General features: G+C 45.0%; 6 protein-coding genes, 2 long non-coding RNA genes and 1 pseudogene across 16 annotated transcripts; 5 read left to right on the forward strand and 4 right to left on the reverse strand.

Moving 5' to 3' along the window:
- Nucleotides 1-8,035: 8,035 nt before the first annotated feature.
- On the forward strand, nucleotides 8,036-21,455 carry MORN3 (MORN repeat containing 3). Of its 3 annotated transcripts, XM_053370212.1 has the most exons (7): nucleotides 8,036-8,147; nucleotides 9,553-9,623; nucleotides 12,602-12,757; nucleotides 14,026-14,183; nucleotides 15,869-16,028; nucleotides 18,865-19,049; nucleotides 21,127-21,455. In XM_053370212.1, the coding sequence occupies exons 2-7, from the start codon at nucleotides 9,620-9,622 to the stop codon at nucleotides 21,220-21,222; spliced, it is 759 nt and encodes a 252-aa protein (XP_053226187.1). In that variant the 5' UTR covers nucleotides 8,036-8,147; nucleotides 9,553-9,619; the 3' UTR covers nucleotides 21,223-21,455. The 3 variants fall into 3 exon arrangements, with proteins under 3 accessions (XP_053226187.1, XP_053226188.1, XP_053226189.1); XM_053370213.1 differs by lacking the exons at nucleotides 8,036-8,147; nucleotides 9,553-9,623 and adding an exon at nucleotides 11,173-11,320; XM_053370214.1 differs by lacking the exons at nucleotides 8,036-8,147; nucleotides 9,553-9,623 and adding an exon at nucleotides 11,516-11,539.
- A 10,297-nt stretch (nucleotides 21,456-31,752) lies between these two features.
- On the reverse strand, nucleotides 31,753-55,152 carry ORAI1 (ORAI calcium release-activated calcium modulator 1). Of its 3 annotated transcripts, none has more exons than XM_053370216.1 (2): nucleotides 54,922-55,152; nucleotides 31,753-34,052 (listed from the first exon to the last, which is right to left on the reverse strand). In XM_053370216.1, exon 2 carries the CDS (start codon nucleotides 34,044-34,046, stop codon nucleotides 33,477-33,479), a length of 570 nt encoding a protein of 189 aa, XP_053226191.1. In that variant the 5' UTR covers nucleotides 34,047-34,052; nucleotides 54,922-55,152; the 3' UTR covers nucleotides 31,753-33,476. The 3 variants fall into 3 exon arrangements, with proteins under 3 accessions (XP_053226191.1, XP_053226190.1, XP_053226192.1); XM_053370215.1 differs by lacking the exon at nucleotides 54,922-55,152 and adding an exon at nucleotides 46,701-46,900; XM_053370217.1 differs by lacking the exon at nucleotides 54,922-55,152 and adding an exon at nucleotides 35,118-35,682.
- Nucleotides 55,153-56,076: 924 nt separating this feature from the next.
- On the forward strand, nucleotides 56,077-143,533 carry KDM2B (lysine demethylase 2B). 5 transcript variants are annotated; one of them, XM_053370203.1, is made up of 22 exons: nucleotides 56,077-56,338; nucleotides 57,810-57,954; nucleotides 60,863-60,941; nucleotides 62,603-62,649; nucleotides 71,310-71,488; nucleotides 75,219-75,325; nucleotides 92,100-92,193; nucleotides 94,215-94,368; nucleotides 95,418-95,533; nucleotides 108,278-108,404; nucleotides 110,139-110,590; nucleotides 115,172-115,258; nucleotides 124,043-124,267; nucleotides 131,212-131,355; nucleotides 132,632-132,718; nucleotides 134,733-135,005; nucleotides 136,963-137,001; nucleotides 137,673-138,346; nucleotides 139,261-139,424; nucleotides 140,174-140,335; nucleotides 140,772-140,990; nucleotides 142,324-143,533. In XM_053370203.1, the coding sequence occupies exons 1-22, from the start codon at nucleotides 56,306-56,308 to the stop codon at nucleotides 142,503-142,505; spliced, it is 3,789 nt and encodes a 1,262-aa protein (XP_053226178.1). In that variant the 5' UTR covers nucleotides 56,077-56,305; the 3' UTR covers nucleotides 142,506-143,533. The 5 variants fall into 5 exon arrangements, with proteins under 5 accessions (XP_053226178.1, XP_053226179.1, XP_053226180.1 ...); XM_053370204.1 differs by lacking the exons at nucleotides 56,077-56,338; nucleotides 57,810-57,954 and adding an exon at nucleotides 58,739-58,802; XM_053370205.1 differs by lacking the exons at nucleotides 56,077-56,338; nucleotides 57,810-57,954 and having other exon boundaries at nucleotides 60,863-60,919.
- A 480-nt stretch (nucleotides 143,534-144,013) lies between these two features.
- On the reverse strand, nucleotides 144,014-160,722 carry RNF34 (ring finger protein 34). Its single transcript, XM_053370209.1, has 6 exons — nucleotides 160,571-160,722; nucleotides 149,489-149,707; nucleotides 148,813-149,205; nucleotides 146,429-146,485; nucleotides 145,984-146,185; nucleotides 144,014-145,683 (listed from the first exon to the last, which is right to left on the reverse strand). The coding sequence occupies exons 1-6, from the start codon at nucleotides 160,574-160,576 to the stop codon at nucleotides 145,496-145,498; spliced, it is 1,065 nt and encodes a 354-aa protein (XP_053226184.1). The 5' UTR covers nucleotides 160,577-160,722; the 3' UTR covers nucleotides 144,014-145,495.
- A 1,158-nt stretch (nucleotides 160,723-161,880) lies between these two features.
- LOC128403519 (uncharacterized) lies at nucleotides 161,881-177,376 on the reverse strand. The gene is made up of 2 exons (XR_008327964.1): nucleotides 176,584-177,376; nucleotides 161,881-162,552 (listed from the first exon to the last, which is right to left on the reverse strand). It is a non-coding gene; the product is annotated as an uncharacterized LOC128403519 (long non-coding RNA).
- On the forward strand, nucleotides 165,254-166,999 carry LOC128403518 (uncharacterized). Its single transcript, XR_008327963.1, has 3 exons — nucleotides 165,254-165,436; nucleotides 165,585-165,702; nucleotides 166,529-166,999. It is a non-coding gene; the product is annotated as an uncharacterized LOC128403518 (long non-coding RNA).
- Nucleotides 177,377-177,403: 27 nt separating the features above from the next.
- Nucleotides 177,404-201,993, forward strand: LOC128404307 (anaphase-promoting complex subunit 5-like; annotated as a pseudogene).
- A 9,672-nt stretch (nucleotides 201,994-211,665) lies between these two features.
- Nucleotides 211,666-218,080, reverse strand: LOC128404308 (vomeronasal type-2 receptor 26-like). Its single transcript, XM_053369793.1, has 4 exons — nucleotides 218,061-218,080; nucleotides 216,907-217,198; nucleotides 214,194-214,320; nucleotides 211,666-212,567 (listed from the first exon to the last, which is right to left on the reverse strand). Exons 1-4 carry the CDS (start codon nucleotides 218,078-218,080, stop codon nucleotides 211,666-211,668), a joined length of 1,341 nt encoding a protein of 446 aa, XP_053225768.1.
- Nucleotides 218,081-245,587: 27,507 nt separating this feature from the next.
- LOC128404309 (vomeronasal type-2 receptor 26-like) lies at nucleotides 245,588-248,740 on the forward strand. The gene is made up of 3 exons (XM_053369795.1): nucleotides 245,588-245,665; nucleotides 247,535-247,661; nucleotides 247,839-248,740. Exons 1-3 carry the CDS (start codon nucleotides 245,588-245,590, stop codon nucleotides 248,738-248,740), a joined length of 1,107 nt encoding a protein of 368 aa, XP_053225770.1.
- Nucleotides 248,741-261,751: the final 13,011 nt, after the last annotated feature.

Here is a 261,751-nt window from a genome sequence, read left to right on the forward strand (position 1 = left end):
CAGTCAAGGACACCCAGGAGCCACTGGGAGGCGGGGAGCACGTGACGTGGTTGTGCGGGGATGGCAGTTGTCAGCACCATGCCAAGGGCTGATCCTGCCCTGAGGGGTGGCACTTACCTGACATCAGGGTTGCAAAGAGCAAGTCGCATGGTGCACAGGCCGGTCCCTCCGATTCCAATAAAGACGAACAGAGGAATCAACTGTGATAAACAGAACGTTTTGAGATTAAAAGCCGAAGTTGAAAACCGGAATAAGTCGCCTATGACAGAGGTCAACTGTGAATGACACCAGATTCAGGTGGAAGGCCATGTTGATCTGTCATAGTCATAATAAATAACAAGATGAAAATATCTTTTTTAATAATTCCAGTGGCACCTTAAAGATGAACTCAATATAAGTTTTCAAGGTATGAGGTTTTGTGTGTAATACACACTTCGCCAGATACTTCAGCCTTATAACTGTTGAGGACTGTTATGGCCAGTTGGTTCCACAGGGAATGGCAAGGGATTCTTAAAGGGATAGATAACCAAAAATAGCTTCTAATTGCATTCTATACAAGATCTTAAAGTAGCTGTCTTATTGCAGAAGAATTTTAGAAATACACTTGAAAGAGAAGTTGCTGAATTACAACTCATTACCAAACTAAAAACTATGGAGAGACCTGGTCTGAATGGAGATATTGGATTCATGTCCCATTATACATACTAAAGCTAAATTACTGGAATTATTAAAAAAGATCTTTTCATCTTTCATCTTGTTATATATTGCAAATGACACCTGCACACAAACAAGCAACTTCCTTGGGCAGACAACATCTGCTCCCAGGTTGCTGACTAAGGCTTTTTAAGTCTCCCACTGCAATTTTTATTTATGAGAGAATTTCTAACCTGCCTTTCTTCCAAGGATTCCAGGGGAGCTTACATTATAATAAAACGCAAGAATTACAATTGCCAGCAAGGGCTTCCCAGCCTCTCTTACAGTTTAAACAGCAGATTTTGCAACATCAGTTGGGATATCCCTACCCCCCAACAACAGTGTGGGGATAGTGTAGCCTTATGAGGCTTTGCCCTTGGGTGGGAAAAATATTGCGCCCGGGAAAGGGAGTGGGAGTCAACAGACACTCAAGGAATAGTTTTGGAGAAAAAGCTTTATTTCTACCATCTATGAACTGGTAGAAGGAGCAAGTGTGATAGTTCACAAACAAGCACGAGTATTTGCACAGAGTATATATTCCCCTTCCAGTCCCCTCCCCTTTCTCCTCCCTCAGGAGTCCTGCCTCATGAGTTCCCCTGAGCATGAACAGAAAACTCCTGTCTTGGGACTATTGTGGACTCTTGGCACCCTTCCCAGGAAAGGGGAATGAGAGCGGTTCAGCATGTCCAAGATGTTGCAACTAGAGTGAGATAAAAGTCATTTCTCAGGCTTGCTTTGAACAGAGCCTGTTGATTAGCTTTTTGAAGCCTTCTTGTACTGATAAATGAATAACATTTTTCCTATGCATCTTGTGAGAAAAGCAGAGAAGAGCAGAGAAAAGCTGTTTTGGATTTTTAGAAGAGAGAAAGGGGATTTTGGACAGTTTTGAGGCCTGGTTGGGGGGGGGTGACTTCGGGCCTAGGTGGGGTCACCTGTCCTCACCTCCTTCAATAGGAAGTTCTTTAAAACATAATTTTGGTTCTATGTGGATTTATTTTTTTATTTCACAAGATTTAGATACTGCTTGATTGTAATAAAACCTCAAAGTGGTTTACAAAAAGCATAAGACTAAGTAGAAAGCTATGAAATCAACTGTTTAAAACATTCAAAACATAATTAAACTCAATCCCAAACTAAAATCCAGATTAAAGCACATGTCAACACTCTACACGTCCAGACAGGCTTGCCTAACCCAAACAAAACTGTTTTCAGCAGGCACCAAAAAGAGTACAGTGAAGGCATCTCTGGTGTCAATAGGCAGGGAGTTCTGAAGTGTGGATGCTGTCACACACAAAAACTGATTTCTTACAGATGCAGAGCGAGTATTCCAAGACAGAAGGATGCCAACCACAACCGTGCAAGTTCTGCAGACTGAAGCAGTCAAGTGGGCATAGATCTTGCAAGTAAACTGGTCCCAAGCTGTTGAAGGCTTTATGTACTAATACTAACACACTGAACTTGGCCTGGTAGCAAATTGGCAAGCAGTGGAGGTCTGTGAGCAGTAATATGCTGATGGGGGTCTCACTCCTGCCAGCAATTGTTCCACAGCATTATGCACTAACTGCAACATCCAGATCAAGAAATGCCCTATAAGGAGTGCATTGCAGCAAGTCTGGAAGTAACCAGTGCACGGACTCCTGTGGCCAAGATTTTCCAGTCCAGGAATGGTCGTAGCTGATAGAAAGGCACTTCTAGCCACTGAGGCTGCCTGGACCTCCAGGGACAAAGCACCCGCAGACTGTGTACCTGCACCTTCAGGGGAGTGCAACCCCACACAAGAGAGGCAACTGAGCAGTTTCTTGGACACAGGAGCCACTCATCTACTGGGCCTCCATCTTGTCAGGATTCAAGCTCAGCTTGTCTTTCCTCTCCTGAGTCAGATGGGAAAATAGAGCTGAGTGTCACCAGCATACTCATCAGACCTTACCCCAAAACTCCTAATGGCTACTCCCAGCAGCTTCATATAGATATTCAATAGCATTGGGAATAAGGGAGTGCCCTGTGGCACCCCATAACGTCACCTCCAGGGGACTGAAAAGCATTCTCCCAATGCTGCTCTCTGGACTCGGTCTCAGAGGTAGGACCAGAACCATGGTAACACAGCACCTCCAAGTCCCACCTCAGGAGGATACCATGTCAATGCTATCAAAAGCTTAAGAGATTTTAAGAAGGACTGGGAACCATTTATGTACATCAGATGACAAGGAAATAAGCAGCTATCCTATTTTTAAAAGACATCTGAAGCAGCCCTGTTTAGGGAAGTTTTTAATATTTAATGCTGTATTGTTTTTAACACTTGATTGGGAGCCGCCCAGAGTGGCTGGGGAAACTCAGCCAGATGGGCAGGGTATAAATAAATTATTATTATTATTATTATTATTATTATTATTATTATTATTATTATTATTTCTACAGAAAAAATGTAAAGAAGTGGACACACTTGCAGGGTTTGATTAAACACTTGCACCCAACAAAACAAACTAATAAAATAAATGTAGAAATAGAAATATGAGGTTAGAATGATAAGAAAAGAGTAATAATTATCATAAAGAATAAGAAATAACTAATAAGCAGGGTGAGATAAAGCACCAGAAAAGGTACAGTGGTGCCCCGCAAGACGAATGCCTCGTAAGACGAAAATCTCGCTAGACGAAAGGGTTTTCCGTTTTTTGAGTCGTTCCGCAAGACGAATTTCCCTATGGGCTTGCTTCGCAAGACGAAACGTCTTGCGAGTTCTTGCGAGTTTGTTTCCTTTTTCTTAAAGCCGCTAAGCCGTTAATAGCCGCTAAGCCGCTAAGCCGTTAATAGCCGCTAAGCCGCTAATAGCCGCTAATCCGCTAATAGCCGTGCTTCGCAAGAAGAAAAAACCGCAAGACGAAGAGACTCGTGGAACGGATTAATTTCGTCTTGCGAGGCACCACTGTAGTTGAGGGAAGTCATGGGGGGATTTGGGGATTTATACTGTATTCTATTTTTCCCCCTTTTGTGTGAAATATGATAAAATTGAAAAACTTAATAAAATCATTAAACAACAAACAAACTTAAGAGCACTTCGAAAAGGAAGCTGTGATTATTAAGACTAAGTCATGTCAGACAAACCTCATTTATTTTTTGATGGGGTAACCAGCTTGGTGGATCAGGGGAATGCTGGGGATATAGTGTATCTTGATCTCAGTAAGGCTTTTGATAAAGTCCCCCATTATATTCTTGCAGAGAAACTGATAAAATGTGGGTTGAACGAGGTAACTGTTAGGTGGATTTGTAGCATAATGGAGTCAACAATTTAGAAGGCAGGGCCAGTAAGGAAAGAAAACCCCTGCTGGTATAAATGGGAAATACCAGAGTTGCGCCTAGTATACAAATTCAAATATGTGTGAGTGTGGACTACTCTGGTCTAATCTGAGTGGGATTAACAGCTAAATAATGTTAAAATGTAGACAAGCCGGGGGGGGGGACACCTTACGTCTGCCCCCACCGCCTCTCCAACCCATTCTCCAAAATGTACCATCTGACTTGCTCTGATAATATACGGCTTGCTCTTCTGCTGTTAGTTTCAGCTTGATAAAACACAAGCAGCGCCCAATGTGGCAGGAGTCTGAGAATTCACACAACCCAAGATAATATTTGTTGTAATCCTAACACTACAACTAAAATCAGAAGAGGTATTATTATTTATGGCCTCCAGATGGCAGCACTGCACACAGTCTTTACAGGTTTGCTGAGCCTCCACCCAGTTGTCTGTCTACAGATTTTCACTCTGTAACCAAAAAAATCAAGGAGGAAAGCTTAGACCAATGCTGAGAGCACTTGTTTTACACGTAGAAGGTCCCAAATTGAGTCTCTGGAATCTCCAGCTGAAAGACGCAATTGCAGGGAAAGAATTTCTGTCTCTGCCTGAAACCCTGGAAAACCCCAGCCAGTCAGGCATTGCTTAAAGGTAAAGGTAAAGGGACCCCTGACCATTAGGTCCAGTCGTGACCGACTCTGGGGCTGCGGTGCTCATCTCGCTTTACTGGCCAAGGGAGCCGGCGTACAGCTTCTGGGTCATGTGGCCAGCATGACTAAGCCACTTCTGGCGAACCAGATCAGCGCACGGAAACGCCGTTTACCTTCCCGCCGGAGCAGTACCTATTTATCTACTTGCACTTTGACGTGCTTTCGAACTGCTAGGTTGGCAGGAGCTGGGACCGAGCAACGGGAGATCACCCCGTTGCGGGGATTCGAACCGCCGACCTTCTGATCAGCAAGTCCTAGGCTCTGTGGTTTAACCTACAGCGCCACCCGTGTCCCAAACCAGGCATTGCTTGGTTTGATACAATTTGTACCAAGTATAAAACAGCTTCCTGGGATCCTAACTGAGAGTGTGGCAGGCTTATTTATTTAAATATATCTATGCCAAATACAACATTTAAAGCATAAATTAAATACCAGAGATTAAAACATTGGAGATGCAAAGGTTTCTTGAGTAATTTGGTAAAAGAATAAAATGAGAATTCCTTGGATGCATATATCCAGGTTTGGAGCAAGTGTTCTTTGGAGAGAGAGCCCCAGCAGAGATTTAAAATCACAAAACTTGCAGCAAAGTAGAGTGTGGAAATATAGGCTGTTAGTTTATCATATTCCCTTCTAAGTTTCTTCCAAAATTTCCCACTTCCCCTCAACATAGAAGGAGACCACACGTTTGCTAAGTAAAAAATGGTTTACTTACAAAGTCCTCAAATATCATATTCATGTCCTTTTCCATACAGCAGCAATAAAAGACAACTTAATTTCAAAATTGGTTTCTAAATGTTTCTAAATTATTTGCATAGAAACAAGACGGCTTGCTAAAGCCATGTGGTCTGGGCTTGGAGCAACCAGCCCAGACATTCTTACTGGTTGGTTCACCTGGTGGAAAGAGAAAAAGAACAAAGTGTTTGGTAACCCTTCCTCCCAAGGTGAGGGTATGTCACCTAGCTAAGCCTGTCAGGACAGCTTGCTCTATGGTCTTAACCCCTTCAGCATTCATTAGATTTAAGCATGTTGGTTATATGAGGCTAGATACTGTGTATCCCAGAAAAGCTTCCTGGAATAAAACAGTTTTATTCAGTCACCTGGAAGTTTGCAGGTATGGGTCACTTTCAGCCCTTTCTAGTAGCATCTGATCAGGCAGGGTTCTCACCTTGCATGGAGTCACCTTTTTGCTCCAAGTATTTTTTTTGCCATCTCTGTTTGCAACTGCTCCATTAAACTGTTGGCTCTGCTGCTGCATTTCCCCATCAAACCACTGTTCCATTTTGTCAAATCACTGGCTCTGTTTTTCCATCATCAACTCCACCTGTTCCATAAGTATTGCTATTCCTCCCTCCATTTCACCTCAGACACACAACACTCAGAGGTCCTCCTGCAGGAAATGTGAATCCCACTTCTAACACCAGTGTTGCACACTAACCCAATCTCCTAGTGGTGAGATATTCCAGGGGTTCCAGGTGCTTACCAAGAGCCTGGTTTCCTGGGACTGAGAGTCAGCAGAGATTGTGGTGTCTTTAGGATAATATTGTGTGTGTGTGTGTGTGTGTGTGTAAAGGGACACAGGTGGCGCTGTGGTCTAAACCACTGAGCCTCTTGGGCTTACCAATCTCTTGGGCTTACCAATCAGAAGGTTGGTGGTTTGAATCCCCATGATGGGGTGAACTCCCGTTGCTCGGTCCCAACTCCTGCCAACCTAGCAGTTCGAAAGCATATCAAACTCTGGTTTCAGTGTTCCCGTTGCGCCAGAAGCAGCTTAGTCATGCTGGCCACATGACCTGAAAAACTGTCTGCGGACAAATGTTGGCTCCCTCAGCCAGTAAAGTGAGATGAGCACCGCAAACCCAAAGTTGTTCACGACTGGATTTAACTGTCAGGGGTCCTTTACCTTTGTATGTATGTATGTATGTATGTATGTATGTATGTATGTACACACAGACACACACACACACACAACCTGAGCCAAGAAGGAGGGGCTCACAGCATTAACACTCCAAAAGGTCTCACTTCTCTCTTAGTCACAGCCTTAAATACCAGCAGAAATCAAGCATGGGTCTGTGCCCAGCTTTGCAGACTGCTTTGTTGCTGCTGACATCACACACCACAACTCTAGCTCTTGTATTCCTAACTACCAGCCAGGGATGGGGAAGGGCCCACCCATTTGCCCCATGGCATCAAGCAACTTCTTTGGTTATGCCAACTCTAGCTCTTGTATTCCTAACTACCAGCCAACTCTAGCTCTTGTATTCCTAACTACCAGCCAGGGATGGGGAAGGGCCCACCCATTTGCCCCATGGCATCAAGCAACTTCTTTGGTTATGCCAATCATGGTCCTTATGCGGCTGGCTAATTGTTTTACAATTCCCTAGATAACGGCACTGGTTTGGTGAGCTTGGTCTCGTACCTTGGACTCAGAGGCATTATGCAGACTGATACCCCTCTCCCCCCAAAGCTGCAACAATATAAAATAAGCAGTTTATTATTTTGAGTGTGCATGTGTGTGTAAATGGATAATGTTACATTTATAAATTTTGTTAAATAAAATAAAATAATAAATGCTGACATGTTCTAACCTCTTTTTAGCTTGTTGCTGATATTGTTTCTAAAATGATTTAGATTGCTTGTTTTTAACTGTTTTTAATGATAGTTTTAATATTTATTGCAACGGGAGCTCACCCCGTCGTGGGGATTCGAACCACTGACCTTCTGATCGGCAAGTCCTAGGCTCTGTGGTTTAACTCACAGCGCCACCCACGCCCCTATACATAAATACATCATTTTATTTTTATGCTGCCTTCCAAAGTTAAAACCATGCTCAACTTGTCTTACAACATGGGGGGAAATACACAATTCAAAACACATAAACAATAAATAAAGCATCAAAAAGTACACAACCAACTTGAACAATTTCCACATCATCATAATAAAAATGCAAACAAAAAACCACAAACAAAACAGCAACACCCCCCAACACCACCACCTAAGCACCCTAAGAATTAAGCAGTATATAAATTTTATTCAGTTGTTTCTTGATGCTAAACATATATGTATTTCTGCAGAAAACAAACAAACCCCCAAACCCAGAAAAAAAGCCAAATTCCAGTGTGAGGAGGGGCAGTGGGCTACTGTGTCGACTCCTCCCCACACTTTAGCTGCATATGCGTCGCCCCCCAAAAGAGAGGCAGTTTCCTGTGAACAGATTCCGATGGATTTGACCAACTTCTATTCATCAGACAGTCCTCAGGAGGGCAGGGCACCCTCGGAGTCCGTCTCTGGGCTTGCTCTCTTGCAGAGGCTTGCCCGTGTTGCCATGGCTACCTCTGCCACATTGCAAGCTGATGTGACCAGCCTGCTCTCCAATGCCAACCCCACAACCACCCTCAGTTGCTTTTGGGCAGCGCTTCTGGTTTCCCAGGACGGTCCAGACCTAGAGCGGCGGATCTGAGGTCAGTCTTTAATTGCGTTAAATTATGGAAGGGGAAGAGAGAGGAAACTTAGTCTCCTATTTGAAGGGTCCCAGAAGACAACTCTGTGGGAGTGTTTCCTGCAGGACTTGGGGGGGGGGCAGTGTGAGCAGGGATAGGCAAATCTGTCCGTTTTGGTTTCTCTCGCTCGGTTTCTCATTGTACCAAACTTAAATTCATTTCCCTACACTTCCAAATCTGTTTCTGGATGCTTGTTCTTTTTTAAAAAAAATCCTCTAGAAAATTCATCAGCATCTTAGCGTGAATTTCCCATAATATGCACCATTCTTTCCCTTAATACAGTGCATTTTGTATGTTATTTCTATGGCTACATGCATTGTTATGCGCAAGTTGCCTCTGTGCATTTTTCTATGCATGATTTTTGCATTGCAGAATTCAGAGAATCGTGAATTTTCGACAATATCTGTGTTTCAGTTTGCATGTTGTGTGAAACTAAACAGAATCGAACTCCCCCAACCCCATGAGCAAGGAGCCCCCTTAGCTAGACAGATCTGGAGTTTGGCTGCTTTAAAGTGTATATGAGACAGCATTTGATTATGAGGCCTTGTTTGCTTAAAATTTAGGATCAGAATGAATTTTAGTATACGTAGGTTTTGATCTTGGCATTGCCCCAGATCATTGGCATTGCCTTTGGGAAGGGATTCAGTTACAAACTACATGTAAATCCAGCAGTGTGCATTTGTGGGAGGTGGAATAAATCTATATCTTGTTTTTATTATTGCTTGTAAGCCGCTCTGAGCCCGGCCTTGGCTGGGGAGGGCGGGGTATAAATAAAAAATTATTATTATTATTATATTGATGGAAGATAAGTCTATCAGTGCCTACTAACAACACTGGCTCTAAAATGGGATCAGGCACGTTCCCAGAGGACGATGGCTTGATGAGTGCCTATTTGCTATGACAATTATATATCTAGGGTTTGAGGCAGACTACCTCTGGTGGCCAGTTGCCACTAAATTGGCCTTCCACCTTCCTGTTTGTGGGCTGCCTGGTCTCTGAGGACGTAAGATGCTAGAAGGAACAGCGCCTCCTTGGACTCTGGAGCCAACCATAACCCAAGTGAATGGAAGCAGAACCAAAACACATTCAAAATGCTTTGGGCACACTACCTCAGCATCACGTGGCACAGTTAATTAAGTACATTACCAATCAGCTTTCGTTGACCTGATGCCTTCCCATCAGTCTCAGCCAGGACAGCTGTTGTAACCCAGAACATCTGGAGGGCGTCAGGTTGGCAAAGGCTGATATAGATATGAATCAGTATTTCGCATCACAACTTGGGTTTTTTAAAAAAACAAAAATTGATTGGCATTTATATTTTGTTTTTGTTTTGCAACCAGAAAAACAAAGCATTTCTCTATTACAGGCCAAATTCTGCAGATGTTCATCTATATAATTCTATAGAGGGTTTCCAGCACTGAATTCATTCAACCATGGGTGAGTATTTGAGTATAGGAAGCATATCAAGGTGGGGAGGAGGAGGAGGAGGACATTAGATACAAGTGTACAGGTGAGGGGACGGAGAGGATCACAATCCGTAATCCATCTCCCTGCTCATCTTCTTAACGCCAGAAGAACAATGGTTCAGGCGGATTAAATGCAGTGTCAAACGAAGAGCTTCATTCTCACCTTTAAACCAGGGATGAGGACTTCCATCATCCCCAGCTGTTGGCCATGCTGATGGGAGTTGAAGACAAGCAACATCTGGAGGGCCACAATTTCCCTATTGCAGCTTGAACTATCACCAGCCCAGGTGGGCCCATTGTAATCCAGTGGCAGTCCCATGCGCACGTTCTAGAGAGTAAGGCCACGTCCACACCAAACATGGACCTTTCTGTGGTGGCCCCCCATTTGTGGAATGCTCTCCCCAGGGAGGCTCGTTGGGCACCTTCCTTTTATATATCTTTAGGCGCCAGGTGAAAACATTTATCTGTAACCAGGCTTATCAATCAATCTGTGGCCTTTTAAATGTGTGCGGCAGGGCTATCAGTTTGTTCTCGTTTGTCTTTGTTATATACCATATTTTTATGGGTATAAGACTAGGTTTCCCCCCTAAAAATTAATGTCCTAAATTTGGGGGTGTCTTATACACAGGGGCCATCTCTCCCCATTTTCTTAAATCAGAGTCCCCAAAAACAGAGGGCACCTTATACATGGGGGCGTCCTATAGACGAGAAAATACGGTATTTTGCATTCTCATTTTGGTTTTTTATGTTGTAAGCCACCCTGTGTTATTTGGATGAAAGGTGGTATACAAACTTATTAAATAATAACAATGCATTTAAAGCACCAGGATACCACTTTACCCGCCGTGGCTTCCACCAAAGATCCTAAGAACTAGCGCTTACTAAGGGTGTTGAGAGTTGTTAGAGGACACTTATTCTCCTCACAGAGCTACAATTATCAGAATACCCTGGGAAGAGGGACTGATTATCAAATGAAAGGGGATTAGACAAATTAATGGCCTAAACCACAGAGCCTAGGGCTTGCCGATCGGAAGGTCGGTGGCTCGAATCCCCGTGACGGAGTGAGCTCCCATTGCTCGGTCCCTGCTCCTGCCCACCTAGCAGTTTGAAAGCACGTCAAAGTGCAAGTAGATAAATAGGTACCGCTCTGGCGAGAAGGTAAACAGCGTTTCCGTGCACTGCTCTGGTTCGCCAGACGCAGCTTAGTCATGCTGGCCACACGACCCGGAAGCTGTATGCCAGCTCCCTCGGCCAATAAACCCCAGAGTTGGTCACAACTGGACCTAATGGTCAGGGGTCCCTTTACCTTTACGTTTAACTGTTAAATCTACACACAGCTTCATGGTTTGCCAGCCCCTGAGTCTTGCACCCTGTTCCACTGCTGGCTAACAAAATACACAGAGCAGAGACCAAGAGGGAAAAGGCTGAATTGGCAAGATCTCCTGGGCAATTGGTGCCTCACAATATGGACACCCTTGCCCTTGATGTCACCTATGATGTCAACATGACCTTATAAAGTCTGGGCAAAATAGCTTAGCTAAAGGATGCTTCAAAGAACAGAGGCAGATCCCCAGGTGGAAGAGGCAGTGGACCAACAGGGCTGTCTGAGAGAATAACATCAATGTAAACTTCCACCTGCTATCTGGCCATAGGAATAAGACTATTAAGGTAACTCATTTACTGTTTGAAAAATGCATATACCCCAATTGAAATATGTTTCCAAGGTGGCTCATGTGAAGTAGGGCCGAGGTCATTGTTAAGCTCTTATTTAATATATGGCAGGGTTAGCTGCTTTGTAGGCCCAGAACAAGAGGCTGTTTACTGAAGAACAAGTTAACAAACAAATCCATAGGAAAAGGAAAGTAACTACCAGAGCAAGCTGAAAGGGTAGAGACTTGGCTCCAACTCATAGTAAAGGGAGACAATGTTTAGGTCTATCATGTCCCATTACTACAATAATCTATTGCACAGAATAGGTTCTTTAAAAGCTGCCTTATACTCATCTAGCCAGAGCCAGCCCTACCATTCGGCTGCCTCAGGCAGCTGGTTTTACGGTTCACAAAAGGGCAGCACATTGTTAGCGGAAGAAGCACTTGTAGGATTTTCTGCCTTGGGTGCAAACTTCACTTGAATGGCTTTGGACACTGGGCACCTTGAATTGGCATGTTTGTGTGTGTCCGATTTGTTGCTTCCCTTATCCTGCATCTACCTCAGGATTGTCTACATTGACCAGTAGCAACTCCCCAGAGTTTCAGGAAGGGGGATTTCATGCAAATCAGGTGCATTTCATGCAAATCAGATTTCATGCAAATCAGGGGCATTGCCACCTTGGTGCAGTGACACAGGAAACAGGTGTGACGTCGTCGTATCCTTAAAATAGTCACACCTAGTATTTTCCACAATAAGACAGAGGTTTACTCTGACAGTAGAATTTGCAAGGACAGAGAGATTTAAAGTTGTCTGGAATGTATACTTTCTGCCTTGGAAACCTTGCCCTCCAGTCCTAAATGTGTGTGCCTGCTGATGGATGTTGGGTGATGGAAGAGAACTCTGCACATGCTCAGAGGTGTTTTTCTTCTGACAAGTTTTAAAGCATTTCTCGGGCGCAGGGAAATAATATGTTTCCTGTGAACTCATCTCACCTGCAGTCAATCAGCTTGCTCTCTTCATTGCTCTAACTGTCCGACTTCTTAATTCAATTTTTTATAACTTGGTTGCTGTGCAGTTATTGTTGCTTTAATTTTCTCTTTTATTACCTTTGCTTGTTTAGCTTGGTATTTAATTTATGAGAAGCTCCACTCAGATCAGCAACCAGATGACGCAGGTGATAAAAACACTGCTTGTAAAAAAGGAAAGTCAGTCAGTCATCCTGCAGAACCCATGGCTACGAAAACTGTCTCTCTAATTATATTTCAGATATCCCTAAGTTTTTTATTTGTCCCCTTCCAGGCAAGGAAAGTATGCCCATTGTTAAGTATCCCAGGACAGTTGACCCTCTTTGGTATGAATGGGATAGGAAGGCCCAGAAATGTGGACTAAGGCACACCGTTTACGCGGTCAATGGCGATCGGTACACTGGCGAATGGCTGGACAACCTAAAACACGGTAAGGACAACCCAGAACAAGAATAATAGAAGATGTTGCAGGATATTCCAGGCAAAAAAACAGCAGCCTGGAGAAGCCCAGTGATTCCCTCAAATAAAGAAGTCTACAGTTTGTCTGAGGCTGCATGCAAGAGGACTTAATTAGTATCCACACAAACTATTTCAGGAAGCTGCTAGGGCAGCTGGGAGAAAAACACAAGGCTGTTCCTCCATATTTTGACAATGTCAAAACTAGCCTCAGGTTGGATCCCTCTCCAATGCATGTTGAGGCAAGCAGGTCCCTTGTGAGCAGGGGCGGAGGATGTGGGTGCGGTGTGGGTGGGTCGCCCCGGATGTCACCACTGAGGAGGTGACAAAATGCTTAGCGGCACTTACTGCGGGGCCTTGCAGCGCGCCCGAGCCATGCGACTCTCCTAGGAGTGACGCAATGGCTTGGGCGCCCGCAGGCTCCACGCTGCCCCAAACGGTTCGTCTAATGCCTCCCCCCTCAGCTGTAGGGCGGTTGAGTGGGAGGAGGCAGGCAGACTCCTCGGAGGCCCCACGGAGCATCCTGCCCCATCTGGCCCCGCCCCTGGCACAGGGCACAGGCACCTCCCCAGGCGCCCGATCAGCTTGTTCCGCCGCTGCTTGGGAGAAGAGATTTAAAGAGATCAACCTTTAAATTAGTAATCACTAATGATGATCTCACTTGATGATCTCGCTCTCGTTTTGAAAAGAGATCTGTCCATATTCTGCAAATAAAGAAAATAGTAAGTTGATACTGTGCTACACTGAAATTCTTAAATGTTCATTTGCTTGTCCTGGAATCTTCCAGCCACACTTGCCATCCTCTCCTGCTGCCACACCAGTGCCGTGCATTGCACCCTTTGAGAACCACGTTGTCAGGGGAAGAAGACCTCAAGGGCGCCATCACACGCCTGGGACACTGCACTGGTGACCCCTTTCCTATGTCCTTTGTAAATCATTTTTCTTTTTCTTTTTACAATCAAGCGGTGTATAAATTTTATGAAATGAATGAATGAATGAATAAATAAATAAATATCATGCAGCGATGTTGAGGACAACCTCCTCTGTAGGTGGGCGATTTGGGCTCACAGCAGTCTTCCATGGATTTGCTTCATGCACTTCTCTCAGAACTAGATAACTATTCATTTATCTAGTTTGGAAACGATTGGCTCAAGTAAATTAAAACCATAATGCACGGGCAGTTTTATTGGTCACGAGAGAAAGTCTGTGCTACCAGTTCCTGCCTTTTCTCCCCATGGCCAGGCAAGGGCACGCAGACATGGAAGAGGACAGGGGCCATCTACAGCGGAGACTGGAAATTTGGAAAACGGGATGGATATGGGACATACAGCCTCCCTGATCCCATCACAAAAGACTACAAGAAAGTCTACTCGGGTTGGTGGAAGAATGACAAAATGTGGGTAAGTCGTGCTCTTTTGCAATGGCGTATGCGAATGTACGCCTTTAAAAGTGAGCCAAGGGCCAGAATCTGATCAGCATTAATATCAGAAATAGGGGGTGGGGGGTGGGGTGGAATTGCCAAAGCTCTGAGCTGCTGCATTCTTCTGCCTGTTACAATAGACTCCTGCTGAAATTCACTAAGTGTCTTGTTCCTTTTTCTGAGGTGAAAATTTAAAGCTCTGTTGCCTCCCCCCTTTAAATGGTGTGCGCGCACTGCATCATATGATGGATTATGTGGGGCTTAACAACCTCCCCCAATATTTTATTTAAGTTGGCACACCCGCTTTTAATTCCAGGAGCCTCATGGCTTCCTTAATTCTGTTCCTGTCTCTGAGTGACAGGAAGAGAGCAAGCCATGAGGGGAGGTAAACGGAGCCAGGTACCTCTGCATACTTTGTCTTCACACTTTGGGAGGTGGTGTGGATTCAGCCCAGAAAGTAGGGATGGAGGAGAAATTAATAGAATCATAGAACTGTAAAGATGGAAGGCACCCCAAGGGTCATCTAGTCCAACCCCCTGCAATGCTGGAATCTCAACTAAAGCATCCTTGACAGACGACCATCCAAGCTCTGCTGAAAAACCTCCCAGGAAAGAGAGGGAGCCCATTCCACTGCTGAATGGCTCTTACCATTACCATCAGAATCTGCTTTCTTGTAACTTGAAGCCTTTGGTTTTGGTCGTAGCCTCTGGAACAGGGAAACTCTTTAGATATGTGAGGAAGGCCATTCCATCTCCTCTCAGCCTCCTCTTTCCCAGGCTAAACAGACCCAGCTCCTTCAACCGCTCCTCATGAGACTTGATTTCCAGACCCCTGATCACCCTCCTCTGCAAACATTCCATCTTGTCAATGTCCTCCTTCAACTGTGGTGCTCAGAAATTCAAACCATTTCGGATTTAAAGGTGAACCCAGCTAATTGGCACTTTCCAAAACAATTTGTTGAACCACAACCCAGGCATCCTTCAAAATCTGCACTTCCCCTAATGTTGCAGTCCAGTTCTCCAGCCCAGTAATGTCCACAAACACACATATACTGTATTTTTTGCTCTATAAGATGCACCAGACCACAAGACGCACCTAGTTTTTGGAGGAGGAAAACAAGAAAAAAAATATTCTGAATCTCAGAAGCCAGAACAGCAAGAGGGATCGCTGCGCAGTGAAAGCAGCGATCCCTCTTGCTGTTCTGGCTTCTGGGATAACTGCGCAGCCTGCATTCGCTCCATAAGACGCACACACATTTCCCCTTACTTTTTAGGAGGGAAAAAGTGAGTCTTATAGAGCAAAAAATACGGTACTTGTGTGCGTAAAGATGTGTCTATTGGTGAAGACAGCATTATAGCAAGGAAAAAAATATCTGTTAGGCAAACTTGCATACAAAAAGGAGAAAGTCACACTAAAACTCTGGTGAGTTTTATGAGGACATTAAAAAAACAACAACCACAAAGTTGGCACGGAGAAATGAGAAGCTGAGAGAAAACAAAAATTGACCGATTTGTCCTGCTTCTAGAAGGGGGGCGGGGAGCAAATCACATGGGCATCAGCAACAAGTATTGACTTTTTAAAGAAAGAAAATTAACATAAAAGTTAAACATTTTAAAGAGAAAGCTTGCTGTTGTGATCATCCACATGAATATCTTTTGATTTTAGGGATACGGAATAAAATTTTACTCAGATACGGAGTATTACGAAGGGGAATGGGCTGTTGGGAAGAGAAGCGGCTGGGGCCGAATGTACTACAAGGACGGCTCCATCTATGAAGGCCAGTGGTCTGAGGACAAGCCAAGCGGGCAAGGCATGTTCCGCCTGAGTAAGTACCGCCCTGCTGCGTCCATGATGCTCAAGAGGTCTGGTCCTCTATGCCTTTGGGCAGCGCTCAGAACGGGCCCCAGCCCCTCCCATCCCCAGAACAGAACTTGGGGCACATTAAGGCTGGCCAGATGGTGCCACCGCCGACATTCTCAGCTCTCTTTGCTCAGATAGACTGCTGCTGCCACTGCTGCTCAAAAGATGGCCTGCGCAATGACAACAACACAACGGCTTGTGGCTGTCCATGCCACATATCTCCATTTACCCTGCCTCAGCTCACAACAGTAGTCTTTTGAAGACTTAATGGGTTTTAGTGGTTTCAAGAACAGGGCCCCTGTGCACAGAAGCAAAAATCACATAAGTTGGGAGCGCCCTGGAGGATGCTCAGAAAAGTGGGAGCGATGGCTGTGCTACCCCACACATCTGTGTAAAAAACAACAACCACTACCCTGCTGAGCCCCCACTCTCTTTGGGGCTTCCTCCACCCTCACTGACACCCTCTTCAGGCTCTGAGGAAATTTATGTTTAAGTTTCCTGTCCCCTTGTGTATATGCAGTCACACGTGTGTTGATCAAATGTCAGTGGCAGGGAGACACCCGTAAAACCCAAACTCTCCTTGCCATGCCATTCTGGCTAAGGCTCTGATGGGAGAACTTTTCCAGTCTGGGGGCCACACTACCCCCCTTCTGGGTGGCATCCTGAGGGTCACAGGGCAAAGTGGGCAGAGCGACAAATGTAGGTTTTTGCCTTTGCACAGTAGGCCAGTTTCTCCAACTGCTCTTCCGTCCAGGGAGGCAGGAGTTCATGGATGTATTCCAGCCACGCAAAAAGGTTTGGGGCCAGTGAGGGGGCAAGGCCTGGGGAGAATCCCAAGGGCAAGAGATCAAGGCCTGGAGAGGCGCATTGGTTTCCTGGGCCAGAGATTCCAAGTCCTGCGCTACCGCCTTGAAAGCATGCCGTGCTTGGCTGAGCCAATGTGGTGCTGGGGTTAGCAGGCTGGACTAATTAGAGCCATCAAGACCTGGGGTCGAATCCCACTAAGTCATAACAAAGGTAGCTTGGGAACTCTGGGTTGATTGCTCCTTCTCATCCTAACCCCGTCTCTCAGGGTTGTTATGCAGGTAAAATGTGGGACAGACCCATATATGCTTTACTGACCTCCTGAGAGGAAAGGGAGGATTAAAATGTTCTTTAAAATTATTATTGTGCCATGCTGAGCAATCACATAATTTACCACTGTTTTAATAGCTGGCGGTATGTTTACATGAACTTTTAAAGCAACAGTTTGGTAGTCCTGCCCAGGTTATGCCGAGGGCAGGTACACTTAATTACGGTACACGGCTGTCCAGGATCTGTTTGTATCTAACTTCCAGCATCAGGAAATTGGTGAGATTTAGAGTCTTGGTGGTTATCTAGAAATGTCTTTAGTTTCTAAAAGGACAGGTAATGACTGTGCCTTGACAGATTTCAAGAGGATTCAGACTTGATATCACTTTACCTGAAACCCTTGAAGGTGACACTTCCTCAGCAGAGGTGCAAATTCACTTTGCATGTGCTCTGAGGTGCTCTTGTTGTAACATCACCTATTCCAAAACTGAGGCGAGGCATTGAAAAGAAGATTATGGGGTTAAAATTAATACCTGCTGGGATGTTCTGGGTGTTAAGGATATGATGGATTTTAAATCACCACTGCCACCATCACAAATTGAATAACTGGTCCTCCAGAGACATTGCCCAATTGATCATGAACTGGCTGGATTTTTCCTAAGGTTAAAATTAGCTAATTAATAGATTATTATTTTCCTGCGCCTGCAGGTTTAATATAGTCAGCTCTGTAACTGGAAATTTTGCAAGGCAGGGGGTAAATGCGCCTTCTGTTAGGTTTGCGATGGACAACCATCCAAGATCAAATAGCTGGTACTGGCTGGTTGCCCAGAAAGGGTAAACTGAAACGTAGGATTCATGCAGTTTTGCTGGCTCCTCCCTTTCTTGCAAAAGGATTTAAGGGAGTTAACCACAGCATCCAAACTGTGAAGGGCACAGCTTGGTGGGGCCCTTGCGACGGACATGTGCTGCCCCATTGATGGAATTCCTTCCCCACATAAATTTGCCTGGCACCCACATGAATATATTTCTGGTACCAGGCAAATGCTTTTCTTTCTCCACTCTTAATGTTTTCATAAACTGTCTCGGAAGCATCACCAAAGAGCAGTATAGGAATCTTTCCGAATAAGCAAAGAGGGAGGGAGCTCCCGCTCTCCAGTCTCTTCTCAGAACTGCCCCATCCAGAATTCCACCATACCTAGGAGCGTGTGAGCAAAAGGACTTCTCTGCAGTCCTCCTGACCATTGAGTCAGAAGCAGGTTCCGTTCTGTCCATTTCAGCGGGGTATTTACTTCCAAGAAAAAAGCACACCAAGAACTCAGGCCGACAGGGCCCTGTTTCGATGTATTCACCTTCATCAGCTAATTTTTAAAGGGATGTGTATGTTTGAAGACTTTTGGATAAATATATCCTGTTATTTTCTACGTTTCTCAGGGATAACAACTACGTGTGGGTAGATCAACGTGTATCTTGAGCTTTTCTGTGCGTTTTCAATTTGGAAGCCAGGCACGGAGTGCTTCAGGTTCAAAGTCTACAGCCACAATGACCTGCCCCAGTGGGGGGGGGGGCAAACTAGACCATGATAGAACCACTTGTTAGGAGATGCTGCAGGGCCTTGTGAAAACACAAGACAGATTCTCTCTCTCTCTCTCTCTCTCTCTCTCTCTGTGTGTGTGTGTGTGTGTGTTTTTAAAAAAGCATCAATCCCACAAAAATCTCTGTGTCAATTGCAGAAAATGAAAACCGGTATGAAGGCTCCTGGAAGGACGGAAAGAGGCACGGTCCAGGGAAGTTCATCTACTTGGACACGGGGCAACTTTATGAAGGCTACTGGGTGGCAGACATTCCCCGTTGCGGAACCATGATTGATTTTGGCCGTGACGAAGCCCCTGCACCAACTCAGTATCCCATCCCAAAGGTAAGCTCTAGGTTACAGGCTCCCCGCAGGCCCAAAGGCCAAAACGTGCGTAAGGGTGGGTTCCACTGTCTCTTCCTGCAAGCCAACACCTGAGCAGAGGGAAGAGCAATTTCCGTCTCTGCTCCAGCTGCCCCCAGGACTTGCCCACCTCAGCTCCTTTGGCCTCTTAAGCATGGAGGGTGCAAATAGCTAGATGTGGGGAACCTTTTCTGGTGAAGGGCAGTTGACCCACAGGAAAAGTCAGCTGATGGTGGGAGCCAAAAGTAGGCCGGGTCAGAAGCAAAGTAGATGGGAGTCTGCAGCCAGGGAGGGCAGGATGACCCAAAGGGAACATTATTGTAATAATTATTGTAATAATTTTATGTAAATCACTTTGTAAGGCAGTATATAAGTGCTGTCAATGAATGAAGGAACAAAGCGGGGAAAGACCCATCCATTAGTTTCTATGGCAACAGAACTCACTTTTTAAAGATGTGAATGGTGGGTACTTAGCTGTGAGCACCTAAGGCCACTGCCTTAACAAAAGAACTGGGCTGTCCAGCGCAGCAAGCGTCCTCCTATAGATTCTAGCCTCCCACAGGCATGGAAGGGACCCATGGGAGTCATCCTGACTGACCCCTGACCCCCCAAAAAACCTGTAACAATCTATATGTGTGTGTGAAAGACGGGGAGAGTGTGCTGTAACCCTGTGTGCTGCATGCGTTTGTGTTAGTAACAATGGGGTGAGGTGGGGGAATAGAGAGGTGTGCATTTGTTTCTCCTTTTGCCGGGTGTGTGGGTCTTTTATTGCTATTTTGCCACACCTGCTTTTGCTCTGCAAACCATTGCCGTGCAGCTCCCAGAAGGTGGCCAGTTTTCAGGCTGAAACTGATTCCCCATCCCTGGAATGGGGCTTAAAAGGCTATGTGGGGAGCTGGAATGTTGCCAGTTTAAGTACTGGCTAGGAGGACTTGCAATGCTTCCATAGGCTAGCCCCTCTTTCTCCCCCTGGCGTTTCCTACCCTCATTCAGTTTGAAGAGCAGTAAGAGGACTGTCCTGTATTTGGAGTTATCCTCCGTTTGAAGGGTTGCTCAGTCTGAGTCCAAGTACTATGGAGCCCCAGGGCCCCATCATCAGAGAGCAGACTGGCCCGCCTCTCCCAGCCACAGCCTTCCCCACTATGCAGAAAGGCATTGCTATTTCTATTTAGAGTGCAGTAATTATTTTATGGGACGCGGGTGGCGCTGTGGGTAAAACCTCAGTGCCTAGGGCTTGCCGATCGAAAGGTCGGCGGTTCGAATCCCCGCGGCGGGGTGCGCTCCCATCGTTCGGTCCCAGCGCCTGCCAACCTAGCAGTTTGAAAGCACCCCCAGGTGCAAGTAGATAAATAGGGACCGCTTACCAGCGGGAAGGTAAACGGCGTTCCGTATGCTGCGCTGGCTTGCCAGATGCAGCTTGTCACGCTGGCCACGTGACCCGGAAGTGTCTGCGGACAGCGCTGGCTCCCGGCCTCTAGAGTGAGATGAGCGCACAACCCCAGAGTCTGGCAAGACTGGCCTGTACGGGCAGGGGTACCTTTACCTTTACTTTAATTATTTTATTACTGTGGCCTAATTATTTTATTTGTTTTGTTTTGTTTTGTTTCAGTAGTAATTATTTTTTTTACTGTGGTCTAAACCACAGAGCCTAGGGCTTGCTGATCAGAAGGTCGGCGGTTCAAATCCCCACGACGGGCTGAGCTCCTGTTGCTCAGTCCCAGCTCCTGCCAACCTAGCAGTTCGAAAGCACGTCGGGAAGGTAAACGGTGTTTCCGTGTGCTGTTCTGGTTCGCCAGAAGCGGCTTAGTCCTGCTGGCCACATGACCCGGAAGCTGTACGCCGGCTCCCTCAGCCAATGAAGTGAGATGAGCGCCACAACCCCAGAGTCGTCTGCGACTGGACTTAACAGTCAGGGGTCCCTTTACCTAATTATTTCTAAGTTGGCATCTGTATATTTAAATTAGCATATGAAAATTTTATGCAGATTTGTCTCCTTTTGTTTGTTTTTTGGCAATGTATTAAATTGCAAAAAACCCCACAAAACTCATGTTTCTTTCAGGTTGAACTAGCGGACCCAGAGGGTGTGTTGGAAAATGCTATTGTGTTGCTAGAAAATGCTGAAGAAGCAAATTCTCAGCCTCAGAAGGAACGATGACGGCTGACAATCCTGCCCTCCAAAGCTGGGGTTCCTTCCCGTTGAAGGCTGAGCAGCAATGCACAAAGAGTTCTTTCCCAAGAGATTCCCAAGTGTTCCCATTGTGATCCCTTCTCTGTTCCTGGTTATGCAAGAGCCCCTTTGCTCTCTAGTTTAGCAGCTGCATCAACACAGAGGGAAGAGGGACATGGTAGAGACCTTGTGAGTTCAAAAATACAAGATACCACACATTTCTTTGCAAGTTGCTTACTCTGGGTTCTTGAAGCAGCTAGTTGCCCTTTGCAGTTCCCAGAGCCGGCCCTGATGTTAGTGGCACACACCTCAGATGGCAGGTGCTGAGGGGGGAAGAGGGGCCTGAATACCTCCAAGGAAGGAGGGTCTATAATTCCTTCCTGAGTGAAGTTCTGGCACAAGCTGGGGATACAAAGCAAAGGGAAGATTTGGGGCGATGACTGCAATTCTCTCCTCTTCCTGAATTCAGAAAAGCTTCTGTCTATTTTGAACCACCTTTTCGTACCATCAAGGAGAGAGACTTTGAAACGGGGGGTAAATATGATTGACACTGTAGCCTGTAACCCACCACAGCAGGGGGCTGGGGGTGGCAAAGAGAGTGACAGCCACAAAAGGCACAAATTGTGTTGTCAAGGAGTCTAAAAGAGTCCCTGATAGATTCTCTCCATCATGATTGCTTCTTATTTCAAGACTCTCTAAAATACACATTTTGAACCAAAGCTATTAATAGTATCACGTTCTCCCTTCTCCAAGCAAGGAAACCTTCACAGAAAAGGAAGAAGGAAAAAGAGAGAGAGATCTTCGGAAGCCAATGATGTATCTTCATTAGAAGCAAATGAACTTGCTTAATTTGCTAGTGTGCAGGTTGACACCAAGCAACAGATACAGCTGTAGGCTCCATCAGAACGGTTCTGGCACCAGCAAGACAGCTTCCCCAAGCCACTGCTGTTAGCATAATGTTAGCAGGAGAATTCCCCCCCCCCATATGCTTTGGACTACAGCTCCCCTCAGCCCAACATCAGGAGGGGCACAGACTCTTCCCCCTTGGTCAATAACCTGCCCACTGCTAACTTAAAATGTCAAATGGAGTCATAATACACACACCTGTCTTTTCGTGTGAGGCTGTTGCTATTTTTAAAAAGTTTTATTTATCGTTTTCAATTTTACAAAATTTGAACATTAACATTTACCAAATCACAAACCATACATCTAACATCAACTTCCCTCCCACCCCCCTTCCATGGTTCGTTTTAATTATATTTTACTGCTGCATATTGTGGTTATTCCATATCCCCGCCCCCCCCCCCCGTTTTATCTCAATCTGCTTTATACTGCTGAATTTACTCTAATCTTGCTAACATCCTGATTTGTTTACAATAGTTTTTTCAAATATTTACATTTCCCCCCCAATCTTCCTTAAAAGCTTTTTCTTCCTGGTCTTTTATTCTACTAGCCATTGCTGCAAATTATTCTGAAGGGGTCACATAACTCTATACCCTCAAGCATCTCTCTGATGAAAATAGGTACGTCCTAAGGAAAAGCGGAGGGACTTGGGTGGCGCTGTGGGTTAAACCACAGAGCCTAGGGCTTGCTGATCAGAAGGTCAGCGGTTCGAATCCCCACAACGGGGTGAGCTCCCATTGCTCAGTCCCTGCTCCTGCCAACCTAGCAGTTCGAAAGCACGTCAAAGTGCAAGTAGATAAATAGGTACCGCTCCGGCGGGAAGGTAAACGGTGTTTCCGTGTGCTGCTCTGGTTCGTCAGAAGAGGCTTAGTCCTGCTGGCCACATGACCCGGAAATTGTACGCCGGCTCCCTCGGCCAGTAAAGCGAGATGAGCGCCACAACCCCAGAGTCGGCCATGACTAGACCTAATGGTCAGGGGTCCAATTACCTTTTAAGGAAAAGCGGGACATTCCAGGATCAAATCAGAAACTGGCGTGCCTTCTAAAAATCCAGGACTGACCCTGGAAAATAGGGACACTTGGAGGGTCTGCAAATATAACCCCTTATTTAGACTGTAATCTCCTCAGGGCAGAGACCTGCCACACTTTCCTCCCCTTTTGGCTGATGTAAACTAACACTAGCTTGGTTCATACAGAAACAACAAGCCATAATCTAGTGTTACAAGAATGAGCTTTCAAGGGAATGGTGGGCTTCTTTCTCCCCTTCCATCCTGGACCCCAACCCTGCCGCCACACCTGGTTTGAGGCAAGTCATATGCTTGTCAAAACTGGGAAACTGGTTTGTGATCCTGAGAAACGAAATCTAGAATGAATCCCTGGCCTGCCATGATGTCTGAATCAGACTCTTCAGCCTTGGGCTTTGATCCCAGTTTAAAGCACCCCGCACAGGGTTATTTTTAAAAAATTATATGTTTAATTTATTTTTATTAAATATTTTCTTGGTTTACAAAAGTACCTGCCTTGTCTCTTTTTTTCAGGTTGTACAGTCTTTCTTACAAATAAGTTACATTTGTTGTGAGACATTAGTGTAAAGTATAAGGTTGGGGAAGAAGAAGGGGAGAGGAGGGGGAGGCTTATTCTTTTATATCAGGGGTCAGCAAACTTTTTCAGCAGGGGGCCTGTCCACTGTCCCTCAGACCTTGTGGGGGGGCCGGACTATATTTTGAAGGGGAAAAAATGTATGAACGAATTCCTATGCCCCACAAATAACCCAGAGATGCATTTAAAATAAAAGAGCACATTCTACTCATGTAAAAACACGCTGATTCCCGGACCGTCCACTGGCCGGATTGAGAAGGCGATGGGGCCGGATTCAGCCCCTGGGCCTTAGTTTGCCTACCCATGCTTTATATAGTGTGCGTGTGGGGTTTTGTGTTAGTGTCAACTCGGTAGGTTCTCTTTCTATTTGTTTACAGTGGTACCTCGGGTTAAGTACTTAATTCGTTCCGGAGGCCTGTTCTTAACCTGAAACTGTTCTTATAACCTGAAGCACCACTTTAGCTTTTGGGGCCTCCTGCTGCTGCTGTGCCGCTGGAGCACGATTTCTGTTCTCATCCTGAAGCAAAGTTCTTAACCCGAGGTACTATTTCTGCGTTAGTGGAGTCTGTAACCTGAAGCGTATGTAACCTGAGGTACCAATGTATTACAGTTCGTTGGTAGAGGGAGGGATTTGGGCCCCAGGGTGTCGTTGGTTGCAGTGGGGTTTATTTGCATTTGTGGGGGGTGGCGGCTTGTTGGGTCAGGTAAGCCAGATTGATTCGTATACTGTCAGTGGGTTCCTATTGTTGTCTTGTTGGGCAAGATTGGAGCCATACTGGGGTGAAGGCATCCTCTTCTATTTGTTTCTGTGTCATTTTCAGTTTGTTGCTTAGTTTTTCTAATAAGGCTGTTTCCCATACAATTTGGTACCATTGGTCCATGCTTACTCCTGACAGGTCTCTCCTGTGTCTGGCTATGAGGCTTCTGGCTGCTGAGAGCAGGTGGGTTATGAGCTCTGTGTAATTTGAGTGGCCATTACAATGTTGGAAGGTGTTCAGTAGGGCCAGTCCTGGGGTGACTTCTAATACCCGTTTAGTTAATTTGCAAGCACCCTGCCCAGTTGATGGTGATGTACAAAGCGGCAGAAATTCTTCCTCCTTTGTTGAGCTGCAAAGCACTGGACATTATGAGCCCCAAAAAGAAAATAATAATAATACAGATATTCCTCCCCAGAAGAAAGAGACTGCATACAAAATGCACAGAGAGTAAACTGGAAAAATAATTTTAATTTTCTAGTTTCATTTTTAGTCATCTTAGCAATTATTTTCAAACTAGAATAGGTAAAAATCCTTCAACAGAAAAGTGATTGAAAAACAAGCAACCAGGTAGTACGCATCGCAGAGCCAAGTCTACTTATCACGACAGTTGTCAACTCTGTCCTTCCCAAGAGACATCAAATAATATTTGTGCACATGGCGATGAATTGCTGACAAAATCCCACAGAACTTTCAAAGGAACGCAACCCCCCCCCAATCTTTGGCAAAACCATCAACTCATAAAAATTTGCACATTTGAAAAATCTCTTTCCTCCCATTGCTAACACATCTATACACTCATGTAAAAAGAGTTACATTTATGAATAAGTTACCATCATAATGACTCATTAATTAATTGATTAATTAGGGCTAGAACTGTGTGTTTGTCTAGACCAGGAGTGGAGAAACCTTTCCAATTCAAGGAGTGCATTTCCTCATGGACACCCCCTTCCCCCCTCCCATCCATCCATCCACGCAAAAACAAACAAACAAACAAACAAACAAACAAACAAACAAACAAACAAGAGGTGCTTCCTCACCATTCAAGGACATATTCCAGCCAGACAAAAGCACAGCAGGATGGGTGAGGAGTGGGGCCTGTGGAGAGCCCACACAGCCTGTTCTGGAAGCCTACCTTTGGCCCCTGGACCTGATTCTGCCCCTTCCTGGCCCAGATTGCCCAGGCACATTTTGCACAGCTTCTGGGGAAATGAGAGAGGTCCACATTCCAGTCCTATACCTCAAGAGGAGGACTTATTAAAAAGCACCACCAGAGCCACCGCTTTGACCATGTGAACCAGGGACGGAGAGCCTGTGGGCCTCCAGCTGTTGCTGGACTACAACTCCCATCACCCCTGACCACTGGCCTTGCTGACTGGGGCTGAGAAGACTTGGAGTCCAATATTTGGAACACCCCAGACGCCCCCACCCCAGATTTTGCATTACATTTCAGGACAGGTTACAGCACGACCCCAAGTCATCTTGAATTCAGGGGGCACCTGTTTAGGATTGCAGCCTCAGTCCTTCCAACACAGGATTTCAAAGTACTCTGCATTTTGGATTTAGTGATGTCAGAGTTTGCTGACCAGATCTACTCAGAAGTTGAGTCCCAGTGAAATCTTTCGAGCGTGCTCCCATGTAAGTGGGGTCAGGATTGCAGCTGCACCAGATGGGCTTTAAACCACCCCTCCTGTGCCACTAATGCTGTAATGTCTCAGCTGCCGGGCCTGGTGTAGAGACCCCCTGCCTTGGGAGTAAGGGTGACCCAGGGGGTGCCTGGTGTGCATGAGAAACTCAGCGCAAAATAAATTTCAGGTGAACTAGGTCAGGATTCAGGGAGGCCCTTCTTCACGTGCCTCGTCCACGAGAGGTCCAGAGGGCAGCAGTTCTGCTTGTGGGACGCTCTCCCCAGGGAGGCTTGCCTGGCATCTTCATTACATATTTTAGGCGCCAGACAAAAACATTTCTCTTCAACAAGGCATTTGGCTGATTAAAATTCTATGGCTTTTTCAATCTGTTTTGTTGTTTTATTATGTATTTTGCATTCTCATTTTGTATTTTTCTGTTGCGAACTACCCTGGGATCTTTGGATGAAGGGCAGCATACAACTTTAATTATAATAATAATAGCAGAGGACCTCCATCACTGACTGGCAGCTGGCTCTTGATGTGAGCTTTCACTGGGCCAAAAGGGATGCAGGGAGGGGGCATGGCTCTCAGGAGAGGAAGGTCCAGCCTTTTGTAGAAGAAATATTGAATATAGTTGTTGTCAAGCACAGGCTTTGAATAGGCCAAGTCACAGGTCCAATCACCAGCGCCTCCAATTAAAAGATTACCAGTAGATGGGAAAGGCCAGGTGGTTGGCAAAGAGAGCCACTGCCAGCCCGAGCAGGCAATACTGGGCTAGATGGACCAAAGGTCTGACTCAAAACAAGGCATATCCATGCCCCTAGGTTCCCAGGTGCTGTGTGTATTGCTGGCCTTGTATAAAGCAGCAACTTTTGCATCACCCCTTTGGCGCAGCATCTTTGGGTGCCAAGCACCTGAGGCAAATTCCAGGTTCAGCTGATTTTCAATATATTCAGCAACAACCTCAAGGTGAACACACGGGAGAATCAAGAGTCCCCAGTTATCTTGAGGCTCTTTGCAACTCGCTTTGCTGTTGGATTTCAGCTCCAAAGAGGCTTACAATCACCTGAAGAATGCCCAGTTGTGCTACATTAAAACATTGCTACATGGCATGAAGAACAGCAACAGAACTCCTATGATTTTGTGTTGAAGTCTGCATTCCAAACACCCTGCATTTCTTTTTTAAAAAAGGTTACAGCCTTAGTCTCAAAGGCAGAGCTCATTAAGATGATCTCAACACCTTCAAAATACACCCCATATTGGCTCACTGGTCTCTTGCAGTGTAAAAGGGAGCTCATACAGCATCTTGAAATCGGAGTCTTTTTTGTCCCCCACCCTCCAATATTCATCATGAAAGAGGGGAAGGGGCTTCCTGAATTCAACAGAAGTCCCTGGCAGCACCTTCAAAGTTAACAGGTGTATGGAAAGGCTACTGACACAGGTAGGTAGGTAGGTACACATACGTTGCATGCAGAAGGAAAGCAGGAGTTACCGTATCTTTCACTCTATAAGACGCACCAGACCATAAGATGCACTTAGTTTTTGGAGGAGGAAAACAAGAAAAAAAATATTCTGAATCCCAGAAGCCAGAACAGCAAGAGGGATCGCTGCGCAGCGAAAGCTTCTGGGATAGCTGCGCAGCCTGCATTCGCTCCATAAGACGCACACACATTTCCCCTTATTGTTTAGGAGAGAAAAAGTGAGTCTTATAAAGCAAAAAATACGGTAATCACTATTTTAAAGTGAAGCCAAAAGGCCGACACCGTGCTGGCTACAGCCCCCTGCTGTATCCTTTTTCAGAGGATAGATGTGTACCAGACAACCCCGTCCATCCCTTGTTTTGGCTTGACTCTCTCTGAAGAAAGATTATATATTTCTTCCCTCTGCATCTGTCTCTTCAAACATTAGGTTTGTGGCTTCTGCCAAAATGAAACTGTCAAACATTTTACGATACAAGGCTGTGACCCGATTCGCATGGTGCAGTGCGTCGTACAGAGCACAGCCTTCCCAACTTGCTACCCTCCAGATTTTTCGGACCACAACTCGCACCAGTGAAAACAACGCTTGGCCATGCTGGCTCGGCAGTTGGTGGGAGTTGTGGTCTGAAACATCTCCAAACTACCTGGCTGCTGTTGGCTGGCTTAGGAAGACAGTGCAGGTCTCTCTGTCCTGGACAGAAGCCAGTGGCCACTTTCCTCCTCCCCGGTCCATTTCGCTGCAGACCTACTGCTCTTGGGTAGAGGTCATGGTTAGCAAGAGGGCTGAACCCCAAGGCCCTGTGTGGGCGACATGCTCAGCCAAACCCTGGCTTGGCTCAGCGTGGCAGCACAAAGGACAGGGAAGGGCAAAGAGGGTGCAACTCCTCTCCTGGAAGTTTGGGCTGTGTGTCCTGTGAACTTGCTCGTTCGGTTGTGTTTGCTGCAGGCTAACATGGCTCCCCCTAAGCTCTTTAGGAAGCTAAAGAATGCATATATAACACTGTCCAAACTCCTTCAACCCCCAGCTACACAGATGATATAGAGCTAGGATTAAAAAAAACCCCCGCACAGATTGGAGGAAGGAAGAGGGGTCCGTTTCCTGGTCATTGTTGCAATTTCTCATTGCCGCTAAAAGGGATGGGCCAGGCGACCAGCAAGTTTAGCAAAAAAAAAAAGGCACCTGCTTCTCCTTTTGGGTAATGGGTGTCTGGGGAGCAGGAAGAGACCTGCAGCGTCCCTCAGATGCTCTGCTGGGGAGGGTTTCTCCTCCTGGGCTCATCTCCTCCCTTTTTGCTCTCTCTGCAAAACCCAGCCTAGGAGAGGAATGTGCGAGATCCACAGCCACATTCTACAACAGCCTCCATTGGTAAATTGTCATGAATGCAAAAAAATAAAAAATCTCGGAAAAGCACTGGGAGAGAGAGGGAGAGAAATGGAATGAGTTCAGGTGGCTTCTAAAAGAACATAGAGTCACTTCAACTAGCTCTGTATTGTCTACACCAGTGGTTCTCCCCCCACCCCCCGCTCCCTTGAAAATTGCGGAACATCTTGACATGATTTTTCTGCCTGTTGTAGCAATCATAATGCACTGTGCTAAATGCTGTAAGAGTTTTACTTGCAGTTTTATTGCCTCTTTCCCTGCCCTTATATATTGTATTTAATGGTATTGCGATTTGATTCCAAAGAATGCAAATTGTAATACAAGAAAATGCAGTATATAAGAAATAAAAGCAGCCATAAAAATACATATTCAATGTGACGCCTCCTGTCTTTAGTCACAAAGCCACAGTCATGCTGCAGAACCACCTGAACAGAGTTTGCGAACCCCTGATCTACGCTGCCCAGGAGAGGATCTCTGGGGTTTTAAGCAGCAACGCCTGGAGGTGTCAGGGATTGAAGCTGCAGCCTTCTGCATGCAAGACAGGTGTTTTTCCACAGAGCTAAGGCCCCTCCCCTACTTCAGTACATAAAAAACTGATGCTGGCACCTACTGATTTCAAGTATTTTCCCAGCCCTGTATAGGGAAGTTTACTAGCTCAGTGAAGATGCACATAATGTAATACAGGGAGTCTCCTTTTTAGTACAGGTGGGGACCTTTTATCTAAATCCGACTCTTGCATTTTCCAATATCTCTCTCATCGCGATGAGGGCAATTTTGTTTGTGAAAAAAATATGGTTAACAGTGAGGGCTAGAGACTTTAAAAATAAAAAGAATATGTAAGCGAGTCAGCACAGCCAAGGGTCAGGAATGATGGGAGCTGTAGCTTAGCAACACCTGGAGGGCTTCTGGTTCCTCGCCCCTTTTCTAGACCCAACGCCGTCACACAAAGAACACAGTACTTTGATAACACACACACACATCCTGAAATAACACATCCTGCATTCCAGGCTCCCATCACAAGCGCGGAAGAGGTTTGCCCAGAGAAGAACTCTGAGCCCAGCAGTGTTTTGACACTCCAAAAACGAAGCAATGAGGATTGCCCCTTAGGAATAAAATAAAAATAGAACACAAAAATACATTTCAAAGCCTTCTTGATAAACACTTCTATACAGAGAGACTTCAATGTGCCAGAAGTAAACGTACATCAGTTCCAAAAGATTAATGTTCCTAAAGAACCTGAAAATATTTTCCAAGACACCACAGAAGAGGTTGCATAAGGAAGAAAGAAAAAAACAGCTAGTAGATTTCAGATTCCACCCACGGCCCTTACTGCAGGGAAGGGGAGCATGTGGCCCTCCAGATGCGGATGCACTCCAACTCCTGCCAGCCCCAGCCAGAATGCCCAATGGGCAGGGCAGTTGTAACCAAGCAGCATCTAGAGGGCCAGATTCCCTTCGCCAAATTACAGATTAGAATCTGATTCGTTCGTTATTATTTTTATTTTAAAGAGTGGCATATAAATGATATATAAATTAGGTACTCTCATTTCGGAACCATTTGTTGATCCAAACATTTCCCCAAGATATTTAAAAAATTAATATATATTCACTTCTGGAGCCAAGTGAATGGTCTAGAAACATCTGTAGTTACAGCAGACTTCCTCCCTCAACCTGACGCCTTCTAGATACTACAGTTCCCATTATCCCCGACTGTAGTCCAACCGTCTCTGGAGGGCAGCTTCACTCCAGCGTTCACTTCAGTAGTAAAAGTGCTTCACTTCTGCAAGTTAACCTGCTGCGGGGATAAACTGCCAAAGCAAGAGCCATCCTGTATCCTCAGGTGCCGAGGGGAAATGCAAGGCACTTCGGAAGAGAAGAAAAAACAGACCCAAAAAGAAAAGTGGAACTCCCCGATTTCTTCAGACTGGATGACAGCAACGCTGAGGAGCTGCTCCAGACCCACTTAGAACTGTCTTTCAAGCATCCCAGGCAGAAATAAACAGCAGTTAATTAGTCCCAGATAGTCCAGCAGTAATTTTAACACCAAACTTCCACTTCAAAGTGCAAACCCTGTTAAGTCCAGCAGTAAATTGGGGGGGGGGGGAGAGAGAGAGAGAGAGAAGACAAAGCACATCCACTGTCTTCCTTCCCTCTTGCCCTCAAAGGGCACAGCACACACCAAAGCAAACACCAGGTTTGCATCTGAGGAAGCCGACTGCAGTTCCTGGAAGCTTCTGTCATAATAAATGTGTTGGTTGCTTTAGGCAGCTACAACACCGTTTGTTGCTTTGCTGCCAATACATGAACATGGGTCCCTCTGGAAAAAAGGTTTTAAGGAGTTGCTTTAGGCAGAATCTGACAAGGGACCCATCCTGTACAGGCAGCCTCCACCCTCACCCAGATGTCAGTCCAACAGCATCTGGAAGGCACCAGATGTTAGCGAAGGTTGCTGTGGGTCATCAGGGGGTTAAGCCAAACCTTTGGGAACAACCCACAATACCTACCGTAACCAAGTATGTGCAACAGAAACAATCACATATTCATATTTTCTTCCTGTTTACCATGGCCTCCTTGCTGTTTCCCCATGCCTGTTTTGGGCTGAATAGCCCTGTGGCAAAGGGGCCTGCCCACCCAGGGCTCTCTAAAGCACCATGTATATAGGTCTAAAGGAAGGACCTTAGCTCAGTGGCAGAGCATCAATCCCCACCATCTCGGACTGGCACAGACTTCTGTTTGAAACCCTGGGACTCTGGGCTAAACTGAAAACTACTCTGGCCAGTGCCAAGGCAGTTTCCTGCATTTACTTCTTTGCTTTAAATTAAACGCTGCATTTCAAATCCCCAACATGACTCACAACAACAGTGTTCAATTCTGGGTTATAGTGTTCTCGGGGAAGCCACGCTGGGAACAGAGCCTGGCCCTCAGGAACAGGCAGAACAACACTTTGGCTCGTAAGCCAAACACACTTTCTCCCAAAGCAAAACAAGGGCCTTGGTTCTACGGGTGGGAAGCACAGGACCAAGGGTCTGCACACACTGCAGAAACAGAACCAGTTTGCCAAGGCTATTTTAACCAAGGCAGTGGAAATGGTTGATATTTGCAGCGCAGCTGCCGTGGTGGTCAAGTGATGCCATGACTAGCTGCCACTGCAAGAGTCCTGTATAAAAGTTCTAGCATAACAAAACCTCCAAGCAACGAGACTCAAAAGGAATTTGGAGCACTTCCAAAATGCAAATGCCTTAATGAAGGGAACAATTAACTTCTGCCCCAGGGACAGCGCTCTTGCTGCCATGGTATTCTCCATTCTAACCTGGGGTTGGGGGTGGGGGGAGGATCACTCTTACTTTCCCCCAGGGGTGGGGTGGGAGCCTGGGGGCCTCCTGATGATATCACTGGACTCCCACTCCCATCATCCTTCCTGACCATTGGGCCTGCTGGCTGAGGCTGATGGGAGCTGGAACCCAGTAAAGAGCCAGAGGGGCAGGTCTCTCCACCCCTGTTCTACAATCTTCTATGCTTATGTGCAAGTAAGCTCATTATGTTCAAAGAGGCTCACTCAAAGGTAAGTACGGTTAGGATGTGCTGGCCTGGAATATAAATGAGCTGGATATATTTAAAACAAACAAAAGCCAAAATGTGTTCAAAGATGACCCATGTTTTTCAGGAAAGAACGCCAATTACTGTATAAATCCTGCTAACTTAAAGCCAATGTGCTTAGTTTCTCCTATTCAATTCTGCTTCAACTCAAGTGAACTGAAGAGTTAAATAGGGTGCTCATCCTGCAGCCTAGAAATCCCTCTCTCTCTCTCTCTCTCTCTCTCTCTCTCTCTCTCTCTCTCTCTCAAAAGTCATGGTACTTGGAAACTGAATTTTCTGGCTAAGAGCTTTTCTGTCCTCCAGGGAGATGTTGCCTACACAGCTCTGTGTCCACTTCTTACTTGTCTCCCGGGGTTTTAAGAAACCCAGGATCACGCCAAAAACAAAAGATTGCTCCTCGATTCTCTCAAGCAGGTTTGAATTCAGGTTGTTGCAACATGAATCTGACAAGCAAACAACCCCCCCCCCGCCCCAATGCTAGTTACTAAACATGTCAAAGTAAAATGCTGCACTTCCTTACAAACCTCTTAACTTCCTCCCTTCTCCCCACAGGCCCACCCCCCAACCTGACAGCACAGAATGTCCATTTCCCCTCATGATGAATCAGCGTCAAAAGAAAAGGATCTGGACCACAGGACAGGGGGTGGCAGGAGGAGAGATTCCGAATTCCTCTCTCCAGCACCTGAACCTCTGGGTGCCAGTCCTTCAAAACACTGCAAGAACAGCCCATTGAATCATTACTGTTATTTTTCAAAAAGCACTAGAGAGCTAGGATGCGGTACTACTAATCTGTCTTTCCAGGCCAGCCAAATTCACGAAGAAGGGAGTCCAGGGAGCACAGTAGAAACATTTGGGCTGGCTTTAAAAAACAAAACAACAAAAAACTTTCATAGTTTGAGTATCTATGCAAAATGGCTGCCCGGAGGCGGGAGGGTGTCGCCTCTGTGGTCCAGCTGATCCTGGAGCCGCGCGAACTCGGCCAGTTCGTTCAGTTCCTGGAACTGGCGGTCTGTCTTGTGAGTTACCAACGACCGGTAGAAGTGGACCGCAAACACTATGAAAATCAGCCCGAAGGGAACCATGATGGAGGTCGAGGTGATGGCAGCAGCCTCGCCGGCAGAGAAGCTCTCAGTGACGTTGCTGGGCTTCCCGCCTTCGACGGGGCTCTTCTTCTTCAACGGGTGGAACTTCACCCAGCAGAGGAGGACCACCTCGGCCAGGAAAAGCAGAGTCCCAATGACGGTGGAGAAAGCCCAGGCTAGCTCGATGTGGCGGTGCATGCGCTCGTGGGGTGACTCCTTGACCGAGTTGAGGTTGTGGACGTTGCTGACGGCCTCGATGTTTGGGAGGATGCAGGTGCTGACCATCAGGGCGAAGAGGTGGACGGCCACCAGCACCGTTGTGCAGGCACTGAAGGCGATCAGGAGCCCCGGTGGGTAGTCGTGGTCAGCATCCAGCTGGACTTCCACCATGGCCACCTGGGAGGCAGGGGAGAGAAAAGGCAGCAAGAGGTCACAGTTCAGCCCTTGGACCTAAGCCAGGGCTTCTCAAACTTTTTTCTCTGGGGCGCGATTTCAGGATAACAATTTGCTTGCACCACACTGAATTGTTTTATTGCTAAGGAAGGCATTGGGAAACAGAAAGATGCAACTCCTGGCTGTGCTTGGTTTATAACAAGGAACACAACAACTTTATAATATCTCATGAGACATCCAGAAAGGATAGAGGAACATGAATCATTTCCAAAATCCCTGTTCACAACAATATTTCATGGAGATAGCTGATGATTAAGGATAAATACGTTTTTTTTTTAAAAAAAACAAAGGTTGTAATATAATGGAATGTGTACTAGAAACAACTAGGAGAATAAAGCAGCAACAAGAGGAAACCTTGGGTGCACCAAGAACAGAGTGTGGGAGACCAATTTTTGGAAAAATTGTATTAAATTCGTAAAATTTGGAAAAATAAATAAAAAGAATTTGGAAACTGGTTGGCTGCCTACTCTGCAACCCCCACCCCGCTGCCCCAGCCATGCTGCGAATAAGAGGCGCTGCTGGTCTCCTCCCACCCATGTTCCTGGGGTACATCTTTATTCCTCCCTTGTTCCTGATGTACATCTTCCCTCACCTCTTCTTCCTGGGGAGGAAGGCATTTGGTGGTTTGCCTCAGGCGCCAGCATGTCTTGGGCCGACCCTACCTTTGTCCTGCAGGCCAGCTTCCACGCATGCCTCTGTCTATTCGGGCAAGCGAGAGGAATTGCCAGAGCTTGAAGACACACTCCAGCCTGGGAAAAGCACTCAAGGAAGGTCCAGTGCAGAGCTAGCAGAGGGCGTGGCCTGCAGGGAGTCTGGAGGGCCAAGAAAAGGAGCCTCAAGGGCCAAATCCAGGCCAGAGCATGAAACCTGGACTGTGCCAGAGCCTGGCATGGAGGCATGCCATGTTCCAACCTCGCTAAACCCAAAGAGGCTGCAGTTTGGCCAGTGGCCGGAGTGCTGGGACTCCCCCCCCCTTTGAGTTGAGATGACAGAAAAAAGGATATTTACATAGCTGAAAGAGGCTCTCACAGGTGTCTTGCATTGCGCCTCAGAAGATACCACACCCAACCATCTTCCACGTCATGTGCTTTCTCTCGTGCCCAACTGCATTTGCCAGCCTGGACTACAACTCCCACCAGCCAGCACAGCTGCAGTCCCAAAACATCTGGAGGCACCAGGTTGGCAAAGGCTGCTTTCTGCAAAGGAAGCCACACATCAAGCAAACTTAAGGAATACTTCCCCATTACCCATTAACACAACCTCTGTCTGCTTTGAAAGCTCCACAGTGAAGGGCTAAGAATTGTCTCTTTCGCCAGAGCTGGCACAGAAGCTGGGTTTATCAAAGGAAGTGCCCCTCCCAGTGAAGAGGGAATATTTGGCATTCCACAGAGCCCCTCCTGCCCATCCAGCAAGGCAGGGAGGTCCTGGTGAAGAAGGGTGGAACAGGAGGGGGCAAGGTTTGCTTTGTAAGTTTCTAGCACGGCATCTCCTGGACTTCCAAACAGCCTGGAAACATCAAGTAAATGCCCGGAGATCGCTCATTTATGGAATACCACTGCGGGAAGTGTAAGAAGGTGGCAAAACAAATGGGGAGCCTTCTTGGAACTATGGAACTCCCTGCCCAGGGAAGTTTGCCCAACTGGCTTTCAAGCAGCAAGTGGAAACCTTTTTCATCCAAGGCGTTTCCCAACATAATTACTTTCTTGAGTTAAGCAGTAATCAGTTGCCTTTTTAAAAAATTTGCCTTTAAAACTTACACTTCCTATTTGTTTGTTTGATTTATATACCACCCTTCATCAAAAGATTTCAGGGTGATTCAAAATGGCACCCAGTTTTACCCAAACATCTTCCAAAATCTGCTCTTTGATTTCAGGAATTATCATGCGAAAACTTTTATACATACATATAAATGATGTTTATTAAGTTTTCATTTGCAAAATACCACAAGAGCACCAGCCAGGCTCAACGTATTTCAAAACTAAGAGCCCCCCCCTGAATCAAAGTCAATTCTCTTTTCCATGCAAACCAGAAAGTGACTTCTCCAGACAACAGAACAGCTCTTTCCCCCCGCTTATCTCTGTGGCTACAATCTCCTGGGGGACATGGACACCATTAGACAGTTGAATGCGCATGCGTACTCTGTCTGTTTCCCTCCCTCCCACCTCCACCTCCGCGCGGCCCCGGGTGCTGGCAACTCACGCTACGCCACTGCCCTATTGACAGAAATGGGCCATGTTCCCTTTGCTTGCACAATACCTTCATTTTGTATGCGAGCGTCTCCAATGTGCTTTGTATGCCAAACTACCCATTCAGACCCCTTGCCCTCAGTCCCCTCACTATGTAATCAGCATCTCAAATGTGAAATGGAGGAAAGCCTTTACAGCTCTGTGGTTCCACACTATCACCAGATGCCCTATGAAGAGAGAGTTTGCCCACGTGGGGTAATGTGGCTGAAGATTTACCCCACTATTTACTGGTTTGTCCAATCTATGAGCACTTAAGAGCAGTCTTGTTTAAAGATTTACATCACTCAGTTGAGAGACAGATTGGATATTAGATTTAACTTTTTATTAGGGGACAGGTCGCCCTATACCTCTGAAAAAGTGGTCTGTTTTGCTTCTAGAGTGGCAGTTTGGAAGGAGAAAACTTGTGGGGATGACAAGTTAAATTCTTCAGGGGAGCAAACTCTTATCTGGCAGAATGTCTGGTTTGAATAATTATTTTAACTGTGCCATATATTCTATTCCGGTTTTTATTCTGTTTTATGTATTTTGTAATAGCTAAGGCTAGACAAACAAACAATTTCTGTAGATCTGCTGATACCAATACTTCAGATTCTGGTTTTAAACTTTCTCCAAAAATGTGCAATGGTGGCCCTTGCAGCCAAAAGGAAATGCAAAATCTGCTCATGGTGTTTAGGTTCTCTATTCCAGTGTTTCCCAACCTTGGGCCTCCAGCTGTTTTTGGACTACAACTCCCATCATCCCTAGCTAGCTAGCAAGACCAGTGGTCAGGGATGATGGGAATTGTAGTTCAAAAACAGCTGGAGGCCCAAGGTTGGGAAACACTGCTCTATTCCAGTCTTTGAACAGACGCAGAAGGGCCAATTCTGCAGACAGGATAACCACTTGTGAAGTTGTTGTAGATAACTCCTCAAAAACTTTCCTCCAATATTTTTGGATTTCTGCCTGGGAAAAGCTTTGGAAAACAGGAATGAAATTTCCAGCATGTTATGCCTTAAAAGAAAACTATTGCAAGGTGATATCTAGATGGTATTTAACTCCAAAGAAGCTAGCTCAAATATACAAAAATGGATCAAACAGGTGCTGGAAATGTAAGGACTGTGAGGGGTCATTCTATGATATGAGGTGGACCTCCAGGAAAGCAAAGGCCTTTTGGGACATGATATATAATGAAATAAGATTTTTTTAAAAGTGAGGTCAGAATCCTCCTTTCTGGGGATGCTAGACAGTGAAATCCCAAAGAAAGCCTCAACGAAATTTATGTATGTGCCTACAGTGGCAAGGATTCACTATGCACAGAACTGGAAGGAGAGAACACCTTCAAAGGAAGAATGGCTGGTGAAAATCTTGGAACATGCAGAGAGCAAAATTGACGGCACTGATAAAAGATACAACTTTAGAATCTTTTAAACAAGACTGGAAATGGGATTTGGCGTGTAAGAAAATAACAGAATATATTAAGAAACGTGTTAAAAAGGATGAAATTAGATAAGATGGAACCTTAAAAGGTAACTGTATATACCAGTAATTTGGGTAATAAATATTGACGTTGGGTGAGCAGGAAGTCACTAGCTTTGTTGAATGGGAATATATAATTTTTGAGTAACAAATATAACTTGTTATATGAAGAAAAAAAGAATACAGTGGTACCTCGGGTTACATATGCTTCAGGTTACATACGCCGCTAACCCAGAAATAGTGCTTCAGGTTAAGAACTTTGCTTCAGGATGAGAACAGAAATCGTGCTCCGGCGGCGCGGCAGCAACAGGAGGCCCCATTAGCTAAAGTGGTGCTTCAGATTAAGAACAGTTTCAGGTTAAGTACGGGCCTCCGGAACGAATTAAGTACTTAACCCAAGGTACCACTGTATTTTTTAAACAACCTCTGATCTGGAGCTTGAAACTGAAGTTGCACCTCCCATCTTGGTTTATCATGGAAAACCTCAGGAGTTGTCCAAATGCACAGTGAGCAGAGAAACAAATCACTTTCCAAAATATATAGGGGACTAAAATGTATTAGTTGCCATGTGCCGAAACTACCAGGTGACATAGACAAAACATAAAACAGAAAATACAGCTTTTAATAAAACACAGTGGAGTCCAAGTACCACAGAGCTAGAGAATATAAGAAGCCCGACCTTTAGAGCCACAAAACCCAAATGCAACCAGATAAACTGAGAACAAGGTAGTTAATATTGAAACCATTAACGTAATAAAAGATGTTAAAATGCTTAAATGCCCAGAAGGAGGGTGCCTGCCTTTCTGGCAACCAATGATTTAGGGGGTTGGGTTATATGACCTCTGCGTCACCTTCCTGCTCTAGAATTCTATGCTTCAATGAATCACAGTTGGTTCCTTTAAAATGTTCTATATTTTATTGAAGGAAGGAAGAATATAGGATATGGGGGAGGACCTGCATCATAGCGCACATCCTTTTTAGCCTCCAGTTGGCTAAATAGCAACCATTTCTCCCTCTTACAGGAACAGGACTCCTTGCCAGCGACTCGCGCTCACTTCCATGTGGAACAACAAGTATTATACAATGAAACCCTCCAGTTGGCATAACGGGGCCTCCCAACCGGCAGCGCCAGCTGAGAAAGTAGAAAACACTTCTTAAGGACGCTTTTGGGCAGAAGCGTTTGCTGGTGCCTTGGACAAAAGCCAGCGTCACTTTGCTTGGAGAGGGGTTTGGGATGTGACGCACTTATCGCAAGGGCGCCCTCCGGGAAGCAGGCAGAGACCATTTCCAACCACAGACAATAATTGGCTGCGCAGAGTAAAAAGCACAGGAAACTGAAACCTCCCAAAACTGACGCAGGCAGATGCTTCCGTTGTTTCTGCTGAGAAAAACCAACAAGCTCTTTGGTGATTTGGAAGAACCCAAGTAGGCTGGATAACTCTGTACTCCACAGAATGAGGTTACCAGGCTGGTTTAAGCCAATGGTCTTTGACTGGTGGGAAAGGATCTTCTACTGCAGGGTGTGGGGTAGGACATCCAGTCTGCAGGCCAGATTAAGCCCCCCTCAGTCGTCCCCTTTTGGCTCACAGGGCCATTTTGGCCAAGCTAGGTAAAGGTAAAGGGACCCCTGACCATTAGGTCCAGTCGTGACCGACTCTGGGGTTGCGGCGCTCATCTCACTTTACTGGCCGAGGGAGCCAGCGTACAGCTTCCGGGTCATGTGGCCAGCATGACTAAGCCGCTTCTGGCGAACCAGAGCAGTGCACGGAAATGCCGTTTACCTTCCCGCCGGAGCGGTTCCTATTTATCTACTTGCACTTTGACGTGCTCTTGAACTGCTAGGTTGGCAGGAGCTGGGACCAAGCAATGGAAGCTCGCCTCATCACAGGGATTCGAACCACCGACCTTCTGATCGGCAAGTCCTAGGCTCAGTGGTTTAACCCACAGCGCCACCTGCATCCCAATGTCCTATATGCGGTGGACCAAAGGGACCTGAACGGGGCACCATACAACACTCAAAGATTAGCTTTGTTGGGGCTTACATAGCTCCATACGCAGTGCTGTGCAAGTCTCAAAACAGATCACCTGGCAACATGTGAAGTCAGGTGACTGAAAGGAGGGTAGCCTTGCTCACCTGTAAAAGTTGGCCCGTGGCACATGGAGAGAGCCAACTCCTGCTGTCTGCTCTACTGGGCTGTGACCTGACCTAAGGCAAATCACAACAGCAGTAATACAGCTATACAAACATATGATTAATAAAAACAGAAATAAGGTCCCCAGTGCATGTCTGGGTGCATCTAGGACGCAAAAAGCTGAAGGATACTAGTTCAGGGCAAAGAAAACAGACATAGACTGCTACTTTATCAAGTCTGCCCACATCTCGCTTGAATGGAGAGCAGAGCTGGAAGCTGCTAATGATTTCAATCAGAAGACAAATAAAGCTTTTAGCTGGTTTAATCGATGGGTCCCCCAACTCCCCCAGGGATCTTTCAATGCTGCTGCTTCAGGGAATGAAAAAATCAATGGAAGACAGCTTCTCTTTCCAAGAACGAGCAGCTGCTTTGGTTTCTGAAACACAAAAATCCCTCGCACTTCCTTCCACATCTCAGAAGCAAAATGAACAAAAACAAAACTCCAGGGGGAACAAGACTGAGATTTTGCTGTGGACATTTAAATCTAAACAGACTAACTAAGCAACTCATCAGTCAGAAGGCAGGCAATTCACCAACTGAAACTTCTCGAAACCAACTTCAAGGGAGGCATTTATTTGGAAAAGAAGAACCCAGCCAACTGACAACAAAGTTAATCAGAAACCAAAGTTACATTCTGGGTCCCACTTGCCCCTTGGCTCCCGGCTGCAGGACTCGGGAGCAAGTCAATGGCCATCAAAGTCAATTAACCACCAAAGCCTTCCAGTGCTTGGTGGACCTGGGTGTCCAAAGCTCTACTTTCTCCCGCATGAACCAGGCCTTGGGCAATACACACCTTGACTGTTCTCTGTCCCAAGCAGCAAAATCCCTTGGACCAGGAATATCTTATCAGGAACAGGGTGCTTTGGGTAGCAGCACCATTTATCCTTTTTCATGGTTTCTCCATGAAGGCTTGCCTGTGACTGAATTTCATGTTCTCCCAAGTTCCTTTTTGTGCAAATCTTCTAGATCTTTAACATTGCTGCAGGGTTTGTTTTTTTAAAAAACTGCAGCTCTACTGTTTTAACGTTGTATTATGGTTCGGTTTTCTGACGCAGAAATAATTTCACATTAATGTTCCCATCCTAAGCACATTTTCTCTGAAGTAAGTTCTGCCTGATTTCAATGCAGTTAGCTTTCCTGCAAGAACACTTAGGGTGGATCTACAAACAGGGAAAACGCTATAAATATGTCATAAATTAAACTGTTATGACAAAAGAAAAAAACCCTATGTAAAATCGCATAGAAAAGTTTTGTGCTCAACAGTGCCATCTGGTGTTACATGTTTATAACACATTTAAAACGTTTTTTGACTAATGTAGCTGAGTCCTTAGTGTTGCGGTCATGAACTTCCTGTTCGTGACTGCAATTGTATGGGAAGAGTGCCTTCAAGTGAGCAGAAGGGTTAACCAATGGGGGAACATGGTGTGCACACATATGTGTGAGAACTTATGGTGGTGGGGGGGAACAGGACATGTTCCCTTCATTCCGACCCTTTGGAATTGCCCATACCTTCCAATTAGGCCAAAAGCATTCATCTATTGCAGTATGAGACTCTCTTCACAGATATAACTTGAATGCATTAAATAGCCTCTAGTCCATTTCATAACATGGCACATACTCATCCAGTGCAGTACAGTCTACGCTGAATGGCAGCTATTCTCTAGAGGTTCAGAGCACAGCATGTGCACGCACATGCTTCCCAACTGGAGATGTTGGGAATTGCATCTGGGATGTTCTGCATGCTGCTCTACCGCTGAACTCCAGCCTGCAACTAAACAGTTCAGTGGGGAAGCACATCATTTGAAGAAAGAAGGTCCCATGGTCAATGTCTGCCTTTGCAGTTTAAAATCAGGCATTGGGGAGGGGGGAGTCCCCCAGGTTGAGTTGCTTCCTCTTAGGCCACTTTCTCAGGCACAGAACATCTCCTGGGGCACAGTAATCGCTGCAACAACCACCTACAGTGTGTTCCAAACGAATTATATCAGGGGTCAGCCTTAATGGGGTTCTAGTAAAACAAAAAACCATCAGCTGCAACTTCTGCCAGTCAGAGTTAGAAAAATTATTATTATTATTATTATTATTATTATTATTATTATTATTATTATTATACCATGCTTCGTCCAAAGAACAGGGGGCTCTGTGAACATTCTGAGCCTAGATGTTTGTCTGTGGTACTGGAACTGAATTGAGATCACAATCCTGCCTTTTACACAAAAGTCCACCTCCCAGTTCCTTTTCTCGATTTTGGTGGAAAAAGTCATTTAAACCACTGGGAGTCAAGATGCCTTTGATGATCTACTTACTGCAAATCACCGAGAGATCTACAGGTAGATCCTCATCTACCTTCTGCCCATCCCTGTGCTAGAACATCAGGTAAGGGGGGGAAGCACAGCCCAGATCCATTTCCCTTTCTCCTCGCCTGTCCTTATAAAACATGCATCTGGGAAAGAGCTCTCGTGCAACACTTGGAGCGAAGGGGTTTTTAAATGGTTGCACAGCTGTGAAATTAAAATGCTTTGCTCCAGAGGCATCACATGTTCAGCTTGCGGCTCCCAAGGCAACACAAGTCACCCGTCAATCAAGCAGACGCCAGCCTTCTGCAAAGACCCTTCAAGAGCCACAACCTGTTTTTAGCTGCTGAGGAACAACTGACATTTATCTGGCCAGTAGCAGGCTGCCATGCAGAGGAGGCTGTGCTGTGAAACAGCATCCTCATGTGTTTTCTTCCCGTTTTGAGAGTTGCAGTATTTTCTTTTTTTTAAAGTCAGTAAGTTGCAATTCAAACCCCCCTTTTTTAAAAAAGCCAGCACAGTATTTTAAAAACAGAAGAAGTCTGAAGAGCTGACAAGCTTCCCCCCCCCTTCATTTTTTAGGCAGTTTGCTAAACAAGGCACAGCGGCCCACAATACCATCCACTGGGTTTCTGCTACAGCAAACCTAAAAACTAGTCAATAGGTGCAATTAGACAACTAAACCTAACATAGCAGATTGAATTTGAATTCATTATCTCACACCACCTGCACAGCAGCCTTCTAAGGTTGGGTAGTGATGTGAGCTTTTTTGGGGGGGGATCCTGTGCAAATTTGAGTTATATGCACAAAGAAATTGCACTGGAAATTGTTCAGTTTGCACAGGAAACCTTCTGGTGCCCAAGAGCAGGAGTTGAGAACCTCAGGTGGGGGGGGTGTGGAGCAGGGGGCGGGCAAACGCAGCTCTTGGTTTCCGCTCTCTGTTGAGCCTTTGGGATTCTCCCCCCCTCTCTCTGGCTCTGATCTGGGCCTTCTACCTGGCTGGTATGTTCTGAATGGGGATAATGTTTCTTTGTTTGCCTTGAGGGAGGGGGCCTCTGAAAAGGGTCTCAATCTGCCCATTTTTGCCTCTGGCCCCACAGACCACTGGCTCCCCATGTACCCCTGGAAAGGTGCCCAGAAGGGAATGCCACCCTGCAGCTTAAAAAATGCTCCCCTAGAGAGCGATCTAGTTTCCCATTTTTATTTTACCTGAATTTAGTAAACAAAGCTAAAACTCTGGAGCTGCCAGCCTCGCCTGGTGTTGCATTTGCTGTTGGCAGGCACTCATTGCTGCTGATGAAATAAAGGAACATTTTCTGCAGAAAAATTAAGCCCTGGAAAATTTTCCATCCACATTACTGAAGGCAGGTCAGTATTTTTATCCTCATACAGCAAATGGGGAGGTTGAAGCTAACAGAAAGCGTGCAGGAGAGTCCTGCCTAAAATAGTGCACTGACTTTGCAGCAAGGATGAGATTTGATTAGTTCATCCTCTTAGCTACGATGCCTTGCCAATTTGACTTCTGTGGGGCTAATTCCCAGGGGCTGCAGCCCAAATCTTATGCCTCTGCGTTTCAGGGATGACAAACGAAAATCAAAACATCTTTTTGCTCTAACTGCTTTTGTGTCTGAGATTTGTCCAGAATAGTTGCTGGCAGAACGAATTTGCCCTGGTTTGGTCCATTATCCCCTTCCTAATCACACAAAAGGATGCCAAGGGTTTATACACCATCCTCCTTAGCCAATGGGGCAAAACAGTAGATGTACTTTGTGCCCCCCCCAGCCCCACTTTTTGGAATTCTTTGCGGGGAGATTTAGTCAGCAGAAGCTCCCATGAGACATAATATATGCTAAGACCCCAGTTCAAATTACGCCAAAGTCAGCCTTCATCAACTGGTGCTCTTTAAATATTTTGGACTGCAACTGCCATGAACTGATTTGGTGGGCAGAGGTCAGCCTCTCTTCTTCATCTTCTGCAATTGGGCGGGGGCAGCATACTGGGGTAATGAACAGCAAGTACTTTGAATGCTACAGGGACATTGGCAAGTCACAATAAGTCAAAGCTGCCTGCTTTTCATTGTTAACTGGGAACAAGCAATGGGCTGTTAGCTACAAACCCTTCCCCATTATGTTACCTGGAAGAGATTCTGACTCGCCACAGCCAAGTGGGTAGTACAAAGAAAGTTATGGAAAGAGAAGGTTTAACTACAGACCTAAGTAATAACTGACCATTTGCAGTCTCATTAATATGCCCCGTTTGTGGAATTCCCTCCCAGAGACAAAATGTTTGTTATGATCTGTTTTATTTTTTAGACAGCAAATGTAAACTGCTGTACAACTCAATTGCAGCAGTATGGGCTGAATTTCAGCAGCATGCTTTGGTTTTACTGAAGGTTGCTCCAGGGCCACTGGGGTGGAAATGCACAGGCTTTAATTAAAGCAGTATAAATGCAGCTACTGCAGATGCAAGACCTCAAGGTTAGGGGAAGTTGGGCAACCATTTAACATGATGGCTGTCCATGTCCCTCTGCCCATTTTCCAGAGTTCACAAATCACAACAGTTTAGAAAAGAAGGGTGTGCGTGGCACAGTTAGCTTGTCATCCTGGAGGCTTATTCACACTGCAGATAACGGCGCAGCATGCAAACACTTTTGTGCATTTACTTGCTCACTGATCCCACAGGGCGCAATTCCCCAAGGTTGGAAGATTACACAAACAGTCTTGGCTACTTTGGGTCCCAGATGCTGTTGGACAAGCCCCCCCCCCTCCAGCAGCTTAACCAACAGTCAGGGATGATGGGAGCTGTAGCCCAGCAACATCTGGGCACTTAGGCAGAATCTGTAACAATACAACCACAAATCGTTCCACACCAGGACAACACCAGTAACATTGACAAAGAATTTATCTCTATCACTCAAAGCAGCTTCACTTACAAAATGGTGCACTCTACACATTAGGAAACGTGCAGCATAAGTTATGAATAATTATTACTATTATTAGCACAGGAAACCTAGAAAGTTGCCTTATATCAAGTCAGACACTTGGTCCATCTAGTTCAGTCATGCTGGTACTGACTGGCAACAGCTCCCAGGGTTTCAGGCAGGAGGCACTTGCAACCCTAGGAACAGAACCAGATGCCAAGGAACTGAACCCAAGGCCTTCTACATGCAAAGCAGGTCTCTGCCACTGAGCCCTTCCCCCAAAACACACATCCTCATTGGGGAAGGTGGGGGTGGAGAAGGGGTCCACTTCTGTCCCTGTGGGTAATGGTGTCTCTGCAGCTACACTCAAAACAAGGCTGGCAACAGTTCACTCCTACTATGGGAGGAAAGTTCAAGGAGGTGCAAATCTTCCTCTCTTGTGGCATCATGAAGAACCAACCGCATTCCTACATGCACACTTTCCTCCTTTTGCTCACACTGAAGTGCAAATTGCACAACACCCCCCTGCACGATTACTGAGAAGCCAAAGTAAGTTCGGTGGAATTTACTGCTGTGTAAATGTGGATAGTTTTGCAAGGCGGGTATCTGGAACTGGCATAGATCCACAGACTAGGAGAGTGGCTGGGTGTTCATATTCACATACAGGTACCCAGTCCTGCCCTGTTGACTCCTATGGGAGGGCTGCTGCTTGGTGCCAGAGCATCTGCCCCCCCCCCCCGTTCTCTCCCAGACATCTCCAGGCAGGGCAAGAAGGCCTAAGAGTGGCTGCTGTTCAGAGCAGGCAGTATGGAGCTCTGTGGAAGAATGGCCCGATTCTATATTGGGGTGCCAACCTGAATAAAACATTGGGGGGGCGGGCAGGTAAGCCCTACTCTGCATAATCGATCACACACACCCAATTTGAATGGTAATGTGCATCAACTGGGCGGGGGGCTTCCTCAAATATATTTTTTTTGGAGGGGGGCGATTTCGACCCCTTGGAGTTAGCTCCTACGGAGGTATAAGCCTCACCGCAGCGCTATCAGTTAACTCGGGATCGGTCTAACAAGCATTTGCACAAATTCAAAAGTTGCGGGAGGGAAGCTGGGGCAACTGGGGAACAAAACTCTTGGCCGGCCTTGCACGGTTTAATTCTCGATTGACGGGCTGGGATAAAGCGCCAACCTAACTGCCCTCCTCGCCCCAAGGTAGGCCGGGCGTGGTCCTCTCCAGGAGGGAAGAGGATGCCAGGGCAGAGAGACTGAGCAGTTTGTCGAAAGCACCTACTGCGCTCTCAACTTAACTGCTTCCTCCGCCGGCACCACTCGCGCGCGGGCCAGAGCCGAACTCGGAGCAGAGCATTCACACGTTCGCGGAGCGGAAGGGGGCAGGCAGCGGTTCTCCGCCGGAGGGCGCCCCCAAAGGAGCTCCCCTCTCGGCAGGGGCAGGGAAAGAGGGCGGCCCAGGGCGGGTGGGGGAGCGCTCACCATGGCGAAGCCGGAGAGCAGCGCCGAGGTGCGGCTGGAGGCTTTGAGCTTGGCCCGGCTGAGGTAGAGCTTCCGCCAGGACAGCGCCTGCATGGAGTGCTCGTTGAGGCTCATGGGGAGCTCCGGCGGGGCGCGGCGCGCAACGCGGACCTCCGGCGGCTGCTCGGCCTCCTCCGGCTGCTGCTTCGCCCCGCTCGCCCTCGCCGGGCCCCCGCCGCGCGCGCCTCAGCAGCCCCCCATGGCGCCCGGCTCGGTGCGCCTCCGTCCGTCACTCCGCCTCGCTGCGCCCCGGCCGCCTCTCCGCAGCGCCTCCCTCCGGGGCTGGGCCAAGACCGGATGCGGCCCGCTGCTGCCAAGTTCCCCTCGCAGGCCCCTCCTGCACGCAGGGAGGGAGCGAGCGAGCGAGCGAAGGGCCGCCTGGCTGCCAACCGGCCTGCGGGCGCCAGGGAGCCTTTTACGCACCGAGATGCGCCCGGGCGCACGCGGGCCTCGCAGCGGGCCAGGGTCAGGCAGCGCAGGAAAGCACCGGCCCTCGGCCCTTTCTGGGGCATTAGCGGCTGGCCCTCTGCATCGAGCTGCGACTGTACAGGGAGGCTCCATTTAGCCGGCCTGCCCTGTTGGGTCGGATCCAAGGAGTCCAGGGTTGAGGAACAGCGCGGCTCTCTCGAGGTCGCGGTGCTCTGACCTCCCATCAACCCCAGTCGGGGCACAGGAGTGATGGGAGTTGTAGTGAAGCGGCCTCCCTCGGGGAGCAGGTAGTGGTAGTCAACCTGGCGCCCTCCAGATGTGCTGGACTGGCTCCCCATCGGCACCAGCCAGCAAACTAGTCAGGCTGGCAAAGGCTGATAGGGAGCGTAACGGGCTCTCCCCGTGGCCGACCGAATGCGCGCAAAGAAGGGCGCCCGATTCTCTTCCCCGTCGGGTACACTGCCTCTGAACATGGATGTTCCATTTAGGCAACATGGCTCACTGGCATTCAGCCCAGCTCTCCTCCATGAATTTGCCGCACCTATGCCCGATTAAGATTTCTAGGTGCAATTATGGTATTTCAGGAAGCGGCAGAGGGTTGGGGCGAGTGCATATCCTGGCCGCGGTGCCATCCGAGAAAAAGCCCCAATGACTGACATGTGTCATTTATTTTAGACTTTTTAAAAAGGGGAGGGGGGAGCCCCTATAGGAATCCGCGGGGAAAGCTATTTTTCGTTGTTCAACGCTTCTTGTTGCCTTTTACAGACTCTTACAAAATGAAAGAGGAGCCGGCATACAAATGGAGCTCTTTCACATTTCCCTCTCCATTTGGCACAGTGCTGGGATTGTGAAGAAACGCTGGCTCCGAAAACCATGGCTACGGCACGCACTGGAGGTTTTAATGAGCTGCTACTTTCTCGCCCCCCGCTCAGCTGGTGGCCGGGGAGGGCAAGCCGACCCTTCATTCTCGCCCTGTGGCAGAATGGGGAACGAGTTCAGCGGGAGCAAAAGCTGCTGGAACAGGTTTAATTGCCTGTCTGGAGCTCCCAGCGACCATCCTTGGGGGCGGCTGCTCTGCGGAAGGCGAGGGCTCCCCACGTGGCCGGTGATGCCGCCTGAGCAAGATGCTGGGCCAGTTTATTCGGGACCCCAATCAGCAGAATGGCACTGCAGGGCTTGTGCATCATCATTTGAAGTGAGGTGACACACACTGCAGCCTCAGGAGAGGTAACCCTGAAGTAATTAAGTCCAGAGTTCTTACTGCACCACTGTCTTTAGGGCTGCAGCATTTACAACAGAATCCTCTGCACATTTACTGAGAAGCAAATTCCACAGTGGCCCTAGTAACAATGCAATCCCAATAATATATTCAGAAGGAAATCATATTGAATTCAGATAGGCTTACTCCTCAGTAAGTAGGTTTAGGACCATGGACACCACTGAACTCTTTAAAATGTGTCCCTACTTAAGCAGGGAGGTGTTTTAATTTAAAATTAAAAAAAACTTTAAAACACTACCAGTAGCAAGCATTTTCTCAAGAGGCCTTGGGTGGTGGGGGAAGTTTTGCCACATCAAAGAACCCTCTTCTAAGAAAGATGCTAATCACAACATATGTGCTTTTTTTTCTTTAAAAAAATGTTTAGGGGTACTCTCATTTTGACTCAAGAAAATCACCATTTTATAGTTCAAATAGGGAAAAATAAATACAGTAAATGGACAAAAGTACAAAGATTCACCGAATGTTTAGGGGTATGCATACCCCCAGAAAAAAGCACTGTGTGCATTTATCTAAAAACTAAAGAATGCATGCATCTTGTTTTAGAAACAATTGTTTTTACAAGCATTGCAAAAACAAAGTACCGATTAATTCGTTTGACTGAAACCCACATGCTTAATCAACTAAGATTTCTTTAATGGGCTACAGTCTTAATATTCATGTTGTAACATTCTGGATGTTTTCATCAATTATGACAGGGGCAGCCTGTCTTGTTTTGCCGCCTGAGGCAAACAGGAAGGTGCCGCCCTGTGCAGGGACTACACACTGCCCCTGCCAAAGGCTTGCTTGGCCAAAGCCTTGCTCGCTGGGATGGCGATGTTTCTGCTGCTGGGAGAAGGCCCGAGAGATTGTGCAAGGCCTCTGGAAGATCTTGCTGGAAGCAGCCACTGCGACGTCTGGGGGGCAGTGGGGGGGGGGTTGCCCATGGAGGTACCCCTTAGGTTATCATTATTTATTAAATTTGTATACTGCCCTTCATCTGCATATCTTGGGGTAGTTCACAGCATAAAAATACAAGATAAAAACACAAAATACGTAAGAACAAAAACAAAGCAAAACAAATAATCCCGTTCCCCACCAAACACATTTGAAATGGTACAGGATGTTAATCAGCCCAAAGCCTGGTTGAAGAGGAATGTTTTTGCCTGGTGCCTAAAGGTGTATAATGGAAGGCGCTAGCTGAACTTTCCTAAGGAGTGTTCCACAAACTGGAAGCCACTGCAGAAAAGGCCTGTTTTCTGTTGCCACCCTCCGTACTTCTTGTGGGAGAGGCACACAAAGGGCCTCAGGTTATGATGGCAAAGTCCGGGTAGGTTCATATGGGCTGAGGCGGTCCTTGAGGTGTTGCAGTCCTGAGCCATTTAAGGCTTTATAGGTCCAAACCAGCACTTTGAACTGGGCCCAGAAACTAATTGGCAGCCAGTGCAGTTGGGCCAGGATTGGTGTGATACGTTTCTGAACCATCTTCAGAGGCCGTCCCACACACGATGTGTTGCAGTAATCTGCCAATGGCCTTCTGGCAGTTCCCTCACTGCAAGACTGACTGACCGAACCCAAAGGGTGCTCATCAATGGTTCCTCTTCATCCTGGAGAAGAGTGACTAGTGGGGTGCCACAGGGTTCTGTCTTGGGCCCGGTCTTATTCAACATCTTTATCAACGACTTGGATGATGGACTCAAGGGCATCCTGATCAAATTTGCAGATGACACCAAACTGGGAGGGGTGGCTAACACCCCAGAGGACAGGATCACACTTCAAAACGACCTTGACAGATTAGAGAACTGGGCCAAAACAAACAAGATGAATTTTAGCAGGGAGAAATGTAAAGTATTGCACTTGGGCAAAAAAAATGAGAGGCACAAATACAAGATGGGTGACACCTGGCTTGAGAGCAGTACATGTGAAAAGGATCTAGGAGTCTTGGTTGACCACAAACTTGACATGAGCCAACAGTGTGACGCGGCAGCTAAAAAAGCCAATGCAATTCTGGGCTGCATCAATAGGAATATAGCATCTAGATCAAGGGAAGTAATAGTGCCACTGTATTCTGCTCTGGTCAGACCTCACCTGGAGTACTGTGTCCAGTTCTGGGCACCACAGTTCAAGACTGACAAACTGGAACGTGTCCAGAGGAGGGCAACCAAAATGGTCAAAGGCCTGGAAACGATGCCTTATGAGGAACGGCTAGGGGAGCTGGGCATGTTTAGCCTGGAGAAGAGGAGGTTAAGGGGTGATATGATAGCCATGTTCAAATATATAAAAGGATGTCACATAGAGGAGGGAGAAAGGTTGTTTTCTGCTGCTCCAGAGAAGCGGACACGGAGCAATGGATCCAAACTACAAGAAAGAAGATTCCACCTAAACATTAGGAAGAACTTCTTGACCGTAAGAGCTGTTTGACAGTGGAATTTGCTGCCAAGGAGTGTGGTGGAGTCTCCTTCTTTGGAGGTCTTTAAGCAGAGGCTTGACAACCATATGTCAGGAGGGCTCTGATGGTGTTTCCTGCTTGGCAGGGGGTTGGACTCGATGGCCCTTGTGGTCTCTTCCAACTCTATGATTCTATGATTCTAAGAAGCAAAGCTACAGGGAACCAGGCAGAGAGCCTTCTTGGTAGTGGCACCCACCCTGTGGAACGCCCTCCCATCAGATGTCAAAGAGATAAACAACTACCTGACATTCAGAAGACATCTGAAGGCAGCCCTGTTCAGGGAAGTTTTTAATGAGTGACATTTTAATGTATTTTTAATCTTTGTTGGAAGCTGCCCAGAGTGGCTGAGGAAACCCAGCCAGATGGGCGGGGTACAAATAAATAAATAAATAAATAAATAAATAATAATAATAATTACTATTATCACCCTTGAGATTACCAGAGCATAGAAATAAATTAGGCTATCCCTGTCCAGATAAGGGTGCAGCTGGGCCACCAGTCCAAGATGATGGAAGGCACTCTGCGACACTGAGGCCACCTGAGCCTCAAGTCACAGCAAAGGACCCATAAGTACCACCAAGCTACATATGTGCTCCTTCAGAGGGACTGTAACCCCATCAAGAGCAGGCAACCCCCCATCCATACAGGCCAGGCCAGGGAACTGCCCACTAACAGTGCCTCAGTTTTACCTGGCTGCGTCAGTCTGCCTCAAGGACAGCCTGGCCCTGAATTATGGTATCCTTAATTCCCACATCTTGATTTATCCTCCAGTACATCTCTGCGATTACACTCTTGTGAGATATGCTCTTGTATTATGCAGTGTAGAAATGGCTCTCCATTCACGGCCCAGAATCTGAGTTTCGCCCTTCTGGAAGGTGGAGGCAAACCTCAGCCTTTGCCTGACAGTATGTGTGAGAGATCTGAGGGGAAAAGAGGGAGCAACGCTTGCTAGGAAACACGTGCATTTATAAGGAAACAACATAGGCCTCTTGTTTCAGAAATGCTGTCTTTATGCAGAGGCAAATCCATGCACATGGATCTGATCAACAGACTCAAAACCCAGATGAGAATTTATTTGTAGCCAACAGGTGCTAATAAATCAACGGGTGGCAGGTGTTTCCTTAGAAGATTAAAATATTAAACAGTTTAAAAATAAATATACCTCCAAGCGGTATATCATACACAGGCACACAATCACTCAATTTAATTAAAACAAAAACACAACCCAAGAAAAATAAAACAAAATCATAACATGTACTGTAAAAACATTTAAAACAAAACTTCAAGCACACAAAACGGGATTTAAGCACACAAAACTCAGATTTTATGGCAGAGGTGAGGACATTCTATGGTATAGGAGCAGCAGCAAAAAATGCCTGTTTTGGGGGCCCTGCCCTATGAAATTCTGTAGGGTTCGGTGCTGCAGCTAGAATTTCCCCAAATGACCTAAGTGACAAGCCTGTGCAGGGGCAGGTGGTCATCCAGGTAACCCGGTTCCAAGTTGTTCAGAGCTTTTTATACATTTATTGGACATGGCTGCTCATCATTTGCATTATCTAGCCCTGTTATTACAAAGGTAAGACTGTTCCATAACTTACTGTAAGCCACATCATGGGTTCCCCTGCTGTCATATATGCCATCTGCCAGCAGTGCCCTTACATCAGTTCAGACCATTAGCTCAATACTGTCAGCCCTGACTGGCAGCACCTCTCCAGGGTTTCAGATAGAGAGTCTTTTTAAGTTCTACTTGGGAGATGCTGGAGAGAGAACTTGAAACTTTCTCCATGCAAAGCAGATGCTCTAGCACTGGGCCACAACCCTTTTCCGTTTGTCCCTTCCGCAGCCTGCAGAAAATAATAAAGGATTGAATGTGACATTAGAAATGGCAGTGCCCAAAAACAAGCACAACATTTCAAGCACCAAGACATTTTGTTTCTGATCTTTAAGATGGTCATCCATGAACTTCAGAGTGAAATTTCAGCAAGAAATTGCCAGGATGGTAAATTACCAAAAAGTTCGGTACTATTCATTAGGGTCCGAATGGAGGCAATAGGTTCTTGCCCTGCTATAGGGCAATGCAAAGATGGTTGTGTTGCCACCAACACTTGTCATAAAAGGTTCATGTGCTTATTTTGCACACATTGCAAAGCAAACGATCTGAGATTGTGCTTTTTGAATTTTATTGCCATTTAACTCCAGCATTTACATTTTGAACCCTTTAAATTCATGTACAGTATATGTATGCCGGCCAACTGAGATTCACACTGCATGTAGCTGATGCAGTGGACCCTAGTATTACAAATGTTTATGCCATAATAAATTTAAGGTACTGTACTACAAGCCTGTACTACAAACGAAGATCATGGCCACTGGTCCCATCACCTCCTGGCAAATAGAAGGGGAAGAAATGGAGGCAGTGAGAGATTTTACTTTCTTGGGCTCCATGATCACTGCAGATGGTGACAGCAGCCACGAAATTAAAAGACGCCTGCTTCTTGGGAGAAGGGCAATGACAGGCCTAGACAGCATCTTGAGAAGTAGAGACGTCACCTTGCCAATAAAGGTCCGTATAGTTAAAGCCATGGTTTTCCCAGTAGTGATGTATGGAAGTGAGAGCTGGACCATAAAGAAGGCTGATCGCCGAAGAATTGATGCTTTTGAATTTTGGTGCTGGAGGAGACTCTTGAGAGTCCCATGGACTGCAAGAAGATCAAACGCATCCATTCTTAAGGAAATCAGCCCTGAGTGCTCACTGGAAGGACAGATTGTGAAGCTGAGGCTCCAGTACTTTGGCCACCTCATGAGAAGAGAAGACTCCCTGGAAAAGACCCTGATGTTGGGAAAGATGGAGGGCATAAGGAAAAGGGGGCGACAGAGGACGAGATGGTTGGATAGTGTTTTCGAGGTTACCAGCATGAGTCTGACCAAACTGCGGGAGGTAGTGGAGGACAGAGGTGCCTGGCGTGCTCTGGTCCATGGGGTCACGAAGAGTCGGACACAACTAAACGACTAAACAACAACAACTACAAGCCTCTTTTTAATCTTTTGTTAAACAACACATTTCTCCTCCTCCTCCTCCTCCTACAAGGTATGTGAGGAGTGCTGTGATGCACGTGTATCAATTATCCAAAAATTTAAAATGGAAGCATGCCTTTTTCTTCAGAACTACTCGTTTATTCACAAGCAAATTCATGCAGATTAACTAGCTACCATCCAAGACACATTTACCTGGGAGTTCCAACTAAGTGACATCTATCCGTGTTATAGTGACTAACACAACAGCTAATTAAGTCTTATCATGTATTGTTTCTTATTTTTTATTTATTAATAACCAAATATCAAGAACTTAAACAATGCTGAAAGCAGCATGAGGTTGGGCATTATCTGTGAACTTGTTCCAAAACATTGCAAAAAATACCTATTTTCCCATAAACCTGAGGCTGGTTTATATGTACCCTTTTGTAATAAATTAGCTGAATCATGGTCAGTATAGACCAAATCTCAATCAATTCAGATATAGTAGGATATATGCCCCCCCCCATTTTTAGCTAGTAGAATAACAACCACCACCACAACCTTGCTTCCATCAAGGTTGAACACATTCAATTGATCATTTTCCAGAATAATATATTTTAGATATCCAAGCAAAAATTCTTAAGGTTCCAAGGGGATATGATATCTTAACATGTAAAAAGATATAAGCCTGAACAGATTTCCAGAATAGTTCTATTTGAGAATTCCAAACGATAGGTATGTGATTTGCTTTATTTAATCCAAATCCCCAACATTTATCCAATCCTAATTATACATTAAATTCAATTTATAAGGCATTAAATACCATTGATAAAGGGTTTAAAAATAGTTCTTTAGGTCTGCTGAAATTTTATGAGAATGGAAGTTGTCCCAAATCCTGCTCCCTTTAGTGTGTTGCAACACACTTCATGCCATCATCTCAGTAGTCAAGCCTTACAACAACCTTGGGCTACCATCACCACCTTCCTTCCTTTGCCATGTTGCAAACAGGAGGGCCACAGCTGAGAGCAGATTACCTGAGATCACCTGACAGAGGTGAGGTGTCAAGAATTTCCTGGTTTCCAGCTCAGCCTCTGCCTGCACACAGATGCTCTTCCTCTCCAGGGGGGCATTGAGGGGGTGTTTTATGGGGGAAGGAATCACTCCTCTCCTCCAAACTGACACGAGATGATCCGTAGAAGACAGAACTTGCCCTATGGACCTCTAAGAGCACATTGTGCCTCTGACAATATGGACCTGAGGCATCCCTGGAAAACAACAGATTCAGTTTGGGAGGTGGGATTCTCTCTACACCCCAATACCCCCCCACGCCAGGCTTTCTGGAGCCCCTGGATTATGGGATGCAGCGCCTGTTAAAGAGTGCGCGAAAAACCTCTTTGCAGATTGCCAGCTCTCTCGTTCACTCGGCCCAGGAAGAGATAAGAAATACAGGAGACCCCCCCCCCCCAATGCAGCTTCCACTTCCTGGCGGCTTCTGGGTCTCTCTGCCAGCCCGGCTGCCAGCCCCTCATCTCGCCCCAGTCCGCCCTCCTTGGCCTCTCTCTCCGCCCTCCCCAAGGCAGATGCTGCCAGGGACCCCTCCACCTCTCCAGGACCCTTGCAGAGCGCAGGCTGCCCTTTCCTCCAGCCCCCCCCCGCCGCTCCTCTCATCGCCCCCCACCCCAGCCCTACACTCACGTGTACGTCCCCATGCACACGCGCAGCCTGCAGCGCCTGCGTGCTCGGGCGCCCTCGTGACCCGCCAGCATCCTTCGCCAACATGCGCGCCGGGAAGGACCGGCCGCGGTCCTGCGCGGAGGGCGCCCCAAGCGCGGCTCTCCCGCGCCGCCGCCGCCTCCCCCCCCCCCGCCCCAGTGTTTACGTTCCGGGGGCTGCCATGACGCCTGCGCGCGCCCTCCCCCTTCCTGCCCGCCCCTCCCTCCCAGTATTCTCAATGCTGGGAAATGATTGTTGAAGGACTTTTTGCATAAGAAATACACACAACAAAAAACACAACAACAACCCCAAAGCCCCCCCCCCGACCGTCGACCGCCTCGCCTGCTGGGGCTGCCGCTTGCGCAGCTCCAGTGCTTCCTCTGCCCCCCCCCCCGCTGCTAAAACACACCCACCCACCCCAGAAGTGCAGATTGCAAAATTTGCAAAAGGGGGAGGGAGAGGTGAAAAACTTTGCAGAGACCCGGATGGCCTTCTGGAGGGGTGGGGGGCTGGCTGCGGGTTTGTTTCTAGAGGCACTCGGAGGTGGGGGGTTCCCCCCTCCCAGGGCTTCCCCTTCTCTTTCGTTTTGCAAACCTTGTGTGCGTTTTGGGCCAACCCCCCCGGCAGGAAGAGCCCCGGCCGAACCTTTGCAGCAGGACCCAAAGGAGGAACTGTTGACAATTAAGAGATGAAACTCTTCAAAAGATGGAGGCAGAGAAAGACTCTGGAAGAAGATTGGTGTGTAGTGATATGTTGTTGTTGTTATTATTGTGTTGGTGGTGGTTTGGGGAGTAGCTTGGGTTGGGGGGCGGAGAGGGGGGGTTGTTTTCAAGCGATTTTGCGGAGATGGTTTGTACGTGGAGAGCGAGAGGCTGTTTGCAGGGCGGAGGGGAGCTGCTGGCGTCTCTGTGTTTGGGGCTTTAAACCCCGGGCATTGTTGCTGGGTGTGTTTTAAAGTGCTTTGCAGGAAAACGGCGGCGCCTCTCAAGTGTGATGGGGGGGGCACAGCTGGTGCATTGCATCTCCCCCCCCCCAGTCTCCTTCTGCGAGCCCTCGATCACGCGAGCAAAGGAGAAGAGCCCAGGAAGCTCCGCTTGCAAGTTGGGCTCAAACACGCTTTGGGGGTTGTTGCTGCCCCGGTAGCCCAGCCAGGGTGTTTGTTGCTGTGTGTGCCTCTCTTTCAAAAAAAATGGGGGGGGGATTTAACTCCTTCCTGGCCCCCTTTCCTCCATACCTTGACTGAAAACACTCCTGCCCCTCAGCCCACTCTCAGCCTTGGTTTGTTTTGTTTTAATGCACTGAATGCCACGCTAGGTTTTGAAGAAACGGGGGTGTATTGTGGGGGGTTTGCAAAAGTCGGGGGGGGGCTCTAGCCCATAAATCCCATGTTACATAATGCAATGTGTTTTTTAAGAGGCTGGCTTCCGGTGTGACTAGGGAAACAGTTGGATTATGTAAATGTGCGCCCGGGCTTGCCTGTTTTGCGTTTCTTCCTGCGAAAGAGTTGCTGCTTTTTCGTTTCCAACGTACGGGCAAGAAAACCCCGCCATCGTGGGCGGAGCGGGCTGCCTAATAAACTCACCCCCACATGGCTGGCTTTCCTTGTTGCTCGTTTGAATGGGCAGTTTGCTTCTGCGCCCCCCGCTTGCCTTGCCGGGTGAGATGTGCCCACCTGGCCCTTTCTCACCTGACGTCTCAGCCCAGCCCTGGCCACGGGGGGAGTCTTCAGGCCTTCAGGCTGGACTACCGACTTGCAACATTCACGACTGAGTACCGTTCACACGCACACGCGTCCCCTGTTAATTTAGGGTTAGGAATCCTCAAACGGGGTTGAGGGCTAGACCGCGCTCCAGTTGCAGAATACATTTTGCTTGCATTTTGAAAACTGGGCTGTTCCCGTCCCCATGAGCAATGCGCTGCAAAAGCCATCTTCTCACTTGCACGCTGCAAGCCCTCTGGGCCCATCCTTTCCCCTCCACGCTGATTTGCGCGTAGGACCTTATTTTTGTATATTTATTTTTGTGTCTACGTGTGGCTCCTGCGACGACCGAACTTCTGGTCTGTTTGCCCAGACCGCACACAGAGAGTATGTTTCGCTCCCGGCCGCCCTTCAAACGAAGCGCTACCTCTACACGTTTTGCACGCGTATGCACCGACGCACACGTGTATGTGTTGTGTTCTCACCACCACCACCTTCCCCGTCCTGCAGCGATCGATCGGCAGGAGGCTGTACGACGAGGACGACGACCTCTCCGACGTGGAGGAGATCGTCAGCATCCGCGGCTTCAACCTGGAGGAGAAACTGAGGAGCAAAATGTACCGCGGAGACTTCGTGCGACCCATGGAGGGGAAAGGTAAGCCGGGGCGCCTCTCCAAGGCCTGGGCCCGAGCGCCGGCTTGGGAGACCCGGGCGCGCCGCCTGTGCGCGTCGGGGGGCGGGGAAGGGGTTTCCCTACCTGCCCGGCGGAAACCCCCGACGGCTTCTTGGCCCACGTGCAAATTGCCTGCTGAAGTTCGTATTTCCCGCCAGCATCCCCTATTCTAGGGGATCCGGTGACGAGGAGCAAGAGGGGAGGAGGAGAGCGGGCTGGGAGAAGAAGAGGCAACGGCTGGGTGACTCGCGCCAGGGGAGCCCGGCCGGGAAGCGAACCTGCTGCAGACGTGCGCTTCGCGGGGCGCGCGTCCCTTGACATGCCGATGGCAGCTTGAAAAGGCAGTGCATGGAAATAAAGAGAGAGAGGTTTTTGAAAGGAAGTGAAATGATTTTGCACCACCGATTTCTACCCCAGCCGCAGCCTCCCCGCCCGGATATGTCCACAGCGGATGGCGGAGTTGACCTGGCCTGCCCCTCTTGCAGTGGAAGCAGCAAGGCTCTTGCACCCAGCCTGCTCCCTCCTGCCTGTCGGGGGACCTTGGGCCTCCCAGGTGCACGTTCCTCTTCAATTCGGAGGTCTTGTGCATGCATCCTGAACTGGGTTTGGAGGATGCTAGTAGCAACTAGTTTCTTTCCCCCAGGAGGCTGCAGGGTTGGCCTTGGTGTTCAGGCTTGGGGTACCTGTTTGGGTTAAGTGTTATACAAGCAATTTACGGTCCAGTTCTTAGTTCTTTATATAATTTTTTGCCACTCTCCCAAGCAATCCACTCTCCCAAGCAATCCTTTTGTGAATCTTTTTTCCTCTTTTCATGAAATGGCTCCTACAATGTAAGGCCCATTTAACTCAGTTATTATAATATGTAAATCTATATGTAAAAAAAAATCATAGTGTTTTTCAGTGGAATTTTTTTTGTTTCATAAGTTCATCAGTAAGATGGAATAGGTGCCAATTCCAAATTCCCCATTTTTCCATTTTAGAATATTCAACAATAAATATAAATCACACACAAATCCAGTATAGTTTTCTGTGACTTTCCTCCCTGCTCTTCCGCAGTTTCTTATTTTTCTATCAAATTCTTACTGCATATCTTAATTTATCCTTTTTACCCATTTATCCTTTTTAATTCCCTTAGTGTCTTTACTCCTCTTGTTTATACTGTATCATTCCTGCTAATGTTTTCAGTTGTTTACAGTTTGTTTTCATATATTCAATAAATTCCCCCCATTTTGCTACAAAGAGTTTATCATCCTGTTCTCTTAATCTTCTGGTAAGTTTAATCATCTTTGCATATTCCATCAATTTTAGTTGCCAGTCATCTCTTTTTGGGGTAAGTTCCTCTTTCCAGTTTTGTGCATATATCATTCAGGCAGCCAGGGTACATACATAAATAGATTTTTCTGATCTTTCGGCACCAAGTATACCTAAAAGGAAAGCTGCTGGTTTTCAAACAAAAGTTATTTTAAACATTTTTTTCAATTCATTATAAATAATTTCCCAGAAGGCTTTTGCACCTTAGAGGACCACCACACATGAAAAAAGTACTCCCTCTCTTTTTACATTTCCAACATACCAGTATATTGGATTTAGACTTACACATTTTTGCCAGCTTGGTAGGCGTCAAATACCATCTATACATCATCTTCATGTAGTTTTCTTTTAACGTGTAGCATGCTGTAAATTTTAAATCTCCTTTCCAAAATCTTTCCCACGCTGCCATATCAATATTATAGCCTATATCCATTGCCAAGTGTATCATTGATGATTTAACCATTTAAACCTTTGTTTCCCATTCTAATAATAATTTATACATTTTAGACATTACCTTTTGGCTTTTCTTTAGCAGGTCTTTTTCTAATTGTGAGGTTTGAGTTGTAAAGCCAATTTTTTAATCAATCTTAAAAGTCTCATTTAGTTGATGATATTGTAGCCAACTTGTTAATAATCCACTTATTTCTTCCAAAAAAGTTAGTTTACTCTCCCTTTCCTTCTCTATTAACAACTCCCTTTAAGTTGCCCAGTCCTCTTCCATGTTCTTTTCCCCCCACCGCTACGGCTTCTACTGGTGAGAGCCACATTGGTGTTTTCTTTTCCAGCAAGTTTTTATATTTATCCCATACTCTGTATAGATGTTTTCTAATTATATGTTAGTGAAACTTTCATGGATTCCAGTTTTCCCATGCCACAAATATGCATACCAGCAAAATATGGCCTCAAATAGTGGTTTGTTGGCAATAGATGCACCAGAAAAAAACCCCTGGGCAAGCTTCACACATAACACTAGTTTGATAAGCTGATAGGATAAATAATAATAAAAAAATAGCATTATGTGTGAACCAGCCTAACCCACCTCACAGGGTGGTTGTGAGGATACAATGGAGGGGGAGGAAGAACTGTCTTCAGCTTAGAAGGAAGGTGGAAGGTGTAGTCAACAAGGCTCCATCTGCACTAAACATTTAAAGCACTATCATATTATTTTATACCAGTGATTTTTTTGCAGGGGGACGCATACCCCTAAACATTTTGTGAATCTTAAGTTTGGACTAATTGAGGGGTTGTATTTTAATATAAGTAGGAAAATGAGAGTGCGCCTAAACATGTGTTTAGAAAAAAAGCACTGGTTAAGCCACTCCAGGAACTGAAGCTCTGCGAGGGGAACTCTTAACACCCTTAGTAAACTATAGTTCCCAGGATCTATGGGGTGTGTGTGGAAGTGCTGACTGTTAAAAAGTGATGTCATAGTGCTTTAACGGTATTGTGCAGGTAGGGCCCAAGTTGTCTTCATGCTTTGGTTGTTGACTTCCTGGAAGCCTTTTGGAACCTGGGCTAGATGGATCTTTTGTTGCTCTCTCATGTCTTTTCCCCTCTCTCGTATTTTTCCTCCAACCAGATTTCACTTTTGAGTATGTGCAGCGAGAAGCACTTAGAGTCCCCCTCATCTTCCGAAGTAAGGATGGACTGGGAATTAAGTAAGACAGTACTCCTAATGTTTAACAATATACCTCTGTTTCAATATACCTCTGGATGCGTAGCTTGCCCCGTCTCAAGGGCCTGGGGTGGGGAATAAAGGCCGTCGGTGGCCTTTCTGAATGAAACATACACACAAGGGCACACAAGGCCAGGCTTTTGGGGGATATCCAAAGGAAGCAAATCCCAAAATAGAGGGGCTGGCTACGTTTTGGAGTTTGAGTCCTTTGGAGAGTCTGCAAAACCTGAGTCAGGTCTTCTAGAAACAAGACAGAGAAGGGTTTTTCAGATGGTGTGGCATCCCTTTTTAAAGTACCACTTCTCTTGCCTTGGGAACACTTTCATTCTCATGAAATGGAATTGCCCTCAAGGTGTCATCAGACTTGAGCTCCCATTAGCACAACCCAGCATTGGCAGTGGACAGGGAAGACAGGAGCTGTTCTTCCAACAAGAGCTGGAGTTTCATGGGTCCCCCTTACTAAGCAAATAACTGCTGCTGGCCTCATAAGCCTAGTAGTAGGCACTGAAGTGCCTCAGCTGTGAACAAGGAATGTTTTAACATTCAAATCCTGGTTGTGCCATCTGTAAAGTAGGTAGGCTACACAAAACCTGGCCCCCAAATCTTCAGTCTAATATGGGGGAAACCAGTGCTGACCTACTTAACAGGTCTGCAGTAGGAGAACTAAGTTAGTGTCTGTAACATCCTTCAAATGCTCTAAACAGTGGTGACGTGTATACACAGTATTATTATGAGTTTGGGGTGGGGGGCAGAATCCACCATTACCGTATTTTTCGACCTATAGGACGCACTTTTCCCCCTCCAAAAATGAAGGGGAAATGTGTGTGCGTCCTATGGGGCGAATGCAGGCTTTCACTGAAGCCTGGAGAGCGAGAGTGGTCGGTGCGCACCGACCCCTCACGCTCTCCAGGCTTCGCACACCTCTCCGCAAGCAGCGGGAGCCCAGTGCTGGGCTCCCGCTGCTTGCGGAGAGTTGCCTGCATGCTGAAGCCTGCGCGCGCTCAGCTCAGTGCGTCCAGGCTTCGCGCACCTCTCAGCAAGCAGCGGGAGCGCTCCCACGGCTTGCAGAGAGCTGCCTGTTTGGGGGCTGGGGTCGGGGGAAGCCTGGGGGGGAAATAATTTTTTTCTCTTTATTTCCCCCCCCCCAAAAAAACTAGGTGCGCCTTATGGGATGGTGCGTCCTATAGGGCGAAAAATACGGTAGCTTTTTCTGACATATCCCAGCCACCAAGTTGTTCTTCTCATCCCTGAAATGGCTACGTTTAAAATGGGCAAAGCTCATTTTTACAACCCTGGGTTGGCCTGTGGAGCTCACTGCCACAGGTACGGTGAGGTCCAGTAGCCTAAAATGGCTTTTGAGAAAAGAAAACAATAAATGGACCATTGATCTGCAACCCCAATACCCAGAAGCGTAGCTGCCATGCTCAGAGATTATATACCTGCCTGAGCATCTGATTTGAAGAATTCTTAACACCCTCATTGGGAGCTTTTGTGTGGCGTGTAGCCAGCCATGATCAGAAGGCAGGTTGCAGCGCTGAGGGAGAGTGGGGCAGCCCAAGATGGCAGTTCTTGTGTAAATTTCCTCTTGTCTGTGTTTACCTCCCTGAATTCAAATTGATCCCCTCCTTCCTTTGTTGATTTCAGGATGCCGGACCCAGATTTCACTGTACGAGATGTCAAGCTGCTAGTTGGTGAGTTTGGTTTAGATACGCCGCTTTTCGTGCTTTGGGGGTTGGGGAGAGAGAAAGAGAAATTACCTCTGTTGAAGACTGTGTCCAAAAGTATTCAGATGCCCACATATTCCTTGTATAAACTGTACAAAAATGACTAGTTCACACAACTGTATTTGCCTAGTGTACCAACAAATAACCTATGTGACTCCGTTGTCTACCTATCCCTTTGTTGTTTAGTCGTTTAGTTGTGTCTGACTCTTCGTGACCCCCTGGACCAGAGCACGCCAGGCACTCCTGTCTTCCACTGCCTCCCGCAGTTTGGTCAAACTCACGCTGGTAGCTTCAAGAACACTGTCCAACCATCTCGTCCTCTGTCGTCCCCTTCTTCTTGTGCCCTCAATCTTTCCCAACATCAGGGTCTTTTCCAGGGAGCCTTCTCTTCTCATGAGGTGGCCAAAGTCTTGGAGCCTCAGCTTCAGGTTCTGTCCTTCCAGTGAGCACTCAGGGCTGATTTCCTTCAGAATGGATCGGTTGGATCTTCTTGCAGTCCATGGGACTCTCAAGAGTCTCCTCTAGCACCATAATTCAAAAGCATCAATTCTTCGGCGATCAGCCTTCTTTATGGTCCAGCTCTCACTTCCATACATCACTACTGGGAAAACCTATCCCTACCTGTGTTAAATTAAGCCTCCATATTCAAAGGTAGTGTATCTGAGTATTAGATTCTGGAGACACAACTATGGTTGCTTTCATGCCTTTCTTGTGGGCTTCCTTGAAATACTTGCCTTGATCCTCAGGTCACATCTTAGCATTCTTGTGCCTCATAATAGCCTGAAAGGGTTTGGGTTTGGGGTGAGGAGGATAATATCTCTTTCTGTTACAAAAGTTTTCCTGTAGTGTCACTTGGCGCAAACTTTTATTTACTGTGGGCGACCAGAGACACAGTGCTCACAAGCCTGTTGTCCCTACCATGGCTTTCCCCACTAGGCCACATTGCCTGGGGCAGGTGGGCGTTGTCCAAAACACCCAGAGGACACCAGGTTGGTGAAGACTGATTGAAGCAGTAGGCACAACTATTTTGCTAAGGATAAAGGCGGTCCATTTGCAGGACAACACAAAGACCAAAGGCAGCTATGTCCTAGAAGTCTGCAGTGCCCAGGATTTCTGCCTAATACATACAGAATAAGGATTTTATTGATCCAAATGAAAGTCAAACACTTGTTAGCCACGACATTAAGTGTTTTTTCCTAGGCCAGAAATGAGACACCCACCACTTAGCTAGAGGGCACATGTAATCTCACAGTTTTTTTCATACTGTAAGGAGGTGAGTTCTTCCCAGGTGGGGTTGGTGTCAGATGGGGATCTGTTGCTGAATCGCTGTTTTGTTCATGTGTGTGTCTTTTCTTTTAAAGATATAGCATTGCACTGTAAACTTCTTAAACGTATAAAGGCCTTGCTGGATTCATTATGCAGAAAGTTGCTAAAAGAAGTTGCAAAGGATATATTGAACACTAATCCGTATAAATGATGCATATTTGTATACAACTGCTGAATTGTACATAATTTATTCTTCTGCTAGCCATGTAGATATACAGAAGATATACCACAGAGAACAGTCATACCTCGGGTTACAGACGCTTCAGGTTGCGCGTTTTTGGGTTACTGACGCGCCGAAACCTGGAAGTACCAGAACAGGTTAATTCTGGGTTTTGGCGCATGTGCAGAACCACTAAATCGCGCTATGCGCAGAAGTGCCGAATTGCAACCTGCGCATGCACTGCGGGTTGCAAATGTGCCTCCCACACAGATCAATTTCGCAACCCGAGCGTCCATTGTACTTTTTCTTGTTGACCACAAACTAGACATGAGCCAACAGTGTGACGCGGCAGCTAAAAAAGCCAATGCAATTCTGGGCTGCATCAATAGGAGTATAGCATCTAGATCAAGGGAAGTAATAGTGCCACTGTATTCTGCTCTGGTCAGACCTCACCTGGAGTACTGTGTCCAGTTCTGGGCACCACAGTTCAAGAAGGACACTGACAAACTGGAACGTGTCCAGAGGAGGGCAACCAAAATGGTCAAAGGCCTGGAAACGATGCCTTATGAGGAACAGCTAAGGGAGCTGGGCATGTTTAGCCTGGAGAAGAGGAGGTTAAGGGGTGATATGATAGCCATGTTCAAATATATAAAAGGATGTCACATAGAGGAGGGAGAAAGGTTGTTTTCTGCTGCTCCAGAGAAGCGGACACGGAGCAATGGATCCAAACTACAAGAAAGAAGATTCCACCTAAACATTAGGAAGAACTTCCTGACAGTAAGAGCTGTTCGACAGTGGAATTTGCTGCCAAGGAGTGTGGTGGAGTCTCCTTCTTTGGAGGTCTTTAAGCAGAGGCTTGACAACCATATGGCAGGAGTGCTCTGATGGTGTTTCCTGCTTGGCAGGGGGTTGGACTCGATGGCCCTTGTGGTCTCTTCCGATTCTATGATTCTATGATTCTTTCTTGCCAGCTTAGGCTTCTGGATATTGCCAGATACCATCCAGATACCTTCAAGCCTATCTGTTTAACCATTTGGGCTGAAAACTTGCTTTGAAAACGAAACATTCCTGAAAGATAGAAAGCTGAGATCCAGTGTTCTGTTATGCACTTGGCTGTTGTAAGCACAGTTATATATCACAGCATAATGTCGCTAGTGCTGCTGCACTGTGGGAGCACATGCTCGGCTGGGAGAAGAGTGGCTTTATGGAACAGACTCCCTTGGAAGGTTGTGGACTCTTCTTCCTTGGCGGTTTTAAAGCAAAGTTTAGATGGCCATTGGTCAGGGATGCTTTAGCTGAGATTCCTGCAATTGCAGGGGGTTGGACTAGATGACCCTCGGAGACCTTCCCAACTTTCATCCTATGATTCTATGGTTTATGTAAGTTGAGTTTCTCTTGAACTAGGTTAAACCTGGGACAAGAGCAGGAGGGAATGGCTGGCTTGATTTTGCCAAGCTGCAGTGCCCCCACCGCTGGTGGTGAAAGGGTGGCATTGCAGCTTCTGGCCTGGCAGACTTTGGTCACAAATGGAGCCGATAGGATCCCATCTGGCTCTCTAAAGGTCCCGATCCTCGCCTGCCTCCTCAGTGACCAAGCTGTTGCCCTATCTGCTTGCTTGCAGGACAAACATCACTGGCAGAGAATGGCTGACAACATTTGTACGTGGCAAATGACCTTTTGGGACCCTCAGCAGCAGGTGTGGGGCACACAGATATGTGCTTGGCACTCTGTGAAATGTGGCCCCTGTCAGTGCCCATTTTTAGTGTTAGGTCAGAGGTTTTGTGTGTGTGTGAAGATTGCATCTAATCCACCAGCCTGAGCCAACATAATAAATGTAGACGTGGCGTACTTTTTAACATCAAAGCAAAGGGAAATAGAACAAAATCCTTAGCATAGGACCGCTGGGTGGGGTGCAAGTGTTTCAATTCCTTGTGCCGCTGTTTTTTTGCAGAGAAAAATGCATGCATTACTTCCTTTTAGCCTCACAGCAACCTTGCAGGGCGGGTCTGGGCGAGAGGGAGGGTGATCTTGAAGATCTGAGCTACCTGCAGCCCTTTGAAGGATGCCTGAATGACTGTGAGGTCTCATGCGTGTGGTCTCTCTTCCTGGCTTTTAGGATCAAGTTTATTAGCTAGAAGCCTTTCCATCTCTGGGCCGCAGCAAGGAGTTAATGGCACCACTTGGATTTAACAAGCTAGAGTAATTGTCTCTTTCCTTTTAAAGGGAAGTTTAACGGTTTTCTCTTGTCCTTTGGGGGAAAAAGATGCCCACTCCTTTTTCCTTTCCTCTCCCCTGATGCCACAATCAGAGCCCTGGCAAGCTTCTCTTGCCATTGTGAGCCTGATCCACTTGCCTGATGTGCAGGGAGCTGTGAAGCCTTAGGCTGCTGAATCATTTTCTAAACCTAGTAACTAGGATTTCAGCTTTTTGCCCTTCAAAGTCTTTCCTGTGTGAACTGCTCTGTGGGCCCTTGTCTTCTGGGGCTTTTTGCATGAAGGAGGAGACTTGCTTACTGCTGAAATAATGGAAGTGGATTCTCCTGGTATAACGTGCTTATTATTGCTCCCATTGTGGTTTTCAGTCCCATCAGGAAATGCTTCCATGTCGATTTGGCTGCAGAACCCAGAGCATTTGACACCTTGAACTGCAATGAATTCTGGGGGTGTGGGGAGAAGACACTGCTTAAGGGTTATCAGGTCATGCTGTTGCCCCATTTCTGAGAGAGAGCAGGACCTGGGACACACTACCCCCTCCCCAAAATGGGTTGGCCTTGTGAGCCTCAGGCTTGCATTCTGTCTCCTCCTGTTCCTCCCCTTGCTTTCAGCAGTGGAATGCCTTCTTTCCTGAGCTACTGCCAAAGCATGGTTTGCAGTTTCCTCCAAACCCAGTAGTTTGCACAAACTGCACTTAACTTGAGAAATGGGGCCAGCAACTGTTTCCGCAGGGAGGCGAAGAAGCAGGCTGCTCTCCTCCTGAGCAGCACATTGCTCAAAGGGAAGAACTGAATCAGCATTGCAGGGCTTGACCCTGAGGAGCCATCGGAGCTGGGCATCCTTGCCCTGGGACTAGAGGTCCCCACAGCCTGGGGTGCTGGATTTCTTTCAGATGCCCTCACCTCTCACAGGGCCACAGCAGCAGCAGAGACGGTGGCAGGAGCTTCAGAGCATCTTTCCCGACTAGCTGCCCATGAGGCTACTGGGGAGGAGGGAGCAGCACACATGTAAATGCCTGTGTGGATCGGCACCTGATGGAGATTCAGCTCCCATGCAGGCTACAGATCTTTCCCAAGCTACGGCCTTCCTTTCTGACACCTGGAAACAGATCTGCAAAGGATGCTGTTGGTTGGTTGTGTCACCAGATCCTTGCTGGGCTGGAGGTTGGCGTGGCATTCTTTGTTTATCTGCAGTTGAGATCAAGCCAGTAGCATAGTGACACGCTGGCCCCAGCACCCTGGTTTGAGCCCTCTGTTGTCTCCCCAAAGCTCATCTGCCCAGCAGTTGATGCCTCTTCCTCATCTTGCTTTGGGGCTGATTCTGTAGACTTCATCTCCAGCTCTACCCAAGATACCTGCCTAATCCCTAGTAGTACATTTCAGCAGAAGAATCCCAATGCTATCACAAGTTAGCCAGGCCCCTGACACTCATTGCTCTGGCTTCTAATATCTTGGTAGCTGGGATTAACCGACACAAAAATGCTTAACGTTACATTACTGTGTTTTGGCTGCCTTGCATTTTATGGATTAAGGGTCTATTGACATGTTCAAAGACGTCATGGTGTTGCATGGTTGCTAGCGAGCTGCAGCTAATTGTGCTTCTGGTGTGCAGGCAGGACATATTGTGGCTGCATTCACAGTTAGAACATGAAGCCAGGAGTGGCTGACGTGACGCATTCCAGATGTTGGAATGCAACTTACATCAAGCCCGGCCAGCATGGCTAGGGGGTAGAAGGGGTAGGACTTTTAGCCCACACCATCTGGAAGAGCACCATGTTGGCTACCCTGTGGCTAAACTGGCTTATTTAAGAAACCACAAATAGCCTCACAGACGATCAAAGAAGCGGAAGTTGGTTTCTCCGAAGATTGGTTTGCTTTCCAGGGGCAGTGGCTGGACAAACGATGGTTAGTCTCCTGGGCATGGAAACAAACCACCCTTTGCCCTAAACAAATCACGGCTTAGTGTTGTGCATGGTCCAGGCCATTGATGTGCCCAATGAGGTTATGTGCCTCAATATTGTCATAGTGTTTCATGCCCAGTGGTGAGTCTTAGCTAATGGTGTTTGTGATGAAATAGGTGTGTGCTTTGGGCACACTCCTGTATACTTGTGAAGTGTCCCCTTGTTTTTCATTGACAATTGCTTGTGCTTTTTTGCTCACATTAATACTAAATACATTTCATGCATTAAACTATGTTTTACAGTTAAAACTATGAACGTGCAGGAGGCAGGGATGGCCACCAGCCTAAATAGCTTTAAAAGAGGGCTGTTGAAGGCTCCTTGCCATGATAGCTGTGCTTTTGAATACTGTTGCTGGAAAACACAGGAGGGTGCTGCTCTTGTGGGCTTCTCCCAGCCATCTGGTTGGCCGCTGTGAGTCTAGGATGCTGGACTAGGTGGCCATTGCCCTCATCCAGCAGGGCTCTCGTCTCACGTCCATGGCTGATTACTTGACCCAGTGCTGTCACCTGGATCAGAAGGGCAAAGAGAGGGCATGTCATTTTCCAAAAATGGTTCTGATCAGCTGGTCAACTTCTGGTCAACTTCCTGACTCGAGTGAAAAGCACTTATCTCGAAGGTGTTTGCCAAGGCAAAGAACTTCAGTTTTGGGCTTGTGCATTATGGCAGGGGTCAGCAAACTTTTCCAGCAGGGGGCCGGTCCACTGTCCCTCAGACCTTGTGGGGGGCCGGACTATATTTTTTTTTGGGAGGGGGGGAATGAACGAATTCCTATGCCCCACAAATAACCCAGAGATGCCTTTTAAATAAAAGCACACATTCTACTCATGTAAAAAGACACTGATTCCCGGACCGTCCGCAGGCTGGATTTAGAAGGCGACTGGGCCGGATCCGGCCCCCGGGCCTTAGTTTGCCTACCTATGATCTATGGCCAGATTCCTCAAACTGTTGATAGCCGAGGCACATATTGTCTCCCCCTGAATTAAAAGTGGAGGCTCAGGTTCACTCATTCACTAGAAGCTTATTTTTAGCATGTGTAGGAGGATGAATTTTCCTTTGCTCCCTCAAACTCCCAATGCTTTTGCATGAATCACTGATCATATTGGATGGAGGCAGACCTGGAGCAACGACTTGTTCCAAGAACTAGCTGGGAACTTTCCTTTTGCAGCTAGGTAAATTCTGCTCAATCTGTGGCTCACTTGGCTATTTCTCTTGCAGTCACATCTTATGCAGAAAGTGCAGAGTTGGGCCCAATATCTCCTCGCAGAGCTGCTAAATGCACCTGTCTGAAACCCTGGAGAGCCCCTGCTAGTCAGTGCACAAAATTCTGAGCTAGGCGGACCATGGTCTGGCTTGGGTATAAGGCCGTTTCCTTACACCAAGGAAGTGTAGCTGTGTTGTTTAGTGGTTAGAGTGCAGGACTAGAACCTGGGAAACCAGGTTTCAAATCCATACTCAGCCATGAAGCTTGCTGGGTGACCTTGGGCCAGTCAATGACTCTCAGCCTAGCACACCTCACAGGGTTGTTGTGAGGATAAAAGAGGAGGGAGAGAACTATGTACATCGCCCTGAGCTCCTTGGAGCTAAAATGGCTTATAATAAACAAATGGCTTCACAATCATGCAGAGACAGTCTTCTGACAAGTCTCTTGCTGCTGTGTTACGGTGTTGGGAGTGACTGAGTCATCCAGCAGAGAATAACCACCAAAAGTTGCAGAGAAATATCCATCCAAGCTGGTTAGAGGGAAGTGTGGCCTGAATGATTCACGCAGAGCGATTATGGGCTGCCTCCTTCATTTGTTGGCAAGTTGGGCTTTTAAATTAATATACCAGTTTTATATCTAGCAACCTGCTAGATAGGTCATGGAACGTCTGGTCTAAGGCCTGGTTGAGTGAGGTGGATAAAACGATACTACAGACTGAAAGTGGAAGATAGCGTATCAGCATGCTTCCCTGCAAGTTTTTTTTTAAAATAAAAAACAAAGCCCAATTTTTTTAAGTACATAGAAAGTTAGCATAGCAAGGGGTGTGGTGTGCTGAAACATTTCTTCCTGCTGTGCTAAATTTCTGCTTGCAGGGAATTTCTTCTTTATGGAAGGGAAGATTCCACCCCCTTCCTTTTTTTTTATAATAGAATTTTAATCTGAAGCAATAAAATTCACTCTTATCATCTTGGGGTTCTTCCCCTGAAGAATAATGTCCCAACCTCCTTTGATTGATCTGTTTACCCATGTTCTTTAATACCATTCGTTGGGTGCAAATCTGCATTCTACTTATTTTTTACCTCTCTTTTGCTTTTCCTGCAATAAACAGGACCAGTTGAGAAGATGCTTCCCACCTGCCCCAGGATTGTACCTGGGGTAAGACTGGGAATTGACCTCTGACTCTCCCCTCTGCTCCTCCCCTTCCTCCTCTTCTTGTCCCTCACTGCAGAGACAAGGGATTGGGGGACAGTGTATGTTTATTTGAACATGGGGTCTCCCTGCTACTGCAAAATAAAACCTACTTTTTGGTGGTTTGCTTCAAAGTGGGGGATATCATCTGAATAGGCTCCTGGAAAGGCAGTTAAGGAGCAAGGAGGTGGCCCTATTTATCAGCTTTCTGTATAAGAACATAAGAAGAGCTGTGCTGGATCAGGCCAGTGGCTCATTCAGTCCAGCATCCTGTTCTCACAGTGGCCAACCAGATGCCCATGGGAAACAGGGAAACAAAGCAGGATTTGAGCACAAGAGTTCCCTCCTTTCCTGTGGTTTCAAGCAACTGGTATTCAGAAGCGTCGCTGCCTCCCAACTGTGGATTCGTAATGTAACCGTCGTGGTTCGTTTATCATAGTTTATCTCCTGAAACCATAGTTTGTCTCCTTGTGTTAAGGTTTTCGAGACTTGGTGTAGTTATTTTAAACATCGTGCAGGGAATAAAAACTTTGTTGTCTTTCTCCTCACCCTTTCCACATGTCCAAAATCATCTTACAGGGAGCCGTCGGATTGTGGATGTAATGGACGTCAACACACAAAAGGGCACAGAGATGAGCATGTCCCAGTTTGTGCGATATTACGAAACCCCGGAGGCGGAACGCAAGAAGTTGTACAACGTGATCAGCCTCGAGTTCAGCCACACGAAGCTGGCAAACATCGTCAAGCGCCCCAATGTGGTAAGCTGAGACCTCTTTGGTTGGTTATTGTGCTTAGGGTATTTGGGTGCCGACATTGGGGCAGTTCGGTCCTTTGAGACCAGGGAGTAACCTGACCCTCTAAGTCAGCGGTTCTCAACCTGTGGGTCCAGACGTTTTTGGACTACAACTCCCATCATCTCTGAGCTCTGGCCTTGCTAGCTAGGGGTGATGGGAGTTGTAGTCCAACAACATCTGGGGACCTACAGGTTGAGAAAGGCTGCTTTAGGTGTTGTTGGGTCACATCTTCCCTGACCATTGGCCATTCTGACTGGGGCTGATGGAAGTTGGGGAACCCCCAACATCTGGAGTGCCAAAGGTGCCCCATTCCTAGATTATCCCCTAGTCTTAGTGGTCTTACTCTGGTCCTCCTTTTTAGATGTCAGTGTACGTTGCTTCACTTACTCTGCAATGTGGTGAGCCTGCCCTGCTGTATTTTGGGGGTCTTCCTGTTGGTCCTGCTGAGCCAGTCAATGGGCATCTGCCCAAAAGTCCTATCCTGAAAGCATCACGTGTGTGTGTTTGTTCAGTGAACACAACAGAAGAACCTGTTGGATCTGACCCTGTGGCCCTTCTAGTCCAGCATCCTGTTCTTACATTGGCCCACCGAATGCTGGTGGGAAACCAGTAAGCAGATTGTGAGAGCAAGAGCAACTCTTGCCTTCCCATGGTTTCCAGCAACTGGTATTCGGAAGTCAGAGCACATATAAATAAATATAGAACAATAGCCCAGACTTTGGAACTGCCTCCCTAGAGAAGTTAGAATGGCTCTCTCCTTTTTGGGAACTGACTGCTTTTCAGGAGGGAGCTGGTGGCTTGCTGGTTTTTAAAAAATTAATAATAATGATAATGATAATAATAATAATTAATTACTACTGTAATTATGTTTTAGATTATCTATCCATCTACCTGTTTGTCTAATTGTTTTTTCCCCTGTGTTTTCAGCTGTTCTTATTTTTAATATCTGTAAGCTGCCTTGAGTCCCTGTTGGGGGGAAAAGGCGGAATATAAATAAAATTACAATAGTCATAATAAAGCAAAGCCATATCTAGTAGCCATCGATAGCCCTCTCTGCCATGAGCTTGTCCAGGGATCAGCAAACTTTTTCAGGCGGGGGGCCAGACTGTATTTTTTTGGGGGGGGGGGAACGAATTCCTATGCCCCACAAATAACCCAGAGATGCATTTTAAATAAAAGGACACATTCAATTTATATAAAAACACGCATATTCCCAGACTGTCCGCAGGCCAGATTTAGAAGGCGATTGGGCCAGATCCAGCCCCCAGGCCTTAGTTTGCCTACCCATGAGCTTGTCTATTCCTCTTTTAAAGGTATCCAACTTGGCCGCTATCACTGCCTCCTGCAGCAGGGAGTTCCATTGTGTGACTGTCTGCTGTGTAAAAATGGACTTAGTAACCTCTCCTGAATCTTCCAGCCTCCAGTTGTGTTTGGGTGCTCAGGAGTTTTAGTGTTATGAGAGAAGAGGAAAGCTCTTCCCTGTCCACTTTCTCCATTTTAGAAACTTTTGTCATGCTGCGTCTTACTCCCAACTTAGTTTTCTCCAAACTGAAAAGGCCCCAGAGTTGCAGCCTTTCCTTGCAGGGGACTCACTCCCCCCCCCCCCCGGATCATTTTGCTTGCAGTTTCCTGAACTTATTTTCCAACTCAACAATATCCTTTTTGAGTTGATGCGACCAGAACGGTACACAGGACTTCAAATATGGTCACACCATGGAGTGATCTGTAGTAGGGCTAGTGATTGTAATCCGTTAGATTAATCAGTTAAAATTAATGACTAAAAGGCACCCTCAATTAATTGGGAAACACATTTTTAAAAGAAGTTTATATTTAATATATAATTTTAATGTAACAATTGCAGATGGCAGGGGCCCTCTTAGAAGAGGCGTTCCCAACCTCTCCATCCTGTCTGAAGAGGAATTTTTTATAAAATTATTATTTTATTATGTGATTATAAGATAGCTTTTATTAATTTCTCAAAAGCATTTTACCCTGTTCTTCACCCAAAAAGCTTGAGTAGCTTACAACGATCAGTAATGACAGGGATCCACTTAAACATATGCATGTTTCTGTTTTCCTCTTCCCTTGAAATGATTATTCTAATCATATGCAAATATATACAGGTTTGATTGATTGATTTCCTCCATTAAAACTTATTTTTATTGACTGACCTCGCCGTGCTCTCTTGGCGTGTATGTTTCTATGCTTCTATGCTTCATGTTAACAGGGCTACTCTGGAGTAGGTAAGCAGCGGCTATGTGCCCTGTCTCTCGTCTTCCTCTTTTAGTTCTATCCTGCCTTATTCTTAGGGATTTTCCAATGGAACTGATTGGCAGTAGACACAGGACCAAGGAAATTATTTCTCCATGCACCACACGGTGCATAATCGACTTAACACAGTTCATCGTCCCATGATTTTGTTGTGGCTGCTAGTTGCAGGCTTGCAAACAGCCACTTGGCTATTGGATAAATTCACAGGGGACTGTCCTGTCGATGGCTGTTAGGGGTAATTGCTAGGATTGGAACCTGTAGTGGCTGATAACTGGATTAGTGGAACTTTTAATGCCTTCCCTTCCCTGCACCAGGATTTGTTTCATGCTTGTAAAGGTTTCTCCATTGAGAAAGAGCAGCTATTTCTATGGATCAGTGGAGAATCATAATGGCTGCAGTAGAACCTTCATGCCTGGGTAACTGAATACTACTTGCTGGGATTGATGGTGGGAGAGGACTGTGGTCTTCATGGAGCATCTAATTGGTCACTGGGGGAAGCAGGATGCAAGCCTAGAAGGACATTTGAGTCCAATCTAGCTGGGCTCTTCTTATGAGACTTTATGGCTGCCTCCCTGTTTGATGTCTTCCTACGCCCTGTCAATTGTTGCTGATGGATTGCTGAACCCGGGGGGACCTGTGGTGTGATCCAGCGCAGGCATGGCCTGCTTGATGATGTGCACATCCACCTAGTCTGCTTGATACCAGTCAATGGGAACTTAGTTCTAAGACTCCCCAAACATCTGTGCACAGTCTTGCAAATTCACACTCCAAAAGAGACTAGGGCCCTGCGGGACTTGACATCTTTCCACAGGGCCTGCAAGACAGAGCTGTTCCACCAGGCCTTTGGCCAAGGCACAGTCTGACCCCCTCCTTTGGTAATCCTCACAGAACTCTAGCCCAATGGTTGCCATTAATTTGATTTTGAACTGATTTTAAAATGAATTGATTTTAGAATGCTGTTACTTTTATTGTTGTTAGCTGTTCTGAGCCTGGCTTTGGCTGGGGAGTGTGGGATATAAATAAATTATTATTATTATTATTATTATTATTATTATTATTATTATTATTATTATTATTATGTCCCAACATTTCATGTCCCCTAAATAAATAAAAAATGTTTGCCCTAACAAAATCCTGAGAACGGTGCACAAGTTGTTGTGTACAAATGTGACATTGTGAGATCTAAGCCAGCCTCAGAAAACCATGGAACCGTACAGTAACTGTGAGAGGAATGTAATCTTTGTATTCACATTTCTGGCCGAATTCAGCGTTGTGTGTTGCTGAATGTGGTTTGCTTGGGGTCGCAGAGTTTTGGTTTCTTTTTCTGCCTGCACACACATCGCTCTGCCAGTATCCTTTCCTTGCTCTGAGATCTTTCTCCAACATTTCCTGACTTAACTGGTTCCTTTGGATGCCCTTTTAGGTAGACTTGGTCGACTGGGTGGATAACATGTGGCCTCGGCATCTGAAGGAGAGACAGACAGACGCCACCAATACCATTTCAGAGATGAAGTATCCAAAAGTAAAAAAGTAAGTTGATTTCACTTCATTATGAACCACTCCCTGTGGAATCTCCTGCTGGTGCGAAGCTTCGGCTTCGGATGAAATTTGAACCGAGCTACGTACCAGCAGAATTATGTGGTGTGGCTCTTGTTGGGCTGGAATTATTTTGGGACGCAAGGCGGGGATTGCATGTTTGAATGTTCTCTGTGTCAGTGATGGAACACAGGCAGGACAGGGTTCCAAGGGACCCCAAGAGCTGTTTGCAGAGGTGCAAGGCATCACCGGTGAAAAGACTAGCCCAGCACAAAGTTTGGTTGCGGTCAGTTTGAGGTCACCAATGTGGGACCTGAGGGCAGAGTGGCACCCCTGAGGTGTTTCCCAGGTGCCCGTGATGCCTCAGCCTGCCTCCCACCCTGCCTTTTTTATTGTGATGTGGTGAAGAGCGTTACCTCCTCACCCCGAAAAGTACGCAGAACTGCATAGCAGGGGACTAGATGACCCTTAAGATGCTTTCCAACTCTACAGTTCTATGCAGTTAGAAGAGTGATTACGCATTTGGTGATTCTGGAATAATTATTGGCTTTTAAAATGCTGTTTTATTTATATTTTACGATGCCCCAAGGGATTTGGTGATGGCAGAGTGTCTGGGCACACCTGCCAATATGTTTGAGAGGTACTGGCCAATCAGAAGGGCCTCTGGCTACGGTTGTAACCTTAGATAGGAGCTGGGCAAGCAGAATATCTTAGCAAAGTTTATTATTTAGTATTATTTATTCTGTCTTTGAGGAGCATGGGGCCAGGTCACACTTTGAAGCCGCTATAGGAATCTCGTTCAGTTTTTGAGATTTCAGCTGCACCACTTTCATAACTACAAAAGCTAGAAATGTGGGCAGTGTGGCATTGTTTTAAAGAAAGCTTAGATTCTCAGGAAGCTCATGTTCTGTGCTTTGGTCTGCATTTCCAAGGAACTGAAGCATACAAGAAGCCTTGCTAATCGTGTGTGCCTGTAGTTCTGTGTGCTTTTTGCTAAATCTAAATCGAATGCTGGTCCAATTTTCTCTCTCTTTTTTTAAAATAATTTTTTATTCATATTTGCACATATATACAGGAAAAACATAAACAAAATATCCACCACATACCTTATACAAATTATATCCACTTCACAAATCATAAATAAAATACATAACTGAGTTAGTCTCAACTGAGCCTTGGACTTCCCTCCACTCCTTTGGTAAGTATCGAATAAATTATATAGTCACGTACTTTTTAACTCTTTTACATAGGCCTTTCCCGCTGTTAGAGTTATTTCAACCCCGCCAGTGTCACCTGAGATTTAGATTCCATATACATTAAATATTTCTTCCAATTATCATGAAATTTCTGTTCGTCTTGGTCCCTTAATCTTCCTGATATTCTATCAAGCTCAGCATAATTTATCATTTTAACCTGCCAATCACTTATGTTGGGTATTACTTCTAATTTCCAATTTTGTGCTAACATAATTCTTGCAGCTGTCATAGCATATAGAAACAAGATCTTGTCTTCTTTTTTAATTTCTTTACCGACCATTCCTAACAAAAAAGCTTCTGGCTTTTTGGGAAATGTATATTTCAAGATTTTTTTAAGTTCATTATAAACCAATTCCCAAAAGCCTCTCACTTTGCAACACGACCACCACATATGGTAGAGGTCACCTTCTACCTCTCTACATTTCCATGGTCCAGTTTTCTCAAATGGAAAGCAGACCAGCAAAAAAGCAAAAGAGAAATGAAAAGTCATGGTGGTTTTTGCAAACACAGATGGTGCCATCCAGTGCAGATGTTGATTTTGGCTGCGAACTGCAAAGTTCTGTGCTGGGGATGAAGTTAGCGATTGTTCCATCTGCTGTACCAGTTCAGAGATGATGCTTGAGAAGGAGCTGGAGAATGAAATGGATCTGTTCCATTAACTCTTTTGAGGATGATTCTTCTTTCCCCCATCTCCTCCTTCCTTACATTGATGTTTTGAATATTGTTGTGAATTGCTTCGAACAGGCAGTGAGTGACTTGCTTCCCGTGAAAGGCAAGGATCCCCCAGATTATGGGACAACTGCCACTGTGTTGTTGGGGGAAAACAAATGAGTGAAAAAGTGTCTGCAAACCTGGTGGCCTCAGGGCACAGAGAAGGTGGATGTCTGTGTTTTGGTACCACTGTCTTTCTCTTCAGTACCAGTCGGCCTCTGCTGGGGGTGGAACATCTATATCAAGCCTGATCACATCAGTCACTTCTCATGGCTTAGCTTTACATGTAGAGGCTGTGGAAAGCCTTGCAGTTTGCACTCCCCTCCCTTCTTTTGCATACAAGAGGAGGAGATAAACTTGCACTTTCAATTTCAAAGTAGCTGGAGCTCCCCATTACATCCGGACTTGAGGAATGCTTGTTAATGTAAGATTGTTTTTGTTTACATAGCAGGATTTATATACTGTTTAATGAAAAATAAACATGCTTATAAGCATGCTTACAATTTTGTCTTGCTTCCTAACTAGAGCCTAAAACCTGAGTGGGCAACTTGGGGCCTTCCAGCCGGGCCAGTGGTTGGGGATGATGGAAATTGTAGCCGAACAATATCTGGAGAGCCACAGAATAGCCATCCCTGAGCTAAACCTACCAGGGGATTCTGGTTAGTCTTGAAGAGCCCCGCAGGAGGGGAGGGTGAGTGCCCAGCTTGCTACCCATAATGCTAATTGAGGAGTGTGGAAGCTGTGGCCCCCTCCTAGTGTAGTTGGACTCCACCGCCCATCATTGCTGACTGTTGGTCATCCTGGATGGGGCTGCTGCGTGTTGGAGGGTCATTGGTTCTCCATCCCTGAGTTAAGCTGCTATTGAGCGTTATCTGAAATGGCTCTTCCTCTCGAGTCACGTGAAAAGCAAACTTTTCCAGGTGTAAGTGTGAACCTTGCCCCCAATTTTTACTGAGAAATAAAGTGTTCCTCAGCTTCAGCCTAAGGGACATGGGTGATTCTGTGGGTTAAACCACAGAGCCTAGGGCTTGCTGATCAGAAGGTCAGCAGTTTGAATCCCTGCGACGGAGTGAGCTCCCGTTGCTCGGTCCCTGCTCCTGCCAACCTAGCAGTTCGAAAGCACGTCAAAGTGCAAGTACAGTGATACCTCAGGTTAAGTACTTAATTCGTTCCGGAGGTCCGTACTTAACCTGAAACTCTTCTTAACCTGAAGCATCACTTTAGCTAATGGGACCTCCTGCTGCCGCCGCACCGCCGGAGCCCGATTTCTGTTCTTATCCTGAAGCAAAGTTATTAACCTGAAGCACTATTTCTGGCTTAGTGGAGTGTGTAACCTGAAGCGTATGTAACCTGAAGCGTATGTAACCCGAGGTACCACTGTATATAAATAGGTACCGCTCCGGCGGGAAGGTAAACAGTGTTTCCGTGCACTGCTCTGGTTTGCCAGAAGCAGCTTAGTCCTGCTGGCCACATGACCCGGAAGCTGTATGCCGGCTCCCTCGGCCAGTAAAGCGAGATGAGCAGCGCAATCCCAGAGTCGGTCACGACTGGACCTAATGGTCAGGGGTCCCTTTACCTTTACCGCTTCAGAGTTTTGGGGAGCACAGCAAACTAAGTTCCATATTGTATATTTACTAAGGGTTTCCATCCCTGCTCACGTTGATTGCCACCCCATACCCCGAAAGTTTGCCTAAAACTTCCCCAACGGCTCACCCCCATTCTGTGACCCCCCTGCTGTTGGCACTGCACACCGAGGAGAGGGGAATGAAGAGGAAGGGGTCTTCGTCTCCACACTGCTGCTTGACAGAAGGAGGTTTGAAATGGCAGTAGATCACGGGCAGAGAGCCTGTGGCAGCAGTGGCAACCACGGGGAGCTTGGGAAGGCCTTCATGGGCTGACCACCTGGCTGCCCGGTCACTTGCCCCTCCGGACAAGCTGTACCTTTGCTCTCTCGGCCACCTGGGCCACCCACTTGCTCAAATCCCAGCCTTTCTATGCCCCTGTTGTGTGTGCATGCTCCATAACCGAGCCAAGGGTGTGACAACCTGCGCAACATGGGAAGCCCTTAGCAACTTGGGACTTATTTGCCTTCAATATCGCCTTACCCCACATGTAGCCACTCAACCGCTTCAGTCGGCAGAATGGGCTGTAAGAACTTGGTTGTTCAGTGTGGCAGCATCTACACTTTGGAACTCCCTGCATATTGAGATTGAGCAGATACCTTCACTGTACTCTTTTTGGTGCCTGCTTAAAACATTTTTGTTTCGACAAGCCTGCCCAGATGGCTAGAAAGCGGAGGTAATTCTTAACCTGTATTTCAACTTTGGGATGTTTTAAAGCAGGGGTACCCAAACTTTTTTCAAAGAGGGCCAGATTTGATGAAGTGAACATGCGTGAGGGCTGGCCAAAGTTTTAAGGATTTGTCCCCAATAAATAAACTGCCACAGGGGCTGGAGAAAACCAGCCGGCGGGACAGATTAGGCCCCCAAAACGGACTTTGGACATGTCTGTTTTAAAGTATGGCTGTGAATTCTTCTCAATTTTTTTTGTTTTATCTTTTTGTAAACCAAAAAAACAAAACACACAACTCAATCAAGCAGTATATGAATCTTATGAATGAAAAGAAAAGAAAAGAAAAGAAAAGAAAAGAAAAGGGAAGGCCAATCTGGGCCATTTGCTTGCTTGTTCTTCTAGCCTGCCTGCCTGCCTGCTTGGCTCACTCACTCTGCAGACTGTTGTTATTATTTATTAAATGTACATACCACCCTTCATTTGAGGATCAGAGTGTGGCTTAGAGCAGAAAAACACTAAAATGCATGACATAATAACAAACACAATAATTCCCTCCCCCAACCGTTTTCACACCACTGTTCATGTGGCCTACTGGCCACCTACTGGCAGCCATGCAAACTGCAGCATAGCAACTTTTTCCTTTAAAAGAAAATAATGTCAGAAAGGAGATACAGTGGTACCTCGGGTTACATACGCCTCAGGTTACAGACTCCGCTAACCCAGAAATAGTGCTTCAGGTTAAGAACTTTGCTTCAGGATGAGAACAGAAATCGTGCTGCAGCAGGAGGCCCCATTAGCTAAAATGGTGATTCAGGTTAAGAACAGTTTCAGGTTAAGAACAGGCCTCCAGAATGAATTAAGTTCTTAACCCGAGGTACCACTGTATTTTGTAAGGCAGCAGACCAGTGCTGTGTTGGGTTTTCCTTGCTTTCCCAGCTATGCTTGTGTGATCATGCAGTGGCTGGATTTGCAGGATTTGCAGTTTAAGAGACTGTGCAGGTCCTCCTGCAGTGGGAGCTGCGGCCTTGTTAGTGAAACCCAAAGGGCGTTATCAGGATGAGGGCAGGAAATGCCATCTGGATCATCCTGGCCCTTCAAGGGCATCCCTGTTCTTGATGCCAGACCTGAATGTGGTTTTTATTGTGGGAAGGTGTCTTGGGGCACCTGCTAGAAACATTCCTGTATAGACAAGCCTACCCAGATGCTTAGAAAGTTGAGGTAATTCTTAATCTGATTAAGTATTTCAACCATCAAAGTTTCTTTCAGAAATCCAAAGAAATAAAGATCATCAAGCCTGAGACAAAACAAAATGACCGCCTCAGTTTCTCTCTCTTTTGTGGTTGGCTGTCTTAACTGTATTTTGTTCTGAAATTATTCTATGGGTCTTTGGGCCGCAATAAAGATTTATTATTATTATTATTACGTATTTCAACCTTCAGATGTTTTAAAGTATGGCTGTGAATTCGTCTCTGTTTTCTTGTTTTATCCTTTTGTAAATTGCTTTGAGGGTTGTTGTTTTTCGCAATCAAGCAGTGTATGAATCTTAAGAAATAAATAAATACTATAATTATTCCAAATAATAAAAATATACACCTGGATTACAAAGTTTGTACATAACTTGACATCTTTGCAGGCTCATGGCCAAAACTCCTGTGGTCTAAGTGGGCAAGGAATCATTGCAGAACAGCTGGATTATAAATATAGGTCGCTTAAAAAGTTATTACTCTGTGTTTCTATTTAGGGAGCAGTTGGTTAGAACAAGGTCTTCCCACTTCCCTTTATATCTTTGCAGCTAGCAGGGCTGGGGCCTTCCAAATGTTGCTGGATTCCCGCACAGCCAGAGGTTAGAGATTTTGGGAATCAACTCCGACAAGATCTGAAAGGCTGTGGGTTCTCCACTCCTGAGCTAGAGGCTGATGTTTTTCAGTGCAAGCGGAACATGATTTTTCCTTTCCTCCTTTTCTTCTCTCCCCCCCCCCTTCCCTTTCTTTCGTTAAACTTGCTAGTAATTTCTATACAGTCATTTTATTTATTTATTTATTACCATTTTAAATACAAGCTGAACATTGAGGAAGGGTTCTCCCCCCCGCCCCCCGGATATCCCTGATTTTGTTACAGGTCCACCTGAACTGCTGCCTGGTGCTTTTGGGGCCTAGTCTCACCACCTCAGGCCTTAAATGGTGGCGTCAGCTGTTAATGCCTGTAAGGTGACGGCAGGTGTGCCCTTTGCCTGGTGGCGCCAATGTGTGCCCTTTAAGGTGGAAATGTGAGAGGAAAATGTGGGCACCGTGAGACCCTACAAACTGCATCTGTTGGTTTTATTGAATGAAAATGGTTGACTGCTCCAAAGCAGTTTTGAATATGTACAGAACATGTTATGTTAAACCACAGATAAAACCCTGTATGAAACAGCAGAAACCGCATTCTTTGGAAAGAGGGAAACACTGGCTCTGTTTCCCAGGCCTGTGAACCCTTATTACTTGGACAAATGGAGAGTGAATTCAGGTTCCTTTCTGTGTTTTGATAAACTGGTGCATCCAAAGGACTTGGGCCGGTAGCAGCACTGACCGGGCAGCTGTCTTTAATTGTGTAGACGCAGAATGTTTTGTCTATGCTACAGGAGATTGAAACCTCTTCACATGTTAGCACATCCCTCCACAGAAGGTTCTCACTCAGCCATGATGCTCATGAGCATAAGAAGGGCCTACTGGGTCAGGCTGATAGCCCATTTAGTCCTGTATCCTGTTCTCACAGTGGCCAACCAGACACCTGTGGAGCAGAACATGAGCACCAGAGAGAGTTCTCTCCCCTCTTGAAGTTGTGGAGGCAGAGCACATCATGGCTGGCAGTCGTTCATAGTCTTCTCCTCCATGAATTTGTTTCCCATACTATTTGGTACCATTGGTCCATGCTTACTCCTGACAGGTCTCTCCAGTGTCTGGTTATGGTGTTTCTGGCTGCTGAAAGTAGGTGGGTTATGAGTGCTTTGTGGTGTAAATGGGCATTGTTGTCTTGGAATATGTTTAGTAGGGCCCATTCTGGCATGATGTCTAATACTTGCTTAGTTATTTTACATATTTCTCGTATGGCTGTTGTCCAGAATAGTTGGATTTTGGGGCACTCCCACCACATGTGGAGGTATATGCCTGTGGAGGTGCATCCTTTCCAGCATTTTGGTAAGGTTCCTGGGCGTATTAGTGCTATTGTGCAATCTTTTTTTAAAGCCATCCAGGTTGGTTGTCATCACTTCCTCCTCGGGGAGCAAGTTCCATAGTTTAACTATGTGCTGCACACAGAAGTACTTTCCTTTATCTGCCCTAAGTCTTCAAAAACTCAGCTCCACAAGTTCTAGTGTTAGGGAGAAACACTTTTCTCTATCCACTTTCTCCATGCCAGGTATAATTTTATAATCTCTTACCGCAGGCTATTCACTCCCTTAGCCTAATCTACCTCACAGGTCTCTTTGCAAAGATCAAATCCAGCACAGAGAGAGTGAGAGACCCACATACTGTATTTACTCAAATCTAATGCTCACCTTTTTTGGCCAAATTACGTTGCGAAAATTAAGGTGTGTATTAGATTCGATGGCACATACACATTCGCCAGCAAATGCGTTTTTGGTTTCAAAGTTCTGAAAATTATGATTTGGGGGCAGGGAGGTGTGAGTGTCCTTTGCACGTGTGTGTTGTCGGAGGGAGAGGGTCTGCTGATCTGGATAAGGACACTCTTTCTCCAAACCCTGGGGGTACGGATGTTAGCTGTTGTTCACTAGGGACCACCCCCCCATCCCATCCACTTCCCACCTCTTTTTTCTCTCCGAACAAAGGCAAGAGGGGGGAAGAGAGGATATGCTTTGAGCAAGATGGGCTTGTCCTTTGCAGCAGAGGCAGGAAGACCAGTACAGTGGTACCTCGGGTTAAGAACTTAATTCCTTCCCCAAGTCCGTTCTTAACCTGAAACTGTTCTTAACCTGAAGCACCACTTTAGCTAATGGGGCCTCCTGCTGATGCCGCACCGCTAGAGCAGGATTTCTGTTCTCATCCTGAAGCAAAGTTCTTAACCTGAGGCAATATTTCTGGCTTAGCGGAGTATGTAACTTGAAGTGTCTGTAACCCGAGGTACCACTGTACCAGAAACGTTATTGTCGGTTAACTCTTGCTTTGCTTTGTATTTCTGTACTTAAGCTTAGGTGGATATTTTTTTTTGTAGTAATTGAATTTATTGAATGGTTGGTTTTTGCCATTTTTGAATTTACCAACATGTATGTCGTATATTTATATTTCCAACACTCTGTGTTTGATATTTTGAATGTTTGCTGTAAGACACTTCAGGCATAGCTAATTGTGGAAAAGCGTCATATAAGTAAACTCAATCAATTGACTTATGCATCCCTTAAATCCTGCACTGTGGAACTGGCCACCCTAAATCATATTTATGCTGCCATGTTTTTTCTCTGAACTACAGGATAGTTCAGAAACAAAGGCCACTCCCCTCACCTGATGGTTGCCAAAATCCACAGTTTTGCTCCTGGCAGTTTGTTGCTGCCTCACAGTTCATTGTGTCAGTTGAGGCAAAACCACCATTTTTTGTTTCCCTTCCCTGCAGACTAGTGGCAGGGTGTGTGTGTGTGTGTGTGTGTGTGCCTAGCTTTTTGGATTGATAGTTTTGGATTGTCATTTTATCATACTGTTTCCCTGAAGAGAGATTAAGGGTGATTCACCCCTGCTTTTAATTTCACAATGACCTTGTGAGCTAGGTTAGGGTGAGAGCACAGAATGGCCCAAGGCTAACCAGTGAGCTTCCACAGCTGAAAGGGGATTTGAACCCGAGTCTCAACGTCCAATTTCAACACTGCAGCCCCTACACTAGGTTGGCAGTTTAGATAATGGCAATGGGCTCCCCCTGGAATGATGGGCTAGAACTTGCCAGTGCCTAATACGGAACACTAGTATTGAAAATGTTACCCTTCCCTCCTTGAGATTGGAGTCAGCGCAGTGCTGTGGTGTCAGTTCACTTGTTCAGCTTTCTTGCCCTGTCCTGAAGTATCAGCGTATGTTGCTCTTGGCACCTGTTCCGACATAAATATGCCCCTTTTTCTACCCTTACCATGCCAGGTAGGTTGGACGAAGACCCTGTCTACTGTCCTTGTATGAAAACCATGTCCATGTAGGAATTAGCACAAATCTTACTGCGTAGACAGTCATTCAGGGCAAGCCTGAATGCATGCGCAGCGAGAAGCTGTGTGTTACTGTTGCTGTCTGGCGTGGTGCAGCAAAAAGCAGGGGTGAGAAATCAGAAGGAATTTCCTGTAGCAATCAGGTCATGTGTGAAGTGACCCTCCAAGATCTTCAGGGTGCTAAAAAAAATACAGTTAACATCTCTGCAAAATAGGAATTTTTATTTTTTTAAAATAATTTTTATTATGTTTTCCATTTAACAATCCAATCATATCACATTAATTATTCCAAATTATACCAATACATATTATATAGTCTGAATATTTTGCCAAATTTTAAATTTTGTTGGGGGTTCCCATGTTTCGAGCTCAGTGAGGGTCCAATCATCTCATATTTCTGCTGCTTTTGATGTTCACAAATCCCATCTTCCAGTCTTCTTGTTGTTATCATTTTCCTTCTTAATAACCTCTGAGTTGTTTCCACAGGCAAGTTAAACCAAACATTGTTTTATTTCTGTGTGAACTTTGTAAGGCTCTCCTTAAATCACCACACGCTGATCCAACAGTCCTGCTCGAGCGGCAGGTGCCATTTTAGTCTGTTCTGATGTAATAAAGTCGCAAAATAGGAATTTGAATTCAACTGTCTTTCAACACGGCACTCTGGGGTTAATGATTTCCCCCTCTAGATATTTTGTTGTTGGAGACACAATTCTGTAAGTGGTAATTACTGCTAAAGGTAAAGGGACCCCTGACTATTAGGTCCAGTCGTGACCGACTCTGGGGTTGCTGCGCTCATCTCGCTTTACTGGCCGAGGGAGCCAGCTTCCGGGTCATGTGGCCAGCATGACTAAGCTGCTTCTGGCGAACCAGAGCAGCGCACGGAAACGCCGTTTACCTTCCTGCCGGAGCGGTACCTATTTATCTACTTGCACTTTGACGTGCTTTCAAACTGCTACCTTGGCAGGAGCAGGGACTGAGCAACGGGAGCTCACCCCGTTGCGGGGATTCGAACCGCCGACCTTCTGATCAGCAAGCCCTAGGCTTTGTGGTTTAACCCACAGCGCCACCCATGTCCCCAATTACTGCTACAGCTCATAATATGTTGTTCTGGAGCATTCTCCTATTTGAATAACAGTGTTGCGCCCATCTGATACAGTGGACACTCAGGTTGCGAACGTGATCCATGTGGGAGGCACGTTTGCAACCCGCAGCGTTTGCAACCCGCAGCGCCGCATGTGCGGGTCACAATTCAGTGCTTCTGCGCATGTGCAGAGCGCCAAAACCTGGAAGTAACCTGTTCCGGGTTTGACGCGGTTCACAACCCAAAAAATGCGCAACCTGAGGCGTCTGTAACCCGAGGTGTGACTGTACTGACTTTATATGTGTAGGTGAACTAGCTATGGCAGATGTTATGTATTGGGTTTAACACATTTTATGTTACAAGGCGCGTTTTATTTATCAGCATACCTATTTTGTGGTGTGATTCCCCCCCCCCCCCCAATTTATTGTTATTGATTAGCTTGAAAAGTTCCAATTCAAAGGGTAGTTAATGATTAACAACAATTTGGTGTTTCAGTTCTGTTTGTGAGGGTCAGTGAAAGTAATAATTTCCTCCAGTTTTTGTTTGTAAGATTAAAAAATGACCCTAATAATACGTGGCAGTGCTTCTGCAAAATTTCTTGACTGTCCTGTGGGATTATTTGTGTCTTTTAAATGCTCGCGGAGGGGAGACCACTGGCATTTCAAATGCGTGTGAACATGAGGATAAGCACAGAGAAACCATGTGAAGAATCCCAGACCTGAAGCAAAACATTGTGTGTGTAAGGGCCCCCATAACCGAGCCCCTCACAAGCAATTAATAAATGAACCTATCACGTCTCTCGCCTCATAAATACTCCGTGCCTCATACTAGTGTCAAGAGAGCAGCTACAAACGTATGTTTAATTATGGGGAAAAACCAAAACCTCAAATCCTCTCTCTGCAGTTTTGCTATAGTTTTATGATGCTGGATTTTAGACTTGTGTTTTTCCAACCCCCCTGACGCGCTCTCTTAGAAGGAAGGAAGGAAGGAGTTACACTTTCCTCATTGGCCTGAAGAAAAGGAAAAAGGAAAAAAGAAATCCCACGGAGACCAGGGAGCCATCTGCTAGGAATTGGGAGTGGTTTTATAGTCTGATCTCAGAGGTGGGGGTGGCCTTGTAAGGCCAGAGGCCAGAGGCTGGGCTAAAACTCCAGCCGGAGGCGAGGAACTGATCGGAGGGTAATGATTGTGTTTGTTTGTCCATTGGCTTGTTCGCTTGTGCACATGCTTTCTCTGGGAGTTTGGCTGAACATGTGTGGCTTTTACTTCTCTTGTAGCAGGCCCAGTTTTCCTTCTGCATCTCTCTGTCCCTCATGTGAGACACCCCTTTCCGCTGCATGTACCTGCTGGGGAGTTTTCTTTGTCAGTTGGTGTTGATCAATTCATCCCTCTGTGTTGGTTTTGCCCATGATGGTTCTGTTTCTTCCCCCTCGCTTTTCCCTTTTTGCTCCCTTACACATCTGTGTCCGCTATCTTTCCTATTTTTCTGCACATGTTGTTACATTTTACCTGTGAATTGGTGCATTTCTGGGAACTTGTCCGGAATTATTTGCTGATGAGGTTGATTTTGGCCACAGTGGGCCAGGAACATTTCTTCTGGAAACACCTGGGAATTGGAATGGTACCACAGAAATCTGTTCTTACACAATTCAGAAGAGGGACACATTTCACCATTTTAAAACATTGTACAGTGGTACCTCTGGATGCGAATGGGATCCATTCCGGAACCCCGTTCGCATCCTGAAGTGAATGCAACCCGCGCACATAATTCGCCACTTCTGCGCATGCGCGTGACGTCATTTTGAGCATCTGTTCGTACGCGAGCTGCGAAACCTGGAAGTAACATTCTCCATTACTTCCGGGTCGCCGCTGAGCACAACCCGAAAGCGCTCAACCTGAAGCTACTTCAACCCAAGGTATGACTACATACAATAGCTGGGTGTATAACAGAAATTTCTTGTTATCCCATATGTTGCCAGTTTGTGTGGTCCAAGGCAGTTGTCTGTGCCTTTTCTTCTGCTGTGCCTACCCATTTCCTGTGGCGATTCTGTGCCCCATTTTCCACAGCATTGTGGGTTTCCGTTTCTTGTGCAGTTATACAAATCTGTGGCATACATTCATCATGTCACAGTGAGACTTCAGTATGGTCGAAGGAAATGTACATAGCATCTCTCAGGGAGATTTTTTTTTAAAAAATGTATAAAGGCAATTTTTAGAAGAGCATCAGACAAGGAAATCTCTGCCCACACATTTATGGGGACAACGCAGGAAGAAAATAACACCCACAAAGCTTGCTGTAATGGGAATTGGGGGTTGCTCGTGCGTAAGTTGCCGCCACTCTCGGCGAGGTTGCCTGGATAAACCTTCCCCTGGCTGGACAGTCCTGATTCCGCGTCTGTCTCAGTCACTGGCAGAATCCGTCAGTGGGCGTTTCCTGAACTTCTTCCAACATAAAAGTTCCTTGACGGATAGTCTCCGCCTAGCCTCCCTGCGTGGAAGTCTTCTGCGCAGGGTGGGTGTGGGCAGTGGAGGACCTGTACTCTCCTCGCTAGTCTCTGGTGAAGAGTCCTGGAGCCAACTCTCCGAAGCCTGCCTCTGCCCGCCTTTCTCCCTGGTGTAACACTGATTTCCTTCCCCGGTCACTGAGTCCCCTCCTTTCCTGCTGGGACCTTCTCCGGCATCGCTTGGGAGCCCTTCCTCCACTCCTGGCTGCGATGGCAGTTCCCTGACACTTAGAGATGGCCTTTTTGGTGCTATAATGGAGTGTATGCAAAGTGACACAGCAATTGTTTCTAATTTGGGTGCAATTAAAGCGGTTGACACAAATGCTGCCTGAATCCTCTCCAGTTCAGCCTCAGCTAAGTAGCAGCACAGAAAATTCCCCAGTAAACCCCACGCCCACCCCTCCCTGTATCTTACTGTTCACCACCTTCCAAATTTTTATTGACCTAACAAAAAAGAAATTACAAAATGCAACAGCTCAGTGGCTGAGCATCTTTCTAGTCCACAGCAAAGTCACAAACTGAACTTTCTAGGGAGAAAATGAGGCATCAGAAAATGCAACATGGCTGTTGAAATTTAATGAAATTATCAAGGGATGGGCAGTGGAATTTAAATCTTGCATTTTTACTGGGGCTGCAATTTTTTTTTTAAAAAGCATTTTTTTTTTTGCAAGAGTTTGCAGTTCAAGGAGCTGGAAGCCCCATGATTCTGCCTATCCTCTCCCCCCCCCCAACTCCCCATGTCTTCTTAAGTGCTTGGGGCTCTGCATTATTTTAAGCGCGTTGCTCTCAGCCTATTGCAGGCAGTGGGAGAGCTTCACCTAGATGTATGTGGGTTGGACTGAGGAAGTTTCCTTTTTTCCAAAATGGACTCTCAAGCATTTTCATGCGGCAGAGAAAAGCCCCTTTGAGAAGTTGAGCCTCCTTCTCCCAGAGCAAAGGCAAGTCCGTTTTGTGATGAGAAACCTGCTTGCCAAGGCTGGAGTGGGATGTCAGATTAGCCTCCGCAGAAGCTGCTGTGAGTGGAGCATGTGACTGCAGCGTTATGTTGGGAGGAAGCGGTAGAGGTCAACGCAAAGGCATTTCGCCAGAGACTGCATGGCGGATGAGAGCTTTTTCAGATCCCTAACCCTTTCATCAGCCGCTGATAGCAAACAGAGGAGCGTCAGATTAATAATGGAAATTTCAGGACAGAGTAGTTTATTTGCTCTCTGTTGCTGAGGGAGAATGAAGGGCTTCTGAAGGCCCTTTAAATATATTTTATAAATCCATCTGTGTGAGGGGAAATTTGCCATTCTTGAGACTGGATGTTCAACTTTGGGATGAGGCTAGGGGAACGCTCAAGAAATTCCCTTGTTGCAGAACAAGGAAATCTGGGTATCTCCTTCCGTTGGCGCTGCTTCAGTTTCAAATGTTGTGAGGATTCCATTCAGACTGAAATGGTCGAGTTGCAGTCCACACAAACAGGCTAACAAACCAAAAGGTCTGTGGGTTAATGGTATAGCACATGCTTTTCACATAGAAGACCCCAGATTCAGTTTCTGGCCATTTAAGTTAAAGGCTGTCTAGTGGCAAGTGCGGTTTCGAAAGATCTCTCTGCCTGTCTGGGTTTAGAGAAGTACAGTAGTTTCTGAGTGCTCACAGTGCTTCACATTCTCAATCCTCAGAATAGCCTTGTAAGGTAGGCTTGGATTAATACTCTCATAGCATTTCTAGAGCAATCCTAATGGTGTCGATTCAGAATTAAGCTCCATGCAGCACGTTCAGTGGGACTTACTCCCTGATAAGTTTATACAGAATCGCGGCTCTGGAGGGTTCATGGAAGATTTGAACTAGGACTTTTCTGGCGGACACACCTGGCCACAACACTAAAAAAGGTTTGGCTGTTAGAATTGTAGGCTACGTTAACAAATGTATGTGGATTGCTTATTCATTTATCATTTTCAATTTTGTCCTTAAGATGATTGAAAATAATACAGCTTTGAATTTGGGGTTGTTGCTTGTTTGTAACTTTTAAATCATTTGGAAACTAAAAGAGTCGTCCCTTGTGATTGATTTTGTTAAAAGTTAGTTTACACATTCTTTTTCTTGTAGATGGACATCAAAAGAAAGAATAGTATGGTTTTCATTTCAGCTGGGCATGTAAAATAATAAAGTGGGGATAGAGAAGGACAGTTTATCTAGAAAATGTGGAGGAATAAAGGACTCAAATTTTTAAAAGTGGTATGTGGAGGTCACAGTCCAACCTAGTTATGCCTGTTTCAGCCTGCCGATTTTGAGCTTCAGCATGTCCAGCTCTGTGTTGGATTGTCGCCTGAGAGTCTTAACAGCTTCTTTGGGATTCTGTAATATTTATTCCCCCTCTTTCCCCCACCAAGGAGGAAAGATTTAAGTGTCTAAAATATCCCCTGGATGAAGCAGGAAAATTAATCTCCGTCTTGCCTTCAAAGTGCAGTTGAAATTCTGGAGTGGGGAAACAAATGAGGCTTGTAATTGTACAAGGAAAGCATTTTAATTGCAAGGCAGGGGTGCAAGGAGGGTTGGTGTGTGTCCCCCTCCCTTTTCCCGAATTCTGCAAATTTACTGTCTTCATGGCAGCATTGCGTGTCAACTCCCGGCACTGGATGGGGTTGCTAGGCAGCAGGTTCTTCCATATCCCAAGACTTTCTGATTTGCCAGCCTTCCTGAGGCACATGGTTAAGCCTCTTTCCAGCCTACCGTCTAGAGGGACTTTTGCATGCTGCTTGCATACTGTGGAGATCTTGCACCTGAAATGTGACGAAAGGGGGAGGAAAGCACTGCTTGTTGGAGGCTTGGGGGGGGGGGAATGAGGGGGACTGGAGAGGGGATTTGCTTTTTGGCGCTGCATCCTCAGTCTGGTGCAGAAGGTTGGGGAAATAACTGTATGTAAAAAGGACGAGGCTGGGATACAAACCCTGAACCAGCAACCGGAACAAGGAAAAGAGGTTAGTGGGTTAAGTGGCGTGCATTTCCTGCCTTTGCGAAGGTGCCTCTTGTAAACCTAAGAATGGAGGCAGTAATTCAGCCATTAGATATGGATGGAGGCTGGAGAATCCAGTGGAGCCGTTGGCGGGGGGGGGGGACGCTCTGTGCCTCTGCAGCCGCCCTGCTGTAAAACTGCTCCCAAACTCTCACAAAGGTGACTTGGGGAACGAATGGATTTAGTACTTTGCAAATTCCATCTGTGGATCCTTTCTCACGTTCTCTCATGACCAGAATCTTAGAAGATAATAAAAAACAGGAGCAGCTAAGCACAGCTCATTTTTCTATTGATACTCTTGTCTTTGCCATCCCTTGCGAAAGCAACGCTGGTCGTGAGTAAGCATCCACCTTGGTTTAGGTTCAAGCAGAACTGTTTCAAACTTTGTTATTGAACCGCATTTGAAAAGAGCTGGAAGAGAAGCTCTTCCTGCCCACCCAGAGCTAAGAATCACATTGGAACACAGAGCCAAGGGCTGTGCACGTAGATAGCCAGTTTCATTGCTCCGCTTTGGGGGGAGGGCTGTGTGTCTCCCCCCCCAACAGATATTCCACTAAGAAACCCAGAACTGCCTAGACGGGTTTTTCTTCCAGAATCCAGTTGTTTTAAAACCCATTCAGAGGATTAATGGAATGTATTCTTGTGAGACCCTTAACGTTTATGCAGTTACTGCTAAACATTAATTTGTGGGAAATTGCTTTTGTTTCCTATGGTTGGTTGGATTTTTTAAAATGTTTATGTGCTTTGCAGGTACTGTCTGATGAGTGTGAAAGGATGCTTCACAGATTTTCACATTGATTTTGGGGGCACTTCAGTTTGGTATCATGTCTTCCGTGGAGGGAAGGTAAGTGGATGTGACACCTTTAGAGGAGGGGAAGGGGAAGGGGGGAAGAGCCCTTATTTGCAGCCCAGTAGCCTCTGATTTTATGCTCTTTTTCAGATCCTTGTAATTGCTTATGCTCAGATTTTGGTCAGTAGAAAATGCTAAGATAGGAAGAACATCTTGCTGTGGTTTGTGAAACAAAAATGGAGCATTGTAATGTACTTATTTGTTTATTTATTACACTTGTTCCCAGCTTCTTAATTTTTCCTGGGTGGCTGTGGGGACCTATAAAAAACAGCTCATGACAATAAAATAAATAATTTTACACCAACAACTCATTATTAAAGCAAAAGACCAACAAATAATAACCAACTATCACCATTTCTCATATATCTGGTGAAAGAGAATGTGCTTGGCTTCAGAAACTGAGAAATATATATTCTGTTAACCTAGTTCCAATAGGATCTCTCTCTGTTCTCAACTCTCAGACAGGTGATTTATTTTCACACACACGGACGCGGGTGGTGCTGTGGGTTAAACCACAGAGCCTAGGGCTTGCTGATCAGAAGGTCGGCGGTTTGAATCCCCGCGATGGGATGAGCTCCCATTGCTCAATCCCAGTTCCTACCAACCTAGCAGTTCGAAAGCACGTCAAAGTGCTAGTAGATAAATAGGTACCACTCCGGCGGGAAGGTGAACGGTGTTTCCGTGCCCTGCTCTGGTTTGCCAGAAGCGGCTTAGTACTGCTGGCCACATGACCCCGAAGCTGTACGCCGGCTCCCTCGGCCAGTAAAGCAAGATGAGCGCAGCAACCCCAGAGTCGGTCACGACTGGACCTAATGGTCAGGGGTCCCTTTACCTTTATTAGGATTCAACTAAATGTTTATATATGCTGGTTGTTCTGCAACTAGAATTGCAGGTCCCTTTCTTGAGATCAAATCACAAGGTCTCAGAGGCCAAGTGCCACTCAGTTTTTCTGCCCCATTTCTTACCACTGTTGGGGTTGTAATGACTTACGGGCTGCAGTTTAAGTGTGCTCTGGCCTTCCATCCCGCTCAGTCAAAAACTGAAGAAGTTGAGCATCTCTTCCGCAGAGCAGAAATGCGGTTGGCTTGTTGCGCTCAACTTGATTTCAATTCTTGGGAATTGCTTGCCTAAAACTCGTACATTACTTGGGTGCAGATTTGGCATCAGGAGCTCTGCAAGGCTGGTTTAGACGTATTTAGCCATATCAGGCTCCATTGAACATACAGTATTTTTTTGTGTTCCACCATTAACTGGACAACACAAGCCCCTAGTAGATCTGGAACACACTGGGTGATCGTAAACCTCAGTTTCCCCCCTGTCTCTTGAGACAGACGGATGCCAATAAAACCAAAAGGCCCACAAAAAGTGGTGAAGAAAGTACCTAGCTACACAATAGAGCAGTGTGGGGAAAGGTTCAAGTATGCAGCATGAAACAGGCATACCTGTTGGCTAGAGCAGGCATAAAAGGTGTGAATATTGTGAAGCTGGTAGAGCCACTGGCATGCCAAGACAAAATGCCGCCCAAATCAGATGATAAACTCCATCTAGGGCTAAATATTGGCATGAGACCAATTGGCTTATTATTATTATTTTAAAAAAGACTTCTGTACTGCTTTTCCAGTTGCTTATCTCACAAAGTGGTTTACAATCAGTAAAATACATTGGGGGAAATATCAGTGATACAGCAGTGAAACTAAAAGTTGTATTGCATTCAACAACAGCAAGACGTAGGCACACTGACTGGTCATGGCAGGACTCTGGGATCATGATACAACTAGCCAAGAATTACCATAAGGGAAAGCCGAAAAGAATTTCCAAGAGAAATTTCTGGAAGCCCTTCTGATCAAGGCACAGCCCTTTTGCAAGGGTCTTTTTGGGGGAAACCTTTAAGCAGGAAACATTCAAGTGTGAAAAACGTTTATTCTGCACCTCCTTGGATAATGATGAGAAACCTTGAGGAAATTAGGGTATGAGAAGAGATTCCCCTGCTTCTAGTTTTTCATTTTTTCCCCTAGATCTTCTGGCTGATCCCTCCAACTTTGCAGAACCTAGAACTCTATGAGGAATGGGTTCTCTCAGGGAAGCAAAGTGATATCTTTTTGGGGGACAGGGTGGAGCTATGCCAAAGAATTGAACTGAAACAAGGGCACACCTTCTTCATTCCTTCAGGTAATGCAACTGTTTTTCAAAGCCATGTCCTTCTCCTTGCATGTTTTTGGGACTAGAACATATTCATGGAAGGCCATCACTTGATCCAGACCTGAACCGTTGCTGGGTCTACAGCAGGTTGTTGCTTTCTGCAAGCAGAAAAGTAGCAAGCCTGGGAGAAAGCTGCTTGCCTGGCCCCTTGCATGCAGAACTGTTTTTTCTGTTTCCAGGGAGTTCTTAGAAGCAGCGAAGTATTGAAAAACAATGTGTGCCTTCCTTGTAGTCTGAAATAGTGTGGTTTGTTTCAGCCTCCTGATTGTGCTACATGCATCCTCCAGACCTGTGAGCCTCTAATCCAGTGTTCCTGAGGCCTCTGGCTGCTCAGTTTGGGGAGGGAAGGTGTTGAGCTGGCCTTTGAGCTAAAGCCGGCAGGTAGTAGTGCTCTGTTCACATAGTAAGGCCAGAGGGCCAAGCTTCCGATAGGCATCCCAGCTCTGGCTAACCCCAAGGCTTCATGCTGCCTGCTAAATGTAGGCAATAATGTTGCACACTCCTCTTCTGTGCTTGAAGTCTGGGGGTTTTGGGTCCTGGGTCCTGTACACACCTGTCCCTAGGTAGCCTACAAGGTGAAGTCACAGCCTCCAGCTTTGAGGTTCTTTGTTCAAGCCTTGGGAATATAGACAACAGTATTACAGGCCCCTCAGTTTTTATAGTGAAAACACCATGACTGGGGGAATTTTAGCACATTCTGTGGTCACTGAAACTACACACTACTTAAGACAGCATTTATTATACTTACCTGGGGGGTGGAGGGCTTACCACGCAACAGCTGCCTAGTCTCTGACTGAGCACATGAAGATCCTAGTGTGCTCTTGTGTGTTGTATGCAGCTTTAGGAAAGAATCTGCATGCTGACATGTTTATCACGCAAACCCCCCATTTTGTTCTCTCCCCTTAAATCCTTCGCCCCATTCACCTTTCAGTGTTTTTTACTTCGCCACTCTCAGATGGTTTTTCCCAGGGGGGGGTGTTCTTTTCCCAATGTCTTTCATTTTCTCCCCACCTTTCTAGGGTGGATACATGCTGTCTATACTCCAGTAGATTCCTTGGTGTTTGGTGGAAACATCCTGCATAGTTTTAACGTTCCCATGCAGCTTCACATCTATGAGATCGAGGATAGAACGAGGGTAAGGATGCTCAAATATATCTGACTGTTCACTCATGCCATAACAGTTCTTTTTGAAAGGCAAGACACAGAAGGTACCAAGATGCCTGGAAAAAGACAGGTAACATCGCCTGTCGGTCTGTGGTCTCTTGGATGGAGAAACAACTCCCAAATCTTTGGGGCAGGGTAGAGAAGAAGCACAGTTGAGGTCTAGGACAGAGCAGCAGGCTGCATTGGAGCAGGCTGGAGACCAGGAGCAGACTTGGGTCCACCTGGTGCTTCCCCACTGATGTTAAATACCATCTTTTGAGCCCTGGTTTTTGCCATCCTCAGGCAAAGGCGGGATTCTGGCCAAACTCCAGGAGTTGCAGGCCATGGGCAGCTTGATGAACCTTTTGAACCTTCATTGACATGACATGTTGGTGGCAACGTTCTGGGGAGCTAAGGAGTGACTTTGTGTGAGTTAGTGAGGTGAGCTTTCAGTAGCACCCCAGCAGCTGCAGAAATGAGATGCTGTTTTTGGTTCCTTCCCTTGCTCAACTGAATATGGGTGGTTCTTTGGCAACAGTGCCTCCACTCTCCACAGGCCCTGCAGGTTTGAGGACCACTGGCTGCCCTTCTTCCTCCAAGTGGACCCATAAGCCCCGCCGGACGACACCAGGCTACCTTCAGCTCCTCTTGGACCTGTGCTACCCAGAGCAGAAGCCCCTCATTCCTTGCCCTGCAATGCACTCTACCTAGCCTAGTCCTATTCATTCTCGTTCTGGCTTGGAGTCCTCATTTCCCATGGTGCATCCTCGTAGCTTATCCCTGTCATTTATGTCATATCCCCACCAGGCCTTCTTTGCAGGTCTGTTGCCCCAGGACATCATTTATGCAAAATTTTGTTTGACTGGGGAGGGGGTTGATGTTGTAAATTCTGCCTGCCAGCTGGCACAGGGCCACACTCTACCCCTTGGTTTTGATGGTTCCTCAACACTTGGCTTTGTGGAATTCTAGTCTGTCATGGAATCCTGTCAATTGTTCCTGATTGGCTCCCTGGCATTTTATTTCGTGAACATTGTCCAGTTACGTAGCCCTGTCAGTTGTTAGCCAACTGGGTCCTCCGTAGTAGTTCTGGAAATGCCACCCCCTCCAAGTGTCCCATAAGGGCTTGCTCTCCACTGTGTGTGTGTGGTTCCCTCTGCTTTCCCCAGCTGCGTCATCTAGTGGGCCTTTCATGCCAGTTGAAACATGGAAGGTGACACTGTCCTGCTCCACCTTTTTAGGAGAAGGATCTACCCACTGGAACACAGGAGGAGACCCTTCTGCCTCATTTTCCAGAGGTGCCATGTTAAATTGATAGGACTTTGCTGCTAATTTCTATACAATACAATTCAGAGAAGTTTGCTGTGCTTCAGAGGACAGGTGGGGCAAGTGCTTGGGGCTGTTGAAGTGTATGCGTCACATGCAGGTAGTAGACAGGTGTGTAGGGCACACTACATCTCTCCCAAATTTACTTGTATGGCACACAGACTGCTGGGAGAACCCATAGAACCCCATATTCCATTGTTTTGGTTGTTCCTTTTTTAAAAAAGTATGTTTATTTCGTTCAGACTTGTCTTGAGAATCTTGAAACATGAAAGGAGTGTAACTAGTGTTTTTTCAAAAGATAAACTAATGTAATCTGAATCTGAAAAGCCCCAAGTCTCCCCTCCGCTATGGATTCATTGCATGGCCTTGGTCAAGCCTCTCTCTCTCTCTGCCTCAGTTTCCAGTATGTACAACTTGGAACAATAGAGACCTATGTAACATGAGAAGGGTGTTATGAGGGTGAACACAGAATGAATGGAGCCATGCTTACTGATGTACCCTGCCCAACCAGTTTGAAGGTCTCCATTGCGTGATGTAAGGGTGTCCTGGGGCTGCGGCCTAGACTGTGATGGGCAGCCTAGTTCTGCTCAATCTTACCTTTTCATTTTGTTAAACTACAATTCGTGTTCTCTCTTGATGTGTATTTAAATTTATAAAGCAAAAGTGCATCCTTAGGCTCTCCTGATATTAATGGCACTTCTAATCTGCACAACTGGTCCTAATTATGCACTGTTGCTTAAGAAAGCGACCAGCACCATGCTGAATCAGACTACAGGCTCCTCCAGGCATCCTGTTTTTCAGCATTCATTCTGGTTTGCTTGCACAAAGCTTATGTGGTGGTTAGACTTCTCTGTCTTTATTTAACATTCATCTTACTTGTTTGCAGGGCGTTAACATATATTCCTGTTCATCATTTGTTCATCCCACACTTTTCAATGCATCTCCCTGTCACTTTCCACAGAGCAAAATGTCCTAGTTTTTTAAAGTTGATCTGCTATGCCAGGGTAGTAGAGCACTTTAGTCCCCTTGAAATGTGCAGACCCAAAGTTCTGGTCTTCAGTTGAATATCTTCTGCAAAACACTAACAACCTGGAAGCGCCCTTAAACACTGTACTCTATCCAGTATCCCCAACAACTAGCAGTCATCTGATGGTCCATTTTGGGGGGCTGCAGTCTTTCTTCTGCCCACCCCTGGCCTAGGCAGTGTTTTCTCAAATGGAGCCACAGTCACTGTGTGTAGCTGCTGGGGACTTCTCACTGAGCCACTGAATTTCTGTTTTGCATTTTGGGCCTCCTGCAAGTGAGATCAGGGGTCTTCAGTATGGGGTGGGGTGGGGGCAGATTGTGAAAAGCACAGCCACAAGAGCACCATGGTGACCTAGTTCACTGGCTCTCCAGTTGGCCTTCAGCTACAGCCTAGAGATCTTTGATATGTGCTGGGTCTACTCTTTAAGTGTGTGCCTTAAACCTGCATAACAGCCACGGCCTTGCAGACCCAGCAGACAGGAAGCAGCACCTTACTGCAAAGTAAAGCCCTTTACTCTGCAACACCAGCTGAGAGGCGGCAGGGTCTTAGGCCTTTCAGGCAGGAAATGACCATTTACTTTGCAGAAAAGGCTTTACTTTGCAGTAAAGCGCTGCTTCCTGTCTGCTGGGTCTGCAAGGCCAACTAGGCAGTGCACTCTCTATATATTACAGGGTGAAAAAATATGAAACCTTTATTACGGTCTGGAGTTCATACCGATAAGAGAAAAAATATCATTATATTGCCCATTCCTGCCACCAAGTCCTGTCTCTAGGCTGTAGCTGAAGGCCAGTCGTGGCTGTGTTTTTCACAGTCTGCCTCCCACCCCAGGCTGAAGACCCCTGGTCTCACTTGCAGAAGCCCCAAAATGCCTCTGCATAGCCAGTTGACTACTAGTTAGCATGGAGGTGACTTTTCTTGACATATTATAGTAGTAAAAACCCTGTAAGCTGACTCGTTGGCTCGCTTGCCTGTAAACTTTCAGTTCTAAGGATTGATCAGTATTGTATTTGCCGTGGTGAGATGTGGATGTTAAAAACGGAAAAGACAAGGAAATGCTTCTTACCTTTTTTTTGTCTGAAAGGCAAAAAATAGAATAAAGACAAGAATAGAATAAAATGGTGGCAGCAAGTGAAAACCTTTTATGAAGAGGGAAAGTTTCTGGGTGTTAAAGCAGATTAAGCTACTTATAAGCTGTCCTGTGTGTGAGGAAGTACAGCAGCAAAAATGTGGTATCAGCTTCCTGGGAATCTTGGCTGCCATTTTTAATATACAAAATATTTTTTAAAAGCAACCCCACTTTCCCCCCTCCTTCGCTCGAAGATCGCAGCATAACAATACAGTGGTACCTCGGGTTACATACGCTTCAGGTTACATACGCTTCAGGTTACAGACTCCACTAACCCAGAAATAGTACCTCAGGTTAAGAACTTTGCTTCAGGATGAGAACAGAAATTGTGCTCCGGCGGCGCGGCGGCAGCAGAAGGCCCCATTAACTAAAGTGGTGCTTCAGGTTAAGAAGAGTTTCAGGTTAAGAATGGACCTCCTGAACGAGTTAAGTTCTTAACCCCAGGTACCACTGTACAAGATGAGACTATATGCTTAGCAATGTATGGGCAATGCCTGCTGAGATCTCAGAAACCAGGCAGGTGACTGGATCAGATCTCTAGTGGATGAGGGGCCTCAGGGTTTTAGTTAACAGTAGCTCTTTCCTCCATTAGTGACTGGTAAAACTAGAATAAATTATACTGATAAGAGAAATCGCACCAATATACTCAGTTTTGCTTGCTTGCAAATGCCGTGCAGAATTTGGATTGTGCAGATTTTGGGGGGTATGTTTTTATTTATTTTCAAGAATAATATCTAGTTACAGAATAATAAAAATGCCTTCAGCTGTACAGATAGTGCAGAATTAAAAACAACAACAACATTTTAGCACAGAGTACCAAGTAGCTTATCTACTTGGAAGGAAGCCCTACTCAGATTGTTTGGGGCTCATGTGCAAGCAGTTGTGATTAGCCCTCTTGGTTCTTCCTGTGCAGATCATATCCTGTAACGTTTTCTTCGTTCAGAATATTGCAACAGAGTCTCTGGCTTTTCAGCTGAACTTCCTTGATGGACTCCATTTAGGCTCATGGCTTTCTTTCAAGCACTTAAGTGTGTGTGTGTGTGTGTGTGTGTGTGTGTGTGTGTGTGTGTCGTCCAGCAGCGGAAGGAGATTTCCTGGTGCTGTTCACAAAGCAATTCTTGCCAGCACAAAGAGAGAGTGTCATGCAAGTGTGGCTTTGCTCCACCTTCTTTTTAAATGGCAAAGATGTGCTTGAGCCTCTGCTGTACTGTGATTGTTGGTGTTCAAAGCCCCCACCCCAATTTTCTCTTTCTTTTAATGGAGGGAGGAGACTGGTCAATACTGTAATGCTGATTTATAGCCTGATCATACGTGATGATGTTCGTCTAGGACCTAGAATCTAGATTAATTTCTCACATCTTGAGGGTTGGGAAGGGTTTGGAAGAGACAGACTAAGAGCTGGGAAGGGCAGAGCGTAATGGTTAAGAACATGAGTCCCGTGCCATGAGCTTGCTCAGTTGCCTTAGGCTACCCACTGCCTCTTGGCCTTGCCCTTCCCACCAGGAAAATATGGGGCTCATACAGGGATAAAGGTAAAGGACCCCTGACAGTTAAGTCCAGTCACAAACAACTCTGGGGTTGCGGTGCTCATCTCGCTTTATTGGCCGAGGGAGCCAACGTTTGTCCACAGACAGTTTTGCCGGGTCATGTGGCCAGTATGACTAAGCCGCTTCTGGCGAACCAGAGCAGTTCATGAAAACGCCATTTACCTTCCCGCCGGAGCGGTACCTATTTATCTACTTGCACTTTTGGGTGTGCTTTCGAACTGCTAGGTTGGCAGGAGCTGGGACCGAGCAACGGGAGCTCACCTCGTTGTGGGGATTCGAACCGCCAACCTTCCAATCGGCAAGCCCTAGGCTCAGTGGTTTACGCCACAGCGCCACCCGCGTCCCTTCATACAGGGATAGTTATTTATTATATTTTCATTTTCAGGGTGGTTTACAACAGGAATAAAACAATTTGAAGTGCTTCATAAGTATGAAAAGTTGTTGTTACTACTACTACTACTACTACTACTATTATTATTATTATTATTATTATTATTATTATTATTATTATTTGCTAGAGGTCTGAACTGATCCTTCTGTTGGGCTTTTGAAATAAGACCAAGGGCTGCAGGCTGCTCACCACTGACGCAGCACATTTTGAAGTGATTGTCAGCCAGCCCTTCAAATTCTGTTCAGTAACAAATGGGTCTCAGGTGCAACTCAAACAAGGCTGGCATCGTGTGCTCCAGAAAGCAGGCCTCTAGTGACATTGTGGTCAGCACGGTAATGATAGGGGCCATTTTGCAGCAGCAGCAGACACTTCCAAACGCTATTCAGGGGATGTTGCAGTAATTTAATCTGGATTTGACCAAAGCATATGTGACAGAGGCCAGATCCTGCTGTCTCACTTAACCACATAATTATGTCACTCTGGCCTAAAAAAAGAAAAAGAGAAATTGTTGTGACGTTTATGAGTCTTACTCTCAGCTGACGATTGAGTGAGTGGCTGTTTTTTTTTAAAGGGTTAAGGAAGCAATCCTATGAGAATTGATCTGTATCAAGCAGTAGCCAGAGGTGTCGGCTAAAAAATGCAACACTTGTGGTGTGTGGGTGTAAATAGATTTTTTTGTAAAAGCCCCTGAAATATCTTTTAACATTTCACTTTGAACTCTGGAAGCTATCCTTCCCCAGTGTGGATACATTTCCTCCCGTAATGTTCAGAAATAATTTGAAAAAACCTTTGGCGGGTTGTAAATTATTGATCACAGAACTTACCACTGGAAAGAATCAATTAAATCATTGCCTCCAAGCGCCTTGTAGGATAGGCTTTTTCCCTTCGGTAGATGATATATTGGAATATTTAATGATACCGCTTTGGTTCTGCAGTTTACTGCATTTCCTAATTAATGGCCTGTCTCTGTGCTATAGAGCTTGCAAGGCGGCTCACAGTATTGAAAAGCAATTGCAGTGCAGTAAACCTGCAATTTGCGTGGGGGTTACGCTCCGGGATATTGCCTAAAGCTGAAACTGCATAGTCAAAACGCATTGGGTGCCCTCTTTTCAATTTGTTAAATATGTTTTGCCAAGCGTGCGAAGCTGAATGCACACAAGTTACATGTGTGCAAGTTATGGGCTTATTATATTTATTTATTTATATTTATAATCCCGCCTTTCTGTCATTTTGAAACTTAAAAGTACCATCCCTGAGAAGAGGGCTTTTACATACTCAGGTTCAGCAAGGTCGCTGTATCATCTTCCTTCCGATCATATCCTGGGACCAGCAGGCCCTAAAATGCAATAAAACCCAAAAGCACTGCTAAAAAAATATTCCAGAATTGCAAGTGTAAGAAACAGCAGCTCACCTCACTCCCCCCACAAACCTCAAATCCCTGCATCATTCATCAAATGATCGGACAAATAAAACAGTTTTAACTAACTGCCCACGAAAAGCCAGCCAGGTTGGTGTCATACAGATGTTTCTGGGGAGTTCTTAAGAAGAGCCTTTCTGCCTCAGGCGCAAGCGCCTTCTGCTCCAGGATGCTGCTTCCCACATCAGCCTGCAAGATGCCGATTCATCCAGGGCATGATGGCAACATGCCTCCTCCATTGCTTCACTCTCAGCAACTAATCAGTGATGTACTGGAGCTTCCAATTGACCATCCTGGTTAATTGCTGCTGATAGAGCTCTCTGCTTTGTAGCAACCTTCCTCAGAGGCTGACACCTCTTGTCAGCCCAGTGTGGCCAATGGCTTGGGAGGATGGTATTTGTGATCCTGAGCACCCAGTTAGGGAAGGCTGCTTTATAGAAATACAACTTCATTTACTGGACGAGAGCTAAGAGCTCATTGAGTCCAGGATTCTGATCCTAGCAGTGGCCGACTAGAGGAAGCTTCCAGCAAGGCATGAAGGCAGCTGCTCCCCTCCACTGTTACGGTTCATGTCTGGCAGGGCGCGTCGTCTTCTATTCACAGCACATGCACCGGCCGTCTCTCGCTTTTGATGGTTTTTGCAGAGCACAGGGCACATTTCAATGAGATAGCAAATTAGAGACATCGAGGGAATTGGCTGTGGGATGGAGCCTGGATCGCGAGGCCATTAGGAACTCAAATTGACGATTCGGAATTGATCGTCTATGGCACGGGAGCACTGCATGCCTTGTGACTGCCTTGTCTTACGCATTTGAATTTTATTTCATTTTATTTTTTACACTGGTAAAACGGCTGAATTTGGTGACGCTCAGAAACCTGTCAGCGAAAATGTTGAGCAAATGATGTCTTTAATATTCCCCAGGCATCTGGCTGAAAACCTTTGGAAGGCCGAGGGGTGGAACGGGCGGCTTCCTGTTTGTAAGTCAAATTCTTTGCCAATTTTGTTTCCTGCAGTGCTCTCTAAAGAAAAAGAAAAGAAATAAACATTAATAATTTGAGTTCCTCTTATGAACATCCCTCTTTTAACATGGCTGGTTTCCCTTGTGTTTGACTATTGCAGTGAGCAATCTGGTATGTCACTGAAATCCTAGGCAAGGCGGCAGCAGCCAAGGTGGTGCCCTTAAGATATGGTTGGAGCACAACACCTGCGCTGGTTGGGACAGGTGGGAGTTGTAATCCCACAGCATATTGAGGGCACCCTGTTGGCTGCTTCTGCCATAGAAAGCTGAAACCCCAGGCTTGAAGGCTGATGAAAGTTGCAGATATTGCCGGGATGGTTGGCCTGTATTCTGGGAACCTCACTATTAGTGGGGCAGAACTTGTTCAGTGGTGGAGCATGCGCAGAGGTGCTGTTTGTGGTATCTCCGAAACTGCCAGTGGGCTCACTGCCATCACAGCGCTACCATTTCCACTAAGAAGACCAGGTGCGGCCTGTGCAAATTCTCATTTTGCATGTCCTGTCTCTCTTGGGTGAGGGGAAAGCACTGACAGGACTGTGCCCTTGGAGCAAGCACCACCTATGGACAAATAGTCTGATCTGATGTAAGGCAGCTTCCAATAGCCCAAACCTATAAATAGTACCAGCTGGATAAAAATAAATTTGTCATTGATAGAGCATGTTCACTCAGGTGGTATGAGATCATGGGAGGGTCTTCTAGGGGAAAGGATGTGCTCCCTGCACCGTCTCCTCAAGGTGTAGCTTGGTAGCCAGGGGCGCCAAATTGAATAAAATATTGGGGTGACCCAGGTAAGCCCTGCCCCGATCCTATGCACCGTATGCCTCTAGCTTGTCTGTCTCTTTCTTCCCCATAGGCCCCATGTGGGGCCCAAAGACATTCTGGGCACAGGTCAAGGTGTCACTAGATGCCTGCATGCCACTTTCCAGTCACTGGTTAAAAAAGCAACCCTTTAATAAAATCGTTAAAAATGGGAGGGGCAAAGGGCCTGGGCATGCACCAAGGAGCAGTATGAGGTTGCCATGGTACCACATTGGGAAAGACAGGTATAAGCTGTCCTGAGTGGCCATTTTGCTTAGAATATACATAGAACCCAAATGCTGTTGGCTGTGTCCCTAATACATTTCTCCTGCATTCAGAGTCAGAATGCAGAAAAGCAATGAGAGAAATATGCATTATTATTATTATTATTATTATTATTATTATTATTATTATTACCCCACCCATCTGGCTAGGTTGGCCCAGCCACTATGGGCAGCTTCCAACACATTAAAAAACACACCAAACATTAAAATCTTTCCTATACAGGGCTGCCTTCAGACATCTTCTAAAAGTTGAATAGTTACTCCTTGGCATCTGATGGGAGGGTGTTCCATAGGGCAGGCGTCACTGCCCAGAAGGCCCTCTGCCTGGTTCCCTGCAACTTCACTTCTCGCAGTGAGGGAACCACCAGAAGGCCCTCGGAGCTGGACCTCAGTTTCCAGGCTGAAGGATGGGGGTGGAGACGCTGCTTCAGGTATACAGGGCCGAGGCCGTTTAGGGCTTTAAAGGTCAGCACCAACACTTTGAACTTGTTCGGAAATGTACTGGGAGCCAGCGTAGATCCTTTAGGATCCGACGGCCACTCCCAGTCACCAGTCTGGCTGCCACATTCTGGAATGCTGATTGCAGGTGTGACTTTAAATGGAACTATGGGTGAAACACCAGGGCTTAGATGGAAACATGTTAAAAGCAGGCCGGGCTGGAAATAGACATCAGTGGTACTGAATGAATACCAATATTCCAGCATGCTGCAGAGCAGAAAGAGAGAGAGGAGAAGCATGGTTATTCCATCCCTGCTGCTCAAAGCTGCCTATGGCTCTTCTGAAACTGTCACCTAGCAGCAGCAGTTCCACCAAGCTCCCTGCACTGTTTCCATTCCAACTGGTTATTATAAGTTTAAAAATTACAGTAGTGCCGGAGCTTGTTCCTTTCCTCCTCCATCCCCATTCCCTTTTCCTTTTATGTCATCTATTGTAGATGGTTTTTCATTGATCTGTAACACTGTTGTTGTTTTTTTGGCTAAAGGTTGGGATAAAACACATTATAAATAAATGAGCGCAATGCACTGTGCATACATCTCTAGTATATTCTGGCTAAGTCTTCACCTGCCACCTTTAGAAAAGTCACCAATAAAAAGGGGGGAAGGTGAAAGGGGGAGGTGAAAAAAGGAATAAGAGCAGTTAGAAATAAGTGATGCAGAAAGAGTAGTGAGTCCAGTAATATTCTTACAGGGCAGCACTGGGAAAACTATCCACATCGGGTTCTTTTCAACTAACCTTTACTCATCGTAGACCTCAGAAATGAATATTCATCCCTAAGGTTTGCTCCTGCTCTGGAGGGTAGGACTTGAACAAATGGCTTCAAGATATAAGAAAGGAGATTCTGGCCAAACATCAGGAAAAACTTTCTGTCAGTAAGAGGTGTTAGAGAGTGGAACCGTCTCCCTTGGGAGGTTGTGGGCTCTCCTTCCTTGGAGGTTTCTAAGCAGAGGTTGGACGGTCATCTGTCATGGATGCTTTAGCTGAGATTCCTGCAATTTCAGGGGGTTGGACCAGATGACCCTGGGGTCTCTTCCAATTCTAGGATTCTATAATTCTAAGCCAACATTTTGCATCTGGCCTTAGGTGATGGGCCAAGGTGTCTCTAGGAAGAGAAGAAAAGATACTGTGAGGGGAAATTTGTAGACTGCTTTATGTATACTACACCCTTTTTCTCTTTGTGGAAATCAAGGTGGTGGTATGTATTGTGTTCCCATCTTGCCTTTCATGAAAGGCAGAATTGCTGTATCACACGCCTCCCTGGGAAGTGTGGTCATTACTGTGTCTGTGCAAAAACAGCAACCACAAAGCGCCTCGCTATGACTAGCAAAGTGGCAATCACGATGACTGGAATTTATTGTCTACCACTGGAATGGGCTGGAATGTCCATTTAATTCTATGGAAGAAAGTCACCCCTGACTTCCTGTGAAGTGTGCCTCCTACAGGAGAGGAAGGTGCAACCAGCACCAGCAACCAAGAGTGAATAAAGGAAACTGGCAATTTATGCATATATATTTACAAATTGCTGATTGGGAATTGATGCCAAAATAGAGTGACTAGTTCAAGGCCAAGCAGTGAGTTTGCTTGAACTGTGGGTTCCCCCAGAACCAAATCTAATGCTCTGTCCACTGGATGACACCAGCTCTTGAATGTGTAAGCTGTTACATCGACTGTGTATCTCACTTCTCAATAATCTGAAGTGCCTGCTTTACGACACGCACTTTGGCTGTTCCTTACAACAACCTTGTGAGGCGAGTCCATGAGACTTCTCATTTTACCAGTGGGAAAGCAGAGACTGAGAGGTGACAACATGCCATGTGTAGGACTAGGATTTGAACCCACAACCCCACTAGTGCTGAGTTCATTTGTAGAAACCTTTAACAAATGTTAACCACCGCATCTGGCGACAATAGCGACTGAGGAAGCAGCAATATGGTTTCTTCATGATAGTAATAGAATTAGTAATGTATTTTTATAAATTCTAATCTCGGTGCTTGATGTTTGCTTGTGCTTTTTCTAAGAAGAACCAAAGCCCCTGCGCTCCCCCCCTTTATTATTGTTGTTAAATGTCTTTGCTTCAAGGGCTGCTTAGTCTGCTGCTGGGGAGAGCCCAGCCACTCAACATTGTGATTTGCTCTGAGACCTATATTCACATCCATGGGTGGGGAGTGGAATAAGCATTTGCCGATGGTAGGCAGTTTTGTGTCATGGGCCCTCGGTCTTTTAAGTAGATACCAGCCCCCCTGATATTTAGGAACACAGGGGGTGGGGCGCTGCCAAAGCTTCACTCTTCCCCAAAATCTGAGATCCTTTCCGTTTTCCCTCTGAAATGAGTCACCTCTGCACAGCACCCTTCTCTGCTGTGTGAGTGAGTGTGAGAGAGGGAGAATGAATGATGTCACAACATGAGTGGTACTATGCGGTACAGAAGGGGAAAAACTCAGCACCCCAAGGGATGCACTTTTGACGGCATCCCTGCATTTGATATAACAGGAGTCTTCCTGGGTCAGATCAAAGGGCCATCTTGTTTCCCACAAGGGCTAGCCAAATGCCTCCGGAAAAGCCCACACATAAAGACAGTCATCCCCACTCACTTGTCCCCAGTGCCTGACACTGAGAGGTATACTGTCTCTGATGCTGGATGTTCTGCCTCACTGCCGTGGCTGATAATAATTAATAGACCTCTCCTGCTCTTCCGTGAAATTGCTAGTCGTCTTTCAAAGCCAGTGGACGCCACCACAACCTGTTGGGGCAAATTCCGTCTATTAATGATGTGTTGTGGGAAGAGGCGCCTTCCGACATGTACTTCAGTTCTCATTCTGTTGGCAGTGTGTGCATGTGGCTGTGCAAAAATGGGAGGTAACTCCTAGGTCATCTAGCAACATACACATTCTCAACTTGAATCCTCTGGAGACTAACATGTGCACCACCATTTCTATGCTTAGAAATGGGAAGAGTAATATATCAAATTAAAGTTATATTTTGTGTGTGTGTGTGTTTTGGGGGTGGGAAAGAATCCATGTTGAGGATTCCACCCTCCCCTTTCATCCCCCTTCCTCTCCCCCCCTCCCCTCCCAGGAAGGTGTAAAATTAGTGAACCACAAAATGAAGCGCTAGCTCCCGGAAGGCAGGCCAGGCTGCTCATTGTGTATGCAGAAGGCATCCATCTCTCTCAGCTCCCGCCCTCTCTTCCTCTCCTCCCGCTCCTGTAAAGGCCGCTTGTGCTCTCGATAAGATGATAACAGGCTTGAGGAGCAGCAAACTTCCCTGTCTCCCAGATTGACCAATGTTTTCCCTTTTTGCTTTCAGGTGCAAGCCAAGTTCCGTTACCCTTTCTACTATGAGATGTGTTGGTATGTTCTGGAGAGATACGTGTTTTGCGTGACCCAGCGCTCCCACCTCAGCAAAGAGTATCTGAAAGAATCAATGTTAATTGGTGAGTGAATTCTTTTGCAGTTGATAATCAGAGTGAACAGGCAGGGAGATGGAACGGCACCCTTCCTTTTTGCTTCTGTGCACAAACAGGTCGAAAATCATAATGGTGAAGAGCTGTGGAGATTGAACTGAATTATTCTATCATTTCCTAAAGGAGCAAGTGTGTGGCTTGAACCTCAGGCGTTTTAACCAGCACACCAAGTTCCCCCAGGAAATGATATTTCTCAAGGTCTTCTGCGAGCAAGCGAAAAAAACATTCAGATATGTATACTTTTGTGTTTCTGCAGGTTTTGAATCCTCCCAAAGAAATGAGGGTTAACTGGGTGCCTTTGACACATGGGAGCAGGAGGGTTAGGGTGGCATCCCAGGGCACACACCTAAATTCTGCACAAAGGAAGTACATTTTTCAGCACTTGGAATAAATTATGTAGATAGTTCAACTTTGCATGCTTAATTTGCATAGCATATAGCCAGTTTATACACTTTGCAGAATTACATGGTAGAGCTTTTCATAGACTGGATCAAATGAGGCTGCAGTTTTGGGTGGGTGAGCGGTGGTAGTCTGTGGGAGAAAGCTGAATGCCCTTCTTGGCCACATAGGGTGGGCTTGCAATTAGCTGTGGAGCTTGCAATTATCTGTGGAGCATAGGCAGCTGTCTTACGCCCAATTTGTCCACCTAGCCCAGAGTTGTCCCATGTCGACTAGTAACACCTCTCTAGTGATAAAAGCAGATATCTCTACCACTAAAGGTAAAGGGACCCCTGACCATTAGGTCCAGTTGTGGCCGACTCTGGGGTTGCGGCTGAGGGAGCCGGCGTTTGTCCACAGACAGCTTTCCGGGTCATGTGGCCAGCATGACTAAGCCGCTTCTGGCGAACCAGAGCAGCGCACGGAAACGCCGTTTACCTTCCCGCCGGAGCAGTACCTATTTATCTACTTGCACTTTACCGGCTACTAATCCTTTTAAACTGGAGATGGCATAGATTGAAGCATCTTCTTCAGACAGTACTGGTATTTCACCACTGAGCTATGGTCCCTGGCAGAGGCAAGTATAGACCAGGTCTGCAAGGTGCATGCACCATTCGCAGAGAACAGTTATCAGTGCTCAGATGAGATGTAAATCGATGAGGTCATTCATTCCTTTTTTCCCCTACTCCTTCCTGCTCTTCAGGAACTGTGGGCCCACTGCCACCTAGTGACATCCTCCAGGATGGCAGGTCTCTTCCTTCCGTCAGCAATCATATGTGGAAGCCAAGTGGGGTAGTGTGACCATCAACCTTGCATGCACCATCACTAGTGTGCGTGAAAGGCTGTCTTAAGTGCTCTCCAGTTTAAAACAAAACGCCTGCCAGGTGCACAGAAAAATAGCCTAGCCTAGTCAAGAGCCAGTGTGGCATAATAGTAATAGAGTGTTGGTCTAGGACCTGGGAGAGTAGGATTTGAATCCCCACTCAGCCATGAAGGTCACTGGGTGACCTTGGGCCAGTCACCATCTCTTAGCCTAAGCTACCTCACAGGTGGTTGTGGGGATGAAATGGGGAGGAGGAGAACTATGTTCACCACCTTGAGATCCTTGGAAGATAAAAGATGGTATATAAATGTAGTAAATAAATAACCATACTAGTGATGGTCTAGGGACTGTCCTTGGCTATCGCCTTTGAGCTGCCAAGGCCAGCATTCTGTGCAACTGAGTCCTACCTTCAGGGCATTAAAAATTCTTCTCATCTGTCTCAGATACAACAAGGAAACGCAGCTTAGACAGCTTCTCATCGGATTCCTGGGTAGACATGGATGACGAATCGTGTGATGTCCACACCCGGGAAGAGAAGGACGACTGTCTGGAAAAAATCCCCAAGGCCTTGGCGGACGGATCGTCTTCTCCCAACAGTATACATTCAGAAGGGAAGGAGGTTTCAGGGAGGAAGCAAAAATCTACAGCCACCCGCTTCCTCAAAAGGACTTTGTCCAATGAGTCGGAAGAAAGTGTAAAATCTACACCGGCAGACTATCCCAAAACTCCCACGGGCTCCCCAGCTACAGAGGTCTCGGCGAAATGGACTCACCTGACAGAGTTTGAACTGAAGGGTTTGAAAGCCCTTGTTGAAAAACTTGAATCCCTTCCGGAGAATAAGAAATGTATACCTGAAGGCATCGAGGATCCTCAGTCTCTGCTGGAGGATATGAAGGTGTGTAGATATTTTGCTTCTAAAAATGGTAAGCTCTGTGATGTCAGGAGGCTGTCCAAATAGCCTGTAGTTGGGAATCCTTCTCGAGAATGGGCCCTGATTTCTGTGCACTTCACATACCTTACATAGAAAATCCACAAGGAAGAAGAATGTGTTTGGTGTAGTCATGTGGTGAGTAGTCTGCTTAGCTTTGTAAAGAGTGAATAGCTTGTCTCTCAGAGCAAGAAAGGAAGGGTTATTTCAGAACCCAGTCAGGGCCTATCCTACTGATCTTCACATCCAGAAGCAACAATTCCCTGTATGTAGCCAACAGTTTTCTTCTTCTCTTCTTTCTAGTCCATCTCTGTGTGGTGGACAGAAGCCACCTGGGAAAGAGTGAAGTGGAGTGGAACATCTTCTGTTAATGTTCTCACAGAAAAAGCACTTCATTTGTAGGGGTTAAGAAGCTGCCACTATTTTGGCTGCTTCAACAGCTCTTGCACATAGACCAAAACCAGGAGTAAAGCACATTAAAAGGATCTGAATGACAAAAAGAAGGGAAGTCTCTGGCTTTGTGCCCTGAGGGCAGGGGGTGGGGAGAAGCACACAACACTATGGGACTCCTTTCCACTTGAGTGGAATCCTCAAAGCCTCTGGCTGGGGGTGGGAGACCTGCTTTGGACGCGACTTGGTTCTTTTAAGGTACACAGCCCAGCAAATACTACACGTATCTAAGAGTTTAGCTTTTCGAGGTCTTATCTTCATGAGTTCAAGTTATGGGTACTGGGAGAGCTCTTAACTGCATATCTCAGCCTTGAAAATTAGTCTGCAAAAGTTAAGAACCCGCAGAACTGGCTTGTTGCCTCTCTGCTTCTGCATTGCCAAGTGACATTACAATGATGACCGGGGAGCCACATGTATGCAGCCACATGTATGACAGAAGAAAGGCGGGATATAAATTTAAGAAAAATAGGAAGCAGGGTGAAGGGAGAGGGAGAGAGATGGAATTCACCCTTCTTCAATTTGCCAGATACTTCTCTTGCCTGGTTAGTATCCTGAAGGTAATTCTTACTCCTCATAGGCAGTGCTATTTTTCTAGAAAAATAGGTGCCAGAACTCACATGAACGCCTCCCTGGTTCTCTTAGAATGGCAGTAGCACCCACCTGAGAGGTGCCGAAAGTGAGTGCCAGTGAGTTCCCCCTGACAATAGCCCTGCTCATAGGTGATCAGACAAGATAAAATGAGTTACCGTATTTTTCGCTCTATAAGACGCACCAGACCACAAGACGCACCTAGTTTTTGGGGGAAAATATTCTGAATCTCAGAAGCCAGAACAGCAAGAGGGATCGCTGCGCAGTGAAAGCAGCAATCCCTCTTGCTGTTCTGGCTTCTGGGATAGCTGCGCAGCCTGCATTCGCTCCATAAGACGCACACACATTCCCCCCTACTTTTTAGGAGGGAAAAAGTGAGTCTTATAGAGCAAAAAATACGGTACGTCAGGGGAACAAAGAATAAATGTGGGCAGCAGTAGTCATTAGGTTTCATTTACATATTGGGTAAGGATATGCGAGAGGCTTTGTTAGGTTTTGGGAGAGGTCATTCCAGAAGCTTCAAAGAAGGGGTGAGCTTTGAGATGAGGTGGTGGACTCAGCCAGCATCAGGTGATGCTGGTTGGGGCTGTCATTAGGGATGCTTGGAATTGTAGTCCTCCCCACCTGGAGGGCCTTGGCTTCCCATCCTTGGCCCTCGGAGTGTGTGGAACATGATCCAGGTGAGAGGGGCCTGGGCAATGTTGCTTAGTTTTGAACTGTTGGGAACTGTACCACTGCAGATCTCACAAGGTGGGTCAGGGTTGGTTCTTCAAATGCTCCCACCCCTCAGAATCTCCCTGCACACATGAGCTTTAAGCACTGGAGGTAGATATCCTTCTCTCACCTCACTTAGCTGAATGACTAATAACTAATGTGGATTTGTATATTGCTATCAGTATGCGTGGCATTTTACAGAGCACCAAAAAGAAGGCAGGTGCCTGCCCCAAGGACTTTACAGAAAATGTAGGTTTTGATGAGGGATTTGCAAGGGTAGGATAGAGAAAAAGAGGCACCAGGAAGGAGTTTTATTAACCTTTCCTGCAGACTATCAGTAACGGCAGTGTTTGAGACAGGATGGTGTGAATTGCAACACAACCCCTAGCTTGATTCTTTCTATGTTGGGGACAAGGAACTGCATCCTTTAGATGTGTTAATTGTTTGTGTACGTGGAGATTTTAAACGGCAAAGCAGGCACCATGCAACGAGCGATTTCCCCATTGTGTGGTGCAGTTCTCTTATGGAACTGTATCACATCGCCCCAGCCCGGGTGTTTAAATACAATAAGAAAACACTTAATGAGGCACTACTACCAGTTGCTCTTAAAACACTTTTAAATTTGATTTAGAAACTCATGATACGTGTAGGAAACTGAGGTTTTGTAGTGATTAGGGGCAGGTGGACGCTGCATGAAGCTGATTCAGCTGTAATAATTTTCAGGGTGGCGCTGTGGGCTAAACCACAGAGCCTAGAAGTTGCTGATCAGAAGGTCGGCAGTTCGAATCCCCGCAACGGGGTGAGCTCCTGTTGCTCGGTCCCTGCTCCTGCCAACCTAGCAGTTCAAAAGCACGTCAAAGTGCAAGTAGATAAATAGGTACCACTTTGGTGGGAAGATAAACGGTGTTTCCATGCGCTGCTCTGGTTTGCCAGAAGTGGCTTAGTCATGCTGGCCACATGACCCGGAAGCTGTACGCCGGCTCCCTCGGCCAATAAAGCGAGATGAGTGGCGCAACCCCAGAGTCGGCCACGACTGGACCTAATGGTCAGGGGTCCCTTTACCTTTACTAGCTGTGTGTTAGTCTGTTGCAGTAGAAATTACAACGGGTCTTGTGGCACCTTAAAAGACTGACCAATTTATTAAGGCGTAAGCTATCATAGATTACTAGAGTCCACTCTTGCTTCTGACAGATTGTTGTCCACTAAAGCTAATGCCTTAACGAATTTGTTAATCTTCGTTGAGTAAGTTCTGTTTGCCTTGATGTCAGGCACTTACGCTGAATGCTAGAAAACGTGGATTGTGTCTGTGAAAACGAGCTCTGCTGCATGAAGAAGTGTCTCTCATCTGTTTAATTGCCCATGTCCTATTTTCCCCAGACAGTATCAATGTTGGTTGCTGCAGTGTAAAGAAGATTGAAGGATGTGGGGTTGGAATTCTCACAATGTGCTTTTTGTGTTCACATCAAGATCCCTTTCCCTGTCTCCATTCTTTCCTGATCTCCTATCAGCACAATCCTCTACATGTCTGCTGATCATCATTAATAGTGCTTACTGCTAGGAAAATGAACATTATTTATAAAGATATATTTGAAAAAATAAATTCGAGAGGGGTGGCTGTATATTAATCTCTTGCAGCAAAACCAATGAAGACTTATGTGCCATAAGAGACTGCACCTTAGAGACTGAACACACTTTCATAAACCATAGTCTCCGTCAACAAGAAATTTACAAGTAAAAAACCTGTTATAGTCAGGTTTATTATAAAGTAATTTAAAGAAATCTTAAGTTGATTTAATGACAGGACCGGAAGTTGATTACTTGGTTGGTCAGTGAGAATCTGCACATGTATTATGTGCAGATAATAGGTATATGGGACCGCCTCTCCTGCTATGCCCCACGGAGGACCTTAAGGTATATAGCAACACCCTAGAGGTCCCGGGCCCTAAGGAAGTTAGGTTAGCCTCAACCAGAGCCAGGGCCTTTTCAACTCTGGCTCCGGCCTGGTGGAACGCTCTGCCTCATGAGACCAGGGCCCTGCGGGATCTGATCTCTTTCCGCGGGGCCTGTAAGACAGAGTTGTTCCGCCTGGCCTTTGGCTCAGAATCAGTTTGATTCCCTCCCCCTCTTTCTTTTTCCTTTCTCCTCCTGTGAAGAGGCTGCATCCTAATGTTTTGATGTTGTATCTTAATCTTTTAAATTGTATTTTAATCAACTTGTTTTTATTATTGGTTGTTAGCCTCCCTGAATGCGGTCTTGGCTGGGGAGGGCAGGGTATAAATATTCTTCTTCTTCTTCTTCTTCTTCTTCTTATTATTATTATTATTATTATTACATTTGAGAAAAATACCAGCTTTAAAGCAGCCTTCCCCAGCCTGGTGCCTGCCAGAAGCTTCGGAGTGTTAGTTTGGTCCAATGGGAGTTGTAGCCCAAAACATCTGGAAGTTTGGGGGAAGACTGTTCTAAAGGAAAAGGCATACTTTGTTAAAAGTAAGGAGCCATACAATTGCTCCAGTTAAAAATGACTGTTTCAGCAATTTAACCCCCCTCTGCTTCTTAGGTTGTAATAAGGCATTTGTTGTATCATTCCTGAAAGCTTCCTGAATGATCTCCACCTTACATCCACAAAATGAGAATTGCGAGGTGAAACTTCCACATCTTTATTTCCAAGCTTCAAAGCAGAAAATAACATTTAACCTTTTCACTACATTTTTCTGATTTTCTTCCCTTTAGCAAGTCATGGTGTGCCAGGTCTTTGCGCACACAGCCCTTAATTATCCTCTTTTCTTTTTGAAACAGAACATCCTGAAGGAGCATGCAGACGATGACCAAAATCTTGCCATTTCTGGGGTCCCAGTGGTATCGTGGCCTAAGAAAAACGCAAAGGTAGGGTGTTTGGAGCTGAACTTGTCTAAAAATAGCCATTTCCATGCCTTTTTCTCTCCCCAAACTTTGACACTTTTTGGTAGGAGCCTAGCCAGTAAGTAGTTACTCACCTGGGTAAACACTCAAGCCTTGTAGCTGGACAGCACTGCTGGTTTTTATCAGGCATCACTTTCCAGGCTGCAGCATTTATTGGTAGTTGAAGAACACACAAGGTAGCGTCGTATCCAGATCACCATCCGATAGCAAAAGGGCATGAGAGGACTGTGTCTATTAAGGAGCACTTTCCCAAGGGGTTAGCACAGAGCTTTTCAACCTTTTTAAGTCCATGGCTCCCTTGACCTACTACTCCTGCAGCACCTGTGGGGTTCAGGAGCTCAGTTATGTCACCCCTTGCCTGCAGAGCTGGCAGCCTCTCGCCCTTTTTCAAACACCCTCCCTTGTCGAGTGTTCTCTCAGCCTCCTCTCCCTTTAGGAGTCCAGGCAGCCACTGCTGCCATTCTTGGTATCTGAGCTGCTCCCCCTGCCCCAAAGAGAGGTGCTTCCTCAAACTGCCCCACAGGGGCCTGGGAAGCACCCCCTGGCTAGCCCCAGAGGCACCATTTGCCTGGGGAATTTGTAGCCATGGCTGCTGCAACAAACAGCCACACACCCTTTGGGAGGCAGAGACTTGAGAGGGCATCAGAGGAGGGAGGGAAGGAAAGAGGGACAGGCCGGTATTGCCCATGGCACCTCTGACCATACTTGAAGGAACCACAGGGTGCCATGGCACACTGGTTGAAAACCACCGAGTTAGCGTGTTGCATCAAAAACAACAAAGTACCATATGGTGCCTCTACAAATCTCACTGTGACACAAGCTTTTGTGGAGTGGGAACTGGTTCATCTGATGTCTGAAGTGTAATGCTCAGTTGGCAGGTACTGGAAAAAATGTAGACGTTAAATGGCAATCAAACTTAAAAAGTACAATCTCTAACAATTCAGTTAGAGTTAAAATGTATGCAAGGTAAGAATCCACAGCAGCAGTAATAGGTGATAACCCAGTCATTTTAGCATTGCTGAGTTAAATGGGACAGGAAACCATTTTCTCTCTTCAGACCTACATTTAGTCAAGGTCAGGAATGCTCAGATTATATTATCACCAATCCCTGCCATTGTGAAGGATCACAAAAGTAACTTAGTGGGTGAAGGTTCAGGCATTCTGATACTGAGTTGATGCTGGGTGAGGTGTCAGGGAGCAAGGATGTGAGAGTCATTTGACAATATGAGCAATGAATGAGCAAAGGGGTTCCTGGTTATTAGAAGTTAATTTGTGTTCCTTCTAAATTTGTTCCAATATTATGTTAGTGGCCCGCTGATGAGAGAACATGGGCCCCACATTCTTTAGGGGGTGCTTCCTTGTCAGGCTATGTAAAAGCTTATTAAATCAACTGATTTTGAGAGGATTTTGCTTTAAAACGATGTCATTGAACTTTGGTCGAATGACATTGAACTAAATTAGATTTTAAACCTTTGATTTAGGTGCGTATAGGCCAACTTTTTACGTTGTTCATCAGTTTCAGCTGACTGGATCACATCCACACCATACATTCAAACACTTGGCTTTCCCCAAAGAATCTGCTCACAGAGCTACAGTTCTGAGCACCCTTAAGAAACTGCAGTTCCCAAGACTCTTGCAGGAAGTCATGTGATTTAAATGTGATCCTGTTGGTTTGTACAACACAAACAGATCATTTAAAAATTAAGTGCAACTGACAGAATAATTTTGGGCCAAGGGAGATGCTGAGGAGCCATAATTTTCAAATTGGAAAGTGGGAAGGATTTTGTGGGTTACTCTCAAGGAGAATCATGCCAAAGAATTTTTTGTTGGGGTGCCTCGTCTGGTTTTCCCATAACCGTTTCCACCCACTCGCTGACCACACTCCGTGTGTAAGCTGCCACAAAGAGTTGCTTCTCAGAGAAGAGCTAGCCATTCCTTCTGCCATGGATTGTAAAAACTGGAGGAAGTTGTGGGGGGGGCAGGTGTTGTTGAGGATATTAGTAAATCTGTTCAAGAGGCAGGATACACCTTGCTCATTAAGGAGAGGGGCTCGCTCCCACTTCTTCCTCTCTCATAAGAGAATCGGTGCCGACCAAAAGGTTTAAGCAGAGGAGACTCTGCCATGACCATGGCTGCCTGCTTGCTTAATTTCAGGAAAATAAGGCCAGCTTAAGTGGAAAGTGCATGCAGAGCACAGCAGCTAAGTGTGAGAAGTTTGCGCCGGAAAAATGCTAGTCCAACTCTCACCTCAGTCACACAAACATACTTGAGTGGCTTCTGATCGGTTACTATTTTCTTAGCCTAAATATGCTGCAATACAGGGCTAACGGTGGCCTATCTTACAAAGGGTTATGAAGCTTAAAATATTTGAAGTGCTGTGAATGTAGATTGTAGGGCCCTCAGGGCAGAGACTGGCCCTTTTATCTCCTTCCTTATAGGTTTTTAAGCTGAGGTTGGATGGCCATCTGTCCCGTATGATGTTGAGATCCCTGCATTGCAGTGGGTTGAGCTAGATAACCCTTGGGGTACCTTCAAACTTTACAATGATTCTATGATTCTGCTGGTTGACTGAAAAGTAAGCCTGGTTAAGCTTGATGGGGGTTACTCTGAAGTAAGTGTAATACGGACACGGGTGGCGCTGTGGGTTAAACTACAGAGCCTAGGATTGCCGATCAGAAGGTCGCGGTTCGAATCCCCGCAATGGGGTGAGCTCCCGTTGCTCGGTCCCTGCTTCTGCCAACCTAGCAGTTCGAAAGCACATCAAAGTGCAAGTAGATAAATAGGTACTGCTCCAGCGGGAAGGTAAACGGCGTTTCCGTGCGCTGCTCTGGTTTGCCAGAAGCGGCTTAGTCATGCTGGCCACATGACCCGGAAGCTGTATGCCGGCTCCCTCGGCCAGTAAAGCGAGATGAGCAGCGCAACCCCAGAGTCGGTCACGACTGGACCCTAACCCTAACCCTAACCCTTTACCTTTACAGCTTTACCCTTTACCCTTTCAGGGACCCCTTTACCTTTACAGCTAATACTCTGAAGTAATTCCTTTCTGACCTTAGTTTGCTGCACTCACTTACATAGCAGAAGTCTTACCAACTTATTGTTAGATTTCCCCCCCCCACCCCCCAAAAAGACCATGTGCTCAGGAAAAGTTCTTTTAAAAATATTTATTTTCATCAAATAAAATACTGCTGCTTCCAATTGTTCTGGAAACCATCTAGAGGGGAAACATTCCTTAAAAACCCAGGAAAGATGAGGAGGAACCTTGGGGTGGAGGAACAGTGCAGCTTCAGGAGGTTTTTTTTGGGGGGGGGGGTTGTCCACCTAAAATGAAGTCCTGTTGACCCCCAGATAAGATGCGAGCCTCCCCCTCTCCCTGGCAGCCAATGGCGAGGCTCCCCCCTCGAGCCCCGGCCTTCTCGGCTTGCCATTGGCCCGGCCTGCGGGGGCCCGCCCCTTCCTGGTTCGGCCTCATGCATATGCATGAGTTCCCTCCCTCCGTGTGGCGAGCGAGCGAGAGGCGAGGCGAGCCGAGTGGCGGCGGCTCCCCGCCATGCCCGCCTCCCGCCCCTCCCGCCTGGGCCCGCCATGAGAGGAGGATGGCCATGTCGGTGAGCCCCGACGAGGACGACTACGACTCGGAGCGGGAGCCCGAGCACGACCAGGTCGGAGGGGGCGGGGAGAGGGGCTTCTCGAAGGCAAAGTTTGAGGGGGGGGAGGGGGCTTTCCAAGAAGGCCGAGTGTCCCTCAGTGCAAGACGCAAGGCGGGGGGGGGGGGAGAGACAATGTAGTCCCAGAGAAGCCCTGCCTGCATCCCCCCCCGCCCCTCCTCCGCCCCTTGCCAGGAAGGAAGCCTCCAAACGGGGAGGGGGCGGGGAGCATCCCTCCTTGTGTCAGCATAAAGCAACCGGGGGCGGGGGGGGGGCTGGCTTTTGTGCTCCAAGAAAGGGCTCCTGGGGAACTTCATCTTGCCCCCTTGTTGGAAGAAAGGAGAGGAAGTCAGAAAGAGGTGTATTTAACCCCAGGCACCAATTGTTGGTGTGGCTTTGAAATTGACATTTTATGCAGCCTTTTGCTAATCGAAAGGTTTGTTGATTGAGCTAGTGGGGGGGGGGGGAGGACGTAGATCCCAGGTGCTGTTTTCTATGGATGAGCTGCGCCTATGGGGAGGGTGAATGGATCTGAGCTGCTCCATATAATAGGGCTTCCATTCAGCTCTGGGACTAATCCTGTCCCAAGTGCTGGCTTTGCTCCGCTCTCTCCAGTTTACAAAACAGCAGCTTGTGGCACTTAAAAGTTAACAAATGTTTTTGTGGCATGAAGTTTTGCAGGCTACAAGCCTACTGCTTCTGAGTCCATCATATTAAGGGAGTGAACCCAGGAACAAGGCACATTGAACATAGTTGGGTTTGCTTATGATTAAACATGCATAGGCTGAGCACAGTGTACCTTGCTGCCTTATTCACATTTATGCATAAGCAAGTTGCACTGATTTCAGCAAACTTTACTCTCTGGCAAGGATTGCTGCCCATTTACTTGGACAGCCTGATCTTATGTATGGTCTGTACTTCTCTGCACATTTTCTGAGGAACAAGGCACTCTGAACACAGTGGAGTTTGCTTCCAAATAAACCTGCCGTAACATGTACTCAGGCCCAGAAATTCTCACATCACTGTAAACGTCTTTTAAATTGTCACAGGACCTGCTGTTGTGTATTGAAGACTAATGGCATATGGCCCTGAACAATTTTGAATTGCTCTGCATTTATGTAATTTACCACACCTATTAACAACAGTTCTCAGTGTGGCTTACCACACATATTGTTATAAGACCTGTGCTAAAATAAAAAAGAACAACAAAGTAAAATAGAAATAGAAATAATATATTCAGTCGCTTCAGCAAAAAGCCACCAAATGCCCTGGCAATTAACAAGGTTTCTACTTTGCAGCTAAACACCATTAAGGTGGGTGTCGGGCAAATGAGTGTGAGGAGGGAGTTTCAGGGATGAGAAGCTGCCACCTGCAGACCCTGTCACCGGTAACCACAAAGTTCTAGGTCTCAAGTGAGTAATGTAAGCAGTCAGGTAGCCAGGGTTTATGTGCTGATTGACAGCTGGAATTGGAAGTGAGTGTTAAAGGTAAAGGTACCCCTGCCCGTACGGGCCAGTCTTGACAGACTCTAGGGTTGTGCGCTCATCTCACTCTAGAGGCCGGGAGCCAGCGCTGTCCGCAGACACTTCCGGGTCACGTGGCCAGCGTGACAAGCTGCATCTGGCGAGCCAGCGCAGCACACGGAACGCCGTTTACCTTCCCGCTGGTAAGCGGTCCCTATTTATCTACTTGTACCCGGGGGTGCTTTCGAACTGCTAGGTTGGCAGGCGCTGGGACTGAGCAGCGGGAGCGCACCCCGCAGCGGGGATTCGAACCGCCGACCATGCGATCGGCAAGCCCTAGGCGCTGAGGTTTTACCCACAGCGCCACCCGCGTCCCATGGAAGTGAGTGTTACTGTTGTGTAATTTTTAGCAACATAGAAGATCAGGCCCTCTGTGCAGTGGATGGATTTGACACACTTAATAAACTGGTTAGAAGACTTTCCTTTGTTCTATATAATCACCATCGTCATCTGCTTCAAATGTGTTGTGAAATTGTATAGATCTTCTTGAACAACTCCCCAAAATGCAACGTCTTTTTAAACAAGTCTTTTTAATAGCAAAATAACTTCTAAATTGTTGCTTCAGATGGTCATGAGAGTGGGGATGAAAAATGAACTGATCATTAAATAACCCAGAACATGTGTTATAGGGGGTTTATTTTGCTCCATTGTAGACCTACTTCAGAAATATGAAAGAAGCACAGGGGCTGCTGTGTGTGTGTGTGTGTGTGTGTGTGTGTGTGTGTGCATGCAGACACATAGACACTTTCAGACACTTCAGGCATTGCAGGAGATTGGACTAGAAGGCCCTGGGGGTCTGTTCCAACTCTACAATTCTAATTCACACATGACATTTTCAGACCTACATTTAAAAGAGTAAAGTGAAGGGAAACCTTTGCTTGCAAATCTGCATTGTGTATACTGTGGAGTCAGACCATTGGTCTGGCTAATTCAGTGCTGTCCAGAGTGTCTGATGGGGGCGTCTCCCAGCCCAACCTGGGAGATGGAGCCCATGCAAAGCATCTGCTCTCCCACTGAGCTATGGCCGCTGCCTTTCTTACGTGCTGCAGTTGCTTACCCAATGCACAGTCAGTAGCAGTCATAGTCAGCTACTGTGCAATGTATGAACAGGCTGCTCTTATGCTGTGTTAACATAGGTTTTACATTTTTCTTTTTTCCCTTCCTGCTGGGCGCCACTGCTCCAATTCTGTTTGTTGCCTTGACTAATGGTCTGTGGTAGTTACCTTGCTTCTGTAACAATGATGAGTCGCAGTTTTAAAATAACTGCCTGGGGCTTCCCTGAAAGAGGAACATTCTTTCACTTAATAAAATGTAAAATGAAACTTGTAACAACTTCTACTTTAATGGCTCATTTTATGTCGTGTACCCAAAAATGCAATTTTGTGCATGTTTACTCAGAAGTAAGTCCCTCTGTGTTCAGTGGCGCTTACTTCCAAGTAAGTGTGTCTTGAATAGAAGTTCTGATCTAAATAATAAAGAGCCCCGTAATACCTTTAACCTGGGGTCCACTTCATCAGAAGCATGTATAATCCTCATCTGGCAGGTATTTGGGGAGAATGTTGGAAGTTAAATGGCAACAGAATGCTAAAAATATGGCCTGACAATTCTGTTGGAGCTCAGTAAGAAAGGTGGCCCTTCCCAACAGTTGTAACTGGTGATGCCTTTAAAATCAGTCGCCTACCAGGGCATCAACTTGGCTTAGGATTGCTGTAAAAGGAAATTCCAGTGTGAAATTGCTGAATTTCATTTTCCAAGAAATTCAGTTTGGATGGAGATGATGGTTTCCTCTTCCATTACAGGTGTTAATTTACCTAGCAATGGTAAGAAGTTTGGGCCATCACCAATTACTGCCATTGTGAAAGGTCACTATTTTAATGTTGCCTGCATTCAGCTGTGGCTGTGTTGTCACAGACCATCGATTCCACGAAAGCTTAAGCCAGACTTCACATGGTTTTCCCTCCTGGAAATAGGAGTCTCTAAATGTCCATTGTTGGCCTATATGATGTCTAGTGACTTTTGTGTCAGACTGGCACTGGGTGCTTAGACTCATGGCCTAATCTACCTTGCAGGGATGTGGTGACAATAAAAGTGGGCAGAGAGGCATGGAAGCTGCTCTGAGTGATTTTGAGAAAAGGTTGGATAAACGATGTAGTAAATAAAAGAGGTGTAGAATCACGAACTATAGTTTGCATGATGTGAGCGTGATTTTACCCACTTCACTAAAGGATTCTATGAGTATTGAAAAGTCCTCTCACCCCACAGTGATGCTTTACTCTCCCAATTAACAATTAAAGGCTTGGGCAAGCAAAAAATAGTCTGGTGCTTAAGCAAAGATGGTGCTGGGAGTCCTTTCACAAACAGGGAGCCACCCCTGAGAAGGCCTGTCTTTGTGCTGCTGCCACTCTCTGCACCTCCCTTGAAAGAGGCATGCAGAGAAGGGCCTTGGTATGATAAGGTTCATATGGGAAGAGGTGGCCCCTGAAATATTGAGTCCCTGAGCTGCATAAAACTTTATAGGTCAAAACCAGCACTTTGAGTTGAGCTGGGAAATTAATTGGTAGCCTGTGCAGTGATGCCAATTTAGTGTTGTAAATTCATACTGCCTTATTCCGGTCAGCAATCTGGCTGCTGAATTCTGCACTAGCTGCAGTTTCCAAGCAGTCTTCAAAGGCTGTCCCAGGTAGAGCACGTTGTAGAAATCTAACCTAGCGGTTACCGGAAAGTAAACATCAGAAGATAGGGCCACCAGTCTAAGCTGGTGAAAGATACTCTGGGCCACCATTGCCATTTGTGCCTTGTGTGACAGTAATAGACCCAGAAGTACCCCCAGGCAACAGAGCACCTCCTTCAGGGGAAGTGTAACACCCTTCTGAACAAGCTGAACCTCACCTGTCCCGGCTAGGGAACCACTTGCTAAGAGCGCTTCAGCCTTACCTAAATTAAGCTTGAGTTCATTGGCTCCCATCCAGTCCATTACCAGTGCCAGGCCCCAGTCTAGCACATCCATTGATACGTGTGCAGACATAAAGGAGAAGCAGAGCTATTTTTCATCCACATACCGCTGACACCGTATCCCAAAACGCTGGATGACCCCACTCAGTGGTTTCATGTTAACAGCATAGGGGGTAAAATTGCCCCCTGTGAGACCCCTGAACAACTCTCCCCAAGTGCCACTATTAGGCATCCAGGAAGGAGTGCACTCCAGAGGGATTCTGGAAGCTGCTGAGAGGTCAAGGAGAATCTGAGGGAGACACTTCCCAATTTCTCTCCCGACAAAGATAGTCATGCAGGGTAACCAAAGCAATTTCCAGGCCAAAACTTGACCCAAATCTTAATTTAAATGGCCAGCAGTGGTGGGCCTTGGCAGGGTTTGAGGACCCCAGAAAATTCTGAAGGATGCCTTGTTCTGGTGCCCGGCCTTAAGTAAGCCAGTTCTTGCAGCCTCTGTCCCTGTATCTGCAAACTAGGGATAATGATTAGAATATGATTATCCTTGCTCATAAGGTAAGGATTGAGAAATAGGGTTTGGGAAATACTTGGAACGTTGCTGTTTAAGCATTGCTGTTGCTTGCCATTCCCAGAACCGGGCCGTCGGGAGACCCAAAGGAAAATTGGGCCCTGCCTCAGCCGTGAAGCTTGCGGCGAATCGGACAACTGCAGGAGCACGGAGGAGGAGGACGCGATGTCGCAAGTGCGAGGCCTGCCTGCGCACAGAGTGTGGCGAGTGTCACTTCTGCAAGGACATGAAGAAGTTTGGTGGGCCTGGCAGGATGAAGCAGTCGTGCATTATGAGGCAGTGCATTGCGGTAAGCCTATTGCCTGATCGTCTTGTGCAGTGATTGAGAATCACCTTTAGGTGACAAGCCTGGAAATGTTCTGGCAAAATTGGTGCTCACAGACCACAAATGATGAAGTTAGGAGGTAGGCTAGTACAAATGCAGGCAAATAATAATAATAAAAATTTACATAATAAAAATTTAATAAACATTTACAGATTTTTAAAAAGTGCTAGAAACAGGGGAAAAACAATAGTTAAAAAGCAATTAAATAGTGATAGAACTATCCTTATCTATTAAAACCATACAAATAACAATAATTAAAATGCACCACACCAGCCCTTTCATTAGAAGCAATCAGTTCCCAAAACCTATTGGAACAAAAAAGTCTTCACCTGCTGGCAGGATGACAAGGAGGAGGAAGCCAGTCTGCCTTCTTCAGGGAGGGGTTCCAAAGTCTGGGAGCAGTCACCAAGAAGGCCCTCTCCCACATCCCCACCAAGTGTGCCTGTTCAGGTGGCCCAGGGCAGGTTCATATGGGAAAAGATGGACCCTCAGTTAGCCTGGACCTAAGCTGTATAACGGGACGCGGGTGGCGCTGTGGGTAAAAGCCTCAGCGCCTAGGGCTTGCTGATCGAAAGGTCGGCGGTTCGAATCCCCGCTGCGGGTTGGCTCCTGTTGTTCGGTCCCAGCGCCTGCCAACCTAGCAGTTCGAAAGCACCCCCGGGTGCAAGTAGATAAATAGGAACCGCTTACTAGCGGGAAGGTAAACGGTGTTTCAGTGTGCAGCTCTGGCTCGCCAGATGCAGCTTGTCACGCTGGCCCCCGGACAGTGCTGGCCCCCGGCCTCTTGAGTGAGATGGGCGCACAACCCTAGAGTCTGTCAAGACTGGCCTGTACGGGCAGGGGTACCTTTACCTTTACCTTTAAGCTGTATAAGGGCTTTATAGGTCACAAGGAGCATTTTGAATTGTGCTGGGAAACAGACCAGTAGCCATTGGAGCTGTTGTAGCAAGTGCTCATATATTTATTATTATTATAATAAATGTGCTCATATATTTATTATTATTATAATTTATTGCATTTTAACGTTTTTTTAAAAAACTGCTTTCCTAACGTGTCTGAGTTTGCACTGAGTGTTCTTTTGTAGAACTTGAATTTCCTCACTGGAGAAAGGCAGAGAGCTGTTACCAGGATTTCTAGGTTTCTTGATTGCAAAGCATAGGAACGTAGGAAGCTGCCACAGAGCTTGATCCATATGGCTCAGCAATGTCTACCCTGACTAGCAGTGTTTCTCCAGGGCTTCAGGTAGAGGCACCCCCAGCCCTAACTTGGAGATGCCAGGGATTGAACTGGGGACCTCCTGCATGCAAAACAGGTGCTCTCCCCCTGAACTGCAGCCCCTTCCCCTTAAATGTGCTCCATTGAACAGAGCAATGGCGTTACACCTCTGGGTACAAATTCTGTTCAACCATGGACTCTCTGGATCGACTTGTCCTGTGTTGCTCCTCTATGAAACCATCACAATAATAGCTTTTCCCCTGCTTATTAGGATAGCGGGGTGGGCTGGGGGGTCTGGTTAAATGAGAGATTGCACCGAAAGCAGTGTTTCTCAAACTTCGTTCCCCAGCTGGACTACAAGTCCTATCATCCCTAGCTCGCAGGACTAGTGGTCAGGGATGAATCATAGAATCATAGAGTTGGAAGAGACCACAAGGGCCATCGAGTCCAACCCCCTGCCAAGCAGGAAACACCATCAGAGCACTCCTGACATATGGTTGTCAAGCCTCTGCTTAAAGACCTCCAAAGAAGGAGACTCCACCACACTCCTTGGCAGCAAATCCCACTGTCGAACAGCTCTTACTGTCAGGAAGTTCTTCCTAATGTTTAGGTGGAATCTTCTTTCTTGTAGTTTGGATCCATTGCTCCGTGTCCGCTTCTCTGGAGCAGCAGAAAACAACCTTTCTCCCTCCTCTATGTGACATCCTTTTATATATTTGAACATGGCTATCATCACCCCTTAACCTCCTCTTCTCCAGGCTAAACATGCCCAGCTCCCTTAGCCGTTCCTCATAAGGCATCATTTCCAGGCCTTTGACCATTTTGGTTGCCCTCCTCTGGACACGTTCCAGTTTGTCAGTGTCCTTCTTGAACTGTGGTGCCCAGAACTGGACACAGTACTCCAGGTGAGGTCTGACCAGAGCAGAATACAGTGGCACTATTACTTCCCTTGATCTAGATGCTATACTCCTATTGATGCAGCCCAGAATTGCATTGGCTTTTTTAGCTGCCGCGTCACACTGTTGGCTCATGTCTAGTTTGTGGACAACCAAGACTCCTAGATCCTTTTCTAGGATCTGGGAGTAGAGCTGGACAATACCTGGTTTTCAACATCACGATGTATCACCAGCTACAGTAAAAACAGTGATATGCTGATATATCACAATGTCCGAAATGTATCTCGGCTGCTTCTTCCTCCCATGTACAGTTCCCTGTCCCTGCTAAAGAGCACAATCTTGCTGGGAAAATCTCCTGGGCGTTTGTTGGGGGCTGTCTTGAGAAGACAAGTGCCTGTTCATATCAGTGGCGCTTGCCCAAGGGTGAGTTCCAGTGGCTCCTTCGAAGCAATATCACGACTGTTGTGCAACTTTGGCTTATCTTTGTGTTCTTTTCTTCTTGAATAATCCCAGTCTTTAAAGCTACTTGTCTCTCTAGTGAGGGATTTCAGTCCATGTTCCATTATCTGATGTAGGATTTGATTCATGTGAATTACCTTCTAAAAGCATCTGCTTTTTAGAACTCTCCAAGCTGTAGAATCGGCTTACAGAAAAGGGGTGATTTATAATCCTTTCTTTTAAACATTACTGCTTTTCCACTGACAGCGCCTTTGTTTCTTTTTCTCCCCCCTCCCTTTTGTCATAAGACTTGTAACAGATTGCAGCAGCCCATGTTTGCATTTGTGTCTCCATAATGTAAGGGCAATTAATTAAGTGACCTTCAGCACCTGAGTTGCTGGGCACAGGGATGTTGCAGAAAGCAGAAGAAATGTAGAGTCTTGTGCAAAACCTGGCAATGGTCACACCTCTGAATGCTAGGAATCCTTAACTGACATCCTTGGATTATAACTAAGGCTGCAGCCTTGAATTAATTTTACAGCATAATCTTATACATGCCCACTCAGAAGAAAGTCTCATTGAACTTCCTGGGGCTTATTCCCAGGTAAGGGGTTATAGGATTGCAGGCTAAAAAGATCTCCCCTATTAAAAATAATATTTATTAAAACTGCAAATGCTACCCACTGTCCGAAAATAGGCCATTCTAATCTGAGTGGTCTATTTTCATAATCTTAAAGAATGAAAGTAAATTGTATTATGCTGGTCAATGTTTTGTTACACTTTCGTGTATAGGCAACCCCCTGTTTACACACCTTCAATATGTGCGTGACCATGTATATACATGCATCGTGCAGAACATGGAAGTGACCTGGAAACGTCATAAAGACATCACTAAAAGGGTGGAGTGTTTGCAGGTCTTTTCAATTATATGTGATTTCACCAACGCTTGCAGTGTCTTGGAGCGTAACCCCTGCGTAAACTGGGTGCTGCCTGTTCTTTAAAAAATGATAACTTTAGAAAAAGAGGCATTATCACCCTCTTCCCCACCAAAGGAGGTGTGCCTCTTCAGGTATATTGCTTAATTCACTGGCTCATCTTTCTGCAATTAAAAGAGCTGGTGTGGTGTAGCAGACTGTGGAACTAGGACCAGGGAAGCCCACTTTAGGATCCCCTCACGGAGTGATCTTGGGCCAGACACTGTCTCCCAGCCTAACAGGGTTGTTGTGAGAATAAGTTGGGATGGATGGGAGAAAGAGAATCGTGCCTGTACCCTTAAACTCTGGAGGGAGGTGGCATACGAACGTAGTTAACACACCTAATTATAGCCTGTGCTTTCCAGTTAGATTATGTCTTTAGAAAGCTATATCTTGGTTTCTTTTAAAAACCCAGAGCCATAAGAATACATTTTTAAAATAACTGAACAATATTTATTTTTATTTGAACGATTTATATACTGCTTAACTACCATCTTCTCTAACCAGTGTACAGAAAATACAATTTGGAAAAGGTAATCATACTTCAGTTAAAATGTCTGCTAAAGTACGAAAAAAAAAAATCTTCAGTAGGCACTGGAATATATATGAAACAATCTTAAAACCATCTAAAAAAAGTTTGTACCATCCAATAATATTGGTAGAGCTGAGCTTTTATATGCCACATATTAATACAATGCCTGTCTTGGCTGTAGCTGCAATAGCAGCCCTTTTGGGTGGGTCAGTATTAGCATCACCAGAAGGGAGCTGAGGCTGAGAGGGGATGGCTTGCCAAAGGCAAGCTAGCAAGCTTGCAGCCAAGCAACTGTGCTATTGGCTGCCACCCCAGCTCTCAATGAATTATTTTTAAACCGCTTTTATGTAAAACAGTCAAAGTGACTTACAAGGGACAAACAAATGGAAGAGAAAACCAGGTGAAACAAAATACTAAAGTAGTAGCATTATATAATCATATTGAAATGACAAATGAAGAGCAGCAGACATAAAGTTCCTTAAAACCAACAGATCGGTCTGAAATGCTTTGAAACATGAGCGCAAGATGATCACCAATACAGGCAATGATTGAAGTTTCCAAACTTCCACAGGTGACACATTTGCAGCAGGTTAACTATTATGGGACATGGGTGGCGCTGTGGTCTAAACCACTGAGTCTAGGGCTTGCTGATCAGAACGTCGGCGGTTTGAATCCCCGCAACAGGGTGAGCTCCTGTTGTTCGGTCCCTGCTCCTGCCCACCTAGCAGTTTGAAAGCTCGTCAAAGTGCAAGTAGATAAATAGGTACCGCTCTGGCGGGAAGCTAAACGGCGTTTCCGTGCGCTGCTCTGGTTTGCCAGAAGTGGCTTAGTCCTGCTGGCCACATGACCTGGAAAAACTGTCTGCGGACAAACGTTGGCTCCCTCAGCCAGTAAAGCGAGATGAGTGTTGCAACCCCAGAGTCTTTCGCGACTGGACAACTGTCAGGGGTCCTTTACCTTTATAACTATTATTTTATTATCTATTGAATTTGTTCATTGCTTTATCTTGCCCAGGGCAACCCAAAGCAACTCACAAGTGGACAGATAGACCAAATTCCCTCCTAGATACATTAAAACCAAGAGAAAAAGATAAAAAGGTAAAGGTACCCCTGCCCGTACGGGCCAGTCTTGACAGACTCTGGGGTTGTGCGCCCATCTCACTTAAGAGGCCGAGGGCCAGCGCTGTCCGGAGACACTTCCGGGTCACGTGGCCAGTGTGATATCGCTGCTCTGGCGAGCCAGCGCAGCACACGGAAACGCCGTTTACCTTCCCACTAGTAAGCGGTCCCTATTTATCTACTTGCACCCGGGGGTGCTTTCGAACTGCTAGGTTGGCAGGCGCTGGGACCAAACAACGGGAGCGCACCCCACCGCGGGGATTCGAACCGCCGACCTTTCGATCCGCAAGCCCTAGGCACTGAGGCTTTTACCCACAGCGCCACCCGTGTCCCTTCAAAAGAAAAAGATAAATATATAAATATATATAAAACATTCGCCTACTTCTAAAAGGCCATAGGCACTTAGAGGCCAAAGGACTGGTCACAGAGGAACATTTTCACCAGGTGCCTAAAGAACTGTAACGGAGGCACCAGGCGAGCCTCCCTGGGGAGAACATTCCACAAACGGGAGCCACTGCAGAAAAGGCCCGTTCTCATGTCACTACCCTCCAGACCTCTCATGGAAGAGGCACACCAAGAAGGGCCTCATGGGATAATCACAGGGACCAGGTCAGTTCCTATGGGGAGAGGTGGTCCTTGAGCTTTTTTAAGAGCTCACTTAATGGTTTTGGCCTTTAGAACATACGATGGCAACAGATTTCGTAGACTGGAAGTCCCTCCCTCCTTGCCTGCCTTCTGCCAGCAGGTGAAGACATTCGTGTTCCAACAGGTTTGGGGCAATGAAGGGGCTGGTGTCATGCTGTTTTTATTATAATGATTGGTATGGCTTTCATAGATTTTATATGTGTGTGTAGTTTTACTTTGCTCAATGATTAATTGCTTTTTAATTACTTTTCTATGTTTTTCTGATTTTCATTTTTATATCTAAGCCGCCTTGTGCCCCATTAAGGAAAAAGGCGGGGTGTAAATAAACATAATAATACTTAACTGTTGTATGTGTGAAGAAGCCCTTCTGTTTTCACTTGCTTTAAACTGCCCTCCAGGACTGGAGTATCTCCCTTTTATTGATTGACAGTCAGCTCTCAGTTCTTGAGATCTTTCCTCCAGGATGTCCATCGCCGTGGCAAGGGCAGACGCAAGAGGCAGGGTGCATCAGTTGGGGTCCCTAGCTCGGGCTACAGAAGCAATTGGAGCAGAATCATAGAACTGTATAAGCATAGAGTTGGAATTGGAAGGGACCCATGGGTCATCTAGTCCAGCCCCCTGCAATGCAGGAAGAACTGCCTTTCTAACAGTTGCTTTCCAGAACAGCCAACTTTAAGTTGCTCAGAACACTGGCCCAACACAGAGCCTAAGTGAGCCCCACACCACCCAAGCTCTGAGCTGGAAGCCAGGCTATGAGGGCTAGTTTTTGCAACAGCAGAATCTCCCACCTCAGCAGGAGGCACAGAGGTTGGCATGTTTTCCTGGTCTCATTTCAGAGGTTGGGGACAAGGCCCTGCCCCACCCCAGATTTGCCAGCCCCTGTTCCTCTGTGTGTGATGTTATGATAACGCCTTGGCGGACATAGAATCACAGAATCAGAAAGACGTTGGGTTTCTCAGACCTTTAGAAGAACCAGCCACTAAAAGTGCTGCGAGCCGAGAGGATGGGGAGGTTTCACAGGTGTCTGTGCTGATAGCTTGCTGCCTGTTTCCTGATCTCTGCTCCTTTCCTCCTGTTTGTGTGTGTTTAGCCGGTGCTGCCCCACACGGCTGTGTGCCTGGTGTGTGGGGAAGCAGGGAAAGAAGATACGGTGGAAGAGGAGGAGGGCAAGTTCAACCTCATGCTTATGGAGTGTTCCATCTGCAATGAAATCATACACCCAGGATGCCTCAAGGTAAGGGCTCTCTGAGGTGGGGTCCAGAAGCTGCATCAAAACAGGCCTTGCCTCACTGTTCCATTTGTCATGTTCTTCGCAAAATGATGGCATGTTTGGCAGTCCTTTCCTTTTACCTGCAGCCACCACAGCCTACAACCTGCCCAAACACCCATAGCTCCGTAGCCATGCATGGCTGCAAGGTCGGCTAAAGGGTCTTTGTTGCCTGAAGCCAGTAGGGCTCAGGGGAAGCCAGATTACCCTCCTGCTTCTGCAATCCTGAGCCAACAGCAAAAAGCAGAATTCTGAATACACAAGTAATGGATAGAATTGTCTGCCACAAGATGTGGTGGGGGGCACTGGTGCCGATGGATTTAAAATAGGATTGGACAAATATATGGCGGTGGTGGAGGAGGAGGAGACTATCAGCCATAATTAAATGGAACCTCCATGTTCGGGGGCAGTGTACAGGTGCTAGGGACATCTAGTGGAGCATTGCTTTGCCCTTTCTGAAGACGTCTCATTGGCTGTTCTGGAGATGCTGATGGACCTTTGTCTCTGATCCAGCAGGGCTCTTTTAATATTCAGGAGTTCTCTGGCATTCTCTTCTCGGCTCAAAGGGCTCTGTCTGCTATGGTGCATAAAATGGCAGATTCTTGGATCTGATGCCTGAAAACATTAAAGGGGAAAATGGCACGTCAGCAGGCCCAGACCCAGACAGGCAGGTTTATGGCAGGGTTCTGGGCCAGCCTGCCTGTAATTACCCCCATATGATGAATGCCTGGAACGTCACTGCAAGCTGGTGATGCAAATTAGTTTGCCATTCAGATGGGGGTATAAAGAATAAAATTGTTATTATTTGTTAGGCACAAGGAAGGATTTCCCAGTTAGATTTCTTGGATCTGTTGTATGCTCCAACCCTCCCTTTCTAGCCTTGTTATCCTCTCCCATAATACCAGTTTGGGAAGCCTTTCTTTTCTTGGTTGTGAAGACCTCTTGATAAAGTTTATAGAAAAGACTTAAGAATCCAGGAAAATCCCCATGTGGGTGTAGAAGTAAGATTTTCAGAGACTGGGGAGAAGGGCGGGGTTTATTTGTGCTTATGCTAGATGAAGCAGAATAAATTATATGAAAGATTCAAAATGTAGTTGACTGACATGAATTGTAAATTATCAGCACACTTTTCAAAGAGCATTTTGTTTAAAAAGTGCCAAGCCCTGCCTGCCTGTATATTGGGAGCTGATCTGTAGCTTCCTCTTGTGTGTCTTGTGTGTCTGTTGTGTGTGTCACCTCCCAGGTGCGGGAATCAGACGGCGTCGTCAACGAAGAGTTGCCCAACTGCTGGGAATGCCCAAAGTGCAACCACGCTGGCAAAACTGGGAAAGTGAGTTTCACTGGAACTAATTGTGTTCACTGGAAGGGAGCTGTGCTTTTCCCTTCCTCTTTTTTTTAAACACACGCTAAGTTGCTAATCTCACTGCTGAGCAGGAGCAGCTGCCAATGTGCTCAAGGTTTCTCCCATTGCTTCACAATGCAGCCGGGAGATGAGTCACTGCAGGCAAGATATCTTGGGGGAAAGTTTTGTCTGCCGCTACTGATCTTCTCCACTGAGCAACCCCAGAGAAGTTTCAAGGAATCCCTCCCCCCAGATTATGCTCTCTGCTTTCTCCCACAGAAAATGAGAAACTGGTCACACCTTCTCTCTCTCTCTCTCTCTCTCTCTCTCTCTCTCTCTCTCTCTCTGTGTGTGTGTGTGTGTGTGTGTGTAAGTAATATAAATATAAAACCACACATGCATTAAGGACAACTTTTTCCATTCCATATTAACAGCTGTGAAGGTTTCAAGATTTGAAGATATACTCTGACTTGTCTTTCTACTATTATTTTAGTTTTGTTTTTGTAAAGCGACTATATATAAAACCTTACTTATTATACATATATCTCTGTGGTGCCTAAAATGTGTTTTCCCCCCTATAGACTAATTTAACACACTTGATTCATTCACTTCTGGCCAGACAAGGGGAATGGAGGCGCAGGGTGTGTCTCTTTAACCCTTTCCAAATCCCAACCTTGTAGCTTTAACTTCCCCTGTAGAGTTTTATATATAACTGCAATTTCATCTTGTGCAGGGGTTCAGTTCCAAGGGTTCCTCATATACTTGAACTGCCCCATGCGAGCATCCTAACCTTTTCCACAGCTGGTGCACTGAGTGGGCCTTTCTTTGTAAGCAAGGCAGAGAGCTTGAAAGCTCTCTTCACACCAGGAAAGTGTTGCATGGTTTTAATCTGTGCAAATTCAACTGTGCAAGATTGAAATCGCACAAATTAAATGTGTGTAAGATCTGATTGTACTGTATTGCACTCTTAATGTGTCCTTCCCCCTCAACCCTTTAGGGCAGGAGCTAGCGGGTGGAGCAAACTGTTGCTGGCCCTTTAGCTCTGGCTTGAGTACAGAAAAAGGGAGTCACTGAACATTAGAGAGAACTGACAAGGTTCCCTCTGACTCTATAATAATGTGGGCACAGGCCCTTGGGAAGGAATCAATGGGTTGAATTTCTGCTGCCACTTATGAGTTGTGATGCAGGGTGGAAATTTTGTGTTTCATAATATCATTAGTGACAGTAAATGGCTGCCAATTGCAAATACAGTATTTGGTGAACTTGGCCGTTTCAGTCATAATTAATATTTTTCAGCTGAACTATCCTTTTGCTTTTGCCTCTAAAGTCTTTACAAGTATTCCAGTAAATTTCACTGGGTGTGGATGCCAGCAATCTTTTTAAAACTTTGATTAAGTGTTATCTCTAAAGTATGAGTTTGCAGAGGGATAAATACAATCTTATAGGATAAATACAATCTTATAGGGACGCAGGTGGCGCTGTGGGTAAAAGCCTCAGCGCCTAGGGCTTGCTGATCGAAAGGTCGGCGGTTCGAATCCCTGCGGCGGGGTGCGCTCCCGCTGCTCGGTCCCAGCGCCTGCCAACCTAGCAGTTCGAAAGCACCCCCGGGTGCAAGTAGATAAATAGGGACCGCTTACCAGCGGGAAGGTAAACGGCGTTTCCGTGTACTGCGCTGGCTCGCCAGATGCAGCTTGTCACGCTGGCCACGTGACCCGGAAGTGTCTCCGGACAGCGCTGGCCCCTGGCCTATAGAGTGAGATGAGCGCACAACCCTAGAGTCTGTCAAGACTGGCCCGTACGGGCAGGGGCACCTTTACCTTTACTAAGTGAAATCACTTTCTAGAGGCAGGGTGGGAAGATAGTGCTGACCAGCAACTTCCATCCACATCTGGAGGGTCAGAGGTTTGCCCCCTCCCATTTTCCAGAAAACCCACGTTACTACCTATAAGCCACGACGCAAAAGCATAAGATATAAAGTTTGCTTGTGTGCTTTGTCTCTCTGGCGTACAAGCAAAAGCGCGGACCAGGGTTCAAGTACGCGTCAAACCTGCCCGGCTCTCTGCTGAAAGAGCAAAAGATCAATCGAGAGAACAAAGAGGTTGTCCCAGATGCCACCAAGCGGAAAGTCGAGTGCGAGGAGCCCCCTCGGAAGAAGTCCGATGACCATCCCAAGAAGTCTCCTGTTGACCCTCTTTTGAGGAGGAAGTCTGAGGAAGTCCACCCACGGCGGAAACGGAAATTCGAGAAGCCCCAAGAGCCTGCCATGAGGAAGCGGGTATGTGTTCTGCCGGGTGGGGGGTGTTATTGGGCCTCTTTGGGAGACCTTAGAGGTGGGAAGTGGCTTTGTGAGCAAGGCCTGGTGGAAATGCTCCCAGCCTGCTTGCCCACCTATGTGGATCAACGCCAGCTATTGTGTGACATGTCGGAACCGACAAACCTGCTTGTGGGATGTTGCTGTCAGGCAGGTGTCTTGAGATAGCAAGCCAAAGTGCTGCAGCAAAAGCCATAATAATAAGGCTCGGTCTTTGAGCATTCAAATGCATGAGTGCTTCACTGATGCTACCTTGTTGCAGTACCTACAGCAGCCCTGTAAGGTAGGTCAGTATTCTCCATGTTGCAGAAGTCGGGCCGTTAGGCAGAGTGGCTTTCCGAAGGCCACGGCAGAGGCAAGGAGACCAGCCAGGGTCTTCTGATTCAGGGACCCAGCCTCTTGGGCTGCAACCCTGGGGGCATTCTAACCTTTCAACTTGCTTCTCAGCAGACATGCTTAGGATCCAGTGGTTAACCACTATTGCTAACCTCTACCCTTTCCCTCCTTACTTTAACTATTTTATCATCATTATTTTAAAGGCAGTTGCATCTCATTTATAGCTCTGCTCTGCATGATACTAATATTTATACAACATGTCGCATAGATGTTGAGGAGATGCTGTATGAATGGTAATACATTAAAAAAAATTAACTACTCTTTAAAAACAAACTATGCAGTGCCTGCTCCCTTGTGCTTCAGGGGAAAGCAGGAAAGACTCTGGCTGTTGCTAACGATCCCTTCAGTTTCTAGAATTAGGGAGGCCCCCAAATGATAAAATTCTACTTTATTTTGTTCTTTGGAAGACAGAGAGTGAAGAGGGACCTTAAGTCTGTGTTAGAGAGCAGGTATTGCATTCGAAAGGTCCAAGGTTCAGTACTCAACAGCTCCAGTTTAGAAGAAAAGAAATAATCAAATAACAAGCGATGGGAAAGGGACCCCAAAGAGGCGCTGCCAGTCAGTGTAGGCAACACTGGCCTGGGATTCAATAGCTTCCTGCATTGCTAAGATCACAGCCCATTCCTAAAACAAACCTCCTTTCCTGTCTCAGCCACTAGGTGGCGCTTATGGGTCTTTTCAGACTGGTGCTGCAAATCTCCCTCTTTCCCTTCCTTCCTGGTAGCTGTTTTCTTCCTTTGAAGGTGCCCTGTGCATTCCCAACTCAATGTGCATCTTTGGGGCTGGCAAGGCCACACATTTTTTTAGTGTGTTTTTCCTGGGTGTTCTGTGGACATGGAAAGGTGAAAAAGCCCTTCCCTACATCCTGCTTTGAGGATTTCACAAGAGATCAGAGGATACCATCCATCCTCTCCATCTCCCCCCACCATCCCATCCTTGGAGCTCTCATAAATGTTTCCCATTCCATTAACATCATTTTTTAACCATTCCTAAATGCTGAGTCCTGGTGCGACTGAGTGGCAAAGATTTGTGATCTAGGAAGCTCTCCGTTCAAATGTCACCTCGCCTGAAAACTCCTGAGGTAGCCTTGAGCAAGCCAGTGGTGATTTTAAGTGTCTTAACTAACAAGCGGGTTTACACAATTTTAAAAAGCAGCCTTGCCCACAGGCTTATAGTCAGCTTCATTATCTCCTTCCTTTTACACTGTAGATGTTGATGTTCATACGATCCAATGTTTTCAGCTGTTTAATTTTTAAAATCTGTATTCTAAGAAATAAAAACGGTAAATCATGTATTTTACACCTGAATTGTAAAACCCTTGGACTGCAGTTCTTCCTGCAGGTTACCTAAATCCCCTTGGATTCTATGGGAATTATATAGTTCATTGGTGTACAGGATTGCAGTCCTTGGTCACTGAAACGTCATACAGAAATGTTGTGTACTGTGTGTGTGTGTTAGCTAAGTTGTCTATACTAAGTCATGTCTCTTTGCTCTCTCCCACCCCACAATCCCTTTCTGACCACAGTTAAAACTAGGCAAAGAAGAGAAGCTGTTCAGGAAAAAGGTACTACATTAAATCGTGTAGATTTATTCCATTACTTCACTCACCTATCCAATGACTTACTGTGACTATTCTGGAAATGGCAGGTTTTGAATCTTAAATTGGGGGGAGGGGGGGACGCTAGTGTGTCTTCTGCAGCTCTGCCTACACACCTGGAATCTTAGCTTTGATTAATTGTTGGTTCTTGCAACATGGAGATATGGTTAGCAATGAAATTCAGTCTCCCTCCCTGCGAAAAAGAAGAGCAGGCCTGCTGTTTTACTCTGCCTCTGTGAAAACCTCGCAGGCCTATGGTAAAATGTCAACCTGAGTTAGAAAATTGTGATTTGGATGCAGAATGCCCATCATATAACTAATTTGTTGTGTGTCCTTCCTCCACATCTACTTAGAGCATGTTTTGGATGACATTTATAGTTGAGGGAATTTCTTGAGAATCTCAAGGCCCACCTGCACCACTGACTTAAAATTGATGGAGCTGTAAAAGCTTGGGCTGTATAATACCAAACTAAAATTCTGAGGGCTTTTTGTTGGAAGTGCAGGTGATCTTTTTAAGGGCCCAAGCTTTCTTCACAAAGCTACAGTTGCCCCTGAAGGGAAAGGACCCCTTGAAAGCAGTTTATAGGGTTGAGGGGTGCCCATTGCCTTTGTACTGAGCCAGAACCTTCCCTTTCCAGAGGCGATCGTGGAAGGCCACAGATGACCGAGCTGCCCTGGTCAAGCCAGTCCGGCGCTTCAAGCAGGAGCCTGAGGACGACCTCCCAGAGGAGCCTCCCAAAAGCAAGGAGAGTGACCAGTCTCGCTCTAGCTCCCCCACGGCGGGGCCAAGCTCAGAGGGCGCAGAGTCCCGAGACAAGAAGAAGTTCAAGATCCGGCGGAAAACCCGCCTCCCAAACAAGGAGCTGAGCAAGGAGCTGAGCAAAGAGCTCAACCAGGAGATCCAGAAGACGGAGAACAGCCTGGCCAATGAGAATCACCAGCCCATCAAGTCTGAGCCGGAGAGTGAGAACGAGGAGCCCAAGCGGGTGCTGTGCCCCGAGCGGCCTCACCGCTTCAGCAAAGGCTTGAATGGAACCCCCCGAGAACTCCGGCACCAGCTCTTGTCCAGCCTCCGGAGCAGCACCCCCCGGGCAGCTGCCCGGCCTCTCCGCTCCCTCTCGCCCCCCAAGTGCATTCAGATGGAACGTCACGTCATCCGGCCGCCCCCCATCAGCCCGCCCCCAGACTCGCTCCCGCTGGATGATGGGGAGGCCCACGTCATGCAAAGGGAAGTCTGGATGGCTGTCTTCAGCTACCTCAGCCACAGCGAACTGTGTCTCTGCATGAGGGTTTGCAAGACCTGGAACAGATGGTAAGGGGCAGCGGAGGTGTTTGCGTCTTGGTGGTGGGAAGGGAACAAGTTCTAGAGAGCAGGATTGCCAGGGCCATGACATTTGGGAAAATAAAACTCAAGAAAAGATTCCAGTGCCACCTGCAGAATCCTGTAAATCTTGGCTTTGTTTCATAAAAGGGGGTTTCTAGACCTCTTGATTTCTTTTAAAAGGTGCAGATGAGATGCTGTGGTCATATTTCTTATATCTGAGTTTGATGAACACTGATAATGGCATTGGAGAGGGTTTGGTTGGGTGTTCCAGGGAATTAACTTCCTGCTCGCTTATTTCTTAAAATCCAGTGTGATTCAGTTTCTGGAATGTTGCAGTAATTATCCAGGTATCCCTGAAGATATCATGGGCTCCATTCATGCAAGGTCCATGATAGGGAGCCTGTGACTCTCTAGATTTTGCTGGACCACCTTTCGCACTGTTCTTAACCAGTGCTCCCCCCCCCCATTTTTTTAAAAAAATGTTTAGGGGTACTCTCATTTTCCTACTCATTAAAATACTCAATGAGGCCAAACATTGATTCACCAAATGTTTATGAGTATGCATGCCCCCAGAAAACGCACTGTCCTTGACTATTAAGCATATTGACTGTGTCCAATAGGAGTTGGGAGTCCAACAAAATCTGGACGGCCACAAGCTCCCAGCCAGTGTGTTAGGTGTTTACCACATGTTCAAGGAAGTCCAGGTATCTGTATCCACATCAGCATTTTGAAAAATTCTCATCCTATTTATAAAGTTTTCTCTGATGCAAAACTCAAGCTGCTCGTTGTAGGCTTCTCATTTCCCCTGGTTTTGTTTGAGGTTTTTAAAGAAATTGTGTAGGTCTCTTTGTCCCAAGTGCCAGACCAGCTTTCTTATGAAACCTTCTTCCTGATCTGCTTAGGTGCTGTGATAAAAGACTGTGGACCAAAATAGACCTAAACCACTGTAAATCCATCACCCCTCTCATGCTCAGTGGTATTATTAGGAGGCAGCCGGTCACGCTTGATTTAAGTGGGACAAACATATCGAAAAAGCAGCTGAGCTGGCTCATCAACAGGCTCCCAGGTAGGTCTGCAGTGACTACGGTGTGCTGAGGGAGTCACACACATCTCCTACCTTTTGCGGGAAAGAGGCCTAAATGAACACTATTCTCTTCTCTACCTTGCTGAGGCCCAGAGATGGACATTGCAGCCTCAGAGCCCAGTTAACTGCTTTTAATGTTTCTGATAGTAATACTGCCTGGGTTCCTGAGCGGCTACAGTCTGGCTGCACAGGAAATGTGGCAGACCCAGGCAGGAGTGGGAAGCAGAGCCCGATACATTAAAGGGGGCTCATGAAGAGGCCTACATTTGTTCCTTTTGATAAACTCGGGAAGTTGTATGTGTTTTGTACAAGAACAACATTTTAGTGTCCTAACGACCTGCCTCTAAGCTTGGCCATTATTTATGTTCACCTGCAATATTATTTCAGCTGTTAGTTTATTGCCCTCTGGAGAAATACTTTTGGAATACTTTTGGCACTAGGAATACTTTTGAAAACAGAGCCTGCTGAGCCTGCGGCCCTCCAGATATTCTTGGACTCAAGCTCCCATCAGCCAGCATGGCCTCTGGCTTAAGTTGGTGGAAGTTGTAGTCCAACAGCATCTAAAGCGGCACAGGTTCTTCATTGCTGCTTGTCATCCCGTTGCTTGTGTTAAGCAGGAAACTTTTCAACCTCTTATTGTAAAACTAGAACCTCCCCCCCCCCTCCACAGCATTCCTCAAAGAAATATTTGCTCAGTGTGCTGTGTGCTCACTTCCCTTTCTCTTCCCTAGGTCTCCGAGATCTGCTGTTGTCGGGGTGCTCGTGGATTGCAATGTCTGCTCTCTGCAGTTCTAGTTGTCCACTCCTCCGAACACTGGATGCGCAGTGGGTGGAAGGCTTAAAAGATGCACAAATGAGAGATCTTTTGTCACCACCAACTGACAACAGGCCAGGTATATCCTCTTCCTTTCTGAAGAGGAATAGCTTCCTTTGTATTTGGGCCAACACACAGAAGAAAAACCATAAATGTGGCAGTGGGTTAGGTGCAGGATTCAAATGTTTCCTGAGAATTCTAGGATTGCTTTCCAGCTATACCAGTTCTACTGATTGTGTCTCTGTGTGTATTATGTTCCTGTGTAAAATTCAATTTTATGTACCCACTTATAAAAACCCATTTTTCAAAAATCTCTATTTGGGGCAGCTGTCTACATGCAGTTTTCTCATTTGGAAGTCTAGAGACTTTTTGGAAATGCCTCTGCTTCCATTGTATTTTAGGCATTGTAATCGCATATACCTTAGCCTGATGTATTCAGTGGTTAGACCATTTAATTACAAAAATAAACATTTCTCTCTCCTTTCCCTCCCCCCGGGTCCTTGCTTCTTGTATAGGCCAAATTGACAACCGGAGCAAGCTGCGCCACATCACAGAGCTGTGCCTGTCTGGCTTGGACATCACTGACGCTTCCCTGCGTTTGATTATCCGGCACATGCCTCTACTGTCCAAGCTCAACCTCAGTTACTGCAACCACATGACAGATCAGTCTATTAACCTGCTAACAGCTGTGGGAACCACCACACGGGACTCCCTAACGGAAGTTATTTTGCAAGGTATGAGATTGGGGGTGGAAGGGTGCTAATGGACAAGTCAGATTCAGCTGCCTAATTTTAAGGGCCCTGTGATGAAGGTTGAAATGCTGCCTTAAAGAGCAGAACAGCCCACTCATCATTTGATGTTCAGCTCCACATGCAGTCCCAGCACCACCTCAATCTGGTGCTTCCTTTACATTACACCATCGCTGGAGAATACGTGACCCACCGGATGTCAGCATGGCCTGTGGTCATGGATGGTGAGAATGAGAATCCAAGAAAATGAGACAAGAGGTTTTCAAAGTGCCTAAGAAGTTTGTGCTTCTGCTAACACTCAACATTTCTTAAGGGGAGATGGGAATCCTTCAGGGGCAATTCCTTTTTGTTGGAACAAGGGGATGAGGGAGACTGGAGGCCATTTTCCAAAGTCTGTTGGCCATTAGCAACCACAGCAAACCAATTTTGTGCAGTGGACGACCTCTCTCGTTTTCTTGTACCCAGTGCGTTATTTTCATTGTTTTGATTTTTGGGAGTTGGGATCCAGCAACATTTGCCGTACCTTGCTATACACCTTTCTCTGTAGTGGAAGCAGAGCCACAGATAAGAATAGGGTGGAGAATGCCTTGTTTCCTTCAGTTCCTTTGTTGTGGGCCCTTAGCACATAATTTCAGATAGCTGAGACACCTTTTCTGACTTAAGGGCCACAGAATGAGGACAGGAAATGCCACCCAATAATTCTGCCATCAAAGAGAGATGTTTATGGTAGCAGACAGCGTGTGAGGTATTTTGTGGAAAACTTTTGTAAGCCCCTTTGAGCCTTATAAAGTGGGAGGCAAGTGTTCCAAGAAAGACTACCTTTCCTTCACTCTCTCCCCTCCTCATTGCTTCATGTTTTTGTTTATCTATCTATATGCTGTTCTGAATGTGGCTCCTGATTTAGAAGAGGTAGCAAGGCCAGAGCAGTACAATCGTACCTCTGAAGTCAAACAGAATCCATTCCGCAAGTCCATTTGACATCCAAAGCGCGGCTTCTGATTGGCTGCAGGAAGCCCCGTCAGACATTCGGCTTGCAAAAGAATGTTCGAAAACTGGAACAACCACTTCCAGTTTTCGATCGTTTGGGAGCCAGAACTCTTGACTCCCAAGGCATTCGGGAGCTGAGGTATGATTGTAATCCATATGGATGCAACAGGTAGCCTCCTCAGAGGGCTTCTGGAGTGGCTGTGATTGGATTATTCAGTTGCAGCCCATGCAAAAACACATCTAAGCTTCATAGCCCAAGCAAAGGCCTCTTAAGAGTTTAAGAATGGCTCTCCTAAGCCAACTTTCCTCCTATTTTTTGTCTCCCTGACAGACTGCAACAAGGTGACAGACCAATGTCTCTCCTATTTCAAGCGGTGTGGGAGCATCTGCCGGATTGATCTGAGGTACTGCAAGCAAGTGACCAAGGAAGGTTGTGAGCAGTTCATCGCAGAGATGTCTGTGAGCATTCAGTTTAGTCAAGTGGAAGAGAAACTGCTGCAGAAGTTGAGTTAGTGTTTACTGGGGCAAGTTTGTAAATAACCAGGAGCTGAAAAAAGGACTCCAGGAGACCACAGAAGGAATTTTATTTTCAGTTGGGAGATGTGGAATATGCCAAGTTGGGGAACTGTTTGGACTGTACAGGAACATGTGGTGTTGAAACCATCCACAAAGCGCTCTAGCCTGGATGGGATCTTTTGACACTTTGCCCAGGCTCTTTACATACCTTCCTCTGGTGACAGCAAAGGATTCATGCCTAGAAGAACACTGAGGAACACCTATTTATATACCACAGCTGGAGCATGTGTAAATTTTTAAAGCATTTTTGAAAATGTCAAAAGCAATGTTAATTCTGGGGTTATTAAGGTGGGCCATTACCTGTTTTTCTGCCTTTTGAACTTTTTTTGTTACATCCAACGTTATGCAGAACTATTTTTGTACAAATTTGTTTAAAAAAGTTATTTATGCAGAGTTACTGAATGCATTGCAAGTGTTTGGTCATTGGTTTCAGATTGCCAAGTTTTATCTTGAGATAGAAGAGAATTTGAACTTCTTCCCACTTAAATTACCTGCTGAGAGTTATACCCCAATTGGGATGGGGGAGGGGGGAGTAGGTTAATCCTTTGAAATGAAAAAGCATGTTTAATGGAAGTTTTATATACTGCTTTGTATAACACTGTAAGCATGTTGTGGAGAAAAGGAGGTGTAAAATACAGATCAAGAACAAACAAGTTGCCAAGTTTTTCCCTGTATTAAAAAAACACATATTTTCTCGACTGAAACTTCCAGTTACAGCTGTGCATATGGGAAGGCATTAAAATACTCTACCTGCTGTAAAAAGTCCATTTATATCAAACAGTTTCAGGGTTTGAGTGAGTTCTTGTTGTCCATATTTAACCTGGTTAATTTCTGATTGTCACGAAAGGGGGGGATTTCAGTATTGATAAGTGCCATTGTTGTAAAGTGGTGGTGAATACCCCCAACTTTCCTTCCCGATACAGTTTTACCTCTGTTGAATTTGTATAAATGATTGTACAAAAATGGAGAGGTGACCTGTGCATTATGTTCAAGTTGGGTATTGAGCAGGAAACTGCTTGTGCTGCAGGTGCAAAAGAGAATCACACCCTTAATGCCACTTCTGCCTTGGGCTGGCAACTGGAGGCTAGTTTGGCCTAGCGGCTATGACAACAGGCCTGCTAGTCAGCTCTGTGGGGTATATTTTAAGAGAACACTGCCCAACAGGCAGCTCTGAACATCCCTGGATTTAATTTTTTACCAAAATGACTTTTTGTACATCTGACTACAGAAAGGTGACCTAGTTCTCTGGTTGATATGCAACTCATGTCTGCCTTGTAGTAATACTAACTGGGATTCCTTCCTTTAATGGATGTATAGCTTTCTATCTGCTAAAGACACCCAACACACCCCTCAGTAGTCTGTGCTGGGGACAGTTTAGGAGCTTGGCCTTCCTGGCTCCCCAATCCCATGGGCTGCTTCAGCCAGGCGCGAAAGAAAAAAGTCAATGCCAGATAACAAAATGTTTTATTAAGTCAACAGCCATTGTTCAGAATGTTAGGGGTATGCTACATTCTCTTTATGTATGTACTCCCTGAACAAGGACTTGATCAGCTGATTTTCTGCACCTTATCTTTAAAAAAGATCTTTCTAAAAATAAAGCCATATTATCTTGCTCCCTTCTGAAAAATAAAGTATGAAAGTCATACATTCTGTCTTGGCTGGAGACTGAATGGTACTCCATCCCACTCAGTCTCAGAGCCTTCCCAGTTACTTAGTTCCCACAAACATTAAAATTTACTCTTGTGCGCACAAGCTTTACACTATCTGCTTTTGAGAAGCAAAACAGCAATACCTGCCTACTGTGCAACGAAGGAACTTTTTAACTCCTTGTTAAGACATTCTGGGCCAGACTGACAGGATTGCCATTCTTCCTACAGAGGTGAGGCAGGACTTTAGGAAGAGGATAAAGACTTTTATCAAAATATTGCCATGTTGTTTCAGGTTTTTCCCCTCACGGCTCAAATTCAGTAAGGTTCTAATAGTAAAGTATTTGGTACTGTGCAACCCCAAGAATGGGAGTAATGTGTTTCTTTCTTCACCATTTCAACCTGATTCTAGAGCTGAAGCTCCATATTTCCATACTCATTTCCACCAGATATGCTTTAGCTATGTCTTCTAGGAAACTGGAATGAAGGTATTCTGCAAGAAAAACACTGAAATAGCTGTTCAGTAAACTTGGTAGTGCTTCTGAACAAAGGAAGCCATGATTCCTATTAAGGATTTGTTTTCTCTGAAGAAACCTTTCTATTTGGCCGTTCTATTACTCCATACTCATTTCATTGTAGGAAATTTCTAACATGTTAGAACTTATGAATAATCAAAACTGAATGGGTCACCTTAGAAGCAAGTATGGGGTAGGGTAGCTTTAGGTACTATGATTAAGGCTACTGCGCTTCATTGGGTACATGTGGAATTGGGACTAGAGCCCCATTGCCTGAATAAGAAACATTCACCAATCTGTCTGCTTGAGATGGGTGTGAGTGGTACATTGAGAGCCCACTTGCATTTCATTTAACATTTAAAAGACTGCAGCTAACTATTCCTTGGGATGGTACACTTACTTTTAAATGCACTTGGGCATCATCACTCCTGCTGCTTGCTAGAAAGGCAGCACCCTACTTCCTGGCCCTTCCACTGGGTAACGTGCGATATTCTTCAGAAGAGAGCAATGAGTAATGCTAGATTTGCTGCTGCATGTTAGATTCAACCAGTTTCTGGTTTTATCCAGGTAACACAGCTCTATCCTTAACAAGGCATCTGTCTGCCTGAGCAGAAGTACATTGGTCAGGCTCCTAAGCTTCTGTTCAGGATGCTATGAATTATTGGAACTGAGGCCTACCATGGGGCATCCAGACACAACTACCGTGGTTTGTGCCTTACCCCCAGAGAAAGCGCACTGAGAAGCCTCTGGTTTTGGTCTCCCACATTCATGACTTGAAGACGTGCACGGCTCTTACAACATACTGTCGGCAGATGGGACATTCGCTCATTCGCTTGCCGCATTTTGTGCAGGTGACCATGTGGCCGCACTCCAAAAGCACGCAATCAATCACTGCATCCATGCAGATCCTGCAGAGGTTGTCGTCCTCATCATTCAGTTGAGGTTTCTCCCCCACTGCCAAGAACCAACAGAACCCATGTTAGAGAGGGAGGCATGCCATGACACAGGTCTTTCCAATTAGTAACCCCACACAGATATTAAGCCAAGCTGCTTTAGTGCAGACTTGTTTATGCTAGACAAAGAAGCAATATTATAACTGCAACTTTAAAGCAGCGTGGAACTGTAGTTCTACACTTTTGGTCCATTTTTTGCATTAACAAAACATCAGGGCAGCCCCTAAGATGAAGGGCAAAGAGGGCTGTAACAATATGCAACATGCCCACCCCCAAACAAGTAGAGAATAAGTACACCTACAAGTCCTGTGATTTGCTTCATTCTCCCTGTAGAGCCTGCTCACTTTTTCCACCAGCTCCCATTTTTCACAGCATCCCGAGTAGTTGACAAAGTTGCGAGCAAGTATTTCCTTCAGCTGGCGAACATTTAGCCCTTCAATATCATCCAGGCTTGAAATATCAGATAGTGAGGCTCTTGCACGCTTCCTGGACTGCCCTGGGGTCTAAAATTCGTAAGACGTCTATTAGCAAAGAAGCAGGCGGCATTAACTCTGTTTGCCTAATGGGGAAGGGGAGGCCTGGCACACATTAAATATGCATTTGTTTTAGAATGTTTCCAAGTCTTAAATTATTTTAAGAATTTTCATTTACGAATCTTGTATCGCTATATCAAATTAGGAAGTTCATTCTCTCTTTTTTTTTAGTGACTGCAAGACCTAAATTTCACCAGGTGATTCACTTCTTACCTGCTCTGCATTTTCCTCCTCTTCACCAAGGTTTGCCAAGAGTCTCTCACTTTGTCCCTACACCCACAAGAGTATAAGCAAAATCCATATTAGGGCAATACCTTTAACAAAAGATTCCCAAATAGCATGCAAGCTTTTCGATTCTCCAAATTTTTCATCTAGGTTAGATGTTAAAGCAGCACAGGGGCAGGGGAGAGAAGAGTTGGCTGTTGGCAGCGCCACTGATTTTGCGGTAGTGGAGGAAGGGATCTTGCCAATTGCTCCACTAGGTAGGACTTTGCAAATTAGAAAAATGTCCTTCCTAGAGTGGGACAGCACTCTTAACAGTTCCTTTCTGGCTAGCTCTTGACAGGCAGGGTTTCAACAGGTTTGTTTGCCATCTTGTGCCACAGTCAAAGGCAAGCCTCATTCCTCCCTTCTTTTCTATCTATTCTGACTACCTACAGTGGTGCCCCGCAAGACGAATGCCTCGCAAGACGGAAAACCCGCTAGACGAAAGGGTTTTCCGTTTCTGAGTTGCTTCGCAAGACGATTTTCCCTATGGCTTGCTTCGCAAGACGAAACGTCTTGCTAGTCTTGCGTTCCCCCCCGCTTCCCCCCCTTTTTCTAAGCCGCTAAGCCGCTAATAGCCTTTTAGCAGCTTAGCCGCTAATCCTTTAATAGCCGCTAAACCGCTAATAGCGCTAACCCGCTTAGCCGCTAATAGGGTTGCTTCGCAAGACGAAAAAACCGCTAGACGAAGAGAATCGCGGAATGGATTTTTTTCGTCTTGCGAGGCACCACTGTATGTGGAAAGCAACACGATGGCCAAAAACAGTAACAATGTGAAAAAGTTTTATGGAATAATTCAAAACATCAGAAGTAACAAACTGAAGTCTCTGAACGTCCTTAAATGAATCACGGTGCCGGACTTTACGCAGCAGAGAGCAAGCTGTGAAGCTTTGTATGATCAGCTAATGTCCAATTCTGATGTCCAAACTCTGAACAGTGTTTCCGGATGGCAACTACTGTTTCATTCAGTTCTTCATCAGCCAATTAGTTCAACAAACACTCGTATGAGCACTGTTCCAGAGTATCATTCATTTTCATGTATATATCAATTCTAAAAAAGATTGGTTAATGAAAAAATTACACATCTTTCTACTTACAAGTTTTTGTTGAACTAATTGGCTGGTGAACTGAACAAAACAGTAGTTGCTACCCGGAAACACTGTTCAGCAGAGTTCAGAATTGGACATTTGCCGATTATACAAAGCTTTACAAGCTTGATCTCCGCTGGGTAAAGTCTGGCACCGTGACTTATTCAAGGACTTTCAGAGACTTCAGTGTGATAGTTTTGATGTTTTGCATTATTCCATAAAGTTTTCTATACTGTAATTGTTTCTGGCCATCCTGTTGCTTTCGATATTGCTGAGTTACATTTTTTGTTTACTTACTACTTACTACCTATGTGGAAAAGCAGAGAAAGAGTGAAGCCCTCTCTGGTGACTTGTTCAGGCTTGGGTTGGAGATGAGATGGATAAGCAAGAGTAGCAGGGGAACCTGGCAGAAAGCTGTGTGTTACCCATCATGATTTTCTAGTAAACATTGGCTGGATCTGATTGTCCTTGGTGGCACACATGCATAGTGCCACAGACAAGGAAGCACTTTCGTGGGCTCCAATGGGTCATTCTGTCATTTCAGGAGGTTCGCCACAAGTGGAGGCTGTTGTTCCCAGCACCTCTGAAGGGCCAGGAAATTTGGGAGTGGGAAGATGCAAGTCTCATGGGCTGGTGGATTCAGCACAGAGACCACTTTGCACAAAGGAAAGCATGTATATATAAAGTATACCACCTGATTGCAAGAAAACCTCAAAGCAATTTACAAAAAGAAAAAAACATTTAGGATTATCAATACAAGACAATTAAAAACATTCAAAAGATAATTAAAATCAACAGTAAGCTAAAAAGATTAAAGAGAGAACTTTCTACAAAACAAAAAAATTTTAAACGGATTTATCATGATAAGTTCAATATTCAAATCTGCCTCTGATCTTAGTCTTATGATAGAATGGGAGCAAACATTCAAATAAAGGCATTTAGGTGCTATGTCGATATTAGGTTGCATCACAGCCTGCTGAGAACAAGAAACATAACAATAGTTGACACCCTGTCCCAATTTCTGGAACTACAGAAACTGACTGCTACAATTCCTCTTTCTCTCCTCCAGATTACCACCACCTCCTCTGCCAGCAAGAGAGAAAGACATGGATGCATTTTGCTATCTGTACTGTAATTAAGATGCACAGCTAGAGGATCAGCTTCCAGGCCAAGCTCCACCCCTATTCCACCCTAGGGTACAGAGGGGCAGAAAGAGCCCAATTGCCCCACCCAATACTACCATACCTGTATCTGTAATTCATTTCCTGTGCTCTCATGCCTATGTGCGAAGTCTCCCTGAGAGGACGATACAGAACCTGACAGAGAAATAGGATGTGTAGAAAAACTAGAAGTCTGTGATCGTGCTGAATACAAGCTGCTAGTGTCTGTATCCTCTTCAGAAGCCAATCCATGATGGCACAGTACAAGATCTACCAAGTCTTCCTTTTCTCGACAAGTATCTGTAGGGATATTTCGAAGTATCAGGTACTGACGCAAATCTTTGACTTTCAAACGCATTAGCTGCGGACGCTGGAATGCTGTCTCCTGCAACAACTGACATGTGGAGCATCTTCGGAGGGTCTCTTGCAAGACTGAACACATGGAGCAGAAATCCTTCTTGCACTCACAACAGACATGCTAAGTGCACACACAGAGGAGAAACAAGCCAGAAGAACGTTAACACAGTTGTCACCAGTACCCAGACATCTTCTTTCCTCCAAGCACTATTTACATACACTTTAAGAAACCCACAAAGCAGATTCAGAACACAGAAATATTGGGATTTACAAGGTATACTACAAGCTGAGCCAGACTTCTTTCCTTGCCCCTGTCCAGCAATAGGCTTTTTGGGCCAAAGACTGGGGGTGGGGGAAGGCAGAGACATACAGCCCTCAAGTGACGGAAAGTGCTATATACTCACCCTTTTTCTGAACACAGAGAATGTGAGGCCACAAGATTTACAGACTAGATTAGATCCCCCTGCTGCTGAAGAGGTATACACGGTGAAGTCTGTACTGGGTGCAAATCTAAAGGGATTTGCTCCACCCCCAAATCCAGGTTGTTGGCCACGAACAGCTCCTGTCCCCATGACTTCATTCAACAACCCACAACAGGAAGCCCACATGGATGTCGCTCCCGCCTGTAAGACACAAACAGAAGCCAAGCTGGTCAGCTAGTAATTCTCCTGAATTGAGGAGCCTCTCCTGACCATAAGGAAAACAAACACACCTCTCTCAGTGCTAAACTTGTGGTAGTGCTAACATCATGAGAGCCACATAACCAAAGAAGAAAACAGAGTATCCCTGCTACGGATAGGCTACCTTGAGGAAAGGAATGAGAATCCCCCTTAACAAAACAGCAAAAACTGCATATTTGTTGCACAGGAAGCCTCTTTTCAAAAGGGCCCCAGCTCTGCAGAAAGCATTCTGGAAGAAGTACTTTGTTTTGTTTCTGTAGCAGTCATTCTAGGAGCACAGTACACCATTTCCAGAATGTTGGCAACTGAACAATTGTCATGATAGATGTAGAAAAAGGAGAAAACCTGTTTCAGTCCCACTGCACAAATTGAGAGAGACTAGTCCAGCAACACCTAGACAGCAAAACTAGCAACTATCAAAACCATCTTTTCCTTTTTTATTTTAAGAAAACTGCACACCACCTTTGTTCCCTTGTCCTCATAATCCTATCTATAATTTATAACCTGCACTTCTCACTTCAAAAGTTCAAGAAAGCTACATAAAGCTATACTTCAGTGATAACATTCATCTTTGTTTAGATTTCAAACTACCTTATTTTTCCGTGTATAACTCACCCCTGTGTATAACACGACCCCTATTTTTTGGGACTCAAAATTGAGGAAATGGGGGAAGATTGCACAAGTTGTTGAACTTTTTTGGGGGGGGAGGGTTGCCGACAATCGCTCACCTGACGCTGGCAATCGTACTCATCCATGAAGCCACTAATCGTATGCCCGCTCGCTGCCAGCAGCCGACAATCACACGACCGATTGCCACAGCAGCCGATCGCCAGCAGACCTGGACACAGCAACCATTCACACACACACACCCCAACGCCGCTGACAATCTCCTGCTCGAGGCAGCAAGACGACCCCAAATTTTTAGCATTGCTTTTTAATAAAAAAAACCTTGTCTTAGACACGGAAAAATATGGTATGCCCACAGAACTTCTGACCTCTAAACTGGAACAAAAGACCATATTTGTGGTGGTGCATCAGGCCAGGTTAAAAACATTGTGTGCTACATCCAATATGATTTCTCATCATACAATTCACATAAAAATATATTCCTTTATTCACTTACGAATTTTCTAGAAGGTCAATCAGAGGACTTTTAAATTAGACGATAGTTAAGTTCGTTACTAGAGGATAGTTTTATATGAACCAGCAGTGAGAAAGTTATGGGCTACTTTTTTGACCCAACATAATGTCAACTAAGGGACATGGGTGGCACTGTGGGTTAAACCACAGAGCCTAGGACTTGCCGATCAGAAGGTCGGCGGTTCGAATCCCCACGACGGGGTGAGCTCCTGTTGCTCGGTCCCTGCTCCAGCCAACCTAGCAGTTCGAAAGCACGCCAGTGCAAGTAGATAAATAGGTACTGCTCCGGCGGGAAGGTAAACAGCGTTTCCGTGCGCTGCTCTGGTTCGCCAGAAGCTGCTTAGTCATGCTGGCTACATGACCCCGAAGCTGTACGCCGGCTCCCTCGGCCAATAAAGCGAGATGAGCGCCGCAACCCCAGAGTCGGCCACGACTGCACCTAATGGTCAGGGGTCCCTTTACCTTTACTTTAATGGTCTGAAGGCAGTCTCCATAGGAACGCATTAATTGATTTTCAATGCATTCCTATGGGAAACCGTGCTTCGCAAGACGAAAAACTCGCAAGAAGAAAAAACTTGCGGAACGAATTAATTTCGTCTTGCGAGGCACCACTGTAGTTCTTCTCTTGAAGGATGTCTTAAGTTAACCATTCCAATGTAACTCAAACAGCCCAGCAGTTTCCAAGGCAACATTTAAGACTGAGGGCATAATTGGATGGAAATGCATCCTATGAAATGCAGGTAGGTTACAGCTGAGCACATACCGTATTTTTCGCCCTATAGGACGCACCATCCCATAAGGCGCACCTAGTTTTTTGGGGGGGAAATAAAGGGGGGGAAATTATTTCCCCCCCTGGGCACGGGGCTGGGGCGGGGGAAGCTCGAGCTTCCCCCGACCCCAGCCCCCAAACAGGCAGCTCTCTGCAAGCCATGGGAGCGCTCCCGCTGCTTGCTGAGAGGTGCGCGAAGCCTGGATGCACTGAGCTGAGCGCGCGCAGGCTTCAGCATGCAGGCAACTCTCCACAAGCAGCGGGAGCGCTCCCGCTGCTTGCGGAGAGGTCCGCGAAGCCTGGACGCGCTGAGCTCAGCGCGCGCAGGCTTCAGCATGCAGGCAAGTCTCCGCAAGCAGTGGGAGAGGTCCGCGAAGCCTGGAGAGCGTGAGGGGTCGGTGCGCACCGACCCCTCTCGCTTTCCAGGCTTCAGCGAAAGCCTGCATTCGCCCCATAGGACGCACACACATTTCCCCTTCATTTTTGGAGGGGGAAAAGTGCGTCCTATAGGGCGAAAAATACGGTACTTGCTATAAGTAGTACCCATCTGCTGAAGTGAGGTTTGCACAAGAAAACACTATTAATGGATTGGGCCCTGAACTGGTATTGCCTATACTACAAACCATTGTGTGAGTTTAAATAAACTCTTCTAACAAGACCACATCAAAATAAGCTGCATCACAATCCATGGGTAGACACAACAAAATAAAAGAGTAAGTGTGGTGATGGACATTTTTGACAGGTAGGAAAAGAGTGATGTTTCAGTTACCTCAGCTATGTAATTTTACAAGGCTATAAAAATGCCAGAAACCTAAACATTTTATATTATTTTCCTAGCTATGATCCCACGAATCAAAAACGTATCTTAATATTGTGTAAATGCACACGCAAGTTCACACACTAAACAAAGTGAACTGTTAGCTCCCGAAAGGTTGTGAGATTTAGAAAAGAGATTTAAATTAATCACATTTAAGTTTGGGCTCTTTTCTTATTTCTGAGCCAAAGCAGTAGAATTCAAACAGAATTAATACAGATCATGACTTATAGCCAAGAAGAAAGAACCTGACCATATCTAAGTGTTTTGAGATGAGGGCCCTTTGAACTTCATGACAGAGCAAGGTATTTAGTTAAACTGAACACATTATAACTCTTGCACAGTTCACTTAATTTTTATTTTATTTTAGTTAAAAGCACCCAATTTTTGTGGTAGTTTGATGCAAAGGTATTGGAATCTTATACTTTCCAAAGGCCAGGATTAGCCCTCCCAATACAATGACAAGAACATGTGCCAGATGAATACAGTGGTACCTCGCAAGACGAATGCCTCGCAAGACAAAAAACTCGGTAGACGAAAGGGTTTTTTGTTTTTTGAGCTGCTTCACAAGACAATTTTCCCTATGGGCTTGCTTCGCAAGACGGAAACGTCTTGCAAGTTTGTTTCCTTTTTCTTAACACCGTTAATACAGTTGTGACTTGACTTCGTAGCCTTTTTTGAGGTTTTTGAAGACTTTGGTGATTTTTGAAGCTTTTCCAAAACTTTCCCAACACCGTGCTTCGCAAGACGAAAAAAATCGCAAGACGACAAAACTCGCGGAAAGAATTAATTTCGTCTTGCGAGGTACCACTGTACACAAAATACTGTAACATATATTCTATGAAAAACTTGTACTATAAGTGTAGCCCTATATAGAGCACATTGCAATAATGCAAGCCAAAGATTACCAACATACAGACATCAGTAGCCAGGCTGTCCCAGTTCAAAAATGGTCAAAGCTGGTAAACTGCACTTCTAACCACTGAGGTCAGCTGTGCCTCTACCAACATAGATGGATCCTCAAACTATAAACTTGTGGTACAGTGTCTCAGAAGCCAAACATTTTGGTTTTCGAACACCTCAGAAAGTACTTGCACCCAGAAGTACTTGCTTCCATTTTCAAACATGCCTCGGAAGTCAAACAGCTTCTGCTGCATGTTTTTCCATTTGAACTTGCAGCCAGCCCTTTGCGCCTCGATATTTGAACGTTTCGGAAATCAAATGGTCTTCCAGAACAGATTACATTCGAGAACTGAGGTACCACTGTACTTATAATTGTTGCACCACAACCCTCTCAATCACCTTTTCCAAAAAGGGGATTTGCAATCGGGAGGTAGTTGTCACAAAGCAATGGGTTTTGATAACTTCCACTGGACATTTTACAAGAAACTGCAGTGAACGCTAATGTAGCAACAAAACTGCTGTAGAGGGGCTCAAGTGCCTTGCAAAGAAGTCACTGTGGGCTTCCAAAGAGTCTAAAATTCCATTCCCTATAGATATTAACAAGCCCCAGATAATACAAAAAGCTCAACTGGGCAGCTACTTGAAGATGCGATGGAGACAGAGAAGTGGGCCTTCTTCACAGTGTGCAACACCACACAGCAGCCACAATTATAATCTTAAAGAGCAGTGCACATAGGCTGGTGGGCACAGCACAAGAGCAACCAGGAACCCAGGAATTCCATGAAGGCATTTTTATCAGAAACCCATTTGCTGAGGTGTGGCTCTTTATCCTAGTTGCTATAATAGCCAATTATATCATGTCTGTACATATTTTACTGGATTTTACATACTTCTTCTAAACTGTGGTGTTGTATACCGTTGGAAACTTTTCTTAAGAAGTGAAAGCAAAAATGAAAGATCTTGTCAGGCTTCTTAAGAAACCCGTAAAGGAGACGCAGCACTGTTACATCAAAAGCTGCAGGAAGCTTAAAAACAAGCTACACAGGACAGGGCAAATGGGATTAAATTCCAAAGACGGGCTTTAGATGAGCCGCCCTCAAGAGTTACCCAAGGACTCAGTGTTCTCCTGCCCTCTGGCAAGATTTAGATAATTTCTCTTACGTATACTTAAGCCAAATTTAATAGGGGTTGATGGAATGTTAATCAGGCAAGCCTTTGGGACATCCAAGTTCCACCAACTCCACATACTTATATTTTGCCCAATATTAAAAAACTGGGAGAAGGTGCCTATAGGCTACCAGGAATCAACAGCAATTGAAAGAGGAAAGGAGGTAGAGATGAGATATTCTTATGTTGCAACCTCCTTAGTGAGCAGGACTGTAATGATCTACAGATTAAAGTCCAAATTCCTAAGACTCTGATGCTGGTTGTCCACCAACAAGTTGTTCTCTTTTTGAGATGGGTATACCTATAAAATTATCTTATATCAATTCAGTAATATTTGCATTCAAGTCTGACTCAGGTACTGGAAGGTGGTGGGCCTTTATCTCTTGCAAAAACCACTTAAATGGAAGCACATTCCTATGTTCTTCTGCTAATCCAGAGCAGCTATTCACCAAATTTGGATTAGACCTGTCTTCATCCAAAACATTATGATTAAACACCACAATCCATGGCTCTTGGATCTACAGAACAATGCTAATGAAGGTGTATAACTTTGCAAAAAACCCAGAGGTGAAAAACTACATGTGTAACATGGAGCGTAAGAACTACCCCTGCAGGATTCAAGAAAACTCTCAAGTTTTGTCCTCATCACCACATGGTGCATGCACTTAGTTGGCACCAAGATGTTTAGGAACAGTAAGAACTGTTCAGCAGTGGAACAGACTGCAACGAGAGGTGGTGGACTCTTCTTCCTTTGAGGTTTTAAACATAGGTTGGAAGGCCATCTGTCATGGATGCTTTAGCTGAGATTCCTGCATTGCAGGGGGTTGGACTAGATGACCCTTGGGATCCCTTCCAACTCTAAGGATTCTATGATTCTATTATCCAACTGCCAGGTTTTTTTGGGGGGGGGTTCCTCCTCCAGTTGCCACCCCCACAGCACCTGCAAAATCATTTGGCCCCAAGAAAAAGCAGTAATAGATTCTTCCAAACAAATTTCCTTTTCCATTTTATTCTAATGCACGGGTGTCAAACACAAGGCCCGCGGGCCGAATCCGGCCCGCCAGACCTCTTCATGTGGCCTGTGTAGCTGCCACCGGCCGCCAGCCTTCACCTTTTATTCTCACTTTTTTTTTTTACACAAGAAAGCCGCCTCTTCAGTGCATGCGCGGCAGCCTACAAGCCAGAGAACGTCTGCCCTCTAGCGGCGCCGGCCATTCTACACAGGAAACCTCCACTTTACATGCATTCAGGAAACCTCCACTTGTTTTTATATTGAGCGCATGCCATCCTGTGATGTGACAGATCCAACGGCTGCCTGAACAACCGGCCCTTTGAGGGTGACCAAACTGCTGATGCGGCCCCCCGATGAATTTGAGTTTGACACCCCTGTTCTAATGTATTAATTGATAGTTATTATTGCAATGATCTTATGTAAACTGCTTTATGAGGTCCCCCTGAAAAATGGTATAGTATATAACTACCTTAAATAAATAGTACATTAACACAACAGCAAAACAGGAAATCACACAGCAGGGGGAAAAGAATTTCCCTTTGCTAAGAGAAGACTACGCTCCACAGCTCTGGAGCCAACACAGAAAAAGCTCTGCTCCTCAGAGATAACACACTTATTGGGCTAGGAAACATAACCGGGACGTTGGCTTCATGGGCAGATCCTAACACACTAGGTGGGTAAATATTATATGGGAAAGGTGCTTCTAAAGCTGCTGGGGGGCAAGATATTATAGGGCTTTTAAGGTCAAAAGAAACACCTTGAACTGGGCTCAAAACAAACAGAAAAGATGCACACAGCTCTCATCAACAGACACCTGTGAACAAAGAGTCAGAACAGGAGCATTCTGTTTATTGGGACGCGGGTGGCGCTGTGGGTAAAACCTCAGCGCCTAGGACTTGCCGATCGTCAGGTCGGCGGTTCGAATCCCCGCGGCGGGGTGCGCTCCCGTCGTTCGGTCCCAGTGCCTGCCAACCTAGCAGTTCAAAAGCACCCCCGGGTGCAAGTAGATAAATAGGGACCGCTTACTAGCAGGAAGGTAAACGGCGTTTCCGTGTGCTGCGCTGGCTCGCCAGATGCAGCTTTGTCACGCTGGCCACATGACCCAGAAGTGTCTTCGGACAGCACTGGCCCCCGGCCTCTTAAGTGAGATGGGCGCACAACCCCAGAGTCGGACACGACTGGCCCGTACGGGCAGGGGTACCTTTACCTTATTCTGTTTATTACATGTACAACAGTTTATAAATAACAATTCCACCCACTCCTTCCCTCGAGTTCAGCCCACCCTATTTTAACTTTTACAACAAATGTAATAGAGTTTTATAGCACCTTGAAGTGGCACTTTGGCCCACTGTTTAGTTTCTCTCTTTACCTTGGTGTTATGCATGTGTTAGGGCTGCAACATTTAAACTGGTTAATAATTAAGAATATTTGATCAAATAAGAACATACCACAATTCATGTGGCAGTCCTTTTTTAAGTTGTTGATTTTACTAGTACAGAAATTATAAAAAATGGTGACAGGCAGGTGGCACTTTAAAGAAGAGTGCTCCTCTTTTTCCTGCACACAGGAGGGAACAGATGGAATTCCCATTCCCTCCTCTGCTGGATTCCAGCAAGCCACTAACTTCTGTGGGCTTATTTAAACACTGTTATATTCACATGCACATTTATTCATACTTAATTGATCAGCTAATACATATTTGATTATTTGGTTAACAGTGAAATCCTGTGCATGTTTACTCAAAAGTAATGTTGTGTTCAGTGGTATTTACTCCCAAATAAACATGCACTCTCTGATTTCTTTAATCAGTTGAACAGCCCTTGTGTGTATATATCATATACTACACACACAGGATACTTATTACATTTATATGAGTGGATTTTCTAGAACCTTGATTTTATCTTGCTTTCGCTGCTATTTTAAACTGGCTTTGCTTATTAAGGTTGTTTTTTTTAGATTAATAAGAAATCACAGATTGCATTATCTTTCTCCATTATGCTGATCTTATGTACACCTTGTATTTTTTTTTTTAGAAAAAAGGCAGAGTATAAAGAGGTGCTAAAAATATATCTGAGGAGAAAACTTCCTGTGTGGGATGAAGTAAGTTCTGGTCCACAACCCATTCTGTCACAACAAGACTGCATTCCTGCACATACACTTCCTTGGGAATAAACCCCACCAAAACCATTGATTTACTACTTCCAACTAAACATGCATAGAGTCAGCCTACATTGGCCTGTGCCAACCTGGTGCTAATTCAAAACACCAGTTTGGCAAAGGCTGGAATCCTACACAAATACTTCCCAGTAAATGGGCAGCAATTCTGCACACAGACATTCATCTGGGAGTAATCCCCACTAAACCCAGTAAAACGAGGCTACAATTCTGTAACCACCTAACCTGGGAGTAAGCTCAGATCGGGGCAGATCCACACCAGTGTCAGAAACTCAAATATATAAGCTAATTGTCAAACGGCAGCTTAAACCTAGGCTATGGTTATGTAGCTCATGAGGTGACCTTGGGCCCATCACAGCCTCTTAACCTACCTCACAGGGTCATTGTAGGGATTAAATAAGATGGGGCTGAACCGTGTACCGTATTTTTCGCCCTATAGGACGCACTTTTCCCCCTCCAAAAATGAAGGGGAAATGTGTGTGCGTCCTATGGAGCGAATGCAGGCTCCTTGGCTTCAGCGATAGCAACGCGAAGCCTCTGGAGGCTTCGCGTTGCTTTCGCTGAAGCCAGGAGAGTCTGCTCTTGGAGGCTGGCGGTGGGGGAAAGCAGCTCTTCCCCCATCGCCAGCCCCAGAGGATGGGGGGCAGCGGGAAGGCGCGCGACGCCTTCACGCTGCTCCCCAACCCCACTTTGAGCTGCACGCTCTTTAAAGGCTGCGCGGCTCTTGGGGGCTTTTCCCGAAGGAGGGAGAAGGGACTGACTGGCTGAGTCAGTCCCTTCTCCCTCCTGTGGGCTTTTGCGGGAGATGGGAGAATTCCCCCACCTCCCGCAAAAGCACCCAGAAGCCGTGCACTTTTTAAAGGCTGCGCGGCTTCTGCCGGCTTTTCTATGAGGTGGGGGAATTCCCCCACCTTGCAGAAAAGCCTGCAAGAGCCGCGCAGCCTTTAAAGAGCGCGCAGCTCTTGGGGGCTTTTCCCCAAGGAGGGAAAAGGAACTGACTGGCTGAGTCAGTCCCTTCTCCCTCCTGTGGGCTTTCGCGGGAGGTGGGGGAATTCCTCCACCTCCCGCAAAAGCAGGGAGGTGGTCTTGGAGCTCCCAGAGCTGCGGGGGGGGGGATCATATTTTTTTCCTTGATTTCCCCCCCTGAAAACTAGGTGCGTCCTATGGGCCGGTGCGCCTTATAGGGCGAAAAATACGGTACTCCTTGGAGAAAAAGGTGGGATATAAATGAAATACATTAGCTCTCATGCTTATCTGCTTAAGAAAGCTGGAGGGGCCAGTCAGATGGAGATATCAGTCGCCAACCTGGCACCTAGAGATCTCCAGAGAGTCGCAATTGGACCTGCGCCAGTCACAAATGCACCTGGCATCTGGGGAATTGCTTACACTGATCCACACCATACAAATAAAACATATCCCACACCCATTATCCCCTCTCCAAATAATTCTGGAAACTGTAGCTTGTTAAGGGTGTTGTGAATTGTATTTCAGTTCCCAGGATTCTTCAAGGGAAGTCCATGGGATTTAGATGTGTGGCAAATGTGCTTTTAAATTTTATTTTATTTGTTTCATAAAATTTATATACTGCTTGATTGTAAAAAAAAAAACCCTCAAGAGTTTACAAAACATAAACCAGTAAAATTAAGAAAAAATCACAACCATACTTTAAAGTTAAAATACTAAAGCAGATCAAAATTACCTCAATTTTCTAAACAACTACATAGGCGATAATGTTTCTAGCAGGTGCCAAAGAGAGCAGTGAAGCTGCCTGCTTGATCTCAATAGGCAGCAAGTTCCAAAGTGTAGGTGCTGCCATACTAACAAGGTCTTACAAATGTGGAACAAGTATTACATGTCACCCATAGCAGTGTCAATTCCACCTACTGAAGCAGTCAAGTGGGCACATGTTGGGTAAGGTGATCTCTTAGGTAAACCAGTCCCAAGCTGCTAAGGACTTTATATGCTAATAGTAACACCTTGACCTTGGCCAAGTAGCAAATCGGCAACCAATGCAGAGCACAGGTGAGGTATGCCTCCGTCCTGTCAGCACTTGCGCGGCAGCATTCTGCACTCACTGCAGCTTCCGGCTCAAGCACAAGGGAAGCCCCACACAGAATGCACTGCAGTAATCCAGTCCTGATGGTGCAGATCTGTACTATGCTGTACACAGGACAGACCCACTGAAATCAGTGGAGTTAAGTAAGCCACAGCTAATTGAAGTCAGTTTATTATGTGTCTCCTCCATGAATGACTTCCTCAGGCAAAAACATTTAATAAAAAACCAGCCCTGATGGATGCAGCCCAGAGAGACTTCCTTCTCTGCGCGCGCTTGTGTGTGTCCCCTGGGGGTCTCTGCAGGCGCTGGAAAGCTCCAGCTGTCTGACTTTACCCCCCAAAGGCACACACTTCCATTCTATCCCGAGCCAAACGGAGGCCAAAGATCTATCTGGATTACGTTGTCACAGACATCCGAGTAAACACGCCGTAGGAGCTCGCTGTCAAAGTCTTCTGGAGGCGCCACAGGACTCCCGGGATTCTGCCGGATAAAGGGCCCCCTCTCCTCCCGGGGGGCAGCAAGGCGCCCTTTTAACCCCCACATTGACAGGCGGGCGCGGGGGGGGGCTGTTACCGTTACTTCGTCGCCTTCAAGAAAAGGCTCCGCCCCTGGCCAGCCCCGCCTCTTCCCTTGCTGCCCCCTCCAAAATGGAAGACAACCCCCCCTTCCCTCAAAAAAACACACCCCACCTACCTGCCTCCCCACCTTCACTCCCCCCTCCCCACTTTTCAGGGTGTCCCTCAAGCCTCCCCCCCCTCCCCGGGTCGCACCTTCATGGCCGCTTCGGCGCCTCCTTCCTTCGCCTCAGCGGAGACGGTCTTGCGGGGGAGGGGCGCCTACCTCCCCAACGGTCTCCCTCGCGCCGCCGCCTTGATATGCGCATGCGCCGCACCCCCCCTTCCGCGGTGAAGGGCCTGGCGCCGGGACCACCCACCAAGCCGAGCTCGGGCGGGGCCCGGGAAGGACTCGGCTCGCCTCCCCAACAAGCGCCACCCCGCCTCCCCATTGGCTGCCCTTGGAGCCCAATCAGAAGGCAGCGAGAAGGTGTCCGCTCCGCAGCGCCACCAATCAGAGGGAGGACGTTCCATTTCCCTTCCACTGAAAGGGGAGATTAAGAGCAGGGGGGGAGGAAGAGTCTATATTCCACAGGGAGAGGGAGGGAGGAAAGAGGAAGCAATGGCTATGACGTCACAGCTCATTCTTTTCTAATGGGATCTGTTCGTTTGCTCTGTAATATCTTTGAGAAATAGATTTGGGGGGGGGCAATTGACAGTGGTAAGACCTCCATATCTCTCTTCGGTAAGTCACTGTAAATAAATACACGATTTAAAGCGGCAACTCTAACTTCACTTAGCATGGGCATGGGAGCAATCCCCGATTGAATGCAACATTATTTACATCTTGGGTCGGCATTATTAGGACTGGGCGTTGAGGGATTCCCTCCAGCCTTCCGCCAAAGTCCACAGCGGCCGCGGCTGAAGTGCACCTTGATTGCATTAAAACACACACACACACATACATACATGCATACATAACGGGAATATATTTTATTGCACTGCCGAACAGAACAAAACGGCTTCTGCCTTTTTCAGTAGCCCTGGTGTGAATTCTGCAGGGGGAATATAGATGCAATCAATTGCACATTTATAAATACTACTGCTTTACAACGCATGTTGGGATAGCTGCTAGCTGTTGGCAAATCTGGAGGGCTTGTGCAAATGGCCCTGCTCGTGGGGTGGACGGGTGCCTAGCAGTGCTGTCAGGATGAGGGCGGGCCCTTCCCATAGGCCGCGAGTGGGAAATGTGCAGCCCTGATTTTCACATTGCAGAGCCTTTGGTAAGATAAGGGTGGCCTGGTTCCTTACCCTGGGAATCCACTGACAGGGAGGGAGAGATATAGAAGCAGGTGTCAGAAAGAGAATTACTCTTATTTTCATTTCTATACTGCTTTATATTTTTAATAAAATAATCTCAAAGCAGTTTATAGCACATTATAGCATTAGGCAATGTTGGGGTTTGCTGACCGGGCCCAAGCTGTCTTGGTCACTGAAAAGCCAATAAATGCCACAGACAGAGGAGATTCCCATAATCACTCGTTTATTCAGCTGAGTAAAACAGAGCAGGAGAGGCACACTCACCAGTGTGATGGTGAAATCGCCCCAAATAGCCTTTGTTCATACTTTTTATAGGCATTCCCCCTTTCGAGGTTCCTTGTGCTGATCAAAACAGGACACACTTGAAGGGGAGAGTTGCCTGGCAGAGGGAGGTGCAATCGCCTAGCAACGTTATCTGGTTTTCACATATTTGTGGCTCATCCTCCTAAATTCCAAAGCAGGCAGTTTTTTACAGAAGCAAAATGGCATCAATTAGGCTAACCAAAAAAAGAGACAAAAACAGGCCTCTGTGGCTTTTCCTAAGACCCCACAAAACAATGTCCCAGAGAATCGTGGAAATTGCAATGTGACAAAGCAGAGAGAGGGGGCAGTTCTGTCCCACAGCAGCTGTTCCAACTGAGTTCATCATGTGTGCCAGAGTAAACAAAGAGGTTCCAGTCACCACTTGCTCGGATGAAGGGCTGCTGGGACAGTTGCTGCAGCTCTCTAAATACAAGACACGGTTGCCTATGGACATCTCAAGCCTTTGGGCATTGTTGAAAGTTATTCTTCCTCTACTTTCTTCCTCAATATCCCTTCTGCCGGGTGTCTTATTTAGTTTTCAAACCTGAGGACAGGACTTGTCTCCTCGTTTCTGACTGAACAGCAAGATGAAAGAAAATAGAATAAAAATATTAAACTGTACATTTAAAAGAATATCTTTGTAGTGCTTGGAGTTAAATTTGCTCTTTGTTGTTCTGGTACAGCCAAAAGGAACACTATATTTTCTTATGGAAAAATAAGCTGGTGGTATTGCCAAGTCTATTTCCTGAGGAGCAAGGCTCAGGTATCAAGCAACAATAAATTACACTGGGAAACAAAATTTTTGTTGCATTGACACCTGCAGTTGTTCTAACCTAAATTCGTTGTGCAGATTTCATATCTGAAGTTGGTTTTGTTCTGTAAACTCTAGTTTTTTTGCAATTCATGTTTTCCACTTTTTGCCATAATTTTGCTTTTCAGAATGCAAGAATTCAATATTTTATTAAGCACATAGCCAAAGTAGTACAATATGAATATAAATGTAAGTGACTTACATAGCATTGAACATGACATGTATAGCATTGAACATGACATGTCTATCTATGTACATAGATATGTATATGCTGGAGGTATGCGAAAAAATGTATTCCCTTGGGATACACAGTATACTGGGGAACATTTTTTTTTCATTTTCTGCTGCATGTTCCGATCTGAAAAATACAAATATTTAGGCTACAAAAGTATAAAAATAAAGAAACATTAAGTTTGCAAAACAATAATTAGCATGTGGTTAGGGTAGATCAATGTGTCAGTGTCCACTTATCCCCAGTGTAAATATGACACATCAGCAAAAGTCGGAAATTGAAAGATAACTATAGCATGTACATGAAAATCGATTTCAGATTTGAAATCAGCATTGAAAGAACATATAAGAACAGGTGAAAAATCTCATGCAACAGAAAATGAAAAGAAATAATGTTCCCCAGTGTAATCCTAGATAATACTGGAGAACATGATATGCTCTGCTAAAGCAAGTCAACTTCAGTATAAAGCCAGTCAGTTCACATGCTAAACTCTGGTTGAGCTAATAGAGAAGCTTTTAATCTTGCAATTGTGTCCCAATGCAGGCACGTTGGAAGTGATGTTCCCAATCTAGTTGTACAAGCAAGCAGAGGTGAACATCAATAACAAAATCCTGTAGAAGAAATATGGTGTGGCTGTTTGGGTAAACTTTCCACAACTGGTAGTTTATTGATCTGTTTATGACATTCCTACCCCACCTTTCCTCCACGGCGCTCAAGGTCCTTCTCCCCATTTTATCCTCACAACAACCCTGTGAGGCCGGCTGGCTGAGAGGGAGTCAGACTGGGCCAAGGTAACCCTGTGAGCCTCGTGGGGATTTGAACCCTGGTCTCCCGGGTCCTAGTCCAGTGCTCTAACCACTCCACCACACGGGCTCTCCTAGAACCTGGGCATGGTGGCCGTGGGTTCTAGTCTAGCAATGGTGGTTGCCCAGCAGCAGAATGTGCAACCGTTTGAACTGAGGTTCTCTGATCCTCAGCATGTACAGGTGTACAAAGATTTGTGGTGCTTACCCTTTGCTATTTTTGAAAAAAATACGGCTTCCAATGAGCTCCTGGCAGTAAGTGAACATGGCCATTTCCAGTGGACTTAGCTCCTGGGGTCTAATCTAGGTGTGCTGGGAGTGGCACGGGCAGATGGAGGCGTGTGGCCCTGACCATGGCATAGAGCAGGGGGACCTCACACCCAGAGGCTGAATGTGGCCCTCCAGAGATATCTAGCTGGTCCTTCGGATGGTCCTGTGGCCACCTCCCTTCCCATTCCACCAGGGAACCCCTTCTCTGGCCCTGCCCTGCAGATATTTTGCCTGGGTGTGCCCTTGAGCAGTGATGATGCCTCTTGCTTCCTGCATGGGGGATGGAGAGGGGTGTGAGGCGGTGCCTTAGAAAATATGAGAGAACAAGGTGTGTCTGAGGATGTGCTCAGCCCAGGAATTTGTTTTCAGGACAAGAGCTGAAATTTGTGTAAAATTGTTTTACACACCAAGCTGTTCCATTTTATTAAATTTTCAAAAGTTTAGAATATATAGTTCAATGCATAAATTTGTCTTTTCCTGACTTCCCATCCCATTTTCTATGGTGTTTGAATGTCTCCTCCTTTGCTGCCAGTACCTTCTATTTCTTATATCAGCACTTCAGTGCTATATATATTCTCTAATTCCTTCTGTTGCTCATATTTTAAATCCTGCTCTCGAGTTCATTAAGCTATAATATTTCCCACAATAGTCCACAAAGGGCACAAAACAAGCAGCCCTCAGCTTTTGTGCCTGGGGTCTGGGTTGTGGGGCCAGTGGGTCCTTGTGCACTGAGTACCACCATCTCTTTTCCTAGAAAAGAAGCACTGGTGACAATGCTATTAATTTGTGGCTTATATGATTTGGTGGCTCTTGAATACTATTTCCCCCCTGTTTATTTTTATTCCTTTGTTCCCAAGCTGTGGGATTGAAAATACTCAATTCAGAGTGGGCAATGAATATTGTAAAAAATGAACAGTTTGTTATAAAACCATTAAAATGATACACTAAGCAAAAACCAGGTGACATTCAAGACCTTTGTTAGAAACCCAGAAGCTGCTGGTCTTCCTAAACCTTCTGTTAAAGTTCAATGCCTCTGTCTCCTCAGTATCCCAGCACCCCTGGATGTTGCTGAGCCCCTTGGCATTTTGCCGGAGGGCTTCAGCCATGAAGAACTCCAGGTCCAGCTGGCTTCTGGCCTGAAGAGCTGGAAAAAAGGGGTCCTGATCCCCACCGTCTGTCCCAATGACCCTCCTGCGAACTCTGCCATTGCCTTGGTTACAAGCAGAGGCCAGGGAAACGCTACAGCTGCTTCTCAGCACTGTGGAGGAACCCGCTGAGATGGCCACCTAGGAGCTCCTTTTGTGCCCCCACACCTTGGACCAGGGATTATGTGCCCTGGTGAGGTAAGAGGAAGAGCACAGTGATCTTCAAACATTATGGCAAACAAGCAGAACTCATTCATTGCATGGTGTGAGAATGTGCTTCTCTTTGCTCTGCTTTCTGGGGTGCCTTTCCCTTTGCTCGTAAGATCCTGTTTGTTACACATTTCAGGGGCTTCAGCAGTGGGTGCCAGTGAGGGATTCCTGGATTGGCGGCATACATCATTTCAGCTCTGAAGAATAAGCGCTTTGCCGGGGTGCCAGAAGTCACTGCAGCCATCTTTCTGGAGGTGAGGGGAACAGGCGTTGAAGGAAGAGTGCGGACAAGTGGGTAGAGCAAAGAGCCCCCTTCTCGGTATCTGCCTAATGTGGGCTGCGGAGTCTTTCTCCTGTGTCTTTCCCAGAGGGAAATGCCCTCCCAGGAGCAGAAGAAGGTCTCCTAGGGTCCTCAGCAGCTGCTTGGAGCGGCTGATCTTGCTGAGCCTAGCCAATCAAATCCTTGATTTGATTCAGAAAATAGGCAGAAAAATAATCCCTGGGGTGTTTCAGGGCATCACCTTTAGAAATCAATTCAGCTGCCATGGTTTCTTCCAAGGAACCTCAGGAATTGTAATTTGGTGGAAGTATTGAGAATATTCTCATCTACATAAAGCAATCCAATAACATTATTTTCTGGGTGGTTTAAAGGACTACTGTTCCCAAGGTTCCCCATTTAAAAGGTTCTCCATTCTCCTGATGCAGATAACAGGCACCCACCCCAGTTTAGATTGGGAACGAAGGATTAAAGGCCCCCTCCTGTCTTCACCAGGTCCTCCTGGTGTCATAGCTCCTTTTTCCCCTAAGGGTTGTCTCCACCGTTAGTCATCTTCAGAGTAGACCCATAGGAATCAATGTACATGACTCCTCTAGTTCTGTTCATCTCAATGGCTCTAATCGGAGCAGAACTTAGTTGCGTAGAACTCTAAAGTGTGTAGTGAAACTACAGGTAGTGGATAAAGCGAAAACCTGTGTTAACCTCCGTCTGAAAAGTGCTTTGTGGGGGCAAGGGAAGTGCCTATAACACACTCCTCCCCCGTCTCCTCACTGGTAAGTGTCTTTCTCTTTGGGGTTCTTTAGCTGCTCAAGAACCGCCTGGGCATCCAGCCCTGCAAGGAAACCCTGGTGCAGTTCCTCCTTTGGCTGGAGCACAGGAACAAGGAAGTGCAGAAGCTCAGCCTGCGAGGATTAGCTCTGCTGCTGGAAGCGACTCCCAGAAGGAAGGATGGAGGGGGCAATCTAAGGTTGTTTAACGCAAACCTTCTAAATTTGCCTTTCCAGAACCAAGATATGAACCAAAATGCAGCTCTTCTCCAAAATTGCATGCCTCCAAATTTTGTGATTCAGTTCCTTCATTCAAAAAATGTCTTCAGAAATGCTGATTAGAAGGAAGTGAACACAAATGCACTTGAGACACGCATTCAAACTAAACCTAAAAATAATGATGAACAAATATAGAAAAATGAAAAAAAATACAAATGCAAAAAATATGTATCAAAGTAATATACAGAAATTTATGCAAGACGAATAATAAACAATATGTATATACCATATTTCAGTTCTTCTTTTCTTCCAACTGACTTACTTCATCCTCAGCACAGTTCTATTTTCATTTTTGGTTAACTGTTTCCATCTTATTTACTCATATCATCTTTTGCAGAAGTTAATCGAAACAAGTCCAAGTATTAATTTGAGGGCACTGCTTTTAAAGGTATTCTCTATATGTCTATGTAATACTGACAATGGAAGAAGACATGTTCCATTGTTTCCTGCTGCCCAGAGCCACATGGACATTTCCTCTCCTTGTATGGTGTCTTCCTATATCGGCCTTCCTGAATAGCTGAGGGGAGGGCCTGTTAACGGGTCAGAGTAAAAGCCCTTTGCTGTTTTGGGATTTCAAGGTTGGATATGTATGGCGTTTGGGAGGTGAGGTATCTTCTGGTTTCATTGATTACAAAATTTGGGGACCTGGGTAGATCTGCCAGGCGATGTGTGTCTTCCACACGCTGTTTAATTAATTTATTTTTGCTTGCTCATACCCCATGTCAAGTAGAATCTGTGGGTTATTTTTTTTTAAATAATAATATTTTATTAAATTTAACAATAAGGAAAGACATCACCAAACAAAGGACAATAAAAGCACAAAACCAAGATTTCACAATACCTAAAATACCTAAAATACAAACATTTAACCTAAAAAAGAAAAAAGAGAAAAGAAAGAAAGAAAAAAAAACACCAGTCAACACACAGAAGTAAAATAAGAAAAAACACAAGTCACTCTTTTCTAATTATTCAACATTAATTAACTTATTTTCCTGACTTCCTCACGTCTCCCTTATTTGTATCCCTTTTTGACAGTTGGTTCAGCAAATTCATATCCTACCACTTTGTCCTTAAGTATCCTACCTCCCAAATTTATAATTTCAAAGAATCTGTGGGTTAAAGCCTAGAGTAGTTATTATATTTTTCACCGCACGTTGAACGTAGTCGCTGTGGGCTTTTCTGCTTCCTGATGAGCAAAGGCTGCACCCAGATATTTGAAGCAGGTGACCTGCTCGATCTTGTGACCATTGATGTACCATGTACGTAGTTTGGGCCTCTTGGCAAAAACCATGATTTTGGTTTTCTGGTAATTGAGTTCCAATTGGCTCTCCTTACAATATGCTGCCAGTGTTTTCATGGCTCTTTTAAGGCCTATCAGTGATGTTGAGAGGGTAGCTGCATCATCTGTGTAAAGCAGACTAAAATATGCCTTCCTGTGAGTATTGGAGGGTGAGAATTCGTATTATGAAGGTAGGAATGTTAGGGCGTCATCCTACTCTTGAGTAGGACCCTGGCAGAGACACATGCCTGACTGGCATGTTCTCTCCCTCTTGGTCAATCATTCGGGAGCTTCTTTTTTTCTTTTTAATATTTTTTATTAAATTTTCCATTTTAACAATCCAATCAAATCACATTAAATATTCCAAATTATACAAATACATATCATATAGTCTGAATATTCTGCCAAATGATAAATTTTTATTGGGACTTCGCATGCTTCATGTTCAGGGCGGCTCCGATCTTCTTATATCTCTACTGCCTAATCGTTCGGGAGCTTCAAAAGCTTTCTTCTGCCCGAACATCACAGCGACTGATGCCAACAGACATCAGCACACTTAGAGATCCGCAGAGTTTGCGCAGTCCGCGTAACAGAACTCAGTAGCTCAGCATTTGGCTAATCTACATTTATTTACATATACAGTGGTACCTCAGGTTACAGACGCTTCAGGTTACAGGCTCCACTAACCCAGAAATAGTACCTCGGGTTGAGAACTTTGCTTCAGGATGAGAGCAGAAATTGTGCTCTGGCAGCGCAGCGGCAGTGGGAGGCCCCATTAGCTAAAGTGGTACCTCAGGTTAAGAACAGTTTCAGGTTAAGAACGGACCTCCAGAATGAATTAAGTTCTTAAACCGAGGTACCACTGTAAAACACTCGGAGCATTCTGACTTAGCTCCTTTTTTCTCATCAGACAGTAAAGAGAGAGAACAAAGGACAATAGAACACAGTAACACAAACATCCTGTTTCCGTCACTTCCCACGTTGTGGAATGAAAACATACACCGTCATGTGATAGACAACAACCCCATGACTGCAAGCACCTGGAATGAATCTTCAACAAGGAAATCACGTCGTTTATATAAAAATTGAGGGAAGGAGCCAACCCATGATTACGCCTGGGCTGAGGATGTAGAGCCTGTTAACAGAAAAATCTGAGGGCTCCCTTGGACAAAAACAAAGACACCAACCAGGATAACTTGGAGCAAAACAGCAGCCTGTAGGCTTGGCCTTTATTGATCTGTTGCAACAGGGTGCTCCCCTCACTTGCAGGAGAGAGGAAGGACTCAGAAAAATGGTGTGCCAGGTCTTATAAAGACTTTTGAAATTGCCACCCTGTAGATCAAGACCACCCCCAGAAACATCATGCATACATCACAGAAAGGAGGGGTTGAGGGAGGAGTTGTGGTGGTAACCTGAGTGTCCTGTCACCTGGCTGGTTCCCCCTTTCCCCCTCCCCATGAGTACTTTCCAGGTGACAGAGGGGAGTTTGCAGTTTCCTGCCCCCAGAGGGAAGAGCTAATTATCGTCCTTTGTTCCAGTCTGTTCTGAATCCACTTCCATATGCAAGTTCTTTGTGATCTTGATGGTCTTCTGTCTAGGACCATCAGGGTTGGCATAGCAACTGGGCAGGGCTCCTGTGGATGTGCTGGTATGCTCAAGGGATTATGGCTGCCCTGTATCAAACCTTCCCCATTTTGTAGTCCTTCCTTCATGGAGTAAAATAAAAGTGGAACAGTGCAAATCCGATGTATGGTTGATTTTCTATGAATTTATAACAGAAGCGTAGCGTATGTAGTGTGAGTATGTGTGAAGTTTGTACAAACTAAATGATTGGGGGGGGGGGGTTCCTGCTACAAGCCCAAGAGCCCAAAGAGAGCCCCCTGCCTCCCGATCCCCAGGAGAGCGAAGGAGAAGAGACCCAACAGCGCAAGAAGCATGTGGGTGTTTGGCTACGGAGCTCTGCATGCTCTCCCTGGCGAGCGATCGCTCAGCAGGGGACGGAGAAGGGGGTCACTGATGCAGCAGTTGCTGGAGTCATGGAGGCTGGGGGCTCTCTTTGGGCTTGGTCACTTGGCCCAGCAGCTGCCCTACAAGCCCCAGGGTGCCTTGCTGAGCGATCGCTCACCGGGGAGAGCATGCAGAGCTCCGGCAGCCCGCAGGGCCACCCCTTGTCTCCTGATCCCTGGGACGGCGAAGGAGAAGAGAGCGCCGGCACAAGGTTGGGAGAGGATGGGGAAGAGCAGGCTGGACTCGGGGATACCTCGTGGCTCTCCTTCTGTGGGGAGGGCGCACCAGGGCTGGAGTTTGGCGGAGTTGCAGAGAACTGAAGGCGAATGGGAGCAAGTGGTGAGATGCCTTTCCGGCCGACCGATAGGAATTGTGCCGCCAACAACTAGACCCGCTGCCATTTGCCCGGTTGCCACAGGCACACAAGCACAAAGACAGCTGTCTCTCGCTCTGCTGGGGAACAACAAGAGTGTCTCTTTGTCTTCTCTGCACACAGAGAAGTCCCCAGAAACCAGATGTGTTTTCACACAGCTCAGCGCTTATTACCACTTGAGCAATACTGTCTGTCACACACATAACTGCAGCATCAAGGACCCCCTTCTCTGCTTTTGGGTGACGCTGCTGCGGCCGGCGCTAAGTGGCGCTAGGTCCCTCTGCACCTTGGCCCCAGAAGTGTTATGGCTTGGTCTCTCCCACAAACACGAGACGACTCTGGCTGTTAATTATTTCAGATTTATTGTTAAAACAACAAACTAGGATGGATGGTGGACTTTTTGGAGCTGGCCAACCTGACTGGAAGAATCCGCGACCAGAAAAAAGAGGAGACACAAGAGGATTGGAAGAAATTAAAAGAATATTTAGCTAAATATTGTAATATAAGATAAATATAAAATCCTTGGAAGTAACAAATAGGCTTAGGGGTAGAATAAGGATACATGGTAGTAAATATTAAGGCCACGTGACCCGGAAGTGTCTTTGGACAGCGCTGGCTCCCGGCCTCTTAAGCGAGATGAGCACGCAACCCCAGAGTCGGACACGACTGGCCCGTACGGGCAGGGGTATCTTTACCTTTACCTTATTAGAATATTAATAAAGGAGAAGATGTTAATAAATGAAAGGAGTTAATATTATTAGAAATATGAACTTGGAGAACTGTTCTAAAGGTGATATAATGAAATTCAGTTAGAGGAGATTCGAGGAAGTCAGTCATCAATGTGATGAAAGTTGGATATTTGAAGAGATAATCTTTTTTCCCCTTGTGTGTTTAGTCTATTGTAGTGTGGTGTGTGTGTTTTTTCTTTGTTGTGTATTTTGTTATGTTATTTTTGTGATAAATGTTGAAAAGCAATAAAAAAATTAAATTTAAATTGTGTACATTCAAATGTAAGATAAAACATATGCAAAGGGACTTGACAGGAAGTAAAAGCTGAAGAAAAGATTTTGGAAGATAAAAGGGGGGAGAATATTTACTTTCATTATTGTACATTATTATCATTTTCTGTGCGGGTGTGTGTGTGTCTGCACATATGTGTGTTGTTATATGCAATGTTTGGGAGGAAATAAGACGGTAAATAAAAAATAACAAACTAAATATTGATGTATGTAATTTTTATTTCTTAATTATATTTAGTGGTAGTATGGCTGTATTGTTTTTTGTAACATAAAACCATTCAATAAAAATTATTTTAAAGAATAATAATTAAAAAAACAAACAAAACAAACTAGGATGGAGCTCCTCTACTCATCGTCCCCCAGAAGATGGAGTTGCCTGGACAGAGCTACTCCCCCTTCCCCAGCACAGAAGCCCCCACCTTCTCTTCTGGTATCTTTCCTGTGAAATGGCCACTTTTGAGATCCTACGAGTTTTGGGAGAGAATGTTTCCTGCATTCCAACATCTGGCTCACTATTGGAGCTCTCACACAGCTGTCTCTCACTCTGGCGCTGTTTTTCTCCTTCCCTTTGTTCCCAGCTCCAGATTACAGCTGCTCTCCCCCTCCTCTCTGCCTTCTGCTGCTTTGGTTTAAGACTACTTTGGTTTAAGACCTGACTCCAGAACGGATTAAGTTCATAAACCAAGATACCACTGTAAGGCATTATTTAATGGTACTGTTACGGAAGGGGGGGCATGTCTTCTTCACCTTCTTCTTCGCTACAATATATCCATTTATTCCCAATTGTCAATGTCAAAAGGGACTAAAATCTATAAAATCCATAGAAAATCAACGTGCCAATTTGCTCAATTTCTCTAGGACTCCATGACACCTCCCCTGTCCTCCATAATCCCTCAAGTAAGGTGTCAAGACCCTAATCCTGTCAAATCACTCTGCCAAGCCTTTCCTCCGGGCAATGCCAGGTGACAGAATATGCATACATGGACCATTGACTTCTCATCACCGGTACTCAGGAAGTGCTTATCTGCGCATGTAACCCAACCTCTCCTTAATGTATTCATGATGTAACTGGGATGTATTTTGCACTGTATTCTGGGACATGGAGGGAGTTTCAAAAGTTCATGTCACCCCTTTCTCGCTGTTCAATCTCGTCTTGAACCTGTTGCGCAATAAACTTGGATCTTCTACAGTTTGCTCCTGTGCCCGGCTGAGCTCATTCTCTTCCGCAGGGACCCGCGGACTTAGTTCGACGAGCTGGGTGGCAGAGTAGCCCCGCACCCAGATTTTAGCCGTAACAGTACTAAGAGCCATTATAAAATTGGTGAATTGATTGAAAGTTAAAGAGTTGCTTAGAAACATAAAGAGTAGCTTACTATTAAAAAGGTCAGTCTATTGACGCTTATATAGTGGTACTGTACCTTGGTTTAAGAACAGCTTTGTTTACGAACAACTTGGATTAAGAACGCTGCAAACCCGGAAGTAGGTGTTTTGGTTTGTGAACTTTGCCTTGCATGCAGAACATGTTTCGCTTCCTGTTGAGCGTGTTCCATTCCATTATTTTACACCACGAGGGTCTTCAAGTCCAGCCCCTGCAGGAATCTTTTGCTCTACGTGGGGCTCAAAGGACAGCCCTGAGATTAAGGGTCTCGTGCTCTACTCAACGAGCTATTGATCTAAATAGCAAACAGCAATTATTTATTTTTTACAATTTACCGTGGTGTAAAATAAAGGGTGTAGGAAATGAAATGATTGTTGCCTTTTCACTGCTTAAGGATGTTTTGTTAAGACTTTTGATTCAACACACTTATTTCAATATACAGTGGTACCTTGGTTTTCGAACTTAATCCGTTCCGGATTAAACCAAAAGCGTACTTAAACCAAGACGTGCTTTCCCATAGCAGTAGGGGACTCAATTTACAAATGGAATACACTCAACAGGAAGCGAAATATGTTCTGCAGCCAAAAAGCACTTTTTCACCAATCAATCAATCAATCATTTATTGTATTTGACTAAAAGGCATTACAAATCCAGTTACAAAAGCAGCAAACCCAATTAAACCTATTAAGAAATAGGTTGTCCAACCCCCTTGGAATGCAGGAAATTCAGCTGAAATTGAGGAAATATTTGTATTTCTGTATTGCTATTAGGAATACTTGAAATGGGTACCCACCCACCTCCCTTCATATTTTTTTTTTTGGGGGGGTTCTCTGCCCAGCAGCTTCCCTGCCTGCTATCTCCCCCTCCATCATCCCACTGGCATTTCATCCTCCCCCAGCCCCCACCCCAAAATGCCTGCTGCACCCCAAGGTGTTTTGCACTCACCTGAACCCTTGCAGGGAAAGGGGTGGGGCACAATGGGAAGGGGCGGGACAACCAGACTGTTTAAGCCACGCTCCATTTCCAACGGAAGCGGCATGGGTGTGTGTGTGTGTGTGTGTGTGTGTGTGTCAGTATCCAGCCTCCCCTTCTCTGCTTCTCCCTAGGAGAAACTTGAACTCTTTGACTTTAACTCCAAAGACAATGAGGCATGTCAAGGCTGCCTGGGGGGAGCCAGGTTTGCAGAAAGCGGTTCTCTCCGTTTGCAAGGGCGGTTTTGCATCGTTGTGATGTTACTGTTTTATCAGTGTTATTTGTTTTTACAAACATGGCACCACTGTTAAGGATAGTAGGTGAGAGCATTAGCTGTGAGCCAGGAAGCTGCTGGTTCAGATGTCACTTGATTAAATAACTGCTAATTCTCAGCCATTCCTGTAATATGGAAATAATAGCCAGCATGGTGCCATGAATAAACATTCCAGACTTGGACGGAGGAGACATGGTATAAAATCCCTGGTTATCTTAGACTAGTCACTATTTCTCAGACCAGCCTACCTCACAGGGTCATTATGAGGTAAAATAGGAATAGGTTCCATGTAAGACCCCAAAATATTCCAACTTTTCCTCCACAAATTTAGCATTTTATTCCCTTTTGGGAAGCCCATCCTGATCCTGTGCCTGTTCACTAAGAAGTCACATTGTATTGAAAGTAAAAGCCCATAAGAAAAATTCCAAAATCCGTATTTGTGCAAATGGGAGAGGAGGTAACAGACAATCGAACTTGGAGAATGTTCCCTCACAGCTCCCTCCAACTGCTATGTGAAGCTGTCTAGTTTGGCTTCTATTTACTTTTACTTACCAAGCCACCTAAAATTATTTTCCACTTTTACCCACATGAAACTTGTCTGGTTTCCTTGATTCCTGTTTTCCACCTAAAAAGAAACCTATCTATGTGTTTCTCCTAAGGATCGAGACAGAGCTGGGTAACAGCGAGTGACATAATGGTCAGTAGACTAGGGGGACTAGGCTAGTCCTCTAAATATTCCCCTGGTGCCTCCTTCCCAAAGCCTGGGAAGCTTCTGTCCATGTTAGGGAAGGAGGTGCGATTCTCACACCCAATTGTCCTCGCAAGCTGGCACCTCTGGCTCTAATTGTCCCCCTACAAATAATTTCCCTGTACGCCACTGGTATCAGCCAGGTTTGGTGAGTCCATGGATGGGAATCAGCCATTACACTGCTTGTTCCCAGAGACCTTGGTGCAATTTGATACTTGCGCAGCCCCTAAAGAGCTTCCTCTGAATGTCTGCTACAGTGCTACCCAAGGCCGGCCCAAGACATTTTGGCACCTGAGGCAAACCACAGAATACTCCCCCTCCCTGCTGTTACGGAAGGGGGGGGGCATGTCTTCTTCACCTTCTTCTTCGCTACAATATATCCATTTATTCCCAATTGTCAATGTCAAAAGGGACTAAAATCTATAAAATCCATAGAAAATCAACGTGCCAATTTGCTCAATTTGTCTAGGACTCTATGACACCTCCCCTGTCCTCCATAATCCCTCAAGTAAGGTGTCAAGACCCTAATCCTGTCAAATCACTCTGCCAAGCCTTTCCTCCGGGCAATGCCAGGTGGCAGACTATGCATACATGGACCATTGTCTTCCCATCACCGGCACTCAGGAAGTGCTTATCTGCGCATATCTCCAGCTCTGCAAATTCCCCCCTCCCTCCTTCATATGTTAATCCGGTGTAACCCAACCTCTCCTTAATGTATTCATGATGTAACTGGGATGTATTTTGCACTGTATTCTGGGACATGGAGGGAGTTTCAAAAGTTCATGTCACCCCTTTCTCGCTGTTCAATCTCGTCTTGAACCTGTTGCGCAATAAACTTGGATCTTCTGCAGTTTGCTCCTGTGCCCGGCTGAGCTCATTTTCTTCCGCAGGGACCCGCGGACTTAGTCCAACGAGCTGGGTGGCAGAGTAGCCCCGCACCCAGATTTTAGCCGTAACACTGCAGAGAAGAAGAGGTGTGAGCGAAGAGCTATGTCAGGAACAAGGGGGAATAAAGATCTACATGGGAACAGGAGTGGGAATCAAGTAAACCTTACTTGACGGTTGAAGTGGGAATCAAAGGCCATTGCAGGAGGGGAGGGGCCCACTTTGTGAATCACGCCAGGCAGCTGCAGAGCCCAGGAGACCCCCGAGAGCAACCCCCGCCATTTCCTCCCTGGGATGGGAGGAGTCCAGCAGCACCTCCTATCCGCTCTCCTTCCTGGGAGGTTTTTAAGCAGAAGTTGGATGGCCATCTGTCATGGATGCTTTAGCTGAGATTCCTGCATTGCAGGAGGTTGCACTATATGACCCTTGGGTCCCTTCCAACTCTGCAATTCTATGATCCTATGCTGAGAGGCTGCTGTAAAGATGGCATTGCGGGGGGTGGGGGTGGGGAGCTGTTAAGGAGGAGGCACATCCAGCCTACAAGGAGCACACCGTAGTTGTTGCTACCACCACTGCAGCAAAAGCAGGTGATGCATTACTTGGAGATCAGATCTGCTGCCTCCATGTATGGTTGCGACCTGTCCCATATAATATAGGATTGTCCCGTATTTCAATGTAAAATGCTACGTCCTGTATTGATAGTTTTGTTCTGTATTTCAGGTCCTCTCTCTCTCCCAAGTTAGGGCAGAGAGAGAGAGAGAGCTCACAGCAGAGCAGACATACAGGACAAACTGTGTCCTGTATTGATTCAAGAAAGGACCTAGAATTTTACACTGAAATACAGGGCAGTCCTGTATTATATAAGACGGGTGGCAACCTTAGCTGGGCAGATGAAGGTATCTGGTTGTGCTGGCGCTGATGCAGCATGGCATTTCTTCTTCACTGCGCTCCTCCCAGCGGTCATTCCTCCTTTGGTCACTACCGTGGATACACGACTTGACCGCCTGTCTCCAGGCACTGCTGTCGTCTGCAAGAGAGTAGCACAGGAGGGGTCGCTGTTGCCAACATTCGTGTCATGCTTGTAGACATATTTGTAATGCATAGTTGGTTTGCCATGGTGCTGGAGGAGACTCTTGAGAGTCCCATGGACTGCAAGAAGATCAAACCTATCCATTCTTACGGAAATCAGCCCTGAGCGCTCACTGGAAGGACAGATCCTGAAGCTGAGGCTCCAAGACTTTGGCCACCTCATGAGAAGAGAAGACTCCCTGGAAAAGACCCTGATGTTGGGAAAGATGGAGGGCACAAGGAGAAGGGGACGACAGAGGACGAGATGGTTGGACAGTGTTCTCGAAGCGATCAGCATGAGTTTGACCAAACTGCGGGAGGCAGTGGAAGACAGGAGGGCCTGGCGTGCTCTGGTCCAGGGGGTCACGAAGAGGTGGACACGACTAAACGACTAAACAACAATAAAGTTGGTTTGCCTAGCGGCTACCTCTTCCATTCTGTGTAAATGACCAAGCCAGAACAGCCCTGCTATGGTTTTATATTTATTTACATACCCTACCTTTTCCCCCCTGACATGGAACCAAAGCAACGCGGAACCTTTCACATCGCGCCCCGCGTTTCCACTTCAACCCAGAAGTACGCCGTAGTGAAGCCGCGCTCTGATTGGCTCCTGGGCTTTTCGCGCCGGGGCGGCTCGGGACGAAGGCGCGGTTGCCGGGGTGACGGCGGCGTTTGCGCAGCGCCCGTGCGTGCGTCGCTGGTCTGTGCCCGCCGCTGAGCCGGGAGCGGCGCTATGGCCAGCGTGCACGAGAGCCTGTACTTCAACCCCATGATGACCAACGGGGTGGTGCACGCCAACGTCTTCGGCATCAAGGACTGGGTCACTCCGTACAAGATGGCGCTGCTGGTGCTGATCGGCGAGCTGGGCCGGGCCGGGCCGCACCTCAGCCTGCTCGAGAGGCGGCGCCTCAACCGGCTGCTGCTGCCTCTGCTGCAGGTGGGGCAGGGAAGCGGGGGTCGGGGGGTCGGCCGGGGCAGCACTTGGGCGAGTGGCCGCGCTGTCGGACGCGGGTTTAGCTCTGTCCCTGATGCACTTAATTCCTCTCTCTCCTCGCCGCTTATTATCCAACACACACCTACATACACGGGGCATCAGATTCATGCCCATGCGGACTGTCGTCGGCGAAAGCTTATGGTTTGTTATTTGTTTGCATTGATATGCCACCTTCATCTTCCAAGGAGCTCAAGGTGGTGTGCATGGTTCTCTCTCCCTCACAACACCCCTGTGAGGTAGGTTAGGTTTCACTGGAGGTGTCAGGGTTTTCCTTTGTTTAGCTCTGGCAGTGCTCTTCTCTTCTTATGTTTTCTGGCCCCTCTTCACTGGAGATACAGTGGATGGGCATTGGGAGTAGGACTGCCTTTGATGGCAGCGCCAGAGTGACCAGGTGAAGAAGACAGGGCTGCTGCACCTTCATAGCTGCAAGGAAGGCGGAGTTTCAGTAGGGTTCTTTGGATGCATAGGGAGCTATTCGTGATTTTTCTTTCCTTCATTACCCAGCTTGGGAATTCTTGTAGTGCAAGTGCAGCAATCAAAGTTGGGCACATTCTTTCCTGTAGTAGTAAAGATGGCTATAGATGTTGGAGCTGGTACAGTTTACTTTTGTATTCATTTAGAAATTGCTGTTAACTATTTTGTGTTTCTCCATGTGCTTTATTTAGGGGCCTGATATGACACTGTCTCGCTTGATTAAGGCTATTGAAGAATGCTGCCCACACTTAGCGAGTTCTGTTCAAATAAGGTAAGTTCATTTGTTCTTTCCATAAGCATAACTGAGATGAGAGTTCATAATCTTAACCCTGAATACTTTTCAAGCAGAATTAAACAAGTATATAGTTAAGGACGTGATAAATTGACGTAGTTTAGTCAGGTTTAGTGACTTTTGATCTAAAGTTTGCATTGTCTAAGTAACCTGAAACAGAGTAATGTGGCTGCTTAAACAAGTGGGCAAACCAAAGGACAGTGCAGAATGTTCTGGTTCAATATGCAGTAAGCCAACAAAGCCGTTTTCCAGGAAACTCTATTCTATCAATTCTCCAGCCCAGTTTTCCTGCCTCTCCCTCTCTCCCTGCCCTTAATAGTCAATATTGCATGGCCACTCAGCATGCTCAAACCTCATTGGACTGCATTGTAGTTCCCCCCACCTTTGGGTTCCCCCTCCCATCCCCCATCACGTGCAGGTGTACTTATGCAAACCATGGGTGTGAGGGGTTTCCCCAAGCTTGATGATGCCTCTTCTTCCAGGGGTCTGCTTGAGTGTACAGTGGTACCTCGGGTTACAAACACTTCGGATTACAAACTCTGCTGACCCGGAAGTAGTACCTCGGATTGCAAACTTTGCCCCAGGATGAGAACAGAAATCGCACGCTGGCGGCGTAGCAGCAACGGGAGGCCCCATTAGCGAAAGCGCGTCTCAGGTTAAGAATGGTTTCAGGTTAAGAACAGACCTCCAGAATGAATTAAGTTCGTAACCCGAGGTACCACTGTAGTTCTTTCTTCAGAGTGTCCAATTCTCCCTCTCCCTTTTCTAGTTCATTCTGCTCAGGAGTCAGTCCTAAATCCCAGCAAGTCAAATCTTAGAGCTGCTTAAGGGTTCCAGGGGAGGGTCTCCTCCAACAGGGGGCAGGTTTATTCTGAAATGGAGGGCTTCTATGCCTCTCCAGGTCTTTGGCGGGGCGGGGGCTCTGTCTAGGCCCAGCCTGAAGAAAGCTTCCAGTGGGGAAGCAAGAACCATATCCAATCTCTGTAGAAGCGCCTTGTTTAGGCTTCCAGCCTATTCCCTCCTCTGGATGTTCATCCTGTTCTCTAAGGCTTTTTATACCCCGCCCCACCTTCATTCTGCGTAAGGCACAGCAATAGGGTTCCCTCTCTTTCACCAGACAGCTAATGGAAAGTGCTCCTCCCTCCTCCCACAGCTGGAGTCTCCAGACAATGTCCAGTTATGGTCTCCTCAGGAGCCTTTGCCTGTTGGTCTGGGGTGAGGCCTACTTAAAGGGCCAAGGGCCAAAAACACCTGGCAAGCCCTGACAGCCCTCCACTCTCTCAAGCTGTCCCAGTTGAATGAATAGGTCTCTGCCATATCTATTAATTTTGTATTATATTTAAAGTAATCTGTTGTTTTTAAATGTTTTTGTTACATTTTCTACATTGAACTGGGACATTTTTACAAGGTGATTAATACACAACAATAAATACTAATTAACGCAAGAATGGTTCTTCTTTGGCTACATCAGAATAGGCACTTGGAATTTAGAACTCACTATGAATATGTATGATGGGTTTAGCTCACTCCAGACATTGCTTATATCCTGTTCTTTAAAAATTTGAAGCAGTTGCATTTGTTTGTATAGGACTTTGTATAACCTTTATAGAAAAGCCTTATGGGAGGGGAGTCACACCACATATGTTCCAGCTGAAATCTCCCTCCCCCAGAATGATCTCCCCTTGGGCAAATGAAAATAAGGATTGGAACATTGACTTATAAAATTTATTTTGGCAACTGTTGGGAGAAAATGACATATTGTTGAGGAGCTAAATACCTACTCTGAGGGTTCTGATGGGCACATGTTCCGTGGGATGGTCTTGGGAAAACAGACATCACTGCCCTCATGTCATATCACAAATTGCTTTGGAAGTCACTCACTTTCAGAATACTGTTTAAAAAGTTCTAATAATAGAGTTAATTATGTAGTTCTTTGGATCCTGGCTACAGATTTGTATAACACCTAGTTTTTGTTTTTTTAAAAAGTCATTTATTTGAAACTTTTTAAAAACAACAACATAAAGCTCTCTTTGCAAATGCTTGCTTATAGACTTTAAAGGTGTGGATAACTTGTCTACCTATAAATATAAAAAAAAAACTAACAGAGTAGCAGGATGTAATGGTGTCATTTCTAGTACAGTGGTGCCTCGCAAGACGAAATTAATTCGTTCCGCAAGTTTTTTCTTCTTGCGAGTTTTTCGTCTTGCGAAGCACGGTTTCCCATAGGAATGCATTGAAAATCAATCAATGCGTTCCTATGGAGACCGTCCGGGGACAGAGGGGAAGCGCCTTCCCCTCTGTCCCCGGACCTGTTTTAAAGCAAGGGAAGGGGCAGCAGGGAGAATCGCTTCTCCCCGTTGCCGCCCCTTGGTTCAAAAGGGGTCCGGGGACAGAGGGGAAGGCGCGTGCCTCATATTCTCAAAGTAAAGCTGTTTCTAACATTACAAAGAGTCATGTGTAGTTTATCACGTCTGATGATATTTTGCAGCGATAATAGTTTTTTAAAACTCCAGTAAGCTGCAGTTTTCCAGTACCTGCATGTTGCACAAAACATGGTTTTGATTAGTGACTTCAGCGTGCCAATTTTTGTCAGGTGAGAAGCAGCCTTTCACTTATGTTTTCACTAGTGGAGACCATGGAGGAAACTGTGTGTGAGGGAGAAAGAGGAAAAAGAAGCCTTTTGGTTTGAGATGAGGAGGTCTGAGAATTCTTTATTGTCTTAGGGAAACTCCTCTATAGAAGGCGTGGCTAGCAGAGAGGTCAGAAAGGAATGGGTGGGTTTATACATTTGCTGAAAGTCTGTGGGCATAAAGGAAAACTGGAGAGCAAAGAATTCAGTTCTCTATGAGTTGAGTCTGTACTGGTTTCTGATCCTTACACCTGTGAAGATATACAGAAAAGTGGATGGGAAATGTTAGTTAAAATCTCAGAAGCCAGTGGTATGGTTGAATATGGTTTCTAGTGATTGGAGTTGCATGTTAAGTGAGCCACCGAGCTCCTAATCACTATTCATGACCAGAACAAGCTATGCAAAACAAAGTGGATTTGCTTTGCTTAAGTTGCATCATTCATCCAGAGTGCAAAATTAGAGTTTATTTGGGCATGTGATTAAAAAATTTTTTAGCGCAGAGTACGCTTATCTTGGTTATAAGTGGTGGTGTGAGTGGGTACTGCAGGATTTGATGGAGATCAAGACATCTTAATACACTCATATACACTCCAAGAAACAGATCCTGCCCCCCTCTCTCTGTAGGTTTGTTCCTGCGCCACATGATCCTGGCGTACAACAAGCTCTCATTCAGCCAAGTGTACAAGCTTTACACGGCTCTTCAGCAGTACTTCCAAAATGATGAGAAGAAAAGCGGAGGAGACGAGACTGAGATGGAACGGACCCACTGTGGGGAGCTGGAAGGGAAGATGGAGAAAGATGAATTTGATGGGCCTCTCAGGTAAGCTTCTAAGATTTGTTTCTAAAACTTGTCTCTGCCCTGCTTTGATAAATAAACCCTTCCAGCAGCTTTTGTCAGCTTGGTGTCCTCCCAGTTCTCATCAGCTGCTGCCAGCACAGCCACATGAATCATAGGACTGTAGAGCTGAAAGGGATTCTGAGGGTCATCTAGTCCAACCCCCTGCAGTGCAGGAATTTCAACTAAATCATACATGACAAATGGCCATCCAATCTCTGCTTTCAAATCTCCAAGGAAGGAGAGTCAGTCACCTCTCATGGGAGTCTGTTCCACTGTCAAACAGCTCTTACCGTCAGAAAGTTCTTCCCAGTGTTTAGTTGGAATCTTCTTTCTTGTAACTTCTTCAGGCCGTAGCCTCCAGAGCAGAAGAAAACAAGCTTGCTGCATCCTCCATGTGATAGCCCTTTAGATATTTGAAGATGGCTATCATATCTCATCTCACACTTAGACTAAACATACCCAATTCTTTCAACTGTTCCTCATTAGGCTTGGTTTCCAGACCCTTGATCATCTTGGTTGCCCTCCTCTGCACATATTGTAGCTTGTCCATATGCTTCTTAAATTGTGGCGCCCAGAACTGGACACAGTACTCCAGCTGTAGTCTGACCAAGGGAAAATAGAGCAGGACTATAATTTCCCTTGATTAGAACATTAGACTTGACTTCAGTTAATGCAGCCTAGAAGAGCATTAGCCCTTTTTGCTGCTGCATCACACTGTTGACTCACGTGAAGCTTGTGGTCTACTAAGACCCCTAGGTCCTTTTCACAGGTACTACTGGTAGGCCAGATATCGCCCATCTTATATTTGTGCAGCTGGTTCTTCCAGAACCTTATATTTGTCCCAATTGAAATGCATTTTGTTAGTTTGGGCCGAGTTCTCCAATCTGTTAAGGCTATCTTGAATCCCAGTTCTGTCTTCTGTGGCATTAGCTATCCCTCCCAGCTTTGTGTTATCTGCACATTTGATGAGCATCCCTTCAATTCCTTCCTCCAGGTCGTTTATAAGGATATTGGACAGCAACAGGCCCAGGACAGAACCCTGCGGCACCTCACTTGTCCCTTTTTTCCAAGATAATGAGAATCATTAATTGGCACAGCAAATCCATCCAGAATCTTGAGAAAATGGTCTCTCCCACCATCTGTGACTAGATCCTTCTAACAGAAAATACCAGGAATTGAATGTAGGATCTTCCTCCTGCAAAACGTGCTGTATCTCTGAGCTCATTTTCCATCTCCCCCCACTCCTTAAGGCACATTATCTCAATCTGTTTTACAACAACCCTGGGAAGACATGGAGGTTGTTGATATTACACCCATATTGCAAATGAGGGGCTGAAAATGAGTGAGTGAGTGGTTCAGGCCAGAAGTAGTGGTTGACCCCCCAGGACTTCTTCATTTATGATTCAATAGGCTGAGCATATAGAAAAGCCATTTCAGCCTCCTTGGTAGCCTTGGGGTAAGGTGGTCTTGTAATTATTAGCAGGCTAGAATTCTGAAGAAATTTCACAGTGGGTCTTTTGCTCTGTCTCAAGGGAGGAATATCTTGCAATGGCCCGCTGTCACAGAAGCAAGCAGAATGCTTCCTATCTCAACAGGTAAGTTAATAGTTATTCTTAAACCTGCCAGTCGGGTGAGCTAAAGGTGTGGGGAGGGGGGCTTTTCCATGGTGGCACCTGGTTATCCCCAGACGTGCTCCATTCTTAGTGTCTTTAAAATGCCATGTGAGGTCTGTCCTGTTTCCTCACACCTTAATACCTATTCACTCTGTTGGAATTCTGAAACAGTTTTTAAAGTAAAATATATTCTTGATGTGATTGAAAATTTCAAAGGGCTTTGGATCCCAGCCTTTGAGTTCAGTTGCATTGACATCTGGATTCTAGAATGAAAGGCATGTTTGAGAGCCATTCTTGCCTGAATCCCTTAAGCCCGCTTTTCATCTTCGTAATCAAATTAGCAAGAGCCTCTCTTTTGAGTGTAGCCTAACGAAGCTTTGGCTAAATCTCTCCATGGCAATTTGTAAACATGCTGTCAACCACCCTTTTCTTCCTGATATGGAAGGGATTCTGTTGCTGTGGTGATAATAAATTTAAATGGTTTTTAATCCCAGCAAATTCATGCTTGTCTTTGTCTGGTTGCTCAAGTGACAGGTTTTTAATTTAATTCCAGGCATCTTTATTGAAAAATGATGAGACCAAAGCTCTCTCTCCAGCATCTTTGCAAAAGGAGTTGAACAGCTTGTTAAAATTTAACCCAGATTTTGCTGAAGCGGTAAGTTTGGTTTGGGTCCCCCCCCCCCGGCAGTCTGGTGTAATCTGTACTGTAGCACACTCAGCAGTTTGGTGTTGGTAGCACTGGTAACAGTTTTAGTGACATCTCTGACCATCATTTGCTGAGCTAGTATGCCATAGGCAGGTCAGGCAGCATAGCTGTCGTTGGTTGAGGTGCCTTGTTTCTAAAGGAGGTCATACAGAAAAGAAGAATGTGTCAACAAATTAGCAGCTGGGAAAGGTAGGGCACCTGGGAAAGCAATGGGAATTGGTACAGAATGCTGAAAGGAGGAGGGGGTGGGAAATTGAGAAAGAGGGAATAGGCAGGAAAAAGAGGAGCACGTGGTTGGGGTCCACAGTGATAAGGAAAGTGGAAAGTACTGTGGTTTGAAATTAGCCCACCAGATTCTTGGCCTCACGGCCCCTAGATTTATCATTGGGTGACCTTGCAGCCTTTCACCAAATTAGGTAAAGGTAAAGGTACCCCTGCCCGAAGGCCAGTCATGTCCGACTCTAGGGTTGTGCGCTCATCTCACTCTAGAGGCCGGGAGCCAGCGCTGTCCGGAGACACTTCCGGGTCACGTGGCCAGCGTGACGAAGCTGCTCTGGCGAGCCAGCACCAGCGCAGCACACGGAAACGCCGTTTACCTTCCCGCTATAAAGCGGTACCTATTTATCTACTTGCACTTAAGGGTGCTTTCGAACTGCTAGGTGGGCAGGAGCTGGGACCGAACGACGGGAGCTAACCCCGCCGCGGGGATTCGAACCGCTGACCATACGATCGGCAAGTCCTAGGCACTGCGGTTTTACCCACAGCGCCACCCACGTCCCTTTCACTAAATTACTTTGCGCTAAATCTGTGTTCAATGTGGCCATTGCAGTTGCCTCTGATCACTCACAAGCTGCTGTTTGCTGCTGTTTTCACTTCCAGCATTATTTAAGCTACTTGAACGGCCTTCGGGTCCAAGATGTCTTCAGTTCAACACACAGTCTCCTTCACTATTTTGACCGCTTGATTCTCACCGGCGCAGAAAGCAAAAGCAACGGCGATGAAGGCTGCGGGCGGAGCCTGAGATACGCAGCTCTCAACCTGGCTGCGCTGCACTGCCGCTTTGGTCACTAGTGAGTTGCTTTGTGTTCCTCCTGCTGCACAAATTGGCATGAGATCTTCTCCCCCCATCTGCCACATTGCTGCTTTCCCTCTGAGAGATCTCATGTGAACTCAAGGTGGTCCCACAAGATCTCACGAGGGCATCCCAGAGCCCCTTTGCTGAGCAGCACTTGCCTGGTAAGCAAGGCGGAGCACTTAAAAGCTCTCTGCCTTTTTGGGGGAGGGGAAGAAGGCCCTCTCAGCATGCCACCTTCAGAAGGTAAAGATGTTTGCACAAGGGGGTTCCGGGGAGGTCAGGTATGCAATATGGTAATCTCTTTTACAATTCCCTTCCTTATTGGCAATGGTAACTGCAAACAAATAGAACAAAATAAACTAAAAATTGTAGTGATAAAATGATGGTAAAGAATAAAATAGTAATAGGAAATTGGAAAGAAAATCATCACCAGCATTTTAATGGAGGGAAACATGAGTAACATGATTTGTTCAGTGAAGTCAGCCTTTGAGTGGGCCCATTGAATGAATAGACTTTGACATGACTCCTTTGATTTCTGTGGGTCCACCGTGAGCATGGCCTAGCTGGATACAACCCAAACTCACTGAGTTTCATTCAATAATATTAAAAAAATTGATATGAAATGTAGTTATACAAATAAACAGCAACTGACGGGATTGCCCTGATCAGAGATGTTTTCTGAAATTTGTCATTCCAGTAATGGATGAAACGTTTTTAACACAAATGAAGTGGTTATCTCGCTCACTTGTTCTTTTCCTTGCTGTGCTGAAAATGAATCAACTGAGACTGAACGTTTCTCTAAAACACGATGCACAACTCACCCGCTGAGCCCCCAGCAAGACTTGAGAGCCAGCCACTTTTTCAATGAGCCAAGGTGGGAGAAGGGGGGACCTTAGCGTGCCGGTGGGGGCAGAGGGATTGTCTTCTCTCTCTCGATGCTGGTCTCCACACAGACATATCCAGCCGGTCCCTTGGCCTATTTTCCCAGCTGCTGTTGCTACCACTCCTGCTTCTGCCTTCCGGAGCTGACCCCTTGCACTGTGGTTGCATTTCCGTGCAAAGGTCCCAGAGTGTCCTGTGGATCAGAAGTGCTCCGCCCCCAGCTCTTAGCATCAAGATTCTACTTAGTGCTAACCCTGAAGTCCACTGGGAGGGGTGGGGAATCAACAATGGGATATGATCTTTTTGGCCCCTGACGGTTCCAGGCCTGCTCCTACCAGATCCCTGGGTTTTTCCACCTCCCTGCCTGTAACATCTCATTGTTGGATGAGTCTGCATGAAGAGATTCTTGGCTACCTCTGTGTTTCCTTTGACTGTAGCCAGCAGGCTGAGCTCGCCCTTCAGGAAGCTATCCGGATCGCTCAGGAGTCCAATGACCACGTCTGCCTGCAGCATTGCCTGGTAAGATGATGGAAGCTTTCAGCTGGTGTGACAGAACTGTTGCTCACTTCCTTTCCATTACTGGTGCCTTCACAGATGCTGTTCCTATTTGCCATAAACTCTGAGGATCGGACAGGCTGCAGGTCTGCAAAAATCTTGGCTGGTTTTACTAAACGGCTTAAAATTGTGATCTGTTGTTTCCATCCAGCCCATGTTTCATCTAGTTTAAAAAAGGAAACGAGGAAAACAATTGACTTGTTAGGTTTTAAAAGCTGATTCTTTGCCTCCAGCTGGCTCTGGCCGTAACAAGTATGGCTGTGTAAAAGCATTCTTTTGCTCAATCTGTATTCCTTAACCATTTGAACACTGCACTGGGAGCTTAAACGCCTGTAGGAGTTTAAACTCTGTTCTCAAATCTTCACTGGCAAATGCCTTGGCTTTTATAAGTTTTCCTTCCCCTTTAATGGCACCAATCAGAGAGAGAAGATGCCTGCCTCAATGGCAGAATAAAATCTTTAAAGCTGTGAAACATCAGAAGCAGCATCAACCACTGTCAAAACCTATGACCATAACTTTGTGGGTCCCATTGATTTGTGGTCCACTGGCATCCATTCTTAATGTGAGGCTCACTTTTGGCATGCTTGACTCCTGAAAGGCAGTTTGCAGGCATCTATAAAAGAGGAGAATCTACTGCTCCTCTGTTGTGTCTGTGGACCAGCCTTCCCCAACCTGGTGCCCTCCTAATGTTTTGGACTACATCTCCCGTCGGCTCCAGCCAGCACATGCTGTACTCCTAAGCATCTAGAAGGTACCAAGTTATGGAAGACTGATTTAAACTATTATGCAACAGTGTTGTTCATTCACCCCCCCCTTAACTCTTCACTTTCCAGAGCTGGCTGTACATCTTGGAGCAGAAAAGGTCGGACAGCTGTGTGCTCTTGGAGCACTCTGTGAAGAAAGCCGTCTATTTTGGATTGCCAGTATGTCTCTCCCACCCTTATTTATCCATTCCTTTGTCATTATAACCATTTTACACAGCCCTTGGATTAAATGTGTTAAGGGCTGTTAGCAATAAGCAAAACTGCAGTTTGTACAACTGTAAAGGGCATTCACAGCAGATTTCCCTTTTTTAAAAATACATTGGATGCTTGGCTGCAACCCTCCCTAGGGAGAAGGTTCTGTAACTGGTGTGACACACCCAAAAGCACCCTGTTCCCAGTTGCTCCCCCAAACACACCTTGTCCTTGGAGATGCCAGGGACTGAACCTGGGACTTCCTGCAGGCACTCTGCCGCTGAGCTGCATCGCTTCTCCAAACTCTGGCCCTGCGAGCTTGACTCTTGTCGTTTGCTTGGGGCTCTCATTGACTAATTGCTTCCCTTTTCAAATTCTGTGACTTTGTTTATTTTGTTTCTTTCTCCTAGTATTTAGCTTCCCTGGGGATCCAGTCCTTGGTTCAGCAAAGAGCTTTTGCGGGGAAGACTGCCAACAAACTAATGGGCGCCTTAAAGGACTCCGACCTCTTGCACTGGAAACACAGCTTGTCCGAACTCATTGACATCAGCATTGCTCAGAAGACGGCCATTTGGAGACTGTACGGTCGCAGGTAGAGCAGACCCTTATCCATCCGCTAGCGCCTGCCTGCCTCGTGCCCTGATTCTGCAGAAATGTGGAAAGGCTGCTGAATGTGGTATTGGCCACAGACTTAGGCTTCCTGATATTCTCTGCTGTCAGTTAAAAACAAAAGTTTCTAAAATGGGTGGGTGCAAAAGTAAAAATTCTAAAACCCTGGAAGCTTGTGGGCAACCATTCCTTCTATCTCCAGTGTTCAAGCTGTGAGTGCTGCTGCATATGTAACCATTGTGGCACCACTCATGCATGAGAAAGATTGACCAGCAGGCTTGGCAGAACCCCATCAGCTGCAGAAGTACCAAAAATCTGAATATAGTTGGCAGCCCCAGAGGCTTCGTCTGCTCCCTGTTGCATGATGCCTCCCTCTTGCCGTAGGTTGCTCCAGGGCTGCACAGCAGGCCCACCTGCTCCAGGGGGGAAACAGCTTCAGGTGGGAGAAGACAAAAAACAGCTCAATCCAACTTATTTTATTCAATATATGTACAACTTGACTTTGCCAGAAGAAGATGCAGTGAACCTACAGGGAAGTCCTAAAGAACTGAGCATGCTCAGTGGCGATGAAATGCTGACTAATTAGGCCTGGGTGGGTGGGATGGAGTATCCAAGAGCACTGGGTGGCAGCACCCCATGCTGCAACATTCTGTTGCAGATCTCACTTGTCCCTACTAAACCTCAGCAGTTTGAGGGAATGCTGGAGAAGATCTCCAGCTGTCAGAAGCAGGGATTCATTGCCCTACAAAGTTTCTCTGTCATCCCCACAACCAGCAGAACTGAAATAATCTCTGCAAAAATAAAATAAAAAGGGAACATGCAAAAAAAATATTTATTTTTTTAAATGTTGCTGGCAAAGGATTTTATTTTATTTTTTGCTGCAAAGTACATGAGATGCTTCTGCACATAGCCTGAGGTGCTGGGTCTGTGGCTAGCTTCCTTCAGCGCTCAAATCTTCCTCTTGCCTTAGCACCATGGCCCTCCAACAGGCCCAGATGTTGCTGAGCATGAACAGCCTGGAGGCTGTGAACGTGGGCGTGCAGCAGAACAACACCGAATCGTTTGCTGTGGTGCTGTGCCACCTGGCAGAACTACACGCAGAGCAGGTGGGTGGTGTGTGTGTGGGACTGCATGCTCTGGTTCCACGCAGTATTTGCTCTATAACTGGCTGTTCTTTTTCTTCCTGGAGGCTGGAGGGAGAGGTCACTCTTCCCCTGAAGCAGCACCTTGGTTCTAAAAGGCTCTGGGACAGCCTGGGAAGACCAAGGAGAAATTTGGCTTTTAAACTAGGAGAGCAAGTCTCTGGCGTCTTTAGCCCTCGAAAGACACCCCTTTGCTGCTAGAGAGAGCTTTTGCTCCAGCTTTTAGCTCCTGGAAGAGAGAGGACAAGATGTGCCAAAGCCTCAGAGGCCTAGGAATTATCTGCTTCTGACTGCTCAGTTTTTTTCCACCAGCCTTTTGCTGTTCTGTTAATATTGTTATTGCTTTGTTCTGTGGTTTTTAATACAGTGGATGCTCGGGTTGCGAACGTGATCTGTGTGGGAAGCATGTTCGCAACCCGCAGCACCGCGTCTGCGCATGCGCGGGTCACGATTTGGCACTACTGCACATGCGCAAAGCGCAATTTGGCGCTTCTGTGCAACCGCCGAAACCCAGAAGTAACCCGTTCCAGTACTTCTGAGTTTCGGCGCGGTGCGCAACCCGAAATCACACAACCCGAAGCATCTGTAACCCAAGGTATGACTGTGTTACAATTTTAGTAGAAGTATATACGATATACAATATCTTTATTGTCATTGTCCCTTGCGGAACAATGAAATTGAAAAACTACATAAAACTACATAAAAACTACATAAAACTACCACAAAACTACATAAAACATTCAAAAACCCCTAAAAACTCTAAAACCCTATTTTAAAATACACTTTACTACAGAGACCCCTTATGCTGCGTTTAGAACCAGAATTGCATTAGCATAGAAACTGTTTCTCAGGCGGCTAGTGCTGGCCTTTATAACCCTATACCTTCTTCCAGAAGGCAGAAGCTGAAAGAGATCATTTCCGGGGTGCGTACTATCATGTGCTATCTCTGCCGCTTTCTTATGGCACCTGGCAGCATAGATTTGATCTAAGGTGGGAAGAGTGCACCCAATAATTCTCTCTGCAGTCTTTACAACCCTGGATAGCATTGTTTTTTCCCTGTCCGTGCAGCTCCCAAACCACACGCACAGACCATAAGTTAGTACAGTGCAATGGTAGAATGCCATCAACAGGTCCTTTGAGAGATTGTTTTGATTTTAGTTGTGATGGCCTTGTAATCCACCCTAGGGCCATTTGGTGAATGGGGGCTGCTATAAGTATAGATAATGTAGAGTTGTCATATTTCAAAAAGTAAAAACCAGGACACTCCAAAGGTTGTTGAGCCCAAATGTTGTCAGGACATATGGTAGCCCTAAGATAACGTCTAATAATATATATTCAGGTATCATCTGAATCTGCTGCAAGCATGCTTGCTTGCCTCCCTTGTCTGTCAGACTTCCAAGCCTTTTCAATCATCCTTAGGCTCCACCCCCTCATCCAGTAGGGTTGCTTTTTCTCCTTGTGGCACTCCTATCTCACCCACCAATCAATTCAGCTGTTGCACAGTCCATGCAGGACACCAGTGGATGGTGCCCACTTCCAAGATGTGGCTGGGTTCTCGGTTTCCCATTCTGGGAAAGAGCAGCTCCCATCAGACCACCACCTTGACGTCAGCAAATTGATGACACTTGCCCATTGTGGAGTCCCCTTGTCAAGTGAACTCTGTGGTTGGATACTCATGCAAGTGTCGTATGTTTGATAGCTTTCCATGACTGCCCAAGTATAGCCTTGATGTGCTTTGGGGGTTCCACCTGAAAAAGTGAGTCTAATAGAGAATAGTTCCCTGGTCCCAGAAGGTTCTACAGTTCCTGCTTGGGTAGAACCATTTTAAATTTTCCATTTCTGCATCTGACAAAGTAGGCCATACTATGAAAAGAAAAAACAAACAAACCTCTTCAAATCAGTTAAGGGTGTGTTAATCAGTTATTTATTTTCAGGCTGTTTCATTTTGGGGCATTTTATATTTTCTATTTTTCTTGTAAACTCCTTTGTGTACCATGGCAAAAAGGCAGATTAGGAAATAAAAAAGAAATCAAATAAATAGTCAAGGACAGAGTCCAGTCAAAGGCAAGTTCTGTTAGGGCTCTTTCAGTTCTCACTTCTGTTGAAATCAATGTGACTTAAAAGCACTTATCCTTAGCAGGATTGTTCCCCAAATCTTATATTTTTCTTGGAGTTCCTATAGACATCAAGATTTCTATTTTGAGAACCAATTTCTTGAACATTTACTTCAGTCTTGTCTTTCTGTGTATGTTTGTGTCAGGGCTATTTTACAGCAGCCTCTGAAATACTGAAGCACCTGAATGAGAGATTTCCTCCCAACAGTCAGCATGCACAGGTGAGGCCCAATGTTTGGGCTGTAAGCTCCTTGGGAGCAGAGACTTATCTTTTTTTATGACATAGGGAAGAAGAAGAAGAGGAAGAAGAAGAAGCACTCTCAGCTTGCTTTGGGTAGCATTTCTGAACAGTGCTGTGTCCAGGATTTGGGGGAGGCCTTCTTAACCTTTAAATTCTCATGCTTCACCTGGAGGAAGCTCTCTGCAGACTTGAGTGAGAATAGTTCTGGTTCCCACATCTCAAAAAGGCTAATGTACAGCTGGGGAAAGACGAGCAGAAAAGGTGAAAAGTAAAACCCTACCCAAAATGTGACCAGGGATCTGGAGCAGCTCACCTGATGAAAAAAGGCTAACATGGTGCCTCTCTGATGCTGTTGGGCTCCCATCTCCCTCCAGCCCCTGCCAGCATGGCCAGTGCTCAGGGAAGGTGGGAGGTGCAATCCAGTAACATCTGGAGGAGCCACAGGTTCCTCTGCCCTGGTTTAGAGATAAGTGATGCCATTATCCATGGTGTGAAGAAAGAAAAGTGATTCTCCTCCTCCTCTCCTTGGTCCTCCAAGGAAGGTGATTGGCATGAGATTCAGGGCAGGCAAGAGGAAGTCCTCTTCCACGCAGCACATGGTTAAGCAAAGGACTTGGACGAAAGAGTCCCTTCAGTAAATGGACAGGGAGGGGACTGCAGGGATGAGTGAACTGGAAAAAGAGATGCCACCTGATCCAGGAATATTGGAAAGGATTTCCGGATGCATGGACGTGACACCGGTAACGCCAGACGACTGCATCCTGGAGGATAACAATACCTGACCCTTTCTGCTAAAGCAAGCACCCCATCCTCTGGGTTCTGTCATGGCCATCTTGGCTACAGCACCCTTTGATTTGTGTCAGGCCAAAGAAAGCAGAAGCTGAAATGTTAGTACCTCTGTAATATATATACCTATATGAAGTTGGCATGTCATATATTTATGAGGTCTGTGTGTAAGTAAGACTCCTGTCCTGTTTCTTTTTAACCTGATCCGGAAATGTTCTTGTCCAGCTGTGGATGCTGTTTGACCAGAAGATCCAGTTTGACAGAGCTATGAACGATGGCAAGTACCATGTTGCTGGCTCCCTGGTGGCTGGAATTACAGCCCTGAATAGCACCGAGGGGGTTTACAGGTAAGAGATCACACACCTGCGGGAACAAGGGCCTCTTCTGATGTCCCCTTGAAACAGGATTAGCATTAACATGGGATTAAAATGCCTGTGGGCTAAGGCATTGTATTCCTCCCTCTTTCTTTCTTTCTTTTTTCTTTTTTAAAAAAATGATATTTATTAAAGATTTAATAGTTACAGAAAAAAAGAAAAAAGAAACAATAAAAAGTTAAACAAAACAAAGCAATACCTTACAATATATCAAAGAAGAAAAAGAAAGCAAAAAACAATACAGCAGAACAATAAGAAAAACAAAAACATTTAAAAACACATACCAGTATTTACGTATCTTTATCTTTCATTTACTTGCTTCATCGACCTCCTCACACCTCCCTTTTTTGTATTCTAGTTCAATTAGCTATTTCAGCAAATCCTTTCCATCTTTCTCAATTTTTGTTCTATAATTTAACACAATCTGACCTTAGATTTTACACTTTGGCCCATTAACAATCTATTTTTACTTAATTCTTTATAACATTTCTGCTAAAACCATATAACTTCATTCTAGCATCCTTCTAACATTCATTAATTTTGCAATATTTCTGTAAATATACTTAAATTTTTTTCCAATCTTCTTCCACCGACTCTTCTCCCTGGTCTCGGATTCTGCCAGTCATTTCCGCCAATTCCATGTAGTCCATCAGCTTCATCTGCCATTCTTCCCCGGTGGGTAGATCTTGTGTCTTCCAGTGCTTTGCGATGAGTATTCTTGCTGCTGTTGTAGCATACATAAAGAAAGTTCTATCCTTTTTTGGCACCAATTGGCCGACCATGCCCAGGAGAAAGGCCTCTGGTTTCTTCAGGAAGGTATATTTAAATACCTTTTTCATTTCATTATAAATCATCTCCCAGAAATTCTTAATCCTTGGGCATGTCCACCAAAGGTGAAAGAATGTACCTTCAGTCTCCTTACATTTCCAACATTTATTATCAGGCAAATGGTAGATTTTTGCATGCTTGACTGGTGTTATGTACCACCTATAAATCATTTTCATTAGATTCTCTTTTAAGGCATTACATGCTGTAAACTTCATACCTGTGGTCCATAACTGTTCCCAGTCAGCCATCATAATGTTATGTCCAACATCTTGTGCCCATTTAATCATAGCAGATTTCACCGTTTCATCCTGAGTATTCCATTTCAACAGCAAGTTATACATTCTTGACAGATTCTTAACTTTGGGGTCTAACAATTCTGTTTCCAATTTTGATTTTTCCACCTGGAAGCCTAGTTTTTTGTCCAAATTATATGCCTCCATTATTTGATAATAATGGAGCCAGTCTCGCACTCTGTTTTTTAATTTTTCAAAACTCTGCAGTTTTAGTCTATCTCCCTCTTGCTCCAGAATTTCCCAATACTTCGGCCGTTTGGCCTCCATATTGAGTTTTTTCTGAGCCTTTGCTTCCATTGGTGACAGCCATCTCGGAGTTTTATTTTCTAACAAGTCCTTATATCTTATCCAGACATTAAACAATGCTTTTCTGACAATATGGTTTTTAAACGCTTTATGTGCTTTAACCTTGTCATACCACAGATATGCATGCCAACCAAATACATTGTTAAAACCTTCCAAATCCAGCACATCAGTGTTTTCAAGAAGCATCCATTCTCTCAGCCAGCAAAAAGCGGCTGATTCATAGTAAAGTTTAAAGTCTGGCAGGGCAAATCCACCTCTTTCTTTAGCATCAGTTAATATCTTAAATTTTATACGAGGCTTCTTGCCCTGCCAGACAAATCTAGAGATATCTCTCTGCCACTTCTTCAAACGGTCCATTTTGTCCAAAATTTGCAGTGTTTGGAACAAAAAGAGCATCCTTGGCAATACGTTCATTTTTATCACAGCAATTCGGCCTAACAGTGATAACTTCAAGTTTGACCATATTTCTAAGTCCTTTTTCACTTCAGTCCAACATTTTTCATAGTTATCCTTAAATAAATTCACATTCTTAGCAGTCATGTTAACCCCTAAATATTTCACTTTCTTGACCAGTGTTAAACCTGTCTCCTTCTGAAACTTATCTCTCTCAATCACAGTTAGATGTTTCTCTAAAATCTTAGTTTTCGCCTGCTACCTGACCAAATTCTTGAATCAATTCTAATACTCTTTTAATACTAGATTCTGGCTCCTGTAAAGTCAATACCAAATCATCAGCAAATGCTTTCAGTTTGTACTGTTTAGCTCCCACTTGTATACCTTTTACTGATTGGTCCCTTCTAATCATATTTAGCAAAACCTCCAGGACTGATATAAAAAGCAATGGAGAGATTGGGCAACCTTGTCGTGTTCCTTTCTCAATCTTAAATTCTTCCGTCACTACGTTATTCACAATTAATTTAGCCTTCTGTTCTGAATAAATTGCACCTATACCATTTCCAAACCCTTGACCAACCCCCATCCCCTGTAAATTCTTCTTCATAAAACTCCAGGAAATATTGTCAAAGGCTTTCTCCGCGTCCACAAATATCAGAACTGCTTTAGTATTAATCTTCACTTGTAGTTTTTCTAAAATATTAATTATGTTCCTCGTATTGTCAGACAAGTGTCTGCCCGGGAGAAAGCCCGCTTGATCTTTATGAATTTCTTCTGCTTTTTTAATCTTTTAGCCAAAATATCTGCAAAAAATTTATAATCCACATTAAGCAGAGATATGGGGTGGTAGTTCTTGAGCTGTGTCTTTTCGGTCTCTGTTTTCGGTATAAGTGTAATGTACGCTTCCTTCCACGACTCTGGTGCCCTTTTCCCTTCCAATATTTCATTACAGACTTCCTTTAAAGGTTGTATTAACCATTCTTTCAGAGATCTGTAATATCTTGAAGTCAGTCCATCCAGTCCTGGAGATTTACCCAATTGCATGTTCTGAATGGCCCCTTCTACTTCCTGCTCCGTTATTTTATAGTTCAGCATTAACTTTTTTTCCTGGGAAATTTTTTGTAGTCCATTAGTTTTCAAAAATTTGTCAATGTCCATTTCTTTCTGCGTCTCCAGTGTATATAGTTGTTTAAAATACCTCTGGAAACACTTTCTAATTTCCACTGGGTTCTGTATATTCTTTCCTTCCACTTCCAGATTCGTAATGGTATTAAGTTTTTGTCTTTTTTTCATTTGCCAAGCCAACAGTTTTCCACACTTATTTGCCGATTCAAATGTCTTTTGTCTCATCTGTTTAATCTTCCATTTCCTCATTCATCATTTTCATATATTGTACTTGGTATAACTTTATTTCTTTCAAAATCTCCTGTGACTTTGGTTTCACCCTCAGTTTCTTCTCTCCTTCCTTTATTTTTCCCAGGATTTTATCTTTTTTCTCATTTTGAATTCTCTTCTTGATTGCATTCTGTTGTATCAAAAATCCTCTCATAACCGCTTTGCTTGCGTCCCAAATTACTCTTTTTTCCACGGTGGTGTTCATATTTGTCTCAAAATAGTCTCTCAAAGTTTTTTGGGCCTTCTTATTAAATTCTTCATTCCTGAACAAAGTATCATTCATCCTCCATCTAAAGGAACCAATTGGCGTCAGTTTCATTCCCATCTTCACAGCATTATGGTCGGAGCAGGTTTTAGGGCAGATTTCCACTTTACTAGTCTTCGGAGCCAGTCCTCTAGTTACCCAAATTTGGTCAATTCTTGTCCATGTCATTTTAGCCTCAGAGAAGAAGGTTCCCTCTCTTCCCAGGTTCTTTGTTCTCCAACTTTCTTTCTTTCTTTCTTTCTTTCTTTCTTTCTTTCTTTCTTTCTACTTGTGCTAGCTTTTCCCACTGTTCCACTGTAGAAAATAAAAATAAAAAATATACACAAGACATTTTGTACATGCATTAGTAATGCTTTACTGCATGAGTTGGGAAAAGCCTCATTGGCCCTCAGCCATTGAGTGCATGGACTGCCAGTCCTGGATGTTTCACTACCCATCGTACAGCCCTAGGAGCTTGGGAAAACTTGCTTCTTTTAAGAAGAGAGAGAAACATAACTGGGATGCTTCCTTAGTCCCTAAAGGCAAGGCCACAGATCTGTGGCAGACCACCTACTCTGTGTGCAGAAGGTTCCAGGTTCAATCCCTGGCGTCTCCAGGTGAAGCTGCACAAGACCCCTGTGGGAAACCCTGGAGAGCTGCTGCCAGTCAGTGTGAGCTAGATGGAGCAAGTTCTACTATTTGTCTCCCTAGCCAAGTATTGTCTTCTCTGGCTGGCAGCTGCTCTTCTGGAGCTCAGGCAGTCTTTCCTCGCTTGCCACCCAATCCTTTGTAAAATGGCGGTGCTGCCAGAGATTGGGCCTGGGCCTTCCTGCCCCTCTGCGTGCCCCCCTCCCTCGGCAGCATCTGAGCAAGCTGCATTCTGCATACCATGCTGCTCTGGACCCGCAGTGTGAATGCTCTGGTTAGGGCAGGATGCCACCCGTAAGCCCATAAATAGAGGGAAAGCAAACAATTTCTAACTCCCCCTTTCTGAAAAGTCTGTTGCCCAATGCCAATTGGCTCTTGCCATGGCGAGGTGACTTTTGCCTTGCTGAGTTCTGTGACCTTTCAGAGAGGGGTTATTTGTTTGTTTGTTATTATGTTATGAATTTTGTGTTTTTATACTGTAAACTCATCCTTGGATGAAGGGCAGTATATAAATTTAATAAATAAAATAAATAAAAATAAAAGAAGCAATTAAAATGCAATTAAAAACCACTATGAATATATAATGTGGACACACCATGTGCCACCTGAATGAAACTTGCAGGCCACAGTTTCGGAGCCCCTGCATTAGGATTGAATCAGAAACTATTGACGCTTCATTGCAATCCATTCTTTGCATTATACTATTAGAAGTCTGTATTTTATTTTGAATAATTATATCCTGCTTTTCATCATCTAGGTCTCAAAGCTGCTTACTGTGATAAAAAACAAATAATATACAAAATTTTAAACATAAATTAAACCACAGAAATTTAAATTCCCAGATATTTTTAAAAGAACATGATGAATTTATTTATTTGGTTATTGTTTTTAGTGGCTGGTGACAGTAAGGCCCTAAAATGTGGGATACAAGTAAATAAAATCTTACACTTGATCCAGCCAAAAATAAGCACTTTGACATCCCTTTGATTTTGAGCACTTGAAGTCACTGCAAATTGGAGGTGCTTCAGACTCCATTTTGGGGGCTCCTGGGATTCTGTCTTCCAGAAAAGCCATCCTGCTTAAAGCGCAGAATCAAATGTCTGAGGCGCACAAACTCCTGCAGAAGCTCCTGATTCACTGCCAGAAAATTAAGAACACCGAGATGGTGATCAGGTAAGCATTGAGTTTCCCTGGGGGCCTTCTAAGAGCCCTGCAGCCGTGGGGTGAGGCTGGGGGTCCTGCTGGGCCTCTTGCTTCGGTGGCCCCTCTCTTTCGTGGGCCTGGGGGAAGCTCACAGGGCTTTCCTGTAGCAGCTCCCCGCATGCAGAATGCTCTCCCCAGGGAGGCCCACCTGGTATCAGGGCAGCCCTCATTTCAGCACTAACAAATAATGTTTTGCTTTCCTGGCATTTGGGCAGCACCAGTATTTTGATTACATTATAAACATGCTCGTGTGTTTTTATTTTTATTGTTTTTTTACTCTGCTTGTAAATCACTTCAGACTTTATATTATATTTTATATTTATTTTAAAAATAAGAATAAAATCCTTGTGCATTTTTAATTTTTTTTATTCTGGTCGTAAATCACTTCAGATATATTGTAGTGTCCTTCCTTTCACACTGCTTCCTCTGTTTTATTCTCTCCATTTCCTGCAAGAAGGGGTGGGGCTATAATACCAGCCTCAAGTGCTGGGCAGGGCCTGTGGCTCAGTAGTAAAGCACCTACTTTGTAGGCAGAAGGTCCTGGATTCCGTTCCCAGCACCCCTAGGTAGGAATAGGTATGTCTCCTCTCTGAAAGTGCTTCTCAAATGTGGGTCCCCAGCTGTTGTTGGACTACAACTCCCATCATCCCTAGCTGGCTGGACCAGTGGTCAAGGATGATGGGAGTTGCAGTCCAACATGGCTGGGGACCCAGGTTTGTGAAGCACTGGTCAGATCAAGGGAACTAATAGCACCACTCTATCCTGCCTTGGTCAGACCCAGCCTGGAGTCCTGTGTCCAGTTCCCAGCTGAGAAGCTGGAAGGTATGTAAAGGAGGGTGACCAGGATGGTCAAGGGTCTGGAATCTAAGCCTTATGAAGAACAGTTGAGGGAATTGGGTATGTTTAGCCTGGAGAAGAGGAGAGGTGATATCTGAAGGGCTGTCACATGGAGGATGGAGCAGGCTTGTTTTCTCCTTCTCCAGAGAGTGGGACCCGAACCAATGGCTTCAAGCTCCAACTGAACCTCAGGAAGAACTTTCTGCTGGTAGGAGCTGTTTGACAGTGGAATGGACTACCTTGGAATTTGTAGACTCTCTTTCATTGGAGGTTTTTAAGCAGATGTTGGATGGGCCATCTGCCGGGGATTCTTTGACTGCATCTCCTGCATTGTAGTGGGTTGAACTCCAGTACGTTTCCAAGCACAATTCAAAGTGTTGGTGCTGACCTTTAAAGCCCTAAATGGCCTCGGTCCAGTCAATTTGAAGGAGCGTCTCCACCCCCATTGTTTTACCCGGGGTCAGTGGTCCAGCGCCGAGGGCCTTCTGGCAGTTCCCTCACTGCGAGAAGCCAAGTTACAGGGAACCAGGCAGAGGGCCTTCTAGGTGGTGTCACCCACCCTGTGGAACACCCTCCCACCAGATTTCAAAGAGAACAACTACCAGACTTTTAGACGACATCTGAAGGCAGCCCTGTTTAAGGAAGCTTTTAACGTTTGGTGTATTATTGTATTTTAATATTGTGTTGGAAGCCGCCCAAAGTGGCTGGGGAAACCTAGCCAGATGGACAGGGTATAAATAATAAATTATTATTATTATTATTATTTATTACCCTTTGGGCCCCTTCCAACTCTAAAATTCTGTGGCTCTATGAAACCCTGGAGATCCACTGCTGCCATACTTGACAATTGGGACCAGTGGTCTGACTTGATAGGCAGTAGTCTCCTACATTCCTAAGAGTTGGGTTTTCCCGCTCCTCTACTTACGCACACTGTTGTATTTCTTTCCTTGCTCCGCCCTGCATGACTTAGTGTCCTCCTGTCCATTGCTGAGCTCTACTGGAGGTCTCTGTGCCACACAATAGCTCTGCCCGTCCTGCTCCAGGCACTGGCTCTGTCCCAGGAATACCGCCTCCAGTACTTGGCCTCTGAAACCATCCTCAACTTGGCTTTCTCCCAGGTATATTTGGCACAGGTGCAAGCCGTACCTGCTTTGTTCTTCCTGCTCCTTTATGCAGTTCTATCAGTGTGCTGTAAGGGGACAGCCCCTTGCCCCAAGAGGCTTGCAGTTTAAAATTCGATGCACAGAAAGAAATGGTAAAACTTACATATGCATATAAGTTTAATGCATCTATCAATGTTTAATTGTTTTTAAATGATTGCTCTATCTCTGTTTTCAGGGGTTCTTATTTTTATCTGTAAATAAATATATATTTTATGTATATAAATCTATAATAATTATAACAAAAGGGGGGATAATAGGCATTTATTTCATTCTCCTGTACTTGGGCTTAGTGAATGACCTTGGGATGTGAGATCTAAAACAGCAACATAATCTGCAGTTGGGACTCCAAATCCCATCAGTCCCGGCCAGCGCGGCCAGCCATTGGGGATGGTGGTAATTGTAGTCCACTCACATCTGGGAGCGACACAAGTTCCCCAAACCCCGTTTTAACTTCTACACAATACCTAATTCAGCAAAGCGGAATCGAAACCAGCAGGTGATGATCTCTGCCTAACGTTGGGGGGCTCCCGCTTCCCTTCCAGCTAATCCTTGGCATTCCCGAGCAAGCGCTGAGCATTTTGCACATGGCGATCGAGCCCATCCTGGCTCACGGGGCAGTGCTGGACAAAGGAGCTGCCATCTTCCTGGTGGCCAAGTGCCAGGTCGCCTCTGCTGCCTCCTACCCTCCCCAGAAGAAGGCGGAAGGTAAGAACTCTCCTTGCACCTCCTCATCTCTATTCCATAGGCATGCGAGTGAAACGATATATTGCGGGTGGGAGGACTCAGCCCAAGAGGCACAGGCCTTCAAGGGCATCCCTTGGGTATGCACACCACCCTCCGTCCTCCGCCCAGGGACACAGTCCAGCCAGGGAAGTGATATGGGAAGGGGACAGAGCAGGGCCAAGGAGAGGCGTGGCTGGTGGAGGCTTGGTTCAGGCAGAATCCTGAAGGCCCAGATAGGCAGCTGGCTTTATAATCTATTTAATCAACTGCATTTTAATATATTTCACTGTTTGATCTTTGAGGGGGGTGTTTTTTAACAGCTAGGCAATATATGGATTTTAGGAAACAAACAGGCAAATGTTTAAGCAGCAGAAGGAAAACTTTGCTCTTTTTTGACAGCTCTGGAGTCAGCTATCCTGAACCTCAACGAAGCCAAAACCTATTTTGCCAAGGTGGACTGTAAGGAGCAGCTCCGAGATGTCCTTTATCTCCAGGCCAGGCTGTTCCACAGCCTTGGCAAGACCCAGGAGAGGAACCAGTGTGCCATGCTCTTCCGCCAGCTGCACCAGGAGCTTCCTGCGCGGGGGGGTCCCCTTGATCAACGCCTTCAAATGAGCCCTTTGAGCAGAGGACCTCATTCCAGAACAACACTGCTCAGCGCCGTTCTACTTCAGCAGGACTTGGGCAAGAGAACTCTCAAATAGATTGCCTCCTAATCCGTTCCTCTGCAGCAGCCTTTCCGAGACCAGTCCTGTCCTCATGTTTGGGCTGGGGCTGATGAGGTGGTAGCCCAAAACTTCTGGAGTTTCTCCCCCACCTCCTTCCATTTATTGTTATATGTCTCTTGTTCTGTGCAATCCTCAGCATTTGGAAATCAGTACCAATAAAGTTGTAGGTTTTGGGGTTTTTTCTTGCTACAAAGAAGGATGTTTCTGTCTGCCCTGAAATATGTTTCGCTTTGGCTGCAATTCATGGTTTGCTTGGGGATTTCCTGCCCCCCCTTCTTCTTGCAGCTGAGACTTGAGCATTTGGCTTTACAAGTGGCTCCACTGTAGGGAAAGTCGGCTTTAGGAACACAAAAGGTTAGTTGTGTGGGCAGCTAATTGGAGATTTACTTGCAAATTGTGCAATTTCTTCATAAAGCGTGGGACTTCTCCCCGCCTCCCCTGTGTTTGGAAACACAGAAGTGGTTGGCTCAGAAAGGACTAAGAGCCTCTATGCCTGGCTTTGATGCAGTACCGTCACTTTCTCAAAATACTTCTAGGTTCCACAAAGCATGCCATCCTCACCAGCTTCTGAGGAAAAGAACAAAATTTCTAGCTCTCGTGGATGTCTCAAGAGATCTGAAACCACATGAACAAAGGCAACCCCAGCTTCACCACAATAGTTTAAACATTATGTATCCTAAGAATACTGACATTACAGTGTGCTCTATGTGGGGCTATCTTAGGATTGATCTGGGCACTTCTGCTGGTGCAGAACACCATGACTTGGTTGCTTGTTGGGGCATATTTGCCTTGTCTACGGGGTTTGCATCGCTGTCAGTTTGCTAACGAGCCAAGTTCTGACTTAAAAGTTCCTGTACAGCTTGGGACCAGGTTACCTGAGAGACTGCCTTATCCCTTGTACACCCAGTAGGTGGCTGCAGTCGGCAGGAGAGTTTCTCTTGCAAGTTCCAAAGATCTCAGAAGCCCGCTCTGCATAAACTCTGGGCAGGGCTTTTAGTGCAGCTGCTGCTGTTGTATGGGGTAGGGGTAGAGTTCCCTTTTTGCCAGGGAACTCTGGGAACTGTAGCTCTTGGAGGGGAACAGGGGGTCTCCTAACAACTCTCTGCACCCTTTTCAAACTATAGCTCCCAGATTCTTTGGGGAAAGAAGCCATGAGTGTTTAAAGCGGCTTCATAGCACATGAAATGGTGTGGATGTGGCCCTGGCCTCCCTCACCCCACTGCCCCTTATTCTTCAGGAATCGAAAAGATTTCCCCATGCAAATCTCTCGGAAACAATGTATTTCATCTGGAAAACTATCAAATAAAGATTACTTTTTATTAAAAAAATGAATCTGGGAGCTATAGTTTGGGTCTTTGGGTTTGATGCTTTTGTAACTGGATCTGTAATGGCTTTTAGTCAAATACAATAAATGATTGATTGAATGAATGACTGACTGATTGGTGAAAGAGTGCTTTTTTACTGAGATGCTAACTTTGTCTCTGCATGCCATTCCTTGAACAGCAAAGCTTTCCCAGGCTTTCCAATGAAGAGTAAGGAGCTGAGGAAGCAAAGGAGGAGGGAGATGAGGAGGGTGTAGGTGAGTGTCCGGTTGTTGGCTTTAACGATTGGAGTCTCCCTGTGCTCGATAAAAATCCCAAGGACAAAAACTGTGATCAATGAGAAAGCAATAGTCAAGGTAGCTAAGATGATCCCTAAATCTTATTTGTAGAACCTTAGCAATGCATCTAGTTTGGTCCTTGTTTGGATATTGGTCTTCTGGACATTTGACACAGGCATCCATATCTGAAAACAACAAAGAGCTGTTCAAATATTTCTATAGGTTGAGCTGCATAATTCTAATAATCTAATTTAGTGCAAGAGTTTGCTGTTGATTATGGTTTTTGATATTTTTGATATAAACCCTGATTGAAATCAATGTAGAAAATCAGTTTCCTCCAAGAGCACCTGGTCATCAATTTGGATGGCTTTAAAAGAGGATTGGACAAATAAATACAGAATAGGGGTATCAATGAGGCAGTATGCATCTGAATACCAGCTCCTGGAAATAGCACAAGGAAGAGTGTTCTTGTGTTTGGGTTGTCTGTTCAAGGGATGTGCATTCTCAAAGCAAATACGATATGTTACAGAAGATGAATGATATCACAGTACACAATTGTCTCCTACCCTTCTGGCCAGATATCATTCCTTCTGGACATGGAGCACAGTCATAACAGCAAAATTTCTCTCCTTCCTTCTTTTTCCTGCTGTAGCCAGGATGGCAGTTGTCATTGCACACAGAAAGGGGCAGCACCTGCACAGAATAATATAAAGGGACTTGGATTACTGCTCTTCATTCATTCAGTTCTACAAAGAGAATTACGTTGGGAAAATAAACCATTTGGCCCAATTCCTAAAAGAACCGTGTAAGGTGCATAGCAGATATTATATTGTGCAGCTTAAAGCGATTGGATGCATAAAACCTTTTCGAAAGAAACATTTTCCAGACCCATTATATATTATTTAAAACTTTACTTGCAGAACTTTCTACAAAATGATCTAATAAAATCAGAGCCCCAGCTACACTAATCAATCACTTCCACTCCCTGTTTCCAGAACTTGTAGAAGTAATATCTGAGTTGTGTGTTTGGGGACATTGCAGACAGATGCAATTGGAAGATTCCTGTAGGGTTCTTGACCAGCCTGAAGACTTTGGGACTCAGTGAAGATTTCCTGGTGTGGCTTATCTCTTTCTGAGAGAATTGGAGTTACTTAAAATATGTCGTGAGAATAAGTAGGTTCTGTTTGGCATCATGAAGGCCCAACAGAGACTCCATTTCCCCAGGGTCTTGCGAAAAACAAAAATTGATGATCTCCTTCTACCTGTCCACAACAGAAAGTGTCCTTTCATACAGTATTACAGTGTGGTACGCTGGTTTGACAGCCACGGACAGAAAGTCCCTACAGAGGGTGGTGAATGCAGCATAGGACATCATGGGCTGTCTCCTGAGTTCTCTAGATGACATCGCGTGAGACCGCTGCCTCGGAAGAGTGAGGAAATTTTTTGGGATGACTCACACTCAGGCCAGCACCTCTTTAATCTCCTACCTTTGGGCAGGAGATACAGAAGTATAGTCAGCCACACCAACAGGTTAAAGAACAGTTTTTATCTGTGGGCTGTTGGGCTGCTGAATGGAAAAATAATAGTGGTGCAATTGACTTCCAACAGGCACACAGAGTGTGAACAGGACTGAGTGTATGTGGGGGGTGGCGGCGGAGGGGGGCTCGTTTAACTTCACTGCACACAGGTGATGTAGTGACAATAAAGGCTTATTATTATTATTATTATTATTATTATTATTATTATTATTATTATTAGAGTTCTTTTCCTGTCTTCTGAAGTGTTATCTATCCCCCACAGGCTTTTGTCACCTCCAAATTGATAAGGATTCTCTCCACCCTTTTGTCTTAGTGATCAATAAATATTCTGAGAAACAAGACCTTCCAAACAAAGCCCTGAAGTATCCCACTTGCAATATCCCCCAACTCTGACGATAAGCTATCCATGTGTTTTGTTGTCCTACAAGTTCTTTATCCATCAGATTGTATAATCATCTAGCCCATATTTCTCTCATTCAGTAACTAAAAATCATGACGAACACTGTCAGAGAGTTTCCTGAAACCAAGATGGTGTACCATACTTGTGAAACCTCCATGCCCTCATGCACACAACTTGCCTGTGGAGTCTTGTGGATTGCTGAAATGATGGCCATGTTGGCAGAGACTTCAGAGATACATCCCCCAACGAAAGCTAGCAGATTGTTTTGGTTGTCACATTTGAAGTTGGGGACAAACCTATGCTCTGTGGAGAGCAGGCTGAGGGTGGCCTTGTAGGTCATCCTTGCAGTGTAGTAGCTATTGATACGAAACCCCAGAGAGATATTGGATAAGATGTTGGGATTCTCGTTGATTTCTTTGACAGCAAATGCTAAGGCCAGAACGTGCTGGTAGTTCTTTGGCACTGATCTGCAAGAAAAGTAGCAGCTGTTTAATAAAACCACAGCTATAACAACAACAAGAACAACTTGTGCACTTCATCATCACATCTCTGCAGGTTTCTAGGATTAAACTGTAGTTTATAACTGCACAAGATTATATACCAAAGTACAAAAATAAGACCTCTGAAATAAATATTTCTCCAGTCAATTAATTATCTAAATGCTCATTCAGTTCCAGGACTTTTTAATGCTTAATAAAATATTACAGGTGGAAAGTACAATGAAATCCTTTCCCCAGATACTATTGTATTATACTGGAGTCAATTCACAAGTCACCTTTCTTTAAGAAAAAGGGGGGAAAGGGCAGTATCGTATTTAATATGTTTTAATAACTTTACAATTCTATGATTCTAAATAAAAAAGTATGAACAAGAAATAGAGACAAGTTTCTTTTGTAAATATTGGCCTATCTAACAATACTTCCATAAGAGGGTTAGGTTTGCTTTGCCCCTCTAAAGTCTGTTAAGTATTGCATCAATACCCTTTGTTTCTCCCCGTATAATGAGAGAGAGTAAGCTTTGCAAATTAGATGCATTAAAACAGGAATAAGAAACATATTTATTTCTCTAAAATATAACAATATGAAACCAAATGTCAGAAATACCTGGTCTGAAATGGCAAGGGAAGGGCTGAGATTGAGATCAAGGATGTAAGACAACAAAGTGTAGCGAGAGCAGAAATGAAATAGTTTTAAGCATGACTTTTCTTGCCCAGAACTCACTGGAACTCAGTTCTGGCACCTCTCAGGTGGGCGCCATTGCCATTATAAGAGAACAAGGCGCTCATGATGAGTTCTGGCACCTCTTTTTCTAGAAAAATAGCACTGGTTTTAAGGTTTCCTCATTTTGCCACTCATTTAAAAAGGAATAGGACTTCTAGCAGTTTGGAAATGAATTTAAAATGTAGTATGAACAAATGACAAACAGAAAGAAGATAAATGCTCCTTGCCAGATAACCACCTCAGAAGCAAATAGATGGTATGAGAGGGTCCTGCTCCAGCTGCGATACAGAAATGCACACGATCCATTCATTTCTGTAAGATTTCTGGAGGAAACACACTAGCGGTTTATGCCCAACAAGACATTGTAGAAGGTATCACACACATATTAACAATCCAAGCGTCACTTCATTTACATCAAAAGCTCCATAAAGCACATCGTTCCTTAAGGATATGTTCTGAATAATTATAATTCATACATATTTCAAATTGTGTGAGAAATATTGATGCCTTACATAGGTTCGTCAATCGTGATCTGGGCAGGCTGTTCCATGAAAGAGAGCATATTAGAGAGGAGTAATACTTGAGAAACAATCTCACCAATGACAATGCCTCCTGGCTGGTAAAATTCATGAGGAATAGGGAGGAGATCATCATATATGCTGCAATTAATAGAATGTGCATTGCATACCATACGACACGGTAGAAGGAGGAGCAACATCACCACAAGCAAGATCCTGTTGATGAAACTCCCCTTCCAAAGCTGTTTTCCCATGATTCCAGTTGCAGAATTGAATATGGCTGTTTTTCAGTTTTCTACAGTCTTCATTGAATGGTAGATGGTGTTGCTGCTACACAGATTTGCAGCATGGCTATTTAGGGAATCTGGGTACCAGTATCCTGCTCCTTTATTTCATTTCACCACCTTGTCCATTGTTAATTTCCCGAAACAGTGTATTTTCTTTATCTCCCCCCTTTATCCTCTAAGGATGAGCAATTTTTTAAAATTTATTTCTAAACAACTTAATATGTGTTTCTGTAGGGCAGGCGTCAGTAATTTTGCTGCGGTGAGCAAAGGAATCCAAATGCAAATTTGTGAATTCTCAGCTTGTTTCCCCAAAAGATGGGTATGCAAATTACAGGGCATGTGTGCTATTCTATACTGGTCAACGAGGTTCAGTTTTCCACAGTAAGAATCTGGGAAGCAGAAAATAAACAGGGCCAGCAGGAGAATATAGGAGGAACCAGGATACTCACAGCATACTTTATTTGTTAAAAATCAGTGGAAAAGTGGTTATGCAGAAGAATAAAGATACCCTACATATCCCTAGATCCAGTTCTGAATAACACAGGAATTATATAGGTTTTTCAATATGCTTATTTTTTATTTTTCTTACAGGCTCTGGATGTCAATTGTGTCACAAAACAGAAAACAGTAATTTTGACAATGATAGGAATGATTATAATTTCCCAAGCGTGTTTTTGGCCTCTGAAGTGGCATCATTCAATACAAAGCTCCTAGGATATCTTTTCTGAATTTTCCAACTATTGTTTTATTGTGTTTATCCTCTTTTCTTTTTCGTTATTTGCTGCTCCCTGTTATATAGTCTCATGCCCAAGTAGAGAAGACAACTCAACATGGAGACCAAGATCCCGACAACAGTTCTTGAATATGAACTACAAATCCCAATTTCACTGGTCAAAATAGATACCAGCACTACTATGTTCTCATAATCCTCAAATTATTGATAGCCAAAGTCAAGTTTACATTTATTTATGTAAGCCAAATCAAAACAGGGCATTGACCTGTGATAATGTTTGTCCAGTACAACTGTACTCACAAGAAGGCTACATTTGAGCAATGGTCTCTCTCTATTAAAACACTAATACTAAAAATCTCATGATGTGGACTTTCCAGTGAATTTTTAAGTGAGCTTAATAAACAGATGAACTTACATCCTCTCACTTTTTCTGGCCATTATTTGCTCTCTACTGTTCAGATCAGGCCTGAATAAAATTATGTAGCATTTAGGAGAAAAGATGCAACCCAGTAATCCAGCACTGGAGCATAAAATGGAGACGATCTCCACGGCCACCATGTATTTTCCTTTGGTGCTCAGGTAGGTTGGAACAAAGGACAACCAAACACTGCAAAACACCAACATGCTGAAAGTGATAAATTTGGCCTCATTGAAACTGTCAGGTAATTTTCTGGCCGGAAAAGCCACAATGAAGCTGATTATGGCCAGGGAGCCCATATACCCCATGACACAGTAAAACATGGTTGCTGATCCCTCATTACAATTCAAGATTATTTTCCCATTCAATAAGTGCATGTCTGAATCTGGGAATGGAGGCAAAGTACTTAATCACAGAAGAAGAAGAAGAAGAAGAAGAAGAAGAAGAAGAAGAAGAAGAAGAAGAAGAAGAAGAAGAAGAGGAGGAGGAGTTGTTTGGATTTGATATCCCACTTTATCACTACCTGAAGGAGTCTCAAAGCGGCTAACATTCTCCTTTCCCTTCCTCCCCCACAACAAACACTCTGTGAGGTGAGTGGGGCTGAGAGACTTCAAAGAAGTGTGACTAGCCCAAGGTCACCCAGTAGCTGCATGTGGAGGAGTGGAGACACGAACCCGGTTCCCCAGATTACGAATGTACCGCTCTTAACCACTACACCACACTGGCTCTCCAGGATACAAATGACAGCTTGAATGAAGGTGTAGACGAGGACAATTGAATTTGCCAGTCTTTTCCCCACCCATTTCCTCATCCTAGATCCTGGTTTGGTTGCCATGAATGCCAGAACCACTGTTACGGTCTTTGCCAAGACACAAGAAAGAGCCACAGAGAAGATGATGCCAAAGACCATTTGGCGTAGAAGGCAGTTCCCTTCTCCTGGCTGTCCAATGAAGAGCAAAGCGGAGATGAAGCAAAGTGGAAGGGAAACGAGGAGGATGTAAGTCAGGGTCCGGTTATTGGCCTTGACTACGGGTGTGTCCCTGCGTTTCATAAAACTTCCCAGCACTAGAATTGTGATGAAAGAGAAAGAATTGGCCAAAGTAGCCAGGATAATCCCTAAGTTTTCTGTGTAAGAGAGGAAGCTTAGAACTTTGGAATGCATTGACTGTGGTCCTTGCTGGGATACTGGTCTTTGGGACATTTGATACAAGGATCCATATCTGAGGGGGGAAATGAAAAGCTGGTTATTTCTAGGAATTTACTCATTTTCACCTGGACAGTCATTTAAAAGAGTCAGACTGCCTTTATTGTCTTTTGGAAATTCTTTTAACTACTCCAAGGAAAGCACTCCCATTAGTGAGAATGAATTGTTCTGTGTTCCTGTGTTCCCATTTGAGTTTGTGGGTTGTAGTAGCTAAATGTTGTTCTGTGTGATGGAAAGGCGCCATGTAAGTCAATTCAGCTTAACATAAAGAGGACTGGATCCGGCTTTCATCCAGGCCCACCTGCTGCACCTCCTTTGGCTACCCTGCCACCTTCACAATGGGGCAGGGGCTGCAGAGGAAGAGGGGGTGGCAGGGGGTGGCATTTTCTCTTTTGCCTCACATGGCAAAACAACCTGGGCCAGCCCTGATAAGGTATCATGCAAAAATCTGCCAGACCTTTGAAGAATGAATGCATACATTCTTTATTATGGTCCAAAGACCTGCGAAAACAGTTTCAAAAGTGGGCGGCTTTCAACAAATTAAAACACAATATGACATCAAACCTTAAAAACTTCCCCTGAACAGGGCTTCCCTTAACAAACTTTATTTGGGCAATTTGATTCCATTCATATGTTGTCACTGATGTTTTCTAGAAATCATACTCTGTTTTTTACCAACATTAAACATTTGAATGAATGACAAGATATAAAATCTCTTATACCACACCAGTCACTTGTGAGGAAGACATAAGAACTACTTCTTCACCATACAACAAGAGTGAAACTGGTCTATCCCTCAGATATACTGGTCTACAAATGTACAGTATGAGGTGATACTAATATTGCTTTCATTCACATTAAACAATAGAGCCTGAAAACATTTTTGTCACCCACACCCAAAAGCTGGAGTACTACTTGACCATTCCAAAGAGTGTGCTACATGAACTTTTACAGAAGTCTTGTTGCATCTTTATAATTAACTACAGCCACCCACCTTTTACACCTGTTTGCTATCACTTCTCCCATATGCATTCTCCACTAACCAGATCAATGGAAAATGCAAGATACAGGGACCATTTCTTTACATATATTGGATTAGTCAATTGAGAAAATGATGCCCTTTTGATTTCAAGATCTGTTTACTGAAGGCAGAAATTTGGTATGGATTCTATGACTTAGAGAGACAAAATCAGCCTCTAAGTGCGATCGAGCTCTGGAGTTGAGTGATATTTCATTTCAGTGGGCAGACATGTCTACTCAGCTCAGTGAAAAACAAATCCCTGGAAAGAGGTTGGTTTATTCAGCTGAAACCTTGTGATAATCTGGATCATCTTACATCTCCTTAAACATGCAATCAGTTTAGTGAACAAGAAGAGGATCTAATTTCTCAGTATGAGAAGATAAATACATTTACCTACAGTAACTCAAGATGGGGGGAGGGCATTTAAAATGGACAGAATCCATACCCTAATTTTAAATAAAAAACCCCAAAACCAAAAGCACCTCTTTGAATATTTCCCATAATCTGACTCATTAAACCGCTCAGTGTCTCAAAACCTCTGTTCTGGCAAGACATGATCATAATTTGTGTGGCACAGTCAATCTAGTTAATTTTGTTTTTGCCCCTCAGCTTGCTCAAAATTTGAGGCATAAGTTTTATGCTCATATAGGATCAGGAATGGTTGGGAATTAGTTCACATAAAAGAAGTTTTAGTTTTATACAATAAAATTGGCTGTTGAAATAAATCCTCAAAAACAAAGTCATGCCTCATTCGTTATGTGAATACAAGGCCAACATGAGATGGGGTCAACTGAATTTGGGGAGGGAATGCATCAAACACTCATACCGCAATTCCAATGGCATTTCTATTACTGTCATATCTGATGAAATACGAGTAAGAGTCAAAGAAAGAGATTAATCTGTATTTTAATTTATTTTTTCTTCCTTATCATTTGTTCCCTGCTGTTCAGCTCAGGCCTTAGCACAATAATGTAGCATTTGGGGGAAAAGATGCAACCCAGTAATCCAGCACTGGAGGCCAAGATGGAGAAGATCTCCACAGCCACCATGTATTTCCCTTTCGTGCTCAAGTAGGTTGGCACAAAGGACAACCAAACACTGCAAAACACCAACATGCTGAAAGTGATAAATTTGGCTTCATTGAAACTGTCAGGGAGTTTCCTGGAAAAGAAAGCTACTATGAAGCTGGCGGTGGCCAGGGAGCCCATGTAGCCTAAGACAGAGTAAAACATGGAAGCTGAACCCTCGTTACATTCAAGTATGATTTCCCCAATCACTGAATGAGTGTCCTTATCTGGAAACGGTGGAGAAGTACTTAACCAAAGAGCACAAATGGCAGCTTGGATGAAGCAGCAGAAGAGGACAATCGAATTGGTCAGTCCTTTCCCCACCCATTTCCTTATGCTGGATCCTGGTTTGGTGGCCATAAATGCTACAACCACAGTGACCGTCTTTGCCAACACAGTGGAAATGGCCAAAGAGAAGACAAGGCCAAAAGCCATTTGTCGGAGAAGACAGATCACCCTTCCAGGCCGTCCAATGAAAAGCAAGGAGCACAGGAAGCATAGGAGGAGGGAGACGAGAAGGATGTAGGTGAGGGTCCGGTTGTTGGCTTTGACTATGGGAGTATCCTTGTGCTTCAGGAAAATGCCAAGTACTAAAGTTGTGATGAGAGAGAGAGAAATAGCTAACACCACTAAGATGATCCCCAGATTTTCTCGGTAAGAGAGGAAGCTCACAATCCTGGGAACACACTGAGTTTGATCCATGTTGGGATATTGGTCCTCTGGACAACTGACACAAGCGTCTATGTCTGAAAAAGGGAAGAGGTGTTTAAGTATTTCAGAATGTTGACCAGCATCTATCTAAACACAAACAGTTATTTAAGCACGCCTTTACACTGGGTAATGCCAATCAAAAGCAATCAGCCACAAGAAGATTCGAGGATGTCTATTTTTGTGTTCTTTCACAAAATCCAGGAGAAATGAATCTTATATTTTGAAAGAAAGTGAGATTGATTTTGGATGGGTTTTTATGGTCTGTGAGAACTGGTGGCATGTGTTGAACTCCTGGACATAGTAACTGAATGCTCCCCTGATTCAGAAAGTGGATAGATAAGAATGAATTATATGTCAGGTAGGTTGAGCAAAAACCTAGCCCTAATGTTTGCACGAATCTGTAAGTCTGGTGAAAGGGTCAAATTAGTGTTCTGCTTGCATAACAGGGATGGGGACCTCTGTCCTGTGGGTTGAAAGTGACTGTCCAGGCCTATCTGACCTTCAGGAGAGTCCTGAGGCCACAAGCCCTCACCAGGTCACAATTCTAACCACATGGGCTTTACAGCCTTCAAGAGGGTATTTGCCTAGCTGATTATAGAATCATAGAATCATAGAGTTGGAAAAGACCACAAGGGCCATCGAGTCCAACTCCCTGCCAAGCAGGAAACACCATCAGAGCACTCCTGACATATGGTTGTCAAGCCTCTGCTTAAAGGCCTCCAAAGATGGAGACTCCACCACACTCCTTGGCAGCAAATTCCACTGTCGAACAGCTCTTACTGTCAGGAAGTTCTTCCTAATGTTTAGGTGGAATCTTCTTTCTTGTAGTTTGGAACCATTGCTCCGTGTCCGCTTCTCTGGAGCAGCAGAAAACAATTAGACCTCTCGGTGTCTAGTTGAAGGATTGAGAGACGGGTGTATAGAAAGTAGCCCACGGTACAAGTTCAAACTCACCTTAGTTGCTCCCTCCACTTCTGCCTCAGGACCCACCAACTACTCCTAGAAGGTTACACAGAACATGATGAGGCCCTGAGGATGCAAATGGTTTCTCACCCTGGCTTTAGAGTTAGCTGGAACCAAGAGAGGACCTTCTCATTGCTTGGGAAATTGCTGGCAACTGAGGGGCACTTTGCTCATTTTTCCATCTCAGATAGGCGTCTAATCATCCATCCATCCATTCATCTATATTTAGTTATTACATTTATTACATTTATATCCAAGGAACTGCTAGTGGCACATTTGGTTCCCTCCACTTTATCCTCACAATGTCCCATAAGTTGTGTAGGTTGCAAAATTGTGATTGGTCTAATGTAGGGCTGCCATACATCCGGGTTTTCCCTGACACATCTGGGAATTGGGCTGCCGAATGGCATCCAGGCAGATTGTTGCTGAATAGGCAAAATGCCTGGAGAAACCTGAACATATGGCAAGTAGAGGGTTGTTGTTGTTTTAAGATCCTTTAAAAATCCTATAAAAGCCCAATAACTTTGACCATTTTTTTAAAAAATGACAGCAAATCAACAAGCTAATTGTTCCTGAAAATCCCTTTAGTATTAGACTGCTCTGCATTCATCAGCATTCTCCAAACAAAGGTAATAAAAAGCCTATTTATATATATATTAAATCCCATAGATTAGGTCATGGGAATTCCTGCCTCCCACCTTTCTGACTAGAGATCATTCCGTCTGGACAAGGAGCACAATCATAGCAGCAAAACTTCTCTCCTTCCTTCTTTTTCCTACTGAAGCCAGGGTTGCAGTTGTCATTGCACACAGAAAGGGGCAGCGCCTGTGCAAAATCATACAGATGAGGAACAATAGATTAGCCCTTTTCAGTCCTTCACCTCCATGTGATTAGACTCATGTGAGGGGCAGAGAGACTGAGGATGAACCAGTTGGCTCAGCTCCACAGTCGCCCATTTGTTACCAATTCCCAACTTCATCTCCTGGTCTAAGACTCAGCCTTAAAGCAGATCATAGGAAAGACAATGCGATTTCCAAACCCCCCAAAATATGAAGTTGTAGAAATAAGATAAAGATATCTTGAAGATAAAAGCAAGGCCATCTTTTTTCCTTCCAGAAATCACTACGTGATATTCTGTGACATTTTAGCAAAATAAAATATTTTACTTTCCAATGCTTTGTAACTGGCTTATGTGATAACTTTTTTCCACAAAGAAATTAAATGGCAGAGATGGCAAAAAGGATTTCTTGCTTTAATTTAAGGTTTGAGATCAATTTATGAGGTCAAGGATCATAAAGCATTAAATTTACAATAAGGCACCTCAAGAACTTATGGAATAGTGAGCTACCCAGAAGGGAACATTCCCCTTTCATATAGTCAAGAGTTTGCAGTTATAATTCACCTGATTAAAACATGGATGCCACACAATTTGCTCATCATTGATGGTTAACTCTTTGCCTGCTGGAACCTGAGGCTCCAGTCGCCCAACTTTCAATCTAGTCAGTGAGCCATTGGGGAAAGTGATCCAATTGGTAACATCAAAACCTGCAACCAGTTCTCCATGTTCATCAAAGTGCACCATATCTCCAGCGCTGATGTTGAATACAAGGCTCTTCAGAAAGGGATGGACCTGGAATATTGAAATATTTACATGGAATTAATGACATGAATAACTGTTCTTAAAGCACTATATATGGTGATGGAGTATTTCCACTTGTCTATTATTATTATTATTATTATTATTATTATTATTATTATTAACATGAAATTAATTACATAAAGACCACCAGACTTGCCACCAGACTTGGCTGGAGCTCATTGGGACTGGTGAGGCGAAAAGCCAGGAGATCAGTGGCAGCTGAAGGCAAAGCAAAGAAGTTCTGAGTTGTCTTTACCTGCCATGGTTGCACATTCAGAAAGGCAAATCTCTCTCCTCTTGCCAATCTGCTATGTTTGGAGCTGGATTTGTATATGGAGTTCAAAGCATGTGCCACACCATAGACAGCTTTGTAGACATTGTAGCTGTGACCAGTCATGTGTTTTTCATACAAAACCCCAGGAAGGTTCTCCAGTTTCTCCTCCAAAGTGCAGGGTTCTTTCTGCTCAGCCTCCACCTCCTGTCCATTAGATGCTTTCAGTGAGCAGGTGAAAGCCTGTTCCCAGACGTCCTGGATGAAAACATCCTCTTTGTTCCAGAAGGGTCTTATCGTCTGAATGAACTTCTGGAAACCTAATGGCTGACTTGAGTGGACTGTGAAGGATAGAGTACCATGGAACATCTGTATTTCCCAGTCTTTCTGAATAGACACTGAATCAAAATCCCAGTGAGATGTAGCAACCCACACTTTACCCAGAGGTGGCCATCCCATTATAGGTGCTATAAAGGATAATACTCTCAAAACCTGAAAGGATGGAGGTTCCCCATAAACCACAAATACATTAGCTTTTGTCTCAAATGCAATTGCATAACTTTCCCGATTCTGTAAAGCCAAGCGTATCATCTCATCCAGATAATTCCATTTTTCTAATCTTACTATGAAATCATAGCAGATGCCATGCTCAAAGAGTAGTGGTAAAATTGTCTGTAGAAACTGGTCCCCTTTGTCATCATCCACAGCACAAAGTACAATCCATGTCCATCTGAAATGCTGAAGTAATTGCACAATTCCTGTGTGCTGTTTGGCTTCATTTGGGACCATCTGGTATAAAAATGGGAATAGCTTGTTTGCATCCTGTATCGCCAAAAAGGATCCATATGTGAGCTAAAATAGAGTGTATGAGATGTTTTCTTTTGTTTCTGAAGGATTATGAGAGAACGTAAAACTACAGGTTTCACAGGTACTTCAGAGGCATAGCTTTCCCAATAAATGTCTGCATAGGTTTTAAAGAAGAAAACTTGTGGAATACCCAGTAATCTGCTTCATTATTGATAATTTCTTAATGTTTCTCCTAATGTTTTTAAAATATGTAGTCCAACCTTATAGAGCAGCAGAGAACAAGTATTTCCCTTCTTCTATGTAACAGCCATTAAGGTATTTTAAAGTACTACATTAACCTCCTTTGTCCCTTCCTCTCTGGATTAAAATACACAGTTCTGTCAGCCATTGCTCTGGACTAAAGTTACACCGTTCTGCCAGCCATTCCTTACATTATGTGTTTTCAGTTGTGTATTAGGTCTAGTAAAAAATGGGGAAAAAGAAACCATAAAAACTCAAATCCTTTATGTCCTAGACACATTCATACCATTCCACTTCAATTTACAGATACTTGAGTTTTCTGTACAATGGCTCTCAGCACTGCTTGGTTAATTCCTATCCAAACTGCCCTCTTCAATAAAACTTTGCAGGAACCTTGTCAAAACTTTATCGAAATCAAGATAGTATTTCCCATACACCCATGCTCTCAACTTACCTGTGGAATCTTGTGGGTTGCTGAAATGGTGGCCATATTGGCAGAGATTTCAGAGATGCATCCTCCAATGAGAGCTATCAGGTTGTTCCACTTGTGACACTTGAAGTTGGGGACAAATCTATGCTGTGTGGAAAGCAGGTTGAGCGTGGCCTTGTAGGTCATCCTTGCAGTGTAGTAGCTATTGAGGACGCGGAACCCTAGAGAGATGTTGGATAAGACTTTGGGATTCTCATTGATTTCTTTGACAGCAAATGCTAAGGCCAGGATGTGCTGGTAGTTCTTTGGCACAGAGCTGTAATAAAATTATAACAGAATGAAATGGAATGAAGAAGAAGAAGAAGAAGAAGAAGAAGAAGAAGAAGAAGAAGCGGAAGAAGAGGAAGAAATGCTCCCTGCATTTAAGGGAGTTACCCTTTGTACCAATAAAAACAAGTAGTTGAAAGTCAATAGGTGTGGCCTTGCCAACACAGTGCCCATAGGTGCAAGAAAGCCATAGAGAACATCACCTGAGGCCACAGAGCCTCTGATCCCTTTCCTTGCTGACAGCTTACTTCACCATGAGATGTTGTGAGTGGTTATGCCTCCCAGAAGTACATATAACTGAATAATGAAATTTCATCTCTGAATACTTTTCTAGGCTCTGATCTTCACCTGAGCAATTGAACAGAAAATGGAGCACTCAGAGAGCAGAAGTGGAGCAATCTGAGGCAAAAGCATGGGGAGAAAGTGCTGCTCTGCAAGAGTGAGGAGAGACAGAAAAGAGCAGGAATTGTGTTCCACAGAGAAAGAGCTTGAAGGTACACATGTAAATGCATTCACATCCCTCAAGGTTGAGAAGGAATGAAGTGTGGACAGAACAGAAATAGTGGGGCAGCGACAAGGCATGATAAACCATGTGAAATTCTGTAGAAGGCTTACTAAATAACAGAAAGAAGCACAGAACTGTTTACTTCAGTGGGCATTGCAAAGGAAAATTTAGTAGCAGTACAAACGGTTACAGTAATAAGACAAACAGATCCAGTAATCCCACAATCTGTATTCAGCTTTACATGCCTGACAAAAGAAAAAGAATTGAATCCAAAGGGGTTGGGTGTCTGGGGAAAAAGTCTTTGGGAATCCCATCTGCCATTGAACCCAATTTGTTTTGGCCATACACAACGTTGGCTTTTGGCATGATTCCCGGAACGTGACCCTCGTGTAAATTGGGGGCTTCCTGTCTCTTTCTCTCTGTCTACCCATATCACCCTTGCCCCTCATTGTCATACTGAGGTTGAGTACCTCATACCTCTTCCATAATACTGAAGAAGGCTTAACCCCACCCTTACAATTTTACTGGGTTTCCATGAAGAAGAACATCAAAATATGAATCACAGTACTGCGTAATGATGCGTTTGCAATCATTTCAGTCTGATTATATTATACACGGATAGAAGGGGAATAAATAATGTCTTACATAGGTTCATCAATCAGTATCTGTGAAGGCTGTTCCCTGAAAGACTGGATATTAGAGAAGTATATGACTTGCGAAACCATCTCTCCAATTACAAGGTCTCCTGGCTGGTAAAATTCGTGAGCAATAGGAAGAGGATCATCACAAATGCTGCAGTTAATAGAATGTGCCTTGCATATAGTGTGGAGCAGAAGTAACAGCAGAAAGAGCACCAGCAGGATCCTGCTGAGAAATCTTCCCCTCCCAATGTAGATTCCCATGTTTCCACTACAGCCTTATATGCAGATGTTATCAGTTTGGCTAAATTATCCTTTGAATAGGGGGCTGTTAGGTAATCTATGCACCAGCGCTTTGGTCTTTTAGTTAGCCAGCGAATTTTCTTTTTCTTCACACATTATTCCCAGGGATGGCTGGAGGTTGCTGGGATACAAATAATAACATTTCAGCTATTATTACTTCTTTTTAAAACAACCAACGGCAGCTGTTTAGTTATAAATTTCACTTTTCCTTGGTTTGCAAAGAAAATAACTATACCCATGACTGTTACCCAAGAGAACATAACGTACATTGTGGTGAGGCAGCGTTTCAGTTAAACAATATGCTAAACTATGTGCTAAACCATGTGCTAAACCATGCCTAGTCAAGGAAGTTCACATTTCACAAAAATAATGTTCCTTGCAATTGAAGACTGCACGGAAGGATATCCAAACATGTAAAAGAAGAATGAAGATACAAAAGACTGGCAGAGCCCTGGCTGTGCCTAGACATCGCTTTGAACATTAGCAAGTTGTTATGTCTTTTAAAAGATGCTATTTTTTTTTAATCCAAACAGAATGTGTATATCTAGTATGTAAGAGGATGGAAGCCAGCAATTTTGACACTGATGGAAATAATTCCTCAGTGTGTTCTTCGTTTTTCTAGTTGCAGCATGCCTGACCAAATTGCTAAAGCCTCTCCCCCCTGAATTGTACGACTGTTATTGTCTTCCTTGAGAGATAATAAGTAGGCAGCATTGCTTAGTCCTGAGCAAGAGTTAAGTTTTCCCAAAGATCATTCTTAGTTGGCAGAAAATGAAGGTCTGGGTTTAAACGTAGAGTCAAGTCCGAGAGTACATGAGATTCAGTCCCGTCCCATTCTGTCCCCCACTCCGAAGATGGGTTCATCTCCTTCATCACTTGACTTCCCAGTATTGTTTGCCCCCATATTGCTATCAATAACAAATTGATATTAGGGGTGCCATATTTCTCAAAGTAAAACCAAGACACCCAGAAATTTGAGCTTTTTTTTTTTTTTACTTATGCAGTACAGTGGTACCTTGGTTTACAAACTTAATCCATTCCGGAAGTCTGTTCTTAAACCAAAGCGTTCTTAAACCAAGGCTTGCTTTCCCATACAGCGGGAGACTCAATTTACAAATGGAACACACTCAACAGGAAGCAGCACATGTTCTGCTTCCAAGGCAAAGTTCACAAACCAAAACACCTACTTCTGGGTTTGCAGCGTTCTTAATCCAAGTTGTTCATAAACAAAGCTGTTCTTAAACCAAAGTACCACTGTACTATCATTCTGCAGCATGCAAACCTAGCAATTAGGAACAGAGCCTAGCTCAAGTAGCTTACAGTCAGAATTGGACTTCTGTGTTCATGTCTGGGAAAAGTAAAAACCAGGATGCCCCAAGCCTTTTTTTTAAAAAAAAACTTGTACATTACAGTCGTACCTTGGCTCTCGAATGCCTTGGTACTCGTACGTTTTGACTCCCAAACTCTCAAAAGCTGGAAGCAAGTGTTCTGGTTTTCGAACGTTCTTTGGAAGTCGAACGTCCGACATGGCTTCCGCGACTGAGTGCAGGAAGCTCCTGCAGCTCCTGCAGGCAATTGGAAACTGTGCCTTGGTTTTCGAACGGTTCTGGGAGTCGAATGGACTTCCAGAACAGATTAAGTTTGGCAAACAAGGTACCACAGTACTAAGCTGTTCTTAAACTAAGGTACCACAGTCCTATCATTCTGCAGCATGCATCATTAGCAATTTGAAAAAGTCTAGCTCAAGTAGCTTACACTCAGAATTTGACTTCTGTGTACATGTCTGGGAACAAGGAAAAGGCTAATTTTCGGAGGTCACCGAAAATACGTATTTGGGCCCTCTGTAATTCAGTCCAGTTGCCAATGGCTCTCTTAGCTTTTCAAGAATGGGCCTTAGTTGTGGTGGCTCCCCTACTGCGGAATACTCTTCCCAGAGAGGCTCGCCTGGCACCATCATTACATGTCTTTATTTCATTTGACATCTGTTTACTGAAGGCAGAAATTTGGCATGCATTCTGTGATGTAAGAGTTGGAGAGAGAAAATCAGCCTCTAAGTGTGATTGAGCTCTGGAGTTGAGTGCTATTTCATTTTAGTGGGCAGACATGTCTGCTCAGCTTTGTCAGTCAAAAACAAACCCTTGGAAAGAGGTTGGTTCATTCAGTTGATTCTGGATCTTCTTCCAGCTCCGTAAACATGCAGTCAGCTTAGTGAATAAGAAGAGGGCCTTATTTCCCAGTATGAGAAGATAAATACATTTACCTACAGTAACTCAAGATGGGGGGGGGGCATTTAAGATGGCCAGAATCCATACCCTCATTAAAAAAATAAAAATAAAACAAAAGCACGTCTGAATATTTCCCATTATCTGACCCATTCATCCACTCAGAGTCTCAAAACCTCTGTGCTGGGAAGAGATGATCATAATTCTCTTGGCAAAGTCAATCTAGTTAATTTTGTTTTTGCCCCTCAACTTGCTCAAAATTTGAGGCATAGGTTATGATGCTCCTATAGGATCAGGCACTGTTGGGAACAGATGTTTTAATTTTATAGAATAAAATTGGTTGTTGAAATAAATCCTCAAAAATGAAGTCATGCCTCATTCTTTATGTGAGTACAAGGCCAACATGAGATGGGGTCAACTGAATGTGGCACTATCATTACATGTCTTTAGGCACCAGGCAAAAATATTCCTCTTTACCAGGCCTTTGCCCATTAAATAATCGATTTCTTGTTAAAGCTGTGCAGAGGGGGACTGTTATTATTGTATTATTATACTGCCTGTTGTTACTTTTTTATTACGTTTTTATTACTGATGCTCCATAAAATGTGTTCTTAATGTTGTACACTGCCATGGGATATTTGGATAAAAGTCAGTATGTAAATCAAATAACAAGCAAGCAAACAAGCAAGCAAGCAAGCAAACAAAGAGACAAACAAACAAACACTCCCCCGCCATCCGCTGGTGCACTTCATTCTTCCTTTCTGTAGGGTTCGGGTGCATCATCTCATTCTCCCTGGAAACTCACTAGCACATCTGAACCAAGCAGATTGAACGCCTTGCACATCAGCTGGTGCAGTGTGTGTGTGTGTGTGTGTGTGTGTGTGTGTGTGTGATGCTTCCTGCAGTTTTGGAGGAGCCAGCCAGTTCCCAGGGGACTCACTGGCACCCCAAAACCAAGCAGGATTGCAACCTCTCCCATCAGCTAATGCAGGCAGAGTTTAATCTTACTTTCTGCAGTGTTTGGCCATGGCAGCCAGTTCTCAGTAGGAAGAGGGGAGCATGACGTAACCAAGTACAATGAAACTCCCTGCAAGTCAGCTGATGTTGTGGGGGGAAGGAGAGCTCCCCCATCATCTCCAACCTAACTTCCTACAATGCGCTCCGCCTGCTCCAACTAAGCCTGCCCATCCAAGCTGAATCCTGTCACACACACACCAATTGTCCTGATTTGAACAAGACATCACTGATTGACAGAAGCTGCCCTGGCTTCTTATTCCAGGAGGAGGTGGGGAGAAAGCCCAGCCAGCAAAGTTGACTGACTGACTGACTGAATCTTTATTTGCGTCAGCCATCGGCCATAGCAATAAAACAACAATACAATATGCAAAGAATAGAAATAAAAAGTCAATTATATAAAATACATTTTAGGGTTTTGAATCAATAGTCAAATAGTGGATCTTATTCTAATTGCCCCAGCTAAAAACCTTGCAGCCTTTGCTGTCACCTGCTCATCTTGATCTGCCAAGAGATAGGATACTGTGATGGGATGGTGAGCTGCTTGTGCGTAAAATCCTAGTCCCTCAGAGTTTGGCTAAGTCCACAAACCTCTGTCTGTGACGGAGCTCCTTAAGCATGGCTCCATCAGTCGCTCGTTGAATCGGACAGTGGGCGTTTACGGAACTTCTTCCAGCATAAAAGCTCCTTAACGGAAACGCGTCTTCTGGACTCTCGGCGTGACAGTTTCCGGCAAGGAGTGGGTGTCCCTATAGGAGGTCCTGAAACCTCCCCACTGTTCTCGCTTGAAGTGTCTCTGAGCCCTCCCTCCGACTCACTTTCCCTTGGAAATCCACTTCTCCCCCTGCTGGTTCCCTCCTCAGCTGAATGGTCTCTCTCACCCTCCGTGAGCCCTTTCACCTCCTGCGCCTCAGATGGCAGTTCCCTGACAGATACAGTGGCAGTGGTTAGGCGACCCAGAATGGAAAATAAAAGAGGAGTGATAACCTCATTCCTCAAGTCTTTATACAGAGTGCAAGCCACCGGTTCAGTACTGCCATCTCCACAGGGACATAAGCATTTTTCGTGTGGAATCTGTTGGAATAGTCCCTCAAGTCCAGCCAAAGGCATGACATTCAATCTTGCGAGAGTAAAAGCACATCTATATTTTAGAATTGCTAGATTATGCCAGAGAGTCGAAATGGGAAGGTGGAAAATTGTCATGCCATGGGCAAAAGTAAAGGCAGTGGAGGGGTGATGAGTAGCATGGTGGTGGTTTTGAGTGTCCCAGAGTGTCAGTTCTGCAGGGCTCATCACACAACCCTCCAATGGTAGACAAGCCAGAGGGATAAGTGAGTGGAACAGTGGATGTGACTTTTACCTTTGTAGAGTAGGCCAGTTCCTACAAGCACCCCTCTCTATTGTCCATCCAGACAAGGAAGAGGCAGAACTCAGAACTCAAGTATATATTTTAGCCAGGTATTTAATGCTAGTAGGTCTGCTTAGCCCCACTGAAATTAGTGCACTCAACATAATCATACTCATTTATGTGACTGGGTTTACTCTGAGTACAACTAGCAACGGATACAGCCTGTGAATCAGGGCCCATGGACCCTGGGGCTGTGTTTTCCTCACTCTGGACCTGACGCATTAAAGGGACAGAATTAAACATTTCATGGGCCATGACTTTGGACTTGGGCACATAAATAGGAGTGGCCTAGCTGGATTGCAAGAAACAGTGAACTGCTTTGGCAACCTTTCATAAAACTCTCTGATCTGCGTTAAATCAGCCCTCTAAAGTTCAGTTCTGCCTTGGTATGTGCACTAGTGTAAACCTGTATAACTGAATGCTGTTCTTGTCATTTGGAGCAAACTCTCCAGGGGCTTCTCTCAATGGCAAACACTGTGTCAAGACCCTGCAATTAGAGATAATTGACGGAGAGCCCTTACAGCCATCACATATGCTACATACAGGTGCAATTTTCACAGATCATCATTATTCCTGATTATTCAGTATTACAACTAACCTTAAAATAGCATTTGCTATACAGTTTTCAGTCCTGCATTGTAAACAGCGTTTTGACTTTTACGTGGTATTAACTGTGACCTGTGTTTACCTGGACGCTGTGCTTTCCACCTTGTGCCAAGTCCCAAATGGGCAGCAAACCAAGACAAGGCTCTGCAATTAGCTGTAATTTTCACAGCAGAAAGCCCAATTAAACTTGTCAGCCAGGATTCTAATTATGAAGCAAACTTCAGCAAGCAGCTGACAATCAGGAAGAAAGAGAGAAACCTGCTCTTTTCTCTCATCTGCTGTCTGCCACACTTTAGTTTAATCATATCAACAATATCTAACTGGGCCCAGAAACACTCAAGCAGAGCTGATCAACACACACAAACTGTTTCTCACTTAACAAGGCAAATATCCTATGTGAATCCCATCACAATGAAATGCTTATAATTTGAACACTAGGTTTGGACTCATCCATGAACGTGGGTCTGTCTCTGAAAAGTATTGGGAAACTTCTTCTAGGCTGGGATGCTGCGGCCAGGCTGTTGCCCAGTGCCAATGATCTGAAGAATGTGGCTCTGCCATTCAAGCTATTTTACTGGCTGCCAGGACATTTGCACACACAATTCAAAGTATCCATAAGCCCCGCTCCGTGCCCAGAAGCATTGTGGCCCATAGAGTACAGCAAAATACTGGGCAAGATTTTGCCCAGTATCTTCTCTGTGTGATGGGATAATGGGGAAAAGCTGTCCCATAAGCCCTTGCTGCAGAGGGGAGGGCAGGCCTATATAAGGCTGTTTCCCCTGGAGCTTTCAGAGCTTCCCGCCTGCCCACCCTCAGGTTAGAGCCTTCACTGGGCAATTTTGGGTCGTTGGTTGACAGGGCCAGAAAGGATTTTATTTTCTCCAAACGTGATTGGCTCCCCCCCTTTCCCTCAGTGAAATTATGCCTTTCCTTTGTTAGGCTGGAAAACATTATTTGCATGAGGATGGAAATGGCATTGGTCAGCATCAACATAGTATAGAGGGTTCCCCCCTAAGGGTCCTGAGGGGCGGATTGACCATGGCAAACCCAAGCGTGGTTTCGGTATCTGCCTGGTTGGAACCTGCACCCTGGTCCTCAAGGGAGACCTTGCTTGCTTGGCCTGCACCACAGCAAGGTTCAACACTGGCCGACTCCCTTTTGGAATGATCCAAACCCAGCGGATCCATTCCACCAACACGGGGCTTGTGGAATGATGAACTGATACTAGGACCCAATGCCATGCCAACCCTTGCCCTGCCTGCTGCTGCCAACAAAGATTTGTCCTGATTTTATCCCATCACTATTGTACCGTCTGGTTATTTTGCTGCTTTCATGGGCCACATGATGGGCCTGCCTGGGCAATGATATTTAATGTTCTGAGCAGCACAGGACAGGGATTTTTGAAGGACCACCTCCTCCTAGATCAACCTAGTTGCACAATCCCACCCTTTTGACACCATGACTGCAAGGTGGTTTTAAGAAGTTAACATTCTGTGCTATGTGATCTTGAGTACACAACGGAAATTTAATCCCATGCCTTTATCTAGGTCATCATCGCTGAACATCTGTGTTCCTTCCTCTTTGGGGTAAGGTGCAGATTTACACACCATTACCTAGTAGGATTACCATCTTTGTCTTCTTCTGTGCCCCATGTTCTCTTCTTTTAGCTGAATCTTGACCTTCAAATATTGCAGGTGACAATGTTCATGAAAAACTTCACCTCCTGATTTATATATAGCACACACAACCCTTAATATTACAGAAACATAGGTGCCAACTCGATGACTTTGAGGACACCTCAGCCCCTACCCCAAATATACTGGGAGCTCCCCGCCATCTTGAGGGGCCGAGCCTTGGCAGGACTACCAGCGACAGGCCCCATTGGATTTTTCTGCAGCAGCAGCAGGTCCTGTTGGGTCTCACTGGGCCTACTCACAGTCTTGTACTCGGTCCTCGATGTCTTCTAATTTTTTAAGTTTAAAACAAGCATCAGCAGAAGTCAATATATCTGTATAAGTGCCCCATTTCCTTTCCATATTAATTTTCTTTAGGGCATTTGCTTTGATGGGGGATAGCCATAACAATGTTTTTCTTTTTTTCCTTAAAAAAATAATTTTTATTAAGTTTCCATTTACCAAATTAAACATATCATACCAATTAATCCAAATTATAACAATACACATCATAAAATCCAAATGTTTTCCAAATTATAAATTTTTGTGGGGGATACCCATGCTTCTTGATCGGCAGGAGTCCAGTCATCTAATATTTCTGCTGCTTTCCTGTTTACAATGATATTTCCAGTCTCCTCTTCTCAATCCTTGTCGTTACTCATTTTCCTTTTCATTCACCTCCAAGTTATCTCCGCAAGTGGATTGAAAGAAACAGTCTTATTTATATTTCTGTGTGGACTTTGTATTGCTTTCTCGTGAATCACTCTCATAAATCCAATAGTCCAGGCGTTCGAGCAGGCAATCGCCATCTTGTTCATTCTGATGAAATACAGTCTAAATGTCTGCTCGTTAACTTTCCAGACCTGCTGCATCGTAAATTAGTCTTTTCCAGGAGGGGTTGCCCTTTCAAATTTATGATCCCAACCTGATAGGAGATCTCTGGCTTGCCCTCCCTAAGACCAAATATCTTGCAACAAAGGTCTGCCTTTCCATGTCGAATATCATTTCTTGCTGCGTTGCAGAGAGAGCCTTTCTTCTTTCCAAATCTTTCACAGAGTAAAACCTTTAATTCATATTATTTTTCCCCACACAGTTCATTTTTAGTCCCGCTTGCAAATTAGTTGTTGTGACGGATCTTCTAAGGGGGAGGGTTGTTAGGTAATCACATTGAAAAAAAAATAAAAAGTATTCCCCCCCCTTCCGTTCCATTCCACCCGTTCCACATATCATCATGTCTGCAATTCTTTGGTGTAATCCTCCTGTTCCTTCCGTCCCAATCTTCTTCATCTCAGTGGTAAAAATTATTAGCAGATAAAAACACTCCGGACCTCTCTTGAAGCATGTGCGTTTACTTCTCCAGTTTCCCCCCCTTTTAAGTAACGCAACTAGTTTCGCTCCTGGAAGCAGCTTCGGAGGAGTTCCGAGACCCGCACGAGGGTTGTGTGCCCAGTGCCTCGCACCCCCTCCTTCTTCCAAACTCGGGGGTGATTTATGGCAACCGCAGGCAAAAACAGCCTCTTACCCTTCCCTGGGAAGATGAGGGAGACTGATTTACTCCCCATAATCAGCCTCAAATTACCTCGTGCGAGCTGGATAGATGGTATTATCTGCCATCTTCCAAGGCGCATTTGACTGCATAACAATGTTTTTCTTTCCAAAAAATTCTTATATCTCACCAAAACACCATACAGACCCTTTCTTATTCTCTTGACCAGTGGTGCAGGGGTGAATTCTGAAGTTCAGGAGTTCATTGTGACAGCCCCAAAGACACCCCCCAAAGGTTCCACATTGGTTGTCTCTGTTGGAGGTGATGAGTGTGAAGATCAATATGAGGGGGAGGTGGATAACATATGGGAGTTTAATAATGAAAGAAGGAAGTAAATGGAAACTGAAACCATATGTTGAAGTAAAAGAATATGTAAATGATTGGTTGCATTATTTTCAGATTAATGAAATGTTTAAAAAAGATGTATTAGAAAGGTTTTACCGACAAGGAATCAAAATATCAATAGGAAGTATTGAATAATGACGTAAAAATTCTGTCTAAAATGTATAAATTATTATTGGAATGGTATACAAAGGACGAGGAGGTTAAATCGGTTATGATCCATTGGGCCAAAGATTTTGGATATACCGTAATTTTCGCTCCAAAACACGCACTTTTTTGCTCCTAGAAAGTAAGGGAAAATGCCTGTGCGTGTTACGGAGTGAATGCACTCGACCGGAGCCATGGCTGCCGTCAGTCAAGCAAAGCGGGAGCCGCTTGCAGGGCTTTGCACGGCTCTAGCTTTGATTGCTTTACAGCTAGGAGGAGGGGGAGGAGCCGAGGAGGAGGGAGGGAAGGAAAGCCATGACAGCAAAGCGGGCAGCAGCCGCTTACACGCGAGGAGGGACAGACGGGAGCCATAGCGAGCCGGAAAAAGCGCCGCGTAGCCAGCAACAGCTGCTGCAGCCTCAGCTAGCAAAGGTGTTGCGATACTGCCAGGGAGACATCATCCATCAAGCCCCCATGCCGTCTCCGGACGACCCGTCGATCTCTCGTAGAAACGCAGTATCAATCAATTAGTGACATGAGCTCCAGAAATTACTTGCCACATTCCAGAACTGATGCACACTCTTATCAGCAGATAATGCACAGCGAAAGATGCACCCAGGAGAGCATTATTTACGTTTATTTAGCGTTGGTCAGAACAAAGAAGACATGACTGCCTGCTTCAGTGTCTCTCAGACACACACAAACGAAAGCATAAACACAACAGTGACATCCTGTGAACAGGAAAATATGCAGGCTGTGACACAAACATCCTGCTCCCTTTTAAGGTGGAACGGAAATATCCTAACAAAAGGTCCGTGCGCTCTCTAAATGGAGCAATGAGGCTGCAGAGGGACAGCAGGGCACAGGAGGGCTCTGAGCCACGAGCTCAGTGAAAACCAGTAAAAAAGTTTTTAAAAAGGCTGCTGGGGACAGGAGGGCACGGGATGAGGGAGAGGGGGAAATTACGATTCTCCCAGCGTCTCAGCTGATCCGCTGAGCAGGACTTGGGTTGCAGGGGATTCGCAATTAGCTGCGTAAAGCAGCAAAGAGGGAGAGAAGGAGCAAAGCGGGAGAGGAAAGGAGCTGCTTACACTGCTGTAAGTGGCTGCTGTCCGGTTGGCTCCTTTAAAGCAACAGTGCTCTTTCCCTCCCCCCTCCCCGCTCAGCTCACTGAAAAGCTCCTTTTCCACACACTCCACGCGAGCTCCTTCTCCCCTTAAACCCCTCTCCTGCATCATTAGCAGCATCCTTCTCCACACACCCCATGCGTGTTCCTTCTCTCCATAGACCCCTCGCCTGCATTATTAGCCGCATCCTTCTCCACACACCCCATGCGTGTTCCTTCTCCCCTTAAACCCCTCTTCTGCATTATTAGCAGCATCCTTCTCCACACACCCCATGCGTGTTCCTTCTCCCCTTAAACCCCTCTTCTGCATTATCAGCAGCATCCTTCTCCACACACCCCACGCGTGTTCCTTGTCCCTTGAATGCTTTTCCTTCCCTCCCTACTTAAAACATGGTTACAAAGCACGGTTCCACATGGATCCTCAGGATTTTTGCACTGGTTCACCATCAGATCACATAGCATATCCATGGCTACAGCCTGCACCAAAAAACACACACGCACCCACTGTTTCATGGGGCTGCAATGGCGCAAAAACGTGGTTACAAAGCATGGATCCACGTGGATCCTCAGAATTTTTGCATTGGGCTACCCCAAACTCACCGTCAGATCACGTCTGTGGCCACAGCATGAACCACAAAAATCATACATCCACTGTTTCGTTTAGAATATTTTTTTCTTGTTTTCCTCCTCTAAAAACTACATGCGTGTTATGGTCAGGTGCGTGTTATAGAGCGAAAAATACGGTAATATACAATTTAAAGACTGGGTTAAATTGTGGAATGAAGGAATGAAATTTACTGTGTGTACTACAATAAAGGAAAATGTGATGAAAATGATATATAGATGGTATGTAACACCAGTAAAATTAGCAAAAATGTATAAAGTAAGTAATAAATGTTGGAAGTGTAAAGAAAAAGAAGGAACATTTTACCATATGTGGTGGGAGTGTAAAAAAGTGTAATGCTTTTGGGAAAGGATATATAATGAGTTAAAAAAGATGTTGAAATATACATTTGTTAAGAAACCAGAAGCATTTCTACTAGGAATAATAGGAAATGAAATTAATAAGAAAGAATGGAAGTTATTTTTATACGCAGTAACGGCAGCAAGAATACTATTGGCCCAAAAATGGAAACAAGAAGAATTACCTATGATTGAAGAATGGAGAATGAAATTAATGGAATACGGAGAACTTGATAAATTAACAGGAAGGATCCGGAACCAACGAGACCAGAGATTCACTGTAGACTGGATTAAATTTACAGATTATATGAAAAGTATATGTGATGACCAGATAACGTTTGTAAGTTTTCAGGAAGCTCTGTGAGAATGTATGGTAGAAATATTGTTTAAAAAATAAGGTAAATTAAGATATTATTGTAGTGCAATATTAAATTAAGAAATGTACAAGAAGTGATTAAGGCGGAGAATTATCAGACATGTTGATGGAAGTAAAAAAAAAAAGATGTTGGTGATAAATTGGATGTTTTGTTTTGTATAGTTTTATATTGGAAAACTAATAAAAATATATATTAAAAAAAAGACACACCCCAAAGGGGCAAAACCCAGGCCCTTCTCAGGGAGACCATTCTCCCACGGAGGGGTAACAGTGAAAACTCAAGGAGGATCTTATATATTATCTACCCCACCCTATAAAAAGATAAATATTGGAACTTAACCTTCAGCTTGTCTCTGTCAGTCACTCTGTCAATTTCACGATCTTATTGCCCTTTCCCTTCCCACATGCCACAACCACATGTATTGTATGCTTCAAGTTGTACCATTGCATTTAAGCCTTCGTTGTCACCTGCTGCATCCCTCACATTGCTCTCCAACTCTAAGATCACAAAAGGAAATTCTCCACTTCCATATGCATTGATCTATATTTTTATGTACAGTAGCAAATCAGTTTCTGCTGTTAGCCCATGTAATATAGGATTTCTGAATCCTTCCCTCCCTCCCTTTAACTGGTGTACAGGAAACATCCCTGAAAATCCTGAAAATCATGTCTTCATTGGTGACACATGTACACTTGGGGGAAATGGTGCAGATGTGATTGAGGAAGAGTGTTGGGAATTCCAGGAAGCTCCCTTCAGATCAAGAGTTTGCAGCTGGACTGCTTGCTTGCCTGTGACACTCGCAATAACAAGAGAACTACTCAATAACAAATATGCACCATTATTTTGATCTTACTAGAAGTCACAGAGCTCAATGCTCTAAGGAGATAACTTTGGAACTAGTAATTATCTCAAATTGCTGGGATTTATCATCCATCTTCCCAAATCCCCTGTACACTTTTTTCAGGCCATGAACACAATCAATATCAGAGTGTGAAAGTGCATATAAAATAAATCCTGTGTCATTTAGAGCCCAGATGAGAAATTCTGAACATGCAGGTTTTCATGAATCAGATCATTGGCATTTTCCTTTATGAAAATAATCCAGAGTCATTCAATGAGAGTTCCTGTAATGCAGTTTATGGAGGATGAGATAGAAATCTGACTTTCGTCATCCCTGTTGGCTCCAAGATGGTCATAACATTTCTGCTGCTGATCCTTCTCTTCCTGTGGCTGCAGTTGCCTCCAACTGAGAGCAAGGAACACTCTGCTGGATGCACCATGATGGAGCCGTTCCAGCTTCCATACCAGAATTATCAGAGAGGGGACCTAGTCATTGGAGGAATCGTTACCTATTTTGGCTTTGTATTTGAAGAAATGGATTTCCATGAGCACCCAAACACAAAGCTTATAGATGAACTTTTGTAAGTAAAAAACTTTATCCTTCATAGCGTACCCTTGGTGAGCTCATGCATGCTACAATTACACCAAACATATGTTAGCATGCTCATGTCACTTTTATCAAGTAGGATGTTAAACATATATTTTCTTCTTTTGATATTGTGATCTGGTCATCTTCTTCTTTGTTGCTTTATTCCGCTTCTTGGGGTTTCTATCTTCTGCCTGTTCTGCTTTCTCATCACCTGATCCCATGGCTTTCACCACTTTCTCCTAACTTCCTCCTCATCCTCCCTCTGTGTTTCCTTTCACATCTGTGTTCCTTTGCAGCAAAGCTATATCTTCATATTCACAACCACTATCATTTAATCTGACAGTCACAGATGAATGTGACATATGAATAACATAGAACTTGGATTATAGCCTCTGCTATACAATGTAAACCCTATTGAGTAAAAAAACCACCAAGTATCGATACTGAGTTATTTGCAGAGTAGACCCACTGAAATTAATAAACCTAATTTAGTCTGATCTATTAATCCTAATGGGCCTTCTAAGAGTATGACTAACATTGGCTACAGTATTTTTTGTACAGCCACAATTTTATTTGAAGGAGGGAAGGAGGGAAACTCAGTTACTATGAAAGAATAGAATTTGTTCCATCAGATGTGCTCTGGTCTCTACTCCCCACCTACACCAAACACTTACTATCTGAGAGGCACCAGTCAGAATTTCTGACTTGGGAACTTCTTTTCCAGTAAGTGTCCATTGGTTGCTGAAAGGAAATAAAGGGGTAAGAGAAAGATGTGGCAACCAGGTACCCCCTCCCAGCAGTAGGAAAATAGCTGTTTGCTTTAGCCACCTGTGAGGACCCACAATTTTAGGCACCAGTGGTACACCTGCAAATAACAGATTAATTTACATATGTGAGTTTCAGGATATGAATGCTCTGCACAAAATTAAATGCTATTTAGATGCAATATTCTTAAAGCTGACTGAATATTGTCCATGGGGTCAACTGTCAACTGTCGAGACAAACAATGGATATATAGTTTCTTAGTTAGCTTATTCGTTTTATTTAATCTTTTGGGATTTGCCAGAGAGAGCCAGAAAGTTACCAATGTGCTTAAGAGGGAGAGGAGGAGAATACCTCTGACACGTAGTACAGTGGTACCTCGGGTTAAGAACTTAATTCTTTCTGTAAGTCCATTCTTTCTGTAAGTCCATTCTTAACCTTTAACTCTTCTTAACCTGAGGTACCACGTTAGCTAATCGGGCCTGCCGCTGCGCCGCCACCACACAATTTCTGTTCTCGTCCTGCAGCAAAGTTCTTAACCTGAGGTACTATTTCTGCGGTAGGGGAGTCTGTAACCTGAAGCATCTGTAACCTGAGGTATCACTGTATAACTCTTTTATTAGTGATGAAGTGAAGTACTACCAGAATATTCTCTCCCTGGTGTTTGCTGTGAAAGAAATAAACAAGAATCGTAATATCCTCCCAAATATGACCTTTGGGTTTCACATCTATGATAGCTACTTAAATGCAAGGATGACTTATCAGAACACCCTGAAACTTCTGTCCATCACAGAAAGGATTGTCCCCAACTTCAAATGTGAGAAGAAAAGTAAGGTAGCTTTTATTGGGGGACTTAACTCTGACATCTCCCTCCACATTGCTACTGTCTTAGGCATCTACAAGATTCCACAGGTATAGTAAATGTGGGGGCTGTGAAGCTGTTTTGCCTTGGATACAATAATTATCTTCTAGGTTCTCAATGCTTTCTTTTACTTTGGTTCATTTTTCTGAAAAAGGAAGTGTGAGAGGAAAATATATAAATGATACAAAACATCTGGGGGAGCTATGCACTAGTGGCTGGAGGAGAGGGGCTTTGGTGCTTGCCAGACTTCGTCTCCCATGTGTCACTGGAAGCAGCAGGGAGGTTGGAACAGGGCAAATGCAGCAGCAGGAGTCTTCCTCCTGCTCCCAGGAAGCTGCACAAGACCAGCTGCAAGAGGTCAGAGAAACCCTGCTCCTCCTAAGCAGTTCTGGCTAATCCACAGATTTCCCAGCTGTTTTCCCTAATGTAATATATATTTTGATTTCATTTTCACTAATGTATTCACTTTTGTGACCAGTGTCATTTTAATATAAAGCTTTGCTTTTGGTCGGAGAAGTGAATTGCAAAATTCAGAGAAGTACAAATGTCAGAGGACAGCTGCATTTTGGCTCACCAATTGTTTCAGGAATTGTGAATCAGGTGGGGTTTTTTTTTTAATTATTAAGATGTTTATTGAACTCAATTCCTCTCCTATCCCTAGTTGTGTCTCATCAGAATGGTTCCAACTAAACAAGGGAGTTGCTTGTCCTGATTTTGTCCACTAGCCCCAACCACTTTTGCTCAATGGTCAAGGAGTCCAGGAAGTTCTGGAGAACCACAAGTTTCCCACTCATGAAATATACCATGATTGTCACGGCCTAAAATTGGCCGCTGTTTCTTTAATACAAAAGGAACCGAGTCGGTATGTGTCAGCAGTGTTCAATGAATTGGCAAAGTCTTCATGACTCATGCAACCTTTTCCCTACATATGCCTGTATATATAGAGTGGTCATTGTGTGTGGTGTGGGTTGGTAGAAAGCTGGTTGCGTTTGATATGTATAAAGCTGTCGGTTGTGGTTGGAGAAGACTTTTTAAGAATAAAAGCAGCATTTTGCAAAGTACTCTTTCTCTTGCAAAGTACTCTTTCTCAAGGACTCTTTGTGCCAACTAGGGTCTGAGGACCAGGCAAAGGAGGCAAAGGAGGTCAGAACATTTTCTTTTTCAAACATGGACAATGATGTCGAAGGACAAAAGAGCTTCTGAACTGACAATCCCGCCACAGTTCCATTGAGGTGTACTTCTTTCTTCCCAACTAACAGAACCTGTGGGTATAGGTCCAGATCTTGCATTATTTTAGTGGTGCACATCACCACAAAGTATATGAAAATATGGTGCCTCTATTTATAAACCGTAAGCTAGAACTCTCCAAATCTTGTGAGATTGATTTCTTCCTCCAGATTGCTTACTGCGTATTAGCTCCAGTGAGAAGCCCAGAGTTGCAGCCCCAGACATTCTACCGAACGGTGCCCAATGAGAAATATCAATATGCAGGGATTGTCATGCTACTTCTACATTTCCAGTGGACATGGGTAGGAATTGTGGCATCCGATGATGAAAGTGGAGAGACCTTTATGCAAACCTTAGTGCCAATGCTTTCCTGGCATGGAGTCTGTACAGCTTTCAATGAAAAACTACCAGCCATATCTCAGGGTCTAGATAATTTCAGGTTCTTGGAACTCATTCGGGGCAAGTCCTCTTTCCTGGTAGCCTCAGAAATTAACATATTAGTTCTGTTTGCAGAACCTCAGACCATTGCAGTTGTGAAATGGATGCAATATTTCTTTTCATTAGCTGAAGACATTGCAGAGAAGTCAACAGGCACCGTGTGGATTTTGACAGCCCAGTGGGCTTTCTCTTCAGAAACAATGCAAAGGTATTATGATATACAAGTCTTTGATGGTGCCTTGTCTTTTGCAATTCACACAGAGAAAGTCCAGGGATTTAAAGACTTCCTTCAGATCCTGAACCCCAACTCTCCAAATGGAGATGGGTTCCTCCAGGCTTTTTGGCAACAGGCATTCAACTGTTTATTTTCTGCTTCTAATGGGCACAAGGAAAACACAAAGACCTGCACTGGCCATGAGAGTCTGGAGAGCCTTCCTGGGCATATTTTTGAAATGACCATGACTGGCCAAAGTTACAGTATCTATAATGCGGTTTATGCCATTGCACATTCTTTACATCAGATGCACTCATCCAGGTCGAAACGCAGAATGATGGCAGGCAGAGGTGGGCTCGATCCTCCAAAACTGCAACCTTGGCAGGTAAGATTTCCTGTTCAGAATAAACCTTTGCAAAGTTGAGCAAGAGAAATGAGAATTATGAAAAATTAAGAATTTGTTTGAAAATACTAAGGTTTGCTTCTTCCCATGACTGCCCAGCCATTCTGTCCAGCAACTATTTTCTAGAACCTGCATTTGTTTCTGCACTAAAGAGGAACATATAGGGCTATTTTCAAATGTGGTTACCTGGTCTGTTTTTTAACTTGCTTCCAGTGATGTTCATTGATTATAGTGGGCCTGAAAGTTAAGTTCATTTTATGTTGGTTTATTTACGTTGGTAAATAAACAAATGGAGATCAGGGCAAACCCACCATGAGCTTCTCTCCATTTCTTTGTCCCCTTCTCCCTGCACACCCACCTTGCAGGAGGGGCAGTTCCAGGGCTTCTTGACATGGCACCATTTTGCCTTTGCACACGGACCCCAGAGCTGAACCCTCACAAGTGGCAGACCAGCAGTACTTGCTAGAAATACTTAGGTGCACAAACTGTTGTAGACTGCACAGTTTTGGACTACTTTGCATTGTGTGGAATATATTGATGGATACTTCTTGTTTCTAAAATCCATAAAAGCTCTCCTTTTAAAACTTTCCCTTTGTTTTCTTCTGCCTAGCTGCACTCGTTCTTGAGGAGTATCTCCTTTAACAACAGTGCTGGTGACTTTGTGTCCTTTGATGAGAATGGGGAGTTAGCAGGTGGATTTGATATTATTAACTGGGTTACTTTTCCAAACCAAACCTTCTCCCGAGTGAAAGTAGGAAAGATAGTTCCACAAGATTCACAAAACGTAGACTTCAGCGTGGATGTGGAAACCATCACATGGCACAGATCTTTTAATCAGGTGGGACCATTGGTTTTTTAAAATCCGGTATTGTAGGAGTAAATTATACTGACCCAAGTATAAAGCTCAGAAGACAAGAGGAGGCTAAGTTACAAATTTGTTTGGAAAGTTTTATTGTCTTGTGGTGCTTCTCTGAGCCTAATGTATGTGCTTCCTATTTTACCTTCTTTGTCAACTCCCTGTATTTCAACGTCTGTTGTCTTCCTTGTCCTCTCTCCATCCTCCATCTTTATGCAGATTAAAAATTCAATATCCCTTCTCATTCACTTCCAATATTATTGGGAATAATATTTATAGAAACAACAGACTTTTCTGGAAGAATGTTAATCAGCCAACTGATGTCATTTTGGTTAAAACTGTGTTGTTCACAAGGCACAAGAGAGCTACATTTTCTCCTCTTTTTATGGCTAGGTGCTGCCCCTTGCCTTGTGTAATGATCGCTGCCAGCCAGGCAACAGCAGGAAAAAGAAAGAGGGGTTGCCATTTTGTTGCTATGATTGTGCTTCGTGTCCATATGGGATGATTTCAAATCAGACGGGTAAGAAACATCACCTGCTACTATAAAAAAATATTCCTAATATCTCTTTCAGTTTTTTTCCAGTGAATCTCGTATTACTATTTTGCATTGTACAACTAACAATTGTGACCAACTCTAGCTAAGGGTACAATCAAAGCCAATGTTTCTGATCACTAACTCCAGATGAAGGACAGAGGAGATGAAAAATCCATGAACCTTAGGCCCATCAAAATGTAGAGCTTATTGCACATTAGGCATAGTGGCTGTAAATTTTACAAACAGTTGTTAATATCCACTTTCCAAATTAATTAATTAATTACCAAATAATTAATGCAACATTTGTTGGAACTCATATATCACTCATTGTTTCAGATATGGATTATTGTTTCCAATGCCAAGATGACCAATTTCCAAACAAGGCCAGAGATCAGTGCATCCCCAAACGCCAACATTTCCTTTCTTACGCAGAACCTTTAGGGTTCGTTTTAGCTTCCTTAGCTCTGGTCTTTTCTCTGCTCACAGCTTGGATACTTGGCGTCTTCTCTAGGAATGGGGACACTCCCATTGTCAAAGCCAACAACCGGGACCTCACCTACACTCTGCTTACTTCCCTCTTGCTCTGCTTCCTCTGCTCCTTGCTGTTCATTGGCCAGCCTCACCCAGTGAGCTGCTCTTTACGACAAGCTGCTTTTGGCATCATCTTCTCCATTGCTGTGTCTTGTGTCTTGGCCAAAACCATCACGGTGGTTCTGGCTTTCATGGCCACCAAACCAGGATCCAGGATGAGGAAATGGGTGGGGAAATCTCTCACCAACTCGGTTCTTCTTGCTTGCTGCTCCGTTCAAACCAGCATTTGTGCTGCTTGGCTCTGTACGGCTCCTCCATTCCCAGATGTGGACATGAACTCTCTGATGGAGGAAACCATTGTGGAATGCAACGAAGGTTCTGTCGCAATGTTTTATTCTGTCCTGGGTTATCTGGGATTCCTGGCCATGGTCAGCTTCACTATGGCTTTCCTGGCCAAGAGGTTGCCGGACAGTTTCAACGAAGCCAAGTTCATCACCTTCAGCATGTTGGTGTTCTGCAGCGTTTGGCTGTCCTTTGTTCCCTCTTATCTGAGCACCAAAGGAAAGCAGATGGTGGCTGTGGAGGTCTTTTGCATCTTGGCCTCCAGCGCAGGTTTGCTGGCTTGTATTTTTGCCCCCAAATTGTACATAATTCTTCTGAGGCCTGACTTGAACAGCAGAGACCACTTAATTCTGAGGAGCAAATAGGAATCAAATTTCATTAATGTTTTTAAGTTTTGCATTGTTTGCTGGCATTAATTGAATGAAAAGCAGAAAAAATAATTCCTTGTATTTCTCAACACTCATCCTTTTCATCTTTTTCATTCCTAGAAATAGCCTCCAACCTACATCTGTAACCAATAAAGCTGAGACCAATTTTTAACTCCATAAAGTTGTTCTGTCACTTTGTTATCCTGTCAATACACTGATCTTCCATTCATATGGTGCTAAAGGTATATCCCTTCATGGGGAGAGATCATCAGTGTGAAACACGTAACTTCTGCCAAGGCTATTCTTTATATATTTAGGTAAAAGCTATATTGTATTTATTTATATGTTAATCAAGAAAGGCTGCTGATCTTGCAATGTAGCTGCAAAAACCTGTATAACATGGGAGAACATTATGGACAGTTAAGAGGTAGCATTTTTAATCCTTTCCGTCATCCTCCACCTGTAGATACACATGTATGTACACATCCACCTGGCTTCACAATGTGAAGTTGCCACATTTCCAAGTGGGGCTTCAAAACATTTGAATGACATTTGTTACCCGCTGGTCCTCATCTGCCTACAAATGAGACCCAGATTCTCTGAGTTTATCTTCTCCATGTAGGGCTCTCTGATGGGTTCTCTGATGTCTCTGTGATCTTGGATGATGGGGAGGTATGCTGCCCCATCCCCATGTCACCTATGGCCCACGGGGGATGTGGGAGATGAGGATCCAGGTCACCCCTCAGATCAAGTGCCCCATAAGATCACAAGATCAACCATGTTGTTTACAATAAAGCTTTAGCCAGGCATAGGCAAACTCAGCCCTCCAGATGTTTTGGGACTACAATTCCCATCATCCCTAGCTAACAGGACCAGTGGTCAGGGATGATGGGAGTTGTAGTCACAAAACATCTGGAGGGCCAAGTTTGACTCTCCATAAACTTATTGCTCTCCCTACTAAGGGGACCAGCTGAAACTTGGGCTGTGATGTGATAAACATGCCCCCCACCCGTAAATCACTGAGAAGCTGGTTAAGTCTCCTGTAATTATCAAAGAAATCATGATCATTTCTTTGACTCTCTGGGGAGTTCCAGTAGCTGCATGAAAACTATGAATCAAGACTGGGAGATACTATTAATATCTCCTGTGATGTTCAGAGCTTGGCCTTATACCAAGGGCACTATCAGACTGATCACTGATTCTTCTCCCTGCAAAAATCTGGCTTTCGTAACCATCCCAGTGAGACTTTGCTGCTCAGTATCACTCAGATGACAAGGTGCAAAGAGATGAATTGTCGCCTAAAAAATTCCTCTTGCTCCTACCATGCTCTGTGCAGGATGGTACTTTCCATGATGTTGGCGTCAGTGCTGCTTCCTCCAGATGAGTGCAAGGCTGCTGTTGCTCCATGTTCCATCCGTGACCCTCTTCCTATTCTTCACAAATATTTCCAGTCTGGAGATGTTGTTATTGCTGGCATTATGTGTCAAATCTATATAACTTCAAGCATAGCCTTCAATGAACCTCCTACAACTGAACTCTTCGATGACATTCTGTAAGGAAGTGTGTGTGTGTGTGTGTGTGTGTGTGTGTCTGCTTTAAAACTGTATTGTATATCTGTAATGAATATATTTCTGCATTTGACATATGATGAAGGTGATGCTCATTACACTAGTGGTCAAAATTGTGGAAAACTTTAGGAAAAGCTGTATTTCTAAGGGCTGATGGCTCATAAGAAAAGTATTAAATTAGAATGAACCTCTGCAGTATATCATTAGAAAGATAATCTAATGCAGAATATAATGCCACAAGCTGTGCTGAATAGTCCTGACCTGAATCCAACATAATATCTGTGGAGCTGATTAAATAAACTTTTAGTCAGAAGCAACAAAAGAATAAAGCACAATTTTTAGAAACAATCTTGGTTTCACGTTAAAACACCTGGTGAATTAAAATATTTGGTTTACTCCATGGGATGCCATGTAGAGCTGCAATTGCAGCAAAAAGTTTCTATGCTAACATAAATGGTGACAAGTTATGAAATACCCTTATCATGGTTTTCTGTGCATAACTTTTTGTTTGGCTATTTGCTTGCTTTGGTGATCACTTGTAGCTGAGTAAAATTTGTCTTCCATGAAGATGGTTTTAACAGTGAGTCCGTATGTGACTGTGGAGACCAATTCTGGATCCACATGTCCTTCCATAGTGAGGACCTAGATTTCCAGGCGGGAGTTGGTCCCAGTGAGGGTTTGCCAAATATGCCTTCCTCTTTGCACGTTTCTCACTTCCGTCCTGAGTTCAGGTGTCTTCAAAGTCCTTTACACCTTTGGTAAAAGCTGTTTTCCCAGCCAGTATTTCCCAATTGTCTGTGTTTATACTACATTTTTTTTAGATTGGCCTTAAGGGAGTTTTTATACCTCTTTTGTTCATCACCAGCATGGTGCTTTCCATATTAAAGTTTGGAATAGAGTAGTTGCTTTGGAAGACGATAATCAGGCAAAATGACCTGTCCAACAAAGTTGATTTTGACGAATCATTTCTTCGATACTGGTGATCTTTGCTTCACCCAGTACACTGACATTAGTTTGCCTGTCTTCCCAAGCGATGTGTAGAAAATTTCAGAGACACCATTGATGGAATCTTTTGAGGAATTGGAGATGGCATTTATAAGTGGTCTCTGTTTCACAAGAATAAAGTGAGGTTGGTAGTACAATTGCTTTGTAAACAAGCATTTTGTTCTCCATGCAAATGTCCCGGTTCTCAAACACCCTGCAGGAGAAAGCGCACTTGCAGACCTCAGACAGTGCAGGATTTTGGCATCAATGTGAGCCCTTGTGGAAAGATAACTGCCCAGGTAGGCGAAGTGATCAACACTTTCCAACCTTACACCATTGAGTTGGATTTGTGACGTTACATAGAGGTGGTTTTGTTCTTGTCAGTGAAGCACTTTGGTTTTTGGGATGTTGTGTGTGTAGGATCAAGGCAATGGAAATAATAGAGTTGGGGCAATAACACAACCCTGTTTAACACCTGATCCCACTGTGAATGGTTCACTTTGAGAGCCATGGTTATCTGCAATTGTTGCGGTCAAATAATCATGGAGGAGATGAACGATGTTCACAAATTCATCTGGGCAGCCAATTTTCAGAAGGACAGTCCACAGGGCATTACGATTCACAGTGTCAAAGGCCTTAGTCAGGTCAATAAACACCATATACAGGGGTTGGTTTTGCTCTCTGCATTTTTCTTGTAGCTGTCAAGTGGTGAAAATCATGTCCACTGTCCCCCTAGAAGGTCAAAAACCATTTTGGGATTCAGGAAGGGTAGCCTTGGATATTGTTAGGAGACGGTTTCCTAAGATCCTTACAAGAATTTTGCCGGCTGCAGCTAATAAAGAGATGCCTCAATAGCAATTCCGCTTAATAGGATCTTGAAGGGCTTGATTATTATGGTATTAATCTAAATAATACTGATGTTATGAGCCAGAGATACATACATACTTTCCAAAATGTTTTCACAATATTGGCCACAGGTGTAGGATGATTCCTACCAACTTTTTCCTTCCACAAAGTTCTGAGAGATTAGGGCAGACCTGAAAACACAAACCCACTTCTGCAGTGTGTGATAACCTTTTTCTTCTTATACGGTAGGCTTATACCAATGTTCAGTTTTTTAAAAAAAAGTTTGCAAGGCAGCATAAAAAGTAACATCCCCATTCACTTTGTTAAGGCTTTCTGCTCATTTACCATGGTGAGCTAAGGATTTCTTATTTAATATTTGACTTTAATCAAAGCCAAGTGGTAATTCATTCAGACTTAGAGGTGATATTATTATAAGCTTTTGGTAACCAGACTTTCTCCTCCTCCTCCGTAGAACAGAAATAGTAGCAATTAGGGCCAGGCAGGAGTTAGATGTTCAGGGTAGCGAAACATCCAGGTTTGTGTTTCAATATATCCATACACTTTCTGTTTGTGAATGTGAATTGTTATGCACTATGTCGCTCTCCATACAGACCAATGACACAACTCTACCAGCATATCCTGGCTTTGGCATTTGCTGTGAAAGAAATAAATGAAAATCCCCAAATATTGCCCAATATGTCTCTGGGTTTCCACATCTACAACAGCCATTTCAGTGCAAGCTGGACCTACCAAGCTTCCATGGAACTTCTCTCTAGCCAAGAAAGACTCCTCCCCAACTACAAGTGTGATGTTCAGGAGACTCCAAAGGCAGTCATTGGAGGGCCAAAACCTGATTTATTTCTCCACATGTCAACCATCCTGTCTATGTACAAGATGCCAAGGGTAAGAGGTCTGCATGGAACATGGGTCATCAATGAAAGCCATTTACAGTTGTTTCTGACTAGTCTCATTGGGTTGCATTCTGATAACTGAAGAACAATATATCAAGGGAATGGCAAATAGTGGGTATAGGTTGGTATTTTTCAACCAAAAATGCAGGTTGTGGAAAATATGTCTGCTTCAGTTCCACACCTCCTGAAAAACTCCAATTCCTCATTGGAGGCTTCGCTCCTGTGCAAGACTGCAACAAAACGTCTGCTGCCTGTGGTAGCACAACTGTATGCTTGCTATGCCGGGCTGAAAGATCACTTGTATATTTCCCAAGATAACTTTAAGATTCCAAATCAAGAGAAATAAGTGATATTGGAATCCTACTGAAGCAGATCCCCCTCAGTAAAACTCTGTAACCACCACGGGTTATCTAGCGTGTGTGAGGTAAAGGTCAACTTCAGGCAGAAGTTGAACAAATAAGAAAGATTTATTTTGCAGAATAAAGTTGGTAAGACAAAAGATGTATCAGGAGATAAAGTATCCTCACAACTCTACTTCTCCTTCATCAAACTTAGCCCTCCAGTTAACTTTTGCCTGAAAACTCTTAAAGTACTCCAAAGACTGTCGTGCTATCTAAGCTCAGAGGGTCCTTTCTCTAGCTCTAGCTAGCTCTCTAGCTATAAACATTTTCCTCAGGGTGGCTCCACCCCCTTGCTGACTGGCTGTCTTGGTAGCCATTTACCTGTTATTTCCTTTATCCTCCTTTGCATATGAAAGACAGCAAATTCTGCCGTAAACATAACTGCATAATTCTTCTATTTGATGAAAATACGTTAATACCATAGTATTTCCCCAAATTGCAGATTATAAATTAAGAGATATACAGTGGTACCTCGGGTTACGAACTTAATTCGTTCCGGAGGTCCATTCTTAACCCAAAACTGTTCTTAACCTGAGAGGCGCTTTAGCTAATGGGGCCTACCGCTGCTGGCGCACTGCTGGCGCACGATTGCCATTCTCATCCCGGGGCAAAGTTTGCAACCCGAGGTACTATTTCCAGGTTAGCGGAGTTTGTGACTGGAAGCGTTTGTAGCCCAAGGTACCACTGTAAACAAAAAGCTGAATCCCCCTGGTTAATACATTGAAATCTGGTTTGAGGGTTTTGATATCATCATTTGTTATCATCTTTCCTCCCTTGATTTTATTAATGAACCCTCTTTAGCTCATCTATGGCTCTTCTCCTGTGACGACTAATGACGTTCAAGCTCTTTTCACCCACTGGATATTCCCAGATGGGACTCAGCAATACGAGGGGATCCTCCAGTTACTGCTGCATTTCCGTTGGGTGTGGATTGGTGTGCTTTTTCTCCTTGGTGACACTGGAGAGAGATTTGTACAAAATGTTCTCCCCATCTTTGCTCAGAAGGGTACCTGCTTTGATTTTATAGAAAGTTTCCCTAAGGTTACCTCTTCTGGTGAGTTTGATGAATTGGTGGAACAAGGTTCAAAAACATTGAACATTATTGTGGGGAGCACTGCCAATGCTGTGGTTGTACATGGTGAAATTCACACAATGATGGTAATGAGAACCATACCCACACTTGCAGAAACGAATGATGTGTCAATGCAAGGAAAGACAAAAGTCTGGATTATGACAGCCCAGATGGACTTCACCTCATTTCCCTTTCAAAGAGGTTGGGACATCACATTCCTCCATGGGGCTCTATCCTTTGCAGTTCACTCTAAGGATCTTCCAGGATTCCAGAAATTTATTCAGATGAGAAAGCCTACCTTGGAAAAAGAAGATGGCTTTCTAAGGGTTTTCTGGGAAGAGGCATTTAATTGTGGTTTTAATGATTCTGCTTCAGAGAAGAAAGATGGCAAATTCTGCACTGGGGAGGAGAATATTGAGAGCCTTCCTGGGTCTGTTTTTGAAACGAGCATGACAGCCCACAGCTACAGCATCTACAATGCAATCTATATTTTGGCACATGCTTTGCACACCATGCAGTCCACCAAATTAAACTGCAGAGCAATGGCAGGTGGAGCAAGATGGGAATTTACAGATCAACAGCCGTGGCAGGTAATGTTGTCTTCCAGTTAATACAGATTTGTATTACAGGTCTGTAATCAACTCTGGAGCTGAGCTAAACGGGGGACTTTTCTTGAATACCTCTGTCAGTAGGGGAAACCCATTCCACTTTTCTCTCTGGGAGGAAGTAACTATCCACTAATGGTTAGGATAACATAATGGATGAAATTCTGCCATCACTTTAAAGTGGGTTCAGTTGTCCTTGGAATAGCAAAATGTGGCTATAGATGGCTAGGTACAGGATAACAAGCTATCACAATTTGTACAAAGGCAGCCCTGAATCCCTGGAAAGTGATGAGCAGCTTATCTACACAACTTATCCTCCTATCTGAAGGTACATCCTGTCTAATATTTGTGGTCTAAGTTCTATGAAATTTAGGCCAAGACTTCCTCTAATTCTTAAAAGAACCACATCTTACCTTCACAATGAACATTACAACCATTGAAAGTAACCTTCACAAAACATTTAAAATGAATATTGTGTTCTACAATGTCCCTGTTTTGTAAGTCCTCATAAGCAGGTCTTTTTTCAGCCAGAACTCAGGGGAACCCAGTTCTCTCCCCTCTCAGGTTGGCGCCATTGCTATTCCAAGGGAACGATGGAGGTGTTTGTGGTGAGTTCCAGCACCTCTTTTTCTAGAAAGCAGCTCTGCTCATTAATTCCTTTTTCCCTTTTAGCTCCATCCATTTTTGAAGAAGCGACTCATTAAAAACAAACAAAGAAAGACACTAACATACATCTTTTAAGGCAGTGTTTCCCAACCTTGGGCCTCCAGCTGTTTTTGAACTACAATTCCCATCATCCCTGACCACTGGTCTTGCTAGCTAGGGATGATGGGAGTTGTAGTCCAAAAACAGCTGGAGGCCCAAGGTTGGGAAACACTGTTTTAAGGAGACCATGACCTATACCTCTTAAATGTTAAAGATAAGCACTCTATTTGTACAAATATTACTAATATTTAATTATTTTTGGCATCTTTATTAATTGCCTTTTTCCTCTTCAAATTTAGGTCCACCACTTTCTGGGAAGTGTTTCATTTAATAATAGTGTTGGGGAAGAAGTTTCCTTTGACCAAAATGGGGAATTAGTAGCTGGATTTGATATAATAAATTGGGTCACATTCCCCAATCAGTCCTTTCTGAGAGTCAAAGTTGGAACAATGGACCCACAAGCTCCCCCAGAAAAGAGGTTAACCATTCATGATGATGGTATCATGTGGCCCAACTGGTTCAACCAGGTAAGAGGTTGTTCTGGATTTTCTCTAATTTTTTGCTCAGTGTCCCAAAACTGCCTCATTGCAACACACTGAATCATTAGTTATCAGAATCAGACTCGATCTGTGAAGGAAATATCAGGCTGTAGCACTGATAAAAGGAAAGCTATCTGGTTTCTAGGTCTATTTGCAGAAGTGTCTCAGCTATAAAGAAAGTGTCACTAGTCAATGAAATTCGAGGAAGCCAATTACAGTGGTACCCTGGATACGAAGTTAATTCTTTCCGGAGGTCCGTTCTTAACCTGAAACTGTTCTTAACCTGAGGTACCACTTTAGCTAATGGGGCCTCCCATTGCCAAGGCGCTGCCACCGCACGATTTCTGTTCTCATCCTAAGGTAGAAGCAGAAGTGTGTCAGTTATAAAGAAAGTTTCACTAGTCAATGAAATTTGAGGAAGCCCAGTATGTCTTTTAATTAGTATATACATTATTATTGTTCCTTCCTTCCTTCTCAGGGTTCTGCACAGGTCCCCAGCGCATTCTGGGGCTGGGCCAGGAAACACCCGGGCCAAAATCGACCTCTTTCAGACAATATGGCCGAAAGCAGAAAGATTTACTCTTGATTGGAACCCACTGGTGAAGAAGACCCCTGCAGCCAGCATGATTGGACCCTCTACTCAGGAACTGGTGAATGGAGGGCTCAATCCTGCTCAGTTTGACTGCACTCATGTATCCCCCTGCTTGGAACAGGCACACATGTCCAAAGTGCAGTGTGGGGCTATTTTAAAGCTCTGTTGCAAAGAGCTCTCTGTGCTGCTCTTTGCAGATGCTGCCTGCCTTTCCTTCAGAATCAGCCCGATTCAGTTTGGGATTTGGCCAGATCTGTTCCACAGCCCTAATTTGTACCCCACAATTATTTTTAGGACCTGGCTGCACAAAAGAAAATTGTAAGATACACACAGGCGATGAAGACGGTAATTCTGCAAGCAAACAGCACTGCAAGAATTCATCAAAAGCAAACAATTACAGTTGCAATCAAAATTATTTAACCCCCATTGCAAATCAGGTTTATTATCAAAATTTACAGAATTTCAATTGCTTGCAAAAGCAATTGAAATAGCTCCACTAAATGGATGCCTCAAGTGGTTTCCCCAAATTCAACTCAAAATGCAATTTCAACTGTCCTGTTCAGTCTCACTATTATTCACCCCCTGAATAGAATCCATCACAACAGCACAAATACAACAGGTGTTGTCTCACCTGATGCACACCTGATGCAGCTAATCAAGGTCTTCAGGTGTGCTAGAGCTGGAACACATGAAATACTTGAACTCGCAAGGGGTTTCCTGAGTGTCAAATTTTGTTGTATGTTAGCCATATTTCTAAGTCAGGAGAACGGTCCAAGAAGGTAAGAGAAGGGATCATCGCCCTTCACAAGCAAGGATACAAGTATACAAAAAGAAAGCAAAGGCACTGAATGTTGCCAGAGAAACCATTGGAAGCATAGTTCGCAAGTTCCAAGTTAAAGAATCAGTGGTTAGACTACCTGCACAGGGCAGAATTTCAATAATTTCTATTGCAACTGTCAGTCAAAAACACTTGAAGAATTTCTATATTCATGAGATAGTGACCCAATAAGCTTTTCCCTGAACATTTTCTAATTTAATAAGATATTGCCATGCTAATCTCTGAAGAAGTTCAAATACTTACTAATATGGTTTTCATAAAGGCAAATGTACTGAAGTAATGGTAGAAGTTCCAATGCTACCATTAGCTCTGAATTTAAGATCATCTTCAGATAAAACAAAACACCTCTAGCAACCTATTGCTTAACTGTCATGTTTACTATTTGAAGATAAGTTCTAAACTATTTCCTTCTTTCATTTATGAACAGGCACAACCCACTTCTCTGTGTAATGAGAATTGTCATGTAGGTTATAGAAAGAACAAGAAGGAAGGAAAGCCATTCTGCTGCTATGATTGCCTTCCGTGTCCAGAAGGGAAGATCTCAAACAAGGAGGGTAAGGAATGCATCACACACTTTAATTTTACCTGTGCATCAGAAGCTCCTTTCTCTAGTGGGAAAACAGCATGGAAGTAGCAAATATATATTCTGGTATCTCTTAGGTGCATTGTGACAATCTGGGGACAGAAGAACTTTTTTAATAATAAGATGTTTCTTCCATTTTCTTTTTCAGACATGGACGACTGTTCAGAATGCCCTGGAGATCAATATGCAAACAATAAACAGGATGGCTGCCTCCCCAAAGACAAAACATTCTTGTCTTATGGAGAACCGTTGGGGATCAGTTTGGCCACGTTTGCCCTCTTCTTTTCCTGCATCACAGCATTGGTGCTTCAAATATTCACAAAGCACAGAGATACTCCCATAGTTAAAGCCAACAACCGCAACCTCACTTATATTCTCCTCCTTTTCCTCCTGCTCTCCTTCCTTTGTGCTCTGCTCTTCATTGGCCAGCCTGAGGAAGTCACCTGCCTCCTTCGACAAACTGCTTTTGGCATGATCTTTTCAGTGGCAATTTCTTGCATATTGGCCAAAACTGCCATTGTGGTTCTAGCTTTCATGGCCACCAAGCCAGGGTCCCGAATGAGGAAGTGGGTAGGGAAGCCACTGGGCACCCCAATTGTTCTTTCCTGCTCCCTTATTCAAGCCACAATCTGTAGCATATGGCTGGCAACTTCTCCTCCTTTCCCAGACGTTGACATGCACTCAATGACTGAAGAAATAATACTAGAATGTAGTGAAGGTTCCACTATCATGTTTTATTGTGTCCTGGGATTCATGGGTTTACTGGCCATAGTCAGCTTCACGGTGGCTTTCCTAGCTAGAAAGTTGCCTGACAGTTTCAATGAAGCCAAATTCATCACCTTCAGCATGTTGGTCTTTTGCAGTGTGTGGTTGTCCTTTGTTCCATCCTACTTGAGCACCAAGGGGAAATATATGGTGGCTGTGGAGATCTTCTCCATCTTGGCCTCCAGTTTTGGGTTACTGGGTTGCATCTTTACCCCCAAATGCTATGTTATTTTACTGAGGCCTGAGCTGAACAGCAGAGAGCAGCTAATAAGAAGACAGTTTTAAATAATCCAGAAGTCTAAATCATGTTCATAATTCTAGGTGTCTGTTATTGCTGTTTTATTTACTTGTATGTCATTAGAAATTAAGGATATTCATGCCCCTTGAAATTAAAGAATCAACAAATAAACAAATAATTGAAGAATTAAAAAGTAAATGATAAAAAAGATCTGGAGCAGCTCCAAGAATTCCTTTGGGAATCATGCTCGCAATTCTGGTGTCTGTTATTGCTATTTTAATTACGTATATGTAATTAGAAATCTGGGATACTCATGTCCCACTGCTTTGCAAGCATGAACTATCAGCTCATCACCAGCACTTGTAAAGCACTTTGCACAGGTGCTCCTGACATCTTATTGAGCCCACAAACCCCCATCAGCCCAGCCACTCTTTATCTGTCCCACAGCTGACATCACGAGAAGCTGAAGAGTGCCAGAAACTCCCACAAGTAGCTGTTCTTTAAAGTGACAGAAGAGACTAATAGGAGATTTGAGAGCTGTTTTTCCTCTTAAATAGGGAATACATAAAGAAGCATCTTCCTCTCCCGGATCAAATTAAAACCAAAAAACACTTCAGAAGGACTACCTACTTGTACTACTTCATTTATATTGCACCATAAGACATGTTTCCTGGACACTTCACAAGAAAGTACAACAGCTAAATTGAAATACAGTGGTACCTCGGGTTAAGTACTTAATTCGTTCTGGAGGTCCGTTCTTAACCTGAAACTGTTCTTAACCTGAAGCACCACTTTAGCTAATGGGGCCTCCTGCTGCTGCCGCGCCGCCGGAGCACGATTTCTGTTCTCATCCTGAAGCAAAGTTCTTAACCTGAAGCACTATTTCTGGATTAGTGGAGTCTGTAACCTGAAGCGTATGTAACCTGAAGTGTATGTAACCCGAGGTACCACTGTACAAAATAATAATAAACAATTGCAGACCCAGGTGCATTGGGCTCCCTATGATCAATGTATTGACAGGATAACAAATTGCCAGAACAACTTTATGAGGTTACAAATTTGTCTCAGCTTTATTGATTATAGTTGTAGGTTGGCCTGGGTGCACGTCTCTCAGATTTGTGGACGGAAGCTTCTGCCAGGATAAAGCCAATGCTATTTCTGTTGAACAAGTCATTCTCGTCATCTCTCGCTCAACTTATGGGATAAAGGCATTCCAGCACATGTCCCTCTGCTTCATAAAATAATGTTGTCTTACTGCTATTCATAAGTATAGAGACTGACAGATCAAATGATTTCTGGATTTTTCTACAACCATTCATCAAATTGAACCATGGTGTTATAGATCCATCACAGTTTACAAAGTGTGCACTGATAGTCACAGGTATTTGGTGCAGTGGAGAGTAGTAGGGTTATTGGGGCACTGCATAATAATAATAATAATAATAATAATAATAATAATAATTTATTATTTATACCCCGCCCATCTGGCTGGGCTTCCCCAGCCACTCTGGGCAGCTTCCAAAAGAATATTAAAATACTATAATACATCAAACATTAAAAGCTTCCCGAAACAGGGCTGCACAGAAAATTTCAATATTTCCTCCCCCAATCTAATTGCAGGACCTCAGGTTCTGTCTATTACAGACTCTGGCTCCACCTCCGGTTGGTCTCCATGCCTTTTCCTTGCCTAATGTCAGGCTCCAGGGACTCTGCTTACTCCCACTGCTCCTGGGAAGATTCAGGAACCTGAGCAGGGGGAGGAAGGCTCAATGCAACCTTCCTCAGCACAATCCCTGACCCCTAAAAGTCCCCATGAGCATTAGCCGCCACTAACTTGCTGTTTAAGGACAAGACAAAAAGTTTCAAAACATGCCAAGAAATAAGGAATTCAGACTCAACATATTCCTCCTAAATCCCTATGTGAGAACATTGCTCCAAAAAGAATAATATATTCAAAACTCAATATATTGGGGAAAACTGATATTCTGACTTAACCTATTGGCAAGCTGCATGCTGACTTAAATATTTCTCTATGTTAAACGAATTGTGCATTGTTGATGATTAATGGTTTAGTGTAATTTTGCAAGTGGTTCCAGGTCCTGTTGTGCATGGTTGTTGTATATAAAGTGCATAGTTAAACTATGGAAGTCACTCCCACAGGGGGCAATGATGACCACCAGACTAGATGGCTTTAAAAGAGCCTCAGACAAATTCATGGAGGAGAGGATTGTTGATGTCTTCTAACCAGGATGGCTCAGCTCTGATGCCACAGTTGGAGGCAGCCATGTTCCTGAATACGAGTTGCTGGAAACCGAAGGAGGGGAAAGTGTTCTTGTGCTTGAATCCTGCTTGCAGCTTCCCCTTTGGGGCACCTGGTTGGCCACTGTGAGAACAGGAGGCTGGACCAGAAGGGCTATGGGCCTGATCCACTAGGCTCTTCCTGTGTTCTTATATACTACAGTTTTTAGATTTAGATTATTCTGCAGACCACTTTCAGCACAGATTCACTTGTGGAAAATGCTGTATAGAAATAGCCAAGGAGGCTATTTCAAAGAATGAAAAGGATGAAAGAGCTGAGAAATAAAAGGAATGACTTTGTCTGGTTTTCTTCCAATAAATGCCAGCAAACAATGCAAAAATTAAAAGCATCAACACAAGTTGATTTCTATTTGCTCCTCAGAATTAAGTGGTCTTTGCTGTTCAAGTCGGGCCTCAGAAGAATTATGTACAATTTGGGGGCAAAGATACAACCCAGCAAACCTGCGCTGGAGGCCAAGATGCAAAAGACCTCCACAGCCACCATCTGCTTTCCTTTGGTGCTCAGATAAGAGGGAACAAAGGACAGCCAAACGCTGCAGAACACCAACATGCTGAAGGTGATGAACTTGGCTTCGTTGAAACTGTCCGGCAACCTCTTGGCCAGGAAAGCCATACCGAAGCTGACCATGGCCAGGAATCCCAGATAACCCAGGACAGAATAAAACATCGTGACAGAACCTTCGTTGCATTCCACAATGATTTCCTCCATCAAAGAGTTCATGTCTGCATCTGGGAATGGAGGAGCCGTACAGAGCCAAGCAGCACAAATGCTGGTTTGAACGGAGCAGCAACCAAGAAGAACCGAGTTTGTGAGAGATTTCCCCACCCATTTCCTCATCCTGGATCCTGGTTTGGTGACCATGAAAGCCAGAACCACCGTGATGGTTTTGGCCAAGACACAAGACACTGCAATGGAGAAGATGATGCCAAAAGCAGCTTGTCGTAAAGAGCAGCTGACTGGGTGAGGCTGGCCAATGAACAGCAAGGAGCAGAGGAAGCAGAGCAAGAGGGAAATGAGCAGAGTGTAGGTGAGGTCCCGGTTGTTGGCTTTAACAATGGGAGTGTCCCCATTCCTAGAGAAGACGCCAAGTATCCAAGCTGTGAGCAGAGAAAAGACCAGAGCTAAGGAAGCTAAAACGAACCCTAAAGGTTCTGCGTAGGAAAGGAAATGTTGGCGTTTGGGGATGCATTGATCTCTGGCCTTGTTTGGAAATTGGTCATCTTGGCATTGGAAACAATAATCCATATCTGAAACAATGAGTGATATATGAGTTCCAACAAATAAGGCATTAATTAGTTGGTGAACATATCAGAGATAAGTGGATATTAACTATAGTTTGTACAATTTTCAGCCACTATGCATAATCCGCAATAGGTTCTACATTTTGATGGGCCTAAGGTGCATGGATTGTTCATCTACTCTGTCCTTCATCTGGAATTAGTGATCAGAAATATTGACTTCGGTTGTACCCTTAGGGGTACAATGTGCGAAATAGTAAGAGCAGACTCACTGGAAAGCATCCAGAGAGATCTTCATGGTGATGGAGAATTCTTGAGAACAGCCACGTTCAGCTCAGAGGCTGGGCTGAGGACTGTTCTGGGTAAGGAGACCATTTTCGGCTCACACACCTAAAACTATCCAGTCCTAATGATGTAGCATGTAGGAAGCAGGCAGATTACACTAGACACATTCCACACCCATTTCTACAGATCTCACTTGTAAAAGTTCTGGATCTAGTTTCCCCAACTATCTGTTCTTTCTTCCAGATATCAGTGCAGCTGCTGCTCTCTTTAGGAGTAAAAAATAAAGGGACTCCTGACCGTTAGGTCCAGTCACGGATGACTCTGGGGTTGCGGCGCTCATCTCGCTTTACTAGCTGAAGGAGCTTCCGAGTCATGTGGCCAGCATGACTAAGCCGCTTCTGGCGAACCAGAGCAGCAGATGGAAATTCTGTTTACCTTCCCTCCAGAGCGGTACTATTTATCTACTTGCATTTTGACATGCTTTCGAACTGCTAGGTTGGCAGGAGCAGGGACCGAGCAACAGGAGCTCACCCCGTTGCTGGGATTCAAACTACCGACCTTCTGATCAGCAAGCCCAAGAGGCTCAGTGGTTTAACCCACAGCGCCACCTGATTCCGCACTCTTTAGGAGTACTGAACTAATAGAAGGAAAGAGTTGAAATATATATTAGGAAGCATTTTACAAATTAGCAGATTATGTCTCTTACCCATTTGATTTGAAATCATCCCATGTGGACATGAAGCACAATCATAGCAACAAAATGGCAGCCCCTCCTTCTTTTTCCTGCTGTAGCCTGGCTGGCAGCGATCATTACACAAGGCAAGGGGCAGCACCTAGCCATAAAAAGAGGAGAAAATGTAGCTCTCTTGTGCCTTGTAAACAACACAGTTTTAACCAAAGAGAAGAGATCAGCTGCCTGATTAACATTATTCCAGAAAGGTGTGTTGTATGCCTAAATAAACTGTAATGTAAATATTGGGAATGAATAAGAAAGGATATTGAATTTTTAATCTGCATAAAGATGGAGGATGGAGAGAGGACAGAGAAGACAACAGACTTAGAAATACAGGAAGTTAATGAAGAAGGTAAAATAGGAAGCACATACATTAACCTCAGACAAGCACCACAAGACAATCTTCTTTCAAAACAAATGGGCAACATATCCTCTCCTTGTCTTCTGAGCTGGAAATCTCACTTGGTTCAGCATGATTTACTCCTACATTCATGTGCAAAGTATTAAAATGTTATTCTGAAATCCTATATATCAGGGATGTGGAGCCTTTGATCCACCAGATGGTATAGGACTCCCCTCACTCTGAAATCCAGCCTGGCCAATGACCAGGGAGGAGGAGAGTTGGAAGCCAACAATATTTCATTTGCAATATAGTGGGATATATTACCATTCTATACTTTCAAACCAGAACTCTAAAGAAGATCTACTACTTACCTCATGTATGATGGGAGAATAACTTGATGGACATGGGTTATACTTAAACAATTTGCTTATTATGAAAAAGAATGTCTACATTAACCTTATAATTTGTATTCTTAATAACAATACCTCATTTTTAAAAATCCAATGGTCCCACCTGATTAAAAGCTCTGTGCCATGTGATGGCTCCCTCATCAATACTGAAGTCTACGTTTTGTGAATCTTGTGGAACTATCTTTCCTACTTTCACTCGGGAGAAGGTTTGGTTTGGAAAAGTAACCCAGTTAATAATGTCAAATCCACCTGCTAACTCTCCATTCTCATCAAAGGACACTAAGTCACCAGCACTGTTGTTGAAGGAGATACTCCTCAAGAACGAGTGCAGCTAGGCAGAAGAAAACAAAGGCAAAGTTTAAAAAGGAGAGCTTTTATGGATTGTAGAAAGGAGAAAGTATCAATCCACATATTTCACACAATGGAAAGTAGTCAAAAACTGTGCAGTTTCTAACAACTACAGCTGGCCTGGCACTTGCGTGAGGGTTCAGCTCTGGGGTCTGTGCAAAGGCAAAATGGTGCCATGTCAGGAAGCCCTGGAACTGCCCCTCCTGCAAGGTGGGTGTGCAGGGAGAGGGGGGCAAAGAAATGGAGAGCAGCTCATGGTGGGTTTTCCCTGATCTCCTTTATTTGTTCACTTTTCCCCACCAACATAAAGTGACCTTAACTTGCAGGCTCATTATAATCAATGAACATGACTGGAAGCAAGTTAAAAAAACAGACCAGGTAATTACATTTGAAAATAGCCCTATATGTTCCTCTTTAGTGCATAAACAAATGCGGGTTCTAGGAAATAGTTGCTGTTGGTAGACAGAATGAGTGGGCAGTCATGGGTAGAAACAAACCTTAATATTTTCAAATGTTTTCTTAATTCTTTATAATACCCTTTCTCTTGCTCAACCTAGCACATTTATTAAGTGGATAATGAAACAGGTCTAGTTTCAGAACCATTTTCCTATGGAATGGAGCATGGTGCTCAGCATCTATACAGGGGTGTCCCCCCCCCAGTACTCATATTGCAATTTAACTGGGGTGGTGAGAGACAAAAATCAGTGGTTTGTGCCCTGTCAAATGGTGAGATAATGCCCAGGGAAGGTTCTGGGGAGGCTCTTCCTAGATACCATCTTTCTGAAATTAACACCTTATGGGGCCCAATTTAGCATGCCTCCTTCTTCACCACTCCTGTTATATCAGAATCAGAAACACATACGACAGCAGGTCATTCTGCAACTCCTCCCACGACACTGTCAAGTTCCACAAAAAGGTGACATTTCTGTGGGAGAAGCTGCAACAGGAGATGCTTCCACATGTCTTGACTGCCTATGTTCCTAGAGAGGCAGGGAAAGGGTACAGAGTGCCATAACTCCTGCAACTATTCCTGCAACTGGAAGGGAAGAACAGGCCCTATCTTGAATGTGGCTCCTTCAGCTTGAAGGAAAACAGTTAAGTATTGAAAAGAATGTGGTGCTCCTAGAATGGTATAGAACGGATGAACAGGTTAAATCAGTGATGATTAAATGGGCAAAAGATTTAGGGCATGATATACAAATGGCACATTGGGCAGAGGCTTTGGAAAGAGATCTGAAATTCACAGCTTGTTGTACAGTGAAAGAAAACTATATGAAAATGATGTACTGGTGCTGTTTGACTCCTAGTAAGTTAGGGTTAGGGTTAGTTCAAATATCTGCTGGAAATGTAAATAAGAAGTGGGTACCATTTACCATATGTGGTGGCCTTGTAAGAAAACAAAATCATTTTGGGAAATGGTATATAATGAATTGAGGAAAAAATGGGGGGGGGGGACTTTTGTTAAAAAACCCAGAAGCTTTTTTATTAGGAATTATATGTACTGAGATCCCAAAAGAACAGAAAAGACTATTTATGTATGCAACAACAGCTGCAAGGATGTTATTAGCCCATAAATGTAAAGATACAACAATAACGACCAAGGAAGAATGGCAAGCCAAAATGCTAGATTACGCCAAAATGTCAAAATTAACTGCGAGATTTAGGAACCAAAAGAAAAGGACTTTTAAAAAGAATGGGGGGAAATATGCCTAAGAGATTATTGTAAGCAAATCCAAACATTAGCTGGACTCTACAAATCACTTGTAAAGTAAAGAGGTTCATTGTTAATTTAGATAAATGGAAATTGGGCAGAATGTATTGATATGTAGTTTTTCCAAAAAAATAAAATAAAAAATAGAAGGACCCATGAAAGGGAGGGAGGGAGTAATGAGATTCAGAGAATCTCATGAAATGAGTATATAAACGTTGTTGATATAAACTTGTGTCTGTAAAAAGCAATAAAATATTTCAAAAAGAAAAGAAAAAAGAAAGAAAAGAATGTGGGAATTGTTAATGCTGGAAGAGGGTGTGTTTGTGTGTGTGTGTGCGTGCGTGCGTGCGTGTTCATTCTATGGACTGTGTGTCATCGCCCATTAAATTAGCCCCCAAAAAATATTTATTCTGAATAGGAAATCTCACCTGCCAAGGTTGCAGTTTTGGAGGATCGAGCCCACCTCTGCCTGCCATCATTCTGCGTTTTGGCCTGGATGAGTGCATCTGATGTAAAGTATGTGCAATAGCATAAACTGCATTATAGATACTGTAACTTTGGCCAGTCATGGTCATTTCAAAAATATGCCCAGGAAGGCTCTCCAGACTCTCGTGGCCAGTGCAGGTCTTTGTGTTTTCCTTGTGCCCATTAGAAGCAGAAAATAAACAGTTGAATGCCTGTTGCCAAAAAGCCTGGAGGAACCCATCTCCATTTGGAGAGTTGGGGTTCAGGATCTGAAGGAATTCTTTAAATCCCTGGACTTTCTCTGTGTGAATTGCAAAAGACAAGGCACCATCAAAGACTTGTATATCGTAATACCTTTGCATTGTTTCTGAAGAGAAAGCCCACTGGGCTGTAAAAATCCACACAGTGCCTGTAGACTTCTCTGCAATGTCTTCAGCTACTGAATAGAAATATTGCATCCATTTCACAACTGCAATGGTCTGAGGTTCTGCGCACAGAACCAATATGTTAACTTCTGAGGCCACCAGGAAAGAGGACTTGGCCCGAAAGAGTTCCAAGAAACTGAAATTATCTAGACCCTGAGATAAGGCTGGTAGTTTTTCATTGAAAGCTGAACAGACTCCATGCTGGGAAAGCAATGGCACTAAGCTTTGCATAAAGGTCTCTCCATTTTCATCATCGGATGCCACAATTCCTACCCATGTCCACTGGAAATATAGAAGTAGCCTGACAATCCCTGCATATTGATATTTCTCATTGGGCACCGTTCGGTAGAATGTCTGGTGCTGCAACTCCGGGCTTCTCACTGGAGCTAATACACAGTAAGCAATCTGGAGGAAGAAATCAATCCCACAAGAATTGGAGAGTTAGAATCATAGAATCATAGAGTTGGAAGAGACCACAAGGGCCATCGAGTCCAACCCCCTGCCAAGCAGGAAACACCATCAGAGCACTCCTGACATATGGTTGTCAAGCCTCTGCTTAAAGACCTCCAAAGAAGGAGACTCCACCACAGTTAGAGTTAGAGCAAACGGTTATGGTTCATCCCAAGTATCTGCTTGAAGAACAAACCCATGAGAATTTCTCGACTCCATTTATGGATGCATGTTGATTTCACAAGAACATTACGCATATCTCTAGCAGTTGTTGGTGCAGAGGAGGACCAGGGTTTCTCTGATCTCTTGCATCTGGCCTTGGGCAGTTTCCTGGGAGCAGGAGGAAGACTCCTGCTGCTGCATTTGTGCTGTTCCAACGTCCCTGCTGCTTCCCAGTGACACATAGGAGACAAAGTCAGGCAAGCAGTAAAGCCCCTTTGCTCCCACCACTATCTCGTAGCTCCCCCAGATGCTTTTGTATCAGTTTTTTTAAATTTCACTTTATCATAAGAATGAACAAAGCAAAAGACAGTATTGAGAACCCAGAAGATAATTATTGAATCAGAGGCAGAAAAGCTTCACAGCCCCCACACTTACTATACCTGTGGAATCTTGTAGACGCCTAAGACAGTAGCCATGTAGAGAGAGATGTCAAAGTCAAGTCCCCCAATAATAGCTATCGTATTTTTCTTCTCACATTTGAAGTTGGGGACAATCCTTTCTGTGATGGACAGAAGTTTCAGGGTGTTCTGATAAGTCATCCTTGCATTTGTGTAGCTATCATAGACATGGAACCCAAAGGTCATATTCGGTACGATATTAGGGTTCTCTTTTATTTCTTTTACAGCAAACACCAGGGAGAGAGTATTCTGGTAGTACTTCAATACTTCACTAAAAAAGAGTTATACTGTATGTCAGAGGTATTTTCCTCCTCTTGCTCTTAAGCACGTTGGTAACTTCCTGAATCACATGCACAGTTGCCTCATCTTTCTCTTAACTCCTTATTTCCTTTCAGTAACCAACGGACACTCACTGGATGAGAAATTCCCAAGTCAGAAATTCTGACTGGTGCCTCTCAGCAAGCGTTTGGTGTAGGTGGGGAGCAGAGACCAGAGCACATCAGGTGGAACAGGATTTTTTATGGCTGTACAAAAAAAATTACTGTAGCCCATGTTAGTCACACTCAGAGAAGGGCCAATATGATTAATAGATCAGACTAATTTAGATGTAATAATTTCATTGGGCCTCCTCTGCATTTTCCTTACTTTGTTTTGCAAAAACAAGTTTGCAACTGCTTTTTAATTTTATTTCCCTATATGGTTTGCATTGTATAACAGAGAATATAATCCAAAATCTATGCTATTCATGTGTCACAGCATCTGTGACTGTCAGATTAAATGATAGGACTTAAATGATAGGTGTCCGAGGCAGCAGCTTCTCGCGGATCTCTGACCCTATAGCTCAGCTTTAAATGTTCTAAATGCTTTTTCGCAGTCCATTAGTTTTAATTGTAAACCCCCTCTAGTTTTACTTTATTGGCCTATTTTATAATTTTATTGCCGGTTGCCGTGCCGGTCTGCTATTACAGAAGACATCTCACCAGCTGCAACACCTCACCAGCTGTAATCTAAAAGCAGAGAGAGTTTAGGACAAGTTACTGCTTCACAGAGAAGGAACACCAGATGATACCACCAACTCCAGAGCCCAGAGTTGTCAGAGAGGAATTATAGAACGACTGCAATCTACTCTAATTACTGTGAGCTGCTCCACCCCTTAGACTCCCCTCTCCTCCTTTCTTCTGAGTTCTGGTAAAGCACGAGAAATGAGTCTGTTGCTGCTTTTGAGGTGGAGGGCGTGGCAAGGAAACTATCCCAGCCCACTTTGTGCTAATCCAACTGAACCCTTGTGGCCTGCCACTCTACCTGCCTGCCTCCCCCTGGCTCAGAGGAAATTACCTGTTAACGAGCCTGCTCACTACACCTAGCTCCATTTGCCTGTCACTGAGATTAAAGGATAGCGATTGTGAAAATGAGGATCAAGCTTTGCTGCAAAGGAAAACTGGATGTTAATGGTGTGAAAGGAAACACAGAGGGAGGTTGAGGATGAAGTTGGGAGAAAGCAGTGAGAGCCATGGGATCAGGTGATGAGAAAGAAGAACAGGCAGAAGATAGAAACATCAAGAAGTGGAATCAAGCAATGAAGAAGCCAAGATCACAATGTAAAGAGAAGAAAATATATGCTTAACATTCCTACTGGAAAAAAGTCACATGGAAATGTGTTCTGAAGACGCCATTGTATGTTTGGTGTAATTGTAGCATACAGGAGCTCACCAAGAGTACACTATGAAGGATATGGTTTTTTCCTTACAAAAATTCATCTATAAGCTTTGTGTTTGGGTGCTCATGGAAATCCATTTCTTCAAATACAAAGCCGAAATAATTAGCAATTCCTCCAATGATGAGGTCCCCTTTCTGATAATTCTGGTATGGAAGCTGAAAAGGCTCCATCATGGTGCATCTAGCAGAGTGTTCCTTGCTCTCAGTTGGAGGCAACTGTAGCCACAGGAAGATCAGAATCTGCAGCAGAAATGTTCCTACCATCTTGGGGCCAACAGGGATGTTGAAAGCCATATTTGTATCTCATCCTCCATAAACTGCATTGCAAGAATTTCCATTTAATGGTTCTGGGTTATTTTGATAAATGGGAAAAGCCAAAGATCTGATCCATGAAAACCTGCATGTTCAGAATTTCTCATGTGGGCTCTGAATGACACAGGATTTATTTTATATACACTTTCACACTCTGACATTGATTGTGTTCATGGCCTGATAAAATGTACACGGGGTTTGGCAAGATGGATGATAAAACCCAGCAATTTGAGATAATTACTGGTTATTGAGCTCTGTGACTTACAGTAAGATCAAAATAATAATGCATATTTGTTATTGAGTAGTTCTCTTGTAATTGCGAGTGCCACAGGCAAGCAAGCAGTCCAGCTGCAAACTGGTGCCCTGAAGGGAACTTCCTAGTTTTCCCAACACTCTTCCTCAATCACACCTGCACCATTTCCCCCAACTGTACATGTGTTACCAATGGAGACATGATATTCAGGATTTTGGACCACAGGGATGTTTCCTTGTCCACATATTAAGGGAAGGGAGGAAAGAGTTAAAATAATACAGGCTCCAGTTGCAGGTGCAAGAAAGAGTGTTACATTTCCTTACAGAAATAGTTAGTGTATGCAGACATCTGTTTTTCTAAACACTTCAGAAATCCCATATTGCATGGGCTAACAGCTGAGACTGACTAGTTATTCTATATAAAAATATAGATAAATGCATATAGAAGTAAAAAAAAAAAATCCTTTGGCATCTTAGAGTTGGAGAGCAATGTGAGAGACCCAGCAGGTGACAATGAAGGCTTAAATGCAGTGGTACAACTTGAAATATAAAATACAGTGGTACCTCGGGTTAAGTACTTAATTCGTTCCGGAGGTCCGTACTTAACCTGAAACTGTTCTTAACCTGAAGCACCACTTTAGCTAATGGGGCCTCCTGCTGCCGCCGCGCCGCCAGAGCACAATTTTTGTTCTCATCCTGAAGCAAAGTTCTTAACCTGAAGCACTATTTCTGGGTTAGCAGAGTCTGTAACCTGAAGCGTATGTAACCTGAAGCATATGTAACCCGAGGTACCACTGTACATGTGGTTGTGGCATGTGGGAAGGGAAAGGACAGTAAGATCATGCAACTGACAGAGTGACTGAAGGTTAAGTTCCAATATATAAGATCCTTCCTGAGTTTTCAATGTTACCCCACAGTGGGAGACTGGTCTCCCCGGGAAGGGGCTGGGTTTTGCCCCTTTGGGGTGTGTCTTTGGGAGCTGCCACAATGAACCCCTGAACTTCAGAATTCACCACTGCACCACTGGTCAAGAGAATAAGAAAGAGTCTATATGGTTTTTGGGTGAGATATAAGAATTTTTTGGAAAGAAAAACATTGTTATGGCTATCCCCCATCAAAGCAAATGCCCTAAAGAAAATTAATATGGAAAGGAAATGGGGCACTTATAGAGATATATTGACTTTTGCTGGTGCTGGTTTTAAACTTAAAAAATTAGAAGACATCAAGGACTGAGTACAAGACTGTGAGTAGGCCCAGTGAGACCCAACAGGACCTGCTGCTGCTGCAGAAAAATCCAATGGGGCCTGCCGCTGGTAGTCCTGCCAAGGCTCGGCCCCTCAAGGTGGGAGGGGAGCTCAGCCCCATCCCAGTATATTTGGGGTAGGGGCTGAGGTGTCCTAAGACTCATAGAGTTGGCCCCTCTGCTTCTG

Source organism: Podarcis raffonei, chromosome 16, assembly GCF_027172205.1.
Source record: "Podarcis raffonei isolate rPodRaf1 chromosome 16, rPodRaf1.pri, whole genome shotgun sequence".
Lineage (NCBI taxonomy): Eukaryota > Metazoa > Chordata > Lepidosauria > Squamata > Lacertidae > Podarcis > Podarcis raffonei.

What these genes read in the sequence shown, in the direction of transcription:
- MORN3 (XM_053370212.1), top strand. An exon ending in GCTGGACAACCTAAAACACG is followed by an intron (nt 12,758 to 14,025) that starts GTAAGGACAACC and finishes CCCCATGGCCAG; the next exon opens with GCAAGGGCACGCAGACATGG. An exon ending in GGAAGAATGACAAAATGTGG is followed by an intron (nt 14,184 to 15,868) that starts GTAAGTCGTGCT and finishes TTTTGATTTTAG; the next exon opens with GGATACGGAATAAAATTTTA.
- ORAI1 (XM_053370215.1), bottom strand. Translation starts at nt 46,814, where the DNA reads ATGAGCCTCAACGAGCACTCCATGCAGGCGCTGTCCTGGCGGAAGCTC. An exon ending in TGCTCTCCGGCTTCGCCATG is followed by an intron (nt 34,053 to 46,700) that starts GTGAGCGCTCCC and finishes CCTGCCTCCCAG; the next exon opens with GTGGCCATGGTGGAAGTCCA.
- KDM2B (XM_053370203.1), top strand. Translation starts at nt 56,306, where the DNA reads ATGGAGGCAGAGAAAGACTCTGGAAGAAGATTG. An exon ending in AAGACTCTGGAAGAAGATTG is followed by an intron (nt 56,339 to 57,809) that starts GTGTGTAGTGAT and finishes CCCGTCCTGCAG; the next exon opens with CGATCGATCGGCAGGAGGCT. An exon ending in ACCAACTGACAACAGGCCAG is followed by an intron (nt 140,336 to 140,771) that starts GTATATCCTCTT and finishes CTTCTTGTATAG; the next exon opens with GCCAAATTGACAACCGGAGC.
- RNF34 (XM_053370209.1), bottom strand. An exon ending in TCTCTGTGTTCAGAAAAAGG is followed by an intron (nt 149,206 to 149,488) that starts GTGAGTATATAG and finishes GTGTGCACTTAG; the next exon opens with CATGTCTGTTGTGAGTGCAA. An exon ending in TGAAGCAAATCACAGGACTT is followed by an intron (nt 145,684 to 145,983) that starts GTAGGTGTACTT and finishes GGTTCTTGGCAG; the next exon opens with TGGGGGAGAAACCTCAACTG.
- LOC128404308 (XM_053369793.1), bottom strand. Translation starts at nt 218,080, where the DNA reads ATGCCAAAAGCCAACGTTGT. An exon ending in CAACCCACAAGATTCCACAG is followed by an intron (nt 214,321 to 216,906) that starts GTAAGTTGAGAG and finishes GATTTTGCACAG; the next exon opens with GCGCTGCCCCTTTCTGTGTG. An exon ending in AATGATCTCTAGTCAGAAAG is followed by an intron (nt 212,568 to 214,193) that starts GTGGGAGGCAGG and finishes TCCCTTTTTCAG; the next exon opens with ACATAGACGCTTGTGTCAGT.
- LOC128404309 (XM_053369795.1), top strand. Translation starts at nt 245,588, where the DNA reads ATGGACCCACAAGCTCCCCCAGAAAAGAGGTTAACCATTCATGATGAT. An exon ending in GGCCCAACTGGTTCAACCAG is followed by an intron (nt 245,666 to 247,534) that starts GTAAGAGGTTGT and finishes ATTTATGAACAG; the next exon opens with GCACAACCCACTTCTCTGTG. An exon ending in GAAGATCTCAAACAAGGAGG is followed by an intron (nt 247,662 to 247,838) that starts GTAAGGAATGCA and finishes TTTCTTTTTCAG; the next exon opens with ACATGGACGACTGTTCAGAA.